Source organism: Chiloscyllium plagiosum, unplaced genomic scaffold, assembly GCF_037043375.1.
Source record: "Chiloscyllium plagiosum isolate Xiang-an unplaced genomic scaffold, Cpla_swu_hap1 HiC_scaffold_48, whole genome shotgun sequence".
NCBI classification, from domain to species: domain Eukaryota; kingdom Metazoa; phylum Chordata; class Chondrichthyes; order Orectolobiformes; family Hemiscylliidae; genus Chiloscyllium; species Chiloscyllium plagiosum.
In genome coordinates, this window is record NW_028270186.1 from 12,002,530 (window position 1) to 12,241,592 (window position 239,063).

The following is a 239,063-nucleotide window of genomic DNA, read 5'->3' on the forward strand; positions in this document are numbered from 1 at the left end:
CAGTGATAGACGTAAAGCTAGCTGGCCGATAGTTAACTTTTTTTTTGTATTCCTCCTTTTTTTGAACAAGGGAATTTTATTGCCAATTTTCCATTGCTCTGGAACTTTACCAGAATCTGAGGATTCGTGGAAGATGACTAAAACTGAATCCAATATCTCTGCAGCTACTATGACTCATGTTCTAGGATACAAGCCATCAGGTCAAGATGATGTGTTGGCCTTCAAATCCTTGCCTTTCCCAGGTACCTTCCCTCTGCTGAAAGCTAATGTATTCATTCCCTCTCCCACTTTTGCCGCTATTATGTTGTAGCTTTGGAAAGTTGTCATGAGTGGAAGTCATGGGCTTGGAAAGTGCTGTTGGTGGAGCCCAGTTGAATTTCTGCAGTGCTTCTTGTAGATTATACACACTACTGATGCTCTCTGGTGAAGAGAGTGAATGATGATGGTGGTGGTTTACATAGAACATTGAACAGTATAGCACAGAACAGGCCCTTCAGCCCTCCATGTTGTGCTGACTTTTTATCCTACCCTAAGATCAAACTAACCCACCTCCCCTTCATTGTACTATCTTCCATGTGCCTATCCAAGAGTCGCTTAAATGTCCCTCATGTATCTCACTCTACGACCACTGCTGGCAGTGCATTTCACACACCCACCACTCTCTGTGTAAAGAACCTACCTCTGACATCTCCCCTCCATCTTCCCCCAATCACCTTAAAATTATGTCCCCTTGTGATAGCCATTTCTGCCCTGGGAAAAAGTTTCTGGCTATCCACTCTGTCTATGCTTCTCATGATCTGGTATACCTCCATCAAGTCACCTCTCATCTTTCTTCACTCCAATGAGGAAAGCCCTCGCACCCTCAACCTTTCTTCATAAGACATGCCATCCAGTCCAAGCAGCACCCTGGTAAATCTCTTCTGCACTCTCTCGAAAGCTTCCACATCCTTCCTATAATGAAGCAACCAGAACTGAACACAATATTCCAAGTGTGGTCAAACCAGGGCTTTATGGAACTACAGCATAACCTTGTGGCTCTTAACTCAATCCCCCTGCTTATGAAAGCCAACACACCATACGCCTTTTTAACAACCCTATCAGGTTTGGTGGCAACTTTGAGGGATGTATGGATGGGGACCCCAAGATCCCTTTGTTCCTCCACACTGCCAAGAATGCTGCCTTTAACCCTGTAATCTGGATTCAAATTCGACCTTCCAAAGTGAATGACTTCACACTTTTCCAGGTTGAATTCCATCTGCCACTTATCAGCCCAGTTCTGCATCCTGTCAATGTGTCATTACAACTTACAACAGCCCTTCACACTATCCACCACTCTACCAACCTTCGTGTCATCAGCAAACATACTAACACACCCTTCCACTTACTCATCCAAGTTATTTATAAAAATCACAAAAAGCAGAGGTCCCAGAACAGATCCTTGCAGAACACCACTGGTCACCGAACTCTAGGCTGAATACTTTCCATCTACCAGCACCCTCTGTCTTCTGTGTGCCAGTCAATTCTGTATCTAGGCAGCTAGATTTCCCTGTATCCCATGCGTCCTTACTTTCTGAATGAACCTACCATGGGGAACCTTATCAAATGCCTTGCTAAAATTCATGTGCACCACATCCACTGCTCTACCTTCATCAATGTGTTTTGTCACATCCTCAAAGAATTCAATGAGATTTGTGAGGCATGACCTGCCCCTCACAAAGCCATGCCGACTGTCTCTAATCAAACTGTGCTTTTCCAGTAATCATAAATCATGTCTCTCAGAATCCTCTCCAATAATTTGCCCACCAAAGAAATAAGACTGACTGGTCTGTAATTCCCAGGATTATCCCTATTCCCTTTCTCGAACAAGGGAATAAGATTTACCACCCTCCAGCCATCTGGGCACTACTCCAGTGGACTGTGGGGACACAAAGATCATCGCCAAAGGTACAGCAATCCCTCACTTCCTGTAGTAACCCAGGGGATCTCTTGTCTCGTCCAGGGGACTTATTTATCCTTATGTTTTTCAAATTCAGTACATTCTCCTTTCTTAACATCAACTTTTTCAAGGATATCAGCCTGTTCACGCTGTCCTCACAAACATCAAGGTCCCACTCAGTAGTGAATAGAACAGAACAGAAGAAAATAGAATCCCTCCAGTGTGGAAACAGTCTATTTGGCTCAACAAGTCTTTCCTAAAGCAAAGTATTAATTAAGGACCTCCCTTACCTCCTCCTACTCCAGCCACAAGTTTTCTCCACTCTCCCTGATCAGTCCTACCCTCACTCTAGCCATCCTGTTGTTCCTCACATAAGCGTAGAATGCCTTAGAGTTTTCCTTAATCCTACCTGCTAAGGCTTTTTCATGCCTCCTTCTAGCTCTCCCAAGTTCATTCTTCAGTTCCTTCCCGGCTACCTCTAAAACCCTGTTTGATTCTTGCTTCCTCAACCTTAATAAGCTTCCTGCTTCCTCTTGACGAGATGTTCCACATCCCTTGTCCCCCAAGATTCTTTCAATCTACCATTCCTTCCTTGCCTCAGGGTCCAGCACTATCAGCAAGAACAACCTCCACTTTTCTGTCGTGCTTTCCCTGAGAATATCCGTTCCCAATTTAGGTGCCCAGTTCCTGCCTAATAACATTGTAATTCCACCTCCCCCAGTTAAATACTTTCCCGTACTGTTTGCTCATATCCTTCTCTGAGTTTTATAAAGGTCAGTGATTTGTGATCACTATCACCGAAACGCTTTCCCACTAAGAGATCTGACACCTGATCTAGTTCGTTGCCAAGCACCAAATCCAATATGGCCTCCCCTCTCGTCAGCCTATCTATGTATTGAGTCAGGAATCCTTCCTGGATGCACCTGACAAAAAACTGCTCCACCCAAACTATTTGCACTAAGGAGGTTCCAGTCAATATTGCGGAAGTTAAAGTCACCCACAACAACAACCCTGTAACTTCTGCACCTTTCCAAAATCTGCCTCCCAATCTGCTTCTCTGTGTCTCTGTTGCTATTGGGAGGCCTGTGGAAAACTCCCAATAAAGTGACTGCTGTTTTCCTGTTTCTGACTTCCACCCATACTGACTCAGTAGACAAACACTCCTCAACAACCTCCCTTTCTACAGCCGTGATACTGTCCCTGACTAGCAATGCCACTCACTCACCTCTTTTACCTCTCTCCCCATTCCCTTTGAAACTTCTAAGCTCTGAGACATCCAATAACCTTTCCTGCCCCTGTGATCTCCAAATCTCTGAAATGGCCACAACATCACAGTTCCAAGTACTGATCCATACTTTGCATTTGTCATCCTTATACTTCTTGCATTAAAATGGACACACTTCAATCCATCACACTGACTGCACCGTTGCCCTATCAAGTGTCTATCCCTCCTCGCAGATACCCTGCACACTGTATATGGCTGTGCACGACCTACTTCATCATCTGATCCATAGCTCAGGTTCCCACCCCCACCAATCTCGTTTAAACCCTCCCGAAGAGCTCTAGCAAACCTCCCACCCAGGATATTGGTACCCCTCCAGTTCAGGTACAACCCATCCTTCTTGTATAGGTCCTACCTCCTCCAGAAGGTATCCCAGTGATCCACTATCTGAAGCCCTCCCTCCTATACCAGCCCTGCAGCCACGTGTTCATCGGCACTCGCTCTCTATTCCAAGCCTCACTTGCCCGTGGCACTGGTAACAATCCTGAGGTTACTACTCTGCTTGTCCTGCCTTTTAACTTCCAAACTAAATCCCTATATTCTATTTTCATGTCCTCCTCTCTTATCCCAGCTATGTCATTGGTATCGATATGTACCACGTCTTCTGGTTGCTCCCCACCTCCTTAAGAATCCTGTATCTGAGATTTAGGTGCCAATAAAGTTAACAAAAGCACTATATAAATGCGAATCTCTCCTTTATTTCTGATGAGGTTTCATTCAACAATTAGCATAGCATGTATCAAGGCCTTTTGAAAGCAGGAAGCTGTTACCAATGCCAAAGTCAGCACTTGTCGTGAAACATTCAACTTCCTCTTCCTGAACCCTGTTAATCTGAATTCTGGTATCTTGTTTTACTTCCTTACTTTTTCCAATATTTTGAACAACTATGTGTTCCTTTTAAGTAAATAATGGAAAGCGAATAATATCTTACATGCATTATCAGCACAGCTTGTTCTGTCAGTCAGACATAAATGTGGACACTGTCAGTGCAGAGTCCCACTGTCAATGCCTGATTTGCAACAACAGATCCATTCATATGCTTGGTCTTCCCTCAGGGAGTGAAACACTGATGTCACTTTGTCACCATTTTAACCCAAAGAGGTCTGGGACAAGGTTTCAATGCCTAAAATAATACAATAAGCTTCATGATCATGTATCCTCAGAGGACCAGCAATTAAGAAAAACATCCTTGTGTTTTCATCCTGGATTTTCATGCTGCTCCATAGCTTCATCTTTCTGGATATCTGTAACCTCCAACAACCCATAGTTTCCTCAAGAAATCTGCAGACTTCCAACTCTGGCCTCTTAAGCATTTCCTGATGTAATGATCCCACACTGCCTTCACCTTCCCACTTCGACATCTCTCCCGACCTGTCTCTCATTTTTAATAACCTCCTTAAAACCGACCTCTTCCAACCGAATACTTCTCATTTTGTGACTTGGTGACAAGTTTAGTTTGCTGATGCTGCTGTGAAGCAGTTTTGGATACCTTGCTGTGTTAAGGGCACTATATAAATACAAGATGCTGTTGCTGTTATATTCAATGAGAAACCACCTGAATTCAAATAAAAATTAACCTTTGCTGCAAATAGAGGGATGTTGTCAAAGTACTTTTGTCTTGCATTCTTCAGGACAGAATTACAAGAATTTCCAGTTTCAAAGGGAATAACAACTTGTACTGTGTGAAGACAGGGTTTTGATTGGTTGTCACTTTAATTCTTATTGGCATGGACATTGCGATGCCGAACGTATGTGTGTTGCATACATGTGGATATATAATCTGTGAATTCAATTGTAACCATAACATTTTGTCCATCACTTGATAAACAGGATAAAACTCTGTCCAGGGACTGATGTGCAGATATGCTGCATGCACAGTAACACTGGGGACAGGTTCACAGGAATCAATTTGCCTTATGTCTGTATGATCCAGAATCAGTCTGTCTGGTGTAGAGATGTCACAAGCAGATTCTGGGAGCTATGCATGGTCCAAAGCTTGTCCAAATTGAACATGTGTTAAATAATGACCAAATGGACAGAGGCCTGGTGGAGCTGAGTTGAACTGGAAACCTGCCCCTTGACAGGAGTCAGTTCCATGTCTTGATGCACATACCAGGTGGTCTTGTATGGTACACCTGGAGAGACTGTGGGTGGTTTAGGCTTTTTCATTCTGAAAAGATGGCATCACATCTGTCATTCTTTCCTGGATGTACACACACTCAAGACACAGACTTTCTGCTGATGATCAATTTAATTCTTCCTACCTGCATGTACCACATTCAAAATAAGTGTCCTTCAGCTCAGTTTCCAGTGCCAGCCATTTCAAAGTCATTTCTCATGAGCAACGGTTCAGAAGGAAAGTGACTCCCAAAAAAATGCCTGAGTAACAAGTCAGACCGCTGAGTTGAGTCTGTATAATGAGACTTCCTACTATGGACCAGACCAAACCCCCTTCAAATATTCACAAGGTAACCTAGACCTGAACCTTTTCTCATTTTACAAGTAAATGTCAGGTGCTGCATTCCAGATGCAATTTGATTGGTCAAACTATTGGATTTAGAGCAAAACACACTTTATTCATCCACTATAGTTAAAATATAATGAAAGAAAGAAGGAATTGGAATAACTTAACCCTGTCGGAAAACTTAACAGAAAATAGATACAGCAACTATTACTAACTAACTGTTCCAGTATCGTAACAGTACATGAACACAAAGGCAAATTCAGAAAACATACTGTCTCGCATGCAACTCCTGTCATAGGAAGAGAACCTGCAGATTTTGGCTGTAACTTTAGAGGGAAAAAATAGTTTTCATTTCTTCCAGACCCCAACAGCAAGTGCTGAAAGCCAAAACTAAAACCTTTGGTCTGTGGGAGCGGGCCCACAGCCATTCAGACTGGTTCTACTGGTCCAATTTAAAAATAAAACCCAAAACTGTACAAGTTATTGATCTTCTGAAATGCTGCTGATAACCTGTTCCCCAATCTCCCTTGAAAAGAAATCAGACACACCTCTTAAAGCCACAGGGTAGTTACATGTCCACTTTTTGGTTTCTGGTCACTTGGTTAATGTGTTCACGCAATTGTTGGAATGCAAATACTAATCCATAGCAGAGCTTCAAAGGTTTCCCTTGTGCTTTGTAGCAAGGGGAATAAACTTTCAACCCCAGCTCATGGGTTCATCCCAAATGGAAGAAAGTGCTCTCAAGTATTGAGCCAATTTCCACCCAGTCCCTGGTGCCCATCCACCTCTGACAATGGATACTTCTATCAGATTGTTTCATTCATGCAGCAGGAAGGTGTCAGTGTTTAATCTGGATTTAGATGTGCAGTGACCCCTTTTGGGGTCGAGATCTTTAAGTAGATGATGGCTTTTGTACCAGCAAGATGGACATCACAACACTCAGGCTCAGCCTATTGTGCTTTTTGCACTCTTTACCTCTGTTGCTAAATCTAGCAAAAAATGGCAACACCATTTGTTTTTAACCTGCTGCTCTGCAGCTGGTGACTGTTTCTATGTGATATTAGTTAGGGCTGGGCTGGGAATTTTGCAAAGACTGTGTAACTGCCTTCCTTGAATAGAAAGCAGCAACTCAAACTCAGTGACAGGGCACTGAATTCCATGGGGAGGGGTGCTTGGTTCACTAATTATGCTCTTTCTCACTGAGCTTGCAGCACACGCACTCACCCTGCAGGGCAGTGCCGTCAGTTTGCTCGCATGTGTCTGTGTTTGGAATGTGCTGGCTGGGAGAGCCCATTTTCTCCCCGAGGTAGAGAACCATCAACATGGGAGAGGAAAACAAACACACCGTTGTGGCTGGGCATCCCTCGATAGAAGAATGGTGTGCCCCGGAATGTATCAGAGAGAGAAGCCTTTTCTTCTTTCAGACAGCAGCTTTGGACACACATCCTTCTGTGGTGTAGTTGCTGTCATCTGGGTCAGCTTTTACTCTGCAGCCAAGTGCCAGGGACCCTCGAATTCCTCACCACTGACTTTATTTGAGCCTATTGTGTTTTTTGCACTGTCCTGTTATGTGCAGCCTTGGCTCGAGGTGACGCTGATGGCATGTGATTGGCCCAGGATCTGGCAAGAGTTCAGCAGTTTGAAGAACTCGAGCAGTCAATGCAGGAACTGCAGTCCCACTGCAGCATTGAGTGTGTGTGAGTGTGTGTGTATGTGAGACTCTGTGTCTGTGTTAGAGCCTACCTCACCATCACAGGCTTCTCTGCGACCACTGACAAAACTTTCAGAATGGGAGGGTCTCAGTCCCAGCACCAGCACAAGGGAGGGGTGAGACCTTCAAAAGAGAAGGCAAGCATGTAAGTCATCCATCATCTAACCATCTTTCAATTTCAATACGAGAGCAACCAATTACGTGTTTGAGTTTTGTCTGTCTCTTTGATTTTTAAGTGTCATTTGCTTAGCCACTGCATACAAGCTTGAGTGGTTAATTCTATTTAAAATGGAAATGTATCAAATGTGGTGCTCATCTAATGTGTGTATGTTCTTGTCAATGTGTTTTTTTTCTGTGTCATTCCTTATTTTGAGAATTTATCCGTGTTGCAATAATCCGAGGACAGGCTGAGCTGTGACCACTATCACTTGGAACCAGCAAATCAAGGTCAGCTTGATCTGTTTGAAACGATTCTGCCATTGTCTCGCTGCTGCCGTTTTCTCTGTTTGTTTTCATTCCTGTTTCAAAAATTCTTTCCTAGCCATCAGGCCTCGTGTCCCTCCTCCTGTCTGACATCCATTTCATTGCCAGGAGGGATTTCTGGAGAAGTGACCCACTTTCCTTGTCCATGTCATGAAGGGGACACTGAAAGATGTGAATTCTGATTTCAGGCCCATGTTGTCTGATCCCTGTTGACTGAGGCACTGCACTGTCATGAGTTTCACTCAGGCCATACTCTTGTTTACAGGAAGAAACTGCTCATGTGTCTTTACAGGCACCTCTCCCAAGTTCCACAGCACCCCAGCTGGAATACATCAGTGTTCATTACTGATAATAAACGTCAAGCGCAAGCACAGAAAACATGAATCCACAACAAATTTGCTGCACTGTTTACTGCTGCTTTTTTAACCCTTGAATCTCCTCCTGTCAGCTCTCACTTTGAGTAGGTTTTGTCTGAGCCTGTTCACTCATGGAATGGAGGATATTGAGGGATCTTTGTGGTTATGTCACCTGCCAGGAATGAATGTGTGAGAACTGGTGATTTTTGTTCTTGATGCAAACCACATGATTTGAGTAGCCAAATGGGGAAGGAGCCAGGTCAACGGCAGGAGCTTTTCACAAAGGGTCCGAATCTTCTGACCCAGTCTACTCCCGCTTCTGTGGCAATCTCACCATCGTGGTGAAAAATGAACACTCTCTATGGAGGCAAACCTATCCCAGCATCCATAGCAGAAGTGGAAGCCCTCTATTAAAATTATGAACCTCCTCTTTGAGGAATCTTATTTGCTCAATCAGCCTCCAAGGAATTTGACAAAGGGGAGTGAATATGAAAAGAAATACATTGTGTCATGACTGTCGCAGATGCTCCATATCTAAAATTGGTTCAAAAACAGTTGGTTGAATAGTCAGTATGCACCTTGCCCTTTGTCAGGCATGGTGGCTGTATGAGCACAGAACAACAAGACAAATACCACAGGGCAAAATCAATCAGACTGTTTGCTTTCAGGTAGAAGGTGCAATGGAAACACGTTTTCGGCTGCACGACAACTTGTGCAATGGCTGCTATGTTTAGTATCCCGTTCCAGGCTCCATCAAGTGAGTTTCGCTCGAAAATGATTTATCTTGTCTGTACCAATGGGGTAGATGACTCATTGGTTACTTACATAGCGGGAAGGGAATGGGACGGAGATGGTTCAATTGGAGGGATGGTGACTGTTGTGTACATCTCACGGTCAGAAAATCATTAAGAGACAAACTCAGCAGATCATGACTGTGTCACAGCATGTGGCCTGACGGTATGAAGGCCTTAGGCTTCATGTTAACTTGGGCCACTTGAAGCATGACATGCTGATTAACTCTTTGTAACTGAACAGCTGAATGTTAGCCCAGACATGGAAGTCGGCCATGAATTAAATATTTACATGGCTTTATGAGCTAGAATAACATGTGAACAGATGTTGGAGTTTTCATGTTATGTTCCTACGTCTTTATTGTATAACATATTGCTGCATTGAGATTTCGTGGCAAAAGTGAGTTAACGAAAGCTTGCCAATGGAATACAATGTTGGAATATGTGAAGTTTTTCCTTTGGCAGGAAGAACAGAGGAGCTGAATATTATTTACATGGACAAAGACTGCAGAGAACTCATTGTGCAGGTAACAGTGAAGGGCAGTGTTGACTGTTATTCCAAAGGGAATGATATATGAATATTGGGAAGTCTTGCTAAAACAAGACAAGCACATGACATACCGTACCTTAGAATACTGTGAACAGCTTTGATCCCTTTATTTAAGAATAGATGTGATGGCACTATTAGGCAGTCCAGAGAAAGTTCACTAGGCTGGTCCCGGATATGGACAGACTGATGTATCCGGACAGGTCGAATAGCTTGGGCCTGTACTCATTGGAGTTTAGAAGGATGAGAAGCAGCCTTATTAAAACCTTAAAAAAGATTCTTGGGGGCTTGAGGGAGTAAATGTGGAACAGTTGTTCCCCATGTGGGGAAGTGTAGGGCATCATTTCAGAATAAGGGTTTCAACAGATGAGGATGAATCCTGTCTCTCAGAGGTCAGTGAATCTGCGGAATTTTGTACTACAGAGGTCCTGCTGAGGTTGGGTCATTAGGTATATTCAAAGCAGAGGGGTGGCATGGTGTCTCAGTGGCTAGCGCTGCTGCCTCCCAACCCCAGGAACCCAGGTTCGATTCCAGCCTCAGGCAACTGTCTGTGTGAAGTTTGCACATTCTCCCCGTGTCTGTGTGGGTTTCAGTCAGGAAGGGAATCAAGAGTTCTGGGGAAAAGGTAGGAAAGTAGAGTTGAAACTTGCCAAATTCGCCATGATCACATTGAATAGCAGACTTGATGAGCCAAATCATAGAATCCCTACAGTGTAGAAACAGGCCATTTGGCCCAACAAGTCCACACTGACCCTCCAAACAGTAACCCAGCCCCTACACTATTACCCCATATTTACCCCTGAATAATGCACCTAGCCTACTCAGCCCCTACCCTATTACCCCATATTTACCCCTGAATAATGTACCTAGCCTACACATCCCTGAACACTATGGGCAATTTAGCATGGCCAATTCACCTAGTCTGCACCCAGAGGAAACCCATGCAAACACAGGGAGAATGTTCAAACTCCACACAGACAGTCGCCCAAGGATGGAAGCGAATCCGGGTCCCTGGCGCTGGGAGGCAGCAGTGCTAACCACTGAGCCACCGTGCCGCCCCCAAATGTTTCACTTTTGTTCCTACATTGCATGGCTTTAATTGGAGGTGACCTCATAGTGCACCGAGAGCAGAGATGCTGCTTCATTTGAGCAGCCAGCGTTACTGCAGGGATTTAGATGATACCTGGGACCTGCACAGCAGCACAGGGCAGTGTAAGGACTGAAAGGAAGGCAGGATGAGAGGCGGATGTTTGAATGTTTCACTTAGGAACTGGGATTTCCATTCACATGGTCAAAAAAGACAAGCCTGTCAATGACACCTTAATGAAGCTGACTGAAATTATGAAACTAAACACTGACTGCTCCATTCAGCAACAGTGACCCACATCAAATAGTTCATGAATCAAGCCACTACACAGGTATTATGTTGAATGTCAGTCTAGAGGGTTTGTTGTTTAAATAACCAAGGGAGTATTGGCATCCAAGGAGGTGAGGCAAGTTGTCAATTAGCCCACCGTTCCTCAGCTGGGCTAAGATTCAAAGATTCTGAACCATGTCACAAAACAAATCTAACATTGACCCTTCGTACAGTTGGATCTTGTCGTTCAATCACTGTGCACTGTGTACAAGTTGATTTTCTGCTTCCAAAACTTGCCTGAAATATAATGTATTCACAGGGCATTCCAATGTCTTCATGGTCCGTTGCATATGACCTCAATTCTATTCTGTGCTGTGTTTAATGTTTACAATGTGGGAAGCGATGCCAGGAAATCACTGAGGTAGAAAAAAGAATGGAAAGGAGGGGTTGTACGTGGATGGAGGGGGACATGATTATCTGAGAAAGAGAGTGGGGCTATGAAACGTGAGGTGGTCGGGCACAGAGAGAAGTTTGCAATGCAGGGGGTTTGCAGCGAAAGACTAGTAGAGGGCAGGTAAGGGAGCTAAAACAATTCCACAGAGGCCGGTAATCTGTCACCAAGTCTCCCTTTATTTACATTGACTCTGACCAGCTAGCACAGAGCCAGTCCCAACAGTCAGGAGAATCCCTCAGGTTCCTGTTTGTAACTGTTAGCCAGGGCTCCCGAATTAGCCCAAGTTAGTAATCCCAATCAGGGATCTCATACTCAGTGAGGTCTACCTGGCCAACCTCAGTCCAATCACTACAGGAGCAGAGTGGTGCTTACCACAGAGAGAGGCCATTCGAGAGATTGGAGTGCACAGGTTTATCTGTTTTGGCTGAATCGGGGGAATTGTGTGGCTGAATATGTTATTGTGTGGTCACCCCCAGGAAGGACAGGTGAGGCAAAGGAGGGTTTACACAGGCAGAGGCCAACACTTTCAGCTGAGAAATACGGTTGGAGTTTCTCTCAGCTCGAACCACCAAAGTTATTGGACAGAAGGAGTGGGAAATGATCATGGTGGGAGGGGATGAAACCAGAGTTCCAGGAGGGGAGGGTCTGTGCAAATTACTGAGCCAAAACAACATACACTCTCACCCTCACATCCTCTTCGGTCTCCCACACAACTGTTTCACATCACTCCAATTCCCACAGCCAGCAGCAAGCTGGTCAATACCACAGAGAATGGGAGCTGGATTGCTCTCTTTCCCTGACCAGTCAGAAACCAAAGGAGGAGCACTTCACAAACACCAGTTAAAACAGAAAGTGAGACCAAGGGACGATTCTCCATCCAGTGTTGGGTTTGCCTGTTGGAAAAGGTGGGTGTGTGGTGGTGGCAGGGAAGGAGGGGAGCTTATTTGAGACGCAGGCGGGTTCTCCACTAAAATGTGCCCTTTTATACCAAGAGAAAGAGGAAGAGGTCGACCTCAGCCAGCACTGAGGTATCTACTGAGGTATCAATACAGCCATCAACCCCAATATCCCTCAGCCAATACTGAAGATGATTGGGAATATGAGCGTGATCCTTCAGTCACTTTCCCAGGAGTGGGACCGTCATTGACAACATTCAGATGAACTGTCCTGAATGAGATGCTTTCTCAGAGAGAGTTAAGGATCACACAGCATCAGGTTATGGTCCAACAAATTTATTTGGAAGTAGCTTTTGGAGTGTGGCTCCCTAATGAAGGAGTCTAGCTTCAAAGGCTAGGACTTCCAAATAAACCTGTTGGACTATAACCTGGTGTTCCTTGATTCTTAACTTTGTCCAGAGCTGAAAATGTGTTGCTGGAAAAGCACAGCAGCTCAGGCAGCATCCAGGGAACAGGAGAATCGACGTTTCGGGCATAAGCCCTTCTTCAGGAAACTGGGCTTATGCCCGAAACGTCGATTCTCCTGTTCCCTGGATGCTGCCTGACCTGCTGCGCTTTTCCAGCAACACATTTTCAGCTCTGATCTCCAGCATCTGCAGACCTCACTTTCTCCTCTTAACTTTGTCCACCCCAGTCCAACACTGGCACCTCTACCCAGGAGAGGTCATGGGTTCATGAGTATAACACCACAGTCAGTGGCAGGTGGAAGCTGCTCTAACCGAGATAAGCATGGCTTGCAGTAAATTGTCATTGGCTGCAGCAGAAAATTGGAACAACATAGAGACCTCAAAGCTGGAGGGGGTGAGGGGTGAGTCTGTGGCAGAGAATTTTGAAAAGAAGTCCAAGAAATTTCAAACTGAGGCATCGCTAGCCCAACCATGAGGCAGTGCCCCCTTATCCAAACCTTTGCTGATGGCTTTGTAGTTGGGATGTTAAAAAAACACGACTTTCAACTGGCTGCATGGATTAGCAGGTTGCAGGGATAAGGCGGGGCTGTTGTTCTGGGTAAGATGCTTTTCAGAGGGTCAAATGGCTTCTATCTGCACTGTAGGGATTGTGTGATCAGAAATTGCCAGCTTTGACTCCCAATCTGCACCGAGCCTGTATGGCAATCATCCAGTTTCAGTAACCTCAGGTTTGAGAGAGTTCAGTCACTGTGCTGCTGCTGCTGGTGAACATGCCTGTGGATGCTGAGTCACAGTGGAATCAGGTTGCCCTGTGGACTCTCCTCGCAATCAACTCTCCTGTCATACTCTGTCCGCAGCCTGAAGCGTGCAGTGGGGAGGGCTTGCACAGCTTTGGTAAGGCGCTTGTTGGATGAGACCCCTCCAATGGGAGATGAAACCTTCAGGAAAGGACAGGGCAGGGAGCAGAAAGGGGAAGACTTACATGAGGGGTGACTGTAGGGTACTGATAATGTTACAAGCTTCACAATCTGCTAGCCCGTACTAATGACTGGGTGCAAGGGCTCAAACCCTCTGCTAGATTCAAATTGAATAATGGTCTGGAATTGAAAGCTTGTCACAGTAATGGTGACCATGAAAATATCATTGATTGTTGCAAAACCACACCCGGTTCTCCCATGCCCTTCAGTGAAGGACATCTGCTGTCCTTACTCAGTCAGACCTCCATGTGACTCCAGGCCCACAGCCATGCGGCTGATTCTGTCTGCCCTACGAAATGGCAGAGTGTGCCACTTAATTGAAGAGCAACGATGGGTGGGCGACCTGTACCGGCCCAGCCAGTGGCACTCACTTCCCCAGAAAAGAACAGAAAGAAAAGAGATTATGTTGCCAGCAATGAATGAATTGTGCGACCAGAATCATTGTGCTGCGTGGAAATCTCGGGGGTATATCCTCTCTGTCTGGCTGACAGGCTTTTGAAATTGTGTGCTGGCCAAATCTGATTACCACAGAACCATTCCAGTTTGTGCAAGCTCGACCCTAAATGGTCGCTATCACATCATCTGTGACGTATCAGGAAATATCTGGTGGCATTAATACAGAGCAATTGACTGACCCTGCCAGTAAAGAGTTCATGTTGTGTTACTCTTATAACAGTGAGTGCTTAAGTTTCAGTCGCATGAATAGCCTACATTGACTGCAGCACTGTACTGTCACATTTTTTCCCCACTCGTTTAATTCTGGAACAATGAATGGTGGCATTGTGTAAGTGAGATTCAGGAGAGTCGATCATTGTTTTACCACTGCATATTAGTGCTGCTGCCAGGGCCAGTATTTGATGCTCCTCAATAAATGCCCTTGAACTGAGTGGCTTGCCAGGCCAGTTCAGAGAGCAAGTTACAAGTCGACCACAAGGGCTCTTGTGGAATAGTGGTAGTGTCCCTACCTTTGAGCTAGAAGATTTCAAATCCCACATGTTCCAGAGGTGTGTCATAACATCTCTGAACAGATTGACTAGGAAATACACAGAACAAGAGTCAACCACATTTCTGTAAATGAGACCAAAACAATGTGGATGGTGGAGATCAGCAATAAAAGACACAGCAAGTGTTGGAGAAACTCAGTCAGTCTGACAGTGTCTGTGGAGAGAGTGAGACAAAGCAAATGTTTCAAGCCCAGTATCACTGCTCTCTGGAAGATTCAGGTTGCAGTGGATCTGGAGTGACACGTGTGCCAGACCGCATAGGATGACAGATTTCCTACCCTGTGATCAGATAGGGGTTTTTTGACAACTGTCTCTAGTTTATTGGGCATCATTGCTGAGATGGAATTTCAATCCTTGAATTAAAAATGAGTTGAATTTATATTCCACCAGCTGTGCTTACATCTCAGGAACAGCATGGTAGCTACAATAACTCAAAGGCATATTAATGATGACTAATGAGATGCAGAGAAGTTATAGAACCAGAGAATCTCTTCAGTATGGAAGCAGGTCATTTGGCCCATCAAGACCATTTTGACCCTCTGAAGAGCATCCTACTCATTTCCACCACCCCGACCCTATCCCTGTAGCCCTGCATTTCCTATGGCTAACCTACCTAGCCTAATATCCCTGAACACTATGGGCAATTTAGCCTGGCCAATCCACCCTAACCTCCACATCTTTGGACTGTGGGAGGAAACTGGAGCACCCGGAGGAAACCCAGGCAGACATGGGGAGAATGTACAAACTCCACACAGACAGTTGCCTGAGGCTGGAATCGAAACTGACTCCTCCATGCTGGACTGTCATGTAACTAATGGTGTAAAAACAATGACTGCAGATGCTGGAAACCAGATTCTGGATCAGTGGTGCTGGAAGAGCACAGCAATTCAGGCAGCATCCGACGAGCAGCAAAATCGACGTTTCGGGCAAAAGCCCTTCATCAGGAATAAAGGTTTATTCCTGATGAAGGGCTTTTGCCCGAAACGTCGATTTTGCTGCTCGTCGGATGCTGCCTGAATTGCTGTGCTCTTCCAGCACCACTGATCCAGAATGTAACTAATGGTCCCAATCAACAACAACTGGTTCCCCCACATTGATCTTTACCCATTTGTTTGTCTGTCCAAATGTTGTTCTCGCTCTCTGGGCTCCACCTCCTCCTGTCTTTTACTCATCCCCCCCCATCAAACCTTCAGTATGCAGACCAACCTTTTCCGGGCGACAGTCAGTTCTGACCCGTGCTCACGGCAGCCAAAACATTGACTCTGATTTCCTTCCACAGCTGCTGCCAGACCTGCTGAATTTTCCCAGCATTTTCTGTTTGTGTTCCTGATTTCCAGCAACCCCAGTTGTTGTTTTTCAGAGCGAAGACATGGGTTGTTGGCAAGATGAGACTGTACCAGAGTCTGCTATCTACCCAAAACTCCTGAAAGGGTCCAATGATTCACCCCAGTGGCTGCATATTCTATATCAGACTGAGCAGAACTTCAGCTTGGCTCACAGATTAACCCTTTCATATTCATCACCATGTGCATAAGGTTGATGAACAACAATCACATGGTGCCAGAATTGGCTTTGTAATGAGTGGTGGAGGGGGCTCGATCAGCTTGAAGGAATGTAAGTGCCAGGCAGCATCAGGAGGTGGAGAAATCGACGTTTCGGGTGTAACCCTTGTTCAGGACTGGGGGTGGGTACGGGGGGGGGAGGCAAATGTAAACCCCCTGGAAGGGATGTGACACATGGGTGGAGAGTGGGATAAGTACCAGTTTGTCTCAGTCAAGAGGATGGTGCTCGAACCCTATTTGAACAAGTGATAGAATCCTGGATGTGGGAGTTTGTCCTATTTTCGGGAGAAGATTCTGCTCGCGGGACATTAAAGATGGTGGAGGGTCCTGGTTTTCCTCTCAACTTAAATGCAGTGCTGACCAGCTCGATTAGACCAGTTGTTGGAGATTTCTTATCTACCAGTGTCTCTGGACTGGTCATTCACCTCACTGCCATCTGTAAAATGCTGATGTCAGCAGCTTTTCTCTCATACTGATCTTCATCCGACTCCAAGCACTTTGGGGCATTTTTGAGGGATGTGACAAGGCACTATAGAAATGCAGCATCATCACTAGTGTGATACTTACGGATGAGAATGACTCACTGGAGGATGGTGAAATGGATACTGACAGGTGGAAGTCTCTCTGTCGGAGTAGCAGTTCAGTGAATTATGCAGTGTCAGGGTGGTCAGCGTGTCAGGGTTGAAGTTCAGGACATTCCAGGGGGATATTCACTGCGTCCAGGCCAGCACTGTCAGTCCAGCTCTTGTTGCAGATGTGGGCTGCAGACAGCAGCACATCTCAGTGCAGGTGCATGGCACCACACAAGACATGGGCAAAGCCACAGAAGGGTGAAGGATCTGCTGCACACCACTCCCACATAGCCGGGAGTTGGAATACATGTGTTGTTTGCTAGTATCGGACCTCATTGGGAAGGGAAACTTAATTCTGGCAAGTTGGCCTCTCGATGAGCACTCATGACATCACAGTGCATGCAAAAGGGCGTTCTCTGCTGGCCATCTGGACTCTTCCTCTTTCTTGCTTTCCTTCCCACTTCTGGGAGAAGCTGGAATATCTGCCTAATGTCTACAGCACATCAACAAGTCTTAGAGTCCAGCAAATTTGATTGAGCCTTTATGTTACAAACATGTGAACCAGGACCAAACGTAAGGTCTCTGGGTCCTTGAAGCCTGTTCTGCCATTGAATAAGATCATGGCTGGTCTGATTTTAACATCAACTTCACATTCCTGCACACCTTCATTCACCCTTCGCCCTATTGGTCATCAACAATCTGTCCACCTCTATCTTCAAAACATTGAATGATCTGACAATGTTCCACAGGCACGATCTCCTCCCAGAATTCCCTTCAACATACTGGTATAACCTTCTATGCTTTCTCTCTCATGTGTTACCTCGCTTCCCCCATATGTGATGAAGTAACCTGCACTTGTCTTTCAGTCATTGCGTGATAACTCAATGACCATCCAGTAGCATCATATTGGTGGAGATTATTTTATAAACTGTGCCAAACCCAGAGCTCTGAAATTCATCACACCAGTTGTCATGGCTCCTGACAATTTATTCCAGACCATAAGACGCAGGAGAAGAAATTAGGCTATTCAGCCCATCGAGTTGCTCTGTCATTCAATCATGGCTGATAAGTTTCTCATCCCCATTCTCCTACTTCCTCCCCATAACCCTTGACCCCCCTATCTCCGTCTTAAATATACTCAATGACCTGGCCTCCACAGCCTTCTGTGGCAGTGAATTCCATAGATTCACCACTCTCTGGCTGAAGAAGTTTCTCCTTATCTCTGTTCTAAAAGGTCTTCCCTTTACTGTAAGACTGTGCCCTTGGTTCCAAGTCTCTCCTACCAATGGAAGCATCTTTTCAATATCTACTCTGCCCAGGCCATTCAGTATTCTGTAAGTTTCAATTAGATTCCCCCTCATCCTTCTCAACTTCATTGAGTATAGTCTCAGAATCCTCAAACGTTTGTCATATGTCAAGCTTTTCATTCCTGGGACCAATCTCATTGTAGTTTGTACGGTCTGTTTGTTTGAACAGCTATGGATATGCTTTCTCTTGAACTTTACACAAGAACATGATGGAAACACTCAGTGAGACAGGCAGCCTCTGAGCAGAACAGAAAACAGAGGAAACCTTCCAGGCCAAGTAACTGCTGCAGCCTGAATTAGTCTGTGTTCGAGCTGCTAACTGGTTGTGAGTGAGTGCGTGGATTATTCTGATTCTAATGGAAGGTCATTGGTGCTGATAGTAAGCGATACATTTCTTTTCTCCCTCTCTTTCTCCGTCTCCATAGATTCTGCCAGATGTGCTGAATGTTTTCAACATTTCCTGCTTTTGTTTCAGATTTGAAGCATGCACAGCACTTTATCTCGATGATTAGTTTCCTGTCTTCAGAATGTATTTCTGTCAGTGCTTTTGCAACAATTTTGCCAACTCATTCAAATAGTTCCACCCTTAACTGGACAATATCCAGGTCACCTCGTAAGCTAGGATCTCCTGTGAGGTAAAGGGAGACAGTGTGGTGATGCCAGCATTATGTATATGTGCCTCACCACCACCTCCTCCAGGGTAATTAGGGTTGAGTGCTGGCTTTGTCAATGATGTCTGCATCCGAGGAACATAGGAACAGGCCAATCAGCCCCACAAGCCAGTACCACCATTCATTGAGATGGAGGCTGATCTGTGTCCTAACTCCAGCTATCTGCCTTTTGCCCATGTCCTTAACACCTCTGCTTAACAAAACTGTATGTATCTTTGATTTGAATTGATGACTGACCTGACATCTACGGTCATTTGTGGAAGAGAGTTCTATACACGTCCCACCCTTTGTGCTTCCTAACATTTGTCAGCCAATTTAAATGAAGTCTGTCTTTCTTGTCCCTGAAGGGAGAAGGTGTGGCCGTGTTTTAACACGCTGCTGCCTCCCTCACCTGTCTTGGCTGGCGTCTGGAGAGGGGGCTGTGGTGCGCGGACACGAGCTGCTGAGACATTTCCTCTCTTGTTGCAGGGACACAGCGGGTCTCCACACAGGAGCCCCCAGAGGACAGCATGGCGCAGATCAGCAAGCCGCCTCTTTCGGTCACTGTGGAGGACGAAAAGGCCTTCGGCCCACCTCGCTGTATTGCACTGGCCTGGAACGTCATTGCAGTGCCCTATCGAGCTGCCTGTTCCCCTGTCCGTCAACCGCAGATGAGATTTCCTCTTTAAGGTAGACCAACCACAAAGAAACATACGGGGGAACCTACACTTATGTTGTCTCTTTTACCACCATTTGCTCACCCTTTGCGGCCAGTTCTCTTTTTAGTTGGAAACGTTGCCAATGTAGGAGAACACCACAGACCATGTCCTCACAGCAAGATCCCACAAGCAGGTCACATTCATTGGGTGATATGGCCAAGAGATAAATGTTGCCCGTGGCCACTGGGGGAAGCTCCCACACACTTTCACAGCTACCTGAGAGGACAAATGAGGTATGCTCGATTAACATCTGGCATCTCCGACTGTGCAGTGCTCTCAACTTACTACCTCTGCAGTTGGAATCGAACCCACAACCTTCAGACAAGACCTGAGAATTTCTGAGCAGCTTTGAGCTGGTTCTGAACAGCAGACGATCGACTCACCCACGTCCCCTCCTCCCCTCCTCAACAGCAACCCCACACCACCCCTTTCCCGAGCCCCCCTTGAACTGGTCAAGCTTGGGTCCAGTCAGACAAAGCAAGAAGTAGACTCATCTGAATGACAAGCTGAGCCTCGCCAGGGTCAAGAGTCAGACTCTATGTGCTGTCAGCTTTGCCATCAAGTCGGCCAGTATCATCAAGTCGGAGGGCGGTAAGGTTGTCCTTCATGTTCCATGAAAATGCAGCTGCATAACTGAGACATTGATCAGATGGGCTGATAGACCAAGGAGTGTCAGATGGTGTTTAATTTAGATAAAGGCGAGGTGCTGCATTTTGGTAAGGCAAATCAGGGCACTTAATGGTAAGGTCCTGGGGAGTGTCGTTGAACAAAGAGACCTTGGAGTGCAGATTCATAGTTCCTTGAAAGTAGAGTTACAGTTAGATAGGATAGTGAAGAAGGCATTTGGTATGCTTTCCTTTATTGGTCAGAGCATTGAGTACAGGAGTTGGAAGGTCATGTTGCGGTTGTACAGGACATTGGTTTGGCCATTTTTGGAATATTACATACAAGTCTAGTCTCCCTGTTATAGGAAAGTTGTTGTGAAACTTGAAAGGGTTCAGAAAAGATTTACAAGGATGTTGCCAGGGTTGGAGGGTTTGAGAAATAGGGAGAAGTTAAATAGGGCTGGGGCTGTTTTCCCTGGAGCACCGGAGGCTGAGGGGTGACCTTATAGAAGTTTATAAAATCATGAGGGGGCATGGATAGGATGAATAGACAAAATCTTTTCCCTGGGGTGGGAAAGTCCAGAACTTAGAGGGCATAGGCTTAGAGTGAGAGGGGAAATATTTGAAAGGGACCTAAGGGGCAGAGGGTGGTGCGCGTATGGAATAAGCTGCCAGAGGAAGTGGTGGAGGCTGGTACAATTGCTACATTTAAAAGGCATCTGGATGGGTATATGAATAAGAAGGGTTAGGAGGATATGGGCCAGGTGCTGGCTAATGGGACCAGATTAGGTTAGGATATCTGGTCGCCATGGACGAGTTGGGCCGAAGGGTCTGTTTCCATGCTGTACACATCTGTGACTCTCCAACTCCAATGCAGCAAAGTAATTTCCAATGCAATTGAAACCATTTGGACCTTTAATGACTGTGTCCCTCAGTCAGTGGGCCCTTACCTTAACTTGCACCACTCCCTGTCATCCCACCCAAACTGACCTATGATGGTTCCGTTTTAAAATTCTTATCCTTGGTTTCAAATCCCTTCGTAGCCTTGTCCCTCCATCACTTTGTTCCACCCTCCAATCCCACAACCTTCAGTCTTCTCTGTGCTCCTCTAATACTGTCAAAGGTCAGCCAGATAGGGTGAGGATGGTAGATTTCCCTGTTTAAAGGGTATGAGAGAACCTGATGAGTTTTCAATAAACATCAAGGGTAACTTCATAGCCGAGACTAGCTTTCACTTCCAGATGTTTCTGATTAAATTCAAATCCCACCAGCTGTCATTGTGATGGGATTTCAGTCCAAGTTCCCCAGACATTCACCTGGGCTTCTGGATTCGTAATTCAGAGACAGGGTGTGGTGACATTGAGTGACAATTATAGGTGGAATTAAAATGCTTGAGTGTTCCCAGGCTGCAATGGATCTGACACCATGTGCTATTTTTGTTGGAAGATACAAACATGTCATTCAGAAATCAAAAATATGTTTCTAGAGGAAAAGGACACCAAGTTCTTTTTCTGTCCTGACTTTCACAAGGCACAGAGGATCCTGAAGGACTTTCAGCCAATGAAGTACTTTAAACTGACCTGCTGTTGTGGTGTAGGAAATGTAATGGCCAATTTGTGCAGGGCAAACTCCCAAATAAAGCAATGTGACAATGCAAGATCATAACTTGTGTGATTTTGACTGAAAAACATGTACTGTCTGGTGCATGAGGACTAAATATTCTGCTTTCTTTTAAATAGCACAGGGAGTCTTTTCACATGACCTTGGGAGAGAAAGAAGGGCCACAGATGTTTAATGTCTCACACCTCCCCCCTTACTTCCCTCCAAAGCCCCAAGGGATCCTTCCATATCCGCCATAAATTCACCTGCACCTCCACACACATCACTTATTGCATCCGCTGCACCGGATGTGACCTCCTCTATATTCGGGAGACAGGCCGCCTACTTGCGGAACGTTTCAGAGAACACCTCTGGGGCACCCGGACCAACCAACCCAACCACCCCGTGGCTCGACACTTCAACTCCCCCTCCCACTCCACCAAGGTCCTTGGACTCCTCCATCGCCAGACCATAGCAACACGACAGCTGGAGGAAAAGCACCTCATCTTCCGCCTAGGAACCCTCCAACCACAAGGGATGAACTCAGATTTCTCCAGTTTCCTCATTTCCCCTCCCCCCACCTTGTCTCAGTCAAATCCCTCGAACTCAGCACCGCCTTCCTAACCTGCAATCTTCTTCCTGACCTCTCCGCCCCCACCCCACTCCGGCCTATCACCCTCACCTTGACCTCCTTCCAGCTATCGCATTTCCAACGCCCCTCCCCCAAGTCCCTCCTCCCTACCTTTTATCTTAGCCTGCTGGACACACTTTCCTCATTCCTGAAGAAGGGCTCATGCCCGAAACGTCGATTCTCCTGCTCCTTGGATGCTGCCTGACCTGCTGCGCTTTTCCAGCAACACATTTTCAATACCTTCAGTGGGTCCCTGGATGAAGCACTGGTGGTATGGCCCGCTTTCTGTGTTTAGGTTTCCTTGGGCTGGTGACATAATTTCATGTGCTGCTGTCATTTCATGTGGTAATATCATTTTCTATTCTTCATTTCCATAAATAGAAAGTGGGCCGTGCCACCAGTGGAGGCTCACTGATGATGTTACCTCATATGGTGATGAAACGTCTGGAAACAAACCTTTCAGCTCAGCGAGCAAACCTACATCCATATACTGATGTTACTTTGTCAGGCACTTGCCTGCCTTGTCTAATATTCTGCTTTTTGATTACAAAGATCCACATGTTTCTGGAGTCTGAGATCTTTATACCCTCAGGTCACATATGAGGATAGACTCATGATATCATGAGCTTTTTTCTTAAGGGTACACTGTGTCTTTTGAAAGTATACTGACATACTAACTGAGATATCAGTGTTCCTACCATCCTCCTCTGGGCGGTTCAGGTTAAAGGGTGGTCAGTAAGATGTTGGGTTGATCTCCAGACACAGTTTACATGTCTCTCATTCCAAAAGCATGTCTGGTGGAGGGCATGGGGTTGGGCTGTGAAACCCATCCCCCGGCATGGCCCTTCAATCCTTCCATCAATCTCCTTCCTTCGCGTTTCAGTCAATGGAAAATATGGCCCTTGTGAAATGTGGTCACCAAAACAATAAGGTAGAGAATAAAAATAGACAAAAACAGCACGAGTTTTGTTCTGTGATATCATTCAAGGATTCAATCACATGAAGGGCAGCTGCTATCAGGAAGGGGAAACTTAGTTCATCTGACCTTGGAAGTAGACACACACATTGATTGATTGTTAAGATGTTGAAGTGCTTTCAAAGTCTCCTGGTAGATGCTTGTTGGTCTGCGTTTAAACCTTCACTTTGCTGGCATTATATTCAAATGCTCCCCTTATTCAGCAACACCTTCTTCCCTGCTTAATGGACTTCTCAACTTTTAAATGTTATGTTGGTCTCACTCTGTGTGCACCTTCTGTGCAGCTGTAACATTGCATTCAGTGCTCTGTTCTATTTCCCCAGTGCATTTTGTACAGTATGATCTGCCCGTGTTGCAAACAAAACAGAACTTTTCACTGTACCAGGGTACATGTGACAGTAACAAATCGGATCAAATCAAATCATCTGGGTTAGGGTGAGGAAAGGTGTTCTGGCTTTGGACTGACAGCAGCACACACCAGAGCTGAAAGATTTAATTGTGATGTCAGTTTGCTCACATCAGGCCTGTACTCTCTCAGCTGGAGAAGATGAAATAACAGAAGAAGTAGGCCACTCGGCCCTTTGAGTCTGCTCCTCTGTCATGGCAGAACTGTTGGTGGCCTCAGCTCCACTTTCCTGCATGTCCCCGGAACCCTCGACTCCCTTGTGGGAAGAATAATCTGTCCACTTCAGCCTCCATTGCTCTCCGGAAGGTGAATTCCTGAAGACTAATGATCCTCTGAGAAGGATCTTCCCCTCATCGCTTAATGATGATTTTCTTCTGTAAAGGATGTGGGCGAGTAAGATTACATTCACCAATACATCCCAGATATTTCTCCCTCCTTCATGCACTCCACCTCCCAGGATGTGAAGAACAGATTGCAGACCATCTTTATATGGTCTCAATATGGCATCACCAGCTCCTGTAAGGAGTGCTCATGTGGTATATTTATGAACAAGATAGGTTCTTAGGACAATGGTCATGTATTCACCACTAAACAAGCTTTTATTTAAAATTCCTGATCTTATTTATTACTGAGTTCAAATGTTAACCACATGCCATAGTGAGACTCAATCTCATATGCTCACAGCATTAGCTTGGGGCACCAGTCCAGTGACAATACCACAAAACCACCATATTCCACGCTGCTGGCGCCCACTAACCATGAATAGATTATCTGTTTTTATGATGTTGCTGAATGGATACATGTTGTCCTCAACAGTGGCAGTCTACTTAAATCTTCTTCCAATTCATATCATGGGAACTTTTTGGGTCTACCTGACAGGAATGTGTGGCCTTGGTTTAATTCCTTGTCTAAATGACAGTGCAGCAGTCCATCAGTGCTGCAGTGGGAGTTCCAGCCTGGATTATGGGGGTCCTAGGGTGGGGCTTGATCACTCAGTTTTCAGATTCAACAGCTCAACCCACTAACCCTAACACACAAGGTATTCAATGGTAATGTTATGTAAGTGTGCTGGATATACCCTGAGGAACATCTTGTCTTTGTGCCAGCTCTGACTGCATGAAGTCTATTAACCAATCTGATTCACCCTTCTCTACTCTATAGGCACTTTTCAGTGGAAGGTCACCAATAGTGGGAACAATAAAGCCTTTATCTACCATTGGTGAGCTTCAGGTAGCTCAGCTCAATCCAGGAAGTGGTCTTTTGTAACTTGGTCAGTGGAGGCTCAGAGTTGCACCGTTACCCACTGGGCCTGTGAGGAGAAAGTCCTGGTTTGGGTCCTCAATCCTCCCTCCCCGCAACCTTACACATAGGCAACATGACCATGGCAATAGGCCAGTCACAAAACATCCAGGCACGTGTTGAATATCCATTCACAAACAGAAGTCTACACAAGCTTCCAGAGATGGCCACACTCGAATTTACGACCGTACATGTCTGAATCAAGTCATGCACAATTTGTCGAGGGTGGAACACAGAGCTGGATGAGAAGCTGGTAAAAAGTCGGGAATTGGTTCCTTGGCAGCTACAGAAAACATGCCAAACTGGGACAAGGATGGTCTCCAATTTCCTGAGATCAGGCATACACTTCATTCTTACACCAAGGAGGGATAGCAGCCTGGAATGTTAGTGCAACTCTCACTGCCCAGGTTAGTGAATCAGTAATATCAGGCTATTGGAGAAGCTGTGAACTCAAGCAGTGGCCAGTTCATCTCATCTGCAGAGAGAGCAGGCTACACTGCAAACCCCACACCAAGTCCAAATCTGTCAACAACAAATTTCATCACAATAAAGCCAGAGAGAGGGTTGCAGAATTTCTGGAAGATATGCTCTAATTATGTGTTGACAAAGAGAAATGATGAGCAATATTTAACACTGTGACTGAGTTGCTCCATTCACAGGGCCATCCTGTCCTTGGCTTTTCTTTTCAGAGAGGTTGTAAATGACACAAACTCTGAAAACTCTGAGGTTGAAAGATTTTTGGACCAATTTGATTATAGCTAACAGATGCTGCCTCAGCCAAAAGGCTTTCAGACTTTTAAAAGAATACCAGTGCAATGAAAGGGGAGTGGCCAGTTCTCCCAGCTCAGCTTCTCTCTGGTTTGGTTTGGTTTTAGCACAGTAGTGTTGTAAAGCTGCTGAGCCCAAAGAAGCAGGTCCATGCTGATCCTCCCTCTCTCTGACCTCCTTCCTATAAGAGCCTATGTTTGATTTTACCTTTTGTGCCAAGGGGTGTTTATGGGAATTGTTGCAAGCACTGGGAACAATATCATTAAGGTATTCGGTATTCTGTTCTCTTTTGCTTGTGGTTCTTTCGGTAATCTTGTAAATAAATTCTGTTTTGTGAAACAGTTGCATCACTGCTGGAATATCCGCTTTACACCTGCTTACCTAGGCTACACCTGGGCAGCACGATCTCAGTGGTTAGCACTGCTGCCTCACAGCGCCAGGGACCAGGTTTGATTCCAGCCTCGGGTGACTGTCCATGTGGAGTTTGCACGTTCTCCCCGTGTCTGTCTGGGTATCCTCCAGATGCTCCAGTTTCCTGCCACAATCCAAAGGTGGATTGACCATGCTAAATTGCCCATAGTGTTCAGGTGAGTGCAGGTTAGTTGCATTGGGTAGGGTAGGGGATTCCCTGCAGTGCTCAACTCTGTGATCCTTTGGGTATCTGATGTGTGAGGATGGGCAGGCAAGGTGGAGGTGTTTCTTCTGGGATTGCTCCAGGCACTGACTCAGAGTGATCTTCTGTCATGAATGCCGGTCTGATTGCTGATCCCTGTCCCTGGCTCAATGCACCCCATGACTTTGGCAAGCATCAGGCTGGTGTCTATCAGAGTGTCTGAAGCTATATGGATGGTGGGCACCACTTTCACATCAATAGAATGGGCCGACCGTATTTGCAGTGACCATCACTCAGCACGTGGGGATGGGAGCGCACTGGTTCAGAGATGGTCAGGAGTTGGCACTGCCACCCACACAGTGCTCCTCCCACCTGCCCTATCTGTGACGGGGTTTGGGTTTGCAGATTCAGATTTGGACTCTTCAGTCACCTCAGGACCGAGCAGGACCAGAATGGAAGTGAATCACCTTCTACTTGGAGGGAAAGCCTGAGAAGAAGCACCAACTCACCACAACACAGATTCATGAAGACAATACCCAGCTCTTGCTGTTGCTGCTGTTTAATAATGGGTAGCAAAGCCCTTGACGACTGCTGTTTCAAAGAGCTATAAGCTGTGCTGATGAAATGATCAACGTGTATTATTGCAGCCAGCACTGACTTGAATATGGGAATGGGGTGCTGGGGTGTGGGTGTGTGTGTGTGTGTGTGTGTGAGGGGAGAGCGGGGGGGGCGGTGGGGTGCTGTGGCAAGATTGGGTTAACCACTCAGTCTGTGTGTGTGAGGAGCAATGTTAGGCCACATGGAACTGGCACCCTCGTCAGAGATGTCCTCTCATCCTATCCCTTGTATATCAAACCATTTAATTGTTGATGCTCATGGAAATGGGTGTTGACTGCTTGTCATAACCAACACAGACCTTCAGCATCAGACAGAACTGCAGTACTCAAACAATGGCTCTTCAGAGGGGTTCCAGTCAGCTTCAAGTTAATATTGACAACCACTGAGTTGTATATATTTTACGTGACTGATTGTCGTGGTTGTAGGTGTATTCACTGAGCTGGGAAGTTGATTTGCAGATGTTTCGTCCCCCGTCTCAGTGACATCTTTAGTGCTTTGGAGCCTCCTGTGAAGCACTGCTGTACTGTGTCTTTCGGAATTTATTTGGTTTGTTTCTGCTGCTTTCTGTTGCGTTTAGTGGTTCGACAAAGCTAAGACAACAACTCACTAGGACAAAAGAACCTATACCATTCATGTGCAAAAGTCTTATGTTCACATCCAAATCATTTATGTACATGATAAAAAGTAGAGGACCCAGCACCAATCCTTGTGGCACTCCACTGGTCACAGGCCTCCAATCTGAAAAACAACCCTCCACCACCACCCTCTGTCTTCTACCTTTGAGCCAGTTCTGTATCCAAATGGCTCATTCTCCCTATATTCCATGAGATCTAACCTTGCTAACCAGTCTTCCATGGGGAACCTTGTCGAACACCTTACTGAAGTCCATATAGATCACATCTACTGCTCTGCCCTCATCAGTCCTCTTTGTTACTTCTTCAAAAAACTCAATCAAGTTCGCGATACATGATTTCCCACTCACAAAGCCATGTTGACTATCCCTGATCAGTCCTTGCCTTTCCAAGTACAATTAAATCCTGTCCCTCAGGATTCCCTCCAACAACTTGCCCACCACCAATGTCAGGTTCACCGGTCTATAGTTCCCTGGCTTTTCCTTACCATCTTTCTTAAATATTGGCACCATGTTAGCCAACCTCCAGTTTTTCATCACCTCACCTGTGACTATCAATGATATAAATATCTTAGCAAGAGGCCCAGCAATCACTTCCCTAGCTACCTGCAGAGTTTTATAGTCAGTACATTTGTAGATGACACCAAAATTGACACCGACATGAAGAAGGTTACCTCAGAGTACAACGGGATCTTGATCAGATGGGCCAATGGGCTGAGAAGTGGCAGATGGAGTTTAATTTAGATAAATGTGAGGCACTGCATTTTGGAAAAACCAATCAGAGCAGAACTTATGCACTTCATGGTAGGGTCCTGGGGAGTGCTGAACAAAGAGACCTTGGAGTGCAGGGGTTTATAGTTCCTTGAAAGTGGAGTCGCAGGTAGATAGGATAGTGAAGTAGGTGTTTGGTATGCTTTCCTTTATTGGTCAGAGCGTTGAATACAGGAGTTGGAAGGTCATGTTGTGGCTCTCAAGGACATTGCTTCAGCAACATTTGAAATATTGCGTGCAATTCTGGTCTCCTTCCTATTGGAAGGATGTTGCGAAACCTGAAAGGGTTCAGAAATGATTTACAAGGATGTTGCCAGGATGCAGGGTTTGAGCTATAGGGAGAGGCTGAATAGGCTGGGGCTGTTTTCCCCAGAGTGTCGGAGGCTGAGGACCTTATAGAGGTTTATAAAATCATGAGGGGCATGGATAGGGTAAATAAACAAGGTCTTTTCCCTGGGGTGGGGGAGTCTAGAACAAGAGGGCAGAGGCTCAGGGTGAGGGGGGATGATATAAAAGAGACCTAAGGGGCAACGTTTTCATGCAGAGGGTGGTACGTTTATGGAAAGAGTTGCCAGAGGAAGTGGTGGAGGCTGGTACAACTACAGCATTTAAAAGGCATCTGGATGGGTATATGAATAAGAAGCGTTTGGAGGGATATGGGCCAAGTGCTGGCAAATACACTAGATTAGGTTGGGCTATCTGGTCAATATGGATAAGCTGGACCGAAGGGTCTGTTTCTGTGCTGTACATCTCTATGACTCTATGACTCAATGACATGCTGGCTGCTGGTTGGCAGCTCTCAAACACTGAGGGTGAAAGTTGGCTTTTCTTACTGTGTTTTAGGTGCAGTGTGCCCCTCAATATCGTATCAACTCTGATCAAACGTGAACATCTCTCTTACCTTGCACCAGGTGACAGTGTGAAGCTGCACCCTATTGTCCAGGTGAGTCCACTGCCCTAACCTACATCTTATCACATGGTATCATCCTTGTCTTCACTACCTTTCCCCTCGCCTGAGACATGGTGACCTTCGGGTCAAGCCATTATCAGTTGTCTCTCCAATGAGAGAAGAGCCCGATGATCCTGTAGGACGAAGGCAACGTCTCCTTTGGTCCTTGTTGGACTTTCTTTTCTTTTGTTCATGGGATGTAGACATTGTTGGCCAGGCCAGCATTTGTTGCCTGTCCTGAATTGCCCTGGATATAGTGGTGCTGAGCTGCCTTCTTGAACTACTGCAGTCCATGTGTCTGTAGGGATACCCACAGTGCCCACAGATGGGGAGGGTGTTCTTGGATTTTGATCCAGTGACACTGAAGGAACAGTGATGTGGTTCCCAAGCCAGGCTGGTGTATACCTTATGGTGCTGTACTCATATCATTATTATCCTTCACGTCACTGGAAGGTTAGGAGGTGTTGGAGATTAAAATGGGGGTATAATCAAGATAGTCTATTTGGAGGAACACAGAGATTTCAGAGGGTTGAAATGAGATTACTGAAACAGATGGAAGAGACCATGGAGAGATTCAGGATAGCACAGACTGGCCTGTGAAACTGATTATTGTGAATAACTCAAGTTAGGAGAAACAGCAAAAGGCTGACAATACATTGCTACAATTTTGAAGAGAAATAAATAGTTCAACAATTTGTCCAAACTTTTCTTAATTCAACCATTTGTCCAACGTGTCAACTGCCTTAATATTTTGCTGACTCAAACAACTGATCAGCTCTCGAGTGCATGGTCTTGACTGCCATGTTATTAAGCAACAACTGAAATACATCGAAATCTGATTGATCAAGACAGGCCCAAAGGCAGTACTCTTGGGATAACAAGGACCTGGAACATTTCTTGTTGTCCAAGATTTGGAGATGCTGGTGTTGGACTGGAGTGTGCAAAGTTAAAAATCACACAACACCAGGTTATAGTCCAACAGGTTTAATTGGAAGCACTAGCTTTCGGAGCGCTGCTCCCACAACCACCTGATGAAGGAGCGTCGCTCTGAAAGCTAGTGCTTCCAATTAAACCTGTTGGACTATAACCTGCTGCTGTGTGATTTGGATCAAAATCCAAGAACACCCTCCCCATCTGTGGGCACTGTGGGTATCCCTACAGCCACATGGACTGCAGCAGTTCAGGAAGGCAGCTCAGCACCACTATATCCAGGGCAATTCCAGACTTGTTGTACAAGTGCATACTCAGGTACCTGTTCTTGCACCCACCTGATTAAGTTTATTTAAATGGATATTTGTATTCAGTGCTGCTCACTGCTCTGTAATTCAAGCCACAGCTCAAAGAGGGACCTGCATTTATATAGCACTCAACTTCAGTACTTTACAGGCAATAAAATGCAGATCAAAGTGTATTCACTTCTGTGACATAAGAGTGTTTTATACAGCATGCTCCTGCAAACAGCAATATGATCATGACCAGATTGGCTTTTTTTGTGATGCAGGCTAGAATCCTCTGATTTCCTTTCACATTTTGCCAGGGGATACGTTTTATGACCAACCTAAAGCTCTCATCAGAAAGATGGCTTTACAGCTCTCCCTCACTTGTCAGTCAGTATGGATTTGATGCTCAAATCTCCACAGTGGGACATGAAGCCACAGAACTTCTGACTGAGTGATGAGGACCCAATGCTTGTGATTCAGCTCAGTCCTTGTTTCTGCAGGGGTGCAGACTAATGCACTCACTCAGAAATTTACAATTCAAATAATTGCTCTGTTTAGTTTTGCTTTATTCCTTCTCCCAGAGGGCTCTGAGTCTTTCGAAACTCTTCTCATGGAGAGGCAGAAGGGGCAGAGACCTTGTGCATATTTAAGGCTGAGACAGATGGATTCTTGATCAGTCGGGAAATCGAGGGTTACGGGGAAATGCAAGAAAATGGAAAAGGACTAAACACAGGTACATGGGAGAAGATTAATTGTGAAAACTAGGTGGCATGGACAAGTTGGTCTGATGGTCCGTGCTGTAAACCTCTATGACTCTATGAGGAATGTCAATTGAGTGTTGATGGGAAAGTTTCAGGAGGAATGTTGGATCAGCTGCGATCAAATTGAATGTTAGAGCAGGCTCAGGGGCCGAATGAAGTGCTTCCTGTTGAAGGGCTCATGCCCGAAATGTCAATTCTCCTGCTCCTCGGATGCTGCCTGACCAGCTGTGCTCTTCCAGCACCGCAATCTTGACTCTGACTCTCTAGCATCTGCAGTCCTCACTTTCTCCCTGAGTGGCCGAATGGTCTACTCCTGTTTTTATTTCTTCTAGTCTTGCAGTCTTAACAGAATGCGGGCATTGCTGTAAGACCCTGAGACACCAATTGTTGCCCACCCTTAATGGTATTGGTGAGCTGCCTTCTTGAACTGCTGCAGTCCACATTCTGCAGGTAGACCCACAGTGATCTTAAAAGACAGTTCCAGGATTTTGACCAACTCAACACCTGTGCTGCCACCTCTTCCAGCACCTCACCACCGCCTGTGCCAGACGCACTTCACCATCACCTGTGCCAGACTCACCTCACCATCGCCTATGCCAGACCCACCTCACCACCGCCTGTGCCAGACACAGCACACCACTGACAGTGCCAGACATACCTCACCACCGTCTGTGCCAGATCACCTCACCATCATCTGTGCCAGACCTACCTCACCACCGCCTGTGCCAGACCCACCTTACCATTGCCTGTGCCAGGCACACCTCACCACTGCCTGTGCCAGACACACCTCACCACCGCCTGTGCCAGACCCACCTTACCATTGCCTGTGCCAGACACACCTCACCACTGCCTGTGCCAGACCCAGCTCACCATCGCCTGTGCCAGACAGACCTCACCACTGCCTGTGTCAGACCCACCTCACCACCTCCTGTGCCAGACCCACCTCACCACTGCCTGTGCCAGGCACACCTCACCACCGCCTATGCCAGACCCACCTCACCACTGCCTGTGCCAGACCCACCTCACCACTGCCTGTGCCAGACCCACCTCATCACTGACTGTGCCAGACCCACCTCACCACCGCCAGTGCCAGACCACCTCACCATCGCCTGTGCCAGACCCACCTCACCACTGCCTGTGCCAGACACACCTCACCACTGCCAGTTCCAGACACACCTCACTACCGCCTGCGCCAGACCCAGCTCACCACCGCCAGTGCCAGACCTACCTCACCACCGTCTGTGCCAGACCACTTCACCATCATCTTTGCCAGACCGACCACACCACTGCCTGTGCAAGACACACTTCACCATCGCCTGTGCCAGACCCACCTCACCATCACCTGTGCCAGACGCACTTCACTACCGCCAGTGCCAGACCCACCTCACCACTGCCTGTGCCAGACCCACCTCACCAGCACCTGTGCCAGACCCACCTCACCACTGCCTGTGCCAGACCCACCTCACCACTGCCTGCGCCAGACCCACCTCACCACCGCCTGTACCAGACCCACATCGCCACCGCCTGTGCCAGACCCACCTCACCACTGCCAGTGCCAGACACACCTCACCACCGCCTGTACCAGACCCACATCGCCACCGCCTGTGCCAGACCCACCTCACCACTGCCAGTGCCAGACACACCTCACCACTGCCAGTGCCAGACCCACCTCACCACTGCCTGCGCCAGACACACCTCACCACCGCCTGTGCCAGACCCACCTCGCCACCACCTGTGCTAGAACCACCTCACCACCGCTTGTGCCTGACCTACCTCACCACCGCCTGTGCCAGACCCACCTCAGCACTGCCTGTGCCAGACCCACCTCATCACTGACTGTGCCAGACCCACCTCATCACCGCCAGTGCCAGACCACCTCACCATCGCCTGTGCCAGACCCACCTCACCACTGCCTGTGCCAGACACACCTCACCACTGCCAGTTCCAGACACACCTCACTACCGCCTGCGCCAGACCCAGCTCACCACCGCCAGTGCCAGACCCAGCTCACCACCGCCTGTGCCAGACCCACCTCACCACTGCCAGTGCCAGACACACCTCACCACTGCCAGTGCCAGACCCACCTCACCACCGCCTGTGCCAGACCCACCTTGCCACCACCTGTGCTAGAACCACCTCACCACCGCTTGTGCCTGATCTACCTCACCACCGCCTGTGCCAGACCCACCTCACCACTGCCAGTGCCAGACACACCTCACTACCGCCTGTGCCAGACGCTCCTCACTACCGCCTGTGCCAGACAGACCTTACCACTGCCTGTGCGAGACCCACCTCACCATCGCATGTGCCAGACCCTCCTCACCACCGCCAGTGTCAGAAACACCTTACTACCGCCAGTGCCAGAAACACCTCACTACCGCCAGTGCCAGACCCACCTCACCACCGCCTGTGCCAGACCCACCTCACCACTGCCAGTAACAGACCCACCTCACCACTGCCTGTGCCAGACACGCCTCACCACCACCTGTGCCAGTCCCACATCACCATCGCCTGGGCCAGACCAACCTCACCACTGCCTGTGCCAGACACGCCTCACCACCGCCTGTGTCAGACCCACCTCACCACCGTCTGTGCCAGGCACAACTCACCAACGCCTTGGCCAGACACTCCTCAACACTGTCAGTGCCAGACCCACCTCACCACTGCCTGTGCCAGACATTCCTCACCACCACCTTTGCCAGACCCACCTTGACACCGCCTGTGCCAGGCCCACCTCACCACCGCCTGTGCCAGACACACCTCACCACTGCCAGTAACAAACCCACCTCACCACCGCCTGTGCCAGACCCACCCCACCGACCCCTGTGCCAGACCCACCTCACCACTACCTGTGCCAGGCACATCTCACCATCGCCTGTGTCAGACCAACCTCACCACCGTCTGTGCCAGGCCCAACTCACCACCGCCTGGGCCAGACCCACCTTGCCACCGCCTGTGCCAGGCCCACCTCACCACCGCCTGTGCCAGACACACCTCACCACTGCCAGTAACAAACCCACCTCACCACCGCCTGTGCCAGACCCACCTTACCGCCCCCTGTGCCAGACCCACCTCACCACTGCCTGTGCCAGACACATCTCACCATCGCCTGTGCCAGACCCACCTCACCACTGCCTGTGCCAGTCCCACCTCACCATCGCCAGTGCCAGACCCACCTCACCACTGCCTTTGCCAGGCCCACCTCACCACTGCCAGTAACAGACCAACCTCACCATCGCCAGTGCCAGACACACCTCACCACCATCTGTGCCAGACCCACCTCACCAACGCCTGTGCCAGACCCATCTCACCACTGCCTGTGCCAGATGACCTCACCACTGCCCATACCTTCCTGTAGAAGGGCTTATGCCCGCAACGTCAATTCTCCTGCTGCTTGGATGCTGCCTGACCTGCTGTTTTTTTCAAGCAACACATTCTCCACCTCACCACCGCCTGTGCCAGATGACCTCACCACCGCCAGCGCCAGATGGCCTCACCACCGCCTGTGCCAGACCCACCTCACCACCACCTGTACCAGACCCACCTCACCACTGCCTGTGCCAGACCCACCTCACCATTGCCTGCGCCAGACCCACCTCACCACCGCATGTGCTAGACCTACCTCACCATCGCCTGTGCCAGACCCACCTCACCATCGCCTGTGCCAGACCCACCTCACCACCGCCTGTGCCAGTCCCACAGCACCATCCACTGTGCGAGACCCACCTCACCATTGCCAGTGCCAGACCCACCTCACCACCGCCTGTGCCAGACCCACCTCACCACTGCCTGAGCCAGACATACCTCACCACCGCCTGTGCCAGAGCAACCTCACCACCGTGTGTGCCAGACCAACCTCACCACTGCCTGTGGCAGACTCACCTCACCATCGCCAGTGCCAGACACACCTCACCACTGCCTGTGCCAGAACACCCTCACCAGCGCGTGTGGCAGACCTACCTCACCATCGCCAGTGCCTGACCCACCTCACCATCGCCAGTGCCTGACCCACCTCACCACCGCCTGTGCCAGACCCACCTCACCACCGCCTGTGCCAGACCCACCTCACCATCGCCAGTGCCTGACCCACCTCACCACCGCCTGTGCCAGACCCACCTCACCACCGCCTGTGCCAGACCCACCTCACCACCGCCTGTGCCAGACCCACCTCACCATCGCCAGTGCCAGACACACCTCACCACTGCCTGTGCCAGAACACCCTCACCAGCGCGTGTGGCAGACCTACCTCACCACCCCCTGTGCCAGACACATCTCACCATCACCTGTGCCAGACCCACCTCACCATCGCGAGTGGCAGACCCACCTCACCATCGCCTGTGCCAGACACACCTCACCACCGCCTACCAGACCCACCTCACCACCGCCTGTGCCAGACTCACCTCACCACTGCCAGTAACCGACCCACCTCACCACCACCTGTGCCAGACCCACCTCACCACCACCTGTGCCAGATCCACCTCACCACTGCCAGTGACAGACCCACCTCACTATCGCCTGTGCCAAACCCACCTCACCACCGCCTGTGCCCGGTCCACCTCACCACCGCCTGTGCCAGACCCACCTCACCACCGCCTGTGCCAGTCCCACCTCACCACTGCCTGTGCCAGACCCACCTCACCACTGCCTGTGGCAGACCCACCTCACCACTGCCTGTGCCAGACTCACCTCACCACTGCCAGTAGCAGAAACACCTCACCACTGCCTGCGCCAGACCTACCTCACCACTGCCTGTGCCAGTCCCACCTCACCACCGCCTGTGCCAGACCCACCTCACCACTGCCTGTGGCAGACTCACCTCACCACTGCCTGTGCCAGACTCACCTCACCACTGCCAGTAACAGACACACCTCACCACCGCCTGTGCCAGACTCACCTCACCACTACCAGTAACAGACCAACCTCACCACCGCCTGTGCCGGACTCACCTCACCACTGCCAGTAACAGACCCACCTCACCACCGCTTGTGCCAGACCCACCTTTCCACTGCCAGTAACAGACCCACCTCACCACCGCCTGTGCCAGACCCACCTCACCACTGCCAGTAACAGACCCACCTCACCACCGCCTGTGCCAGACCCACCTCACCACTGCCAGTAACAGACCCACCTCACCACCGCCTGTGCAAGATCCACCTCTCCACCGCCTGTGCCAGAACTACCTCACCACTGCATGTGCCAGACCCACCTCACTACCGCCTGTGCCAGGCCCACCTCACCATTGCCTGTGCCAGGCCCACCTCACCATTGCCTGTGCCAGACCCACCTCACTACCGCCTATGCCAGACCCACCTCACCATCGCCTGTGCCAGACCCACCTCACCACTGCCTGTGCCAGGCCCACCTCACCATTGCCTGTGCCAGATCCACCTCACCACCGCCTGTGCCAGACCCACCTCACCATCGCCAGTGCCAGACACACCTCACCACTGCCTGTGCCAGAACACCCTCACCAGCGTGTGTGGCAGACCTACCTCACCACCCCCTGTGCCAGACACATCTCACCATCACTTGTGCCAGACCCACCTCACCATCGCGAGTGGCAGACCCACCTCACCATCGCCTGTGCCAGACCCACCTCACCACCGTCTACCAGACCCACCTCACCACCGCCTGTGCCAGACTCACCTCACCACTGCCAGTAACCGACCCACCTCACCACCGCCTGTGCCAGACCCACCTCACCACCACCTGTGCCAGATCCACCTCACCACTGCCAGTAACAGACCCACCTCACTATCGCCTGTGCCAAACCCACCTCACCATCGTCTGTGCCCGGTCCACCTCACCACCGCCTGTGCAAGACCCACCTCACCACCGCCTGTGCCAGTCCCACCTCACCACCGCCTGTGGCAGACCCACCTCACCACTGCCTGTGCCAGACTCACCTCACCACTGCCAGTAACAGACACACCTCACCACTGCCAGTAACAGACACACCTCACCACCACCTGTGCCAGACCCACCTCACCACTACCAGTAACAGACCAACCTCACCACCGCCTGTGCCGGACTCACCTCACCACTGCCAGTAAAAGACCCACCTCACCACCGCCTGTGCCAGACCCACCTCACGACTGCCAGTAACAGACCCACCTCACCACCGCCTGTGCAAGTTCCACCTCTCCACCGCCTGTGCCAGAACTACCACACCACTGCATGTGCCAGACCCACCTCACTACCGCCTGTGCCAGGCCCACCTCACCATTGCCTATGCCAGACCCACCTCACCATCGCCTGTGCCAGACCAACCTCACCACTGCCTGTGCCAGGCCCACCTCACTATTGCCTGTGCCAGACCCACCTCACTACCGCCTATGCCAGTCCCGCCTCACCATCGCCTGTGCCAGTCCCACCTCACCATTGCCTGTGCCAGACCCACCTCGCTACCGCCTGCCAGTCCCGCCTCACCATCGCCTGTGCCAGACCCACCTCACCATCGCCAGTGCCAGACCCACCTCACCACCGCCTGTGCCAGACCAATCTAACCACTGCCTGTGCCAGATGACCTCACACCGCCTGTACCTTCCTGTAGAAGGGCTTATGCCCAAAACGTCAATTCCCCTGCTGCTTGGATACTGCCTGACCTGCTGTGCTTTTCAAGCAACACATTCTCCACCTCACCACCGCCTGTGCCAGATGGCCTCACCATCGCCTGTGTCAGACCCACCTCACCACCGCCTGTATCAGACCCACCTCACCACTGCCTGTGCCAGACCCACCTTACCATCGCATGTGCCAGACCTACCTCACCATCGCCTGTGCCAGACCCACCTCACCATCGCCAGTGCCAGACCCACCTCACCATCGCCTGTGCCAGATCCTCTGGGCCTGTGCCCAGAGCACCTCTGGGCCACCCGGACGAACCAACCCAGCCACCCTGTAGCACAGCATTTCAACTCCCCCTCCCACTCCACCGAGGATATGCAGGTCATTGGACTCATCCACCGCCAAACCACAACAACGCGACGGTCGGAGGAGGAGCGTCTTATCTTCCGACTGGGAACCCTCCAACCACAGGGGATGAACTTGGACTTCACCAGTTTCTTCATCCCCCCTCCCCCCACCTTGTCTCAGCCGAATCCCTCCAGCCCGGCACCGCCTTCCTGACCTGCAGTCTTCTTCTTGACCTCTCCGCCTCCATCCTACTCCGACCTATCACCCTCACCTTGACCTCTTTCCACCTATCACATTTCCAACGCCCCTCCTCCAAGTCCCTCCTCCCTACCTTTTATCTTCTCCTGCTGAACACTCTCTGCTCATTCCTGAAGAAGGGCCTGTGCCCGAAACGTCGAATCTCCTGTTCCCTGGATGCTGCCTGACCTGCTGTGCTGTTCCAGCAATAAAGTTTCAACTTTGATCTCCAGCATCTGCAGACCTCACTTTCTCCTGTGCCAAATCCACCTCACCACCGCGTGTGCCAGACCTATCTCACCACCGCCTGTGCCAGTCCCACATCACCATCGCCTGTGCCAGACCCACCTCACTACCGCCTGTGCCAGACCCACCTCACCACCGCCTGTGTCAGATCCACCTCACCATTGCCTGTGCCAGACCCACCTCACCATGGCCAGTGCCAGACCCACCTCACTACCGCCTGTGCCAGTCCCACTTCACTACCGCCAGTGCCAGACCCACCAATGTAACAGTTGCTGCTCTTTAGGTGCCACCTCATTGCCGTTAGGCTCACCTCATCAATGCCACGTGGAAGTTACTGTCCAGGGTGGCAGTAATTCCTGAATCATGGCAGCATCTACAACAGAGAGTTGGATCAGAAGAATCTGGAACCAAAAAACTTGAGAAAGGCTGTGGGGTGGCACAGTGGCTCAGTGGTTAGCAGCAGGGATGCCTCACAGCGCCAGGGACCCAAGTTCGATCCCAGCCTCGGGTGACTCTCTGTGTGAAGTTTGCACGTTCTCCCCGTGTCTGCGTGGGTTTCCTCCGGGTGCTCCGGTTTCCTCCCACAATCCAAAGATATGCAGGTTAGGTGGTTTGGCCATGCTAAATTGCCCATAGTATCCAGGGATGTGCAGGCTAGGTGAGTGAGTCATGGGAAATGCAGGATTACAGGAGTGGTGGGGGGTTCTTTGGAGGGTTTGTGTGCACTTGATGGGCTGAATGACCTGCTTCCACATTGTAGGGATTGTATAAGGTGCACTGGTACACAATACATTTTCCAGACACAGGGACTGATTGAATAGATGGCTGTGGTCTTTTCTCATGCTCTGTACATTTCAAAATCAGTGACTAATATGATTCAGGAAGATAATTTCCTTGTGTATTGTTTGTACAATGTGAGCAGTCTATATCTGTGTGTAATGGGCAAGCCTGGAGAGAGCTGGTGCTGGACTCCGTTTCTCCTACTCACTGCTGTTCAGGTCTTTCTGTCAGAGCACACTGCCCTCTAGTGTTTAATTCATCTCAGTAAATCAAGGCACCTGGTTGAAATTCTTATCATTCATTTTCTCTTCCCTGGCTTCTTCACTTTCTCTTTAACTTTGTGGTTACTTGCATTAAAAACAAAAGACTGACTTTGATAGGCCTTGCAGGTTTGACTGCAGCTGTTCTGCTGTTGTTTTTGTTCTCGTCTGAGATTTGGCCACCATTGGCATTTGTTCACCAAACCTGAGTTGGCCTTTTAACGGAGGGGCTTGCTGGGTCATTTCAGAATGCAGTTAAAAGTCACCCACACAGCTGTGGATCTGGAGTCACATATCGAGACATGAGTCAAATCAGATGGATTTTTGATAATCATGGCATGGTCACCACTTGGCGAACTTTTAATTATATATTTCCAAAAACAAAATTCAAACTCCGCCTGCTACTGTGGCAAATTTGCATCCACATCCCTGGAGCAGTGTCGTGGCACTCATGGCTGCAGTCTAAGCAACACCACAGAATAGCACCATCTCTCCACTTTCTCATAGCTTGCAGCATTAAGTCTCTGGTTCATCACCCTTCCTTCTCTATGTCTCTTTTATACTGTGTCCCAGGTTTGTGGACAGAAACACTCCATATTTTTGACCAGAGCATCAGAGCTGCCTGGTCCTGAACAATCTTTTCCTCAGTCACAGCCTCCCTCTTCGTCTGAAATGGCTGCTGGACTTGGGGGAAGACTGGGCTGAGCTGGTGCTGCCTTTGTGTTTGTATCTGACTGCTCAGTCTGGCTCGCTGACTGTGGGGAGCTTTCCAGACCAGCATTCCTCCTGCCCTCTGAGTTGACTCTTCGTCATGCGCAGTGCTGACACACTTCAGGATACTGAAAGATCTGGGGTCTGACGAAAACAACTCTTGCATTGGACGTGGGGATTTGTGGCCACTGAAGGGTTAGCATCAGAATGGGCCACATTTAAACCTGGAGTTACAAGCATTTTCACTGAAAAGAAACCTGTTCACCATTCAGGGTCATCAGTGAATGCAAACTGTCACTGGTCTTCAGATACCTCAGAGTTCAGCTTGAAGCTACAACATTCTTGAGTAAAGTGTTCAAAATTTGTGAGGTCTGCTGGGACATTCAGTCTGTACTGTACCTTTTAAAAACTGTGTTCTATTCATCGATATCACTGGAAAGACCATCATTTATCTCCCAAACTGAATTTGCCCTGAACTGTATGTCTTGCTGGGTAATTTCCCAGGGCAGTTCAGTGGTTAGCACTATTGCCTCACAGCATCAGCGACCCAGGTTTGATTCCAGCCTCAAGCAACTGTCTGTGTGGAGTTCACATGTTGCCCTCATGTCTCTGTGGGTTTTCTCTGGGTGCTCCAGTTTCCTCTCACAGTCAAAACATGTGTGGGTTAGGTGGATTGGCTGTGCCAAAAATTGCCCTGCAGTGTCCAGGGATGTGCAGGCTAGGTGGATTAGCCATGGTAAAAACCCATGCGAGGTTACAGGAACGGGGTGGGTGGGGTGTCTGGTTCAGATAGTCTTTGGGTGGTCAGTGCAGACTCGTTGGGCTGAACGGCCTGTAGGGATTCTATGATACTGTGAAATTAAGAGTAAGTCACATTGTTGTGGGACTGGAGTCACATGGAGGCCAGATCAGGGAAGGATATTCCTGAACTTGATGGGTTTTTAACAATCAATCAATGATATTTTTATGGTCATCATTTCAATTCCATACTGGTTGAAATGTTAAATTTTACATTTCACCCGATACTGGAGAGGGATTTGAAACCATATCCCTAGACAAAGTTAACAAAAAACTTCTCAACTATGAGTCCATAGACATTATTGTTGTGCCAGTCATTATTCCTGTCAATAACTCCACAGAGGCCGGTCGCCCAACACCAAGTTGGGAGCTAAATTAGAACGCAGAAGCAAAAAGATAGTAATCTCTGGATAGTAATCTCGCTGAGCCACGAGCTAAATGGCACAGGGTCAAAAAGATTAAATAGGTCAATGCATGGCTCGAAGATTGGTGTGGGAGAAATGGGTTTGAATTCATGGGACACTGGCATCAACACTGGGGAAGAATGGACCTGTTCCGATGAGATGGTCTTCATTTGAACCATGCTGGGACCAGAGACCCAGTGAATTGCATGTCTCGGGCTGTAGGCAGGGCTTTAAAATAAATAGTTGGGGGGAGCGCACAGGAGGAAGTGAGAATGCAGAACTCAGGAGAGGTTATTAAAGTCTCCAGCACAGGCACAAATAGGACAGAGTGTTTGAAAAGGGTTAGCAATCAAACTTCAAGCACACTGGACAAATGAATAACAATGAAAAGAGGGGCAGTCAATACTGGACTGAAGGTGTTGTATCTGAATGCATGCAGTGTGAGGAATAAGATAAATGAGCTTGTGGCACAAATGGGAGACATGACTGCAAGGGGACCAGGATTGGGAGCTGAATATTCAAGGATATACATCCTATCGAAAAGATAGGCAGGTGGGCAGAGGGGGTGGGGTTGCCTTATTAGTGAGAAGTAAAGTGAAATCAATAGTAAGAAACGAAGTAGGGTCAGATGGTGTAGAATCTGTGTGGGTAGAGTTGAGGAACAGCAAAGGTAAAACAAAACTCGAGTTGGAGTTGTGTACAGGCCTCTAAACAGTAGTCAGGAGCTGGGGCACAAGATACACCAGTAGACGGCAAAGAGGTGTGGGAAAGGCAAAGTTAACAGTGATCATGGGGGATTTCAATATGCAAGTGGACTGGGAAAATCAGATTGGTAGTGGATTGTCAATGAGATGGGTTTTTGGAGCAGCTTATTGCCCACTAGGGAACAGGCAATTCTGGGTTTAGTGTTTTGCAATGAGGCAGACTTGATAAGGGAGCTTAAGGTGAAGGAACCCTAAGGGGGCAGTGATCATAATATGATTGAATTAATTGTGCAGTTTGAGAGGGAGAAAATAGAACCAGAGAAAATGGCATTACAGCTGAATAAAGGCAACCGCAGAGGCATGAGCTGGGTAGAATTGGCTGGAGAGAAGCCGAACAGGAAAGACAGTGGAACAGCAATGGCAGGAGTTTCTGGGAGTAATTCAGGAGACATGGCAAAAATGCATCCCGAGGAGTAAGAAGTATGGTACAGGCAGGATGAGACAAGCACGGCTAACTGGGGAAGTCCAGGACAGCATAAAAGCAAAAGGGAAAGCAGATAATGTGATGAAGGGCAGTGGGAAACCAGAAAACTGGGAAGCTTACAAAGACCAACACAGGGCAACAAAAAGAGAAATAAGGAGGGAGATGATTAAATATGAGGGTAAGCTAGCCAGTAATGTAAAGGAGAAAAAAAAACTGCAGATGCTAGAATCCAAGGTAGACAAGCAGAAGGCTGGAAGAACACAACAAGCCAGGCAGCATCAGGAGATGGAGAATTCGACATTTCGGGTCTAACCCTTCTTCAGGATTGGGGGTGGGTGTAGATGGAGCTGCTGATAAAGGGAGTGGTGGGAGCAGGGTGGTGAAGTGGGGATAGGTGAAGACAGGTCGAGGGTATGACCCTGTTGGTCAATAGGAGGAATGGAGCCTGTTGGTGGCAGGGAGGAAAGGGAGGCCTGGCATGGGAAGCTGGGGAAGGGAAGGGAGGTTATTTGAAATTGGAGAACCCAACATTGAGTCCTCCAGGCTGTAGGTTGCCCAGATGGAAGATGCTGTGTTGTTTCTCCAATCTGCGGTTTGGTTCGTTGTGGCAATGGAGGAGGCCAAAGGTGGTCATGTCAGAAAGGGAGTGGGAAGGGGAATGAAGATGGGTGGTGACTGGGAGGTCTGGTCGGCCCTGTGGCTAGGCTGAGATGCTCAGGGGGACTGTAAAGGTTTCTTTCATTATCAAAAGGGCAAAAGAGAGGCAAAAGTGGATGCTGGGCCGCTGGAAAATGATACTGGAGAGATTATAGGAAGGAAACAAGGAAACAACTGAGGAACAGAGTAATTACTTGCATCAGTCTTCATGGTAGAAGACACAAGTAACATCTCAAAACTTCAAGAGAGTGAGGGGGTAGAGCTGAGTATGGTGGCCATCACCAAGGAGAAGGTGCGAGAAAAACTGTACGGCCATAAAGTGGATAAATCACCTGGACCAGATGGACAACACCCTAGAGTTAGATTAGATTAGATTAGATTAGATTAGATTAGATTACATTACAGTGTGGAAACAGGCCCTTCGGCCCAACAAGTCCACACCGACCCGCCGAAGCAAAACCCACCCATACCCCTACATTTACCCCTTACCTAACACTACGGGCAATTTAGCATGGCCAATTCACCTGACCCTGCACATCTTTTGGACTGTGGGAGGAAACCGGAGCACCCAGAGGAAACCCACGCAGACACGGGGAGAACGTGCAAACTCCACACAGTCAGTCGCCTGAGGCGGGAATTGAACCCGGGTCTCAAGCGCTGTGAGGCAGCAGTGCTAACCACTGTGCCACCGTGCCGCCCACTGCCACCGTGCCGCCCACTGTGGGCGGCACAGTTCTAATGGAGATAGCTGAAAGAGATAGCAGAGGCATTAGTGGTGATCTTTCAGGAATCACTAGAATCCAGAATGATCCCAGAGGACTGGAAAATCGCTAACGTGACACCCCTGTTTAAAAAAAAAGGAATAAGACAAAAGATGGAAAAGTACAGCCCAATTAACCTAACCTCGGTCGTGGGTAAGATCCTGGAATCCATTGTAAAGAATGAGATTTCTGAATACTTGGAAGTGCATTGTAAAATCGGGCAAAGTCAGCATGGTTTCATCAAGGGGAAGTCATGCCTGACAAATCTGCTAGAAATCTTTGAGGAAATAACAAGCAGGTTAGACCAAGGCGAGCCAATGGATGTTATCTACCTCGACTTCAAGAAGGCCTTCGACCAGATGTCGCACAGGAGACTACTGACTAAGCTAAGGGCCCATGGGTGTTACAGGCAAGGGGCTAGCATGGACAGATGCTTGGCTGTCTGGCAGAGAGCAGAGAGTGGGGATAAAAGGGTCCTTCTCAGGATGGCAGCCGGTGACAAGTGGTGTTCTGCAAGGCTCAGTGTTGGGACCACAACTTTTCATTTTATACATTATTGATCTGGTTGAAGGAGCTGAGGGCAATCTGGCTAAGTTAGCAGATGCCACAAAGACAGGTATAGGGACAGATAGCATTGAGCAGGCGGGGAGGCTGCAGAGGATTTGGACAGGTTAAGAGAGTGGGCAAAGAAGTGGCAGATGGAATACAATGTGGGAAAATGTGAGGTCATTCACCTTGGTAGGAAGAAAAGAGGCATGGACTATTTTCTAAATGGGGAGAAAATTCAGTACTCTGAAGTGCAAAGAGACGAGGGAGTTCTAATCTAGGATTCTCTCAAGAGAGCTTGCAGGTTGAGTCAGTAGTTAGGAAGGCAAATGCAATGATGGCATTGATTTTGAGAGGACTTGAATATAAAAGCAGGGATGTACCAAATGGTCAGGCCACATTTAGAGTATTGTGTGCAGTTTTGGGCCCAATTCAAAGAGATTGTACAAGCACAATATGTCAAACAGCATTTTTCCTTTATAGAATATAGACAATGTGGAAACAGGCTCTTTGGCCCAACAAGTCCACGCTGACCCTCTGAACAGTACTCTACCAAATAATTCCCCATTACTCTACATTTATCCCTAATGCACCTAACCTACACACCCTTGAACACCATGGGCAATTCAGCATGGCCAATTCATCTAACCTATACATCTTTGGACTGTGGGAGGAAACCAGAGGACAACCATGCAGACACGGGGAGAATGTGCAAACTCCCAACAGACAATGGCCCAAGACTGGAATCCAACCCAGGTCCCTGGCATTGTGAGATAGCAGTGTGAATCACTGAGCCACCGTGCCATCCTATTTCTTCTGTGGTCTCTGATAAATTGGCTGGTCTTTGGCTGCTCCGCTACACTTAGTCCCATTATGTGTTATGTTTTGCTTTGATCTTCAGTTGCAGTCAGGAGACATAGACACACCAGAGAGAGAGAAAGAGAGGGAAAGAGGCAGAGAGAGAGAGAGAGAGAGAGAGAGGTGGGAGGGGGATGGGGGGGAGATAGAGAGAGAGAGAGTAGAGAGAGAGGGAGAGAGGGAGGAAGAGAGAAATAGAGAGAGAGAGGGAGAGATAGAGAAAGAGAGAGAGAGATAGGGGGGAAAGAGGGGGAGAGGGGGGAGAGGGGCAGAGAAATAGAGGGGGAGAGAGAAGGGGAGATAGAGAGAGAGAGTGGGAGAGAGAGAGTGAGAGGGAGTGAGAGGGAGGGAGGAGAGAGAGAGGGAGAGAGGCGGGGAGAGAGGGGGGTGAGAGATAGAGTGAGAGGGAGAGGGAGAGAGAGAGGGAGAGAGAGGGAGGGAGAGAGAGAGGGAAGCTGGTGAATGAAACAATGAGACAATGACTCAAGCTGGCTCTGACCTTCTGAGGGACCAGCAGACTTGCCTGGCTTTGCCAATTCTAAAATCTTCATCGAGACACCAAGATATTTAGTGCATGTGGCTATCGTGAAACATGAAAAGGTGCAGAAAAGATTTACAAGGACGTTGCCAGGGTTTGAGGGTTTGAACTATAGGGAAAAACTAAATGGGCTCGGCCTGTTTTCCCTGGAGTATCGGAGGCTGAGGGGGTGACCTTATAGAGGTTTAGAAAATAATGTTTAGGATAAATGGTCTTTGTCCTGGGGTGGGGAAGTCCAGAACGAGAGGGCATAATTTTACGGTGAGAGGGAAAAGATTTAAAAGGGATCTAAGGGGTAACTTTTTCACACAGAGTGTGGTGCATGTATGGAATGAGCTGCCAGAGGAAATAGTGGAGGCTAGTACAATTGCAACATTTAAAAGGTATCTTCTCGATGGGGACATGAACAGGAAGGGTTTCGAGTGATATGGGCCAAATGTTGGCAAATGGGACTAGAGTGTTTTAGGATTTATGGTCTACATGGACGAATTGGAACAAAGGGTCTGTTTCCATGCTGGACACCTCTATGATTCCAGGTGGCTATTCAACTTGAGTGTGCATCACCTTGTTGATCTGATGATGAAAACACTTGCCCTCTGACAAGGTCTGTGAGCTTTGCTTCTCCTTCCTTGAGTGGAAGTTGTTGAAGCCCGAACTGAGGCGACCCCAGTTCTCTCCAAGATTCATGAAGCCAGCCGGCATACACCAGGCCTAACATTCTCAAGGAGCTGGATCTGTCTGATTTGGTGGGTCTCCGCGGTGATGAAGCTGGTTGCAGCCACAGGTCACATGCTGCTTCCCCTCTGGCCTGAGGAAGTACAGAATTCAGATGTTTCACTCCTCCCTGAGCTCAGGGATTGAGTAATAAAAGAAAACAGGATGAGAGGGCATAGATTTAAAATGCTGTGCAAGCAATGCTAGGGTTCTGACGCAAGGGCATGCAGTTGGGGTCGGAGAACATTGCCTGGAAATGTGGTGGAGGCAGGTTCATCTGAGGCATTCAAGAGGCATTGGATGGTGATTATGATCGAAATTGTGTGCAGGGAGAGGGGAAAGGAAGGAGACTGGCATGTGATCATAGATTTGGGAGTATACAAACTATTGTACATTCCTGATTTCAATTGCTCTAGCTGTACTGCCAAGGCTCAAAGCTCTGGAATTCTCTCCCTAGACCTTACTTGTCCTAATATTTCCTTACATGGATTGGTGTCAAACCTTGTTTGTTAATACTCATGTGAAGTGGCTTTGGATGGTTTATTCGGTTGAAGATAAAAAAAAAGGAAAGAGAAAGACTTTTGTTTCTGTAGTTATTCATGGCCACTCAATGCCTCAAAATATTTTAGAGTCAAGGGGGCACTTTTTTCCAAAATAGTCCATGTATGAAACATAACGACCAACATTTTGCACAGGGAGATCCCACCATTAACAATGGGGTGGGGAAGAAATGACCCAGCGATCTGTGTTTTGAGTAAGTATTGCCCAGGGAGATTTCCCCTGCTCTTTGTGGTGGGGGATAATGGATTTCTTGCATTCATTCAAGCAGTCAGACTGAAAGGCAGCCCCACCAATCGTGCAGCACACCCTTCACACTGCATGGGAGTGCCAGCCTGGACTTCTAATGTTCTCCTGTCCAGGAGTGGGGCTTGAACTGAGAGACGAGTGTGCCAGCCTGGCCTGACAAATCAATACTGCTCCTGTACTTTGAATAACGTGACCAGATCAAGCCAAAATGAACTGAAGCATCATATTGGGCTGACAGGTCATCGAGAGTTGGGGACCAAGTGTCCTGTGCCCAAGTTCTCAGATGACACTAAAATGAGTGGGGGAAGACACTGAAATTCTGCAGAGGGATATGGATGGGTGAAGTGACTGTCCAAGGGTCTGGCCGATGGAGTATAATGTTGGTAAATATGAGGTCATCCATTTTGGTGGGAATAAATGGTGAAAAATTGCAGGACGTTGACAGCCTGGGTGACCTTGTGCATGAATCATAAGAAGTCAGGGTTTGCAGGTGCAGTAGGTAATGAAAAAGGCAAATGCAATATTGTCCTTCATTGCTAGAGGGATGGAGTTTAAACATAGGGAGGCTATGCTGAAGCTGTCTAGGGTACTGATGAGGCCACACCTGGAGTACTGTGTACAGTTTGATCTCCTTACTTGAGAATGGGAGTATTGGCACTGGAGGAGGTGCAGAGAAGATTTGCTAAGTTGTTTCCAGCATTGAATGGATTGCCTTATGAGGAGAGACTGAGTATACTGGACTATATATATTGGAATTTAGTAGAAGGAGCAATCTAATCGAAACATAAAATTGTGAAAGGAATAGATAAGATAGAAACAGGGAGGTTGTTTCCACTGGTGGGTGAAACTAGAACGAGTGGGCATAGCCTCAAAATATGGGGGAGCAGCTTTCAGACTGAGCTGTGCAGGAATTTGTTCACCCAGAGGGCTGTGTACCTGTGGGATCCCCTGCCCAGTGAGCTTACCCTCTTTGAATGTTTTGTAAGGCAAAGACGGACAGAGTTTGGAACAGTAAAGGTATTAAGGGTAATGGTGAGAGGGCGGGTAAGTGGACCCGAGGCCTCGGAAAGATCAGCCTGATGCTGTGACCCACTGTCCCCTATACCAGGGATTACAGGCCTCATTCTGTGACCCACTGTCCCCATACCAGAAATTAAAGTTCTGATGCTGTGACCCACTATCCCCTATACCAGGGATTACAGGCCTCATTCTGTGACCCACTGTCCCCTATACCAGGGATTACAGGCCTCATTCTGTGACCCACTGTCCCCATACCAGAAATTAAAGTTCTGATGCTGTGACCCACTGTCCCCTATACCAGGGATTACAGGCCTGATGCTGTGACCCACTGTCCCCTATACCAGGGATTACAGGCCTGATGCTGTGACCCACTGTCCCCTATACCAGGGATTACAGGCCTGATGCTGTGACCCACTGTCCCCTATACCAGGGATTACAGGCCTGATGCTGTGACCCACTGTCCCCTATACCAGGGATTACAGGCCTGATGCTGTGACCCACTGTCCCCTATACCAGGGATTACAGGCCTGATGCTGTGACCCACTGTCCCCTATACCAGGGATGACAGGCCTGATGCTGTGACCCACTGTCCCCTACACCAGGGATTACACGGTGGATTATGTGACACTCTGTCCTATTTACCATAGATTACAGGTAGACGTTTTAACATCAATGCTCCCCGATCTTTTTAAGTCAGGTTTTCCAGTATTTCAGGCAATAAATCACATCAGTTCACTTCTTGAACACTTCGTTTGGCTGTTTTCTCCCAAATCACTTGATTTATTTTCTCTAAACAATGGTTTGCTTACACATACAGCAATGTATTGACCCCACTCATAGCTTTAATAGAGTTACGGTGGCTCAGTGGTTAGCACTGCTGCTTCACAGCACCAGTGTCCCAGGTTTGATTCTGGCCTCGGGAGGCTGTCTGTGTGGAGTTTGGACATTCTCCCCGTGTCTGCGTGGGTTTCCTCCCACAGTCCAAAGATGTGCAGATCAGGTGAATTGGCCATGCTAAATTGCCCACAGTGTGAGGTGCATTAATCAGAAGGAAATGGGACTGGGTGAGTTACTCTTCAGAGGGTTGGTGTGGACTTGTTGGGCCAAAGGGCCTGTTTCCACACTGTAGGGAATCTCATCTAATCTTATACAGCACAGAAACAGACCCTTCAGTCCAACCTGTCCGCAGCAATCAGACATCTTAAACTGATTTAGTCCCATTTGGCAGATGTCCCTCAACCCTTCATGTTCATATACCCATCCAGATGCCTTTTAAATGTTGCAATTGTACCAGTCTCCACCACTTCCTCTGGCAGCTCATTCCACATACACATCATGCTATGTGTGATAAAGCTACACCTTAGGTCCTTTTTAAATCTTTCCCCCTCACCATCCCCCACCCCAAGGAAAATACCTTGTGTATTTATCCTAAACATTCCCCGTCATGATTTTATAAACCTATATAACCTCACCCCTCAATCTCTAACGCTCTCGAAAACAGCCCCAGCCTATTCAGCCTCTCCCTAGAGCTCAAATTCTCCAAACCTGGCAACATCCTTCTAACTCTTTTTCTTTCAAGTTTAACAGCATCTTTCATACAACAGGGAGACCAGAATTGAACACAGTATTCCAAAAGTGGCCTAACCAATGTCATGTACAGCCTCAATAATAAACCTTTGCTTGAACCCAAAGAAATCTCCAAACCATTTCACATCTACCACATTTTCCCCTGAAATAAATCTTTAAAAGTAAATATGAGTTTCCACCACTTATATGATATGTTTCTGATTGGGAATATAGCTGACTCTGTGTGTGATGTTGATGAAAATTTAATTGTTCTTCTGCCAATGCCTGCACATTCTGCACTGTGAGATCACAGTGTGCTGTCTGAGTTTTGGCTTGTGGTTTTGTAATGGGTCAGGATCAACAGCACAGATACCCTTCAAAATGGACACAGGCTGATTTGAGTGAGTCTCTGGGTCTCTTGTTGCTCTGTGGCCACCAGGATGGGGTGGTGCAAGACTGAATGAAGAATGATTCAGCGACAGGTGTTTCCCCCAGTTTACCCTGGCACTGCTCCAGGATTTTGACTGACTTGGAGCAGCATTTATCCAGCCCAGCAGCAGCATTAAGTGGCTGCTGGAAGTGCATTGCAACACCTTTCCAAGATGGGATGGGGAGAATAGAGATCTGGTTTTCGACAAGCTGGTTTTGCTCCCTGGAATAAAGCTCCATTGGTTGCTGAGGTCCCAGCAACTGGGTGTGTTTTATTACAGGAGAAAATTATCTCATAGCAAAACAGGCGATACATGTGAATGGTTTGAATAAATAAACGAGCAACCCAGATCCTCGTTCACCTTTAAACAAACAGAGCTGACTGGACAGATCTTCCAAGATTAGGTTTGTCAGTGCTATTCAACAAGTTTTACTTGGCATTTGCAAACAATGAAGTAAAAGCCCAGAAATATCTATCATTTCATCATCGTTAGTTTATCCAAAATTGAAGTTTGTTTAAGTGGGCCATGGCACATTGATTTAGCATTGCTCTAGAAGCATTTATGTTTCGAAACAGTAGTTGAGGCAAACAGCACTATACTTTCAAGGGATGTCTCTATCGAGTGGAAGATTGAGAAAGGAAGAGGATACATGCTGATGGGGTGAGTGTGGGACATCAGTAACAGCACAGATCCATTTGGCCATCTGATGGGCTGAGTGTGGGACATCAGTACTAGCACAGATCCATTTGGCCATCTGATGGGCTGAGTGTGGGACATCAGTAACAGCACAGATCCATTTGGCTATATGATAAGGTGAGTGTGGGTCATCAGGACCAGCACAGATCCATTTGGCCATCTGATGGGGTGAGTGTGGGACATCAGTACTAGCACAGATCCATTTGGCCATCTGATGGGGTGAGTGTGGGACATCAGGACCATCACAGATCCATTTGGCCATCTGACGGGGTGAGTGTGGGACATCAGGACCAGCACAGATCCATTTGGCCATCTGATGGGGTGAGTGTGGGACATCAGTACTAGCACAGATCCATTTGGCTCTGTGATAAGGTGAGTGTGGGTCATCAGTACTAGCACAGATCCATTTGGCCATCTGATGGGGTGAGTGTGGGACATCAGGACCATCACAGATCCATTTGGCCATCTGATGGGGTGAGTGTGGGACATCAGGACCAGCACAGATCCATTTGGCCATCTGATAAGGTGAGTGTGGGTCATCAGTACCAGCACAGATCCATTTGGCCATCTCATAAGGTGAGTGTGGGTCATCAGTACTCGCACAGATCCATTTGGCCATCTGATGGGGTGAGTGTGGGACATCAGGACCAGCACAGATCCATTTGGCCATCTGATGGGGTGTGTGTGGGACATCAGTAACAGTAGAGATCCATTTGGCCATCTGATGGGGTGAGTGTGGGAGATCAGGACCAGCACAGATCCATTTAGCCATCTGATGGGGTACGTGTGGGACATCAGGACCAGCACAGATCCATTTGGCCATCTGATGGGGTGTGTGTGGGAGATCAGTACCATCACAGATCCATTTGGCCATCTGATGGGGTAAGTGTGGGACATCAGTAGCAGCACAGATCCATTTGGCCATCTGATGGGGTTTGTGTGGGACATCAGTAACAGTAGAGATCCATTTGGCCATCTGATGGGGTGAGTGTGGGTCATCAGTACCATCACAGATCCATTTGGCCATCTGATGGGGTGAGTGTGGGTCATCAGGACCAGCACAGATCCATTTGGCCATCTGATGGGGTAAGTGTGGGACATCAGTAGCAGCACAGATCCATTTGGCCATCTGATGGGGTGTGTGTGGGACATCAGTAACAGTAGAGATCCATTTGGCCATCTGATGGGGTGTGTGTGGGACATCAGTAACAGCACAGATCCATTTGGCCATCTGATGGGGTAAGTGTGGGACATCAGTAGCAGCACAGATCCATTTGGCCATCTGATGGGGTGTGTGTGGGACATCAGTAACAGTAGAGATCCATTTGGCTATCTGATGGGGTGAGTGTGGGACATCAGTAACAGTAGAGATCCATTTGGCCATCTGGTCTGTCACTGTGCTGACATTACATAGGCTATGGTTGTTATGAATGCCAGCATTGGAAGTAGCAATGAACGTGCAGTGGCAGTGCAATATCAGAGTGGCAGCAACAAATGCTGGTCATAAAGTTAGCACTTCCAACCTCATCTCACTGTGACTGTCTTTCAAAGCATGTGCCTTGTCCCCTTCCACTCCCTTCCCTGGACTGATCTATGTGAGGGGTCTGGAAGGAACGCAGGAAATGGCTGAGGCAGCACAGGGGATTGGTAGTTGATTTTGGAAACAAACTGGCCATGAATACGACGGTGGGCAAGCACAGACATTGACCATCACTGTGCCTGGCCACAGAGTCACAGCAGGCAGCACAGGAGCAAACCAATCCTGGAGTCTATCATGGTCAGCTGAGTTCACCAGCCAGAGGACACTTTGGTGTTCCAAACCTGAATGTATCCTCTGCTCAAGGGAGAAGGTTTTAAGGACACAATTGGCGTGGGGCTGCAACGTGTGGTTTATCATTAAAATTGTGAAACAAGTTGGCAAAGTTAGTAGAGTCTGTGTTGTTCCATCCAATGCAACACATTGCGAATAGTAGCACTTCAACAGAGACCTTTGCTGACAACATTACCACTTTCTCAAAAGCTTGGAACCACATTCCTGCTCCACACATCTGTTCATGAAAGTGTATCATGCAAGAACAGGGATTCTGGGGACAAAGTGATTTCCAAACGATGGAAAGAGAAATCTTTCCACAGGAACTGTACTGTCCTGCTGGAATCCTGCTTGGATTCCGAACCTGATGTGATGTTTATATCAACAGCAATCTGCATTTGTGAAGCAGATCTTTTACAGAGAAATACACCCCAAGATCCATCATGAGATTAGGAGAAAGTGAGGACTGCAGGTGCTGGAGAGTCAGAGTCAAAAAGAGAGACCATATCGAGAGCAACGGACACAGGAGATGAGGTGGGTGGATGGGCAGGAAAATCTCTGTCAGATGTGGAAGGATCCTTTGGGGCCTTGGATGAAGGTGAGGGGAGAGGTGTGGGTGTAGTATTTACACCTCTTGAGGTGGCAAGGAAAGGTGCTGTGAGTGGAGGATGGGTTGGTGGGGTGGGGGTGTGGATCTAATGAGAGAGTCACAGAGGAAGTGGTCTCTGTGGAACGTGGATAGGGGTGGGGAGGGAAATATATCTCTGGTGGTGGGGTCTGATTGTCGGTGGTGGAAATGGCAGAGGATGATGCTCTGGAAGGTGAGGAACTGGGGGGGTTCTCTTCTTGTTGCAGTTGGAGGGGTAGGGTTCAAGGGCGGAGGTGCGGGAAGTGGAGGAGATGCACTATGGGCGTGGTTGATCAGGTGGGAGGGGAAATTGAAATACAAGGCCATCTGGGATGTCCTGGAGTGGAATTGCTCCTCCTGGGAGCAGATATGGCGGAGGCGGAATGGATAGCATTTTTACTGGAGGGGGGATGGGAGGTGGTATAGTCAAGATAGCTGTGGGAGTCAGTGGGTTTGAAATAGTTGTCCATGTTGAGTCAGTTGCCGGAGATAGAGATTGAGAGGTCCAGGAGGGAAGGAGGGTGTCCAAGGTGGTCCATGTGAAGCTGAAAGGTTGGGTTGGAAGGGGTTTGTGAAGTTGATGAACTGTTTCATCTCCTTGTAGGAGCACGAGGTGGTGCCGACACAGTCATTGATGTAGTAAAGGAAAAGGTGGGGAATGGTGCCGGTGTCACTGCGGAAGGTGAACTGTTCCATGTTCCTGACAAGGGGGCAGGCATAACTGGGGCCCATGTGGGTGCCCATGGCTACCCATTTAGTTTGGAGGAAGTGGGAGGATTTGAAAGAGAAGTTGTTGAAAGTGAGGACCAGTTCTACCAATTAAATGAGTGCATCAGTGGAAGGGTACTAGATAGGTCAGCGGGCGATGAAGAAACTGAGGGCTTGGAGGGCCATGGCGGATGGACATGTTCAGGGATTGGATGTCCATGGTGAAGATGAGACATTGGGGGACAGGGTAGTGAAAGTCATGGAGGAGGTGGAGAGCCTGGGTGGATTCCTGAACGTATGTGTGGAGATCCTCGACCAAGGGGAAGAGGACGTTTTCAAGACATGAGGAGATAATTTGGTGGGGCAGGAGTAGGCAGAGACAATAGGTTGACTGGAGCAGTCAGGTTGTGAATTTTAGGTAAGAGGGAGAACTGGGTGGTGCGCGGTTCTGGGACTGTGAGGTTAGAGGCTGTGAACAGCCTTCAGTTCACCTGGACCATTTCTGACACCTCCCTCCCCATCCTGAACCTCTCCATCTCCAGCGACCGACTCAACACAGACATCTACTACAAACCCACCGACTACAAAAGCTACCTGGACTACACCTCCTCCCACCCTGCTTCCTGTAAAATTGCTATCCCAATTCCCAAATCCTTCACCTCCGCCGCATCTGCTCCTAGGAGGAGCAATTCTACTCCTGGACATCCCAAATGGTCTCATATTTCAAAGACCGCAATTTCCCTTCCCATGTGGTCAACAATGCCCTCCAGCACATACAGTCATAGCGTTATAGAGATGTACAGCATGGAAACAGACCCTTCGGTCCAACCTGTCCGTGCTGACCAGATATCCCAACTCAATCTAGTCCCACCTGCCAGCACCCTGCCCATATCCCTCCAAACCCTTCCTATTCATATGCCCATCCAGATGCCTCTTAAATGTTGCAATTGTACCAGCCTCCACCACATCCTCTGGCAGCTCATTCCATACACGGACTCCACTTCCCACACCTCCACCCTGGAACTCCATGCCTCCAACTACAATAAGAATGCAATACTTCCCCCCACCCCTGGTCCTCATCTTCCACCCCACCAACCTCTGGATACAACACATCATCCTCCACCATTTCTGCCATCTACAGTCAGACCCACCACCAGAGAGATATTTCCCTCCCCACCCCTATCAGCATTTCACAGAGACCATTCCCTCTGTGACTCTCTCGTTAGGTCCACATCCCCCACCAACCCACCCTCCACTCCTGGCATCTTCCCTTGCTACTATAAGAAGTGCAAAATTTGCACCCACACCTCCGCCCCCACCCCCCACCTCAGACCAAGGCTTCAAAGGATCCTTTCACATCTGACAGAGATATTCCTGAACATCCAAACACCTCACCTACTGTGTCCATTGTTCTTGATGTGGTCTCCTCTACATTGGGGAGACAGGACGCCAAGTTGTGGAACTTTTCAGAGACCATCTCCGGGATATACTGCCCCACAACCCCACTGCCCTGTGGCTGACCACTTCCACTGTCCCTCCCACTCCATCAAGGATATGCAAGTCCTGGGACTCCTCCACCGCCGTATGCTAGCCACCCGACACCTGTAAGAAGAATGTCTCATTTTCTGCCTTGGGACACTTCAACCACGACTTCAGCATCAACATCGACTTCACCAGGTTCTACATCTCCCTCCCCTCACCTCATCCCAGATCCAACCCTCCAATTTGGCATCACTATCCATCTTCCTTCCCACCTATCCACTCCATCCTCCGCTCTGACCTATTACCATCATCCCCCCACACCTGCATCAATCTAATGCCTTCCCACCCCAACCTGCTATTTATCTCTCAGCCCCCTTCCCCTCCTCCCCACAATTCCTGATGAAGAGCTTATGTCTGAAACATCAACTCGCCTGTTTCTCAGAGGCTGCCTGACCTGCTGTGCTTTTCCAGCACCACACCTTTTGACCCTATCCACCATGAGATGTAAGGACAGCCTAAAACATAGAGTTTTGGGGTTGGGTGAACCAAAACCATGGTCACAGAGATGGCTTTTCAGAAGGGCTTTGAAGAAACAGACAAAAGCTGGTGAGGTTTAGCCCAGGTTTTCTTGAGAATGGGACCCAGGCAGCTGAAAACATGACTGCCCACCCTCTCCTTTCAGCCATGAACAACAAGCCAGGGCCAATGGTACAGAGAATTGGGAAGGTGTTTGCTGATGCAGAGGAGACTATAAGTCTGGTGTAAGGCTTAGGAGGATTCAGGTTTGAGATATGAATGGAACCTGAGTGAATTGGTGATCTGACGAAGGGGAGAGTTCAGTAATAAATGTTCAAATCACTCATTTTGTTTTATCCCTCCACTGGCTATTAATAAATAACAGAAAGTGTTGTGTCAAGCTTCCTGATTTGATCAAATGAATATCTCTCGTGCATAGAGTTATAGAGTCATAGAGCTATACAGCATGGAAACAGACCCTTCAGTCCAACTCGTCCATGCTGACCAGATATCCTAACCTACTCCAGTCCCATTTGCCAGCACTTGGCCCATATCCCTCCAAACCCTTCTTATTCATGCACCCATCCAGATGCCTTTTAAATGTTGTAATTGTACCAGCCTCCACCACTTCCTCTGGCAGCTTATTCCATACACGCACCACCCTCTGCGTGAAAAGATTGCCCCTTAGGTCTCTTTTATATCATTCCCCTCTCACCTGAAACCTATGCCTTCTAGTTCTGGACTTGCCCACCCCAGGGAAAAAACCTTGTCTATTTATCCTTTCCATGCCCCTCATGGTTTTACTGACCTCTATAACTCCTCAGCCTCCGATGCTCCAGGGAAAACAGCCACAGTCTATTCAGCTTCTCCCTCTCACTCAAATCCTCCAACCCTGGCAGCATCCTTTTAAATCTTTTCTGAACCCTTTCAAGTTTCACAACATCCTTCCAATAGGAAGGAGACCAGAATTGCAGACAATATTCCAAAAGTGGCCCAACCAATGTCCTGTACAGCCACAACATGACCTCCCAATTCCTATACTCAATACTCTGACCAATAAAGGAAAGCATACTAAACGCCTTCTTCACTATCCTATCTACCTGCGACCCTACTTTCAAGGAGCTATGAACCTGCACTCCAAGGTCTCTTTGTTCAGCAACACTCCCTCGGACCTTACCGTTCTGATTTGCTTTCCCAAAATGCAACACCGCACATTTATCTGAATTAAACTCCATCTGCCACTTCTCAGCCCATTGGCCCATCTGATCAAGATTCTGTTGTATTCTGAGCTAACTTTCTTTGCTGTCCACTACACCTCCAATTTTGGTGTCAGCTGCAAACTTACAAACTATACCTCCTCTGTTCACATCCAAATTATTGATATAAATGACGGAAGGTAATGGGCTCAGCACCGATCCTTGTGGCACTCCACTGGTCACAGGCCTCCAGACTGAAAAGCAACCCTCCACCCCACCACCCTCTGTCTTCTACCTTTGAGCCAGTTCAGTATCCAAATGGCTAGTTCTCCCTGAATTTGATCTAACCTTGCTAATCAGTCTCCCATGGGGAACCTTGTCGAATGCCTTACTGAAGTCCATATAGATCATATCCACTGCTCTGCTCTCATCAATCCTCTTTGTTACTTCTTCAAAAAACTCAGTCAAGTTGGTGAGACATGATTTCCCACACACAAAGCCCTATTAATTATCCCTGATCAGTCCTTGCCTTTCTAAATACAAGTAAATCCTGTCCATCAGAATTCCCTCAAACAACTTGCCCACCACCAACATCAGGTTCATTGGCCTATAGTTCCCTAGCTTTTCCTTACCACCCTTCTTAAGCAGTGGCACCACAGTAGCCAACCTCCAGTCTTCTGGCACCTCATCTGTGATATCGATGATACAAATATCTCAGCAAGGGGCCCAGCAATCACTTCCCTAGCTTCCCACAGAGTTCTAGGGCATACCTGATCAGGTCCTGAGGATTTATCCACTTTTACATTTTAAGACACCCAACACCCCCTCCTCTGTAATATGGATATTTTTCAAGATGTCACCACCTATTTCCTCACATTCTAGATCTTCCATGTCTTTTTCCACAGTTAACACTGATGCAAAATACTTGTTTATTATCTACCCCATCTCCTGTGGCTCCACACAAAGGCTGCCATGCTGATCTTTGAGGGACTCTATTCTCTCCCTAGTTATCCTTTTGTCCTTAATGTTTTTGTAAACTCCCTTTGGATTCTCCTTAACTCTACTTGCCAAAGCTATCTCATGCTATCTTTTTGCCCTCCTGATTTCGCTCAAGTGTACTCCTACTGCCTTTATACTCTTCTAACGATTCACTCGATTTCTCCTGTCTATACCTGACATATACTTCCTTCTTTTTCTTAACCAAAAACCTCAAATTCTCTTGTCATCTTGCATTCCCTATACCTTTCAGCCTTTCCTTTCACTCTAACAGGAATATGTTGTCTCTCTACTCTTATTATCTCATTTCTGAAGGCTTCCCATTTTCCAGCCATCCCTCTACCTGCGAACATCTGCTCCCAGTCAGCTTTTGAAAGTTCTTGCCTAATACCGTCAAAATTAGCCTTGCTCCAAATTCAAACTTCAACTTAGTCAGTGGTCTGTTGGACCTATCATGTAAAGAGGGATGCACAGTCTTAGCCAGGCTTTTACTCAAAACTAGTTGCCCAAAACTAGTGATTTCAAAATCACTAGTTTGAAAGTGATCATTTCATATGAGTGAGGCCTGGATTGCAAATGTGGGAAGTGTGAAACGTTCCACCTTGATGGAGTTCACAGAGGCCATGTCTGCTGAAAGTCCCAGCATGTGCTCCACATTTCACCAATCTGGGTGCCAGGTTCCAAGTTAGATCAACCCAGCAGGAAATCTGCACCTTGCCTATCCATCAGTTAAAGAGGCTGCTTCTCACCAGCCACCTCCACTACTTCCACCTCCCTGAATGCCTCACCACCCCCCCCCCCCCCCCCCCCCCACTCCAGGTGCCAGGCTCTCTCAATCTTTGCCAATCCTCTCCAGAGGGAAAGACAAAGGATCTCGTCACCATTCAGAGGCTGAGATCAGATACAGCTCAACAAGGAATGAGAGACGGTGGAAGCTGCTGTCTTTATCTGCCTATTGTGTGGCTCTGTAACTCTGTAACCTGGCTGACCCTTGGAGAGTAAGTGTACAATATACACTGGCGTGCCCGAGACCTTCCTGCTTAAACACAGGAAGGGTTTGGGTCATTGAGTTGGAGTCATAAAATCCTTGTCTCATAGAGCTTTCATAGCTAGGAGAAAGGCTATTCAACCCATCATGTCTGCACTGGGCATCAAACATCCAACTCTTTCATCCCATTTTCCAGCACCTAGCCCATCACCTTCAATGTTGTGGTGTTTTGATTGTTCATCTGAAATACTTATGAAATACCTTCAGGTCCCCTGTCTCGACCACCCTTTCAGACAGTGAGTTCCAGATGCCCACCACCCCCTTTTCCTCAAATCCCCTCTAAATCTCCTGCTTCCTACCTGTAAAACTGCCCTCTGCTTATTGATGCCTCTACCAAGGGGAAAGGCTTCTCCCTGTGAAGCCTGTTTATGCCCCTCAGAACTTTGTACACCTCAGCTGGGTACCCCTGCCCCCGTCAGCTCTCTGATGAAAACAATCCCAGTCTAGGAATGATGAAGGGCTTTTGCTTGAAATGTGGATTTTCCTGCTCCTCGGATACTGCCTGACCTGCTGTGCTTTTCCAGCACCACTCTAATCTCGACCATGATCTCCAGCATCTGCAGTCCTCACTTTCACTTTGAAAACAATCCCAACCTACCAAGATTTGGGAGGACCCTGAACCTGTGCAGTAAGATTATTATTCCACTTATTTGGTTTCCTCTTATCCAATGTATACTTTGGGTTTCAGTTGTTGTGGCATCCACGTTTACTTGGTGCTTTTGATGCTGGCTGTTCTCCTCTTGACATGGACAGACCTGTTGTGTAGTTTCACCAATTCATGCTTTTATTTCAGTGGAGAGAAATTGCTGTGGCATTTTCCCAGACCTAAGGGGATGTGTGAGGCTGACAGTAGGACAGCCAGATTTATAAATAAGTCTCCTGCCTTTCTTTAAAAAAAAGTGACTTCACTGTACAAACTGCCAATTTAGAAGCACAATGGTTCCTTCAAAACCTCCCAGCTTGTCTGCTGTAAAGTCTGATTATATTTAGCTGTGGGTGGGATGCTGCATTTTGTCATGTCTGTGACTTGGAGCTTCATCACATTCGACTCAGGAAACCTTTGTTTACCTGCACTGTTAGAACTTCAAACAAAATTATAAATTAACAACAATAATGTGCAGTTGTGTAGCACCACAAACATCGTGCAAATCAAGGTTACACCACAGAAGCCTCATCGAACAAAATTTGATCTTGAACCATGTGAGGTGAAACTGACCATAAGGAAAAGGAACAGAAGAGGCCATTCAGCTCCTTGAGCCTTCTGCGCTATTCAATAGGATTATGGCTGATCCAACATTCCCCATGTCCACTTTCCAGCCCTTCGCCTATCATCCTTGATTCCCCTTCTGTCTCAGCCTCAAAAATACACAAGGACTCTGTTCCCTGAGCTTCCTGTGACAAGGAGCTCCAGAGACTCTCAAAACTCTGAGAGAAGAAATCCCTCCTCACCTCGGTCTTAATTTGGCACCTCTCTATTCTGAGACTGTGCACTCTGATCCCAGACTGTCCCATGAGTGGAAACATTTGTGCAGTCGATCTCCTGAAGATACCTCTATCTTTCACTGAGATCACCTCTCATCCGACTAAACTCCAGTGAGTAGAGTCCAGGCCAGTTTAATTTTTGCTCATGAGACAATCTCTCCGTATGTGGTCTCACCAGCACCTTGTACTCTTGTATTAAGATTTTTCTACTCTCATACTCCAATCCCCTTGAAATCGGGTCCAGCATTCTCTTAACCTTCCTGATGACCTGCTGTACCTGAGTGCTCACTTCCTTGTTCACAAGTCCCCCAAGTCCCTGTGTTGTATTTTTTCTCCAGTTAAGTCCTTTGCTCTCCATTCCAAAATGAGCAACTTCACATTTTCCCACATTATTGTCCGCTTGCCAACTTTTTTGCCCACTTCTTTAACATGTTAATATCTCCCTGCAAATTGTTTGTATCCCTCTCATAAGCTGGCTTTCCACTTGTCTTTGTGTTTTCTGTAAATTTGACTGCAGTTTCTTTCTCCAAGTTATTTGGACAAATAACCAAAATTGTTTGACTCTAAAATTAGGTTTTAAGTTACGGATTAAAGAAGAGAGAGGGAGAGGGGGTAGAGACTGAGGGTGGGACTTCCGGAGCTGAGGACTCAGTGATAGATGAAAACATGGCTGCCAGTGGGGGCGGAGCAATTTCAAAGGTGGATGTGCAAGAGGTCAATTTTTGAGGAGACCAGAGAATTTGGAGGATTGTACAACCAGAAGAGGTCACACAGAGAGGGAGGAGTGAGACCATGGAGGAATCTGAAATCAAGAAGGAACATTATCACATTGAGACATTGCCTGGCCAGTGATTAATGGACATCAGGGAGCTTAGGGGTGATTGGTGAATGCGACTTTGTGCAATTGGGGCTCCAGATGTGCATATAAACTAATTGATAATTCTTCAAAGAAGAAATATTAAAACTGTTCTCAAGTCAACCCATCAATAATCAAATAACACATCATCGAGTTTGCTCTTTAAATATATAATAATTTCTAGACATTGCAAGCCACATCTAAAGTAAGTAGCAAAGTTCAGTGTGCACAATCAGAAAAGTTAAATAGTGAATATCTGAAACCACAAAAAACGTTCAGAATACATGAAAAATAGATAAACATTTTGAAAGAAACAGAAAATACAATAAGTATAAACAGATGTGGAATTTCTAATTTATTATTTGTAAACAGCGTGGCTTTGCTTAATAATTTGACTGACTTAATTTTCTGTATACACACAGAAAACACGGCAAAACACACACATGTAAAAACACACAAATATGGACAAACACACACAGGCATAAACACACACAAATATGTATTTCAGACACACACACACACACCCACACACACACAAACAAAACAGTGAAATAGAAGTTTCAGAAATTTGTTCCACACAGCTGTCTAGTTGTGAGAGTCTACAACTATAATATGAGACATGACATGGAAAATAGTGTAGGCAATTAACAATTGGGAAAGCTGACTCAAAAACCAGGTTAGCAGGAAGTAAAGTTTGTGGAGAGGCGGGGAACATTCTGTGTGCATGCTGTAAAAGCAAAGAAGGAAGCAAATCCACTAAAGGTGAAGAAGCTGAAATTGTACAAGCTTTTTCACTGTTATTAATGCTTTCTACTGTTGTCTTCAGGAGTTTCCTGTTATTGGATTCATGTTGGCTGCACACCAGTATTGAATAGTGATGAATGAATGATAGCCATTCGAGGAATGAGGCTGGGTCATGTTTCCCTTTCGTCAAAGTATGGCTTGAGATCTGAAGACCTGATAAAACCCTGCTGGCTTCACTTATTTTTTTTCAATTTAGCCCATTTTCCAGTCAACCTGCTCAGAGATGTTATTACACACCACTGGAGCAGGTGGGACTTGAACCCCAGTCTCTTGGTCCAGGATCATGGACACCACCACTATGCTCTTGTTGTCTGTCACCGAATGAGAATTCTAGTTAACACCAGCACAGTGTACAAATTCCAACCTGATCAAGATTTGACAAGGAAGCCAGGCAAGGGGAATTAATCTAGTGCAGTGGGACCCAAGAGAGATGGTATAGGATTCCCCCAGGGCGAGCTTCCTAATCTCCGGAGAAATTGCAGCCTTTTTTATAGTATTAACAATGGATTAAAATTATAATGTGTAAAAAGACTTGCATTTAAGATAGTGCCTTTCATGACCTCAGAACGTCCCTGAATTCTTTGTAGACAACGCAGTCAGTTTAATGTCATGTGGGAATCAAGGCAACCAATTTGTGCACAGCAAGCTCCCAAAACAGCAGTGAGGTTTCAAGTGAGATGACAGGAATAAATATGAACCAGGCCACCAGAGATCAACACCTCTTGCTCTTTGTCAAGCAATGTCAAAGGATTTTTATGTCAAAGCTGACTGGGCCATATCTTAACTTCCTCAGGCCTACACTGGAGTATTAGCCTAGAATTCTAAGCCCATTATCTGGAGCATGACACAAACCCTCAGATAACTGTTCTGAGTCAGAGACATGTATGCTGCAGTGAGTCACAGCTGGTGATGTGCTGACATATAAATAAAAGCAGAAGAAATAGGAGCAAGAGAAGAATAATTATGGTGTGTGTGACATTCCACTTGTCTGCCACTGAATGAACACACCTCATGGCAAAGGAGTGTCCAACTTTTCTGTCTCTCTGAATCATTAAGAGTGTGCACCATTATCCCCCAGGGTAATAGATAACAGTACAAATTCCATTCATTTCTTACAGTCTCACGTTGCTGGTGCTGACAGATCCTGATGTTCTGATCTGGGTTTTATGTCTCATCAAGGCCAAAAGAGCCAAAAAAATCGATTTTGAGCCCCCGGACCCATATCATTTAAACAGGATAATTCATTGAGTAAGAGATGTGTGCCCCAAGTAGAAATGAAATACTTGAGTTTTGAGAGGCAGATTGGCAAGCTTTCAAAGACTATGAAAGCCCAACTAACAGTCAGAACCACTCCGGGTGAGATCTTTTGATAAATGAGCAAAGAACTTTATGCAAATGCTCATTGTACTTCCTCTTAACTATGTATGGGGCGGGTTCAGTCTGCAGGAGTTGTGGGGGATTTTTTGTGTTTGTTGGTTGGATGTGGGCAGCACAGATTCAGCCAGCACTTTTTGCCCATTCCCAAGTGCCCTTCAGAAGGTGGTGGTGAGCTGCCTTCTTGAACCGCTGTCGTCCAAGTTGTATTTGGACACCCATGGTGCTGTATCAGGAGAAGATTTCAAAAGGCAATAGCCTCATGAACCCCATATTCCTGTTATCACTTCAGTGCGCAGTGACACTGGTAATGGTCAGTGAGCAGCTCTCCAGTGAACATAGACAATCACAGGTGGATGGAGAACAGGGAAAAGTACTTCTTAAAAACGAGATTGATATTAAACCCATAACAGTAGGCGGAATGAATTTGATTCTGATCTTACTTAGAATCAGATTTGATCTTAGGAAAGAAAAGACTTGCATACATGTGTGGACAGCACAATGGCACAGTGGTTAGCACTGTTGCCTCACAGCACCAGGGACCTGGGTTCAATCCCCATCTCAGGCAACTGACTGTGTGGCGTTTGCACATTCTCCCCATGTCTGTGCGGGTTTGCTCTGGTTTCCTCTCACAGTCCAAAAATGTAGAGGTTAGGTGAATTGGCCATGATAAGTTGCCCCTAGTGTCAGCGGCAAATGTAGGAGTCTGGATAGGTTGCACTTTGGTGGGTCGGTGTGGACGTGTTGGGCCGAAGGGCCTGTTTCCACACTGTAATCTAATGTAACAGCTGTCATGATCAACAGCCATCTTGATGTGGGTTATGGGCATTTTGGAAGAAAAGTGACGTTCCCAGTGAGCTACACCAATTTTAATGGCAAGTTCTGAACTAATATCTTGAATTTTGAAAGGAGAATAATCTGGGATCTGTTAAAGACTACTGAACAGACATCTACCTTGACATTCTGTGAGAGTAGAACCAGAGGTTGTGAAGTTATAACAATCAGCAATCGCCACTAGATGGTTTTTGCACTGCCTCCAACAGCAGGTGGCAATGGTGGGGGAGAGAACATAAGTTTCTCTGGACCTGTTCCTGCAGCGAGCAGTGTGTTTGTAAACTGGGGAGCTCAGAGACGGGTTGACTATGGGCAAGACATGTAGAAGAAGGAAAGATATGAAACCTGCAAGGGTGCAGAATATTTACAAGGATATAGAATATAGAAAAGTACAGCACAAAACAGACCCTCTGGCCCACGATGTTGTGCCGAGATTTAATCCTAATGTAAAATATAGTAAATTAACCTACACACCCCACAACTCACTGTTAGCCATGTGCATGTCCAGCAGTCGCTTAAATGTCCCCAATGACTCTGCTTCCACCACCTCAACTCCATGCATTCACAACTCTCTGCATAAAGAACCTACCTCTGACGCTTTATACCTTCCTCCTAATATCTTCAAACTATGACTTCTCATACCATGTCAATCCTGCCCTGGGGAAAAGTCAGGGTTGGAGGGTTTGAGCTGTAGGGAGAGGCTGAATCGGCTTGGGCTGTTTTCCCTGGAGCATCTGGGGCTCGGGGGTGACCTTATGGAAGTTCACAAAATCATGACGCGTATGGATTGGGTGAATAGCCACGGTCTTTTCCCCAGGGTAGGGAAGTCTAAAACGAGAGGGCATAGGTTTTCAGGTGGTAGGACAAAGAATGAAAAGGGACCCAGGTGGCAACTTGTTCACCAGAGCTTGGTGTGTGTGTGGAATGAGCTGCCAGAGGAAATGGTGGAGGCTGGTACAATGACAACATTTAAAAGGCATCTAAATGGGTATATCAATAGGAAGGGTTTAGAGGGATATGGCCCAAATACAGGCAAATGGACTAGATTATGTTGGGATATCTGGTTGGCATGAACGAGTTGGACCAAAAGGTCTGTTTCCGTGCTGTACATCTCTATGACGAGAACTTGTGAGCCGGAATGCTCTGGTGCAATCAATAGAACAAGGAAGCAGATTTGTGGCAGGGCGTGCAACTTCTGGATACCAAACCAGACTAACTGGCGGTCCCCTTGAAATGGTGAAGCCTCCTGAAGTGAGAGGGAGAGGGGGCAGCAGCCAGGAGTTGGAGCAGGTTGAAAGAGTGATGTATCAGCATTAAAGAACGAGGACTACAATTAGAGCAGAAAACAGCCTCTGAAAAATAGCAAGAAAGTTGGTATGTGGTAGTAGAGCTACAGCAGACCAACATAGATCAGTGGGGCAAAACCATGGAGTTTGAGAGGCCATGAGGGGAGAAAGATCTTCTAGATGTCTGTCAGATAAAGTCATGGGAAGTTAGTTGTCAGAATTTCTGCAACTAAGCTCATTATCCAGCTGATTGGAGATCAGGTGTTAAACTCTGCAACAATTGCCTGATGGATCTGCAATGGAAGGTGAAGGTTCATTGTAAATAGTTCATCCCTCTAAGATACACTTTTTTTGTCATATCTGTGAAGATTCTTTGCCAATGCAACCATGAATTCCTCTTTTATTACTTTGTGCAGTGTGTGTTTAAGCCAAAGCATATTACATGTATTCACCGATGGGTGTGGCTGCACTGTCTGACACTATCTGAAGAATTGCCACTGCACCTTTTTCAGGGAGCATTGTGCACCAAGGGAAATGAACAAGGAATCATGAAGGAGCCATTCTGCTTCACTCTCCAGCTGATGGCAGATGCATTCAAATCTATGGAAATGAGGCAAGAAGCTTATCTGGTCCATTTCCAGTCACATTCACCTTTGTAATCTGAGATGCAAATGATGTTTATTGCTCAAGCGGACCTTGAATGGCCAATCTGTGTGTGTTTCATGGCAGGGTAATCATCTCTATGTGTATGTGTGCCCTTTCCATCTCTCTTTCTCTCTGCTCCTTTCAGAACCTCCTTGTTTGATTAAATGTAAGTGACGTGGTGTGAAACATAGTTTGATAATACTCCAGTGAAACACTTTGGTATGTTCGGATGCAGCAAGGATCAAAGGGTCCTTGGGGTGCAGGTACACCAGTCTCTTAAAGTAGTGGGACAGATTGATAAAGCAGTTAAGAAGTCATATGGGATAATTGGATTCTGCCATTGGCAAGCTTTCAGCTGCCTGGCCCTAAGCTAAGGAATTCACCCCTTCAATGTCCCTACCTCTCCACCTAAGCACATTATGATTTATCTGTCTTTGCCTACTATGATCCACCTGTACTGCTCACAAATAAAACTTTTCACTGAACTTAAGTCCACATGATTATAATAAATCAAATCAAATCAAACTGCTCTATGCTCCTCTGAGACATCACTTAATTCCAACATATTTGACTCAGCCTTTGGTCACCAGTCCCTAATGTATGGGTTGGTGTTTGATCATAATTCTGCCAGGAGTCTGTGCAGATATTAAGGGAGGTTTCACTGAACTGGAAAATCCTTGAGTCTGCATCCTTGAGTTATGCCGCCTGGGGTGCTTCAGAGTTGGGACATCTCAAAACTGTAGCTGATCTTAAAATCTACAGTCTGCTGTGGACTTAACTAGCAGAATTGGTTTTCAGCCTCAACGTTAGAGATGGCAAGACAACATCAAAAAGGATAGTAATTGGCAGGTAAACATATATGACCTCATGTGATTGATAATACAAACTGACTGTACAGAAACACCAACTAATTAATGACCGAATGTCAAGTCTGGAACCTGTCAATGTTGTTCAATTCCGGTTGGAGGTTGGCTTTTGTCTACCAGCACCAGCCATCTTTGAAGCTCTTTGTCATTGCTGCCATAGAAATGCAGTTATGTTGTTGTTTTCTTTCCCCTCATTCGGATCTGTTGTTTCTCATGAAGCTGGGTAGCAGTGGGGTTTTTCAGGGTGCTGGGATTTCACCGCAGAGACAGGACCAGGGGGAGTGAACACACTGACAGACGCCACTCCCCCCCTCCCTCCTCCAGCCGCGATAGTACAATCTGAAGGGGGCGGATCTGCTCTTTGCTACCCAGCTGACTCGAGTTTGGCATTTCGATGTTGGAAACGGGGTATATTTTTTCCCCTTTGCTCTGGTGGGCACTGAATCCCGTCCTTTTTTTTTGAGAGGGGAGAGAATTGCTGGAGCCGAAAGATCAGATAAGGGCGGCAGTGAGCAGGAGCGAGAAGGAACTGCAAGTGCCGTGTAAAATTGCAAGGGGAGGCAGAGGAAGCTGATTTGATGTTTCACATGTAACCACATCCGTGATTTTAGCAGAAGACATTCAGTTACTCTCCCTGACAGACACACACGTCTCTCTTTTTTTAAAGTTTCCCTCCATTTTGTGACAAGCTACAGGATAATACATCAGCAAAGCGTTTGTTTCTGATGGCTTTCAGTCCATGGCAGATCCTGTCCCCCATTCAGTGGGCCAAGTGGACATGGTCTGTGGTGAGACCAGGGCCAGGAGCTGAGGACAATGAAGGGGAAGACTCCAGCCCTGAAGAGAAAAGGTTAAGTTTCACACAAGTTGCTGTTTATTAAGCACCGAGAGGGCGAGTGTGTGCGTGAAGGTGGGGGGGGGGGGGGGAGGCTTGCCGTGTTTTATTTTATTTTTTTACTGAGAAATGCGTCAGAGAGAATCGATGACAGTCGATTTCCCTCACCCCTCCCCAGTGCTCATTTTCCTCCCCCCTCTGTGTCTCCTCACAGTTCGGACTCCGAAGCGAATTTCGAGACGCCGGAGGGTGAGACACCTGTCCGAGACCAGCCGGAGATAGGTGAGGAAGGAAAGCCAGCGACACACCAGGCAGGTAAGGAGACTCAGCCAGAAAAAGCTTTTCTCCTGTGCTATTTCTGGTGCTCGGAGGCAAGGTTGGGGGGGGGGGAGAGAGAGAGGTGGTGAGGAAGAGGCAGCAGTACATGTTATTGTCGTAGAACTTGACAGTGTGCCAGCTGCAGTTGGCCGGACTGTGCTTGCAGGTTTAACCGTTTTTGAGAGCAATGCGCTGAGTCCAACGTGCAGTATCGAATGGGGGAAACTGTGTTAATTCCTCTCTTCCTTGTCACACAACAGAAATCTTCACAACCTTGCTTGATCCCTAACCCCGTCGCAGCCACGCCAACCCCCGAAGCCATTATTTTTCAGCAGAGATGCAAATGCCTTGGATCTTTTTTAAAAAAAAATTGTTCCAGCCTGCCAGCGTTTATTTAGTGGAGATTACTAGTGAGTGCATTTGCAGCAAGGGTGTACACTGAAGATTTATCTCAGTGCTCAGGATTTACTGAAAAGATTCTGGGAATATTTTCAGAAAGTTGCACAAAATTCCGTTTTCCAACTGTGAATGAAAGGGAATCTTGAGCTTTCACGCTGCAGGTAGTTGGTTGCATTATGACAGCTTAAAATACCTGCGTTAGGATTTTGCATACTTTCCCTCACCACTCTCAGCATCACAAATAATTGCTTTTGATTGCTGCACAGTGTGATTTTACAGGAATGGTCATTCATCTCCAATATCAAGACCCTGATAAACATTTAGACAATTGTTTGGAAATATTTCCGATTTTCACCAATGTGGATGTGAGCATAAGAGGTACAGTTAGTAAGTTTGCAGATGACCCCAACATTGGAGGTGTAGTGGACAGCGAAGAGGGTTACCTCAGATTACAACAGGGTCTTGATCAGATGGGCCAATGGGATGAGGAGTGGCAGATGGAGTTTAATTCAGATAAACGGGAGGTGCTGCATTTTGGGAAAGCAAATCAGAGCAAGACTTATACACTTAATGGTAAGGTCCCAGGGAATGTTGCTGAACAAAGAGACCTTGGAGTGCAAGTTCATAGCTCCTTGAAAGTGGAGTCACAGGTAGATAGGATAGTGAAGAAGGCATTTGCTATGCTTTCCTTTATTGGTCAGAGTATTGAGTACAGGAGTTGGGAGGTCATGTTGCGGCTGGACAGGACATTGGTTGAGCCACTGTTGGATTATTGCGTGCAATTCTGGTCTTCCTATCGGAAACATATTGTGAATCTTGAAAGGGTTCAAAAAAGATTTATAAGGATGTTGCCAGGGTTGGAGGATTTGAGCTATGGAGAGGTTGAATTGGCTGGGGCTGTTTTCCCTGGACTGCCAGAGGCTGGGGGTGAGGGAGTCCAGAGCTAGAGGGCATAGGTTTTGGATGAGAGGAAGAAGATGTAAAAGAGACCTAAGAGGCAAACTTTTCAGGCTGGTGTGTGTATGGAATGAGCTGCCAGAGGAAGTTGTGGAGGCTGGTACAAATACAATATTTAAAAGGCATCTGGATGGGTATATGAATAGGAAGGGTTTGGAGCCACGTGCTGGCAGGTGGGACTAGATTGGGTTGGGATATCTGGTCAGCATGGATAGATTGGACCGAAGGGTCTGTTTACATGCTGTACATCTCAATGACTCTATGACTCTTTGTTGAGGTGTCATAGAAGGTGTTCACCAAGTCTTGGGTTGAGCTCATGTATTGTCACAGACTGATACATCAAGAGAAAACAGAAAATCATTGTTAAGAGTATTTTTCAGGGCATCGGACTGATTTACCACAAGGTTCAGTGTTCGGACCCTGCGTTTGAGTTAGTAAGATGGATGACCTGGATGAGGGGTGAAGGGTTGTTCATGTTTGTTGGTTGTCTCAAGTTAGGTGGGAAACTAAACTGTGAAGATGATGCAAATAGGATGTTAACATCACAACAAAGTGAGCAAGAACAGGGGCGATGTTTTCACAACGTATTGCAATGACCAGTTTTCAAAAAGTGGAATATTTTTAAACGGTGAGTCACTGGGAAATGTTGATCTTAAGAGAAACCTGGGTTCTCGCTTTGAGCTGGAGCAAACAATTTGGGAGGTAATGACATAGAATTATAGAGATGTACAGCATGGATCAGACCTTTCAGTCCAATCCGTCCATGCCGACCAGATATTCTAAATTAATCCAGTCCCATTTGCCAGCACTTGGCCCCACTTGGCCCATATCCCTCTAAATCTATCCAGATGCCTTTTAAAAGTTGTAACTGTACCAGCCTCCACCACATTGGCCTTTATTACAAAAGGTAAGTAGAGTAAAGAAGCCTTACTGCCAATGTACAGCACCTTAATGAGACTGTCACTCAAGTTCTGTGTCCAGCCTTGCCTCAGGATGGACGCAGTTGCCTTCCATGCAGTGTGGGCAATGTTGACTGGAATGTTTTTGGAGATAAGGGAATTGTCCTGTGAGCAGAGATGATGAGTAACGATACACATCCACTGCAATTAAAAAGCATGAAAGGCAAAGATTGTTATGGGGCTAGTCTGACGTACAAAATGCTGAAGTGAACTGTATCTCTGACCAGGGCGCCTCGACAGCTGGACGTGAACTGAGGTGCAGAATTTTTTCACTCTGGGCATAGTGAATATTTGGAATTTTGTACTCCAGGAGGTTTGTGGATGCTAACTAGTTAAGCTCTGATTGATGGATTTTGGGATAGGAGAAGAATTGTGATGTGGGGATAGTGCAGTGAAGCTCAGTTCAAGTGAATTGTGAGGCCAAATGGCAACTCCTACTTGTTCTGCTGTTATTTTGAAATGAATAATGCTCCTGGGGCATTAGCCATTGGTAATTTTGATGTTTTGAATTGCTAAATCCTTTTGGGTTAATAGGATTTAAGAGGCTTTATGATTTAAAGGGATGCCTAGTAGATTGGGCTTGATGACCTCCGTTCATATTAAAATGCCTGTGTCTTAATGGCTGCTTTACTGAATCAAATTCCTAATTTCAGCCCTATCATAGATAGTCCAGACAGGCTTTCTACAGTCTCAAATCAAAATCCAGAACCGTGTACAAGGCTCTGGCAACTTGTCTGAATGGCATTATGGAGCTGGGGGATAAATATTGGATCAGACCTGAGTTCTGTCAGAGAGTCATATACCGTAGAAACAGACGCTTTGGTCCAGCCAATCCATGCGAACCATGTTCCCAATCTAAACTAGTCCCACCTGTCTGTTCCTGGTCCATATCCCTCCAAACATTTCTTATTTATGTACTTATCCAAATGTCTTTTAAACATTATAACTGAACCCACAGCCACCAGTTCCTCAGGTATTTCATTCCACATGTCAACCACCCTCTGTGTGTTTAAAAAAAATGCCACTCATGTCATTTTTAAATATCTCTCCTCTAACCTTAAAAAATGTATCAGTGTTGAAATTCCCCATCGTAGAGAAAAGACACTGATATGTCGTTCTGCTATAACATGACAGTTGTGTTTCTATGCAACCTTGTGCTATAGGAAATTGCACTATGGAAAACTGCTATAGAAACTCACGCTGTGGAAGATCGCTAATAGAAAATCGCTATACTCCTTCAGTAAAAAGTTTGTGTTATCCAAACAATGTCTACAATTCGTCAATTGCATTGCAGCCAATTCGCAATGACATAGCGCGCATTATAGCAGAATGACCTGTACCATAAACTCTATATCCATGTCCTTTGAATCCTCATGAAGGGACCCTGGTCTAATACCTCGACTGAAAGGTGGCAGTTTGGATGTGCAGCACTTTCACAGCAGTGCACTGAAGGCTCCGATTTAATCGGATCTGTGGAGTTGGAATTGAACTCTGAATGTTGTGATTTAGGAACAAGTATGACTTTAAATTGATGTTTAGCTCAGAATTCTACTGGCAGCTGCTATGCTGTACATTCACGCATCTTTATATTCAGTGCAGAATATCATGTGCTCAGAGATAAATTTTAATGTTTGCTGGAAGTGGGTCAAGCAGTTGCTTTATTTTTACAATCTTATTTAGGCTGAAGTAGATAGTGAAACAGACACAACCTGAGCAAGATTCAGATATCAGATCCCTGGAGGGAGCATGGAGGAGTTGAGGACAAGTTTTGTGGGTGCAGAGAGATAATCACCTAAATCTGGCCAATGTGACCATCGATTGGATTCATATCTTTGAATTATACCTCCCACTTGATCATCTGCCGACGTGGAAAGTAACACTCTGGGATGTGAATCTGATCCAGTGAATACCTTGCTTTGTTAGTTAACTAATGCTATTTGAGGGGGTGGTGTGGTGTTTGTGGTTGTCTGATGAGGGACTGCAGCCTCTATCTAGTCCTTCCTGGTCATTGCTTGTCATTGAGCAGTGAGTTAGCACATTGTCAGGTGCGTGTTCCCTGACATCCATTGCTGACATTTACTGCCAACACTGATGACACCAGTGCTCATGTGGACACCTGCTCAATTTTATTGTTCAGCTTTAGGATGGGCCAGCAAATCCCATCTGGTTGAGCTGGTGTGATGGAAAATATAGGAGGAGACGAGGATCAGAGAATCCCTCCAGTGCCGAAGGAGACCATTCAGCCCCTCGAATCTTCACCAACCCTGCAAAGCGCATCACATCCAGACCCACCTGCCCAACCTATTCTCATAACCCTTTCATGGGCTCTTTACCATGGCCAACACACGAATCTTTACATCTGTGGATAGAATCAGACCAATCCATCTAAACTGTATGTCTTTGGTTAAAAATAAAACAAACAGCTGCGGATGCCGGAAATCAGAAACAAAAACACAAATTGTTGAAAAAGATCAGCAGATCTTGGCAGCATGTGTGAAGAGAAATCAGAGTTAACATTTCGGGATAAGTGAGGAAGGGTCTCCAGATCCGAATTGTTAAGTCTCGTTTCTCTTCACGGATGCTGCCAGACCTGCTGAGCTTTTCCAGCAATTTCTGTTTTTGCTTCTGCCCGTCTTTGGACTGTGGGAGGAAACCTATGCAGACACAGGAAGAACATGCAAACTCTGCATGGACAAATTGCCCAAGGCTGCAATCAAATTCTGGTCCCTAATGCTGTGAGGCAGCAGTGCGTCAATGTGTCACCCTATTGTTTCAATATTATTTTAATGATATCTGGACATCACTTGTAATGTCAGCATTTGTTGCCCAATCCCTAATTGCCCTTAAGCTGAGTGGCTTGCTAGGACATTTAACAGGACAGTTGCTGTGGGGCTGGAGTTATATGGAGGTCAGAATAGATGAGAATGGCCACTTTCCTTCCAGGCAGCATCAGTAGCAAGTGATAGACAGAGCCAAGTGATTCCACAGCCGACAGATAAGATTGAAGCTCTGCAGTCCTGCCACGTCCAGTCGTGAATGGTCCTCACAACATTCCGGCAAATAGTACTGAAGTTCCCCTCCAAGTCACTCGCTATCCTGACTTGGAAATATGTAGCTGTTCCTTCACTGTCAGCGGGTCAACATCCTGTAATTCCCTCCTGAATGGTTTTGTGGGTTCAAGAAGGTAACTCGTGGGCACTTACAGACTGGCAATAAATGCTGACCCAGCCAGCCAGTGTCTCACACATCCCACAAATGAACAAAAAGGTACAGTGAGCCAGGTGAGTCTTTTCTGACATTTGATGGTAGTTTAATTCCTGATCCTCATTGTTAACACACTGACTTATAATTCTAGATTGTTTTAAATTTTAAAAAAGCTAAACCCACTTTCCACCCTGTCCCCAGAATAACCTCTGGATTACTTGTCCGGTGACATGACCACCTGCTCTGGGGGGTTTTGTTCCCAAATCTAAAGCCTTTGTGAGTGCAAGTGCAAATGCTTCAATAGTATGCCTATTTTTTTCAAAAATATTGGACTTCCTTCAATGTCAATCCTTCATCATTAAAGGAAAACATTGGCTTTGCTTTTGTGTGAGCTTTTCCCCAGTTCTGGACAAGTGCATACAAATGGAGAGCGAGGAACCTGGAGTTGTTAGTTTGTCACATTCCAAGTGAGAATGTTGCAGGATAAATCCTCGGTTCCCGAGACTTGTGTATTTGAGTGCACTTGTTTCCCTTGTGCCTCTTATTCCTGTTTTATTGAACACAAAGCCAGCTGTTTTTGGAATGTTGTTTCTCCTCACAGTCCCAATGCCTATTGCAGATTGTTGGCTGATAATCTGTGTAATGAAAGGGGCACACTCACCTCTTGCAAAAAATGCTTAGTTTGTAAAAGGAGGAGAAGGAAGTGTTCCAACTGCTCCACTTCTTTGCATTTGGAATTTAAATTCTGTCACAATTTCTTGTCACTTATGTTTATGAAAATACTATGAGGTTTTTTTTCTTAGATTAGATTCCCTACAGTGTGGAAACAGGCCCTTTGGCCCAACAAGTCCACACCGACCCTCCGAAGAGGCCCTCGTGCTGCCTTCCCACCACTGCCCAGTGTGTGTAAGTCACTTCAATTTGGTGCTGTATTAATTGCAGAAATGAAAAGAAATCCAAGGCCGTAAAGGAGTGAAAAATCTTTAGCTTGTGATCATGCTGCTGTAGGAAGAGAGTTTTGAAGAAGAATCACTGAATCTGAAGCGTTAACTCTGCTTTCCTTCTGCAATGATGCTGCCAGTCCTGCTGAGTTTTTGTTTCCCCAGCAGCAATTTCTGATTTTGTTTGGAAGAGAGCTTTGTTTCGGATCATCTGCTTTGGGATGTAACAGAAAATGTGACTCACTGGTGCTTGCTTTTTGTGGTGATACCACAAAAGATGATTCTGGAGTGTCTTGTGGCACCACAGTAAATGGAAGAATCTAAATATCAGCTCACAATTTCAAAAATTAACCTATGGGTGGGTGGGGTCACAGGGATACAGATTCAACCTGCCCCATGTTTCCTGTCACAGAGACCAAGGTTATGGAGGTGGGCCATTGTTTTCCACTTATTCTCTGCCATTTCCTAAGACCTTGTTATCACACTGCCCTGACAATGCTGCTGATTGAGCATAATTTAGAGATGCCGGTGTTGGACTGGGGTGTACAAAGTTAAAAATCACACAACACCAGGTTATAGTCCAACAGGTTTAATTGGAAGCACACTAGCTTTCGGAGCGTCGCTCCTTCATCAGGTGATTGTGGAGGGCTCAGTCCTAACACCGAATTTATAGCAAAAATTTACAGTGTGATGTAACTGAAATTATACATTGAAAAATTGATTGTCTGTTAAGCCTTTCATCTGTTAGAATACAGTGATAGTTTCACTTCTTTCATATGTAAATCACAAAACCTTTTTTTAAAGTTGCACTCTCGGGTTAGCTGTTAACAATGGTGATAGCAAGACAATAAATTGAAGGCGTTGGCCCCCTGTGTTCTCTGTCTATGCCATGATGTTTAGATTGATTCTAATTTTAAAAAGTGAGATAACAGAGTATTAAATAAATTCATGCAGTTTTTGACCTCCGAGTTCTACATGAATGCATGCAGTTTTTGACCAAAGTACAATGTAACTCTGCAAGTACAAATTCACCCCACAAAATATATGTGTGCATGTGGGTCTTTGTCTGTGTGTGTGTGTGTCTGTCTGTCTGGGGTGGGGGTTGTGAGTGTGAGAAAGTGTGTGTGTGTGTAGTGAATGCAGAATGTCTTACGTCTGTGATTGAGCATGGATGCATGCAAATGAGGGTAAAATCAGGCCAATTACAGTCCCAAACATCATCCTCTTATGTTACAAATAGCAAACGCAGATTCCTACAATTAGATTCGATTACTTACAGTGTGGAAACAGGCCCTTCGACCCAACAAGTCCACACCGACCCTTCAAAGGGCAACCCACCCAGACCCATTCCCCACCAGACCCATTCCCCTACATTTACCCCTTCACCTAACACTACGGGCAATTTAGCATGGCCAGTTCACCTAACCTGCACATTTTTTGAACTGTGGGAGGAAACCGGAGCACCCAGAGGAAACCCATGCAGACACTGGGAGAATGTGCAAACTCCACACAGACAGTTGCCTGAGGTGGGAATTGAACCCAGGTCTCTGAAACTGTGAGGCAGCAGTGCTAACCACTGAGTCATCATGCCGCCCATGGCATTACCATCAGTTAGTCCCCTTTTTAAAAATGTACTCTGAAAAGTGCATGTCCTTAAGGTATATCCGATTACTAGCCTTTGGGAGAGTATTTATGATGGGTGTACCTTTTGATGTAAAAGTTTTGCTTCTATTTTGAAATACGTTTGGGTTTTGCATGTGGTTCTGGTTAGTTAAGGCTGACTCACAGAGGATTCCTGAGTTTAGTTGCTGACCTGTCGTGAGAAAGCTGGCATAGTGGGATGTGGTATTGTCGTGGAACTGATGACTCGCAAGCTAGTTTGAGAGCTGAGGAAGGGGAATAAATGTTGGAAAAAAAATTAACTCGGGGGTCCCCAGAATTTTTGGCAATGTCAGGAACAGGATGGGTGTCAGTATGAACATAGGATTTAACCAGCATTGCCTCTGAAATTTCCTGACGCTCGGTACTTAAAAGTGAAGCGAACAGTGGCAATTTATACCAAACTGTAGCTGGCAAGGAGCTGGCTGTTAGAGGGCAGAAGCAGAACCAATTGCAGATGGTAGTGAAGAGGTTAATTGACCCCGTGCGCCAAACAAAGATGTTATACAGGATGCAGCAATTTACTGGGATTGTGACAAAGGTCAGCCGGGTGGAAGTCTAAACCACAACACAATGCTATAATTTTCTTGCCATAACCCATGTTCAAAGTATGGATAAAAATAGTTGATCCACGGAACGCACCATGAACTCTCATGAGGAACAAAATGTTTGTTATGGGCTGGTGCGAACTACTTCAAGGGACATAAAACATTTTGTCTGGTTTTTGTGGGGGTGGCAGAAAGTCATGTGTCATCCTCCTTCTGTTGGAATGAACTGTTTGTTACAGAGTGGATGCATTTCATTGTGATTCACAGATCATAGTTTTGTAAATAAGTACTTCTCCACACAAGTAAATGGTTCAAAATTCAGAACTATACATCAATAGAGAGACCCGAATGTTCGCGCAAGTGCTGAAAGGTGGCAGGGCAAATTGATGAGGTGGCCATAGTTTGGGTTTCTTGGGTTCATGAATCGTGAAACTAAATACAGCAGGCAAGACATGATTCCTGAAATGTTTAAGTCACTTGTTGGGCCTCAGCTTAGCATTTGTGGTCACCGCATTATAATTAAGATGTCAGGATTTTAGAAAAGGTGCAGCAGGAGAAGTTAGCCAGTTTGTGACTCTGAATGTGGAACTTCAGTGATCCAACCATTTGAATTATTTACTGGCAAATGGGAAAGAGTGAAAGGTGATCCAGAGGTCCTGGATTTAAAATTATTGGACAAGAATCTGGACTTAGATTTTTTTTTCCCCACGTGAAGTTTGAAATGTGAAGCATTGTTCATGGAATCAGTTTTTCCTGAAGAATTTCAAAGGAGTTGGGCAGTTATTTGAAGATGAGCCACATGCAAGAGTATGGGGGGGAAAAAAGCAGGGACCTAGAACTAAGCATGGCATTTGGAAAGAGAAATTACAGAAACAGTTGACTGGCAAAAAACATGTCTTTTCCTGTCATTTTAGGTTTACAGCTTGATCATCATTCTACTCTTGATGGACACCTTAAACAAGCAGATAATCTCTAAGCACCTATTTTGGATGCATCTGAGATGTTTATTTTGTTTCACACATGCTTTGTTAATCAGTTTGTTGATGGGTTTTAGTGCAGTTCAATATGTGGATTTCTGAGGTAGGGATCTACAGTTGCTGAGCACCACTAGTTGTGGAGTGTTTCATTTCGAGATGCTATGATCTACTTGGCACTATTCTGATGCCAGAGGATGGGACAGCATTTCAGCAAATGATCAATGGGCTATGTAGGGCCGCATGTGACCAAACAAGAAACACAACCCCCATTACAAGAAAATGAGTATATTCATCCCAGATTCTTCACTGGAGAGCACAAGTTGGTTGTTCAAATGTATTCACTGCAATCACGAAAGGGTGAATTGTGTCTGTTCCCGAGGGTGGGGCATTTCAAGGCAAGACACATTTTTAAGGTGAAAGGCAAGAGAATATAAAAAAAAATAAGACATGAGGGGCAAATGTTTGACATAGGGAGTGGTCCGTGTCTATGCTGAACTTCCCAACGAAGTGGTGGATGCAGGTGCAGTTAGTGTTTAAAAGACATTTAGAGAAGTACATGAATAAGAAAGATTTGGCGGGGGGGGGGGGGGGCGGAGAAGAGGTGATATGGGCCAGGCTACAGCACAGACGTTGGCCATTCAGTCCACTGTATCTGTAGTTTCTCTTCCCAGTAGCCAAGCTTAATTTCACGTCCTTGCTTTTGTTACATAATTTTGCACGTGGGATTAGTTTAGAGTTTGGGATTATGGCCGGCAAACTGAAGGGTCTGTTTCCATGCTGTATAACTCTATGACTTGAGATAGATACACGTTTGTTAAGCAAAGATATTAAGGATGTGGGCCAAAGGCAGGTATATGGAGTCAGATGACAGATCAGCCACGATCTCATTGCATGGCGCAACAGTTCCAAGAGGTTGATGAGCCTCATCCTGTTCCAGATCCAGTGCTGCTCGCATATATTGTTTGAAGTTAACCAAATGACGACTGGGCATTGTAGAAGTTTTTAGTGAGTTAGTAGGATGCTGGGCAAGTTGGTCATGAACAGGTCCAGGCAATTGTGGCAGCAGGGATGTGGTCAAGGCTGCCAAATATCTGCCTCTCTTGCACAGCTACGGTTGGGTCTAGGTTTCATTTGGAGAGGGAGAATGTTGCGTCCTCAAGTGCTCTTGATGTCTTCAGAGAGAGTTGGGCACCGCAGGGGTAGAGTATTTTATCTCCCCTTTGAACTGTATTTTGATTTTGTCCCTTTCTTCTCTCCCTCCCTCCCCTCTCCCTCACCTTTGATTTGCATCACCCTTAGTGGGCTTTGCATCTAAGTTAATCAGATGGAAATCATGGCTGGTTTACTGGTGATGGAGGCATGGAGAATTAAGTTCATTTGTGTCAAACAGCATTTATGGATTTGAAGGAAGAGGGTCAAAAAAGCCACTGGACAATTATTTGTAACGTGGGAAGCCATGTTACAGGGGTTCATTCATCGAAGGAGGCACGATGGATAAATCCATGGCTTCCTCAAACTCCTATCCAATCGTTTGTTGGAAAACCCACAGTGAACCTTCGGTTTTGTAATGCCGCCTGTCTCATTGCACACTTTGCCACACAAATCAGGTGCAGTACTCGCAATCTGGGCTGTTGCAAAGAATTTCCATCTTCAAGAAGAATTGCAGCTTTTCTGCACACCCGTGTCAGAGTGAGATTTATTCAGAATAAGATGACACATTGCAAATCAAAACACTCCACTGCGTTCCTGACATTTCAGTGTGGTGTTTCATTGCACGGTGACCCACAGATTCAGCCCCCTGTTACCCTGTATGGCATCTCACTGTCCTGTAGAGGGCCATTGTGGTCCTGTGTCCCACTGCACAGTGACAAGTGCCACACACATTGATTCCATTTTGGTTCGCAGCACTGCGCAACCCCATGTCAAACGACATGAGGAAATATCTTGATCAGGAAATGACAGGTCAAAGAAATGAGGGAAAAAACACAACCACCAGGAATGAATGACGTTCCAGTAAACAATGCCTGCTGTCATGCTGTCTGCTCAGGTGCATTGAACGACACATGATTCAGTTGTAATTTCTGTAATTGAGCTCATCTATTTTCTTATCTTTTGACAATAAAAATGCTGAAGATAATCCTGGTGTTTATATTTTATAAATCTCCAGTAAAAGATCAAGACCTCTCTGATCAGATGTTTATTTCATGAGCTGCTGACTAGAATCTAATGGCACAATTTTAATATTTATGATGAATAGTTCAGCAAGAGCTTTTAATCATGATTTCTGTATTGTACACTTCATTTCCAGTTGATACAGAGCTGCAAATTGCAACTTTTGTCATCTAATAGGACCTAAATCACCTTGCAACGGTGAATGAATTCATTAAAAAACCTCATATTGCTCCTCACTGGAATTAATTAATCCTTGGACTTTGAGTGTCAATTCTGATTTGTCTGAAACCCACAGTCGTTGGTCATCCTGGGCTCTTGCTCAACAATCCGTAGCAGAGGGAAGGGTAGGGTGGGTGAAACACAGCAGCAGGTACAGGAAGAGGACGGAGACCACGATTCTGGTTGAGTGAATTTGATCTGTTTGAAGGCCAATTGGATCATACAGTTGGTTGTACCTATGGTGAAGTGGAAGAAACATTGATTTACGTTTGGCACAAAGGGAGGTCAGAATGCATGTTCCCTGTTTTGAAGGAATCATGATCGACACTTTATCGGGCGGTGGGGGTTGGAGTTTTGGCACTGGGTACTGGGAGAGAGAAGCTGAAAATGTGTTGCTGGAAAAGCGCAGCAGGTTAGGCAGCATCCAAGGAGCAGGAGAATCGATGTTTCGGGCATGAGCCCTTCTTCAGGAACTGGGAGAGAGAAGACATGGGGGAAGAGGGTATAGAAAAGTAAGGGAGAGAAAGTAATGTCTCGGACTTTGGGGAGGGAGCGGGTACAGTATATATGTATGAGGGAAGCGAGTGTGTCAGTGATGGGTTGGAGAGGTACAGGGTGTTTGAGAGAGGGAGTAACCAGTGTGCGGATGATGGGGTGGTGTCAGCAAGAGAGGAATACAGGGTATTGGTGATGGAGCAGAGAGGGAGCCAGAGGGTGTGTGGGTGAAGGGGAAGTTGATTATTAAAAAAGAAAATAGCAGCTGCAATTCAACAGAAAATAATAATTTTCCATTAAATTCCAGCTGCAGCTTGCTGTGGTAACACCGGTCTTGTGTCTTGTAATTTAATGATTTTAGCAAGGAGTGACAATTCTTGTCAGTGTTATTTATGGAAGATTTAATTGGCCATTATTTGACCTTCTAAGCTATATTTGTCTGTAATGAGCAGTATAGTAAAAGATTGAGTGGCGAGGCTGATTGTATGTCTGCTGTATTGTGACTCTGTTCTAGAGTTGTGGTAAGATGGTGGATGTGTAGGGCGTCTGAGCCCAGGCGTTCCTCCACTCCATCTGCTTTTCATTTTGCTTCTTTTCTATCTTTTCTCTCTTTTTTTTCTGTTTCTTCATTTACCTCTTGTTGAAGAGCATGGTGACAGCACCAGTGACGGTGAGGGAGCCCAGCAGCATGGACTCAGTGGTGTCAGAGGCATGTTTGGGTTCCCATCTGCTTTGGTATCTTTGAGGCAATCCCCACACTGCCTCATGGCTGTTGTGGGGGAAGCGAGTCTAGGCCCACTATGAGACTGGCAGCATCAGCAACAGCTGTGTTGGTGGGTTTCAGCAAAAACTCAGTGGCATGCTCGTCGTTGGAGGTGAGATGGCGCCAGCGTCCATGGCATTTTGATGGAGACTTGTGCCAGCCCACCAGCCCATGGTGGACCACTTAACAAGAAGGACTGTAAAGTCATAGAGATGTGAAGCACGGAAACAGATCCTTCGATCCAACTTGTCCATGCCATCCAGATATCCCAACCTAATCTAGTCCCATTTGCCAGCACATGGCCCATATCCCTCTAAACCCTTCCTATGAATGTACACGTCCAGTTGACTTTTAAATATTGTCATTGTACCAGCCTCCACCACCACTTCTGGCAGCTCATTCTATACCCGTCCCACCCTCTGCGTGCAAAAGTTGCCCCTTCGCTCCCTTTTACAGAGGAACCTCCATTGTCTGAATATCCGTTATCTGAATTTCAGATTATCCGAAGGAGATCTCAAGCTCCTGATAGAAACATTATATCAAAGAGGTGTTTCCAACACTGATCGTACCTTTTGTTTACAATGATTAAAAATGAATCCGGCTTACTGAAATGCTGGCGAGAACAGTCCTGGACATCGGTGGGAACCCAGGCACGTTCTCCAACTGACTGGCCGCCAGCCCTCTCTCTTTCTCCCCATACTTTCCCTGGAGTTCTGCACAAGGGTGTACTCCTGAATGCCCCACCCCCCCTTCCCCAGATAATCTTGCCAACATTGTCCTATTCAGGACAAAGATGGAACTTGTTATGGGGTGTGTGTGTGTGTGTGTGTGTCTGCGTCTGCGCGCTATTTGGAGACTCCTCTCCCCCAAAGGCAGCAGCACTCTTCCTGTTGGTGTCCAGTTGGCTGCCCGGGAGATGGGAGGGAGGGGTGGAGTGCAAGTGGGGGCAGACAGGGAGGTGGGCTGGTGGGAGGATGGTGGGTGGGGCAGATGGAGCGCAGTTGGACAGGGTTGGGGGGTGTCGCACGTGGTGTGCTGCTGCCTATTCTTCTGAACAGGGGGCGGACTTTGCAAGTGTTCGCTGTGTCAACCCAATTGAACTGAATGGGGAAACGCTGGAAGCTTCAGCAATGCTGCAGGTCCCTTACACACAAGTGTGTGTCTGCTCAGAAATAAACCCTGAGACAGAGAGAGGGGGCAAGGCAGGCAGAGTGAGGGAAAAGGAAACTTCACAAAACTCCAAACCCCAGAGGAGAAGCACTGAATCAATTGTCCCAACGAAATAGCGCCCACCTGTCTCGTTCGGATAATTGAGGTTCCTCTGTATATCTTTCCCTTCTCACCCTCAACTTATGCCCTCTAGTCTTGTACTCCCCCACTCCAGGGAAAAAACACCTTGTGTATTTATCCGATCCATACCCCTCATGATTTTATAAAACTTTATAAGGTCACCCCTCAGCCTCCAATGCTCCAGGGAAAAGAGCAAAAGTTGAACACTTCTTCTTGTTTTCATTTTTCTCCTGTTTGTATTCTGTGGTTTGGTTTGTTTTTCTGGGTTTTAAGACGGTGCTTTTGCACTACTTTGTAAGAAATGAGTAATTGAAATCAAACCAAATCAAGTTAGAATTACTGCCATGCAACTGGTCCGGGTAGAAACCTTTGCTCCAAAATGGTGCAGTGAACCTTTCACTGGGACTCCACTCCTGCAGCTGTGAATTACTGCTGCCCCTTTCACTGAAAGAATCAAGTGATGAGAACCAATCAGGGTGCTCAAAATGTGAGATTAAACTGAGAGCCCTGAACTGGGTTTCACCTCCTGAGCATCCATCTCGTCACTGTGAAATGGATGGCCGTACTGAGAACACGACATATTGTACAGGATTGCTGGCAGTGATTAATAACCATTCCAACACTGTTAGGGAGCAGGAGAATAGCCACAAGAGGCAGGGGAAGTGGTTATCCCTTCTCATACTAGTGGGCTTGTTGGTTATCTCATTTAGCAATTAGTCAGGTAAGTATGAGACAGAGACACTTGCATCTGGATTCAAATGTAATGTTGTGATGTGTCTGATGCTTTGTAATGAATTTACGTGCGTGCTTGCCTCCTGGATTGAGCTGGTCGTGTTTCCTCTTTGGTGAGGGAAGATGAAAATTTGTGGCATTTTGTGGGTTCAGGTTAGTTCTCGGGTGAAGCAAGCTTTGTTTATTATGCAGGGAGAAGTGCTAGATGATCCCATTGAGTGCTGAGTTCAGTCTGTGCATTGTTGACCAGAGTCCCAGAAAGGCCTGTCTGGAAAATAGCTCAGCAGTTCCCTGGAGAACAGGAGTGTGTAGACTGTATCCTTTTTTGCTCTCTGGTGGTTTAGTGGTCAGGGTTTTCCTGGTGCCAGCGACTGTCACATCTCCTGTTGATGTGATTTTTTTTTTAACAATGTGGAGCTCATTGCTGTCGATACAGGAAGATGGGACTGTCATTTGTACTGAATCCTTTACAACCCCATAGTATCTCATTGCTTTACAACCATTCCGTACTTTAAATGTTGTTTCTGTTTATAACTAAGGAAACCTAGCAGCCAAATTGTGTGCAGCAAGACCCCACAATACCTCTTTGGTAATGATGGGCTAATATATTTTCATAATGTTGACTGAGGCTAAACATTTCAAAGGACACTGGGTTGGGAGCAGAGAGTACTCAAATAATGCCATATCATCTTTCACAGCTTTCATTTGTGTGCAGTAATCACCTTTTGGTTTTAGTATCTCATCTGTATCACTGATGGCGCAGTACTCCATCAGTACAGTAAGTAAACCAAGTGCAGCAATGTAGCTATTTTTAAAAAGAGAGCCCACTTGGGAGAATGAAGAAGCTGTGTAGCATGAAGCTTTGTGTGAACTGTATACTGTAGTGAAGTGACCTAAAATTACATTCAGAACCTTTCACTGAACCTCCGGAGGTTTGAAACATCATTTCTGCAAGTTGTTGAGAATCTCGGTTTGTCCACAGATTTTATGTGCTGTCACTGAGTAATTCCATCCGCAAAGCTGAGTCGACTTCTGAAACCAACCTTGTTCAAGCTGAAGAGTAGCACAGCCAAGTGTGGGTGAGAGGCAGCACAAATTGTCCAGCACAACAGGCCTGAAATGTTGGACCGACAGGTCCTTGGCCATCAGAGATACTTCGTGAAGGGTCTCTGGGGTAATGTGACACAGTAGCAGGATTGCTGATCAATTTGTCTTGAGGGCAAGGGGTCACAAGTAAGTCCAAGTGGTAATTTGGAGAGACAAGCTAAGTGTGCTGTAGATTTGAATCTGCATCAAAGAATCAAAGTGATTTCCAGTCTGTGCCTCTTCACTCCAATTATATGGTAACTGTGCTTGAGCATCGGATTTGGAAATAATTATGATATATCCAACAAGGATGCCTGTTTCCCAATGGGCTATTTGTAAAACCACAGGGTGAACTCCAGCTGAGTGAACATCAAAATAACAATGACCTTTGGTCAGAAAGATTCCAGTTGCACTCACTCATGAGTGCAGTTTTCAGATTTTGCTTCCTTACTATGTGTTTGCGTGTGTCTATGAGTGCACGCACTTGGAGGATATATGAATATGTAAACAGGAAATGCTGAGAGGAGTGCTTTCAGTTAACTGCTCTCGTGTGTCAAGGCTTTTTTGAAAAAGGTATCTTATTTTGCAGCTGGATTTGTCACTGCCAGGTTAGCTTAAGTAGCATTTGGTGGGTATAGACTGGTGGTGCCCTTGCATGAGAGAACTTAATTCAGTGGTTCCCCTAAGCCATGCCTTGGTCTGGATTCTGTTTCACGTATGAGAAATGTGTGCGCTGGAAAAGCACAGCAGATCAGGCAGCATCCAAGGAGCAGGAGAGTCAATGTTTCGGGCATAAGGTCCTCATCACATTCCCGATGAAGGTCTTATGCCCAAAATGTCGACTCTCCTGCCGTGCTTTTCCAGCGCCACACTTTTCGACTCTGACTTTCCAGTACACTGCAGTCCTCACTTTCTCCCAATTTCACTGGTGGTTTGGACTTGTCACGTGTGGTGATGATGGTCTTGGTTTCTTCTGCTGGGTTTGACCAGGTCCCTTTTCCCCTCCCTTTCCTGAAGGCGGGGGGGCGGGGGGGTAACAGAAGCCGGCAGCATGGGAAAATATCAGTTCGAACATAGAGGAAAATTGGGTATCGCTGTCTTGGAACTATTCTTCTCCAGCAAGTGTGTCCAGCAGCAAGATCAGGGATCAGAATCACAGGCCCATAAGCAGTACCCAGACCCATCCCATGTTCCCCAATCCAAACATGGCAGTCCTAGGAGCCAGTGTCTGAGCCACAATATCCACACCATGTCGCACTGAAAATGGTCAAAGCACCTTCATGGAACATGTCTGTGGTAGAGGGAGACAGGTACTCAGCTTGTAAGAGGTTGTCTATAAAATGGAGTTGAGACCACAACCCAACCAACCATAATATTAATCGAGGAGCAGCTTGAAGGGCTGAGTGGCCTACTCCTCCTTATTCATATGTTTGTGACAAACAGTGAGTATTAAGATAACAATGCGGAGGAATGGGATTGTGGGAGACATAACAGTTTGGATCAGTAATTGGCTTGCTGAAAGAAAACAGAGGGTTGTAGTTGATGGAACATGTTCATCTTGGTGTCCAGTTAGTAGTGGCGTACCGCAAGGGTCAGTGTTGGGTCCACTGGTGTTCGTCATTTTTATAAATGACCTGGATGAGGGCTTAGAAGGGTGGGTTCATAAATTTGCAGACGACACTAAGGTCGGTGGAGTTGTGGATAGTGACGAAGGATGTAGTAGGTTGCAGAGAGACATGGATAGGATGCAGAGCTGGGCTGAGAGGTGGCAAATGGAGTTTAGTGTGGACAAGTGTGAGGTGATACACTTTGGACAGAGTAATCGGAATGCAAAGTACTGAGCTAATGGTAAGATTCTTGGGAGTGCAGATGAGCAGAGAGACCTCCGTGTCCATGTACACAGATCCTTGAAAGTTGCCACCCAGATTGATGGGGTTGTTAAGAAGGCATACAGTTTTATGGCCTTTATTAACCGAGGGATTGAGTTCCAGAACCAGGAGGTTATGCTGCAGCTGTACAAAGCTCTGGTACGGCCGCAGCTGGAGTATTGTGTGCAGTTCTGGTCACCGCATTATAAGAAAAATGTGGAAGCTTTGGAAAGGGTGCAGAGGAGATTTACTAGGATGTTGCCTGGTACGGAAGAAATGTCTTAGGAGGAAAGGCTGAGGGACTTGAGGCTGTTTTCGTTGGAGAGAAGGTTGAGAGGTGACTTAATAGAGACATACAAGATAATCAGAGGGTTAGATAGGGTGGAGAGTCTCCAAGTATGGGGACTGCAAACACGAAAGGACACAACTTTAAAGTGGGGGGAGATAGGTATAAGACAGATGTTAGAGGTAGTTTCTTTACTCAGAGTAGTGAGGGTATGGAATGCTTTGCCTGCAACGGGAGTAGATTACTCAAGTTTAAGTGCATTTAAGTCGTCATTGGACAGGCACATGAACGTACATGGAATAGTGTAGGTGAGATGGGCTTCAGATTGGTATGACAGGGCGGCGCAACGTCCAGGGCCGAAGGGCCTGTACTGTGCTGTAATGTTCTATGATCTAATAAGCCGCACTGTTAAACATTATGAATATGAGAACATGCAAGGTTAAAAATACATGTTTTGTAAGAGCTTTTTAAACCACTGTTAAGCTTTGATCAAGATTGTGATATGATTGCTACCTCCAGTACTGCTTTTAAAGATTACTGCTGCTGTAACCTTCTGTCCTGTTTGTACTGTGGGAGTGTTGCCATGACCAAGACCTCCATGTTTATCACCAGAATAATATTTTGGGGTGTTTCTTTCAGTAAGTAGTTTTATCAGATCTGCTACATTTTCAATGCTTTAGTTTCCTTGATATGCTACTGAACATAACTGAGCAGCGTTTGTGTGTGTGTGTGTGTGTGCGCGCCCGCGATAGATGTTTCCTGTGAATAAACTATATTTTGAACAGGTTTAAAAAAAAATCAGTTCTGTGTTGAGGGCAGTTTTGTAACTTCAGCTACCATCTGACTTTCCAAAAAGCACTCTCCAAATGTGACCAGTCTCTCTTTTGTTTTGATGCTGACTATTATTGGAGAAAGGGTACATTTCACTTCTCAGTGAACTACACCTTGGACACCTAAATGGATATCTGACAATCTTCACCTGACATTAGCAGCTTCCGAATGGCATTGCCAGCTTAAAACATCGGGAGAGCTGGCCATTGGAGCTGGTGCCATTTTAAGAAAGCAAATCTTAGCAGGACTTATACACTTAATGGGAAGGTCCGAGGGAGTGTAGCTGAACAAAGAGATCTTGGCATGCAGATTCACAGCTCCTTGAAAGTGGAATTGCAGGTGGATAGGATCGTGAAGAAGGCATTTGGTATGCTTTCCTTTATTGGTCAGAGTATTGAGTACAGGAGTTGGGCGGTCATGTTGCAGCTGTACAGGACAGTTAGACTAGTCCTTGCTGTATATTTTACAACATCAAGGCCTTCTCTAGCTACAATTAGCTTGTATTCCAGTATTTAGTATTATTGGACAATAAATGGTATTATTTTGAAGTCTCAGCCCGAAGATACATCTTGACTTTGCCCTCTCCTTGATAGGCCTATTTTGAATCATCAAGCCACATGGTAAAAGACACATGACACATGACAAAAGTAGACATTCCAGCTTTGACCAGGGTTCCTGTCCCACATGACCAGTTCCCTCTAGATTAAACTGGCAGCTGATAGTCATTGTCTTCACTGCTTTGGGGCGAAAGGCCATAGCTCATGTGCAATGAAATGGTCCATGCCTCTGAGCCAGGAGGTTTCAAATACCACCTGCTCCCAGGGGTGCGTAATGACATCTCTAAATGGGAAGAATGGCTACTATTGAAGAGACCAAGATGGGAAAGGGTCAGAAGAGCATGGAAAGGCAATCAAAAAGCTTGTCTTGTCCATCTCTCTGAACAGAAACTGTCCCATTGGAAGATGCAACTCCTTACACAAGTCTGCTTCAGATCAGTGATGATCTCCACACATGGAAACAATAGTGACAAAATTGAAACTCACCGGTGTGAGGATTTATGTGTGAACTAAAAGAAAATACAAGATTCTGTGCTTGTTAAGCATCACAACAGTTGGAAACAATTTGGGTTTACAAATTGTTGACAATACATTTTGTTTCCTTGAGTGCTAATCACACTTGGAGATTTTGTTGTTTAGAGAACAAACAGTGCTGGAAATATTCAGTAGGTTAGACAGCATCAGTTGACAGAATAAGCAAGCTGATATTTCAGGTTGATAACCTTGTGGATATCTGAAGGTTCTCCAAACCCATGGCTCCGTCATCCTCAGTTGCACCAAATATTTAACTTTTCCCCATTTTCAGGGGTGGCATTCAAGCCTTGGCCCACAGGACCCTGAAACCAAATGAATTTCCTGGTTATGTGCGGTTACATTTCTCTGTCTGCTGTAAATCCTGCTCTCAGTCATAGACAAAGGCTGTGCTATTTCTGTCTTAATTACTGTAAAATAGAAGCCTTTTCATCTCATGATGCTGTAAAATGAAACCCATGATAATGTTACAATCCTTACGATATACAAGACAAAGAAATGAAGTTGAGACATAAGGATACTCAGTCGGTGTAATTATCAGAAAGCTTCCTGTTCCATTAAATTGAGAGCAAGGTTGCCTTTATATTTACACCTTTTTGTGAGTATAGGATGTCCCAAAGCAATTCACTATCGAGCAAGCATTTCTGATTTTTGTCAGTATGTTTGGGGCAGCCATTTGACACACAGATACTTCCCATATACAGCAATCAGATAAACCGGATCATGTGTTTTCAGGGAAGGGTAGGTGTTGGTGAGGATGCTGGGGAAGCATGAGTGCTGTCAGACAATTTACACTGACCTGAGAGGGCCGATGGGAACTCGGGTCCATGTTGTAGCCAAAAGGTGGCATCTTTGACCATGCAGCACTCCTCCGGTATTGCACAGAAGTGTCAGCTGAGACTTGGTGCTCAAGTCTTTGGATTGGACTTAAGTCCACAATCATCTCGCTCAAAGGTGAGGGTGCTTGCCACAGTGTGCTGTAACTGGGAACAAAACCAAGAAAGAAGAGGACTTGACCAGGCTCAGTTCTTCAGTCAAAGGGTTGTGTATTTTGAGTCATTAAGCATACTGAAGAACATTTTTCCATGATTGGGGTAGTTTGAGAATGTGTAGCTGAGGTTGAGGTTCCTAGTTCTTATGTTCTTTGTAGCTGTCTTGTTAGTGGGCTTCCCAAGATAAGCAACTGGTGTGTGTTGTCATGTCAACTGATCTCTCTACTTACTTGGTCACTTCCCTCCCTTTTCAAAGTATGTACACCAGCTCATCGTTCTGTGTGGAATGAAAGGTTGGTCATGGCTTCAATCCATTTGAGACCCATGATTCCACCTTGCAGGATGTCCTCTTCATGGTTCATACGCTGAGAAATGTCACATGTTGGGAGGAAGGAAAGAGGAAACTGACTGTGTCACTGTCTGATTCCTGCTCAGTTCACCAGCTTGTTTGTTTGATAGTTTAAGTGATGTTGTGTTGGAAAGAAAATGCTTAAATCTGCCAAACCTTGCAGGCGGAGATTCCAAACTGGCTGCGATTTATGTTGCACACTGTTGTCTCGGGGTTGGAAATGAATGTTACTACTTTCAGTTGACCGAGGTATGGTAACAGTGTCCTGGCACTTGCACCCAGGCACACAAACTTACCTTTCCCACTTTCAAGCTTCAAGAGTCAACAGTGGGCATTGAGTAAAGTGAATGGAGAGGAAGTTTTCAAGCAGCGTTGAAAATTTTCATCTGGGTTATCTTAAGGGATGAATCAAAATTTCCTTCAAGCTGCATCCTATACACTATTGTAACATGCAGGCTGAGAAGAGCTGAGAACCTCACCAAAGTATCAGCTGAATGAATAATCTATGCAGCATCCCATACCAGCACTTGGAATGCCTATTCCCAAGTCTGCAAAATAGCTTTCAGCCTGTTACCTACCCACTGCACAGTACATATATTAGCACGTATAATGAAGCCAGTGCATTAGTTATGCTGAATAATTGACATTTCAATTGAATTAATAGGGATACATTTCACCAGACTTTCAACTACTGACCAAACCCGCTTCACATGGCACTGTTGCTTCCTTAGTAGTTCAGTTGAGAGTGGATCAATCACTATCACTTATACAGACAAGGATCTGAATTTTTCACGTTTGTCTTGGGAGGGTGGGGTTGGAGAGAGCAGGGAGGTTCTGGTTGTGTCAAGATGTGGGTAAGGATGGGAATAGGCTGTTGGAATTCAATTTGTGAGAATTCCAATTATCGTATTTGAGTTTTGTTGACAAACAATACATTTTGTTGAACGTTTTTATCCTGTGTTCATCAGGACCTGCAAGCATTAGCAGTGTGAAAGGAAAACAATATTTTAAATTGTATGGAAAAAAATGTGTTTTCTTGGTTGGATGGATCCTGATGGATAGAAATGATCTGGACAAACAGTCAAGTCCAATTCCTCATAAGTTGAGCAATATTCTGTGCCCGTTTAACATTCTTTGTAAAACCTGTGGGGCCTGAATCTGCAAGAAGGTTAGGTGTCCACTTTGAAAACAGTCTTTAAACTCTCAGACCAGGAATTAAGAAATGCTTTTCAGGAAAATTTTCCAAAAGTTTACAATATTGTGACTGCCTGTCATTATGCTGAAGACTTAATTCCCACGTAGCTTGTGTGTGTGTGTGTGTGTGGGGTTGTGTGTGTTGTGTGTACATGTTGGGAGGGGCATGCTACCCAGCCTGTTTCTGAAAGTGATGTGAATTTGACATAGTGAAGAGTGTCAGTCTTTTTGTGAGGCAAATTACTTCTTCAGAATGTAAGTGGTCGGGTTATTGATTGAAAGGTGTTGCCTTTTCCTTTGTCTACCTCATGCTGTCAGATCCAACTGCAAGAGGGACAGCTGAGCTTCACTGAAATCTCCTGGTACATACGATATTTCAGATGTTGGATGCAGAGATCAAGGAGTCCAATAAGCACAGCTTTTCAGAACTAACCTCCGGAACTGTGGCAGTCACTCTGTAGAATGAAGCCAGGTTATTAACTCAGTGCTAGATCATTGGTGATATGGATGCAAACAGCATGCTGCTCTGGGAGATTAATAAGGTCTCTCACACACAGTCAAAAGAGTGTGCATTCCAACACCATTGCTGCTGTGATTCCAACAACTGAGTTCCCAGAGTCATTTCAGGGATTTCACATGGACAATCAGTCCCTTGATGCACTCCTGTGAAGGATTGAAAGCATAACGTCGAAGACAAGATAGTGTGCATGCAGCAGAATGAGCACCCTGCTTCAGAACTTGGTGTGTCCTCATGAGCAGGTTGATTGTATACTGCCCAAGCTGGCATTTGTTGACCTCTACAGTGAGAGAAGAGAGAAAAAGTACACCCGTGAAAGCCCCTTTGTATATGTATAATGGAGGAGTCTGATGAATAAAGTTAGAAATTGCTTATTTTTTCAAACACCATGACTGGTCAACAGGTAGGTTGACCTTTTGAAATATCATGTTGCTTATGTACTTTTCGGCTGTCATCAACCATGACCAAGTTGTCACAATCTCGCTGAAAAGAACATAGACATTCTCCACGTGGCAGGGTTGGTTTCTCCAGGTGCTGTGGTTTCATCCCATTGGCAAAAGATGTGCAGGTCAGGTGGATTCATTGTGCCAAATTGCCATGTAGTGTCCAGAAATATGCAGCTTAGAGGATTAGCCATGGGGAATGTGGAGTTAGAGGGATAGGGTAAGGAGATGGGTCTGGGTGGGATGCTCATTGGCGCATCAGTGTGGACTCAATGGGCTGAATGGCCTGCTTCCACATCGTAGATACTCTATGATTCTGGGCTGGTTGCCTGGATGTTAAGATAGCAATGATCACACTGAATGTTTCATTCATTCAGAAAGGGGTTAGAAATTATTCATTTTTCCTCATCTATTTAATTACAGACGGGCAGTAAGTGCAGGCTTAGCCATCAGTGTCCACGTTCCATGAACAAATAAAATAAAATTCAGCAGGTTCTCTGTCTTATCCCAGAAACTAGCTGAGTGTGAAAGAAAAGGGAGAGATTGATTATCAATCTGAATTGTTCTGCTTTACGGCAGATGGCAAAATTGCAAAAGTTTCCTGTCAGCCAGAACAGTGTAATAGTCGATTGCCCTTGAGGTGGCCTTGGGGAGCTTTCACTTGAACTGTAGCAATCCTTGGGGGTATACAGATATCCACAGTGCTGTTAGGAGGCAAATTTCAGAAATTTGACTCTGTGATAATAGAGGAGTGTTTGGCCGTATCATAACACTCCTTCCATAGTCATCAAGTGAGCCTCTGTCACAGGGGTAGGGACACCATCGCTGCACCACATGGGGGAAATGGGTCTTGAAATCACAACCTGCCAACAGAACATTGCAAATGCCAAGAACCCCAGGAAGTGGTGTTCTGGAAAAAATGCAAAGGCCGAACTGGAACCGAGAAGAAAGCAGCTGACCCGAACTTGACAACATGACATTCTGACCTTTTGTTGAGCAGGGGTTTTCACCAGCATTAACATTCCCTTATCTGTGACATGAAATAAAATCAATGACACAGATGTGTGGCACGGTGGTTCAGTGGTTAGCACCGTTGCCTCACAGCACCAGGGACCCAGGTTCAATTCCAGCAAACTGTCTGTGTGGAGTTTGCACATTCTCCCTGTGTCTGTGTGGGTTTCCTCTGGGTGCTCCGGTTTCCTCCCACAATCCAAAGATGTGCAGGTCAGATGAATTGGCCATGCTAAATTACTCATAGTGATAGGCGCATTAGTTAGAGGGAAATGGGTCTGGGTGGGCTACTCTTCGGAGGGTTGGAGTAGACTGGTTGGGCCGAAGGGCCTGTTTCCATACTGTAGGTAATCTAATCTAATCTCAAAGGTTTGTTGATAGGATTCACTTTCCAAGATGTTCAATCTGGATATTTTTGAACCAACCTGTTCAAGGTCATTATTGCACACCTCTGGAACGGGTGGGTCTTGAACTCAGGACTATTAATCCAGTGACAGGGCACTAACTACCATTACACCACAAGAGCCCCAAAACTTATCCAATCAATGTTTTTCCTCAGGCAATCAGAACTTAAAGTGCATCTCACCCGCCCAGGTCTAATTTGTAATTTTCTGCAAATGTGCTGGCTGTGAGTAATGATCCATGATTTGTCAAAAATCCAAGTTCACACTGTCTGAGAATTCAGTCTTGCTGGCATTAAGTTGTCATGCCTTCGACATTGCATTACTATGATTATGGCTCAGTTCAGAAGAAAATGAGCAGAAAACAAATGGTGCTTGTGTCTCTGCAATGTTAGATGGCTTTGAGCGGTCTTACTGGCTCCAGTTTCCTCTCCTCTGCTATGTTTTCCTGTAATGTAGAGTAGACTTGAGAGGACAAGGGCTAGCAGACCACCTGCTCCCTGAGGCTTATCAATGAAGTCTTGTCATTGGTCATGTACAAGTAGTTAGGAAGACTGTGTGTGTGTTTTGGGAGAGCACCACTGAATTTGCTGCATTTCTGCAGTGATGGATACATGGGCCCTTCCATCATTCTGCATTACTTTCTTGGCAAGGAGAGGTTAGTGGGGCTTTTGCAACGATACATTTCAAATTGGTTCCTGAATTAAAGAAAGAACTTGTCTATTTCTGGTTTTAGATATTTGTCTGGTTTTCACTGCAAGATTATCAGTAACACATTGCCATCCCAGAACAACAGAGTAAGGTGCCAGACAAGAAGGGAACCACTTTTACACTTGTGTCTATATGTGAGTGAGCATGAGTAATGGAAGTGTCTTTTTCCTGCAGTCAGAGTGGGTACTATTTGTTGACCCTTGTTCAGCCAAGCAGGCTCACTGGCTGGATGTTCTGATAAAGCAGTCCCTCTGAACTGATGACTGATGCACTGAGTTGTATCATGTTGCTAGTTTTGTCTCCCTAAACAGTTTTGTCTGGAATACCCACTCTTGGCAGGAGATGAACTGACCATCTCTGAGCTTTCAGACCGAAGGGCAGATTCCAAAGAAGCGAGGCCCAGTCACTAAACTCTAACCTCTTCGTGTTCCATTTGATGTGATTCTTCCAGTGTAATTTTCCAATTGTCATTATTCTTCCTTTCACAAGTGATGCACTGATCCAGTTCTGCAATCATCCGTGCAATCCTCTGCACTATTTATAGCTTTTGGATTCAGAACATGTTTGAGGCTCAGCCAATACAATCTGGTTCATACTAAGCCCATACTCCTGCACTCGTGCCCCTGTAAGCTGGCTGTCAGGAAGCAGATTATCAAAAACTGTACACTTAAAATTCAGGGACAGCAGATTAGAGTTTGAGGGAAAGTACATCTTTTCCCAAGTTGCCTTGGTAAGGGTTATTCTTGTGAAAGGTGCTATGAAATAAAATGAGTGATGTCAAGAAGGTGAAAAAGACTTTTAAATATATTACATGCATCACAACATCTGGAGATTGCTAAGTGTCTCAGCCAATGGAAGTGCTTTGAAAATACAGTCCATGTTGTATTGTAGGGAATGCAGCAGTCAGTTTGTAGATAACCAGCTCCTACCAATGCTATTGCATTGATGATCTGTTTCAGTTGTCTTGATTGATTGGCCACTTCACTGGGGTGATCCCTGTTGTTCTTGTTTGAAATAATGTCATTGGATCTCCTGAGAGGGCAGATGTGGCCTCAGTTTAAGGTCCCACTCAAAACTCAGCACCACCAGCAGTTGGGACTAAACTGGAGGAAGCCGAGATTCCTGTACTCTTGTTTTTTGGAGTGAAGTTCACGTTTGTCTTTTCAATCAGAGGTCAAGGTGTTACCAACTGAACCATGGCTGACACTTCTTGCTTGTGTGTGAGAGATGTTGGGATTTTGCAACTGTTCTTCATAGAGGTGGATAGGTTACGGGAACTTGGTGCCTGACTTAGGGGTATTTTGTGTGGAGACATCCCAGGTCCATTAAAGTGTTATTCTGCAACACTTCTCTTCCACCCCCTTAGTGTTTAAATGTAGTGGAAGATTAGATTCTGAGTTTGATTTGTTCATCCGTTTGCACCGCATTCAAAACCTGGCCTGGTTTCATGCTGTTTATGAAATGTCTTTGAGACTTCTGCTATGTTGTATGTTCAAACTTGCTTATCTTATAGTGGATGCATATAAGCTGTTTGATTCATTATTCTCAACACAAGATCATTTTTACTTTTCTGTGAATGTTTGCTGATTGCCGTCTCATTGCGACAGATCCTAAAGGGGTTTCTCTGGCCTCTCGACAGTCAGAAAATTAATTTTCGGTGCGATATTCGTGCTCATAAGTAAGACTAAGTCATACAAGCCAAGTGAAAGTTTGAGTGATGCAAATAATGGGGTCATGTTTCTGTAGTGCAGTGGCAGTGTTCTTACTGCTGGACTAGGAGGTCTGGGATTACTTCCCACTCTTCCAGAGGTGTGTCATAGCATCCTTCAGCAGAATGATAAGACAATATCAAAGTATGGAGAGACAGCTACAAAATAAGTGGAGGTTTGCTTTCTCCAAGTCATGCATACAGCAGAAAAGGTTAGATTTTAAAATATGAAGAAGTGACATTGCAGAATTAGGTGTATTGCAGGTACTGATACAAACGATAACTCATGATTTCTGAGTCCGATTTTTAAGTCTTTACAATCACCATTTTTGTGTCATTCCTAAGTACTGCACAACCATAATTCCCACTGAGTCCTTTGATTTGTTTACCTTGTTGGTTCACTGCTTAAACTGAAGGTTGTAAACTTCCAATAATCTGACTGTCACGTGGGGTCACTCATTGCATGAAGGGCATTGGGTCACTTATCAGGGATTTGGGTCTGATGAATTGGTCAAATTATAGCCAAATAGGAAGATTTATTGAGCATCAAGTGTGACATGACAAGCAATTCACATTGCTGTACAGGTTCTTCTTCAGGTGTTGTTTCTGGACAGGCCAGTGCGCAAATTCCTGGACTTGATTAGGGGAGGCAATAGCCTTGTGATAATATTACAAGACTATTAATCCAGAGATCCTGACAATGTTCCAGGCGCATAGTTTTCAATCCCACTGCGGCAGATGGTAGAATTTGCATTTGATTAAAATCCAAAATTAAGAGTCTACTGATGACCATCAACCCATTGTCAACTGTCAAGAAAAACCTGTCTGGTTCATTAATGTCCTTCAGGAAAGGAAATCAGCCATGCTTACCTGGTCTGGCCTAGATCCACAGCCATGTGATTGACTCTCAACTGCCCTCTTTCCGTCAGCCCATCAATGATTTAAAAAAAAAATCTCCTTGTCGGCTTCTCAACCTTGTGTGGTTTTTTTTCAGCATTCTGTAACCTGCTCAGACCTTTTGGACTTAGCTAATCCCAGCTGAATCAAGCTGAGCACAGGACATTGCTGATGAAGGGCTTTTGCCCGAAGTATCGATTTTCCTGCTCCTCGGATGCTGCCTGACCTGCTGTGCTTTTTCAGCGCTACTCTAACCTCCAGCATCTGCAGTGCCCACTTCCACCTGACCACAGCTGAGGACAACCCCTTCCATTTGGATCATTCTTTTCTTCACTACAAGTCTCATGGATTTTACTCCTTTCTTCTATCCACAAATAATTAACCCTCTCAGTTCACAAATCTTTTGGAGTCCATTCTGCAGTTTTGAGGGCAAGCCATTGGATCTTGAATTGGTTCCTCCCATCTGGTATTGCCAATTAAGATATAATGTAGCTAGTTAACATGGCTCTCACACAGCCAGAAGTTCTTGGAGTGGATGCTGGGGAGAGATGGTTCACCTGCTCTTTGACTACGCTGACTGAAATCCTCCTCCCCAGCCCCCCCCAACTCTTTTATCCCCCCCCCCCCCACCCCCCACCCAGCAGCAAGTCCCAGCTGAGTCCAGTCTGATGGGTCAGTCTGTCTTCAGTTGTAGTCACTTCTGGGACTGTGGTCAGTCCCAAGAGTTGTGGATGCTGAAGTTGATGTAAACCCAGGGATTTTGGGCCAGTCCTTTTGATGGACCACTGGGGTAGGGGGTTGATGCAGACCAGGGTTTAGAGGTGTTGTGGGAGGATTTGGGGCTTGGGTTGTCCCCTCGATGGGCAGAGGAGCCTTTCCTTCTCAAAGAAGGTGTCTTGATCATCTGTTTCACTTGGTCCTCCCACTGCCCTTTTTGAGAGAGTTTTCATTAAATTGTTCAGACACATTATGACCCACCTCTGGAGCAGGTAGGACTTGAATCTTTTTTTCTGCAATGTAAATCCCAGCACATGTCCTTGTCGTCTTCAGTTCTGAATAAGAGTCATATTGGGCTTGAAACATGAGCTCCATCTCTCTCTGTACAGGTGCTGCCAGATCTGCTGAGTTTCTCTCAGACTGCCTTTTTTTTGTTTCAGATCTTCACTATGTACATATACTTTGCTTTTATTCTGTTTGTATGGGGGGGGTGGTTCTCGTCTGACTGTCATAACATGTAGGAATCATTACCACAGCTAGTGGTGTGACTGAACATGATCTTACTCTCCCTCGCAACCTTGTGATAAGATGAAGCCACAGTAAGATGTTTTTTAAATGGAGCTAATTTTTTCATTGCTTCTGCACTATGACAAGAACATCAGTATTACATGAGCACAGCCCGATATTAAAGTGCAGAATTAAAAATATGTGTTTTAACTTCCTGACAAATTGTAATTCTGCAGCATGATTTTCTCACACTACTAACCCTGAGCTTCATCTCAACAGGGCTTTAGTCTGTCTTGTACTAGTTGCATTAGCCAGCGTTCCATTGGGCTTCAGAGAGGGAAGAGGTGGATTGAATTCCTGGGATGGTGTGCAACTTCCCCACTGTGTCTGTTTCTAACAGATGGGGAGCTCATTACACACAATATTTGCTGGGTAAGACACATGAGGCAGAATTTACATGGAATTCTGCACTGCCCTGATTTCCAGCTCAGTGACGTGTCACATCAACATTTGCCTCTCCAGGATCCTTCCTTGAAATGCATCAGCAACAGCCCTCCACTAAATCTACTCAGTCAACTCATTCAAATAAAATTGGTTGCAAAGCATTTGGAAGAATTTACAAATTGAAAACCAAAAGCACAGATGTTCTGATAAACTTGGTTCCTGCGACTCATTTCTCCTCTCTCACATCAGCGCCTGTGGCACATCCTGACAGCTGTCTCAACATCTTGGGACCTAATCTCACCCTTTTCCAGTTAGCTTTTAGCCCTTAACCCTGCCAAACAACTGGTCACAACTTGAACTGAAAAAGATGACTCACATTTCCAGTAGCCCTTACAGCCCTCAATTCAAGTGTGTGTGTAGGAGTTAATCTCCAGGACTTGATTCATTTAAATATTGGTCTGCCTCTGAGCATTGAAGTTGCTCCAAGTTTCCTCATCACTCACCAAGAGTAAATGCTCAGTGATTGCTACTATTCCTCTCCCTTTCTCCGAGCTCACCCCCACATCCCACCACCCTCTCCTAATGTATTCTTTATTCCAGAATCAGATATGAAATACACTCACTTCAGACCACTGTCTGTGTAATTGGTAATTTGTGGATTTGACTGTCCAGGAGAAATGATTTCTTTCTTTTCGGTGACAGTTATTCTGGAATGGTGAAAGACATTGACTGAGAGACTGCAAAATGATATAAAGTGGAGTTCTTGGTGGGAACTTAATTTCAGAAGTCTGTTTGGACTAAATACAAGTTTCCCAGAGCTTGGAACCTCACTTGAAAGCAAGTCAAAAGGAAGTTAGTTGATTTGTTTAAATGCAATTTGCTACTTCTACAAGATTTGTATGGCTGATTGTGAGGATTTTGGTTACACAATGGCAAGAGGATTTCGCCTCTGGATTCATTCCTCCCATCGACCAGCCAGGTCGTACCCACTACCTATGTTCACCTATCACTACTTCACCACTCTGCCCCTTCCCCCCCCCCACCAAACCTCCCTCCCTCCCAGACTTTATCTGCAGCTCCCCCTAACTCCACCTCCATTCCTGAAGAAAGGTTATACCCAAACCGTTGACTTCTCCACTTGCTGATGCTTGCTGTGTTCTTCCAGCCTCCTGCCTGTCTACTGTGGAGATTGACTGACTAGGAGAAAGTGAGGACTGAGATGCTGGAGATCAGAGTCCGAACGTGTGGCACTGGAAAAGTGCAGAAGGTCAGGCAGCTTCCGAGAAGTAGGAGAGTCGACGTTGCAGGCGCAAGCCCTTCATCAGGAATGTTGGGGGTGGGGGAGATGTCCAAGGGGGCTGAGAGATAAATGGGAGGGGGTGGGGCATGCAGGGAAGATAGCTTGGAAGATAGATAGATAGATGAAGGTGGTGGGTGATGGTGATAGGTTGGATCGGTTAGGTGTGAAGGAAGATGAACAGGTAGGACAGTTCAAGAGGGCTGTGCCGAGTTGGAGAGTTGGATCTGGGACAAGGGATGGGGAGCTGAGGAAACTGGTGAAACATCAATGTGGTCTTCTCTACATTGGGGAGACAGGATGCCAGCTTGCAGAGCATTTCAGGGAACATCTCTAGGACACACGCACTAAACAACCCCACTACCCTGTGGCCGAACACTTCAATTCTCCCTCCCAATCTGCCAAGGACATGCAAGTCCTGGGCCACCTCCACCACTAGATCCTAGCCACCCAACTACTGGAGGAAGAACACTTCATTTTCCACCATGGGACCCAAATGGGATCAACATTGACTTCTCCAGTTTCCTCATCTGCCCTCCCCCCATCTTAACCCAAATCCAACCCTCCAACATGGCACCTCCCTCTTGAACTGTCCTAACTGTCCATCTTTCTTCCCACCGATCCACTCCACCCTTCACTCCGACCAATTTCCATCACCCCCACTTGCATCTGCCTTCCTAGCTACCTTCACCCCCCTGCCCCACTACCCCCCACCCCCCCATTTATCTCTCAGACCCCGTCACCCTCCACATTCCTAACAAAGGGCGTTTGCCCAAAATGTTGATTTTCTCCTCAGATGCTGCCTGATCTGCTGTGCTTTTCCAGCAATATACCTATTTACTCTGGAGCAGGCACTGCTGTGTGTGGTCGGGCAGAGAGTTCAGTTCCATTGCACTGAGATTCTTCAACTGGCTTTTCTCCAGCTTTTGAGCAAGAATCTGCACCTGGAACGTGAACTTATTTGCGCTCTGTACAGCAGTTTGTCAGAAGGAGATGCACAAACTCTGACTGCTCATAGTATCTGAAGTGGAGAGTTAACCTTTGGCCTGCTTAGTCCAAAATTCAATTGCATCTGTGCTATCGGGTGGACAGACCTGGCCTTTTCGGCACATTTTTAACCTTTGTGTACTGCAATATACTTAAAATGCAGAATTAAAAATAAATGCTTTAAGTTCCTGACAAATCATAATTCTGCAGCACGATTTTCTCACACCACGGACTCTGAATTTCATCCCACCAGGGCTTTAGTCTGTCTTGTACTAGCTGCATTAGCCAGCGTTCCATTGGGTTTTAGAGAGGGAAGGGGTGGTTTGAATTCCTGGGATGGTGTGCAACTCCCCCACTGTGCTTGTTTCATACAGGTGGGGAGCTCATTACGTGCAGCATTTGCTGGGTAAGACGTATGAGGCAGAATTTACCTGGAATTCTGCACTGCTCTGATTTCCAGCTCAGTGACGTGTCACATCAACATGAAGGTTAAACGTACAATGGCTTGATTAAAAATCTCAAGAGTCAAACTCCTTTTTAGCTCCTTGAAGACAGAGTTCATCCACAAAATCAGAGCAAAGGAATTCTGGCAGCACTGTTTGCAGTTTCACAAGACACACCAGGCAGTGTCCCAGTTGAAAAACTGAGGTCTCCTGTTTAACTTGCAGACAAGAATCTTTTGCTTGCAGAGGGTCTTGTACTTTCAGAACCCTCTTAGTCTGAGACTGGTGGATGTGGGGACAGAGAAATACATTTCTAATGCTCGAGTGGGTTGATTATTAACGACCTGGGAGGCTCCATGGATATCTGTGAGGAGGTGGAAATGTGGAGTTAAGGCTATGATCGATCAGCTGCTATCTTATGAAATGGCAGGGCAGGCTATAGGGGCTCAATGTTCCACTCTAGCTTCAAATATTATTAAGATTACCCTTTACAGTATCACAAAACACTGCTACTAAAGCAATTTTTCTCAAACAGTGTGACAAAGGTGCAGTGTAATCCCTTGACAAATTAACAGCTATCTTTAGAGTTGTCTCTCTGTCTGTATGGTTTAGCATATTATGGAACAGAAGGTAAACTGAATCTAAGCTCTCTCGTTTTGAAACTTGGTCCACAAAGGCAATTGAAAGCTTGCACTCTGTAAATCACTGCACATCAAAGTGAATGAAATGGAGGTTGATATTTGCAACTGCGTTAGGATTAAAAAAAGGCAAGCTCTGATGAGTGGATTTACTCCAGGATCAGAGCTGAGCAATTCACGTTTCAGCGAAGCTTCATTCATGGTATACAATGCAAAGTGAATTCCCAATATCCACGATGCAATGCAAGAGCCAAGCCAAGGTCAGGAACATGCTGGCAAGAAGGTGGACAGAAACTAGGATCATCGGCTGCTCAACTCTGAGCAGCCGAAACGTGGGATAAAGTCATGGGACCAGCCACGAATAGGTAAAATCAGATGAACTCAAAGGACCATGTCATGTTATGTCAAGGTTTTGGTGCTGACTGTGTGAGAATATTCTGGTGATTAGCAATTGAAATTAGATTAGATTAGATTACTTTAGATTAGATTACTTACAGTGTGGAAACAGGCCCTTCGGCCCAACAAGTCCACACCGCCCCGCCAAAGCGCAACCCACCCATACCCCTACATGTACCCCTTTACCTAACACTACGGGCAATTTAGCATGACCAATTCACCTAACCTGCACACCTTTGGACTGTGGGAGGAAAGCAGAGCACCCAGAGGAAACCCGCATGGACTCTGGGAGAATGTGCACCCTCCACACACAGTCACCCGAGGGTGGGATCGAACCCATGTCCCTGATGCTGTGGGGCAGCAGTGCGAACCACTGAGCCACCGTTAAGTGCTTTCTTGCCAGTTATGGCACCTAAAAGCATCAATCGGGCATGAGCAGTTCTGGGTACCACTTGAGAAAGGATATTTTAGCTCTGGGGGGGCATGGATTTGCCAGAATTGTAAGACCTCCAGGTAAAATTGAAGACATTGAACTAAATAGGGTGGTATTTGTCAAATTTAGACTGTTTAAGTGATGGTGAACAAAGAATTGCAGGATATTAAGGAGAACAGAAATAAAAGCCATGTTTCAGGAATGAGATTCAGAAACCTGTTCGTGCACAGAGTGGCACAAGTTTGAAATTCTTCTGCATGTGGTAATTGATGTCAAGTACATGGTACATTTTGAAGCTGTGATTGACTTGAGCTTTGTTTTCCAAGGCTATGAAGGGACATAGGGCAAATTGAACACTTGGAATTTATTCACAGTTCTGCTGTGGTCTCAATAAATGGCAATACTGTGAACGGCTTCCTCCTGTTCCTGCATTGTATTGCTCTGTACCTGACTGTGGAATGGTCTTGATCATTGTTGTTGGTGTTCACGTTTTGCTTCATAAAGGCTGAGAATGTGGGGATAGTAGACCGTTACGCTCAATTATTGTTGAGTGTGGAGAAACATTCAACTTCTACTCATACGTTACTATTTAACATATTGAAATACAGACCCATGAACATCAATATTCTGTTCAGATTATCCTTGGCCTTTGGTAATGATTGGCATTTAAGCTTGTCCTTGATCAAGCACAAATCTTTTGTGGTTTCAAACCAGCCTCTCAAGTGAAAGAGCTTTCATTTTGTTGCCTTGAAATTATAATGAGCAACATTAAAAATACAAAAGTTGAGGAATGCAAGGAGATTTAAACAGTCTTTTCCTCCCATTAACTTGGTGCTTTTTCACTTGCTGTGGAACCCTGTTCCAGGAGCACAACAAACTTGGAAGTCATGGGGAACGGACAGGGCTTACTTTCCCTTTAAAGAAATATTATGCCTTACATGACAATCAAGCTGTCATTCGATTTTTATCTAACTTGCCTGACTAATAAATGTCAAAGCTTGAATAATTTTTAAGAGTCCAGTGTAATTATCCAACCACATTTTCAAGTAGACCCTCATCCAGCACCTGCCTTGCATCTATTAAAATGAAGTGGCAGATTGGTTTTCCAGGATTCTTCACAGCAGTACTCTGCACCAATAGCTGTAAAAGGATTTCCATGACCATCTGTGACAAATGCACTGTTACTGAATTATTGATCTGGAGGCAGTGTGGTGGATTCTGTGACCAGCACCATTAAAAGCACGCTTTTGTGCACATTGATGAACCCCTTGCTTATGTTGTAGTTTTGACCACGGTTATAACTTCCTATCAGCTTTGAAATGTAAACTTGTACTTGCCGTTGTGCGAACAGTGGTTTGTTTGGCTTTGGTTGTGGCAAATGTTGTCAGCTGTGTTGCTGATGGGATCCCATTGAAGCATCTTCTGGGTAGGATATGGTAGGAGTTCGATTTGAAGTAACCCTTTATTTTCAAATTGCTGGCTGTTAAACCTTACCTAGGGCTTGAGGAGGAGTGCTATTTTACTTGGGTTGGGGGCTGGGCTACGGTGCTCAGGTCTCAGTCTGGGGATCCATACAGCATTTACTTGAGAAAGCCATGACTTCTGTGCATCATCTTGTTTTTCCAGTAACTGTACAAACACATTCCTGCCCTGATGTTCCTGTGCGCTCTTCATTTACCGTGAAAGACGCTCCTTGCAACTATTTGTGTCTCTCAGATCTGCAAGATTCTTCATTGCTCTGTATTGACTCTTTTTCCACATGGTGTATAAGTGTCCAAGTTTGCTGGCCAAACAGAGGTGATGGTAACACGCTTTGCTTTGGCTTTCGATGTACCTGCTGTGGAACAGAGGCTCTTTCTATGGAGGGAGCTATGTGCCTGAGGCTTTTCCCCTGCTGCAAGGAGGTGCTTGGGCTCACCTTGCAGATCCCTCAGTGAGGTGAATGAGGTCAGTTGGGCTCACCAGGGACATGGCTGACCAACTGGCTGCACATAGTGCCTCCTGAAGCCTCATGAAACTGATTGAAATACAGTCTTAATGAGATTATAAACAGTGCATCTTTGCCTTTGTTTATTTTATAACATGTCTGATTCTTTTCATTAAGCAGAGACCAGTTGATTCTTGGGCTGAAATATTTGGGTAAATCAGTGTGCATTGAAGATTGATCTGTTCAATCTGTTATTTAGCTGGGCAGCTTGATGAAACTGCAAAGCCTGGGCAAATTGGACAAGCTCTTTGTGCTGATATTTAAGTTGCTGTATCCCAGTCATTGATACTTTTGTTCTCTTTTCCATTGACCACATGACCTTTGCCTGCAGTAGACTTGCACCCTGAAGACGAGCAGTTGTTAACAGAATCGCCACTGCCTCTAAAGAGCCCGGCTGAGAGTCACTCATTGCTGGAGTCAACCCAGTATGATGCTTCACATAGCTTCAAGTCTCATGATCGAGTAGGACTTGGTATCACTGGCAGTACAGCTTCAGCCCACACCATCAGTGCCAGTCAGTGCTCTGAGGTACAAAACGCTCTGGAAGTTAAGGAAATTGCAGATGAAGTAAGAACAGGCAGAGATTGTCCACCAATTTCCCTCACAGGTCCCTTGCTGCTGCCAGATAGCATATCAGAAAACCTGGGGACCAGTGTCCAAGGAAGAGAGATGACTGTGTCTGAGGAAGAAGTACCAGCCATGGACCAAAAGGCAGAGGCCTTGGATGTACAGACTCTACCTGGTATCACCGAGTCAAAAAAGGCAAAACCTCCTGTCCTGGAAGTTGAGACTGTGGAAGGTGGGGCATCAGTAAAAGATAATGTCGTAATGAAAAGGACATCAGGCTGTAATTCTGACCCTAGTGATTTTCCTGAGATTAAGAACCTTTCTAACACGGAAATGTCAGGGATTCAGCCATTGCCCCCGGTTCACGGACAGCCCTCTCTCTCAGCGAATGCTGCAGACGTGGATGAGCCGGGACCACAAGCAGAACACAAAGACTTGGCACTTAAGCTGGAGTTTGACTTTTCGGAAGATAAGGAAAATGCAGAGGGGAGGGTGCCAGTGCCAAGGAAAGTGGGTAAAAAGCCTGGCAGCAAGTCCAGTGGGAAGAAACAAAGAACAGCAGTCTTGAAGGCCAGTGCTTCTGAAGAAAAAGACATCACTCCCACCACCAACTTTGATGACATTCCCATTCCAAACAAGTCCTACAATTTGGATTCTACCAAGTGGGATGATCCCGATTTCAACCCATTCGGCAGCTCCTCTCATCTACAGAACTCTCCCATGCAGCCGAAGGCCTCGTATACATTTGATCCTGACTGCTTGGATTCAGTTGACCCTTTCAAGCCCACCAAAACGTTAGCTAACACATTGGAGCCCCCTGCTCCCTTGGAGCCGGAGACTGCCAGGACTGAACAGCCCACTGTGGAGGGAGCATCCGATGTGGGGAAAGCGGCACAAGAGTCACCCAAGAAGAACAAGCCCCGAGTGATAACGTGAGTTTTGCTAATTTAATATCTTTAATTCACTAACTGTCTCTTTGTCATGTAGAAATGCTGCAGCACACAGTGAGAGGTCATTTTTATAAACTTTGAGGTTTGTTAAAATTCAAACCCTCCATTTTGTTCAGAAGTCAGTCAGGTCAACAATTTACTGTGGAAGACTTTTTTTTCTTTGTAACGCTTTGCTCTTCCCTTACACTATTTGCTGACATCACAGAGATCAAACCATTTCAGCCTCAACCCTCGGTCTTCCAAATCATTTTGTGCATTTGTGAGCCAGACACCTCAAACGCTTGAACTGTGGAGCTCAGAGAGGCCATTAAATCCACAGCGTGTGTGCCTGCAAGAGAAACTCTACCCCCATGTGATAGACTCAAACATTAATGTGAAATCTATCACTACTCAGGGCTTAGTTTCAGAGTTTTATTTCCAATTATGTAAATGTCACCTGCTTTTGAACATAAATGCTAAAACCAGTCCTGATGCATGTCAGGGGAGGGAGAGGGAAGTAAACAATTATAGTTTCATTAAGTATTTAATCATCTGTCTGGACATTGCATTGCGATAAGTGGCTTCAAACAATGAGAGTTTTGGGAAAATGAACAGTCACAATTGTGTTTCGTGCAGTAATCTGACTACTTATTTTCTACCCCAGGTTTTGTTTTTCATACATTAACAGATACTACTTACTGAATTCGGCACTCACTTCTCCATCCCTCAGTCAATCGGGAACAAAGTGGGTGAACTGGCTATTGTGCCGTTGAAAGCTCAGAGTTCTCACTGGAAGCTTTTGTCATAATTTACTGTGACATTCTACACTCTCCTTGGCTGCTGTCCATCCTGAAAAAGTACAACTCCCTGAAATAACTTGCACGTTGACCAAGTGCAGCAGTCAGCCTGATGATTCACGCCCTATGATTTTCACGTCACCATGAAATACTCTCCAGACACCTTTACAATTATATTCCAAGTTTTGTTTTTCTAAATTTATCAAACGTTCAAAGTATTTCTCTACATCTGTCTTGCCCAGTTGCCACAAGACAGAGGAGAGGCAGACTTTGGGCCAGTGACATCAAGTTGATTTTGGGGAATCATGAACACAGTTACTGAAATACAGGTGATTGACCATTTGTAAGCAATTTCAGAGTTTCTTGACTTTGTTAAGAAGCAACAGTTGAGATATGAAACATTACAATTAGGTCACGTGGACAAATATGACAACTGGGGTTGGTTCACTGACAGCAGAGGACAGACAAGTTGTTGGATGCACAAATGTGTTAGTCTTGTTCAGCGAAGATGTGAGGGAACTCTTTCCTGGGTTTTCTACCATCTGATCCATCTCCAATCTGGAGAAAACAGCTCTCCACAAGGACTGCCCTCTGCCTCAGCACTTGCCAATGTATCCTATTTGTAGGGACCAATGCCACACATTGTGTCTGAATCCTTTTGGCCAATGACTGGAGGTAGCTACACATGAGATTGAATGACTGTTGTTCCCTTGCCCACCTCCATTTGAAGGTTAGTTTTTATTCTAAGAACACAAGGTTCTTTTTTTCCCAAAACACTGCGTTCAGAATATAATTGTGTGGCACTTGACAAATCTTCTGTTGATGCTTGTTAAAGGTTAGCTACTACTGTAAATGTAGTTAAATGAGGTGTCATGCTCTAGAGGAAATACTAAATGTAGAATTTAAGAAAACACAAATTTCAAGAGGGCCTCCGTTTACACCAATCTCTGTTTCACTGTCATTGTGTTAATATGAGCTACTGACATATGTATGCTTCACCAGTCTCTTATATTCTTGCTCCCTCTATCTGGGTCAGGTGACAACATTTTCTCAAGTCTTTTCACAAGCTGGTGCAAGCCAAGAACCAAAACTGTTCACTAGTCTCAGGTATCAATGTTTTGAACGCCAGTCTTGGATTAACTTGCTCCCTCAACATTCTGCACTACCGGCAAGCCCAGTTGTGATCCAGATACATAGATACATTGCAGTCATATAGAAAGATCAAGCATGAAGCCTTCAGGGTTGAGACCTGTACCAAGTTGTGCACATTCCCTTTTTTGTTGAGGCAGAGGACTGGGAAACCAACTTGCATTATTCAGTACACTGGGGAGCAAGTCAGACACTGTCATCACAGTCACAAGAATATCACTGGGATTAGTGACCAGCTTTTATGATTAAAGATTGAGCAGTAGATGCTGAGTAATCATTCAATCTGCCTTTTACTCACTCCCAAATAATCCTTATCCTAGCCCATTGTCCTTTGGCATGCTCATCAACTCTACGAAACTGCCTTCCACCTATTCATACTCTCATCAAAGCTAAGTTTTGTGTGCATTGTGACTTGTACTAGGAAACCCAAGCTCACCAGCCAATTTCTCTGATACCCATTGAGTGAAAACTAGGGGAAGGGAAAACCTATGAACCTTGAAGCACCAACACAGTCACACCTTAAGAATGTAGAAAGGAATGTATTCTGACAGTGAAATCTTTTGTGAACTGTTTAATGACAGATCATTTCAATAAATACCACCAGAAAATATTCGTGACCACTAACCTATACAAATTATGTTATGCTATTCCTGAACGTTGGGCCTTAAATACAAGACCTGTGTTCAGGACTGCTTTGCAATTCAGCAGGTATTTTTTTTGTATGTGGAATGAAGCATGTGGACCTAAATGCGCAACGTAAGTCACGCGGTGATGGCGTGATGTTGAAATGACTGTTCGATCCAATTGGGTCTTTCTGTAAAAGGGAAATAGATTAATGCTGAGGGATTCCAGGCAGCTCTCTGTGATGTTGACTCATGTGTGCCCTCACCTCAACCAATTTAACATGGTCTGGCCTTGGATTATATTCTGAGGTGCTGTACAAAAGTTGAATGAGGCAGCAAAATGCTTGCAGAGATTTATAGGTGTTTCTTATCAATTTATCCCTTCATTTGGAACTTCACTTTTCACCTTCCCCCTCCAGAGCCTTTTCCTGTCCAGAAACCAACTCTCCCAATGGGGGAGGACCAATTTGCTTCTTTTTAATAATGAACCTGCTTGGAGATGCCCCCAAGGTAGGTGAGACTTGGACCCAACTTTCCATCCCAGAGGCTGGGATGTTAGCATTAGACCACAGGACCCCAAAGAACTTATCTCTGTTTTGTTTTTACATTCTTGAATAACCCTAGTCAGTGATGTAATTTCATGCATCTGGAGCAGGTGACATTTTTTAGCTTGGATCTCCTGGCTCAGAGGTAGTGAGCTACCACTGTGCTGTAAGAACTAAAGCATTTGCAGGACATATAAAATCTAATAACATCACAAACTATATTCAAGTCGGACACCTTACACATTCAGAAAGAGTCTCCAAAGGCTCATCTCTTGGTAGAGTTTTTAATCGACCCATTCAGTGATGTTATTACACCTGTGGAGTGGGCGGAACTTGAACCTTGGTTTCCTGGCTCAGAGGACACTACCACTGTACCACAAGAACCCATTCCATCACATGTTCATCTTATTTCTTCTCCATTGGTCAGTTGCTTCTCTACATTGATCCATTAAGAGCCCAACTGAGAACTCATTTCTTGAACACCAAGTCCAGTGAGCATTACCTGTTCTTAATCAATTCTGGAGTTGTTCTGATTGACCCTTGAAGGGACCAGCACTGACCAGGTGGACACAGCTATTCATTATTTCCTAAAAGAAGCAAATTCCCTTCACAGGTAGTCTGCCAGCAAATTCTTGTCAGTCTGTTTTCGCTAGAACCTATTCACCAGGGCACCTGTTACAATTCTTAAAGAATTGTACGCTAAGATGGGGATGTTAGTGAATTTGGAGTAGAACAGCCTTGGGGAGGAGACAGTCAGTAAGAAAGTTTCATTAAAATCTGAGCTGCAAAAACATAGTGCACTGTGAAACTGAGGATGATGTTTTCAGCTTGTTCATCAAAATACTCCATTAGGGTATGAAAACCGGGGGGACAGGCACGTACAGTGGAAGCTGCCATGTATGCCAAGTTAGCTGAGGAGCCACCATGTTTGGAGAATGTGGATGTCAAATAGTTTTGGTTTGGGTTATGGGAAACCCTGCTAAGGCAGTCTCCATTGGTCATCTGTCGCTTCCTTGATGGCATTAACAATGAATGATGGTGGAGTTTCATGTTATCTACAGACTAACCTTTGTAAGATGCAGCAGGTCTCTCCATTAACCAGATTCGTGATTGTGTACTCATCACAGCTATTTGCTTCCAGGGGTCCACTCTTTTTAAAATGAGCCGATTAATTTAATTCATTTTCATGACTTGCCACAACGGAGGTCTCTCCCAGTACCAGAAGCACAAGGCTGGTGGATTTTAGAGATCAGCGTAGCCCATGAACACAGGATGCCCAGATTGTCCCAGGAAAGGCCACTTTCTATGAGATACCAGACAAATCGCACCACCAGTAAGACCATAATCAAGGGGGAGGATGACCATTTGAGAAAGGAGGCAAAAAAGATGCTGAGGCCAGGGATCTGATCCTTTCCTATTCTTCAGAAACACAACCTTTGCTGCAGCCAAGTCAAGTGTACAGCCAGAGAACAACTCTTGGACTTTGCCTCTCACTGCTGTGGGAATTGGCACAGAGAATTGTGCTGAATCTTTAAACCCACAGATTTTTGGCTTTTTTTTTGGTATCGGGGGAAAGGGTGGAGGGAGGGCAAGATGAAGGCTGTGACGGATTAATGGTCCGTAAAGAGAGAGTATTCGATGACTGAAAGGAGAAGTCAGCTGTATCCAGTATGATTGACTTGGAACAAAGCAGTGTTTTCCCTGTGACACTTATTTTTTGAGCTGTGTGTATCTAATTTGCAGCTGGATAAGATAATGCAGGAGAATCGTCACGTACTCAGGTAAGCGTGAGTGTTCTCCAGAATGTCCACTGTCCATTCTAGTCGGTTGCAGTTCAGAAAGATTCTTGTTGAAGTACCAAATCCCAGTGTTCTCCATCGAAAATCAATGCTGCTTGTATTTTGCAAGTTAATGGTACTGAAGGTTATTTTTAATCAAAATCATGCACAGAAACATAGTTTAAATTTTGGGTTTATTGACTCACTCTGAAAGTCTGCAAGGGAAAACCTGTTGAAATATCAGGGAGCTGGTTACTGTCAAATTAAGCTGAACCATGACTCCTATCTTTGTTCTCCTCAAACAAAGCGATAGTAATTCATCATCACAATGCACTGCTGAGGCTTCCTTTGACTAATAACCGTGTTGCACTTACCAGTTTTTTGTCTGTGACCTTTATTTTCCCCCTTTGTCTTTGTGAACCCTTTGATTCTCCATCTGTATGTGTGTCTCCTGTCTCTTTCTCTCTCTTGTGTTCTCTGTTTGCCTGTCCACCAGGACTATTGAACAAGTGAAGTTTCTCTGTTTTCTGATGTAAGTACTTGGAACTGTTTTGCACGATCAGAGTCTGTTCCTTATCTGTGCTAATTCATTGTATGCATTGTACAGTTCCTTGGTTACCATTTGTTCAATAGCGATGACCAGAAAGCTGCAATGCCCCATGATGCGAAACGATATGACTTGGTTTATTGAATCTTGGAAAGTGGAATCATCAGGAACATGTTAGTTGTCACCTCCAGCTTTGCTATTTCAGCCAGGTCTGGCTTTTTAGTGTTTGCACGAATGATCAAGGGAGTCTGTGATCAGGTTCAAGAGAGGAGTTTGTAGCTGGCCTTCTTGCTGAAGAAACCCTGTGAACAAATAGATCCCACTGTAGGGAATCACTGGGACTTAAGTCTGTTAGGAGACCTTACTTTGTATCTCAACTATCAGCTTCAACAAATGATAGTCAAATATAGGAAACACGGGTCTGGCCAGGATGAGACTGTAAGGACTCCTAACCTCGTCCAGCCCCCTTGTCCTTTCCTGGTTGCTCCAATCTGCAGACCATCTGCAAATTCCTAGTAAGACACAGACAGGACTTCAAATCCGATAGCCATGCCATTGTCTCTTATTGACAAATACACCGTCGTGATGCACTCAAAGGGTGGGAGAGGTTTGCAGCATAATCAGTTTTCAAGACCAGAGCTAGTCTCGATGGAAAAAGTTTCTTCATTTAAATGGAATGTCAGTGGCATTGTGAAGAGCAGAGGTCAGGTGTGTCACTGGGGAAGCCATGGGCAGCCAGTGACTTTGTGGAACTCAGCAACTGGCGAGAGAGACAGAGGGGAGAGAGAGGAGAGTGCAGATATCCCCTCAATAACTCGGGAGTAATCTGGTTTAATTTATGTGATGGAAGCTTAAAACAAGAGCTTGGAACAGAGGGCAACTATTGACCTTGAAAAGAAGCAATCTTTAAACTCTCTCATGCCAAAGGTTTCGGGGTAATTTAACAGGATAATCACTTTTTAAAAAGGTTTTCAAGTTTCTCTGGGGCACTGCAGCTTTACTTTCTACTGAATCCTACAATGTGTTCTGTGGTAGCTCATCGCTGATTGTGAAGTCACCTTCACACAAGGTATAAAATAGAACCCAAAGCACTAATTTGATACAAAGTGCATAAAAATGCCAAAATTTCTGAGTGGAAGGAATGAAGTATTCCCTTCCAGGAATAGCTTTGTTAGTTATTTTATGCCTTACAAACATCTTTCTGCTATTTAATTTTTTTCGACATGTGTAAGTACTAATTTCTTAGTACGACACATGAGTACTGCTGTGATCTGAGCTGAACCAGAAAACGCTGGCCCAGAGACTACTGCTCTTTTTGCTGACTGATTTTAAACTAGATTAAAGAACAAAAACAAATCCCATTACATAAAACCTGTTTTTGAAATATTTATTCCTAAGTGTTAATCTTCAGGCAAGAAACTGTTAATGATAGATTTATCATGCATTTTAATATACATAGGGTGAAGTTGTGGCCTTATCTACTCAGGCAGACTGAGTGTGGGACAACTAAATGCAGGTCTTGGATGTAATAAGCTCACATTGCTTACACAATCATTATCTTCCTCAGTGTGGGGCGTCAGCTAATAAGTTGATTGTCGTTTTGTTATTTGAAATGAGGTTTTGCTCTTGCCCAGCCCATTGGAAAGTTTTCAGTACAAAGGCCAGTTTGAAGGCAGTAATGTTTATGTATCTGTACCTTTTTTTCTTTAGCAATGTCTGTTCCTCCTCCTGTTACCTCCCATCCTCCATTCCTGATGATTACAGGGTGGGAGGGGATAAACTGTTGGACCGGGGCCCATGGATCATTTCAAGTCAAGGCACTTGGCATGATTCGTGGCTTATTTGAGGTACAAGATCGGAATGCTTCCCTTCAACTATTGAGAGCATTGTGCCAGATAGTCAACCAATGAAGGCTGTTTAGAAGTTGAGGTCCTCCTTTTGACATACTCACTAGCTTCTGGTCTCGTGCAGCTCGACAGCTGATGAGTAGGATGCATGTCTGGGGCCAGTTTGCTGTCTGAACTATGAATAGCAATGCTTGTGGTCATCTGTTACTCCTAATGGCCCAGTATGTGTGCAGACAATAGGAGACATAATTGCTGCAGGGTTATAGTGGCCACCTAATGATAGGTCAGCATGGTTTTGGAGTCTGTTATCTCAGATCAGGCACCTTCTGCATAATGTTAAGGGGTTTAAATTCAATGAATTGCAAGAACAACTAAAGTAAACAAAATTGGTGCAGTAACATTTGAGGTCAGGGTACGTGTTACACCTTTTGAAGGTGTAATTCCGAGTACACAAGATTAGACTATTCCCATAAACCAGCAAGCAAAAGTGAAGCAGAATGTTTTGTTTTAAAAACAGATGAAGTTCAAGAGGAAATGGAGAGTACAATTCCTGCAGAAGGAAAGGAAAAATAAGAGTCACATGAAAAGGTTGATGAGGAGTGGTGAGAGAGACCTGGAGAAAGGTATCGCAGCTGGAGCTAAGTGTTCATTGATTAATTTTGAAGGAAGTGAGATGGCAGTTACAAATAGGCATGAAATGAAGAATGAGTGCACAATAGGAACTATCTCTTCACTTATGCATTCATAGAGATGATGTAAACAATACATCCTCTTCCAGCAAAGATACCCTAAATTAAATTATTAACTTTGACATCAAGGAGATGGAAGCCCAGGACAGACTAATTGTGCATGAAGCAAACAGCTCCCAAAGGACATGGTTGTTTAACCTCTCATGTTGGAAAGGATTTGTCAATTATTTACATTCATTATTAGGGATTCGGTCAATGCGAGGGAGATATCTGCAAATTATGAAGAGCTGAATGTTCATGGACAGGGTGGCAAAATACACACGGGAATCCACAGGCCCATGAGTCTGCCTTCTAATGCATGTCAAATATTGCTGAAAAAGCATGTGTCAAAGAGTTTTGTCTGTGCTACCTTATGACAACATGTAAAATAATTTCCTGAAGAAGGGCTTATGCCCAAAACGTCGATCCTCCTGTTCCTTTGATGCTGCCTGATCTGCTGCGCTCTTCCAGCAACACATTTTCAGCTCTGATCTCCAGAATCTGCAGTCTTCACTTTCTCCATGTAAAATAATTGGCTAGGTTATCAGAAGTAGATTTCAAAATGATCTCTAAGAATAACTTAGTTAACACCCATGAGAATTGATTCCAAAAATGGAAGATCTGACCGAATAAGCTTCTGAGATTTCAGGAACTGAATCACTTCCTCCCTCCCACACAGCAACACTGCCACCTTCTGCCTTCATTTGCACATGCTCCTCTGAAGCACATGGGACATTTCATGATGCTAAAGGCATGCTGTAAAGGAAAGTTGTTGTGACAAGGCAAGTGTTTTTTTTGCTGTTCTTTAGTGGGATATGCGCTGTGCTGGCAAGATCAGCATTTGTGCCCATCCGTAATGGCCCTTGACCTGAGCGGGAGGCTAGGACCCTGTCACTGAGCATTTGAGAGTCAATTATATTGCTGCAAATCTGGAGTTAAAATATAGGCCAGATTGTGTAAGGATGTGTGTTGCCTTTTTGCAACCATTGAGGAGATTTTCAGGGCTCCGTTCCTGAGAAAAGGTCTCGCTTCCAGATATGTGCAAAGAAATTGAAATCCCACCACCTGCTCTGCAATGCAGTGAACAGGACCTGGGTCACTAGTCCAGGAATGTCACCAAAACATCAAGGGTTCTGCCCCGCCCTTCCCCTATCACAACAAAGTTTACAACATTGAGCTTAATTCAAGCTGAAGTTCTGAGGCTGGAGTAGATGATGGAGGAGTGGATAATAAGCTGGTTGGAGGTGCGGCAAGTACCTGAAGCAGAATTGTTTTACAGTTGGGGCTTAGTTCCAATGGGTGAGTTGTGTGGTGCTGGGACCACTGCAGTTTCTATTTAAATAATGGAGCTCTGTTCAGAAACCTAAATCAAAGTGATCAAATATGCTAAAAAGTAGAAAGGTTTGTAGAACAAGGCATGCTGCATAGAAAGCACAAAATTAACTGGGCAAAATGTGGAGCATTGGCTTTCAATGCAGAGACGTCAAACTGAGATTGATGCGAAATCTATTCTGCCAATGCGAAGTAGCAATCTAAGAAATCAACAGGATGTTCAACTACATTGCGAAGACAGTGGAATATCAATGAGGAGATGTCATGGTCACATTGTCCAGTGCTCTTGTTAAGGTGCTAACTTGAATACTGGTTGCCATGATACCAGACATATGTATAAGCACTGGGAGTAGGACAGTGAAAGCTACAAGTTTGATCTCTGGGGTCAGGAGAGGCCTGACAACAATGGGCTGTTCAGCCTGGAGTGAGGCAAATAATGAATTATAGCGACTTGAGGTTGTTTGTAGCATAGAAACGGTTAGCTTGGTAATCTACTGCGAAGTAGGTTGCAGCAAGTCTCTCTCTCTCTCTCTGTTCCTCCCTCTGTCTCTTTGTCTCTCTCCCTCTCTCCCTGTCTCTCTGTTTCTCCCTCACACACTCTCGCTCGCCCCTGCGCGCCCTCCCCCACTCTGTTCGTCTCTCGCACTCTCACGCACACACTCGCTTGTTCGCGCGCGTATACACACACACACACATTTTTTGAAAGCGGTATAGGGATTCCTTTTTGCCAAGATTGGTTGACTGAGATTCCAAAGAGAGCAGTGGAGGCAAACACTGTGCAGCTAGTTAGGAAACATTTCTGTCCGTTGTGACTGGCAGCTGTAAGCTGGGCTGAACCTGGCTCCCTCTCCTATCATGTGGCTTACCTGCTGATTTGGGGAGCCCTGTGACAAGGTTGTTCCTTGAGCCCTTGCTGGTGCAGGCCTCTGTTGGGTCACTCAGGGCATTAGATGCCATAGTAATTGCAATTAATAAAACTTCCCAATTGTTACTCGATAAACAATGGACACCCCTGCACGTCTAAGACATTCCTGCAGCATTCAGTGCATGTTTGATGCCTCTGTGTGTGCATCAACCTCATTTTTTGCCTCGCTAGTTATGAACACTGGCTTTGTGCTAATTTGTTGGAGCATGGTTTGTGTCTCCACTCATTTGGTCGATGATTAATTGACCCAGTTTTTTTCTGTTTTACTTACCATCTGTGAATGCAGATTATCCTGTATTTACTGCAAAAGGCCAGCCACAGTACAAACAGTCTGTGTTTGCTTAGTTGAAACTCGTCTGTCTTCTGTTTTTGAAAAATTAAACGATTGTATTCTTGAGATTAAAGGCAGCATTTGGAAGCAGATTGAGGAGGTCAGGGTCATGCTCAAATTGTTTCATCAACCAATGTGCTATCATTTCATTTTCTTCAGACGTTTGTCCTCCAGGACTTGCTGAACAATGAGATTAGCCACCTGATCTGGAAGTGTTGTTGGAACACTGGGTTTAGGAGTAGGACTCAGCTCTTCAGTCCTTTAAGCTCACTTGCCACTCAGCATTTGATTAATAATTGGGTACATCATAGTTGCTCTGCACTACCTCCTTTTTTTTTAAAAAAAAACTTTTTGAGCACTATCTGGCAACATGCCTTTGATAACACACTTACGTAGGCAACTTGAGAGGTGTGTCATGAGGTAGTGAGGTTTCTGAGCCAGTTTTGGCACCTGCCTTGAATTTTTACTTGACATTCCAAACTCTGAAGGGAAGTAGTGCATTGCTCAGATTTAGTACAAGAGCAGTGGTCAGTGTCATCTACATGGACTTTAGTAAAGCTTTTGACAAGGTTCTGCATGGTTGACTAATCGGGAAATCACATGGGATTTGGGGCGAGCTTGCCAGTTGGATACATAGTGGGCCTGATGGTAGGAGACTGAAGGTGATGGTGGAGGTTGTTTTTTGGACAGGAGGCCTGTGACCAGTGGTGTTCCACAGGGATCAGTGCTGAGTCCACTTGGTTTGTCATTTAGGAGGCGTAGATGAAACCAATATTGATGGTAGCATTGACAGTGAAGGAGGTTATCTAAGAGTACAAATGGCTCTTGATCAATTGGGCCAATGGCCAGATGGAGTTTAATTTGGAAAAGTGTGAAGTATTGCATTTTGGCAAAACAATTAAGAACAGGACTCGGATGGTCGATGGGGCCTTGCGTAGTGCTGTCAAATAGAGAGACCAAGGGGTTCAGGTCTTTAGTTCTTTGCAAGTTGCATTGCAGGTAGACAGGATGGTTAAGAAGGCGTTTAGCACACTTGCCTTCATGCTCGGACCATTGAATATAGGTGACATGTTGAGGTTACACAAGATGCTGGGGAGGCCACTTTTGAAATACTATGCACAGTTCTAGCCATGGAAACAATGGTAAGGATATTGTTAACTTGGAGAAGGTTCAGTAAAGATTTACTCGGATGTTACTGAGATTGGGGCTTGAGTTATACGGATAGGCTGGGACTTTTATCATGGGAGCATAGGACGTTGAGGGGTGACCTTCATAGCGATTTATAAAATAAAGCGAATAGTAAAGGTCTTTTCCATAGGGTGGGGGAGTTCAAAACTAGGGGACATGTTTTAAGGTGAGAGGAGAAAGACTTAGAGACCTCAGATGCAACCTTTTCACACGGAGGTTGGTTCCGATGTGGAATGAACAGCCGCAGGAAGTGGTAGATGCAGATACAGTTGCAACATATAAAAAACATTTGGACAGGTACATGAACAGCAAAGATTGAGAGGGATGTGAGCCAAATGCAGTTAATTGGAATTAGTTTAGTTTGGGAAACTTGGTCGGTGTGAATAAGTTGGACTGAAGGGTCTGTTTCTGTGCTGCATGACTCTATTAACTGACCAATAACAGCTTGCATTTTTTATCGTGCCTTCAGTGCAGTAAAAGATTGCAGAATGCTTCACACGAGTGTTATCAAACAAACTTGACACCTCACTACAGAAGAAGACCTGAGGCCAGGTGGCTTGAGAACTGAATGAGTTGGTTTTCAACAGTACAATAAAGGAAGAGAGAAAGGTTGAAGGAAGGAGTTGTACAGTTGAGTCCATGCCACAGAAAGCCTGGCTGCCTATAGCATATAAGGGACCAGTATCAAACTATTCCTCAAGGGCTGGAATACTTGACAGGGGTGTGGAGGGATCAGGTGGTCATGGGATTGGAAAAGAAGGATGAGAATTTGAGTGTGGGATTAGGAGCTAATACAGGTCATTGAGCATGGGAATGATGGGTGAAAGCGACTAGGTGACAGTTTGGATATGAGCAACAAAGATTTGGACAGAATCAAGTTTCTTGAGGGTGGGAGGGTTGCCAGGTACGCATTGCAATAGTCCAGGCTAGATGCTGTGAAAGCTGAGTGTTTTGTCACATATAGTATAAGGAAAACACACTTGGATAAGGTAGTTTTGCAATTTTTTGATACAAACCTCCATATTCAAGCACGAGAGAGAGGTTTTATCTCTTGACTGCTTATTTGCCGATTTACAAAACTTCTGTAGATCTTTCCGAATTCTCGTCAATTCAGGAACAGGAGTGAGCCATTCAGCTCCTCAAGCATGTTGTGCCATTCAGTGAGGTCATTGTTCATCTGGATTATCTGTTCCTGATCTTTAATGACCAATATATATCCATAATTACTGTTTGGAATCTGTGTCATACATTGAAGATCTGTTGTCATGGTGACTCTCACTTTTGGTTGTTACTTATATTATTTTTATCAGTCACTCTCCATGCATAGTGCGACTACCGTTTGATTGACAAGGTTAGACATCGGGGATTCCAAACTCCAAAAGTTCTAAACCAAGACTTTGCAATAAATTGGTGACTGAAGCTGTGTGTCACCACAGCCAAACTGGTCCTGTCAGACAGTGAAATTTCAGACAAGTCTTCAGTTAGAAATGATTTCTAATTTTCAATTTGGGTTTCTGAGTATCTCCTGTCATGCACATGTTCAAAAGTCATCTAGTTTCAGTCTGCAAAATGATAATGTTGGGAGGGGGCAATTTATTGCCATACAATTCACTGACTCTACAGCTAGGACAAAATAGTTTTTCTGATGAGTTCTCTCACACATTTCAACACTGGGGCAACACAGAGATCCATGTTGTGTCGTTGTTAACTTAGTTTGGAAAAAAAAACCAAAAACTCCTTTTTGTTTACAAGTACTTGTTCATTATTTCGGAACAAGTTTTCATTTTAAACAGGAATTTCAGCCTAGTTATCAGATTGCTCCCTGCTGTTTCAGTACAACTGGAGAGTTGTGTGATCAAGGAGAATTAACAAGGGTGGGTCATCAACCAAGTGGCATTAGTGAGAGACTGGAACAGGTCTACCATGAAGATCGTCAGCCAGCTAATAGCCTTGCATTGTAATGCATGGTATTTCCATGACAGAAACAGGCCATTCAGACCAATAGATCACTGCTAGTGTTTGCAAGAACATAAGAAGGAGGAGCTTTTCGTGATTCATGCACAAAGACCCCTTCAGCTACCTGTGCTGCAGTTTTCTGCAATCGTTCCCCATTTAATCAATATTCAGGTCTTCTATTCTTCCTGCCAAAGTTTGTAAACTCGAATTTCCTGAAGTTAAGTTACGTTCAATTATATGGCTCTGCAGCAGAGTCATCTCCAGTCTCCTGCTTTCACTTCCCCATCAAAGGCTATTCAGCCCATTATGGGTCTTTGAAAGAGGTGTCTGCTTCAGGTCCTTCCTCAATCCTCCAAGTTAATGTATGTCCAATTTTCCTTTGAAGGTTCCCTCCGAATCTGTTTTACATTCCAATCTCAGTGTTAGTGTGAAGCGATTTGGCGTAAATTTCCCTTTGGTTCTTCCACTCATTATTGCAAATTGATTTTACTAATTTCTTAGAATCCCTCCAGTGTGGGAACAGGCCCTTCGGCTCAATACCGACCCTCTGAACAGTATCCCACCCAATAGGCATTCCCTACCCTATTACTCTACGTGACCCCTGACTAATGCATCTAACCTACGCATCTCTAAACACTATAGGCAATTTAGATTAGATTAGATTATTTACAGTATGGAAACAAGCCCTTTGGCCCAACAAGTCCACACCGACCCTTTGAAGAGTAACCCACCCAGACCCATTCCCCCTGACTAATGCACCTAACACTCCGGGCAATTCACTTGGCTAATTCACCTAACCTGCACACCTTTGGACTGTGGGAGGAAACTACAGCACCCGGAGGAAACCCACAGAGATGCGGGGAGAATGTGCAAACTCCACACAGACAGTCGCCCGAGGCAGGAATCGAACCCAATCCCTGGCGCTGTGAGACAGCAGTGCTCACCACTGAGCCACCAATCTATCTGTCTTCACACAGATTCAGCAGCTGTTTATTTTTCCAGCACAGCAATGGTATGTGTTACACTGACCTTTGAAAATGCAGGTCTATTGTCAGAATTGTTGGTAGGGGATGCCTTTCTCCATGTTAAATGTCATTGAGTTGAAGGGTTTTTCGGGAGCTGTGAAGAAAAACAGCGTTTCTTTACCTGGTGCAAAGGATTGGGTTTGCTTCACAAAGGAAACAACTGAAGGTTACGTTTTAAGGATCAGGAAATTGATTCCCTTCTGCCACCACCTTTTCCATTCCCAGTAGCAAAATGTAAAGTTCATCAGATAAATAACTGAACCAAAATCTGCACATGTCGGAAGATGGTTAGCAGCTTCAAATGGCAAAAGATAGACAAGATCAGATTAAGCAGATGCAAACTAGAAGTATTTTTTTCCTATGAACAGAAGTATAGAGCAAGGCTTCATGAGGAACCCAGGTCTTGGTTCCATGTGATCTGGCAACACCATAATATATAGCACCTTAAGCATGTGCTCAGTTGTCACCTGTGAGACTGTTGATAAAGTTACCCTTTCACTCCTCAGCACATGAATGTGGTCCTGCCTTCAACTCAGTCAGCATGAAGGGATGGTTTCTCTCGGAATTGCAATTACAGAATCGATCAATCTGTGTTTGTTTATGTGTGTGACATTGATCTGCACCGATCGGGAGGCTGGAACTGTGCTTGCATGCAATGAAATTCAAGTGTCCCTTTATTTAACTTTTTTTTTCATTTCATGCAATTTCTATTTCTATTTCCCACTTCTTTAAAAGCTCACTGCTAGCATGCGCATTTGCTCCTTGAGTTTATTAAAGCAAAGTCAGGTAAAATGTTGTGTTTTTTGCAGGATGATGTGATTTGACTGTTCTCCTGTATTTTTTCCCCCTCTCTTTTTGTTTCTTTCTTTCTTTCTCTGTCTCTCTCCTCTCCCTCTCTCCATGAAGGAATGCTTGCCGAGTGAAGAAATATGAAAACCAATCTCTGGTGTTGGATGTTTGCGACCAGGTAAATTTTCTTTGTTTTTCAGTTGAAGAGGGTATCTCTAGTCTGGCGTCCCTGACAATGATGAGTAGAAACACCACAGAACGGCCTTGGTTATGAGTGATTCCCATCACCTAATTCCCTACCTCCATAAGGTTCGGCTTATTAACAGACTCAATGTGCTCCTTCAGATGGTACCTGAGTCTTGAGGACTGCCAATCTGAGTTTTGTGTAGTAACTGTGTGAGCACACCTTCATTGCCAGCATTTTAAGCTTGGAATTTGTCCAAATATTGGTTGCATCAAGTGAGTGATGTCCAAACCGAGTAGCCATCCCAGTGAATAAAGCATGAGGAGGGCTGCGGGGGTAACCTTATTGACGTTTATAAAATCATGAGGGACATGGAGAAGGTGAATAGACAAGGACTTTCCCCAGGGTTGGGGGAGCCCAGAACTAGAAGGCATATATTTAAGGTGAAAGTGGAAACTTTTTTACACAGAGGATGGTGCACGTATGCCAGAGGACTGGTGGAAAAGAGTGCAATTACAACATTTAAAAGGCACCTAGATGGGTATTTGAACAGGAGGGGTTTAGAGGGATATGGGCCAAATGCTGGCTAATGGACGAGGTCAGAAAGGGGTGACTGGTCAGTGCTGATGAGTTGGACCAAAGGGTCTGTTTCCATGCTGCACGACTATATGACTCCATGTTTAGGTCATTGGCTTGTGAGGGTAGAAAGCATCTCTGTGACAAAGCAACTGATAGCATTGTAACCAAGAAGCTTTATTTGTTTTTATCACTGCTATGTTATTCACATGGATCAGATCAGTTTGCTTTCTAATGGGACCATTTTTCCAACCCTACTTATATACGTGCTGTTAATTGTCCATTGATCCTTTTAGTATGTGAATAGCAATATTATTTTGGCTGTTTGTTACGTTAGCAACCTCCCTGGGGTTGTTGCAGTATCAGAGACGAGGAGAGCTCTTGTGCTTGTCCGGCTGTATTGAGACAGTGTCAGTATTCTGCTGTCCATCATTAGCCGTGAAATTCCCAAAAAATACCACTTTGGACAAAGAGGCCAAGATACCAATTTTGTGCTACCAGTGAAGAGTTGCACATGAAGAGAGCATAGATCAGAAGCAAGGGTACAGTATTTCCAATTGGTATGTTTGATTTGATCATTGGTATGTGAATGCACTGGATTCCGGCTTCCATATTTGGACTCAGGTTGGAAGGAAGCAGCTATTTCGATTGTTTTTACTCTGCTGAATCAGGCTCCGGCTAGAAGTACGAGGGAGAATTGAGTACATTATTGCTTCACTTTTGAGGGCTTTCTTCATTCCAAATTGATCCAAGATTCGTTCTATCAGGGACAGTGTGACGATGATTCATTAATCTTAGTGATGTACTGATCACAACAATGACACAGGTAGTGAATGCCCAGTAACATTGTATTGACACACACACACACCTCTGCTTGAACAGACTGCTCTTGTCAATTCAGCTGGAACCCCATAAGAACAGAGGGGGATGAAATTGTAGTGTGTCACTGATGGAATAGAATCATAGAATCCCTACAGTATGGAAGCAGACAATTTGGCCCATTGATTCCACACTGACTCGCCAATGACCCAGATCCTCCCCGTGCCGCCCACCCCCAGCCTCTAACAGACTTTCTCTCTAACCATGCATTTCCCATGGCTAACCCACCTAACCTACACATTGCTGGATACTGTGGGCAATTTAAAGTGACCTATCCACCCAACATGCACATCTTTGGACTGTGAGAGGAAACCAGAGCACTGATTCTTTGTTCCTCTGTAACAACATAATTAAAGAGCTTTCCAGAGGGTTAGTCCAGTATTGGGTCAACACCAACATTCCTAAAATGCATCAACAATTCCTTGTTAACTAGCTAGTTACTGCCTTTCTCCAACCACTTCCCAAGCTGCTGATTAAAGTATTCTAAGCAGCTGCAGTTACTCTGCAGCTTTGGCCTTCATTGAGGGGTTCGAAACTCCATGGCAGAAGAGAAACATTTCATGGCCTATTTTTGGGGTATTTATTACATGTTAGGACTAGCCCAGTCTTCCAAACCTTTATCGTTTCTGGGTTTTGTTGTCCAATCTTGACTGTTGTGTCACTTCGTTTCCCACAATGATTGGTGTCGGACAGAGTGACTTATGCCTTTTGGCAGTTTTATTCTGTGTTTACCAAACACTGTGACAGTTAATGACGTTACTGGTGGTCTTGTTGAACTGCATAAACATGAACAACAAGTTGTATTTATTCAATACCTTTTAATGCAGCAAAATATCACATGAACATTATCAGACAAAACAAATTGAGACTGAACCTGCAAACTGAAAACTGGGAGAGCTAACTGAAAGTTTGCTCAGAGTTTAGGCGGCATTGTAACGGAGGAGGTTTAAGTTGAGAATCTTACAGCCTCAGGCCAGGGCATTTAAAAGCTGGGCATTTTGGAAACTCTTCATCCATATCAAGGTGGGCATATTGTTTGTGTTATTGTTTATGTTTTTGTTTATGCTTTAAAATAAAAAAGTTGTATCAACCAAACGATACAAGCAAGCTCGACCTGACTGAGCAAACACTGACCAAGAGCATAGTGGGTTAGGTGTAGAGCCTTAGTCAAGTCAAAATGAAGGAAGAACTGATCATGAGATCCAGAGATGCCGGAGTTGAAAGGTGTCATCACAGACAGAAACAAGATGCAGATTGAAGCTTCAAGTGAAATTCTGAACAGATGGAATGTACTTGATGCAGAAATCCATCTTCCTGACATCATCAGTTGAAAATGTTGCTCGGGAACTGATTACTAACAGCATATTAGCAACTTGATTGATTTTTGGAAGTCATTTGCTGATGCCCATTGCAGACATGTGGTCCTATTTGACAGTGCAGATAATCTCTCCTTATTTGGAGAATGAGCTTAAGTGGGATTGGGGGATAATTCATGGACAACAGACATGCTGGAGAATTTCCACGCTGCTTACCTCTGCTGTAGTAAAGATCAGTGACATGGACTGACCATTGGTTAGTCTCATGAGTGAAGACACTGTGTGGAGGAAAGGTCACTAAGTTGGCACTGCTGCAATACTGCTGAGTACACAGTGAGGTCTATTGTTTTGTTGTTAATTGAAAATAACATGCCCACGTAACAAGAAGTCTAGGGATAAATGAGTCATCAGAATATCCCAGCCACATTGAGAAGAACACCCTTTCAGCAGAGCAACTTTGACTGAAAGTACAGTTTGGTTTGGTGCCCCAGAATTTGGTTTCTATACCCTCTCCGGCCTTGTGTCTGTTAACCAATACCAATGGAAAGGTTTGTTGAGCATAATCTTTGAGGTTTGATGTTTCAAGTAGGAAAGACCTTCGTCCTTCTAACAATAATTTGAGTTTATCTGGGGCCTATACCAGAGAAAAATCCCCAAGGGTGCTTCCCAAGCAAGTTTTTGAACAGGATTTGACACTGCATCATTGAGGAGAGGTGGTGATTGGTGATCAGATATGTGGTCAAAGGAGGGAATGCCACCATCTAAAGTTGAGGCTGCTGAAAGCAGAAGTACCAATAGTAATGGACTGAAATCAGTCGGTTGAGGGAATGGTACATAAAGGGTGAATATTTGAGGAATCTAATGATCTTTGAGAGTTGACAAAGGATTGGAGTACACGAGAGCTTTTGAACATGATGATCAGAAGTATAAAACTGAATCATTGCTGGATTGTACAAGATGGAGTGAGAATGAGAAAGATGACCATGAAAGGGAGGTGCAAGCACTTATCACTCATGATTCATCTGTGCACAATGTTGTTTATTAACACTGCGTCAGTGTGCTTTTCCTAGACAGCAACTTCTCCTTCCTCAGAAACCCTGTAACCACCTGGCTATGACATTGAATTCACCAATCCCACAGCCTAGAAGTAGATTGGAACTGAAACAGTCCCATTCCCCTGTTTGGAATACAGAACAGCTTAATGCGGCTTGGAGAATGGGATTGAGCTAATGTCAGCGAGTTGTTTTTATAATGTGGGGAATTTTGGTTTAATTCAACTGTACTTCGAATATCCTAAATGAGCACAATTGATTGCATCGAACAACCCTTAGTTTCTGTTAACCTTTCTCAATGGAAGGTTTTTTGAGCACAGACTTTGATGTCCAATCAGGCCTGGTGGAAGTGTTGAACTTAATCTGGGGATGAATTTTTGAATCACCTTAAATGCAAGAATGCAATCCCATGTATGAGGAGCAGTTGAACTGCTTGGGTTTATACACGCTGGAGTTCAGTGGAACGAGGAGGGGGGGTCTAATTGAGGGATATAAAATACTAAAGAGGATTGATAAGGTGGACGTTGATCAGATGTTCCCCTTTGTGGGACAGTCCCTAACAAGAGGGCATGGATATAGAGTGAGAGGAGGAAGGTTCAAAATAGATGAGGAGAAACTACTTCTCTGAAGGTTGTGTATTTGTGGGACTCAATGCAACAGAATGCAGTGGAGGCAGAATCAATTAACAGATTCAAGAAAGAACTTGTTTTGTTTCTGATGAAAAGCAGGATAAAGTGTTCATGGGGAGCAGGCCGAAAAGTGAACTTGAGACCAATATGAAATCAGCTGTGATCATGTTAACTGGTAGAGCGGGCTTGAAGGGCTGAATTGCCTACTCCCGCTACTAATTCCTATGTTCCTAAAAAACCAAACTGACCATGAGGTGGCACATTGCACTGACTGCGATTCATTATCCCACTGTGGTGATGGTAGAAATACTCTCTCATATCCTAATGCCTTTGTTCATGAGACCATAAAACATAGGAGCGGCCTTTGGGCCATTCAGCCCCTTGAGTCTGCTACACCATTCAATCCTAGTTGCTAAGTTCCTATGTAATAAGAACATGACTGCTTTGAATTGTTGGGCAGTGAAACACAACTAAAAATCCATGTTGACACAAACATTTGAGTGACAGATCTGGCTGTAAACTTCAACAAAAATTTATACTTCTGCAGCTACAGTTACATGACAAGAATAGAGGAATGATAATGGCTGGGAGAGAGTTTTGATGAGAAACTGGAATGATTTGCTTATCCTTGTGTGAATCAGAAAAGACTAGCCAGAGCCTACACTTGGATCACAGTCATGTTTATGAAGAGTAATGCCTTTTTGTTCTAGATTTGACTCTTCGGCGAATGCGTCATGGCCAGTTTACTTTGTGATGATGTCACTGTGAGGGAGAATTTCCACTTGGTTTCCTCACTCCCTCTGTTAGGAAGATTTCCACAAAAGGTTTCTGCCAAATTGACTGGAAGTGAGCCTGCAGGGAAGTAGAGTTAGCAGTTACAGTGGAGTTGGTTGCTTTGAATTATTGGTTAATTATGCAGCAAAGAAGCATTACAGTTCAATAAGGTACCAGAGGTATGCAGTAATAGAGCTGTTGGACTTTAGATTATATGTCAAATCAAAACAAGAAAGGATACTTTGGTACATGGGCTGGATCTAGTTTATAAAATGTCTGTTTGTGGGAAGCAAGAGAATAGTTGAGAAGCAAAACATTCCTATGAGATGTAACACCTGAGTTATTATATTATGATGATCTTGGTATGACATAGATGCAACATTCTTACAAAACATACATATGTTTTTAAGATGTGCCAGCTATGTTGAGGTGGAGAATTTATTTACCATGACAGGAATGTAAGATCTTGCAATACATTCTTCTTCTTGTTCAACAGCCCTCTTATATAAACTCAGAATCTCGGTTCTGCGAATGGAAAAGCAGCTCCACTTTGGTCAGTCGTCTTTGATAATTTGGATTTCCTCGAACCCTTTTTCGCCTCACCAGTTTCCTGAAACTGAAGGCTGTACACCATACTCCGGTTCTGGCCCCCTTAAGATTCTGTGTATTATAACATTGTGCCATTCGATTTCAACTTGGCTGCTCCATAACAGTTGCCAGAAAACCTACTAGGCATTATCTGCTCAATTTGCTTCTCCTAAAATCTTGAATGCTCAAATCCCGCTAGATTTCCCGTTACAAAGTACATGTTTATTAATTGAAAACTATTGGCTGACATTTGAGTTCTATCAGCTGTGTTTTTAGAGTCTGCCTCTCCACCTAATCAAAATCCCTTGCACCCTTTCAACCTTTTGAATTCGTTTCTGATATCAGGCAGTAATTTATCCAGCAGGGTCATTCATGCATATGATAAACAGAGGCAGCAGCAGAACAGAATCCACAATGTTTTACAACGCTGACGAGAAACTGCCTTTGAGCTTCTGTTCTCTGTTTCCTCCCTTCTAAGTGGTCATTAGTGCAATTCATTGTCCTCCCACCAATTCCCATTTCCCGAATCCTCTCCAGTTGTGTCTTTGTGTGCTATCTTGTTGACGGCATCTATTCAATTTTCTTGTCCGACAATAAAACCAAACGTAACCCAACTCATTAATGTTCCACCAGTCTTGATCATTGGTAAACTAATGGAAGGTGTCATCCACTGTGCTATCTATCAGTACTTTCTTGTCAATATTCTACTTGCTGCTCAGTTTGGGCTCAGTCAGGGCTGCTGTGTTCCTGCCCTCAGTTACATACTGGGTCCAAACAGGGACAGAAGAGCTGAATGACAGAAGTGAGGCAAGAGTGATTGCAGTATCTGACTGAATAAGGTATCAAGGAGCCCTAGCAAAACTGAGTTTAGTGGGAATGGAGTTGGTGGGGAACTCTCTCTACTGGTTGGAGTCGTCCTGAGCATTAGGGAAGATGGTTTATCTCAGCCCCAGGATATTGCTGCGTGAGCTTTTCAGCCATCATCAGCTGTTTCAGTGACCTTCCTCCATTGTGAGGTCAGAATTGGGATGTTCGCTGATGCTTGCACAATGTTCAGCACCATTCACGACTCCAATACTGAAGCAGTCTGTGTCCAAGTGCAGCAAGATAACATCCAGGCTTGGGCTGGTAAGTGCCAAGTAACTTTAATGTTGCATGAGTGCCAGGCAATGACCATTTCCAACAAGAGAAAATCTAACCAGCAGTCCTCAATGTTGCTGGCAATTCCTTTGATGAATATAACCCCTGCTATCGACATCTTCAGGTCTTCCATTAACCAGAACCTGAGCTGGACCATCTAAATACATATTGTCTACAAAAGCAGGGCTATGTGTGGTGAGTAACCCATGTCCTTTCTCCCAAAGTCTGACCACCATCTCCATGGTACAAGTCAGGAGTGTGTTGGAATGCTCCCCATTTACCTGCGTTAGTGCAGCCCCAAAAACACTTGATACCATCAGGCCAAATAAACCCACTGGATGGGCAGCTCCTACACCACCATCAATGCTCATCACCAATGCAGAATGGCAGCAGTATCTACCATCTACAGCAACTCACCAAGGTTCCCTCATAAGATTGATAACAAGGGGCAGCTTTTCGTGAAGAGGTATTGGGAACAGAGAGCTCTCTGACACCTTGCAGCCAGTGGATGTAGAGGACATTGCAAAGGTTGTATGAGAATGTCCCTGGGGACAGTGCAGCAAGAGAGGCTGATGCAGGAATATTCCAACATTTTGTGAACAAAGTGTTGATTCACATTCACTGTCATGAAATCCACACACAAATTAGGATGAGTGTTTAAGGACTGATTCGGGACTGGGCCAAATTCTAACCAAGGGATCAGCAAATGAGATTATTGCTGTCTGGCAATTTATTTCACTCAGGATAAAACAAATTTATATCTTTGTGAAGTGAATTTGGCAGTGATCTTCAAATGAGGGAATTGTCTGTCACAAGAAAGTTAAAACTCACACAACACCAGGTTATAGTCCAACAGGTTTATTTGGAAGCACTCGCTTTCAGAGTGCTGCTCCTTCATCAGGTGGGCAACCACTTGATGAAGGAGCAACACTCTGAAAGCTCGTGCTTCCAAATAAACCTGTTGGACTATAATCTGGTGGTGTGATTTTTTTTTTTAACCTTGTCCACCCCAGTCCAACACCGGTTCCTCCAAGTCCTGTCTCAAGAAGTTACAGTTTAGAAAGAGCTGGCATGTTGGAGGACGAGGAGCTGCAACGGTATTGCTGAAGGATGTTGCATTTCGTCTAACTTACCATTATTTTCTGATTCGCCCCAACAGTTTTTGTCCTTTTTTTTTGGGTTTCTGGCAAAATATTTCAATTGGTGCCTGGCATGCGGTTCAAGGGAGTTAGCTTTCTGTTCATTACTCTGAATTTGGTTTCATGCTGCCCTCTGCTGGTCTGCAGTGTGTGGTAACAAACGGAAATTTGCAATAGCCCAGCCTGCCTGCTGTGGCCATGACACCAGGCTTTTGGATTGTTGGATGGTTTACTTGAGAGTGGATTCATATCCGCCTTCTTTCACACCTTATTCTACCTGTTACTTCAAAAGATTGCAATTCCAAAGCTCTGTTGATCTGCATCCAACCTTGAGCACCTTCCGTACACTTGTCATTCAAAAATCTGCTGTCTGTATCCTAAGTTACAGTAATTGTTTTTTAACCGTCATCCTTGCTGTTGCTGAACGATGCTGACTTCTGATCTGCCAAGACCTGTATTTTTAAACTCTTGTCATGATTTTCAAATCCCGAAGTAGCCTTGTCCCTCTCTATCTTTCTACTGTCTTTTGATGAGCCCCACAATCTTCCAAGATAGCTGTGCTGTTCCAATTCTGGACCATTAAGCACCTAATATTTCATTGTTTTCGCCATTCATGGTTGTGACTTTCGCCACATTGTTTCTAACGTTTGATGGAAATACCTGCCTGAATCTCAGTCTCTCTGCATCTTCGTCCTTTGAAGAGCTTTTCGTTAAATCAGAAACTTCTGTTGTACTAAAATCATTTGACAGGCCCTCAGTCAAACCTTGTTGGATAACACTCTCTTGCTAAATGTTTTGGGACCTTCTTATTCAGCTTCATAGCTGCATGTTATTCTTTTGAAGGTGCTATACATATGTAAGTTAAAGAAATTGCAAAAAATAAATTGGATGAAGATTGAAAATGATTTGTGTTATGAAATGAATAGCAATGAGAGAGCTGATTCTGGGAAGTGAACTTTGTGGATTTGAGTAAATTGTGGGTCCACCAACAGCACATGGACTGCAGAAGTACCTAATGCAGCTCACCACCACCTCCTTAAGGGCAACTAGGGCTCGCAATGAATATTGACCCAGCCAGAAATGCCTACCTCCTATGAGTGCGTAAGGAAAAGGAAGAGTTACTTTATATAATGAAAACAGTTTTGGAGTAACTCAGCAAGTTGAGCACATCTGTAGAGAATGAAATAGAAATGTTTTGAGTTCAAGCTGACTCTTCATAACCCTTTTCCTTTTATACATGTGTGAATAATGCCTGCTAAAGTCTTACAATATACCTCCAGACCATTCACGTGCAATATGCTGCTGTCAAGTTTCATAATGGCCATGTTGGCAAATGTGTATCATTTCGACAAGCTCATATGTGAATATTGGCAATTGATAATGGTACAACATGCCAGCAACCTTTTAACCTTGCATCAAAATGTAAATTCAGCACACTCAATGTAACACTGATTGCCTTGCTTGTTTACTAAAAGTGTGTCCGCCCTTTCAAGACAAAGGAACAGTGTGACTCCAACATGGTCTTAAGGCACATTTTGGAGCTTGCCAACATCTTCAATACCGCCATGGGGGATATTGATGGTCAGGCTGTAATTAAATGGGATGGGCACATCATGTCTCACACACACAGGCTGAGCATTTCACTGTCCTGCCCACTTTTCCTTTTTTAACTCTGTGGTTCAGAAAGTAATAATCAGCACTGCCTGGGACTTTGGGCTGCTTGTTAACACTGCTCTCAGAGAAATCATGGGTGTTCACTGGTCTCCAGTATGCATTACAGCAAACACCTGGGGCAATTCCTGTCAAAGTTTACACCCCACCCCCCACCCCCCCCAAATCTGTTGGAGTGTTGTCAAACACAAACAGAACTGGTTTGTCCCTGCACTGACAAATTGTGGCTTTGTAATAAGCTTCCTGACCCTGTGAATAGAAAACCTCTGATCGGATCAAATTAGTGGATGCTGAAACAAATCTGATTTGAATCAGTTTTGCTTTCTGCAAACTAGAGGTAGATTAGGAGGAAATGGTGTCATGGAGGCCACCACCTGAGTGGACTATTCTATCCAGGGGCAAATCCCTATTTCTGCCAGGGTTTGGTGATTTCCCAGCCCATCAAGAAGAGATTTCCTTCATTGGTCTCATCACAAACTGTGCATCTTAAAATGTGTTGCGAATCACTCCTACTTTGCCACAAAGTGATGTGCGTACAGTCAGGGATGGCATCTGAGGGCAATCAGAATGTTGACCACCCAGCTGGTGGTTTGGATGTAACAGCAACAACATCTCTGGTTGAGACCTTCCTGGAGGGAATTGTGAAGGCTAGGAAATAAAACGTGATGTTTGAAGGTCACCCCATAGCCTCTGACAATCCAGGGGGAAAAAAAGTCCCAACCTATTCAGCCTTCTCCTTTTAACTCCAGCCCTTCAGTCCCAGCAACATTTGTTGTAACGGTCTAAACCCTCTCAAGTCTAACAACGTCCTTCCTATAGAAGGACCAGCATTGTACACAATATTCCAAAAGTGGCCTCACCAAAGCCTGGAGAACCACAATATGACCACCTAACTCTCATACTCAAAGTTCTGATCAACGAAGACAAGCATATCAAACGTCGTCTTCACCACCCTGTCTATATGCAACTCCAACGGCAAGGAAGTATGCACCTACAGTCCTAGGTCTCTTTGTTTGGCAATACTCCCCTGGGCCTGACCATTAAGTTGAGAGTGTGGCGCTGGGAAAGCACAGCAGGTCAGGCAGCATCCGAGGGGTTGGAGAATCAACGTTTCTGGCAAAAACCCTGAATCAGGAACCCTACCTGATCAGGAGCCCTTCCTGATGAAGGGCTTTTGCCCGAAACATCGATTCTCCTGCTCTTCACACGCTGCCTGACCTGCTGTGCTTTTCCAGCACCACACACTCGACTGTAATCTCCAGCAACTGCAGTCCTCACTTTTGCCTACCATTAACTGTATAAGTCCTGTCCTGATTTAGTTCACCAAAATGCAACATCTCATTTAAATTAAACTCCATCTCCCATACACGGCCCATTGGCCTTTCTGATCAAGGTCCCAATGTACTCTGAGATGATCTTCCTTGAGGTAGTGTGCTACACCATCTATTTTGATGTCATCTGCAAGCTTACTAACCGTATCTCCTATATTCACATCCAAACCATTTCTATAAAAGATGACAAGCAGTGGACCCAGCACCAGCCCTTGTGGCACACCACTTGTTGCAAGCCTTCAGTCCAAAAAGCAACCCTCTATCACCACCCTCTGTCTCCTGTCTTCCAGCCAATTTTGTATCCAATTGTCTGGTTTGCCACGATCCAATGTGATCTAGCCTTCCTAACCAAACTGAAATAGTTTTGACATTTTGTGTCAGGGAACACAAGTGATAAGTGCAATGGTTTTATAGATCTGATTCTTGTCTCCTGTGCAGGTTAAATGTTTAGTGTACCCTTGTGGAATTGCAAAGCCACTCCATTGTTTAAAATTGAAGCGTGATGAACCAGTAGCTCTCTCAGTATCTGTATGGCTCACGTCTGGTGAAACTTGCACCTGAAGGTGGCACACAATCCATGTTTGCAAGAATGCAAAATTCTTCAGCAGTATCTCCCCTCATCTACTCAGTGACAAACCCACCATTCCCAATCAGCAAGGACAGAATGATTAGAGAAATTGGGTACTGTTTGAAACCAAATGGATTCATACAGTCAAGTGTGAAAGAAGAGCTTAAAGTCAAGGTGAAGCTTGGCAAGTATTTCAATCTGGGAGAAACAGAGGGATAAAAGAATATTAAAAGGAGGTATTCAATTTCTCTCTCTAAGTTTATTGTTTCCCTTCACCGTTCTGTTCTGAGCATTTATTCTGATGAATGATATCCAATTTTACTGTGTAACCAGTATTTACAGATGATATGGAATGTTTTTTTGCTTGCTTGCTTGCTTTATTGGTGTCACTGACTGGTCCAATGTTCATTAATCATCCTGAATCTCCCTGGAGAAGCTGGTAATGGGCTGACTTTTGAACCATTGTATCTCCCTTGAGCAGTGCAACAACGCTGTAATTTAGTTCATGCCAAAGTGCAAAGCAGTTTTTATTGTATCCTGAGTGTGTAAATCTCATGCGCTCCCCTTACCGTGTTAGCACTTGTTCAGTGATCTCTCAAACTAACCAGGTCATATCTGGACAAGAATCACTACAGTCTCTGACATAACCCCCTACACCAAACACAAAGACCACTTCCTAACTGCTGATTTGGTGAAAAGACTGCTGGAATTTTATCTTTGGCTCAAAATTCGCAGGCAGAAGTTTCTAGAAAACCACTATATTGATAATGAGTGAAAACCTGAAGGTTTCAAATTATTCAGTGGCAGAAGTTCCTCAAAATCCCAGTAAAATTGTTTCTCCAAATTAGAGGAGTACTTTTCATTGGATTCAGCAGAAACCGTCAACACTGGTCAGCACACAAGGAAATTGTTGTTCTCAGCAGGTCATAGTTGTAGACAGGAGCTTGCACTAAAAAGAACTAAAGCCTGTTGCCTCCATTTCAGGATGCTGAGCCCATTGAAAGGTGTGATGTCCCTGACCTTGCCCATAGAGAGAGGCATGCCACTGATGAAGAGAAACTGGCTTCCACCACATCCGTCAATCAAAAACAGCCCTGCCAAGACGCAAAAGCTCAAGTGGAAGATGACACAGAGTACTTTGAATGCTCCAACCATCCAGCAACTGCCACTAAACCAGAATTATTAGACCCTTTGGAAGGTAAGAGGTCTGTTTGGAGATTTCATGGGCCATTAGTGCCCAGGGGCTCCCTTGTGAGGCCAGCATTTTGCCTAAGCAGCCTCGCTGTCCAACCATTACATTTGCCACCCATGTCAAGGGGTGACTGAAAGCACCATTCACATTTTCTGCAAGTTCTGATGAAGATTTCAATGCTGTTAAAACAACTCTGGTACAGGTCCCTTACTGAGAAGATTGCATGCAAGCTTAAACTTTGTGGGCTGTTACCGGGACTGAATAGTGAAATGTCAGTAACCTCAGGGAGCCAGTGATGGATTGCCAAGTGAGACATTTATTTTCATTACTAAGATGTGCTTTATTCATAAAAATATCTTTGTGTATGTGTTTGTGACTGTATAATAGCATACCAAGGAAACAAGCAAACATTTGGATAGAGTTTGACTCTATGCAAGCAAGCCAAAGGTATCTCTTATGCATACGATACTATGTTTACATTTGCGACACCTGGAGGGTCCCACTTAACTTCAGCAGGAAGCCCTCAGACAGTGGTTCTGGGCAGAGCAAAGACTGACATGTTCTGGGCAGAGCAAAGAATATCTTTCACTGAGTTAATGGTCCTCCAGATGGACTTGATGTTTGTCTCTGTGTGTATCTTGGGGATCACACCAGATATTCTCGGAGATATCTGACAGTCTCTAACCCCAATGCAGCTGCTACCAGGGCAGTGTACGGTGGCACAGACCAACAGGGTGTACATGAAGGATCGTGCACCTTCTCACCACCAGCCAAGCCATGTCTAAGTACTTGTTGGAAAGTTCTGATGATGAGGCATTCTGCGAAATGACTTTCAGTGGGACACACTGAGGTTGGAGTCTATTTGTAATCAGGCAAAACTGCATTTAGAAAATGCGTGTGACTGAAGCTGGCCAGAAATGGTCCCAGAGACAGTGAGAGTAGCTCTTTCCTCGCACTTGCCCAAAAACATGCTGCACGTATGCTGAAGTTATTAGTGCACTGACCCACTGAAAATGGGAAGCCATAAACGTTTTTAAGCTGAATAAAAGCTTTTATGTTGTGCACATTGTTAATGTTTCATTTATTTTTCATTCCAGACAGGCACTCTTGTCTTCTTCATTCACTGTGTCCTGTGAATATATTTTGTTGCTTCATCCATTTCTTCGTGCCATATTGTCTGTATAACATGTACCTTTGTGCCACTACTGTACTATGGAGATTATTTGGATGGTGGGCAGGGGGACAAGCCACAACTTTCTCGTGAAAGTTCAAAGATATGTGAGCGTTTCTCTTGTCTGTCACAATTGGAAAAGTATGAGAAGTTCAAGTTAACTGCAGTTCCAAAAACAACTTGTTTCTTTCACTTGTTGCTTTTAAATTCATGTCTTTTTAAATCACTTCGAAACCTCCACTACATCCTCGACTCCGGAATCTCTAACCCTATGTCCCTTTGAAATCTCTGAGCTCCTTCACTTCTGTCCTGTCTCATGTCCACGACTATAACTTGCGCAGCATCATCAGCTATGCCTTGAGCTGCCTGGGTCCTTTCTCTGGGATGCTCTCTGCTACACTTTGCCCTTTCTACTTTGTGTTCCTCCTTTAAGACGCTCCTTGTGATTTTTGTTATCTGACATTTAAGCTTATTTTGTGGCTTGGCAGCGTCTAGTTTCGATAAAGCTCCTGTGAAATGTCTTCAGGTGTCTTACTGGGCTAAAGTGCAATATAATTCTGACTTTGTGATGGAGTGAGTGCCATTGTGCATCATTGCATTACACAAAGGGTTAGCTTAAGTACAGTGCCAATGTTGCTTTGGGTTTTCACTGCAGGTCACGTGAGATTGAAGCCAAATACCACTTAGTGCTCATTCTGCCTGGATCACCAATTCATGATCCTTTAAACGATCCGAAAAGAGATTTGGATGGTTAATTGCAGTCACAAGTGTAGAGGGGTATGGACTGCAAGTTGGGATGCCTTTTCGAAGCACGTACGCGGTAGGCCAAATGGCCACCTCACATGCTGGGACTTTAAGTTGTGATGCATTCGTTTCTGGCCCCATACTTGAATGCAAATTAATCTCTGGACTGGAGAGCATGAGAGGTCTTCATTGTTATGTAATGGCAGAGTTTGATTGAACCGATGCTGAGTGAAGTTGTCACGTGTGAGATAATAGATTACAAGCTGAAGCCAGGCAGAATGTCACACAGTTGCATGTGTTTCATCCTATTGCTTGATGTTTGACTCATCCATGTGATTTAGCTGACCATTGTTGCTTGTTTAATTTATACACAGCCCTCTCCATGATGCAGTATGTGTCTTGTGTAAGTGAGCTGACTGACAGCCAAACATCCCTTAAAAGGGTTGACTCTGAGCTTCACTTTGGACTGGTGCATTTAATTTTAGTGTTGCACAATGTGAAACATGTTTGAAGGCACTTGGGCCAATGCTAAACAAAATGTGCATTATTCTTCTTGGCCTGGACTTGGGACCTGTTCAGGAGTTGCTCAGTGGGGGACAAACTGATGAAATAATTGGTAACATCAAATCATGAATACAGTCCTGAAAATTGCCTTGAAATGGAGCCTCATACATCAGATATAACCAGTTCTGAATAGCTCTCTGTCAACTCTGGCGGTGGTTATTAACTGGTTGGGTCCAGCAGGGGTGCCTGAGGCCAAGTGGAACATGGAATCAGGGGTGGTTGAATGTTAATTGAGGGTTAATGGGTGAGATATATTAATAACAAACCAGCAAACGTAAATTTACCTAACCTCTGATATATGGAAAATCCAAGGGTGTTCTGGCATCTTCCTGCCTCTCAGCTAGAAAGTCTGGGTTCAGTTCCCACTTGCCCTGGAAGTGTGTCACTATGAGAAATGGCTATAAATTGTATTTAATAAGATATATGCAAATAAATTCTAGCTCTAATCCTCCACTTTTTAACTTGATGTTATTTTAGTTCCGTTTGCCAGCAGAAGTAATTTAAAATCTGACTATCTTTGAGGTGATGAGGATTTGGAAGATTTGTTTTTTCAGACAGATGGCAATGTGTAGCAATGCTACAGTCTGTGCCACCTGCCAAACAGTCTGTATGGTGGTGAACTCATTCTAAAGAGGAGAAGTTGCCTACTTCATTGCTGGTTGATGCTGCTATGTAGGCAATAAATCACCTACAATGATCTCTTCCACAAACCGACATTGACACTCACACTTACACACGCACATACACTTACACACAGTCTCATAAACACACAATCTCTTTCTCTCAGTCACACACTCTCTTTCTCTCATTGACTCACATGCTCGCTCTCTCTCACTTACTTCCTCGCTCTTGCTCGCATGCTCCCTCTCTCTCCCACTCACATGCACTCTCTCTCCACTCATACACGCTCTCTCTCTCTCTCACTCTCTCTCTCTCACGCTCTCTCTCACTCACATGCGCTCACTCACACGACACGCTTCCTCTCTCTCGCGCACGCACACACACACGTGCTGTCTCATTCTCATGTTGGGGTCAGTTCCCATTCTGAAGGTTGGCATACGTTCTGACTCATTTGGGACATGCTGCACCATTGTCAGCCGTGCTATTTACTGTTCCCTGTTCTCTGCAAAGATTATCCCTCCCTGGGCTGGGATGGTTGATATTACCATGAGGCCTTCAGACAAAAACCTTGCATATATACAAATCCCTGCTTGGATAAGGATGAAAATACTGTGTTCAGTTCTGTACCTTCAGAAGGACACCCAATAAGGAGTGCTGTCTATATTTGGCAGAATTTGACCCATCTCTAAATTGCAAGGACAAGTGACACAAAGCCTGTGGTTGACTTCCTGGGATTTGAAGAGGTTTTCATTCCAAGTTTTTAAATGAGCTGACAGGGAAGTTTATGAGAAAGTATTTCTGCTGCTTCTGGAAATCTAGGACTGGGAAGTATAGTCTAAAGGTTAGAGCCAGACCTTTTTTAGCAATGAAATGGGAGATGTTCCTCTGCACACAGGGTGGTAGATATTTGGAAGACTGTTACACAAATGGAAATTTATGCCGTTTAATTTGAAGTTTCAGATCGATACACTTTTTTTTATTATTGAAACGCAGTCAGGGATATTGAGCAAAGGAGGGTTTGGGCACAGGTTGCAGATCGGCTGTGATTTGATTGAATGTTGGGACAGGCTTGGAGACCTGAATGATCACCATCGTTGGTGTATGTTCCACACCATGTGCTTGTGTGTTCGTGATGTGCCACAGAGGAGATTTTAAGAAGAGTGAGGACCATGTTGAATCTCGTAAAATAATTGATGGGATAACAAAAAGACCTCCAAGCATCTCATTGGTGTTAGCTGAAGAAACGTTGGTGTAAAATAGCTAGATTTCCATTGAAACATCTTCAATAAGCTGTGAGGTGAGGGAGGCAACAATATTTCCACCTGCTGACTGAGGCTGTTGATGAGCCACAGACTGAGAACAAACATGTTTATAAGGCTTGTGTTCAGAAATAGAGTATGAAGTTTTAAACCAAAGAAATTTTGGTTTTATCAGTGTGACTGAGGTAAATAATGCACAAAGATTATCTGTGTGCATGCTATAGATTTTGTCCTTTTCTCATTGGAAAGTGAATGACCATTGGCTGAGAACAGAAAGGACATTGACACTGGTGTGGGGGAGCAGTTCGAGAAGTCTAGCTGGTTATGTTCCTGGAAGATGGTCCCCACAACGTTGGTGGAAACTGCAGCAATCGATGATTTCAGTTGGAAGCTGGGTGGATACTTGAAGGAAGTTACCATGTATGGGGATAAGGTGGGGGAGTGAGACTGACTGGATTGCTGTATTGTAATCCAGCTTGGTCTGAATGGCCTCTTCCTGTGCTGGAAGAAACTATATCATCAAACTGCCTACAATGGTACATTGGCTCTAGTTTCACTGAAAATAGGCTGTTTACAGAACTTGCAGAATGATGTGGGAGATGCACTGAGATAATGATGATGCTGAGGTCTCAAACTGGCACAGTTGACCCTTTGCTGAACTCAAGAGCAACCAAAGAGGCAACAGGGTGTTCCCCTCGAAGCAAAATTTGAAGATGCTGTTTGTTAAAATGCCATCTTCGTTGTGTAACCAAGCTCCTGTGATGTGGCTTCTTCAGTTCTTGGGGGCATTGTTGAAAATCGCTCTGCTGCAGGGAAAAAATAAACACCGCAGGACTGGAGAACTCCTTCAGCTGGGGAAGATGAAAGTGAGGTGCCCCACCCTGTGTTTACAGTGCCTGCAATTCTGTGGGACCCACTGTCATGCTGCAACGTGAGTCCGTCAGGTTGATGACTGAACTCTTGCTGTTGCAACAAGAGGTTTTAATTATTTGCTACGTGGTGAACCACAGAACCTGCATGTGTAGAACTCCAGTTCATTAAAATATTACGGAATGCACAATACCTGTGGCATGTGGCATAACCACACTCAGCTATATGCTGATCAATTCTCACTTACCACCAGGATTGGACTTTCAGCATGGATTTCTGTTTCTAAAACAATCCAAGCTGCTTTCCTTCCTCTTGTCCCATTGTTTCAGCTGTTAAATCATAACCCAAATTAATGAGCATACAGGTAACCACTCATCATATTTGCATTCCCTTCTGTGACAAGTCACTCAGACAGAGAAAAGCCAGTCTGTCTCTGCTAGTGTTCAATCTTTCACCTGGGGAAACCATGCGTTGTACGTTCAATTGAAATACTGAGTGTTGGAAACTCACCAAATGACAAAATATTGATTTGTGGTTGACCATTCACGATTGGAGTTCAGGTTCACAGTTCCTTGAAGGTGGAGTCTCGGGTAGACAGGATAGTGAAGAAGGTGTTTGGTACGCCCACCTTTATTGGTCAATGCATTGAGTACAGGAGTTGGGATGTCATGTTGCGGCTGTACAGGACATTGATTAGGTCACTTTTTTGGAATACTGCATTCAATTCTGCTCTCCCTACTCAAGGTAAGATGCTGTTAAATTTGAAAGGGTTTAGAAAAGATTTACAAGGATGTTGTCAGGACTGCAGGGTTTGAGTTAAAGGGAGAGGTTGAATAGGCTGAGGCTGTTTTCTGTGGGGCGTCAGAGGTTGAGGGGTGACCCCACACTGAGGTTAATAAAATCATGAGGGGCATGGATAGGGTGAATAGCCAAAGTCTTTTCCCTGGGGTACAGGAGTCCAGAACTAGAGAGGCAGAGGTTTAGCGTGAGAGGGGAAGGATTTAAAAGGGGCAACTTTTTCATGCAGAGGGTGGTGCATGTATGGAATGAGCTCCCAGAGCAAGTGGTGGAGGATGGTACAATCACAACATTTAGAAGGCATCTGGATAGGTAAATGAGCAGGAAGGGTTTAGAGGGAAATGGGTCAAGTGCTGGCAAATGGGACTAGATTAATTTAGAATATAGTCAGTGCTTCTATAATGCAATGGTTGTGTTCTTGTGCAACCCCACACTATAGAAAATCACGCTTTAGAAACGGCACTTGAAGTGTTGGTGATGTAATTGCTTTGCAGCCAACGCGTTTTAAAAGTTCGCGCTTTGGAAACAGTATCCCCAACTCATCAATCGTGTTACAGTGAATTTATGTTTATAAAACGTGCGTTATAACAGAACGACCCTTATCTGGTCAGCATTGGACGGGTTGGACCGAAGGATCTGGTTCCATGCTGGTATGATACCTGGTGCCACTATATGATCCCTCAAGCTGAAGGACATTCTGAGGGATGGCTTTCTATCTTCTCAGTAAATTATTTTGTGGAGCTGATCCACATCAAGCATATGAGATCCATACAACAACATTAAAACTCTTCATATGCCCATGTAATGCGTCTTTGTTTCACTTCCAGGTTTGGCTAAATCCAAAGAAATAGACCAGCAGGAAAAAAATGCACTCTTGTCACCTGTAAGTATCTGAAGGTCTACCAATGTACTTGAAGAAATTCTTGTAGCTTTTTTACTGTAACACTGGCTTTCTCAGTTGAACTTAGCACTCTCAAATTAATGGGAATGTAACCAGAAATATGGGAATTGTCCCAGAATGTTCATGTTCTGAAGATTTCCACCTTGTTTGGTGAGAATCCCACACAAAGCTGTTTTCAAAGTTACAGAAAATTTCCAGGACTGGTTCCCAATTCCAGTTCATTGGCTTGCACACCTGGAAGATTTTTTCTAGTTGATGGCTAGTTAAAATAACATGGGTACCAATTACATGGCACAAAAAGTTACCATCACCTTTGCACTTTTTTAGAGTAAATCCACCAACTTAAACCTAAATCTAAAACATTTCTCAACAAAATTTACAAGTGAAAACCTTTCATCATAGAGTCATCGAGGTGTACAGCATGTAAACAGACTCTTGGGTCCAACTCGTCAATGCTGACCAGATATCTGAAATAAATCTAGTCCCACCTGCCAGCACCCTTTCTATTCATATAACCATCCAAATGCCTTTTAAATGTTGTAATTGTACCAGCCTCCACCACTTCCTCTGGCAGCCCATTCCACGCATGCACCACCCTCTGCATGAAAACGTTTCCCCTTAGGTCCCTTTTATACCTTTCCTCTCTCACCCTAAACCTATGGCCTCTAAATCTGGAATCCCCTACCCCAGGGAAAAGACCTTGTCTATTTATCCTCTCCATGCCCCTCATGATTTTAGAAACCTCAATAATGTCACCCCTCAGCCTCCAATGATCTAGGGAAAACAGCCTACGCCTATTCAACCTCTCACTTTTTAGCTCAAATCCTCCAACCCTGGCAACATCCTTGTAAATCTTTTCTGAACCCTTTCAAGTTTCACAACATCCTTCCAATAGGAAGGAGACCAGATTTGCACACAGTATTTGAGAAGTGGCCGAACTAATGTCCTGTACAGCTGCATCATGATCTCCCAACTCCTATACCCATGCTCTGACCAATAAAGGAAAGCATACCAAATGCCGTCTTCTCTATTTTATCTACCTGCAACTTTACTTTCAAGCAGGACCTTATCCTGGAGTATGTAAGTCCTCCCCTGATTGGCTTTTCCAAAATGCAGTACCTCACATTTTCCTAAATTAAACTCCATCTGCCACTCCTCAGCCCATTGGCCAATCTAATGTAGAAGGAAATGGGTTACAGCATGTAGAAGAGGAGTTCTTCAATCTTTGCTGCATGATGGTCAACGTTTCAGAAAAATTGATGAAAATGATGAGGGACATGCATCTGTTCAGTGTATATTTTTTAACCCATGAAAGATTTGTGCCTCTCCTCTTCTGACTTCAAATCCTAGGATTTCCCAACACCCACTGAAGTCTTTAATTTTCAGTCTCTGTTCAAGACAAGTGGTCACAGATGAAATGGAAATGGAAAGGGAATGAGAAACTTAGCAGGGTGCTTCATGTGTGGAACAAATTTCCTGAGAAAATGGTGGATGTGGGTATAATTACAAAATTTAAAAGATATTTGGATAGAATCATGAATAAGAAAGGTTTGGAGGTAAATGGCTAGGAACGGGCAGGTGAGATGAGTTTAGTTTGGGATTATGTTCGGCATGTACTTGTTGGCGCAAAGGGTCTTTTTCTCTGCTGTTTGACTCTGTGACTCTAAGAAGAGTGATAAATGCTACCATTTGAAAATACATGAAGAAGATGAGGAAACATTAGCTTTTTTCCATGTTGACCATGAAATTGGACAATTAATTTGAATCATTGTTTGAGGACCAGAAATGTTGGTATTCTGGATCATTGAAAGGTGGGGGTGGGGAGGGATGATGAAGTGATTTATTCACATGTATACTTATCAAACTGCATGAGCCAATGGATGTGACTGTTCCAGTTGACATGAGTTTACCACTGGGTTATCTAATCAGCCCTGTCTGATTCTCTGAACATAGATAGATAGCTCATTGATGAGTTGGAAACTTTGGCTGGAATGTCAGCCTTGTTGCATTCCAACGAGGGTGTGTGGTTTCAGGATTGTGATAAATTCGACTGGGAAGTTCTGTTTGCCCTTTGATTGAGGACCTTGCTCCAATATTTCACTCTGTTGTGACTTCCCACATTTTTGTGGAACTGGTATAGCTCCAGTTCAAGTCTGAAAAGTGGCAGAAAGGTCATTTCCCTCCAATGACTTGGTTTTGTTGGCGTTTTCAGCAGGTACCAAGCATTGTTACAGGATATGTGGCCCCTGCAGCTGCATAAATTGGCAGCATTTTATTTTGTGGCTTTGTTTTCTTGATTCTTAGAATCGAGCCCTGATTAAAATGATGAAACTCTTTTGGTCTGGACAACAGCCGAGTCCTACAGTTAAAACTCAGGCACTGCAAACTCAGAGGAGCATGTGAATACAGCTCCCACACAATACTCACTTCAGTGAGCCTTCCAAGTCTAATTGAAATGGATAGTAGAAAGGCTATTTTCTCATTATAATTCTGTGCAGCAGATGGATTTTTAAAGGGGCTCTGGCTCACCAGTCAGTGGAAGAGTCAAAAGAAATGAAGCTTGTAATAGTTGTTGGAAATGCAGATCAGGGTTCAGGTCAGCCTCACTGAAGACAGGCCAGAATTTGGAATTGTTTCACCAGGCACAACAAAAGGGTTTTTATTAATGCTGCCTTGGATAAACCTAATGTGAAAACTGGGAGACAAGTTTTGAAGTTCTCCAGTTTTGTACAAGTCATCTTGACTGATGCACAAATTGACTAGAAACAAAATACCTTCTGTCTTCCACGGATTTGCAATCAAAAATGCGCTCCTTGCATTTTTTTGTAGCACTGGGTCTGAAATGCCAAATCTGAACAGAGAACCTTACAGCGCAGTACAGGCCCTTCAGCCCTCAATGTTGTGCAGACCTGTGAAAATAATCTGATGCCCATCTAACCTACTCCATTCCATTATTATCCATATGTATGGCCAATGCCCATTTAAATGCCCTTAACGTCAGCGGGTCTATTACTGTTGCAGGCAGGCCGTTCCACATCCCTACTACTCTCTGAGTAAAGCAACTACCCCGATTTCTGTCCTGAACCTATCACCCCTCAATTTAAAGCTATGTCTCCTGGTGTTAGCCTTCACCATCTGAGGAAAAAGGACTCTCACTGTCCACCCTATCTAACTCTCTGATTATCTTATACGTCTCAATTAAGTCACCTCTCAACCTTCTTCTCTCCAGCATCAGTTCCCTCAGCCTTTCTTCATAAGACCTTCTTTCCATATCAGGCAACATCCTAGTAAATCTCCTCTGAACCCTTTTCAAAGATTCCACATCCTTCCTATAATGCGGTGACCAGAACTGCATGCAATACTCCAGGTGCGGCCTTACCAGTGTCTTGTACAGCTGAAGCATGACCTTGTAACTCCAAAACTCAATCCCCCTACCAATAAATGCCAACACACTACATGCCTTCTTATTAACCCTATCAATCTGGGTGGCAACGTTCAGGGATTTATGCACCTGGACACCGAGATCTCTCTGTTCATCTACACTGCCAAGAATTTTACCATTAACCCAGTACCCTGCATTCCTGTTACTTCTTCCAAAGTGAACTACCTCACACTTTTGCGCATTAAACTCCATTTGCCACTTCTGAGCCCAGCTCTGCATCTTCTATATGTCCCTGTGTAACCCACAACATCCTTTGGCATTATCCACAACTCTGCCTACCTTAGTGTCATCCATAAATTTACTAATCCATCCTTCTACGTCCACATCCAGATCATTTATAAAAATGCCAAACAGCAGTGGCCTCAAAACAGATCCTTGCAGCACACCACTGGTAACTGAGTTCCAGGATGAACATTTCCCATCAACCACCACCCTCTGTTTTCTTTCAGATTCAATTTCTGATCCAAACCGCTAAATCACCTTCAATCCCGAAACTCTGTATTTTGTGTAATAGCCTACTGTGTGGAACCTTATCAAATGCCTTACTGAAGTCCATACACACCACATCAACCACTTTACCTTCATCCACCTGTTTTGTCACCTTCTAGAAGAACTCAATAAGGTTAGTTAGGCATGACCTACCTTTCACAAAACCATGTTGACTATCCCTAATCAAATTATTCCTTTCCAGATGATGATAAATCCTAACTCTTATAACGTTTCCAACACCTTACCCACAACCAAAGTAAGGCTCACTGGCCTATAATTACCAGGGTGTCCCAACTCCCCTTCTTAAACAAGGGAACAACGTTTGCTATCCTCCAGTCTTCTGGCACTATTCCTGTAGACATCTTGGTGATGAATTGACAATTAGTGCAAAGGTTGAGATTTCCACTTACAAACTGACTTTTTTTTTTGCACTTAGGGCCTGATGACTGTATTCCCAATTTGCCATGACACAAGTTCTTATAGTGTGTTGAATGAGATCAATACAGAAAAGGGGGTAAACAGTCAGTGGGTAAAAGGGGGCTCCGCGTTTAATGGGACAAAACAGTGTTGTTTTCTTGTTGATTCCTGAAATATGTAGCAAAATTTAAATGAAACACATGCTCATCTCCTGTGCTGTGCTGTCTTGTAATATTCCACAATAAAGAGAATTGATTCTTTGGCTCTGACTAAAGTCAGATGAAAAGAACCTGGTCAAAACCTGCTAGGAGACCACATACAGTACCTTCTTTGAATCCCTACAGTGTCGAAGCAGGCCATTTGGAGCAGTCCACACTGACCTCCAAAGACCATCCCACCCAGACTCACCCCCCCAAATCTGTCCCTGTAACCTTGCATTTCCCTGGTCTGCACATGTCTGGACAGTATGGGACCATTTAGCAAATCAATCCACCTAACCTGCACATCTTTGGACTATGGGAGGAAACTGGAGCATCCGGAAGAAACATGCAGAGACATGGGGAGAATGTGCCAACTCCATACAGTCGCCCAAATGTGACCCTGGCGCTGTGAGACAGCAGTGCTAATCACTGAGCCACTGTGCTACCCCACTTTCAACGACCGTGCAACCTGCTCTCCTACTCAATATCAAAATATGTGCTTGTGTGACACTCTGAACTTTGCTGTTAAATCAGTATGTATTTTGTTAGGGAGTGTGTCAAAGTCTGCAAGTTGCCCAACTTTGTTTGAATAGTTGTTTGGCTCCTGCAGAGGAGTGGCAGATGAGCACTGGATTATCTTTGTGCAGAATGAGATTACCCAGGTGGTGTAGAAACTGCTTTAATCCAGACCAAGGGCACATACAGAACAGACCTGTGTTTGGTGCTGCCGTCTGGCTTCTCTTTCCAGCAGACAAAGACTGAAAGGATACTTTCATGCAACAGAAACTTTCACTTCTCGGTTGCTAGTCTGTATGTTTGTTTGATTTTCTGAAAAGTGTTTTGATCATGATGCAGATAAATTTTCAGGGCTTCATCGAGTTAAGCAAGAGAGTTGTGAGTCATCCTTATTATCACTGCTGTTCAGCAACATCGAGATTGGAAAACTTTTAATATACTTTGTTGTCTAGCAATATTTGAAGTCCTCATTATTTTACACGCAAGCATCTTAAATTCAGGTGCCATGTGCCTTGTCCTTTACTCATATCACCTCCGCCTCCAAAACACACCCCTCCACCTATGCTCCTCCCACTGGCATTGAAAAGCTAAAATAGATCATCATTTGATAGATCCCATCAAGCCAAGAACCTTTAACCAGCTCTAATATTTTAAAATAAATCATTTTTGAACTTTATTCAATAATTGATATTCAGAAAACCCATGTCCAGTACCTTTTTAGGGATGGAAATCTGCCATCCTTATTCAGTCTGACCTGCACATGACTCCAGACCCACAGCAATTTTGGTAGACTGTTAATTGCTCTCTGAAATGGTCAAGAAAAGAATTCCATTAATGTGGCAATTAGGATAAGCAGCAATGCCAGTGACAACTCATGGAAGAGGGCGGCATCATGGTTCAGTGGTTCGCACTGTTGCCTCAAAGTGCCAGGGACCCGGGTTTGATTCCACCCTCAGGTGACTGTCTGTCTGTGTGGAGTTTGCACATTCTCCCCTGTCTGTTGGTTTCCACTGGCTGCTCCAGTTTCCTCCCACAATCCAAGGATGTGCAGGTTAGAATGGATTGGCCATGCTGAATTGCCCATAGTGTTCAGGGATGTGCAGGCTTAGGGGGGTTAGCCATGGGGAAAATGCAGGGTTACAGGGATAAGGTGGGGAGGGGGGGGATCTGATTTGAGTCAGTGTGGACTCGACGGGCCGAAAGGCATGCTTCCACGTGGTTGGGATTCAATAATTGCATTAAGAAGAATTTGTAAGAAATATCACCTTTGGTCCTGGATTCCTCACAGCAGAGTTCTGGATGCAATTTGTGAAGACTCCAGGCAAATCCTGGGAGAGTTAGCAGCCCAACCAATTGACTGACTGTTTGTTCAGTTGTGTCTTATTCAAAACGTAAGATGTTGATGAAGAGGGGCATTGAGGTGACAAGTGTTTACTTTCTCCTTCAGCAAATTCCAGCCCCTGGGGTGTGCAGCATGGAAAGCATCCTCTCGTTTAAAGCACTTCTGAGTGAGATGGAAGGGTCAGTGGGCAACGAGCTGAACAACATCCAGGCAGACAAGACCGCTGTCCTGAGTTTAATCAGAGAAGAGGTGATGCCTCTAATTTCTTTGGCTTTATTGATAAACATTGGTAAACATTGGGTTTGTGACTGGTCGGCAACGAGAAGCCAATGACTTTTTTCACAGGAAATCTCGAGAATTGTTCACAGCAGATCTGGGCTTTTGAGGGGAATTTGATGTTTTTGAAGACTGACCACGTTCTGACTCAAATGGGTAGTTGTTGATCTCCACAGACCAACCAAACATTGAAATATTATCAGTCACACAGTCCCTTCACTTAATTCTGGGAATTTTCTGGGGGGGTTAAAAAAATCCTCCCTTGCTTTGATTCTGGGCGTTTAAAATAAAAACCAGCAGAGTTTCAGTTCAACCCTGCTGATCTGAATTCAGTGTAGTTATCCCCATGGTCAGAGACATGAAACAATTGGGCAAATTCCTTGTTCCTGATTTCCATCCAGTTACTTGCTGTAAGTGGAAATGGTGTTTCATCAGTTTGTCTTGAGTGTTCAGTCACCTATAATCGTGGAATTCGAATGCCATTTGTTCAGTGTTGCTCGGTCGAAGTCTGAACCTGCCTCCTTACCAGCACTATAGTTGTCCTTGCACTCCCATGGACCGCAGCAGTTCAAGGGGGCCACTTATCACCACCTTCCCAGCGCAAGTTGAGATGAGAAATAAATGTTGGCCCAGCCAGTGACGACCACATTCCCAAAAGAGGTTTTTGGAAAAATGGGCAATGGATCTCGTCTCCTGCTGAAATAGTCACTCATGCCTTTGTTCCCTCAATCTTTGACAATCCAGACACATTATAGGCTCCATTCATTGGAGCTTCCCCAAACTCTGTCCATACTTGACTCGCACTGACTCCTGTTCTCCCGTTACATCTGAGCTTGCAGGCCTTCATTGACTCTGTTTTGTAATGCAGACAAAAATTCCCGTCCCTGTTTTCAGATAGCAGTCAATTTGATGGTGCCCTGCCTTAAGGTGCTCTGAGATTTCTGTTCTTTCTTTGCAATCTCTTGCACATCCCAGTGACAGACCTTCAGTTGCCAAGGCCCTCTGGCTCTCCACCTCCCTGTCTTCTCCTTCAGACTGGTCCTGAAAGCATTATAATTTTGTTCATGTGAATTATCAGCAGTCTGTGGTGTCAAATTTAGTTTGCTCCTGTGCCGTGATGGCAACATTTTACTGTGTTGAAAATGATTTAAATCCAAGCTGTCACATTTGTAGAGATGCCAAAAGCAGGAACAGACAATCTGGCATGTTATCCAGTTGTCTTCTGTGATCTGCCTTTTTTCTCACCAAGGTTTAAGATCCATGTTTGAAGTTTCTCTGTCCCTCAGCTGCCCTCTCCTGGTAACTCCATTCCTGTCCATTTCCACACAGGGGAGGGCAGTCTGGTACACAAGCCACTGGAAACCCTGAATTCTAAACCGTATGTGTGTTAGAGTCCTCGGCCTATGAAACTAACACAAACTGGGAAGAGAACCACATTTTCCACTGAGGCGCTTTCTCGCTTCAGGACTCAACAAAAAATTTAACCAATTCTGATTTCCCTGTTATCGGAAGGATATTATTAAGCTGGAGAGCATGTTCAGAAAAGAATTACCTGGATGTTGCTGGGAATAGAGGGTTTGAGTGACATAGAGAGCTGAATAGGCTGGGACATTTTTCACTGCAGTGTAGGAGGCTAAGGGATGACATTATAGAGATTTATAAAATGCTGCGGGGTGTAGATAAGATGAATGAGATGGGGGATTTCAAGAGTGGGGACACATTTTTTTAAGGTGAGAGGAAAAAGACATGAGAGGCAATTTTTTTTTGCAGTGATTTGTGTGTGTGAAATGAGCTACCAGAAGAACTGGTGGATTAAGGTACAGTTGCAACATTAGTAAGGGGAGGTCGTGCCTGACAAACTTGTTGGAGTTCTTTGAAGAGGTGACAAGTAGGTTAGACCGGGGAAACCCAGTGGATGTGGTCTACCTCGACTTCCAAAAGGCCTTTGGTAAGTGCCACATGGGAGGCTGCTGAGCAAGGTGAGGGCCCATGGTGTTCGAGGTGAGCTACTGGTATGGATAGAGGATTGGCTTTCTGACAGGAGGCAGAGAGTTGGGATAAAAGGTTCTTTCTCGGAATGGCAGCTGGTGACAAGCGGTGTCCCGCAGGGTTCAGTGTTAGGGCCACAGCTGTTCACATTATATATTAATGATCTGGATGAAGGGACTGGGGGCATTCTGGCGAAGTTTGCCGACGATACAAAGTTAGGTGGACAGGCAGGTAGTACTGAGGAAGTGGGGAGGCTGCAGAAGGATCTAGACAGTTTGGAGGAGTGGTCCAGGAAATGGTTGATGGAATTCAATGTGAGCAAATGCGAGGTCTTGCACTTTGGGAAAAAGAATAGAAGCATGGATTACTTTCTAAACGGTGAGAAAATTCGTAAAGCCAAAGTACAGAGGGAATCTGAGGATTCTCTAAAGGTAAACATGCAGATTGAGTCCGTGATTAAGAAAGCGAATGCAATGTTGTCAATTATCTCAAGGGGGTTGGAATATAAAAGCACTGTTGTGCTACTGAGATTTTATAAAGCTCTGGTTAGGCCCCATTTGGAGTACTGTGTCCAGTTTTGGTCCCCACACCTCAGGAAGGACATACTGGCACTGGAGCGTGTCCAGCGGCGATTCACACTGGAATGGTAGGTCTAACATACGAGGAATGGCTGAGGATCCTGGGATTGTATTCATTGGAGTTTAGAAGATTAAGGAGAGATCTAATAGAAACTTACAAGATAATACATGGCTTGGAAAGGGTGGACTCTATATGGAATAGATATGCATGACACATTATTTCTTTTTTACAGATTGCAGCTAAGGAACTAGAGGCAAATGAATGGAAACAAAAATATGAAGACAGTCGACAAGAAGTCATTGAAATGAGGTAAAACACCAAAAGTTGAACAACACATGGTTCATTCCATTATAAAATGAAAATTTATTTGACTTTGTTTTCTTTTTGACAGTTGAGATGCACAGTTTTCTTCAGTGTCTTGTGGTTTGGGTACTTTTTCTCAGTGAACTTAATTCTAAATAAAAAGTACTCCGTTTGAAAGAGAGGCAGGGTGGGCAAGTTTTCAGTTATTTGTAGAGAACCACATCTGATTCTGACTTCTGTGGGTGGTGTCCCCACTGGGTTGAATCAGAAGTTGTATGATCTGTCTGCATCAGTTAACATGGATATAGGAGCATGGAAAAACCTTCATTGTACCTGGTAACTGTAAGGTGAATGTGTTCATCTCGATTCAACAGATCTGGCTCAATGTAAATTATACATTGACCAAAATCCTCAATCTGTCAGAACCGTAAACATTGTATCAAATGAATGAACGCTGGGAGTGACTAGTGACAATAGAACATAAAAAAAATACAGCGCAGTATAGGCCCTTTGGCCCTCGATGTTGCGCCGATCCAAGCCCATCTAACCTGCATTAGCCCACTATCCTCCATATGCCTATCCAATGCCTGTTTAAATGACCATAAAGAGGGAGAGTCCACCACTGCTACTGGCAGGACATTCCATGAACTCACGACTCGCTGAGTAAAGAATCTACCCCTAACATCTGTCCTATACCTACCACCCCTTAATTTAAAGCTATGCCCCCTTGTAATAGCTGACTTCATACGTGGAAAAAGATTCTGACTGTCGACCCTATCTAAACCCCTAATCATCTTGTACACCTCTATCAAGTCACCCCTAAACCTTCTTTTCTCCAATGAAAACAGCCCCAAGTGCCTCAGCCTTTCCTCATACGATCTTTCTACCATACCAGGCAACATCCTGGTAAACCACCTCTGCACCCGTTCCAGTGCCTCCACATCCTTCCTATAGTATGGCGACCAAAACTGCACACAATACTCCAGATGCGGCTGCACCAGAGTCTTATACAACTGCAACATGACCTCAGTACTCTGGAACTCAATTCCTCTACAATCTTGGTTTGAGACAAAAAAAACTGCAGATGCTGGAACCAAAGTAGACAAACAGGAGGCTGGAATGACACAGCAAGCCAGGCAGCATCAGGGAGTGGAAATGTTGACTTCTCCCCTTCGTGATGCTGCCTGGCTTGCTGTGTCCTTCCAGTCTCCTGTTTGTCTACCTCGGTGACAATCTTTGGCAAAATCAGAGAACATGAGCAGCTCCGTGACATCGCCACAATGTTGTTCTAGGATCCTAAAGCTTTTGCCAGACACAGATGGCATTTGTTCATAATTGAAAAGTTAGTGGTGAACTCATATTGACTGAATTAGTGTAAACACTGGTCTGCTTTCCCACTGTCCTTTAAGGATAGCAATCTGCAATCCTTATTCAATCTGAGTTCACTCTGACTGCAGACACACAGCTGGATGACTGATTGATTGTGAACTGCCTTCTGAAATGGCCTAGTTTTATAGACATTCTAAAACACAACTCACACCACCATCTTGTTGAGGGCAATTGCAGCAACATTTGCTTTCCATGAATGACACATGAGAAAGGGGAGTCACATTTGATTTCCAGTTGTAGTTTGGGACTGTCTGCCTATTGCTTTTCATTACTACAAATATCATTTGCTTATCATTTCTGCAAATCAAATGTCCTGGCTACCAGATACAGCTTCTGACTATCTCCTTCATTGTGATGATGCCTCAGTGTGTAGTTGATTTAACACCACATTTCTTTAGCTGTGCTGGAATGATAGCCCTCATTTCTCACAGGAGACATCCAGCTTGTGTGGATAGTTCTCGTTTCCAAGTGACAAGTGGATTCAGTCTTGGGTAGATCCTGTGATCTTGTCATGAAGTCCCATGTCCACCTCGTGGGATAGCAGCGGATGATTTCCAATGGACTTCTTTAGTTATCCTGCCATTCCTAGAATGTTTTCTACTTGTTTGAAGTAGAAAATACCTACATCAGGACTGTTTGTAATTGACTCATTTGGCAATGGTAATCTAGACAATGCATCATCAATCCCACACAAGATGGAATTGTCTAAGTGTGCACTTGTAGCAGCAACACCCACTTCTACAGAAGGTTCATTGCTAGCAAAGGTATCCTGTACGAGGCCCAAATATTGCGGTCACTGCTCTGTGCTCTATTATAGCAGGGTAAACTCCAAACTGTAGTTATTGGTGGGATCATCTCATAGAACATAGAAAAATACAGCGCAGTACAGGCCCTTTGGCCCTCGATGTTGCGCCGATCCAAGCCCACCTAACCTACACTAGCCCACTATCCTCCATATGCCTATCCAAAGCCTGTTTAAATGCCCATAAAGAGGGAGAATCCACCACTGCTACTGGCAGGGCATTCCATGAACTCCCGACTCATGCCAATAATGCTTCCTGGAGCTTTTTTCTTTATCTGTGCCTAGTTCATTTCTGCTATGTTTCACGTCTTGATGCAAAAACTATTGGCTTCTCCTCACCATTTGGTAATCTGTGAGAAAGACTGCTCCCACTCCAAAATGTCCGATGATGTCATCATGTCACAAGTTTGGACTCTTAACCTGACAGTGCACTATATTAGGCAATACACCACAGAAAGTATGCTGGGAAGATCTTGCCTTTCCAATCTTTTGTTTATCTTATGGCATTCCAAATATGTTGCAGATACAAGAAAAATAATAAGCCCAGAACTGAGACATTGTGAAATACTTTGGACAACTATTGTATTTAGAACATAGAACAGTACAACACAGGAATGGGCCATTTGGCCCACAATGTTGTGCTGAACATGATGTCAAATGAAATGGATCCCTTCTGTCTGCCCTTGGTCCATATCCCACCATTCCTCACGTATTCATGTGTTTATCTAAAAGTCCCTTGATCAATCTCCGCCGCCACTCCTGGGCTGTGCATTTCAGAATCTTACCACTCTCTATGTAAAAAGATTGCCCCTCACATCTCCTTTGAACTTTCTCCCTCTCATCTTAAATGCATGCCCCTAGCATTAGACATTTCAACTCTGGGAAAATATTCTGACCATCAACCTTATCCATGCAACTCATAATTTTATAGACTTCTACCAAGTCTCCCCTCAGCATCTGCTGCTCAAGAGAAAACAACCTGAGTTTTTCTAACCTTTCCTTATGGCTCATACCCTCTATTCCAGGGACCATCCTGGTATACATCTTCTGTATTCTCTCCAAAGTCTCCACATCCATCCTAGAATTGAATGCAGTCCTTTAAGTGTGGCCTCACCAAAGTACTATCAAGCTACAACACGACATTCTGACTCTTGTACTCCATTCCCCGACCAATAAAGGCAAGCAGGCCATATGCCTTCTTTACCACCCTACCTACTTGCATAGCCACTTTCAGGGAGCTCTGGACTTAAACCCCAAGATCCCTCTGTGTATCAATGCTCTTCAGGATACTGCCATTAACATTTGATCTCCCAAAGTGCAGCACCGCACGCTTACTCTATCTATCATTTCTCCAATCATGTCTGCAATTGATCTGTATCCTGCTGTATCCTTTGATAATATCCTACACTCTCCACTGATCTTTGTCTTGTCTGTAAACTTACTAACCCATCCAAATCATTTATATATATCACAAACAACAGCGGTCCCAGTACAGATCCCTGTTGAACACCACCAGTCCCAGCCCTTCCAACCTGAAAAACACCCTTCCATTGTTACTCTGTCTCTGTGGGCAAGTCAATTCTGAATCCATACAGCCAAGTCACTGTACATCGCATGCATCTTAATCTTCTGGATGAGCCTACCATGAGTGATAGTGTCGAAAGCCTTCCTAAAATCACTGTAAACGACATCCACTGCTCTACCCTCATCATCTTTGTCACCGTCTCAAGAAATTCAATCAAGTTCGTAAGACATGAACTGCCTTACATAAAGCCATGTTGAAAGTCCCTGATTAAGCAATGCTTTTCCAAATGTGTGTAAATCCTATTCCTAAGAATTTCCTTCCATAGTTTCCCAACCAATGATGTGAGACACATCAGTCTACAGCTTCCTGGATTATCCCTATTTCCCTTCATGAACAGGGGAACAACATTAGCTACTTGTCAGTCCTCCGGGACCTCTCCAGTGGCTGGCAAGGATACAAAGATCTCGGTCAAGGCCCAGCAATCTCCTCTCTTGCCTCTGTCAATATCCTAAGGTAGATACCACAGGGCCCTGGGGACTTAGCCACCTTTAAGCTCTTGGTTTGGACCAACTTAGGCTCCGTAAAACTAACAATTTTTTTTGAAATTGTGAAGATAGTTTTGAACAAGAATCATCATTTCCTTCAGAATTGTTACTACTTGAATGGCTTTAAGGCTTATTAAGATTATTCATCTCAAGAAATGTTTTGAATCACTTGATTGTGACAAGGTGCGACCATTGTTTTTTTTAAAACAAAAGCTTTTTTGTCTTGATTCACTTATTTCTTTCATGGGTGAAATACATCTGACAGAATAAAGAACAAAATTGAGAATTGTTCCCTCCTAAAGTCCTTGCTTTTGATCTCAAATCTCAACAAACTATTAAACTTTCAAGCAGAGTTCATCACTCAGAAAAGGCCAACGTGCAATTAAAGCACACTTACATTACATTTGGCCTCATGTATCAAAAGAGATATTGACAGACTTTTGAGATCAGTGCTTTTTAAGAGGTACTTTCCAATTAGAAAATGAATCAACTAATTCTTTGTTCCATTTTCTTACAGAAGGATTGTTGCAGAGTATGAAAAAACCATTGCACAGATGATTGGTATGTCTTCCACTTCTTAGTTTGATTGAATTAGATCACTATTAAATGACTTTAATTAACTCCATCCATTTTAAGATTTCTGCAAAGAAAAGAGTAGAGTAGTACTGAAATTATTCTGCCTTCATAGGAAGGAATCAATGCCACTTTGTACCTTTGCTGATAATACAATGACACACTCTCGCACCTTGGTTGATAGCCAATTAAATCATGTCCTTCTGCTCAAGTTCCTCTTTGAGCACGGAGTGGAGCTGGAAGGGAATGAGGAGTGCTTTTGTGATGGTTTCTTTTTGTGGTTTAAGAGTGTGTTTAAGAACTGAGCTCCTTTCAGTTTCCTGGGGAAGTATCATCACTGACCAATAGGTCAGGACATATTTCTCCTTTCTTGATAAAAGCTTCAAACTTAATTCTCCACGTTTCAATGCAATCCTCACTGCCTTCCAAATTCTTGGTTGATCAATAGAAACACTTTTCCTGCTGGAGATTTGTGGTTTTACTGGCAATCTACAGTGAGAAATATGTTTGCACTTCAGAAGTGCATGTCAGCTTCTTGGCTTCATCATCTTCGGTTTTTGGTTTACAAGTAGAAACTGTTGATCCATTGAACATATCATAGACCTGTTCTTGCATTTCCGAATCTATATTTCAATGGGCAGAGGAATACCTGTCAGTATCATGGTCCAGAAATTTGTCTGCAGTAGTGGTGCTACATTGGTGCTTGTTAGACTGTTCCATGCCTGAAAATTTGATTTGATGCTTACAGTCTAACTAAATATCAGATGCTGATCAGATACAGCCCATTTTGCGCCACCATCCAAGTTAGACTTCTACCCCAAGTTTTTAACTCAAGTACATATAAATTAGAGTCTTCCCTATGACTATTCAACTGTTCTTATTCTCACAGAAGATGAACAAAAGAACAAAATGGTTTCTCAGACATCCATTCAGCAGCTGATTACAGAAAAGGACCAGGCTTTGGCAGATCTTAATTCAGTGGAGAGGTCCTTATCAGATCTTTTCAGGAGATACGAGAACATGAAGAGTGTACTAGAGGGATTCAAAAAGGTGCACATCGCTTTTGTGTTTCTTCAGTCACGAGCTAAAAATGATAAAATAAAACTGCCAGTGGGGATGTTAGAAAAAAAAATACACTCTCTTATGACCTGTTGCATAAAAACTAACTTCTTTTCTGTCTTGTGTCTGAAAGAATGAAGAAGTATTGAAGAAATGTGCCCAAGATTACTTGGCTAGAGTCAAACAAGAGGAGCAAAGATACCAAGCTCTTAAACTCCATGCTGAAGAAAAACTAGACAAGTAAGTCTGACATATCGCTGTAGGGTACACAATTACATGAGATCTTTGTCATCAAGGTTGAAATAATTATAGATTATGGAAACAGGTCCTTTAGCCTAACAAGACCCTTTGAAGAGTAATCCACCCAGATGCCTACCCTATTATCTTATATTTACCCCGAACTAATGCACCTACACACCCCTGAATACTATGGGCAATTCAGCATGGCCAATTCGCCTAACCTGCGCATCTTTGGATTGTGGGAGGAAACTGGAGCACCCAGAGGAAACCCACACGTGCACGGGGAGAATGTGCAAACTCCACACAGCCAGTAGCCTGAGGCTGGAATCGAACCTGGGTCCCTGGTGCTGTGAGGCAGCAGTGCTAACTACTGAGCCACCAGGCTGCCATAAATCATGTTAACTTGCAAGCCTGGCTGAGCAGTACTTGGAGATACAACTTCGAGAAGCATGCCCAAAGTGTCACACAAAGGCACCGTTTAAACAAAACAAACATGAGAACCAAAGAAAGACAGGAGGTGCATTTGAAAGCTTAGTCACAGAAATGGAGTTGAAGAAAGGATCGAAAAGAGGTAGAGAGGATGAGTTACAAAGCATGGAGGCTGGTCAGCTAAGGGAGGGGCCAAAATGTAAGGGTAAAAGGATGATCAACCCTGAGTCCAGCTGTGTTTGGACAATTGGAACAGGATGTGTGGGCTGGCTGATTAGTACTCCAGTGTGGGATAGGATTTGGGCAGCAGAGCTATCCAACATAACTAAAAACCGAAAGTGCTGGAGCAACTCAGCAGGTCTGGTAGCATCTGTAGACAGAGTCAATGTTTTGAGTCCAGTTCAGAGAGAGAGGGAGAGAGAGAGAGAAAACACCAAGGAGTTGAGCATCTGCTTGAAGTTACTGAGTATGAAGAGTCATTGAGGCATGGAAACAGTGCAGATGAGTCGAGGAGATAACTCCTTGCATTTCTAACGTTGACAAGTGAATCCAACCCAACCACGTTTCAGTTTGAAATGGACGTTTTTCTCTGTCCTCTGGTCACCAAGGTACAAGAGAAATATCTTGTGAAATTCTTAGTGCAGTTACAAGTAGGTCTCAGCCCATAATGCACATTCCTGCAACTTAAGAGTGAGCAGCTATACTTGGAGAGACCAGAACACTTCCACCCAGAACAAAATAATTCATGAGTGAAGTTCAGTTTTTTCCTCTAGCTTATGTGCGTTTTCATTCTTACAGATATCCTTCAATCTTCCAATCTCTTGCTCACTTACTTCACCACTGCTTTGATTTTTACATATTTGGTGCTGACACATATCAGAATGAAAGTTGAGGCTTATTAGTTGTCTGTTTTACTTGAGGAAAAACTGCTTGCAAAGGCAAGATATTTTTGTTGTGATTACAATGAGATCAGCCAATTGGAACTCATAGAATCTGAGTTCCTTTATTGGGACTGGTAATCTGGTTCAATCAGGGAGCCCTGGCTGACCGATAAAAAGGGTGAATGTCGGAGATATTGACACTCTGAGAGCTGAGTCTATACAAAGCTGCACTGTGGTCAAGTACAGCTCCTATGTGATTTGGTAATAGGATACCAGCCTCTGAAAAATTTACTTTCAAATTGAAATAACTCCATAATGATCTGTGTGACTTGGGCCTCGGGTTCTGAAGTGTGTGGCATTCCCATTTTGTGCTCCATTCTGGAACAAATTACTTCACTCAAAATGTTGGAGTTTGAAATCGTGATGGTCATTGATTTAGAAAACAAGAATGTGAACCTGCTCACATTATTCCAAAGTGGCAAAATCTCTTGCCCTCAGTTCACTATCCAACCCTTTGACTGATATTGAACTTATCTTTCTAAAGTACTGAAGGATGGGAATTAACAGGCCAACACATTATTCCCAACACATTCTTCTCCTAAGCCCCAAAGGCACTCTTAGTCTGGGAAGCTCCAACCTAAAGAGGATCTGTGAATCTGTAGAGCAGGCATTCTCAACCCGCGTGCGTCTGAAGCACATCTCCCTTGTATAAAGATTCCACAAGGGATTTCACCCCATTCCCCACCATAACACAAGTATTGTATCACAAGGTAGTTTCACAGTTCAATGTATTTCTCACCATTTCTGTTTCATTTCATGTGGAACTTGTTGCTGAGCAACAACTTATTTTATTTCCTTATTCCACATGTAGGGAGTAAATTAGAAACTAGCAATTATCATGGTTTTGTGGAATGGCCCGTGGAACACAATTTGTGCCAAATCACTTCAGTCAGGCTTGTAATGGCATCTTCCCAAAAACCTGCCTCCAAAAAATTTCGTAAATGCTCAACTTCAGAAATTCTGATATTCTTGGTGTTAATTGCTAATTTGTGACTCGCAAATACAATCGTGAAGAGAACTCAAATGCAATAGGTGCAGCTTCGCAGCCACTAATGTAATGCTGTTTCAACTGGAGTTATTTTAAAGTAATATTTATTCACCTTGCTTTCCATTACTTCATAAATTAAAATTAAACGTTTAGAACTACTAAACTTGGAAGTGATACAACAGAACAGAGTTTGCTGGTGTTGAGGTCAGTATGAGAGTGGTTCCCTCAAACCAATTAATGTTATTCATTTTCAGAAGCTCTATTCATTTCCAACAATGTGGTTGGGTGTATCCCATGCAATTAGGTTACACATTTTACTGTTGCCTCATGTCCTGTCCAGGACCGGTCAGCATTCCTGTGTTTTAGGGACTCCATGGCATTCAGGACTGGGTCAGCACAACACTACTATTGCAATAATGTCATGTTTGATGGCCAGATTGCACTATATTCTCTCCATTCTCACTTGATGGACTGGGGTAAGTTGTAGTTGTTCCACTGTGGCTATGCAGGCAGTCCCATGAGAGAGAGCCATTGCAGGTGAATATGTTGTCCCTTTCCCACAGGCTGTGTACTCCTCGGTTCTTTATTGTTTAGCTATCTCCACTGTACTATAGGCAAGGACAGCGAAAGGCATTGGTATCCATTACTTCTAAGTTGCAGTTCTGGTCGAGCTCAGTGCCAGCTGTGGAACCTCTTAAAACAATGACACAGACCTGTGTTTGTGAAAGGCTGGTACAAAGGAATTAAAAATCTGTCATCATGAGTTTGTTATTGTGAGGGTTCATGGTCGAGGTCTTGTATGTTCCAGTGCTGTTTTGCAGCCCAGTCCGCTCACTCACTGTCCTGACCAATTTGCAGGGCCAATGAGGAGATCGCCCAAGTGCGTGCTAAGGCCAATGCAGAGGGAGCAGCCCTGCAAGCCAGCTTGCGAAAGGAACAAATGAAAGTGGATTCCATGGAACGGACAATTCAGCAGAAGGTAAAGCAAATGATGGTTTGGAGGTTACAGCACCAAAGCACAATTGTACAGCAAGCCTTCCCAGAGTGGAGTTAAGGACCCCAAACTGGGGACATGAGCTGGAATTTTGAGGTTGCAAGCTATGAGGAAGTAGTGTCTACTGTGGATCTCTGGCAGTGTCAGAATAACTGTGCTACAGCTCAAATAGCCATGTTCCCACACTCTCAGATCTCCCTCCCTTTTATGACTAAAGGGGTCATAAAACTTTCAAACCTTGATTCAGTTTTTGGAAAAATTGGTAAGCACTGTCTTATTGAATCGGCGGGAAGCATGAGTATCCCAGCCTCTACCTAGGCATGATGTGAGTGTGTAGGGATCCAAAGGAAGGGATACTAGTGTCCACTGAGTCTTACTGACTGCTGTCCGCTGTAATGAGCGTATGATATAGTGAAATTTTAGGGAGAGCATAAAGACCCTGATTTAATTTCTTCATGAAGCGCTCCTTTTGCTGATCTTTTGTCTGTTTTTTGGGTGTTGATAAATTTCTGGCATCTTACTTGATAGAACCAACTGAACAATTCCAGGCTACATGTTCACATGGGTTGTAGCTGGAATCAAAGCCAACATTGTGAAGTTTTGCTCTGCAATATTCACAAGTGATGAGACCATTTATAGTGCTCTCTGCACTCACTGGTTAATCATTGGGAACACAATTGAGACAAGAAATGTCCAGGCGCGTGACTTTGTGTCACTCCAGCAGGACAGTTTACCCACTTCCAAATGGAAATGGTGAGGTACAAACCTAAAAGTGCGAACAGCTTATCTGGTTTCGAACAGGTTGCCAAAAAAAAATCATCTGTTTCTTCTTTCGCAGAACCAAGAGATTGAGGAACTGACCAAGATTTGTGACGAGCTGATTGCCAAGCTAGGGAAAACTGAATGAAGGCTGCAAACCCAAAAATGGACATTGCACGATAAAGCTTCCTGCAGACCTTTGTTCCTACAGCACGCTGCCTTACTTAGAAATAATATCCAACTCTAATGCATCTCGCCCCTGAAGTGGCAACACCCAGTAGTCTGCACAGCACATGTGGATCAGTCTTCATGCACTGTTTACTTCACAAATACAAGAAGTTGCCAAAACATTCCCACAGTTGGCGGTGCCCATTTTCTGACATGTAATTTGCTTTGCCGACACATCATCCTCATCTTTGTCACCCAGCGGTATTTAAAACTTCAACTAAATATAGAATGCTTAAAGGTGCCATCCAGTTACTATGTGTAATTATGGTGCCAGCCCTTTATCTTCAGTTATGCTTCCTGCAGTTTGCTTCAACTGATGGTTAACCCAGACTGAGAGAGATGGCCTTCTTCAGTGGAATGTTTCAATGTCACAGCTCTCAAGGTTCACTTTTCTGAAATGAGAGCTTTGACAGTCAGTGCCATGTTTTTTGTTTGAGTTCTTCCCTACAGCCTAATCTCTCAAATGTTGGGTTGAATAGAAGTAGTGAGTTGCTTGTGTCTTCCACCCCAATCATTGCCATATTTGGACAATGCACTGGCTTCCCATGTAAAATTAGGTACTCATTAATCAGTGCTCTCAATGCCAATAATGTATTTTTTTCTTCAAAACAGTAGTGATTTTATGCAAATCATCTTGAACAAGTATTGAAATTCTGTGTGGGCATATAGACTCAATGGGAAATCTGAGGAGACCAGTGTGGATTTGGGGCTCCCATTCACGTCAGCATTACCAGAGCTTCACGAGAACTAGTAAAGGACTGTGGCAAAACTTTATCCTCAGATTAGATCCAAGCTTATCTTCTCCAGGCCTGTCAGCCTTGAGGACCCAAATTAAAGCAAATCAGGGTCTTGAACTCAACAGTTTGGGTATGAAACCAGGAAGTGTCAGGCCACTGTTGAAACAAATTCTGATCGAGATTGTGCATTGTCTTTTGTGCAGATATGAAGTGGGACAGTGTTCTTGTAGATGGGACACAGGTGTACCCAGAAGTATTTAATTTCAGAGTCGAAGTAAAGAATCATTTTCTTCCTCTCAGGATGCTCACCATTTCGATGCTCAGGGGTTTTGCAAACCTGGGTTTGAGGTTTTGAGATGTTGGCACACACCAGTGTTGCACACTGACCCTTCTTGCGAATGGCTTCTGTAAAGCAAGCAACACTTCCTCACACGAGATCACACAACATATTCACGGTTCCAACAGGTGCTGTCCTCTCAATAGTGTAACAGGATTTTGAACGCACAAAACTCTCTGTACGCTGAACAATATTTGTTTACTGCTAATTAGAGAATGTCATCACCCTGACACTGGCTGATAAAAAGTGCATATATTTAAATTCTTTTTCTGGAGTCTTGTCTTTTTAACTCCCTATCCTGTCTTTTACAACAATGGCATAAAATGACATACAGCTGCATATTTACTGTAGAATCACCCCCGCAGGTTGAAGTCTGCAATTCAGTGAGAGATTTTCTTGAACTTTTGTTCTGCCTGCATTAATAACTTTCTGATATTGTGGTTGTGCCAGTGGAAATGAGCTTATGGTGATTCAAGTACAATTCCTTTTAGTGTGTTGTTTTCCCTTGTGACTTGTCTGAGTAACTTGCACCAGCTCTGATGTTCCTCCGTTATTCCTCCAACAATTTGCCTTGGCCATGTTAAGCTGCTTTTCACTTGGGGAAGACCCTTCACCTGCATAGTTTTTATACACAGATATATTTGTCTTTTTATATGTTATGGTTCAATGAAGATTTTTAAAGTTGTAACTACAAAAAAAACAGATTATAAAATTTTAATTCCATGTACTAATATATTTTTTTCCATTGTCATTGCCTGAATAAAAATGATGGTGAGTTTCACTTCTATCAGTTCCCTGTTATGCTTTCTTCCTGTTGCATGATACAGTAATGGTAAAGAAGAGATTAGATGTTTAATGTATACTGGTTCACAAGATGCAGTGTGTTGCTTGCTGGATGCTCTTCGCTAATTGTCTCAGAGAAGATGATGATGAGCTGCCTTCTTGAATGGCTACTCTTTGGGTTGTTGGGGCATGGCGATAGTATTGTGTGGTTGGTGTTCCAGGATCTTTTTCAGATTAGATTCCCTACAGTACGCAAACAGGCCCTTTGGCCCAACAAGTCCACACCAACCCTCCGAAGAGTAACCCACCCAGACCCATTCCCCTAACCTTTACTCGTCTAATGCACCTGCGGGCAATTTAGCATGGCCAATTCACCTAACCTGCACATCTTTAGATTGTGGGAAGAAACTGGAGAACCCAGAGGAAACCCACGCAGATACGGGAGAATGTGCAAACTCCACACAGACTGTCCCCTGCGGCTGGAATCCAACTCAGGTCCCTGGCACTGTGAGGCAGCAGTGCTAACCTCTCAGCCACTGTGCGTCTGGTGGCTTTTGACCCACAACAGCGAAGGGTGATGATTTGGAGGGAAATGTGCAGGTGTTCACGTTACCAGACACTTGCCTCATTCTCCCAGGTATTAGACATAAAAGGGTTTGTAAGGTGCTGTCGAAGGAGGCTTGGGAGTTACTGCAGTGCATCATGTGGATGGTACACAGTGCTGTCACTCTGCATCTGTGGTGGATGGGGTATTTATCAAGAGGACTGCTTGATCCTTATGATGCAAACACTCATTATTGAATGGGTTACAGATTTGTCTTGATATTATTTGTTACCATACAAACGAAAAAATTAAGTCACTTCTGTTTCACGATTTTAGCAGCACACTTGCACCAATCAGCTGTTTCTTTTCCGAGATGTTAGTTGAGACCAGTGTGTCAGCAGTCAACAGGTGAGGTGCAAAACTCTGAAATCCAAGAAGCCTCCAAATGAAAATAGGATGTGATGTAACTGCACACCATCTCCATCATTAACATTAATTTGTGTCTCAAAGGCAGCGTGACCTGGTTAAGTGATAGCATTGCAACATAATATTGAAGTAAAAATGACTTATTTGTAAGCTCGGAGAAACTGAGGGCTGCAGATGCTGGAGATCAGAGCTGAAAATGTGTTGCTGGAAAAGCGCAGCAGGTCAGGCAGCATCCAAGGAACAGGAGAATCGACATTTCGGGCATAAGCATGAAGAAGGGCTTATGCCCGAAACGTCGATTCTCCTGTTCCTTGGATGCTTCCTGACCTGCTGCGCTTTTCCAGCAACACATTTTCAGCTTCTTTGTAAGCTAACACGCTACCAAAAGGTTAGACAAAAGGTAACTTTGGTTTTAACTTGTTCGGAGAACAGTGTTTGGCAGATTGCAAAACAAGCTCTGTTCTTAGGTCGAGTGTTCTATCAGCACATATGAAAGACTAGAGTGGAAGACTGAATGTGACTGAGAGAAATGAGCAAGTGGAAATGATTGTGCATTGATAAAACTCCTATACATAACTGAAAAAAAAAGACAAGCCCTCCACTGAGTTGTGCATCATTTTCAGATTCTTCAAATGATTGTATCGTGTTACTGGCTGAATGAGTGACCTTAGAGTTCAGGCATCCAAAGGTAGCAGCAACACATTGTATTTAGGTTTTGTTTGGTGGTTTGTCTCAGGAGTGAGATTTGTGCATTTTTAAATATTGGTCAGCGTTATCATGAGGTATCTTTCTAACAATGTAATGGCACCACCCATTTACAAGCTCTCATTGATTTGAACAGTGTCTCACTCTTGCCGAAGTTCTGTTTTGTTGCGTATAGGATTGAAAAGGTTAAAACATGATTGAGTGCAGTAATGTCATGGAAACTTTGATAAAGTAAAGGAGCCTATAGAAGACAGACCTGGGGATAGCTCCCCCTAACATTCTCTCCGTTCATGCTCATATAATCTGTAAATAGTTGCAGTATTGCAATAAACCTCATTGTTTACTCAACAAGTAGACTCTTCCAGTTAGACGCAAAGGTGGATATCCTCATCCAAATTCAAATACTTTGAACATGAAGGAACCCACCCGAAATACATTTAAGAATGACAGAATCTTCAGCTGCCACTTCAGGAAGAAATCAGTCATTTCTAACAGCAGAGAGTAGGTTTTCTTTTCAAACAATGTGTTAGTGAAATAGAAAGCTCTCAGAAAGCTATAAAGCACAGGTGAAAAAAACTGTCATAGTGACTGCAGAACACATGGAAGTGGAATCGGTCAGATTCCAGGAGGATACCTGTGTGGAGTTATGTTCAATAAAGTCTGTTTATGTTCACTGGATGTGTGCAGACCTGAACTTAGTACAGTTGGTAGTTTTTTATGAATTGCATAATGCTGTAAAGTAAATTAGATTAGATTAGATTACATTAGTGTGGAAACAGGCCCTTTGGCCCAACAAGTCCACATCGACCCGCCGAAGCGCAACCCACCCATTCCCCTACATTTACCCCTTTACCTAACACTACAGGCAATTTAGCATGGCCAATTCACCTCCCACGCAGACACTGGGAGAATGTGCAAACTCCACACAGACAGTCGCCTGAGGCGGGAATTGAACCTGGGTCTCCAGCGCTGTGAGGCATCAGTGCTAACCACTGTGCCACCGTGCCGCCCACAATGTGAAGTATAAAAGCGCACAGTTGCTGCTGACTAATCAGTTGCAACATAATTCAGCAGAGCATCTTAAGATTAGGTTCCCTAGAGTGTAACAAGTCCACACCCAAAGAGTATCCCACCCTGATCCTATATTTACCCCTGACGAATGCACCTAACACTATGGGAAATTCAGCATGGCCGATCCACCCTAACCTGCACATCTTTGGATTGTGGGAGGAAACCAGAGTGCCTAGAGGAAACCCACGCAGACACAGGGCAAATGTGCAAACTCTATATAGATAGTAATCAGAGGTGGGAATCGAACCCAGGTCCTTAGCACTGTGAGGTAGCAGTGCTAACCACTGAGCCACCCTGGCTTCGTTGATTTCTTCTGAGATCAGTGAAATTTATCAAGGCCTGTGATCATTGCCACGAGACAAGATGTCTGAGGGTTGCTGCAGGAGCAGGGATATGTAGATTGTTATGGTAAGGAGAGGCTGCATTATGCTAAGCCACAAGACATAGGAGCACAAATTAGACCTTTCGGCCCATCGAGTCTGCTCCGCCATTCAATTATGGCTGATAGGTTTTCCAACTTCATTTTTCCACTTTCTCCCTGTAGCCTTTGATCCCCTTGGTAATGAAGAACTATCTATCTCTGTTTTAAATATACTCAATGACCTGGCCTCCACAACCTTCTGGTGCAGTGAATTCCACAGATTCACCACTCCCCGGTTAAAGCAGGCATTCGGTGAAGACTGATGCCAGGGATCAAACTGCACAGTTGGCCGATATTTGCCTCTGATAGAATGCGTACCTGTTTCAGGAGGTCATCCCACTTCCTGTTAACAGGTTTGTTTCCTCAGCTTTGGGATGTGTTTAAACAGCTGGATTCACAAATATCTCATTGCAGAAGTAGTTTAACAGCTCATTAGCAGCTTGAAACTAATTATTAATGTTCAGATACACAAAGGTTGGACAGTTTCTGCTCGGTGAATCTATTGCAATTATCAAGATCAAAGGCAGGAAATCAAGATGAACCCATTATTTACCTTTATAGGTGCTATACACAGTGTACTATAATAATTACTACCAGTGCATAGGAAATGGAGCATTGTTACCTTGTACACAAATTGTTCCTTCATCCATTCAAACTCAAATGCCAATCTGCTATAGGGTTATGATCCACTTGGCAAAAAATAACCTTACACATTCACAATGATTCATCTGAATGGTGACTTAGGGAGTGAGTGAGGGGAGTCTACTAGATGGAGTGGGAGGCAACTACAGCCTGAATCAAACTGGTAAAACCTTAGTTTCAGACCAAAGAGAGATGTTGATATCTAATAAATCAACAAACATATCGATGAGACTTCCAATTCCAATTGTGAAAGCTAAAAATCTTGGAATCAGTTGCAAAATAATGGAAAGCTGACAGGGCAGGACTTCAGATTCTTTCTTTGGGTATTTGGTCTATGATGAGCTGATTGGCCAATTCCACACCTGTAACTTTCTAGTGTCTAACCCTGTCTCCTCAGTCACCTCGTAAACATCAACTCTCCTGGAGCAACCATTGACAACGATTGCTAATTTAGAAATGGAAACATTTACTGGCAGTTTCTACCAGACAAGAAAATAATGGAAAATATCACCTTCAGATCTCCATACTTCACTCACGCATTAGCTTAACACATTTTGTCATAGAATAGAATTTCTATAGTGCAAAAAGTGCCCAGTTGGCCCATCATGTCTGCACTGACCCGCTGAAGAGCATTTCACCAGACCCATCCCATAACCCTGCATGGGGTTTTTAACCATGGCTAACCTACTCATCCCTCGATACAATGGGTCATCTTTTTCGCATAGCCAATCTACCTAACCTACACACAGTTGGACTGTGGGAGGAAATGCAGCTATGAAGAGAATGTGCAAACTCCACTCAATCAGCCAAGGTTGGAACCAAACATGCTCTCTGGTGCAATGGCTACATTATTATGACTAATTCACTTACGTGTACATCCCTGGATACTCCAGGGAAATTTAGCATAACCAAACCACCTCACCTGCAGATCTTTGGACTGTTGGAGGAAACTAGAGTACTTGATGGAAATGCATGCAGACATGGAGAGAACATGCAACCTCCACACAGACACCCAGGGTTGAAAGCAAACCTGGGTCCCTGGTGCTGGTAAGCAGCAGTGCAAGCCATTGTGCCACATTATTTGGAGAAAGTTTATCAGTGTTTTCAATTGGAAAAAGGACAGTTGATTGAGCCATTCCAAAATGGATAAAGGTTCCCGCTGAACATTTCTTGTGACTGCAAGAATAATATGAGATGGTTGGACTGTTCCATCACTAAGGCAAAAATCTCCCCTGCTGTTAGTGTGGTGGTAAGTGTTATCATTGAACCCACTGCACCAAGGCCTGGGATGAATGTTCGCACATGGTCTCCTGCTCTTCACCTCATTTGTTAATTCTGCAACTGTATTGTTGGGGCAATTTTCCAACAATTACATAACCAGAGAAGTGGAAGTGTTTATCACTGTGGGGACCTACTGGAACACACGCCTCTGTTGCCATATTCCAAACCAAGTGGCATGCTACTTTATTTGCTGCAAGCCATGGACTATGGTGCTCAAACTGAAATGTCTCAGAGAACAGTGTTTTGCGAATAGGGATCTGCACATGCTGGCAGATGGGGTGGTAGAGAGCAGGACCACCCTTTTTCTAGCTGGTTGTCAAAAGAGGCCATGCCACAAACACAGCCACCCTGGTCAGAAATTGAATCACATCAAATGAACTTTCATGCAGGTAGAAGGTCAGTGATCGTCTCTGCTCGACAAACGTAATTGCCCCCATCTTGTCTCTGTTATCTCGCATTCACATTGCTAGCATTCAATCTAACCCTCCACCATGCATAAATCTTACCAAGTATCCAGTATTGCAACTCTCCGTATTGTATGCTTTATGTCCACTCAAAGAATCACACAAGCCTCGATACCTCGCACTCCATCCACGATACTTCCTGTTCCTTCCTAGGAGAGACCTCAGCATCTCTCCTGTTCATACATGATCAGAAACTGCTCTGAATCCACTTCCATTACATGCAGTCCCTCCCTTTTTGTCATTGTAGGGAAAATGGCCCACCCCTCCAGTATAATAGCTTAACTACACCCTGACTGACCTATTGTAATCCCTGAACCTCTTCCATTTAATATGCAAGACTGATTCTGGCCAGGACCCATGTCCAGTAATCAAATGAGCTCCTGGATTGATTGTGATGGTCTCCTGCTGATTGACGATGGTTCCCCTTCACCCCAGCACATGCTGCAGTTTGGATGTAGCACTGTGCCTTGCGTTGATATATGTGCACCCACTGCCTGGCTGAAATGTTTACACTGTAGTGTTCTCCACCATCACCAACCAGGTGCCTTCCCGCACTGCATACACACACAGAGGCTGGCGACCTGTACCTCAGTGGTCAACACCATATGTGTCAGGAAAGCACAGTGAGGCAGACAGAAGTTGGCAGCATCTAATTTAGCACGACAGTAAGTGATTGCTGGAAAAGCAAGGTAAGAGCCATAAAATGCACATGTACGTGTCAACACAAAAGCATGGCTGTTGCTGCTTGCAAAGCCACCTGGAGGAAGCACACGATTCATGGCTGTCCACCTCTTTCAAAGATGAAGTGGTGCGGGGGGTTCGTCCCAGGGCAGGCATGACAATGTCTCACTGATATTGACTTGGGTGGATGCAGAATTGATGGCTACAGAGGGCGTTTGAGCAGAAGAAGCAGTTGTACGATGGCAGTTGACAAGCCACAGCTGCCAGGTACCTGCTCTGTTGAACCTGTTGGGAATTTGCTGTTTCTTGATGGGGAAAGAGGAGAATGAGAAAGAGGATATACATAGGTTACGGTGGGATTTTAATGCATTGCAAATGCAAAGAAATTAACTAATTGCCACCTATGTTGCCTCTAAAACTTTATTATGTGTGGACCTTTGAGGTCCCTTGTGGCAGTGAGTTCCGAAACCCACAAGTCAATGTTACACTTACAGGGACTCTTGATCGCCACTTAAAACAGAGACTTCAAGCTTAAGGTCAAAATTCAGAACATGTATCTTGACATAAAGAATCTGATTTTTAAAAAATTCTCACTCTATATGTCACCTTGCTTGCCATTGACCTCGACACAGCAGGAAGAAGAGAATTCTGCTGTGAGTAAAGTTATGTTTTCGCATTTCTGGTCTGTGGTTTGACCTTTTTTTCCTAACAAGTTCTGACCTTCTGCTGATAGTATTTCATTCAGCGGCGAATCTCTTATCATTTCCTGCAGAACTGCACCAGTCACTTTATGGAGAAAAATATACAAATTTATGGGAGAATGTGCACTGTCAATAAATACCTCATGCTTAAGAATAATAGCTAAACTTTTGTTTCTCAGGAGAAAGAAAGTAAGCTTTTCTGTGGTTTGTTGTGTGTGGGTGAGGCATTGTTCTACCTGTGCGGCATCAAATGAGAATGGCTGCAATATCCAGAGATCACAGACGTGCCTGCTGTTTGCTGACAGCTGTTTTATAATCCCGGGAGCGAGTACAAAGGGCCTGAGAGAAAGATTGGCTGCGACTGTTTCTCAAAATAGCTTTGATTCTCTTTTGTGCACTATTGTTTGGAAATGAATCTGGGAAACACCTGATACTTGGCTCACAACAGAACTAACTAATGCAGAATAATAGATCTTCCAAGAAAATGACCGAGCTGCCTTTTTGAGATCACTTTGCCAGTTAAAGAGACATGTTTTTATTCTGAGAGTAGGCCTACTCACCTATAGGTATGATGATTGGATGAAAATAAAGATGTCTCAATAACAAAACAGATGAGAGAAAAGTGATAACAAACCTTTCACCAATTTTTATCAATACCTTAAATACTTTACCATATTTTTAACTGTTGCTCCCACTCCATCCAAATACATGTCATGTGAAGCAAAAGCAATCAGCAAAGTAGACACTTACGGAAAAAAATGGCAGCTTTAAAGTGTTGCACTGATCTCACAGACTCCATTTGTTCTGGCCTGTCAGACCATATTGTTTACTGATGGAACAGGCACTTGCACATAGGAGATAGTGAGAACTGCAGATGCAAGAGAGTCAGAGTCGATAAAGTGTGGTACTGGAAAAAGCACAGTCCTGATGAAGGGTTCTGCCTGAAACGTCAAATCTCCGGCTCCTCGGATGCTGCCTGACCTGCTGTGCTTTTCCAGCGCCACACTCTATAGGCACTGCCCCATGCCTGGTTATGACAGTTTAACTGATGCACTGGGTTCTGAATTTATATCTTCAGATCTCAGGTATTGAAGGCATGTACTGAAGAGCTGTCGGTTTAATTGTGGGTTAAACTTTTCTCACAGGCTTAATATAACTAGCCACACATAGACCCTCAACTGCAGATTGATGAACAAAGCACATTTATAACAGGAAGCATCAAATTTAACGCCTTCCCTCTTCATCAACTTTACAAGTTTTTGATCAACTGCAGTTCTTTGTGAAATATAAATGTTATAATAACAGTTTAATGTTGAGAACTTAAACAGTCCATGCAATGCTTCACATTGTTGGTGGAGACTCATTTGACAAATTGGATAGTCAACAAGGACCAGTGTATGTTCAGTGCAAATTCATTAGGTCCAAGTGGAAAGCAAATGGGTCACTGCTCACGAACTGTGTTAGATAGATATTATTTCTCGTGAATGTACTTTCACAACCTCTCAGTGTGAAGCTTCTTATGAATCTCAACTTAACCAAAATTCAACCAATGAATGAATTGGAGGATGGTGAGCATATGAGTGCTATCTGTAGTCTGTAATAGTCTCTAGCCATTATTCTCCAACTAAACCTGGCATAACATCTTTCAGGAAGAATGACTTAACAATTGATACATGTTGGATGGAACTTAACTTTACAATTCAAGATCAATTGCAATGGAATTGATATGTCGGAGCAGGAATGGCAGGCAAACAGAAATTAAATGAGCAACTAAGAAAGGTAGGTGTGTAAATAAATCTATGACAGGTCTGAGACTTGATGTGCAATTTTAACTTCAAATTTGCATCTGTTGTTCAAGACATTTCACACCAGGTACATTGGTTAAGTCTGTGACCAATCCCAATTTGCCACTAGTGAAGTAAATATGGACTGCTGTTTCACCGATGACTGTAATGGGCCTTCTAAAGTCAAGAGTACCAGCACTGGAAACAACAATGACACTGCAATCATCAACAACCCAACACTAATTCTAAGTGCTTTCCTTGCATGAGGGCTAGTTTGTCAACTTTGAAACCAGTTTTCTTACCTGCTATTGATTCATGGTTGTAGCAGTTAAGGCTGTTGCACAACATTTATCACTTCATGAGAACGTGAATAAGGGAAATGCAAAACATTTAACAACACTTTAACAGCATAATTTTTGGAAAACTTTGAAAACAAAATTATCTCATATTTATTGGAACATTTCAGTAAACATTGAATCAAACATCAAAAACATTCAGTGTAAGAATGAATATTTTGATTATGTATTCATTGAAGTCCACAGCAGTAACAAATCTTAAAGTTTACATATTCTATGAAAGCAGGTTTGATGCTATAAGATTGCAGAATGTGCAACAGCATTTTAGATAATGTGGAACACTCCTGATGTAAATTATTTCAGTGAATATTACGCATAGCTCAGTATTTTTGAAATGAAGTAACCAACAGCGTTTGCTTTGAATTTATACAAAGGCACATCTGGACATGTTATAAAAAAGAAACCTGTTAATTTTTTGTGGAAAATTGTCTGAACCTCCAAATTCAACCTCAGTCTCAGTCTCCACCTCCCTCTTAGGGTCTTGTTTAACAGCAAAACATTTACAAAACGGATTACGTCACTTCAGAGCATTTTCACAAGAAAGTTGGTGGTTTCTGAAATAGTTTTATACCATTTTTTGTAAGTTAGGAAATGAAGATATGCTGACAAACTGAATAATGCTTTTGCTTACAGCTATATCAAAAAAGTAATTTTTCATTTCCAAATTTGTCATTCTCAGCAATATTATATGCCTTGGAAAGGTAACATCATTTATTGTTCAGATTTAATAATTTCCTGAAAACTGGCCATATTATAAGTTTGACATGGTGAATATTCATCCCTTTCTAAATGGAACTGCCATCAGTTCCACAAGTCCTCAGGGCTGAAAACCAACACTGAGCAAGTGAAGTTTGGGCTTAAGTTGGTAACTCACTTTGAGAAACAGTAACACAGAACAAATTTAAGATGTCTACATATCTTCCTCTATCTCAAATCTCCTATTTTCCCTTTTGCAAGCAAAAAATAGTTATTGGGAAGTAAAAAAAAATCAATTTTGTACCAAATACTAAACAATGGCAAAAAACCCCGTCAAGGCCAAGCAATAACCTTGTCATGTCCAAGTGCTCAAATGTCTCAAATAACATCACAACTATTCATTGCTGTTGTCACTACTTGCTCCCAGCAGTGTGTCTAATCATTTTTATTGTGTCTCATTGGATGAAGGAAGGTTGGGGTCCCTAGACACCAATAACATTCAGGAGCCTTCTGCACAATCCTTTCCACATGTATTCAAAGACAAACAGGTTGCAACATGCATGTGCAGGTATGGGCTTGTCAAATATTCATGCACTGCATTGTGAACAAACCCAGTCATGTCACAATAGTTTATGCTTGGATATTTGAATAGGCCACTCAGGGCTAATAGATATTTGTATGAACCTCATGGAATAATCCACCTCTGTTCATCATTATGTGAACAGAATTGAAGATGCAAGTGTTTATTGGGCACCTGAATTACTAGGGAAACATTTGAACTCAATCAATCAAAAATGTCCACTCAAACCATGTGCATTATTGGTGGAATGCGTATATAGCAATCATCTCACTCTGTGACAAGTACAGTTTGCAGGAGGGAAAAGAAGAATGTAGGTTATTACAGGCCATTCTCACAAGTTGCCCCTGATAGTTATCACCCTCTGCAGGCTTTTATTCTCACTTTCCCTGGCGTTTCAGGTTTACTCTGGATATCACTAATGCAAGGCAGTTCTAACTACAGAACACACTGCATGTTCTTTATTACAGCGAAGTACACTGTAAAAAATACCGCAAAAATCTTACCCATACAATGTTTATCGTCACAAGTGCATCCTTTTACATGGACTTGTCTGAAGATTAGACTAGAACAGGTGATCAGCCTACTCTGTCCCAACTTCCAGCCACTGATCAGGTAATCTCTTCCCCAGGAGAGCTAACTTTGCCATGAGTCAAGGATTTTTAAATTCTCTTTCCACACAAAGAAGCTATGCATTTCAACTGTTGACATTATCAAGGCTCCAGCAAATGACCACCAACAAGCATCACAGAAGTGTCATCTACTAAATCATCTACAATGCAAATTCATTCAGACTTACTTGGGTCTCCTTGGAAAGAGACATGTATCTTGCTTTACCTCCTCACAACTTTGATGTCAACTGATTCAACATACAAAACTTACACAGCAATATTATATGCCAATATAATATTGCTCTGACCAATCTCAAAATCAACTCATAAATAGTCCACATTATCACATTTGATTTAGCATGTCTGCTTTTTCGTAAGCTTTTCCAGTTCAGTACATTATTGCTGAGTTATAATGCTTCAATCTTTAACACACACATTGTTTCGGCAAAGCGCAAAAACACTTTAAAACCAGCGACCTTTCTAATCAGTAGAGCATCACCAAACTTCATATATTCCTCCTCATTTCATTTAATTCCATTTACTTCATTTTAGCTAACCCAAAAAACTTAAGTTTTTATATATACACCAGGAGGCAAGCAAAGCAGTTTCATTATCTTGTATCTGGTGTATTAGTCATTTCCCTAATAAAACCATGGTGGGGAAACTGTGAGATGTTGGATGTGATCCCAGCAGAAGCCTGGAAGAATACCTGAGGGGGCCCCATTATGACTCAGTGGTTAACACTGCTGCCTCACAGCACCAGGGACCCAGGTTCACTTCCAGCTTTGGGACACTGTCTGTGAGGAGTTTGTACATTCTCCCCATGTTTGCGTGGGTTTCTTCCAGGTGCTCTGGTTTCCTCACACAGTCCAGAGATGGTTAGGTGATTAGGCCATGCTAAATTGCCCATAGTATTCAGGGATGTGTAGGTGCATTAAGGTGTATTAGTCAGGGAAAATGTCAAGTAATAGGGTAGGGGAATGGATCTGGGTGGGCTACTCTCCGGAGGGTCAATGTGGACTGGTTGGGCCAAATGGCCCATTTCCGTATGGTAGGGATTCTATGAAGAAGTGCATAGACACTGCTTTCCTTGCCTACTCCAAGGCTGTAGGTCTGTTTGCAATTGGCAGCAGAATTCAGTGTACTCATCCTTCATAAAACACACACCACTCATTCCCCCTGGAGACTTGCTCCCTGAAGATCCTGTGTGGTATACAGCTGAGATATCTTCTCATCCACCTCCCGATCTTCCAACAGCCTACCTTTTCTCGTGTTACCATTCTACATTCTCCCTGCTATGACAAAGCAGTTTGAGGTCTCAAAATCTCAAACCTCATGCCTTCATATGTGTCATACCAATCCTAGTAAACTTCACTGACTCTAATTAATAGTAAAAACCATCAAACATTTCTATTAATTTTGCAGTAACCAGTAGAAATAAGTGCATCAGCAACAAACCTGAAAATGCCTGATGATCCCTTTCAGTAGAGCTGTTGAGAGGTCCGTTATGCTGTTGACCACACATCACACTGTGGGAAGTTAAGAGAAGTCATTAATCGGAGTGTTGAGGTCTAAAATGAACTACAAGAATGAAATACACACGGACTGAAGTCACAATCTATCTAGCCTATATGCTTTTGCTGCTGTCGTTAGTGACCTAGCTGAAACAATATTCTGTGCGGCAAACATCACACTTATAAACAAAATATTACACCCACAAGGCCGGAAATATGGCATTTACAGAGCCCAGTTTTGGAGACCAAGGGGTGTGACACCTAAAAATAATTAACATGAGATGAATAGTGTTATAACATATTATTTCTTTTATCATTTGACAGAAGTCAGGAACTTGCAATGAAGAATTTTGGTAGACGTGATGTTGATGTCACAAATACCCAATCCATAATTTTCTAATCTTCTGTCAGAATGAAAGAGATAAACAAACTGCACTTTGGTTTATGTTTGAGAACTTATTCTCATTTGACGTCATAAATCAAAACTGGAACTGGAGCCCAATTTCAGTATAACTGATGATTCAGTCATGGCTATTGCTTTTCTGTTTAATGTCTCATGGGGTTTACCATTCTCAAAGCCTTCAAATCCATGTCTTATGAATTTTTATTTTTAAGATTATTTTTACCGTAAAGAAAGTGAATGCAACTTAAAATTGGGAGTGTTCACAAATGGCCTCAGAAGCCACATCACTTTTGTGGATTCAATTGCAGTAAAAGACAATTAGACTGTGTTATTTTAAAAGTCACTCACAAAAGTTAATTAATTAATTCAAGAATTCCTTGACTGTCTATTAAATCTCACAGTGTGAAAACTTCTGTCATGTTGAGCAGGGACATTGCAAGGAATTCCAATGTTATTGACTTTGTCTTATAATAAATCATCAAAATTAACATTTGCAGCTGTAATAAAGTTGACCGAAAGCATCTATCTTGAGGAGAGTCATGCAAATATCATGAGAAAGAAATCTTGTAACAGCAACTGCTTGTCAAGGAGTAGGTGTTCAGAATGGTTATGTTGAACCAGGCCACTGCAACGCCTCACTTCCAGGACCTGCTCAGTTCAGTCCACCTGCTGGAGCAATCTCTAACTATTCAACTACAGAAGCTGTTGCCACTGTTGAATCTAACTTCAAGTTTCAACTTCTCACCTTCAGAAAGACAATTAGCAAGCAAGCCAGATACACGAAGACAGTCAAGACTGACCTCATTTTCACCTTCATACCTAATTTTTAAAATTTTACTTACTTTAAATCTTTAATAAGAGAAGTCTACATGTGTCTGAAGTCTTCATTCATGGGCCCCTTTGAGGCCTGAATTGGTGTGTGTGGCTGTGGCACGTGATGAGAAACAGGTAACAGCAGAAGATATTAACATGGGTTTGAAAACTGAGTGAAATAAAAACCTGCTTCCCAATTTGTCAAAAGATGAAAAATCTACTTTCATCACATCCCCCAAAACACCTTTCACTTCAGTTCCCTCAAATGTCAGTGGACAAGATGTTGAGTTCACAGTGGACCCCTTGTGCCAGATTGAATAGGCCTGAGGTCCATCAAATAATGGTGAGGTGTAAACACTGACCGTAGGAGACCACTTGAACTTTAGGCCTTCACCTTCCAGCTCCACATTCAGGCAAGAATGTTTTATAGATTTCCCCTTTTTGGTGTCTGTTGGGTACCTTCCAGTTCAGGATGAATGTGGTTTTCTTGAAAGCAGTCTGTTGCAGTCAGAGGAAAAAAAATGAGTTGGTGAAAGAGCTGTCAGACAGGCACTTCATTTGCAAATGCAAAGGGTCAGATGATTGTTTCAGGCATGGGCACAGGATGTTCCTTCTGATTCCTGTACCAACATGTCAACTTTCTACTACAGAGTGTGCTGCCTCCTAAATCATGCAATTGATTTACTCCGTTTTTTATCTGTTAGACAGACACAGCATTGTCAGAGTTCTGAGCCAATATACAGTGTCTGGAATTTATCACATACTAAAATGTGTCTTTGTCATTTCAGCTACTTCGTTGATCTTGCTAGTAGCATATGCTTGCCTCAAAGATTAAGCCATGTAAGTCTAAGTACACATGGCTGGTACGGTGAAACTGTGAATGGCTCATTAAATCAGCTAACGTTATTAGCAGGGGCAATTTTAGCCCCACATTCAGAGGTCTGAAAGACAGTACAATGCTCCATTCACTTTTTGGTTTGACTCAACAAGTGGCAGTCAACAAACGCTGGTCATGCTTGATATCCATGCTCTTGAAAGCAGATGGAGGCTGCCTTTTGTTACATCCATTGTGTGGAGGTGGTCAAAAGGCACACAACACCAGGTTGAAGTCCAAAAGGTTTATTTGAATCACAAGCTTTTTGAGCTTTGCCCCTTTGTCAGGTAAGAGGGGCCGCACTCCGAAAGCTTGTAATTTCAAATAAATCTGTTGGACCATAAGCTGGTATTGTGTGACTCTTCACCACCCTATTCTAACAGCAGCACCTCCACATCATTGTTTGGAGGAGGAATGGGTATGCACAAGACACAGATGGATTAACCATGAGTTCTTTACCTTGGTGTACCAGCCACCATTTTAGCCGCATTGTGTTTCTTTTAGTTGTCCTTTGGTCACTTAGACTGAAGCAGAATTGTTTTTGAATTCTCGCATTATTTGAGAAGCATGGGAAGCATTATTTGGGAACACCGGCACCTCCAAGTCACTCACCATTCTGACTTGGAAATATATTGGCCGTTACTTCACTGTCACTGTGTCAGAATCCTGGAATTCCTTCCCTAAGGGCATTGTGGTCAACCCACAGCAGGTGGATTGTAGCAGTTCAAGAAGGCAGCTCACAACCACCTTCTCTCGGGGCAACTAGAGATGGGCAATAAATACTGCCCAGCAAGCTATGCCCAAATCATACAGCTGAATAAAAAAAACGTTTGTACAATCCTCAGCAAATGTAACAGGAAGCCACATGGGGTCCCATTTTAAACCCTTCTACTTTAGTGACCAATCAAGATCTAAGGAGGACAGTTGGCCACACGACTCATCTGCTCAGCAAACTTGAGCCTGCTTAAAGTCATTGTCGAGCAGTTTTTGTGTGGGCCTCTTATGAGGGCATGGTTCATGGTTCACCCTCCCCTTCCCCAATTAAGTTCATTATGAGGCACAATTGACTTTTATTGTTGGAGCAACTGAATGCATGTGTTAATTCACCGCATGTTTATCGTATCTTAAGTAGCAATCATTGTTTAGTTTACTCTTACTCTGGTTTCTGAAATTTGAAGGTCTACCTTCCATTTCAGAGACTTAAGCGCATGATACTAGGCAAATAGTTAAGTGCAAGAACTTGATTCAGCACTGTTGCAAGTGGAATTTTTCAGATGTGACATTAAACCTGTGAGGCTAACAGGTAAGATAAATTTGGCTGGGGTTGTTTTCTTGGACAAGAGGGGGCTGAAGGTATACTTAATTGAGTTGTACAAGGTGATGAGGGGCCAGGATACTGTGAAGTGGGAAGGGCCTACTTTCCATAGCAGAAAGTAGGGATCAGTGAGTAGGGAGCTTGAATTTGACGTGTTTGTTGGAAAGACTATAGGAAAGATGATCAGAGGGTTTTTTTTCACCCTGAAAGTGTTTGGGTTCTGAAACCACTGTCTAAAAGGGGAGTCAGGGCCAACACCTTCCCTCATTCAAGAGGCATCTGGATCGGGAGTTCAAGGATAGCCTTGGATAGCCAATGACAGCAGTGGCTGGACCAAATGCTCAAAAGTGGGATGCTGGACAACTGTGCAGCTCATTTCACTGTCAAGACAAACATGATGGACCAATTGCTGTGTACTTTCTAAAGGAAGACCTAATCTGCCCACTGTTTGAATTCTTTCATGGAGCATGGGTGTCATTGGCAAGGCCCATATTTATTGCCTTTTCTGAGGTGGCCTTGAACTGAGCGGCTTGCTCGGTCACCTGGCATGGGAATTAAGGGCCAATCACATTTCTGAGGGTCTGGAGTCATACGTAGGCCAGACCAGGTAAAGATAGCAAGTTTTCTTCCCAAGAGAGGGGATGTTAATGAACATTTTTACAACAATTGCAGATGACTTCATTGTCACCATTACTGAGGCTGGCTTTCACTTTCACTTTCAGATTGATTTATTTAGATTCAAATACCATCAACTACCAAGATCCATGTCCCCAAAGCATGTCCTCCAAAGCATGAGATAGTGGTACAGTGGTATTACCACTGTACCACTATCTCACAACCCGGTTGTGACGATGATCATTGCAAAATAATGTGTGATGGTACAGTTTCAGAAACTGAACGACTGAATGCTCAGTGTTTCACAAGAATTAATGCATGCAATTCTTTGCTGTGTTTTATTCAGTTAAACAAGCAAGTACAAGAAAATCAGCTCATGTGGAAAGAAAATTCTGCAACATCCAACGTCACTTGAAACAGCAGTGAACAAAGTTTGACCTGGTGATAAGGATAATATTTCTTTTCATATTTTGTGGTTTGTGTGGACAGACGAGAGGTTTGCATAGAAGGGCTCTGCAGTGAGGAAATGGTTTACTTCAGAAGCATTTGACTCTTGTGCAAGTGGGGAAATTCCAGTACACTTCAGTTGGTGAAAAGACAATGATAGATCAACCTAGAAAAAGTGATGCTTGGCCAAAAGAGCCGAAAGACTGTGAAAGGAAGGATGGACTTTGGGAAGTGAGAAATTTAGTTTTGAGAAAATAAAGGAGACTGTGATAAGTCCTGATTGTTACTGAAGCCAGAAACTGAACACGGTATTTTATACAGAACAGTGAGAACATCGGAACAGGAGTAGGCCACACAGCATGTCTGAGCCTTTCCACCATTCTTTGAGATCATGGTTGTGTGCCCTAACTCCATATACCTACCTTTGGCCCATCTTAATACCTTTTCTTCACCAACATGTATCTATCTCTGTCATTTGTAGTAGAGAGTTCCAAACATCTACCATCTTTTGTATGTAGAAGCACTTCCTAACATCTCTCCTGAATGGTCTCGCCCTAATTTTTAGTTAATGCCCCGACTTCTAGAATCCCCAATCAGTGGAATTAGTTTATTCTTTTCCTGTTAATATCTTGAAGACTGTTTCTGATCACCTTGAACCATCTAAATTCTAGAGAATTTAGATGGTTCAAGGGTGATCAGATAATTTGTGTGTTCTCTCTCCTCAAAGCTTCACCCCTGAAGTCCAGATATCAATTCTTGCTAACGTTTGTTGTACTCCCTCCAAGGCTAGTATCTCCTTCCCAAGGGGTGGTGCCCAGGTCTGCTCACAAGAGGAGTCTAACCAGGGTTATTTATATAAATGCAGCATAACTTCTGCATGCTTGTACTACAGCCCTCCAGATACAAACGCCAGCGTTCCATTCACTTCCTTGACTAATTAGGGTGTAGGCTTGCTTGCTGAGCTGTAGGTTTGATATCCAGACGTTTCATTACCTGGCTAGGTAACATCATCAGTGGCGACCTCCAAGTGAAGCGAAGCTGTTGTCTCCTGCTTTCTATTCATATGTTTTTCCTGGATGGGGTTTCTGGGGTTTGTGGTGATGTCATTTCCTGTTCATTTTCTGAGGGATTGACAGATGAAAGTTGATCTATCAACCCCTCAGAAAAATGAACAGGAAATGACATCACCACAAACTCCAGGAACCCCATCCAGGAAAAACATATAAATGGAAAGCAGGAGACACCAGCTTCGCTTCACTTGGAGGTCGCCACTGATGATGTTACCTAGCCAGGTAATGAAACATCTGAATATCAAACCTGCAGCTCAGCGAGCAAACCTACACCCTAAACCTCAACCTGAGCTACAAACCTTCACAATCCTTGACTAATTTCTGCACCTGTTTGTGAAGCTCCAAGTCTCTTTGAACATCCATTGTGTTTAACTTCGTATCACGTGGAAAGTACCCTGATCTGTCCTTTTTGGTCTGTGAATTCCGTGAATCATAAGAACGGGACAATTTTGCTTTTACTGAAGTTAGTCAGAAGCCTTTCGCTTCCACCTTGAGTTCCAAATCAGCAAGAATATATGAATGTTCTTAAAAATTAAGAGTAGCAGTAGGTCACTCAGCCCCTCATGCCTGCTCCGCCATTCAATAAGATGATTCAACAAGGTCATTCAGAAGATCAAGACTGGTAGAATGAAAGTACTTGTCTCAAACCAGTCAAGAGTCTGTAAAGATCTGAGGTGAAAAAATGTCAAATGTACAGGAGTACAGAGTACAAGCTGCCTCAATTGAGTGGCAGTGTTCTGTTTGCTAACAAAGGTGTCACTCATCTCAATGAGCCTGAATTTCATCAAACAAAGCTGGAAAAACAAGCTAATTTTCTGTATGAGTTCACATGAGCAGCACTGATTTGTTACACTCTGAAGCAATCCACAAAACAAAATCCTTTGTAGAAGCTTGATGTCTGGAAATTAAGAAGGTTAGTTGCAGGAGTTAACACGAAAATATGTAGGCACCTGGGAGAAAAGTATAATTCATTTGGATGTTATTTCCACAACAGTTGAAGCAAATGGTTCTGAACCAGTATCTCAGTGGTTAGCACTGCTGCCTCACAGCACCAGGGACCCGAGTTCAATGTCAGCCTTGGGTTAGTGGCTGTGTGGAGTTTGCACATTCTCCCTGTGTCTATGTGGGTTTCTTCTGGTGCTCCAGTTACCTCTCACAGTCCAAAGATGTGAAGAGGTTAGATGGATTGGCAAGGGTAAATTGTCCTGTAGTGTCCAAGGATATTCCAGCTAGGTGGCGAGCCATGGTAAATGCAAGGGTTATAGAGATTGGGGGGGGGAAGCTCTTTTTAGGGTCAGTTCAGACTCGATGGGCTGAATAGCCTCTTTCTGCATCAGGGATTCTATGATTCGAACTTTATTTAAATTAGAGATAATATGAGAAATCTTTGCATCATTCTACGTCTATCAACAGAAATGGATATTGTAGTTACTTCATACATTAGATTGAAACAGAAAATTAGAGGCAATTAAGGGAAATGACTATGAAATAATGTGTTGTACGTGTACCAGTGAAAAATAGACTTAGACCATGATGTTGGCCTCTGCACAATCATTCAATTCCATCTTGCAGAGTCTTTCAGGAGCAATTGTTTGAGGTTGGAATAATTCAATGTGAGTTTAGATCAGAGTGGTGCTGGAAAAGCACAGCAGGTCAGGCAGCATCGAGGAGCAGGAAAATCAACGTTTCGGGCAAAAGCCCTTCATCAGGATTCCACAAGCACATATCCAGTCATACTTTCTTCCTTGTTGAATTTGAACTATACTGATGTAGGAAATATACATGAGTACTCAAAACATTCTACCCTTGACACTTTATGACTCCATCCTCTGCTACAACAACACCACAATTCTAGCAGATCTCTATAGCTGCCTTGTAAATTTGTTTCTTTTTATTTTTCACACTAGTTATTGACCTATGGAACACTATATATTAGCATAATTATATCTTGATTGTATCTGCTCTGTAACCAAATACACTGTGACCCTAACGCACATTGTACATCCTCTCTCTTCAGCACAGTAAAATTCTAATTTACTTCCTTTTAGAGTCATAGAAAGTCATAGAGATGAACAGCATGGAAACGGACACCTTCGGTACAACTTGAACATGTCGACTAGATGTCCCAACCCAATCTAGTCCCACCTGCCAGCACCTAGCCCATATCCCTCCAAAACCTTCCTATTCATATACCCATCCAGATGCCTTTTAAATGTTGCAATTGTACCAGCCTCCACCAAATCCTCTGGCAGCTCATTCCATACACGCACCACTCTCTGTGTGAAACGTTTGAACCTTAGGTCTGTTTGAAATCTTTCCCCTCTCACCCTAAACCTATGCCCTCTAGTTCTGGACTCCCCCACCCCAGGGAAAAGACTTTGTCTATTTATCCGATCCATACCCTCATGATTTTATAAACCTCGATAAGGTCACCCTTCAGCCTCCGACGCTCCAGGGAAAACAGCCCGAGCCCATTCAACCTCTCCCTATACCTCAAATTCTCCAATCCTGCCAACATCCTTGCAAATCTTTTCTGAACCTTTTCAAGTTTCACAACGTCTTTCCGATAGGAAGGAAACCAGAATTGCACACGATATTCCAACAGTGGCCTGATCAATGTCCAGTACAGCCGCAACATGACTTCCTAACTCCTATACTCAATACTCTGACCAATAAAGGAAAACACCTTCTTCACTATCCTATCTACCTGCGACTCAACTTTCAAGGAGCTATGAACCTGCATTCTACGGTCTTTTTGTTCAGCAACACTCCCTGGGACCTTACATTAAGTGTATAAGCCCTGCTAAGATTTGTTTTCCTGAAATGAAGCACCTTGCATTTATCTTAATTGAACTCATCTGCCATTTCTCAGTTCATTGGCCCACCTGATCAAGATCCTGTTGTAATCTGAGGTAACCTTCTTCGCAGTCCAATACACCTCCAATTTTGGTGTCACCTGTAAACTTACTAACTGTACCTCTTATGCTCACATCCAAATCATCCAGTCTGAAAAACAACCCTCCACGACCACTCTCTGTCTTCTACTTTGAGCCAGTTCTGTATCCAAATGGCTAGGTCTCCCTTTATTCCATGAGATCCAACCTTGCTAACTAGTCTCCCATGGGGAAACTTGTCGAACGCCTCACTGAAGTCCATATGGATCATGTCCACCGCTCTACCCTCATCAATCCTCTTTGCTACTTCTTCAAAAAACTCAATCAAGTTTGTGAGACATGATTTCCCACGCACAAAATCATGTTGACTATCCCTAAACAGTCCTTGCCTTTCCAAATACATATACATCCTCTGTCCCTCAGGATTCCCTCCAACAACTTGTCCACCACCGACATCAGGCTCACTGGTCTATAATTCCCTGGCTTGTCCTTACCACCCTTCTTAAACAGTGGCACCACGTTAGCCAACCCCCAGTCTTCCGCTACCTCACCTGTGGCTATTGACAATACAAATATCTTAGTAAGGGGCCCAGCAATCACTTCTCTAGTTTCCCACAGAGTTTTCAGATATATCTGATCAGGTCCTGGGGATTTATCCACTTTTATGTGTTTCAAGACATCCAGCACTTTCTCCTCTGCAATATGGACATTTTTCAAGATGTCACCATCTATTTCCCTACATTCTATATCTTCCACATGCTTTTCCACAGTAAACACTGATGTAAAATACTCATTTATTATCTCCTCCATCTCCTGCAATCCCACATAATGGCTGCCTTGTTTATTCAGTATTCCCTTCCATCTTTTCTGAACACTTTTACTTGGACATATCTATTATCTAGCTGTGCCCTTTTTGAGGCAATACTCCATTCTCACCACTGCATCGTATTCTGACATGGTAATTGGTATATGTAGTGCAACAACCTCATTGAGTACACAGTGCGTTCACATACATGAACTGTACATTCATTGTTATATTTCCTCTACACTACTTTATATTGAACTGTTTCCAACTCAAGTGTTATCTGTCTCTCTCAAATCACTGTGCACCTTGGTTCCTTTGTGATTCTCAACCCCTGCTGATTCTCAAGCTGATTTCAAATTTTCCCAATAACACACACAAAGTGTCCTTCAAAAATGTTAGTCTCAGCTCTGTCCAGGCACAACCTGGTCCAACTTGCGCAGGTTAGATTGCTCTGAATGTGTCAGGAATCAAATTCCCCTCCCACCTCCCCCCAGACCATTTCACCAGCTACTATTTCTCTGATTTCTATGTGTACTGGGAGTCGTGTAAAGATGACTATCTTGCTGGCTGGTTTCTTTCGTTAAGTCTGCCCCCAGTACCACACCCCTCTTTCTACATCGACCACATTGTTCACCCTTCCAAGTACTCTGCAGCTGCTCAGAAACATTCTTGACACTGGCACCAGCAAGGCAACATCCTATCTTGGAGTCACATCTGTGGCCACAGAAATGCTCACCTGATCCCCAGACTATGGAATCTTCTCTCACTATTGCTTTCCCACCTGACCCCCAGACTATGGAATCTCCTCTCACTCTTGCTTTCCCAATCTTCCTCCTGAATATTTTTGATATTCATGCTGCCAGAACACAGAAACAACAGGAACCCACAAGCGATGTGGACTCAGTGCCAAGCAGCCCTGAGTGGGAAGCACATAAGAGTAAACATCTGAGGGCCTGGCATATTTCACAGTGGCGAATAGGCTGTGTCACAACCAAGGAAGGAGAAGGCAGGATTTTTGTTGTTATGACAAGGCGGTGAACCCCTCTATTAATTAAACCAAACACCCAGAAAAGCTCATCTCGTCTCATAATCCGTTGAAATGTGAGTGACAGAGAACTCTCAAATTCCACTATTTAAAGAAAATAATATCAATTTATTCCTTAACTCGAAAAATGAACATATAGAACACACGGTGGCTCAGTGGTTAGCACTGCTACCTCACAGCGCCAGGGACCCAGGATCAATTCCAGCCTCGGGCGACTGTCTGTGTGGAATTGCACATTCTCCCCGTGTCTGCGTGGGTTTCCTCCAGATGCTCTGCTTTCCTCCCACAATCCAAAGATGTGCAGGTTAGGGTGGATTGGCCACACTAAATTGACCATAGTGTTAGGTGCATTAGTCAGGGCTAAATGTAGGTTCAGAGAATGGGTCTGGGTGAGTTACTCTTCGGAGGGTCGGTGTGGACTTGTTGGGCTGAAGGGTCTGTTTCCATCTAATCTAATAACAACAAGTATATACAACGCTATGCCCCCTTTCTATAAGCCCCCTTCACTACTTTACACTACAAAGTAGTGTAAGAGGAAATATAATAATGAATGTACAGTTCGTGTATGTGAATGCACTGTGTACTCAATGAGGTTGTTGCACTACATATACCAATTACCATGTCAGAATACAATGCAGTGGTGAGAATGGAGTATTGCCTCAAAAAGGGCACAGCTGGATAATAGATATGTCCAAGTAAGAGTTCAGAAAAGACAGAAGGGAATATGAATAAACAAGGCAGCCATTGTGTGGGATTGCAGGAAATGGGGGAAATTCTAAATGAATATTTTGCATCAGTGCTTACTGTGGAAAAGGGCATGGCAGATTTCAAATGTAAGGAAATAAATGGTGACATCTTGAAAAATGTCGATATTCCAGAGGAGGAAGTACTGGATATCTTGAAACACATAAAGATGGATAAATCCCCAGGACCTGATCAGGTGTATCTGAAAACTCTGTGGGAAGCTAGAGAAGTGATTGCTGGGCCCCTTGCTGAGATATTTATATCATCACTAGTCATAGGTGAGGTGCTGAAAAACTGGAGGTTGGCAAACATGGTGCCACTGTTTAAGAAGGGTGGTAAGGACAAGCCAGGGAACTATAAACCGGTGAGCCTGATGTCGGTGGTGGGCAAATTGTTGGAGGGAATCCTGAGGGACAGGATGTACATGTATTTGGAAATGCAAGGACTGATTAGGAATAGTCAACATGGCTTTGTGCATGGGAAATCATGTCTCACTAACTTGATTGAGTTTTTTGAAGAAGTAACAAAGAAGATTGATGAGAGCAGAGCAGTGGATGTGATCTATATGGACTTCAGTAAGGTGTTCGACAAGGTTCCCCATGGGAGACTGGTGAGCAAGGTCGGATCTTATGGAATACAGGGAGAACTAACCATTTGGATACAGAACAGGCTCAAAGGTCGAAGACAGAGAATGGTGATGGAGTGTTGTTTTTCAGATTGGAGGCCTGTGACCAGTGGAGTGCCACAAGGATCGGTGCTGGGTCCTCTACTTTTCATCATTTATATAAATGATTTCAATGTGAGCATAAGAGGTATAGTTAGTAAGTTTGTAGATAACACCAAAATTGGAGATGTAGTGCACAGCGAAGAAGGTCACCTCAAATTACAACAAGGTCTTGATCAAATGGGCCAATGGGCTGAGGAGTAGCAGATGGAGTTTAATTTGGATAATTGCGAGGTGCTGCATTTTGTGACAGCAAATCTTAGCAGGACTTACTTGCTTAATGGTAACATTCTAGGAAGTATTGCTGAACAAAGAGACCTTGGAGTGCAGGTTCATAGTTTCTTGAAAGTGGAGTCGCAGGTAGATAGGATAGTGAAGAAGGCATTTGGTATGCTTTCCTTTATTGGCCAGAATATTGAGTAAAGGAGTTTGAAGGTCATGTTGCAGCTGTACAGGACATCGGTTAGGCCACGTTTGGAATATTGTGTTCAATTCTGGTCTCCTTCCTATCAGAAGCGTGTTGTGAAATGAGAAAGGGTTCAGAAAAGATTGACAAGGATGTTGCCAGGGTTGGAGGATTTGAGGTATAGGGAGAGGTTGAACAGGCTGGGACTGTTTTCCCTGGAGCGTTGGAGGCTGAGGGGTGACCTTATCAAGGTTTATAAAATCATGAGGGGCATGGATAGGATAAATAGACAAGTCTCTTCCCTGGAGTGGGGGAGTCCAGAACTATAGGGCATAGGTTTAGGGTGAGAGGGGAAAGATATAAAACAGACCTAAGGTTCAAACGTTTCACTCAGAGGATGGTACATGTATGGAATGAGCTGCCAAATGAAGTGGTGGTGGCAAATAAAATTACAACATTTAAAAGGCATCCGGATGGGTATATGAATAGGAAGGGTTTGGAGGGATATGGGACGATTGCTGGCAAGTGGGACTAGATTGGGTTAGGATATCTGGTCAGCATGGATGAGTTGGACCGAAGGATCTGTTTCCGTGCTGTACATCTCTATGACTCTCTGACTCTGTAAGACTCCAATGAAATAGTCTTATATTCTTGTCGTTAAATAGTTCCAAGAATGTAAGAGGATTGTGATTCTTGGATACAATTCTCTTCGACACATTGTTCATCACATAAACACTAAAACATTGTAAGTCCAGTACTAAACTCAATAATTTCCTTTTGATGGGAGAGTATTTTCTCTGGTGGGTGTTGAGTTTCTTTGAAAAGTAGCCAATTGGTTATTCAATTCCATTGTCATCTTCCTGTAGCAGAACAGCTCCAAGTCCTATATTGCTAGTAATGTGTGTTTCGAAATGTGTGGTCTAGCTCAAACTTGGGCGGTGGTTAATAATTACTTTTAAATTTTCAAATGCCTCCTGGCATTGTTCTGTCCACCTAAATTTTGTGTTCTTTTTCAGTAAATCTGTTAGCGGTGCCACTACGCAGCTGAAGTTGGAACAAACCTCTGGTAGAATCTGCTTAGTCCCAAAAATCAAAGAACCTCTTTCTTTCAGGATGCTTGTGGAAATTCCTCGACAGCCTTTGTCTTTGCATTCTTTGGGGTCAACCTTCCATGACTAATGTCATGTCCCAAGAACGTCACCTCTGACTGTGTCACTGGTTGGGTTTTAGTATTCTGGGGCATAATTTAAACTGATGAGTTAAATTTGAATTGTTGTCAAAACAGCAACCAACACAGGTATCTATTTCACAGCCAAATGTTACATGCTTTCATTTTTCCAGTACAATCTGAGACTGCTAGCTAGTCATATGACAGATGCTTGTAAACTCTCAATGCAAAATAGCACTCACTCTCTCTTAAAGGTACAGTACACATCTTCAACTTCATAACATTGTCATGACAGAATGTTTTGGGTGAAAGTGAATGGTTTGATAGCATTACTTGATCATTATTCCTCCTGCCCCAAATTTAAGCCCACATTACCGTAGTTATTGTCCATGCATTCAGCTGTCAATTATTTCACACAGAAATCTTTCATTTGCACTTAATTAAGCTTTTAAGTATTTAGTGTGGAGGACATTTGTTTGCAAAATTGGTTTGGTGCTCCCTTTGCCACACATAATAGCTTCGAGGATGGCCATACTCCTTGTTCTCTCTTTACTTCTAAATCAGCCAGATGCGATCTTGACTCCAGAGGGTGTTTCAATTAATGCAGCAATGCTTATGTGTCTTGTAACAAAAAATGCCACGTTATTAAAGAATCCAACAGGCATTTGATTCAACCAATTTTCACATCCACACTTTGGACTACAACTGAACAATATGCTTCTATTTGTGTATTATGCTCCAAAAGTTGAGTATGTTTCTTTTAACAATCAGAAATTCACCTGCTTTGATATCTCGTCAAACATATATTATATGATGTTCCACCAATTTTAAGTTTGAACTGTCTTTAAAGAACAAAGAAGCTCATTGATTTCATTTAGAAACACTTTTTGGACATACAGAATCATACTCAGCAGTGTCCATGAAATTCCTTCAAGTATGAAATCACCCTCCTACTTTCAACTTTGATGCAATGTCAATGGCATTTTCACACACTAATCAAGACATTTTCTAAGTAATCTTTGGAGATGGGTGTTTCGAATCTTGAGAAACACAATGTTTGGCAGAGTCTTTAATTATTCAATATGCTTCATGGAGTCAACAAAATGTCATGACGTAACATCTTAAGGCTTGAAGATGTGCAAATCCAGATAACTACCAAGAATTTGCTGTAATCCCAAGCACTGGCCCACATCTCCTGGTCTCTGCATCATCAGAGACCATGCATATGGTCCAAGATGTACATGTGGACCCTGTAGGAATCTCGATGCACTGATTCCACGTGAATTTCCTGAGAAGTTTGCACTTCCAATGTGTAATTCCTCTCCTTCCTGGAATTCACTGAATCCTGAAAAAAACCTCTGATTCCTGATCAGAGATTTCAGATGGTTCCGATTTAATTACCACCCAGTGTGAGCAGATGAACATTTCTGGTGCTAAGTAATTGAGAAATTCCAGTCAGTACTATTTTTGGACTGCAACAAATGGACCACAACTCAAATCAAACACTCCACAAGGGAGTACATTCACTGCCAGAGGATTTTGCGTCTCTGAAACCCACCATCAGGCTGCACATTTACAAGAGTCTTGTACAAAATACTTTGCTGCTGTTTGGATCACTGGTGCCCTTCAGGGAACTCCACCATGCAGAGCACTCAGGGGTGTACTGAATAATTCAGCATTTTCATCCCAAAATAGTATCAGCAAGGATTGGAGACTTTTTTTTCTCATGACTACTATATCAAAGTGGTGAATTATTATCATATGAACCTGTCACATTTTAAGCAGGGTGATCTGCACATGACACAAAGACAAATTGAAAAGGGTCATTTTATCATAATACAAGCTTGTTGTCTCTTTGCTTTCAGGAGATAAAGGCTCACGGAATCAGGAGGGGACAGAAGGAGGCAATTCTTTCAATGGAGTACTTGATGGCTGTTCAACAGATCATTTAAATTTGGGCAGTAATATGAAAAGATAGTGAGACGTTAGAAAGAAGCACTGGGCTGCAGAGTAATGAAGAAGCAGCAGGTTTCCGAGTTAGAGTAGAACAGGATCATCACTGAAGATAGATGAACAAGGCAGTTGTTGGCCAGTGAGCCTGATATTATCATGGGGAAATATTATTTGGGATATAGTATCAGCGCATGAAAAAAACCATCCCATGATTGAGCAGAATCAATCGAGATAAAGCGAAATTATGTTTGACACATCTGTTTCTTTCAAGTTGTCGCTGGCAAAATAGATACGAGGGTGCAGCAGATGTAGTACATTTAGAGTTTTACACAGAATTAACACTGATGATTGGGAGTCATTTGTTCATATGAATTGAGGATCTGTTGCTCTTTAAGAATCTTTTCCTATTTCTAATCAGCATGGTGTTTCTTCAGCAGCATTATTTGTAAATACAGCTACAATTTAGACATAGCCACTGATGACTTTCAGCTCAATGTTGACACTACCTTACTCACCCTGTTCACTGTTTCTGAATTGTTAGCTTGCTTGTTTGACATTCAGTACTTGAAGAGCAGAGACTTCCTCCAACTAAATATTGGCAACACCAAAGCTATTGTCTTGAAGCCACTGTCATGACAACAGATCGTAGCCCTGAGTTACATGCAGACTTATTGAACTTTTCGCTCAGGCAGATGGTTTTGCTTTTCTGTTGCACAAACAGTAGACATGATCTAATGCAAAAGATAGCAGTCTGGACAAAAGACGTGTCTGTGGTATCCCCTGCCAGGAAATACAATAGAAAGCCTTAAAAACCAAGAACATCTCTGTTGTTAGTGTGCCAGTCTAGTGTTTCAATGCTAGTCTGCCAGTCTGGTATTCAAATGCCCATGTGCTAGTCTGGTATTCGAATGCTAGTGAGCCAGTCTGGTGTTGGAAAGCTAGTGTGCCAGTCTAGTGTTTGAATGCTAGTGTGCCAGTCTGGTGTTCAAATGCTGTTGTGCCAGTCTGTTGTTCGAATGTTAGTGTGCCAGTCTGGTGTTGAAAACCTAGTGTGCTAATCTGGTGTTCAAATGCTAGTATGCCAGTCTGGTGTTGGAAAGCTAGTGTGCTAATCTGGTGTTTAATTCCTAGTGTGCCAGTCTGGTGTTCACATGCTAGTGTGCCAGTCTGGTGTTCAAATGCTACTGTGCGAATCTGGTGCTCAAATGCTTGTGTGCTAATCTGGTGTTCAAATGCTAGTGTGTCAGTCTAATGTTGGAAAGCTGGTGTGCTCATCTGGTGTTCAAATGCTAGTGTGCCAGTCTGGTGTTTGAATGATAGTGTGCCAGTCTGTGGTTCAAATGCTAGTGTGCCAGTCTGGTGTTCAAATGCTAGCGTGCCAGTCTGGGGTTCAAATGCTTGTGTGCCAGTCTGGTGTTCAAATGCTAATGTGCGAATCTGGTGTTCAAATGCTCGTGTGCAGGTCTGGTATTCAAATGCTAGTGTGCCAGTCTGGTGTTCAAATGCTTGGTGCGCTAATCTGGTGTTCAAATGCTAGTGTGTGAATCTGGTGTACAAATGCTAGTGTACCAGTCTGGTGTTCACATGCTAGTGTGCCAGTCTGGTGTTTGAATGATAGTGTGCCAGTCTGTGGTTCAAATGCTAGTGTGCCAGTCTGGTGTTCAAATGCTAGCGTGCCAGTCTGGGGTTCAAATGCTTGTGTGCTAATCTGGTGTTCAAATGCTAGTGTGCAAATCTGATGTTCAAATGCTCAGGTGCCAGTGTGGTGTTCAAATGCGAGTGTGCCAGTCTGGTGTTCAAATGCTAGTGTGTGAATCTGGTGCTCAAATGCTTGTGTGCGTATCTGGTGTTCAAATGCTCGTGTGCAGGTCTGGTATTCAAATGCTAGTGTGCCAGTCTGGTGTTCAAATGCTGGTGTGCTAATCTGGTGTTCAAATGCTGGTGTGCCAGTCTAGTGTTTGAATGCTACTGTGCCAGTCTGGTGTTTGAATGATAGTGTACCAGTCTGGGGTTCAAATGCTAGTGTGCCAGTCTGGTGTTCAAATGCTTGTGTGCTAATCTGGTGTTCAAATGCTAGTGTGCGAATCTGGTGTTCAAATGCTCGTGTGCAGGTCTGGTATTCAAATGCTAGTGTGCCAGTCTGGTGTTCAAATGCTTGGTGCGCTAATCTGGTGTTCAAATGCTAGTGTGTGAATCTGGTGTACAAATACTAGTGTGCCAGTCTGGTGTTCACACGCTCGTGTGCCAGTCTGGTGTTCAAATGCTACTGTGCGAATCTGGTGCTCAAATGCTTGTGTGCTAATCTGGTGTTCAAATGCTAGTGTGTCAGTCTAATGTTGGAAAACTAGTGTGCTCATCTGGTGTTCAAATGCTAGTGTGCCAGTCTGGTGTTTGAATGATAGTGTGCCAGTCTGTGGTTCAAATGCTAGTGTGCCAGTCTGGTGTTCAAATGCTAGCGTGCCAGTCTGGGATTCAAATGCTTGTGTGCTAATCTGGTGTTCAAATGCTCATGTGCCGGTCTGGTGTTCAAAAGCTAGTGTGCCAGTCTGGTGTTCAAATGCTTGTGCATTAATCTGGTGTTCAAATGCTAGTGTGCAAATCTGGTGTTCAAATGCTAGTGTGCCAGTCTGGTGTTCAAATGCGAGTGTGCCAGTCTGGTGTTCAAATGCTAGTGTGTGAATCTGGTGCTCAAATGCTTGTGTGCTAATCTGGTGGTCAAATGCTAGTGTACCGATCTGGTGTTCAAATGCTAGTGTGCCAGTCTGGTGTTCAAATGCTTGTGTGCCAGTCTGGTGTTCGAATGCTAGTGTGCGAGAAAGTTTTTAAAAAAGACTTGCGGGGCAAAGTTTTTACACAGAGGGTGGTTTGTGTGTGGAACCAATTTCCTGAGGAAGTGGTGGATGTAGTTACAACTTCAATGCTTCAAAGATATTTGGATAAGTCCATGAACCTCCCCCGGAGAGGTTTGGAGGGTGGAGGGCCAGGTGCAGGCAGGTGGCACTCATTAGTTTGGGATTATGTTTGGTGTGGACTGGTTGGACCAAAGGGTTTCCATGCTGTGTGGCTCCATGACTCTATGACTTCCCATTTCCAATCTTTTCCATGTTGCATTTTAATTCTCCTTGTATTTTAGTCACTCAATCTTTCTTTAACTCAAGACAGCCAAGTTAAGTTGGCTACTTTTTTGAAAAAAAAGTTCATTGGATCTGGGAAAGACGTCCATGAGGGAAGAGATCCTTTGTTTTAAGTTAACCTTGTTGTAACCAACAGAGGAAGTGGATGGGGGTGGTTTGAATGAAGAAGTGAATGATCTCCTTCCTCACCTGAGATCATAATGAATTGGAGAACCTCACAAAGGGACCAGTTGTAAGATCAAGTACAAACACCATTCCCAGTGACAGATTCAGCAGCAGAGCAGCAGCAGAGGGGAATTCTCCCCTGAAAGTCCCCAGAATGCCTATGAAAATTCAGTCACAGAACTGAGCAATTCGAGAAAGTTCCCCCTTTCCATCCCTTCTCTCACACTTGAGCTGAATTGGCAGAATCTCTGAGGAGCTGCTCCCTCAGTCACAGACAGATTCTTTTCAATGCTTACTGTGACCATCCAGAGAGGAACAGACTGAAGCAAGGTCAGTAAGAAAGGAAAAATAGCAAAGGCTTCCTCCATGGGATGGCAGGGGGGCTTGGGGTGGGGTGATTCAATCTGTCAAGGGGGAGTGAAGAAAGAGGCCGCAAGGATATGGAGTGGGGTAGACAAGCTGAATGCTTGGAGGATGTTGCCCTTGATCTGTGGCATTTACAAGGATAGGTATTGGCAACTTGGAACTCTATAAACATAGGTAGAAGTGTGGCCAAGTCCATTAATGTCACCTCACCCAGCTGATTATGATATACCTCTGCTTATACCACAACATTGATCAACCTAATAACAAACTAAAATAAAGCTGTTGTGTAACTTGGCGTAAGTCCCATTATACAAGATGGGTATTGAATGCACTGACAGTCAGTCGACTCCAAGATGGTCTTCCGGCAACTTGAGTTAGCTTTGGTTCACCACAATGTGCCTCAGCCAGATACTTATAATTCTACAATTTCCTTTACAATTTAGTGTTGCATTCAAAGTAGGAGGCTCAGCAAATAGAAGATTCTGACCATGGTATCAGCAAATGTGTCAGCAGTGTTAACTAGGCAAGAAAGTTTCCTCCACTGTCTTCGGCACTCAATCGACTCAGTCTGGCAACACAACTCCAGAAGATTCGTTCATTGTGGAGTTTGAGGCTGCACTTTTGAAGCTTGACCCTCGGGAATACAAAATGTCGTGCTGGAAAAACACAGCAGGCCAGGCAGCATTCGAGGAGCAGGAGAATCGACGTTTCAGGCATAAGCCATTCCTGCTGTGTTTTTCCAGCATGACATTTTTCAATTCTGGTACTCCAGCATCTGCAGTCCTCACTTTCTACTAGGGAATATAACGTTACTAATTACTTGAGCAGTGCAATATATTTAATGAGTAGAATAGATTCCTTTTGAAGCACTCCTAAACTGAAACAATTTAAATGTGAATAAGATTTAAACAATGAGAAAGAGACTTGTCTGTGATTCCTGGTGGAGTTGGTTAGTTTCCAAAGGATTTGCATTTCTTATTTTCCAGCAGTGAGCCTTTTGAAATCAGCTGATGGGGGGGGGATGGCTGGGGAGGTGGGGGTGAGGGTGAGGGTGCAGGACAAGTAGTTTTCCATTGAGTCAACATGCAGGTAGCTGTCATCTGGAATGTCTTGACTTGGGTTTGCCTCAATATGGGCGAAAAATAAACCAAAGACAGAAATCCAAGTGGAATTTGCTGCCAAAGCCCTGCCTCTGCACCTTGCTGCACACAGAAGTTAGTTCCCTGGGAGCAGACCATCTGTTGATGCACTTAGCCAGCGACTGATGGTTGCCATGGGGAGACCAGGAGGTGTGAGGAAAGCAATACAGTCTCAAGGCTTTAACACATTGCAGCATTTCGATGGTAACTGTACGTCCTTCAAAGTTTACAAATTGTTATTCCTGACATAACCTAAACCTGTAATATGTGACAAAGTAACCTCAGAGCATTCATCCTTTATTATAATAATATCCGATGTGTCTCCAGTTTTCCCAGAGGAAGCATGGGCTTTGTTAATGAACTCAGTAATATCTATTATCCTTGACCTGTCATGATTATTGTTGGTCTTGGAATGATTTATTACAACAAGGAAAGATTATGTTAGGTTTGAACAAGCTTTGCAATGTTCAGCTGTAACGAAGCAGCTGCCAATGTTATTCATGGGGTGCAGTGAATGCACATGTTATCATGTTTTAACCCGAAACCAAAATGTCCTTTCGCATGGCAACTGTTCTTTAAAATGTTTGAGAAATCACATTGAAATCTGGCTTTCTGGAGGCAAACAAATGATAGTTAGTTCAAGTTCTTTGAAAATGATATTTGTCTTATTTTGCAGTTCATTATGAATGAATTAATCTGATGAGAAAAGTCAACTCAGCTTGATTATCAATCATCTATCTGTACCTTTATTGTTTACAGAATGTCAGCAGTTTGTGCGGTGAATACAATTCTGTTCAAAGCAGTATACACCAGGCAGAATTCAACTTTGTGAGCTTTTTCTAGCCAGTGAAAGTTATTTCTTCCACTAAATATCTATGTTCGTCTTAATATTGCAAAAGGGTGTGTCAAATGATTTCAGTTCTTGGGTGGGGAAACTGCGTGGCTTGTGACAAGGTGTTAACTGAATTTAAAAAAAAAGATGTGAGGGTTCTAACAGGAATGAGGTCACCTCAAGCCAGGCGAGGGTGTCAGCGTTCTTGGATTGAAGTGATAGCAAATCAACTGGAATTCATGCCCTCGGCCACTGTTGAGATATCCTTGTTGGAAATTATTTGTACCTGATTGTCGACCATGGGAAAGTATCTCCATGAGCTGTGTTGTGATGTCCACTGTGCTAGAGTGCCAGGGTAACTATGCTGACTGTCAAAGCTCATGCTTGGTCTCCTGGGTCAGATGCCAGGTATGGACAGGGAGCAAAACTCCTAATGGAATATCTATGAATGAATGAAGGGGGCACTGACTGATAAATGACACAACAAAAATGAGCAGATCCCAGGCACTATGAGAGTGAAAGACTGAAACAATGTGCAAAAATGATTTACTTTCAATTGTTTCACCAAAGTAGAGGACAGAAGAACAAGAATGAACAAGCTTCAAATGAGACTGCTGGTGAAACATGTTCTTCATTCACTGATGCTGCACTCCATTCACTGATGCTGCACTCCAAGCCAGTACACGTGACACTCAGTTTTGGAAAACAACACTATTGAAAAAAAAAGTCAGAATGAGTAATCAGATTACAACAGGACTGCATGTGACAATGACACAGTCATCTTCAGCCTTGTTCAATGTCTGGATAAAACCACACAGGAGTCATCACCATGGAATTCAAACAGTCTGGACTGAATCACATCGGAGGACTCAGCTTCACAGAATGCACAAGGTCACCTTGAAGACAAAGGTATACTGAGGCCAAGAGGGAAAAGTTGGTGGTTGCAGTTACTTCGTGTGTTGGGTGATGTCCAGATCTGAATAAACCCCACACAATCTTCTTAGAAGTATGGGTCAGGTAAGTTGAACAGGGCAAAAGTGAGGACTGCAGATGCTGGAAACCAGAGTTTAGATCAGCGTGGTGCTGGAAAAGCACAGCAGGTCAGGCAGCATCCGAGGAGCAGGAAAATCGACGTTTCAGGCAAAAGCCCTTCATCAGGAATAGAGGTAAGTTGAACAACCTATTGTCATTTCACAGTTTCTCATACCGTTTCTAGACATTCCTAGAACAGTCATTCCTAAAGTTTTTTTTCAGAAGTTATCTTCTCACAAACAGTTTTATGACGGTTTCCTCCATCGAAGGATTTGCTCACCAGAGTTTGGGATTGAAGGTCGGTCTTTAAGACAGGTGGTCATTATAACTTGAACTTGGCAGTTTCTTTCATTACAGAAAGTCCAGATTAATAAGTTTGCTGGAAATGTGAATCCTATTGCTGACAACTTCAGCATTGTAAAGGTTTGGTTTCAGTTGCCTTGGCTGGAGCAGAGGTGTCTTTATAAGATATTTTCACAAGCTTTCGATGAATAGTTACATTTTTTTCTATAGTTTAACCTATTTCTCAGCACGTGGCTCAGTGTTGATCTCCTGCTGTTTCAGCTTGCTCCACAGTGGTACTTGCTGCATCTGAGGATCCCCCCTCAACCAATCTGACTGATCATATTTCATTTTCTTAACAGTGAATTCCTCCTTTTCTTTCAGTAAGACTGATGGGACTACTGTTTGCTGATCACTTTGGAGCTATCCTGGCATCCTTCTCTCCATCTGGCACAACCACAGCATTAGGAACTTTCCTCTAGGCAAGTCCCTTGCATCTCCCAGACAGACTATAAGGTCTTGTCAGGGCAGCGGAGGGGCTGGTGTGATGACGTGGAGGGCTGGTGAAAGGATCTTAGCAACATAAAATAGGTAACATCCTTCAAATCTAAGTGCACCCTGAACTGCCTGAGCTTCAAGCTGGAGATTGCTCATGAGAAAAGGTGATTCTCAATTCAGTTCACTTTGTGACACGTGAACTGTTTACAGCAGTCTGCCTCACAATGTTGTCAGTGCTCATTCTTTTCTTTGCATCTATCCTCCTACCCCCTCACTCTAGACTCTGGTTCCCTGGTGAAGACCTGGTACCCTTCCAGCCCACAGCAAGTGCACAGTATAGAATGGATCACTTTTCATGGACTTGTTGAAAAACAGTCAGTTATTTCCTGGAATATCAATCCTTATTGGCCTACACAGTGTAGCGACTAAAGACAAAAAACTAAATCAACAATCTGTGACTTAAGGTTTGAAGACCATTAGAGAGAGGAACAAGAGTAGGCCATCTGGTCCCTTGAGCCTACAATGCCATTCAATAGGATCATAGCTGACCTGACATTTCTCGTGTCCACTTTCCTGCCTTTTCCCCAACTGACCAAGAACTTATCTATCTCAGCCTTAAATATACAGAAGGACTCAGCCTCCTCAGCTCTGTGTGGCAAGGATTTCCAAAGACTCACAACCCTCTGAGAGAAGAAATTCCTCCTCATCATAGTCTTAAATTGGTGTACTCTTTATTCTGAGGTGATCCCCTTTGGTCCTGGACTCTCCCATGAGGGGGATCATTGTCTCAGCATTTACTCTGTCAAGCCGCTTAAGAATCCTGTATGTTTCAATGAGATCACCTCTCACTTTTCTAAACTCCAGTGAGTAGAGTCCCAATCTATTTAGTCTTTGTTCATAAGACAATTCCTCCACACTAGGGATCATCCTACTGAACCATCTCTGAACTTCCTCCAATGAAACAACATGTTTTCTAAAATAAGGAAACCAAAACTGCTCACAGTACTCCAGATGTGATCTCACCAGGACGTTGTACAGTTGCAATATGATTTCCCAACTCATCTACTCCAACTCCCATGAAATTAGGGTCAATATTGCAATGGGGAGAAAGTGAGGACTGCAGGTGCTGGAGATCAGAGCTGAAAATGTGTTGCTGGAAAAGTGCAGCAGGTCAGGCAGCATCCAAGGAACAGGAGAATCGACGTTTCGGGCATAAGCCCTTCTTCAGGAATTTGCAATGGCCTTCCTGATTACCTGCCGCACCTGTGTGCAAGCTTTCCGTGTTTTGTGCACAAGTCCCCCAAGTACTTCTGTGTGCAACTTTCTGCAGTTCTTCTCCAGTTAATTAATATCCTGTACATTTGGACCCCCTTCCAAAATGAACAACTTCATATATTTCCATAATATCTTCCATTGCCAACTTTGTGCCCACTTTCGTAATCTGTCAGTGTCTCTCCGTAACTTATTTGTATCTCTCTCACAACCTGCTTTTCAACCAACAGTACATTACTTGCTTCAACCAGGTCATTAATATATATATTGACTTGCAGCCTACTTTAGGTAAGGTGTCAAGGTGATTGAGAGTTTGGAGAAACAATTGACTGGTATGCCTGTGGGGATCAGAAACATGGAAATTTTGGAGAAATTGGCATTACTGTCCTGAGAGCAGGGAAGGGGAAGGAAGAGATATGACAACTGGAATTCAAAGTCATGAAGGATGTTGTTTGACTATATAATAAGAAAATATCAAAAGGCAAAATGAAGGGAAAGAATTTAAGTGGTAAAGATCTGGAGCATGCTGACTGAAAGGCTGGTGTAAGTAGATTCAACAGAAAAGTGGATTAAAAAGTTGAAAAGGAGCAGTTTGTAAGACTACGCAGAAAGAATGGAGTGGGAATTATTGGATCGCTCTTTCAAAGAGCTGGCATTGGCTCAATGGGCTAAATTCTCCCTTACTTGTCTTCAAATTGCATGATATTGATGTAGGTTAATGTTGAAAAACAAGACAACAGTCAGAATTCAGTAAGATCTTAGCAATTGCAATGCACATGGCTAAATTGATAAAGGTTGATCAAGTTGAAATGTGAATTTTGGTTCTCACTCATCAGATTTTGCCTGACCCGCTGACTGTTTCCAGCATTTTCTATTTTTATTTGGTGAAAGAAGAAAATGGAGAATAACAGGCCAGGAACACGACGTTGAGGCCCCTGCAGCAATTTCCATGCCAGGAAGATGTCTTTGTGGATTTGCTAACTTCAGTTTAGGTGTAGTGGACAGTGCTCAGCCTGTTTTATTTTAATGTTAAAAATGAATTGGTGTATTTCACATGGGCTGTGGGAAATCTTTCAGTTGGAAAGTGAAAGATTAATAGCAGGCAGCAGATCCTGAACCACAATGAGTGCACAGAGGTGGAACTTCTAATGTGACAATGCAGAGTTGACAGCACAGCTACAAACTGACCACTATTATTCCAATGCACTCAAAACATTGACATTCAAAATAATCTTGTTTCATTGCCCACAGGCTCATTTAATGCTATAGTGATGGAAATTGATTTGGTAAGTCATGCATGTTTTGTTCACACAGTCTGAAACTTGCTCCAATGGTGTCCTAGGGCAATTTCTTTCTCTTGTTTGCACGTGCTGTTTTCAAGCAGTGAAAGATCACATCTGCTCTGAATTTTGTGCGACTCATAAGAGATCTGACAGAATGCAGCTGACAGCAGCTCCCCAGCTCAGTCACATTTACACGTTTCACTCTGAGACAAAATGCCACATTCAAGTTCATTTACAGCCACGCAGCAACAAATTTTTAACTTTACCAGTCTGATCTGAAATGTTAACTTCTGTTTCTTTTTTCACACTGACGCTGTCAAATCTTCAATGCATTTTCAGCTTTTTCTGATTTTCTTCACTGAAACGAAGGAAGGCCTGGATGTTTGCAATAGGCGAAATTAAAGTTGGCAACATCTGTCAAAACATCTGCCTTCCTGATGAAGGGCTCATGCCTGAAACATTGACTCTCCTGCTCCTCAGATGCTGCCTGACCTGCTGTGCTTTTCAAGCATCATACTCTCAACATCTGTCAAAAGCAACATCTGCCGTCCTCACTTTCTCTAACATCTGTCAAAAGACTAATCCAAAAGAACAAAAGATTTATTTTAGATTTGCCCTTCATAACATTGGAAATCCCAAAGTGCTTTACATCCGAAGAAGGGCTTTTGGAGTGCAGTCACTGTTGAATACAGGAATGGTCCAGGTATAACAGCTGTTTTACACACAGGGTCCCAGATCACATATTTGATATTAGTTGCAGACAATTTGTCTCTTGGCTGGACCATTTAATTAGAGTCATAGAGATATACAGCACGGTCCAACTCATCCAAGCCAACCAGATATCCTAAACTTATCTGGTCCCATTTGCCAGCACCTGGCCCATATCCCTCTGAACCCATTCTATTCATATACCCATCCAGATGCCTTTTACATGTTTTATTGTACCAGCCTCCACCACTTCCTCTGCCAGCTCATTCCATACATGCACCACCTTCTCCTTGAAAAAGTTGCCCCTTAGGTACCTTTTAAATCTTTCTCCTTAAACCTATGCCCTCTAGTTTTGGACTCCCCGCAAGGGAAAAGACTTTGTCTATTTACTCTATTCAGGCCCCTCATAATTTTATAAATCTCCATAAGGTCTTTGGCCCATCTGATCAAGATCCCATTGTACTCTGAGGTAACCTTCTTTGCTGTCCACTACCCCTCCAATTTTGGTGTTAGTTGCAAACTTACTAACTATACCTCCGACGTTCACATCCAAATCATTTATATAAATGATGAAAAGCAGTGGAACTAGCACCAATACTTGTGGCACTCCACTGGTCACAGACCTCCAGTCTGAAAAACAACCCTCCACAACTTTTGTCTTCTACCTTTGAGCCAGTTCTGTATCCAATGGCTAGTTGTCCCTGTATTCCATGAGATCTAACCTTGCGAACCAGTCTCCCATGAGGAACCTTGTTGAATGCCTTACTGAAGTCCATATAGATCATATCCACTGCTCTGCCCTCATAAATCCTCTTTGTTACTTCTTCAAAAAACTCAATCAAGTTTGTGAAATTTCTTTTGCCTTTTGACAAAAGTGAACTTTCGACAGGAAGATGGCACAGTGATCATGTCACCAGATTACTAACTTTCAAAGTCATGATTTCAAGGTTCAAATTCCAACATGGTGCCGTTGAAATTTCCTTGCCTCGGAAATAGGTAACTGTGAAACTATTATCAATTGTTATAAACACCTATTAATGCTCCAGTAATGTCCTTTTGGAGACAAAAATCTTCCATTTAATTAAGTCTCCAAGCCCACAAAAATGTGACTAATTTATACCTACTTTCTGAAATGGCCAAGTAAGCCTTTCCGTTGAAGGGCAAATGATGAGTGACAATGCTGGTTTCGTAAATGATGCCCACAGACCATAAACAAAGAAAGCAAAGAAAACTCATTTTCAGATGAATAGCGTAAGAACCGGATGTCATATGGGAGAAAATCTTTCTCAGCAATGAGTCGTGAGGATTTGGAAATGTATTGCCTGTTAGCTTGGTAGGTAATGATTTAATGGGAAGGCAATGGTAAATTCATGAATGAGGACAGAGAATTGCTGGGATATGAAGAAAAAGCAGGGAAGGGGGATCAACTAGAATGCTTTTGAAAAGAGCTGAAGCAGACTTATTGAAGTTGATTGGCCTCCTTTTGTACTCTATGTCCGAGGTGATGATTCTGGAATTGCATATTAAGACTAATAGGCTGGGCTGTTTACCCTGAAGTGTTGGAGGCTGAGGGGTGACCTTATAGAGATTTATATAATCATGAGGGCCATGGCGGAGTCTAGAACAAGGGGGCATAGGTTTAAGGTGAGAGGGGAAAGATTTAAAAGGGACCTAAGGGGCAACTTTTTCACTCAGAGCGTGATGCATGTATGGAATGAGTTGCCAGAGGAAGAGGTGGAGGCTGTTACAATTACAACATTTAAACAGCATCTGGATGGATATATGATTAGGAAAGGTTTAGAGGGATATGTGCCAAGTGCTGGCAAATGGGACTAAATTAATTTAGGATATCTGGTCGGCATGGATGAGTTGGACTGAAGGGTCTGTTTCCGTGCTGTATGTCACTATGCCTCTCAGACTCTATTACAATTCTCTGGTGATATCACTCGTCAGCTGACACAGAGTGGACTATGCATTAGTTATAGGAAAAATATTATGACAAATAGTTCTCCTTCAAGCCTCTTCCATGTGTTATGGTAGTGAGATTTCTGATATAAAAATATGATTTTCCCAATCCTTTCATGTGTTACTTTAATATGTTGGATACAGTTGTGTTGCAACTACGGACAATAGTTACGACCTCTCTTAAAATGTTACTTCTGAAACACCCATTATAAGCCAGACCTCCTGTAACAATTTTGTTGAACAATTCAGCCCCAACAGCCCATTCCACCATTCAAAGGGATCTTCATTTATCTGTATTTTAACTCTATTTATCTTCTTCAGCTCCAAATTTTTAAAACCATTGGCTCGCAAAGATCAACTGACTTCAGATTCAAAATGATCAACTGAGCAAGCATCTCCTGCTCTTTGCGGGAGGAATTTGACACACCACCCACCATTTGTGTGAAGGTATGCTTTCTAACCTGGACTGGTCACACAATGGTAGGTTAGACAGAATATAGACATGTGGTGCCATATTAGGGCATAAAAATAACAAATTCTGAGGAGTAACCTAGTGATATGTAAAACTGCAACAGCAAACAGAGAGCAGCTCATTTTTGGGAGCTGAAAAACACTCCAGATTGTGAATAATGAGCTCCAGATTGCATCTCACTTCATAATGCAAACCCTCCATAGCACACAATTTGTTCTGAATATAAAGGCTGATATGTCCAGCTAGGATTCAGCCCAACGCTGCGACAGATACAAATCTGCAGCCTAATGTACCAAAGACACTGGAAAAGATGCAATATAAAATCAGCTGGGTTTTGATCACTGAGTGTGAATCTGCTGAGGAAGCAGTTTGTCCTGGCATGTCCAAAAATCACTGTCCAAGCACGTATTTTGATAGCGACAAAAGGGAGTCAGTATTCAAAGGGGATGTGTGCCTGCTGACTGGTCAGCTGTCTGTTTCAGTTACCAGAGGAAAGTCACTCACTTTATTCTTTGTGAGAGAGGGTTTCTCAAGCTTCATTTCCAAAAGCAGCTGTAAACTCAACTTATTTCTGATGTTCTCAAGTGTTCTTTATTTCTTTTGCTGAGTTACACTTGGTGATTTGATGTTTATCTTTTCTTGTCTGGCCTTCTTGAACACCTTATCTCTCCTGTAACGACTATGCAAGATTGTTGGCAGAGTGTATCTGTGCTTCTTTCCAAAAATGCGCTCGCCGATACTGGCAAGAAAACCCATCAGGGCCTATAAATATCAGGTGAGTATTCAGATCTCTGCTTCAGGGTCCAAAGACATTGGTACCAAAGGAGCTAATTTTCACAGCACAGCAGGAGAATGCTGCTCATCTCTTCAAGTCTGTTGTACCGAACCTATACTGGACTTGTCCTAACTCAAGTTTGCTGCCAAATGCTGTCATTCCTAACACTCTTGCCTTGGAAAATTCTTTTAATCTCTGATTTGAAAAAATGCATTGACTTGCGCCCAGTGCATTTGGAAGGAGACAAAGAGCTCCATATTTCTACCACATTGCGCACAAAGAAGGAGTCCTTAATTTCTCTCCTGAATGGTCTGGCTCTGATTTTAGGAGGAACCCCACACAGAACCTGAGATAATGTCAAGAAATTAGTTAGAAGTGACTATTGAGGAGGAAAGAGAAGTACTAAATATTGAAAACTAAAGGTGGAAGGTACTTCCATATTAAACCAAGGTCTGAGTTTAAAGGTTTTAGGTGGGAGCATGGGGAAAGTGCAACTATTTGGAAATTGCATAATACCTTGATAGTTTTGGGACATTTTCTCTTGTGGAAGAATCTAGAATCAGGAGGTTTATGCTGAAATTAGAACTCAGCCGTTTGAGATTGAAATTAGAAATGTTTCCTTTTCTACAAAGCATAATGGAAATCAGGAACTCACCTTCTATAAGTGCCTGTGGAGGCTTGGTCAACTGACGTTATAGGGAATGATAAGTTTTTGTCTCTCGCTGTTTCAAGAGATTGGGACTAAGGGTAGGGAAATGAAGTTGAGGTACAGATCAACCATGATTGGGTGCAACAGTCTACAGTACGTCAAAGGGCTACAATCCTAAGAAGGTCCCATTTAAAAGTAGCAGTGACAACTACTTCTTCACTGGCAAAATTGTCAATGCATGAAATGGACTTTCAGGTAGGGCATTAGCAGACAAAAAAAAATTCTTCTCAACATATCTGTCAGATGTTTTTGGATGGATGTGCTTTGTGAAGTCAAATTCACAATGTGGCTGCAACCTGTAATTACAGCATATGGGTTTGTCAATCTTCTTTCATTTCAGAGTGCAGTTGTGCCCCTCTAGAATACAATTTCAAGTCAAACACTTGGTCAATTGCTTTGAATCAACTTGGAGTTAATGTTCTGTCATGCTTCTCCTCAACACCCAAAGAATCTTAGGAACATTGCTGGTCCCATGAGAATAGCTATGTGCATGGTCTTCGGAGGACTATGCTTGGTCCTTGTGCAGACATTGGCAGAAAAGGCCAGTGCTGAATCTGAAAGTAATTGCTCATCTTGTCTCTGAAATAACTCCACAGAGGCTGGTATACTATCACCAAGTCATCCTCTATTTACACGTGGAAAGTACTTCACACTGATCCAGCTCCCACAGAGCCAGTTCTAAGAGTGAACAGGATGACTGACACTTGTTTTTATCTGTCAGCCAGGGCTCCCTGATTGGACCAGATTAACAACCTCAGTCAGGGAACTCAGATTCTATGAGGTCCACCTGGCTGACCTCATTACAATCACTATAGTCTCAATGAGCAACTGAAAATTGTAGATGAAACTGCAAACATACAGAATTTACAGCCATGGCTAACGGACAAAATGGACAGCTCAGGAACCAAAAACAGTTCATTATTGAGGTAGTTCCAGAAACCACAAGTTCATCAAGAATTTGCATTTCAGTAGAGCCTTTAATATCACAAAACATCCCAAGTTGTTCGTAGCACTACTAGCAAACAAAATTTGGCACTGAGCCACATGTGATGAGATAGACCCTAATCTTGACTGAAGTGGTTATTTTTAAGGAGGTAGAAAGATAATGAGGAATTATTGCATTGAAGGAGGGCACTCCAGTGATGGGGACTCAGAAAGCAGAAGGCATGTCTATTAACATTAGAATGATTAAAATTGGGAAGGAATGAGGAAGGGACAAACAGACATAATTTCTGCTTACACTCTAAAGCAAAAAAGCATACTGGAATTATTTGCACACCACTCATATTGAGATGTAAAGTGGCACAGAACAAAAGGGATACATGTCAATCAAATTTAGCACGTTTGATTCATTTGATTTGAATTGACATGTGCTTGACCTGGAGGTACACCAACCCCCAAGGTTTCCATATTTTTCAAGCCTGTCGACCCAAATTGCCTAGACAAATTGGCAACAAAGATTTCAGGAAGGTTTCATTTGATTTCCTATGTAAACAGGAAATCTCTGCCTGCTCATTTCTGCATCTGGACTTTATATTATGTACAGATAGTGCTGTTGAAAATTAGGTTACAAGTCCCTGACAATTTTTATATACTGTAGACTGTTTATTTTATCTGGGATGAAAACCAGTGAGAAATCCTGAACCATGCATTTTCAGATGTGGCCACATTCTCTGCTTTCCCATGCCATTTAGAGGGTTAGAATGAGATTATCGAAGTGTTTACCATTGCAACATAATTTCCTCTTGGCTTTTTCTTAGGACTTAATTAGGACTATATTGTTTCATGGAAAACATGGATTAAAATGATTGGGCCCCAGAATTTGTGCTTGCACCGATGGCAAAACTGGGCAAAAATTGACTTTGGTTGTAATGGTTGACATGTGCACTATTGCAGTATTCAAAGCTACAATCCATATAGGATCGCTAATTTGTGAACTTCAAAGGTGATTCTTTTTAAAATTTGTTGGTGATATTTTAGCTTCTCCTTTAATTTCATTTAGATGCCTCAATTTCATTAACTATACAATGATTAAGTTGAAATTATATTCCAGGCTTTTTATTTCCTGTGTTGCTATTTGTGAGAACTCTGCAATTTTATTACTGATCAGTCAGCCTGCTGATTGCCCTGTTGCTGAATGTCACACATCTCCTTTACATGGTGTTAAATTCCAAGTAGTGGCAGAAATGTTCCTGAATCTTGCCTCACTCTATGAAGTCAGTGTCAAAGACCTCTTCCCTGATGACTTTGCTAATTAAAAAGCATCAACATGGTTTTCAGGAAAGTGACAGAACTGCTCATCACTCAGTTCATATAACAACCTGATCTAACAACCTGATATAACGACCTGATATAACAACAGCTTTTATGATAAAATACCAAAACTCAAGGTTAGCTGTCAAACAGTTTCCTGATATTGTTGAGTCTGCAATCAAGTCTAGAGGTCAGAAAACCACAGAGGGCCTTATTGCAGATCTTTGTAGCAATGTAGGTGTACAAACTTGCTTCATAGCTGATTTTGGTGACACCATGCAACTGTTGAAGTTAAAAAGATGGATATGTTGCTAGGGACAGGCACGCGCTGAAGAGAGTGTGCAAGAATAAGCACTACCTAAAGATTGTCAACTGCTTCCATGATTAAACAAGAAAATCATCATGTGTTCTACAGTATATGCTTCATTTGTCTGATATGTTCATGGATGAGCCATCACTTCATTTGTCATCTGTTACAGCAGTTAGAAATACACCTCACAGGAGCTGATCATCCTTCATTGATTCAACTACGAGCAGTTTATAGCTTAACGTATTCCAAAGTATGCTTGCAAGAAGAAGAATAAGAAAGCAGATGGCAAAAAACTTCTGCCCATTATCTTTATATAGTGAACAAGAAACAGAAATCTCAGCCTGCTGATGTCAGGACCTTCAGAAGTAAAAGAATGGAGAGAATTTATGTCCTCCAGAAGGATTAAGACCACGGTTGGAGATTGGAGCCTGTGGCACCAGAGACTCTGAGGTGGCAGGAGTAGGATAAAAATTATGGTGAAGAGTAGCATAAGAGTTTAACAGCTGAGTTGCTAACAGTTACAGCACATCATCAGGGATGTCAGGTGATGACAGCTCACACGGAACTGGGATCTGAGAGTTGAGGGTTCCAGTAGAGACCAGCTAAAGTCTGTCTCTGTAAATTGTGTAAATGCTCAGTGAATGTTTTTAGTTTGCTTGAGCTTTCCAGCCCTTGTCTCTCAAAGACACCAAGAGCCCAGCTGTGACAGTTATACAAATTCCACTGGAGAATCAACCCTGTAATACATGGCAAATCTGACTGAATGTCACACTAATTGCTGACATGACTGTTGGTAAGACTTTTGTTTACAGCAAACACTTCTTAGAGGTGAATATAAACAAAAAATAATATTGGTCGTTCAATCTTGTCAAGTCACTGCTATCTATTTATGCTCATGTTATACTCTTTTATTTCTGAAATGACAACAAATTAGAAAGCTATGGAAAACTACTGAGATGCTTGAATATCTAAACTCAGAGATTTTCATGAAACTGTGTGACTTAATACTTCGCAAGCCTGATATATTTGCCATCTTGTGAAGGACAATTGCTGTTCCCTGAGTGCAAATTTTCCAAAACAAAAGATTCAATCGACAGGAACATTGCTTGACATTATGAACTGTCGAGCTGCAAGCTGACAAGGCCCTGGGTCCAGATGGATGTCATCCGAAGGTCTTAAAAGAGGTGGCGAATGTGGTTGTAGGTGCATTGGTGGTAATTTTCCAAAGTTCCTGAAATTCATGACAGGATCCATCAGTCTTGAAAGTGAACAGTATAAACTCTCCATTCAAGAATGCAGGGAGGCAGTTAAAAGGCCTATTAGTTTGATGTCTGTCATGGGGAAGGTGTCAGAATTTAATTTTAAGGAGATTATAAGTGGATACTTTGAAAATCTCAAGGAAATTGGATTGTTTTGTGAAATTGAAATCATGGTTAACTAACTCGGGTTCTTTGAAGAAGTGGGACAGCATGGTGGCTCAGTGGTGAGCACTGCTGCCTCACAGCACCAGAGACCCGGGTTTCGATTCAGGCAACTGTCTGTGTGGAGTTTGCACATTCTCCCCCATGTCTGTGTGGGTTTCCTCTGGGTGCTCTGGTTTTCTCCCACAATCCAAAGATGTGCAGGTCAGGTGAATTGGTCATGCTAAATTGCCTAGCGTGTTCAGGGGATATACAGGTTAGGTGCATGAGTCAGGGTTAAATGTAGGGGGAATAGGTCTGGGTGGGATACTCTTTGGAGGGTTGCTGTGGACTTGTTGGGCCAAAGGGCCTGTTTCCACACTGTAGGGATTCTAACAAAAAAAGTAACATGTGCTGTGAAAGAAGGGGAGCACATTGGCGTACTTTACTTGGATTTCCAGATTGCATATGAAAAGCTGCCACATCAAAGGTAATTTCAAAAATTGGAGCTCATAATCTGGGAGGTAACATATTATAATGAATAGAAGATTGCTGACTGGTAGAACACAACGCATTATAAATGGGTGTTTTTAAGTTTGGCAGAATTGATGAGTGGAATCCCAATGGGTACCATGCTGAGGCCTCAGCCTTTCACAATCTGTATGAATGCCTTAGATAAGACAAGCAAAGGCATGGTGACTAAATGTGCAAATGATACAAAGATGGGTAGGCAAGCATATTTTGAAGGAAAAATAATAAGGTAGCAAAAGGAGATAGATATGTTGAGTGAATAAGCATCTGACAGACAATGCATAATGTTACAAAAATGTAAAGTTGTTCACTTTAGCAGGAAAAATAAAAAAGAGTATTACTTTCCACAGAAGAAAACTTCAGAATTCTGGGATGCAGGATGATCTCTGTATTCGAGTGCATGAATCAAAAAACGTTCATATGTAGATACAACAAGCAATTAAGAAGGCTCATGAAATGCTATAATTTATTACAAAAGGAGCTGAACATTCAAGTTAGGATGTTGTGCTTCAATAATAGAAGGCATTGGTAAAATTTGATTTTTATTACTGTGTGCAGTTTTACTTTCCTAATTAATGGAAGAATGTTAAAACTGGAGATGATTCAAGGGAAGTTGACTGGATTAATACCTGGGATAATTGGTTGTCACATGAGGATAGTTTGGACAGGCTGGGCTTGTTTCTGCTAGAGTTTAGAAGAATGAGGGGTGACTGGATTGAAGTGCATAAGAACCTGAATAGTCCTGGAAGTGATGTTCATCCTGTACTAGGGGATACTGCAGAAATCCTAGGCGCCGCCCTTTTCAAAGAGAGACTGGGAAAACTTTCTCAGAGGATTGTACTACTTTGGAACTCTCTGTCTCAGTCGGAGGTGGAGATGTGGCCATTGAAAGTTTTTAAAATGAAGAAAGAATTATCTTGTTCTGCAGGGGAATCAAAGGTTGTCAAGTTGTTATGGACCAGACTAAACCTATCAAGATATTCAGAAGATAGTCTAGGGTCTAGACTATCATATTTAAACGTAAATGTAAGATGTTGTATTCCAGATGCAATTTGATTAGTCAAATGACCAGATTTAAAGCAAAACACACTTCATTCATCTACTATAGATATAATATATCAAAAGAAAGAAGAAATTGGAATAACTTAACTCTATTGGAAAACTTAACGAAGTAATAGATACAGTAACTGTTACTAATTAACTGTTCCAGTATAGTAACATCCCATAAACATACCCTTGCAAAAGGCAAATTCAGAAAACAGATTGTCTCACATGTAACTCCAGTAGTGAGAAGAGAACCTTGCAGCTTTTGGCTGTAACTGAGAAAGGGAAAGAATAGCTTCCATTTCTTCAAGACCCCAGCAGCAAGTTCTAAAAGCTAAAACTAAAAACCCTGGTTCTGTGGGAGCTGGACCACAGCCATTCAGGCTGGTTCTACTGGTCCAACATTTTTTAAAAATTCCAAGGCCTCACAAACTGTTTACTCTGGTAGACTGTCCTGCAACTCTGCTTTAAAATCTCTCTGAAACAGGACAAAGCACACCATTCATACACAGTGTAGTGAGAATGTGGATTTGAAATGCAGAGAGATCACCTTTGGTGTTATTGAATGTGGGGAAGACTTGTTGGGCTGAAGGCTCCTATTTCTTTGGCAGTGTGGTCCCATTCTAGTTCATTCATTTGTCCCATGAATAGCAAGGTTTTCTTCAGACTGGACGACAAACCCACAATCACTCCCTCAAGTAGGATATTTATACACTGGTGCTTTTTCGCATATCTGATCTTGAAATCCCTGTTTGTGCATGGAAGATGTCAATGCTTATTGCAGGCTGTGTGCTGCACACTGAAATGGCACCCTCTTTCTAAATGTCAGATTGGCTGTGAAAGGTCATTACCTGAAATTGGTTTCCCTCTTGGTCATTTTTGCACCTAAAAATGGGCAAAATGGAGTTAAATTTCTCCTCCTGAAGACATTGTTATTTCTCCCACTGATTTTGAGTCTCCCAACATTACCACCATCTGCATGAAACCAAGGTGGATCATTCATCCAGGTCCTCTGAAATCAGATCCTCCTCAACTTCCAGAGCAGCCAACTACGCCACCTTGAAACATCTGTGCTGAAAAGGGTTTAGGTTCTGTGTAGACCTCACTTGATTCAGTGCAACTGTGCTTCTCAAATCAATGGTGCAGGATAAAGTGGGGGCAAAAAAATCATTCCACACCACTATTGTAGCATCTTTCTCAGCTATGACGATACACAGCAATACTCAGAGTTGTGTCGCTTCGCACATTTAACAGCTAAGTCTTTTGAGGGTGGATTGAGATTGTTTCCTACTCCAGGTAGCTGGAATTAAGTTGAATGTACTTGTGTGTATATCTATGTGAGGGCTCGATATGGGGATTGCTTCTGTCGGGTTCATTGCAAATTTTCTATTTTTAGAATAAAGTGGAAGATGTAAAAGGTTGCTCCTGTACAATGTCCCTGCCGTGCCATTCCAAATAAAGTTGGAACAGCTTCACCAATAAAACTCTTCATCCACAGCTGTTTCTCAGTAACAGTTTTTCCATGTATATTCACAGACATGAGCTGTTGTTGCCAGCTGTCACGTATGGGCAGCTTCAACACGCAACTTCACTCGTTTCACACATATATAAAGCCCCATATGTCACCACCACCAATAACTTTTATGGATCCATTTGCAATTTCATGGTTCTGCATTGAAATCTGCAACAAGATGTGTTGCTGGTCTCTGACCCACTAGGTCATGTACTGGTGCCATACAACTCTCAAAGGGGCAGTCCAAAAGCAAATATAATTCCAAGACTAAGGTAGCCACATCAGGGCAGACAACACTGGCACTCACGCACACAGAGAAAAGAACTTGCACCGACACTGGACATCAAATAGCCAAAGATACCCAGCACTGAGGTCAGTTTTGGGCAACCCACCCCAAGCAGAGGGATTTAGGCGAGAATCCCAAGAGTAAGAATGACCTGACTGAAGTCAGTCATCATGAGCCAATGACTGGAAGAGATATACAAGAAAATGATGCCACAGGAACAATGAGTTTGAGTTGAAGGACCATAGGATCCTAGCAAATAGGATCTGGAGTAGGCCATTAGGTCCCTTGAGCTTGCTCCACTATCCAACTGGATTGTAGCTAATCTTTGACCTCAAGCCATTTTCCTGTACTATCTCTATAAACCTTGATATCTTTCCTCTCTGGTTGTCAGGCTAATGGGGAGTGCAGTGACAAAGAGGGGAACAGAATGCAATGGTTTGAGGAGATAAGAATTTTAAATTGAAACCTGAAATTGTGGCCTGTTCTATTGAAGCAAAAGAAAAATCTTTATTTCTGACATTTCTCAGGTGTGTTACATGTGGAAAGGTATAATTTGTACATCCCAAGGTCAAGTGGCCCATTTGCACCATTTTGCTTTTGACAATACATTTGTATTTGTGGTTACATTACATATTTGTACATTCACCAGTTTGAAGTGACTGCAAACCAAGGAGTTTTACACTTTTTCAGTTTGTCACATGAATTCTGTCTGGGCAGCTTGGTAACTAAATTTTCCACAACAAAGTCTAGATTTGAATAGAAAGCATTTGATTGGACTTTCTTTGAAAGCTGCTGCATTCCCCTTGCAAAAATGATGAGTCACAATGGAAAATTAATCCTCTTGGTTCCTAAGAGTTTACATACAACTCACCCATTTGATCAGATATAATCACAGACAGTGGGCAGGTTATGGGTCAAAGAAAAGTTCATTTATATATTATTTCCAAACCTCACGACACCTCAATATGCCTGACATGCAATTAAGTTGTAATGTAGACTAATATAGCTGTGGACTTGTCCACATTCAGGTCCTTCAAAATGCTACGTGATAAATAATCAGATAAGCCTGATAGTTAAAGAACAAATATTGATACAACAGTCACAAGATCTTTTATGTCCATTTAAGAAAGCAAATATAATCTCGGATTAATATTTCATTGGAGACTCAGCATCACCAAAAGTGGAGCACTCCCTCTATGATGAAGTGCCATCATGGATTATGCAGTTAGACTTCTGGAGTGGAACTTAATGGATGTGGACATGGTTACAACATTTATAAGAGACTTAGATAAATACATGAATGGGAAAGGTTTGGAGGGATATGGGCCAGGAGTAGGCAGGTGGGACTAGTTTAGTTGGGATTATGTTCAGCATGGATTAGTTGGATGGAAGAGTCTGTTTCTGTGCTCCATTACTCTATGACTGCACCATTCTTGAACAGAGGCAGGAGCACTTCTACTCAGGTAAACTTCATCACAGATTTCAGAGTAGATCATAAATTACAGAATTGCTATCTTGCTCAGGCAATCAAAGTAGTTGCTAAGTGGACATTGCTTCACAGAACCACAGAATCATGGTGCTTATGGAGGCCATTCAGTCTATTGTGTCGGTACTTGTTCTCTGAATGAACAACAAGATTTAGTGCCATTTCCCACCCTTTCCCAATAACATTGCACCATGTTTCTATTTAAATCACCATCTAATGCCCACATGAATGTCTCAACCGAACGTGTCGTCACCCCACTTTCGGGCAGTTCATTTCAGAGTTGAACAACTCACTGAAAAGACTCAGCTGAAAAGAAATTCTCACATCTCATGTGCTGCTTTTGTAAATTACTTTAAAACTGTGGCTTCTTGTTATCATTCTATTTACAAGTGAGAACAGTTTCTCTCTTGGTCCAGATCCATCACAATTTTAAAAACGTCAATCCAATTGCCTCTCAGCCTTCCCCTCTCCAAGGAAAACGGTCTTGACTTCTCCAATCTATCATCATCACTGAAGATTTTCATCCCTAGAACCTTTGTTGTAAACTCCTTCGACATTTACTCCATGGTGTTTATGTCCTCCTAAAGACTGGTAGTCAAAACTGACACTGATTGCTAATGAGTTACTCAGGTTTGTTACAACTTCCTTGCTCTTGTATTCTATCCCCCTATTCATCAAACCTAGAATAATTTTTTTAGCTGCTCTCTGTACTTGTCCTGCCATTTTTCACAACTGTGTATGTATTCAAGCAAGTGTCTCAACTCCTGCATACCATCTAGAGTAGTAATCTTTATTTTGTACTCTTTCTCCATGCACTTTCTCCCAAAACTTATCATCTCACACTTCTCTGTCTTGAATTTCATCTTCCATCTACCTGCCCACTCCACCAATATATTAATACCTTTTTGAATATCTCTGAAATAATTCCACAGAAGCTGTTATTCCCTCACCAATACCCTTTATTTACACGTGGAAAGTCCTTCACACAGATCCAGCTCCCACATAGCCAGCTCATCGAGTGAACAGGATGTCTGACACTCCTGTTTATTTTTTTTTCAGGATCTCTAACATTCCTGTTTTTTTTTCTTATTTTTTGTATTTTTTTCCTTTTTTTATTACCCCTACACTACTGCCTAACTGCGGTAGTGCTCATTTTTCCCCAGCTCCCATGTTGTGTTTGTGTAAGTGTGAGACACAGTGAAAGGCACAAGGTGCACGAATCTTTATTCAGTTTCCACCACCAGGGAGAAAGGAAACACCCAAGTGGCCAGTGACAAGCAGTGTCCTTCACATCAAAGGGCAATGCTGTGTGATCAAACAGTGAAGGGGAGGGCAGGGATTAAATCAAAATGGAGTTGGAGAGAGAAATAATGTACTCCACTCCATGCGGCACCCACCTCTCCCTGAACAGCTCCAGGGTGTTGGTGGACACCGAGTGCTCCTTCTCCAGAGACACCCGGGCTCTAACGTAACCGCGGAAGAGGGGCACACTCCTTTTTTTTTTCCTTTTTTTTGAGACACAGTGAAAGACACAAGGTGCACGAATCTTTATTCAGTTTCCACCACCAGGAAGAAAGGAAACACCCGAGTGGCCAGTGACAAGTGATGCCCTTCACATCAAAGGGCAATGCTGTGTGATCAACAGTGAATCACTGCACTCCACTGTTCAGTACACAGTTTACACTGCTTCCAGGCTTCCAGTATTGTCCAAAAACTACACCAAGGTCTTTGTCATTAATACTTATGAATATAATGAATCTTGTCTTGATGTGATCAATTGCCTATTTTCTAAACCAAGATTCAAAGACATCCTTGATAGATACGTAAGTACAGGACCATATTTAGTCTCAAACTGATGCCATTCTTTGATTAGCTGAGGTTGAGGTTCACCTTTCTGTTTAGTTGCAGGGTCAGCACTAAAGTTCTTTCCGCTTATCTATTTTTACATCCTCAGTGTTGCCTGTCCCTTGACTGTAGTTCCCACTGGCAGTACTACTATCTCAATTTCTCCTGAAAACAGAGTTGCACCATTATCCTCATGGAGTCCAAGGCAGCTGAGGAGATAGAAACCACCTTATTTTTATTTAAAGCAAGTTTATCGACTTTCTCAGTCTTTCAGCTTTCATACCAGACCTGGTGTCCCAGCTGTTTCTGATTTATATGCACTTCAGCTTCTCTTATTTGATCAATTATCAGGGTTGTTGCTAATGAACTTGAAGACAGAGAACCTGTATTGCTCACTTACCATTGAACAGTCACATTATCTTCACTCACATTCTAATTTGCTGCTGTCCTATTACTGTTGCTGTTGGTGCTGGGAAGTATAAATAATTGTGCAAATGTCCAAAAAAACTTGTCTACACAGCGCATGTCTGGTTCAGACTGCCCCAAAGTTAACTTTGAATAGAACATGAGTGCACTGATGAGGAGTATTCGTAGGGAGTTAACTGACTCTGTGAAATTATTTACTCCATATTGTTTGGAGGCCTAATGAAATAAAATTTGAAGAGCTCAGAAGAGTACATGTCTGTACCTCAACAGTGAACACAGTGAAAAGATAAGGTCTTATAATTCTGATGTAAACTTACAGCAAGGGAACAAGGCAAGGAGGAGGGGTTATCCTCATGCATGAATACATCTGTCTTACCCAAGTGTCTGCAGAGAATTGGCTATTCAAGCAAACAATTCCCGACCTCTGTCAGGGATTGGAAACTAATGTAGAACAAGACTTGCAGAGGATATAGACTCCTGAAAGCCATTGGAAGTAACAGCTGTTCTCAGTTTTCTGGTAGTTCTGACGTCTGTCTGTCCTCTGAAAGTATTATTGTAGCTTTCAGTTTGTCTCCAATATCGGACTGTGTCGACCAACTGAAAGTGATTTGGTCAACATCAAAATAAAACAGATTGAGCTTCCTCACTGGTTTTGGGCAGCTGAACATGGACTAAAAACACACCTCCTGCCCAGTATGTAGTCAGATCCCACAAATGGTTTCAGTTCTGTTCATTATCACTGACAACACTGTTTATTTCCCAGCTTCCAGAGTAAGATCACCAAATCCTCATTGGAAACATGCAGAGAGCTTGCAGTTGAAGAATTTTTCAGATCATGCTGCAGCTGAATTCATTGGTACCAAACCGAACAGATATGAGTCTTTTATGCCTGTCCTTTACATTGGCCAAATTTGTCCATCTCAGTGTGAAATAACATGCTTGACAAATGGTCAAGTGAGGAAATATCATGAAAAGGTATTTGCTTTCAGTTATTTATGAGAGTTTTGTTGTGTGGTGATGAAAAATAAATATCTGAAGGGACAGGGTTGAATGGTGGAGGCTGAGTGGCAAACACTCATCACCAGGTTGCTGAATGTATCAGTCATGCAGTCATACAAATGAGGTTCCCTTTTCGGGATCACATGTCACACAACCAACATTGCTGCTCAACTTTGTGCATGCGTAACCAAAACAATTCAGTGTTAATTCAAAAGTGTTGCAGCAGATTTTGAGAAAAGGGAGAGGGCAAATATTCTGTAGAAACTGGAAGCTTCCCAATGGAATGGGAAGCAGATCTAAATTGTGTGGTTGCACAGATTTCGAAAAGCAGAATGGCCAATAGGAACAACAGCAAAAGACAAAAATGCAAGTAACCCCAAGGACAGGGCAGATGAATGGGATTTGAGTTCACATGCACACAGACCAACAGCGTTGGGCTGAATGGATTCTTCCTGTGCTGAGATTTTGAGGTTTCCTAGATATTTGACTCATGATTCAACATTATCAATATCTTAACTTCAATATTTCACAATTACACTGAGAAATCAGCAAAATCTCAAACAGCTACTTACAATTTCACAAAGTTAAAAATCACACAACTCCAGGTTATAGTCCAACAGGTTTATTTGGAAGCACTAGCTTTCAGAGAGCTGCTCCTTCATCAGGTGGTTGTGGAGTAAGACAGAGAATTTATAGCAAAAGTTTACAGGGCGATGCAACTGAAATGCTATATTGATAAAGACCTGGATTAAGTCTCTCATTAAGTCGTTAAGTCTCTCATCTCAACATGGTTATTCTAAAAGATGAGTGATTTTTAACTGTGTACACCCCAGTCCGACACTGGCACCTCCAAATCATGACTACAATTTCACAAACGTTCTTGGAGCAGATGAAGCATCAACCATCGTGGCCGAGCATTTGTTTTATTATGGTCTTAACTGTCCGAATACTTTTCACTGACCAGTGAAGCCATATGATAGGAATGGTTCAGATCTGACATTCGTGATGACTGTTTGAAAAAAATGAGTTACACTCATTTTGCAGAAAGGCAACCTCACAAAGATATCTTCGGCTCGAAAAAGATGAACAGTCGTATCTTTCTACAGGCCAGACTTGATGTTGGCCTTAAGTGATTTGTCTACTGCAAACAGGAGATGGACTCATGTCTGCCAGTGTTTCTTCTGTAAATTTCGGAGCTCCGGGGTGAGCTGTGGGCACTTAACTTTGGTCCCTGAAGCAAATCAGCTTGGCTTTTTCAGTGTCAATGGCAGTGGAACTGTACCTGCTGTTGTTATTCTTCCAAAAGTGGCAGTGGCTTTGGGAGAAATATGGAACAAAGCAGAGAAATCCAAAAGTGTTTGGTTGCAATCCCACTCTCAATCCAAAAGCTGCATATTGAGGTTCCTTCGCAAACTCCATTCCCACCTACCATCCCAGACTGTAAAACAATGAAAAATTACACATTGCTGCTGCTAACCTTGCTGTAAGAGCCTTTGTAAAGCTTACAGCATGCTGAATGAAGTATAGCTTGTTTAATGAACATAGAGTCAAAGAATCCCACAGCAAGGAGACAGGTCCTTTGGCCCAAACCTAACAAAATGTCCACCTATGAAAACACCATTTCCCTGCACTTGGCCCATATTAGATTAGGTTCTCTACAGTGTGGAAACAGACCCTTCGGTCCAACAAGTCCACACCATCCCCTGAAGAGAAACCCACCTAAACCCATTCCCCTACCTGATATTTATCCCTGACTAACGTACCTAACACTGTGGGGAATTTAGCATCACCAATTCACCTGACCTGCACATCTTTGGATTGTGGGAGGAAACTGGAGCACCCAGAGGAAACCCACGCAGACACAGGGAGAATGTGCACACTCCACACAGGCAGATGGGAATCGAACCCAGGACCCTAGTGCTGTGAGGCAGCAGTGCTAACCACTGTGCCGCCCATATCCTTCTAAACGTTTTCTATCCATGTATTGTCCAAATACTTTTTAAATGTTGTTAATGTACATGCCTCAACAACTTCCACCAGTAGCTCATTCCATATGTGCACCGCCCTCTGTATAAAAAAGTTGCCCCCCAGGGTTCCCTTTTATTCTTTCCCCACTAACCTTAAACTGATGCCTCCGGTCCTCGATTCCCCAACCCTGGGGAAAAGACTGAGTGCATTCAACCTATCCATGCCTCTCATGATGTTATAACCCACTATAAGATTCCCCCATCAGTCTCCTATGTTCGAAAGAAAAAAGTCCTAATCTTTCCAACCTCTCCCTTTGACTCAGACATTGAGTCCTGGCAATACCCTTATAAATTCCTTCTGCACTCTTCCCAGTTTAATAACATCCTTCCTATAGCAAGGTGGCCAAAAATGAACATGATACTCCAAGTGCGGCCTCACAAACGTCCTGTATAAAACTGCAAAATAATGTCCCAACTTCTATACTCAATGCCCTGACTGATGAAGGCTAGTGTGCCAAAAGTCTTCTTCACCGCCCTGTCTACCTGTGACTCCACTTTCAGCGAACCATGCACCTGATCGCCAAGGTCCCTCTGTTCCACTACGCTCCTTAAGGCCCTACCATTCACCATGAAACTCCAATCTTGAATTGACTTTCCAAATGCAAGACCTCACAATTATTTATATTAAACTCCATTTGCCATTTCTCGGTCCACTTCCCCAGCTGATTAAGGTCTTCTCAATTTCTGATAATCTTCCTCACTGTCCACAATACCACCTATTTTAGTGTCATCCGCAACCTTATTAATCATGCCTTGTACATTCTCATCTAAATCATTGATAAACATAACAAACAGCAATGGGTCCAGCACTGATCCCTGAGGCACTCCACTAGTCACTAGTCACATGCCTCCAGTCCAACAATCATCCTTCCACTATTACCCTGTTTCCTATCATCATGCCAATTGTGTCTCAAACTTTCCAGCTTGCCCTGGATTCCATGTGATCTAGCCTTCCAGAGCAGCCGACCATGTGGAACTTATCAAAGACTTACTGAAATCCATATAGACTACGTCTACCACCCTGCCCTTGTCAACCTTCCTGGTCACTTCATCAAAGAACTCTCACAAATTTGTGAGGCATGAACTCCCACTCACAAAGCAACGCTGACTACTCCTAGTCAAACCCTGTCTTTCCAAATGAATGTATAGATGATCTCCCAGAATCTTCTCAAGTAACATACTCACAACAGATTTTAAGCTTACTAGTCTATTTTCCCAGGTTTTTCTATGTAGCCCTTCTCAAATAATGGTACAACAAACGCCATCCTCCAGTCTTTTGGAATCTCACCCATGGCTAACGATGACTCAAAATTATCACCCAGGGCCGCAACAATTTCTTCTCTCATCTCGAACAGTGTACATACCTTGTCAGGGCCAGGAGATTTATCCACCATCATACATTCTAATACATCCAACACCACTTCTACTTTGATATGGACTGTTCCCAAGATATGACCACTAACTTCCCAAAGTTCCCAAGTCTTCATGCCTTTTTCCATGGTAAACACAAAGGAGAAATATGAACTGAGAACCTTGCCCATCGCCTGTGGTTCTCCACATACAAGTCCATTTTAGTCCTTGAGGGGTCCTATTCTCTCCCGAGCTATTCTTTTTCCTTTAATATACTTAAAGAACCTCCTTGGATTCACCCTAATTTTATTTGCCAAGGCAATCTTGTGCCCTTTTTTGCCCTCCTGATTTCCTTCTTCAGTAAACTCCTGTATCCCCAAGATACCTCAAGGGATTCCCTAAAGCCCAGCTGCCTGTACCTGAGCCACACCTACTTCATTTTTCTGGTCAAAGCCTCAATATCACTCGTCATCCAGGGTTCCCTACTCCTGCTACCTTGCCCTTCACCCTCACACGAACATATGAACCTTGAACTCTAGCTATCTCACTTTTAAAAGCCTCCCACTTGCCAGAGGGCCCTTTGCCTGCAAAAAAACCACTCCAATCAACCCCTGCAAGCTCCTGTCTAATTCCATCAACATTCGCCTTGCCCCAATGTAGAACTTGAACCTGTGGACCAATTTTGTCCCTCTTCATAACTATCTTAAAATTAATAGAACTATGGTCACTGGTCCCAAAGTTCTCCCCCTCTGTCACCTCAGTTATCTGTCCTGCCCTGTGTAAGTCAAATTCTGCCCCTTCCCAAGTAGAACCCTCGATATACTGCTTGAGGAAACTTTCCTGATACACTTAACAAATTCCACTGCATCTAAGTTCTTAATGCTCTGACAGTTCTTAATGCTCTAATTTCTCTATGTTAGAAAAATTAAAATCCACTCCTAAGACAACCCTATTATCTCTCCAAGTCTCCCCAGTCCCTCTACATATTTGTTCCTCTAATACCCGCTGATTACTTGGGGGTCAATAGCACAACCCCAATAATGTCAGCTTTTTATTTCTTAGCTCCACCCACAAAGCTTCACTGGGTGATCCTTCAGTTATTTCATCTCTGACTACTGTTGTGATGCTCACCTGAATCAAAAATGCAACTCCCCTCTCTTCCCCTCCTTCCACTACTTCTGCCCCATCTCCAGCAGCTGTACCCTGGCACATTAAGCTGCCAGTACTGTCCCTCCTTTAGCCATGTTTCTGTAATGTATTTAATATCCCAGTCCCACGTACCTATCCAGACCCTGAGTTTATCAGCCTTACCTGTCAGCTCCCTTACACTGAAATAGATGTAATTTAATTCATCAGGCATTCCTTGCTTCCTGTCATGTTCCAGCCTGACCTGTCTCTTCACTTTACTATTTCTGATCACTGTACCTCCTTCAAGCTGTGCACTTGCCTCCCTGCTATTGAGGATTCCACCTCCCTGCCAATCTAGTTTAAACCCTTCCTGATAGCACGAGCAAACCTGGCCGCCAAGATTAGACTACTTACAGTGTAGAAACAGGCCCTTCGGCCCAACAAGTCCACACCAACCCACCAAAGCACAACCCACCCATACCCCTACCCTAACACTACGGGCAATTCACCTGACCTGCACATCATTGGACTGTGGGAGGAAACCGGAGCACCCGGAGGAAACCCACGCAGACACGGGGAGAACGTGCAAACTCCACACAGTCAGTCGCCTGAGGCGGGAATTGAACCCGGGTCTCCGGCGCTGTGAGGCAGCAGTGCTAATCACTGTGCCACCGTGCCGCCCAAGTGAAGATGTTGGTCTCCCTCCAGTTCAGGTGTAAAACATTCCTCTTGAACAGATCAACCCTGCCCCAGAAAACATCTCAATGAGCAAAATATCTGAATCCCTCCCCCCTGCATCAATTGTGTCGCCCTGCATTCATCTGTCATAACCTCCTGTTTGTACCCTCACTAGCATGTGGCACTAGCAGTAATCTGGAGATTACCACCAACAAGATCCTGGTTTTTAACTTTTCTCCTTGCTCTCTATAATCACTCATCCCTATTTCTATCTATGTCATTTGTGCCATGACTTCTGGCTGCTTACCCTCCCCTTTGAGAACGTTCTGCAGCTGCTCCAAGATATCCTGGACCCTAGCACCTTGGAGGCAACACATCATCCTGGATTCCCATTTGCAGCCACAGAATCTCCTGTCTGTCCCAGGATCACAACTGTTTAGCATCACAACTTCTCTAAACCTGTTAAATACCTTCACTGGCCCTGATATAGTGTAAACTAATTTGTTGAATATCAAATTTTTCCATTGCAATATAAAAACTCCACATATGAGTAAAATAATAAATGCTTTTAAAAATGTTTATCTTAGTTTCTATCTGATTTTAATCATCAATATTTATTGTGGGGTCTGAGAACTTTAAATAAAAATGGCTTCACTGCTTTTAACTACCGGGTTTGTTGTCTGTGAGAATACTTCAATGTGATTAGTTGCAAACCTGGACATTTGGAGGTCCCTTCTTTGATTGCCAAAGTTTAACTACAATGGGGAAAGTGGAAATCTATCATAGTGATCACTGGACCCTTGTGGACAGCTAAGTTCAAGGTTAGTGGTGGACCTCACTGCATCGCTGTTGACGGAAAATATGGCTTCACGAATTATATGACCAAAAATGTTCTTATCAAACTATCAAAGTATACAAGACTCCTTGAATCCTGACTTACTTGTTCCATGCTTATTAGTTGCCAGTGTTCAAAAGATGGTTCAATGTGGAGATCTATCATGATCCCCATAATTAAATTCTATCTTCATCATCACACAAATGTTGCGTGGTGAGAATTAACACTTCAAAGAGCAGCTGAGGTGAAGGTCACTCCAGCTAATCTCATTATCAAAGATAATGAATGGGACACTGAGCTACAGAGGTGACAGGAAGTCTTACATTAAATCAAGTGTTGAGAGCATGAAATGTTAAGCTTTTATAGAAGAAAAGCTTCCATTTATCATTGTGGTGGCAGTGGGGATTTGTTTGGTTTTAGTCTGGACTAATGGCAGTAGGGGTTTGGATCATGTCCATTCTGATTCAGTGAAGGTGGAGAAGGCTATTTGTGCCCTGGGGTGGGTTGCATTGGGTCTCTGGAGAATGTAAGGGGCCTCAGGATGCTGTAATTGGGGGGGTGTAATGTAAGTATGGGGTCAATTGAAAATGTTTCTCACAGGTCAGACCATCTATTTAAAAGTCCAACCTTTCCTGAGTAAATAAATAGTTTACTTAATTTCATAGGAACCCTCTAAGGTCTCTGATTTGAATGGCGGCTTTCAGAGGGCCCCTTGTATGGAGGAAATGCCCAGCAGAAAATTACATTTCCGGAGCAGTTCCTTCAGAATCTGTGAGGATGGGGATTCCACAAGGTCCTCAAGCATTGTTTCCATCTCTGCTGGTGTAATGACCGCCTGGCTAGTCGAAAACCTACACAGGTATTTTGTACATATACACAGCAAGGATAGTGGAATGCAAAAGTAGGTATGTTTTGCTCTACTTGTACAGGGTCATGGTGAGACCACATCTGGAATACAGTACTTTGTTTTGGTCTCCTTCTGAATGAAAGGATATACATTTTCAATGGAAGTGTTTCAGAGAAGTTGGGGGGGGGGGGGTGGATTTGACCTTATGAAGAAAGGTTGAACAAGCTGGGATTCTACCCACTGGAGTTTGGAAAAACAGGGGTGATCTTCTTGAAGATTCTGAGAGGGTTTGATAGGGCAGTGAAAACTTCTTGCCACAAATGTGTATATTTAAGGCAGAGACAGATTCTTAATCAGGGAAACAGGGGTGAGAGGAAAAGGCAGGAAAATGGACATGAGTAAATGTTGGATCATCCATGGTCCTATTGAATGGGGAGCAGGCTTGAGGGGCCAAATGGTCTACCCCTGTTGCTATTTCTTCCTGTCTTATTGTCTTAGAAAGGATATTTCCACTTGTGGAAGAGACGAGACCGTAAGGATAAAGGTTAAACAGAAGGGATGCCCACAAAAAAAAGTTCTAGGGAAACTTAATAGCAATTGTGGAGAAAATTGTGGAGCAATTGTAGTCTGATAGCAATTGTGGAGAAAGAGAGTGAAGATTTCCAGTCCAATATGACACATCTTTGCAATCATTTGTTCTTATGAAAATGACAGCTCTTCCATTTAAGACATGGATGGAGAGATTTTTTTTTTTCTCAGAGATTTTTGGAACTCTTTTTCCCCTTGGGAAGTAAACGTCGGATCATTGAATATTTTTAAGACAAAGGCAGATGGATTCTTGATGAACAAAGTTGTTATGAGATGTAGATGGAAATGCAGAGGTAAGGCCACAATCAGTCCAGCCAAGATTTTATTAAATGATAGAGTAGCTTGAGGGGCTGAATGGCCAACTTCTTTTCTTAATTTGTACTTTGATCCATCTGGTTCTGTGATATTGATTAAGGAATAAACATTGGCCAGGACTCCAGGATAACTCTATTACACCTCTACAGGACAATGGCATGATATATTTGATGTCTACCTGAGATGGGAGAGAAGCATGCTCAACATCTCATCTAAGAAAAAAACAGCACTACCAGTAGTGGAGAACTGCCCTGCAATGTCAACTCTGATTTTTATAGATGAGTTTAAGAGTCAGTCTTGAATCCACTACTTGCTTGGCTCAGAGGTAAGAGTAGCACCACCTGAGCTATGACCGAACCCATAACTCATGCCAGATTTGTGGAGGAATTTTCTAGTTGCTCTGCTGAAACCAGTTACTTTATTTCTAAAGCTGTCAATATTTGGCTTGTTAATGCAGATTTCTCAATGACAGATAGCAAAGATTTGAAGATAACCAATGTGCTTTGACATTTGACTCAAAGTTGTGTTTCATGCCAGTTAGTCCAAACATATAAATTACATATATTTTGATGGAAAGACTTTCTCAAACTTGCAATGTTGGTAAATTGTGTCCCAAGAACTTCCTCATGACACCAAATATTGCCTGGTCAAAGTTTGTAATGATCTCAGTTCAATCTCATAAGCAGGGATCAAACAATGACCTGACAGAAAACAGAGAAATTAAAATGAATCCGTAAAGAAAAACATAAAGAAGATGAAATTGCTGATGCAGAGTATCATGTTCAGGTAGTTTAGTCATATTGCTCTTTGGTGCATTATCCACACGAGGTAAGCTTGCAACAATCAGGCAAACAATATCCATTTTCTATATTATTATTTCCCAGGTCAAATTTCACTTTTGCTTGAGGGGATGTTTGAGACATCACTTCAAACTGTGCCCAAACAACTAGTTAACTTCATTTCCTCATCAATAAATAGCTCAAGACATCATGGGTCGATTCTCACTGTCCCTGCCTACATTATTTCCTCGTTGCTCATCTTTTGCTCGGAGCCAATAAGTTGTGCAGCTCCTGCATATCATATTTCACCTCAATTAGCTTCTCAGTTCTGACTGCTGTTTTCAATCCTACTTGTGTGTAGTATGAACACTTGATTGACAATAAGTTGGCATGCACTTCAGAAATCTGCGACCACCACTCAACACCTGACTGCTCACAAATCTTCAATCGGCGCGAGTACAATTTAACAAGGAAGAAATGTATTTTCCATGGGAGCAAAATATAATCTCAGTTGCCTACACTTTTCAAAGATTTACCCGCTTCCTGTACGGAAGACATATAGTTTCACAAATGGAGCAGCCCTCAAGTCAAGTGGTCATTTGTAATGGTTGACCCAGAACAGCAAACAATAGGCTTTCCTCCTCAGCTCCAAGGGTATAAAAGCTCAGTAGAGCAGAAGCCTTCACAACAAGATTTGCAGAAAGTGCTCACTTTTTTGTGGCTATCGATCAAAATGACTGAGGCTTTCTCCTTCTCCAAAGTTGGGATCTGGGTGACTTAGTAAGGGCAGTGAATCTGTGGGATCATTCCAATGAACACGACAACAGCTTTGGGATCATTCTGAAAGGACGAATTCAATTAGGCTGAATGGCCTTCTTCATCCATAATATCTTATGATTGTATCAACCCCTTTGTAAGCCTTTTGATTATGAAAAGCATTCCAGATGCCCCAGTAGTATTAGCCACATCCACACACTTTCCAGGACAGATCACCAAATAGCAAAGATTGCTCCTGCAAATCCATACTGGCTGAAGCAAGAGGAAGAGGCTGAAATGGCTGGGACTTTTTTCTGCTGGAGTGTAGAAGGTTGAGAGCATTATTAAATAATGAGGTAAGGTGTCTTTTCCCATTTTCCCATGGTGGGGGATTTCATGACTAAGGGGCATATTTTTAAGGTGAGAGGAGAAATATTTAAAAAAGATATGAGGGGCAATTTTTTTACAGAGAGTGTGGTTCATGTATGAGTCATGGAATCATAGAGATGTACAGAACAGAAACTGACCCTTTGTTACGACCAGGTATCCCAACCCAAACTAATCCCACCTGCCAGCACTCGGCCCATATCCCTCCAAACCCTTCCAGATGCCTTTTAAATGTTGCAATTATATTAGCCTCCACCACTTCCTCTGGCAGCTCATTCCATATATGCACCATCCTCTGTATGAAAAGGTTGCCCTTTAGATCTCTTTTATATCTCTCCCCTCTCACCCTAAACCTATGCCCTCTAGTTCTGGACTCCCCCACCCCAGGGAAGAGACTTTGTCTATTTATCCTATCCATGTCCCTCATGATTTTATAAACCTCTGTAAGGTCACCCTCAGTCTCAGACGTCCCAGGGAAAACAACCCCAGCCTATTCAACCTCTCCCTTTAGCTCAAATACTCGAATGCTGGCAAAATCCTTGTAAATATTTTCAGAACCCTTTCACGTTTCACAATATCCTTCTGATAGGAAGCAGACCAGAATTGCATGCTTTATTCCAAAAGTGGCCTAACCAATGTCCTGTACAACCGCAACATGACCTCCCAACTCCTGTACTCAATACTCTGACCAATAAAGGAAAACATACTATACGCCTTCTTCACTATCGTATCTACCTGTGACTCCACTTTCTAGGAGCTATGAACTTGCACTCTAAGGTCTCTTTGTTCAGCAACAGTCTCTAGGACCTTACCAATAAGTGTATAAGTCCTACAAAGATTTGCTTTCCCAAAATGCAGCACCTCGCATTTATCTAAATTAAACTCCATCTGCCACTTCTCAGCTCATTGGCCCATCTGATCAAGATCCTGTTGTACTCTGAGGTAACCTTCTTCGCTGTCCACTACACTTCAAATTTTGGTATTATCTGTAAACTTACTACCTATAACTCTTATGCTTACATCCAAGTCATTTATATAAATGATGAAAAGTAGAGGACCCAGCACCGATCCTTGTGGCACTCCACTGGTCACAGGCCTCCAGTCTGAAAAACAACCCTCCACCAACACCCTCTGTCTTCTACCTTTGAGCCATTTCTGAATCTGAAGTGGAATGAACTTCCAGAGGAAGTGGTGGATGTGGGTACAGTTACAACATTTGAAACACATTGAGTTAAGTACATGAATAATTAATGTTTGGAGGGATGTGGACCAAGCATAAACAGGTGGGACTAGTTTAGTTTAGGATTATGGTTGTCATCGACTGGTTGGACCGAAGAGTCTGTTTACATGCTGTGTGACTCTATGACTCTATGACATAGTGAAGTGAGCTTGCTGTGGTAAGCTCTGCAAGTGGAAATGAATAAACATGTCTCCAGTGCCATATTACATGCTGTCTCTGTAATGTTCTCAGGGGATAAGAGTGCACCATTCCAGTCTTCATCTCAAGTGAATGACGTTGAGGCACAAAAGAAAGTACAAAAAGTATTCACAGAATGATACCAGAACAAAGAGGGGTACACTTGGGAGGCTGATTAGACAATAGCTATTTTCTCCAGAGAAGAGAAGGCAAATGGGGTGATTTGATAGAAAAAAAGGAGGACAATCATTTAATGTACTTTTCATTCCCTCTGAACATCCCAAAGTGTACTGCAGCCAATTACTTTTGAAGTGCAATCATTGTATAATGTGGGAAGGAAAGCTGTCAGTAAACTCCCAGATACAGCTATGTGATGAATGAGACAGTAGTCTTTACAATTCTGAAGATATTTGACAGGGCAGATAAGACATTAACAGACCTATCCATTCTTCCATGCTCCTCTTCTGAAGATTGGGCCATGAATTTCCATTGGATCGGTCCATGCCTATAACGAAGAAATGCAATGGTTTACCATTGCCTTCTGCAATGACCAGGAGCCTCTTCCATACTCTGCAAATTGGAAGAAGTTACAGATTTGCAATGTATTTGCAGGGTCACGTTATGAAAACCAACAAGTTCCAGCTTAGAGTTCAAATGTGGAGCTCCTGGCCCCTCAGTCGGGATGCGAGCACTGCATCACAAAACCTCCAGACCAGAACAAGGAGCTACAAATGTAAGATAATCATCAATCAGTCTAATATGGAACTCAGAAGAAGCTCTCTTTGTCAAAGATTGTTTAGAATGAGGAATTCGCTATCATGAGTTGTCACTGGGCAATAAGCATGGATATATGTTAAAAGGAGTGAAATAACATATTGCAGAGATAGTGAATCAAAGATATGTTGATCAATTGAGGTGAAAGGGATGGAAAACAGCAAGTATGTAGAATAAATGCTAGTGTAGACCAGTTGTCATGGTTCTGGAGAAATAAATTGCCTTGCTCACATTGCTCAAGCTCCAAGAATAATTATTCAAAGTCCATGGCCACTGACCCTAATGACGTCAGATAATTCACCACAGACTGGGGACAGAACGTTGTACAGTAGTACGACTTCCAACTAAGTTACCAGGGGGACAATAACTGCATCAATCTTCTCAATTGATAAATGGGACACATTTCACAATCCATGTTGATATTCAGTCAAGGTGGCAGAAAAGTTGCTTGTGACTCTTTGGTCTTTGAAACAGGGCTACAGACCGACAACCAGCTTAAAGTTTACTATTGGCGCTGCAGCTAGCTGCAAGAAAAACTACTACGTGACCCGACAGCAGCTGCTAGTTACTACGGCAACCACTGCAGTTCGAGTCACACATACTGTGCAGGTTTCTGTTGGAAAAAGCTGTGAAAATGCCAGTTTCTTGGAGGCTGAATCATCAGTAACCGTCTGAAAACTGAAAGTAATAAGGAAGGAAGAAATAAAAAGGACCTCTGGGAAAATCAGGTCTATTGAAGTCAAGCGCACAATCAGTTTTGGAGTAACAATATGTTAACTTGCTGTCTTCTCCACCATCCCTCGTTAAAGGGATTTGCCACACTTTTTTTCAAGATCCAGTGCCAATTGAATGAGAGTATAATCACAAGGATGTATCTTCGGAGAGTTACTTATCCCCTCCACCTTGACATAGACTCATAGAGTCATAGAGTTATACAGCATGGAAACAGTCCCCTCAGTCCAATTTGTCCATGCCAAGCAGATACCCTAAATTTGTCTAGTCCCGTTTGCCAGCATTTGGCCCATATCTCTCTAAACCCTTCCTATTCATTTACCCACCCAGATACTTTTAAGAAGTTAAAAATCACACATCAGGTTATAGTACAACAGGTTTATTTGGAAGTAATTGCTTTCAGAGTGCTGCTCCTTCATCAAGTGGGTGTGAAGTATAAGATTGTAAGACATAGAATTTATAGCCAAAGTTTAAAGTGTGATGCAACTGAAATGATATATCGAAAAAGACCTAAAAACATGTTCATTCTAAAAGATGAGAGACTTAACAAGCAATCTGGATCTTTTTCAATATATAATTTCAGTTAGATCACACTGTAACCTTTTGGTTTAAATTCTGTGTCTTACGATCTTATACTCCACAACCACCCGATGATGGAGCAGTGCTCTGAAAGCTAGTGCTTCCAAATAAACCTGTTGGATTATAACCTGGTGTTGTGTGATTTTTAATTTTGTCCACCCTAGCCCAATACTGGCACCTCCAAATCAGATACTTTTAAATGTTGTAATTGTACCAGTCTCCACCACTTCCTCACGAAGTTCACTCTATACACACACCACCCTCTGCATGAAGAAGTTGGCACTTTGGTTCCTTTTTAATTCTTTCCCCTCTCACCTTAAGCTTATGCCATCCAGTTTTGGACTCCGCCATTTTGTGGAGCCATGGGGAAATGGGATGATCCTGTGCCAATTGACAGCTTCCAGTTACAGAAGCAGAAGACTGGGGACAGGAAATTAATCTGCACAGGAGAGGAAAGATTTTCGATTCAGTACCAAACACGTACAAGCAATTGATGAGCTGCTGTCATGAATTTTCATGAGCTGCTCATATGGGCAGAAGTCCAGCACACTCCTTTGCACTATGCACTCACCAAGAGGAGTGCTTTGGAATTCTGCAGTGGGAATGGATAAGCGTAACAATCGCAAAAGCAAACCCTAGCTTTGGAAATGTGATGTTAAACCAGGAAATGCTGGAAATGCCCAGTTGACGGCAGAAAGACGGAGTTTCAGTCTGTCAGTACTGCCCTTTTTAGACTTTGGGCCAGCTTTGACACGAGGCCATCGATATGAAACCTCAAAGTTGGTTACCGCCTCCATGGATGCTGTCTGACCGAATGTATTTTTGTGTTATCCTCAAGTAATCTATCACTGACGGTATCCAGCAATATGTGAGCTTTTATGGAAATGAACCAGAAACAGTAGATAAAAAGTACGTAAGATCTGCTGACTTGCTCGACGGCTATGCAGTCTATCCTTGTCCAACTTTAAAGGGTGCACATGAAGCTGTTGTCAAACTCCTTTTTTAATAATGGTTTTTCTTATTTTTACCTCTTTCCTACTTTTGGCTGAGTGCCTTGGAGGAGATGGCCTTTCCAGCCTTGGCCAGGTCAGACTGTAACCCACGATCTGAGTTGATGTCCCAGTCATTTTACTTCGAGATGATAGCAGATTGGTAACCTATCAGGTACAGGTTAATGCTTTGGTGGGTTCAAATCCCACCGTGGCAGTTGAGGGAATTTGATTTTGATAATTCCATCTGGAATTGTAAACTACTTTAAGTTTCACGGTCATCATTTGCTGTAATGTTACAAAAACCTATCTGGTTCACAGATGTCCATGAGGGAAGGAAATCTGCCACCTTTACCTGGTCTAACTCAAATGCAATTTTGACCCAAAAGCAATTCCATGGGGTCGACTCTAAACTGCCCTCTGAAATGGTCAAGCAAGCCACTCAACTCACAGCTAATTAGGAATAGGCAGCAAATGCTGGCCTTGTCTCAGATGCCAACATCCTAGTGAAATCATTTTTTAAAAAAACATTTCAGTGACCTTTCTTCCCATTGATAAATAAGGACACATCATTGTCAGTACCTCTGCACATTGGTCCTGTTTGGGCAGCTGAAAAACGCAACAATTTGCGTAGTGCTCTGAGTGTAGCAAAACATTCCTCGCTGCTTTTGACTTTTCGAATTTTTCAAATAAAACTCAACACTGAGTTAGAAAAAGAGGTATTGGGGTAGCTGTCCAAGTATTTGATGTAAGAGTATCTTAAAGAACAGGAGAGTGGTAGAAAGGTTTAAGGCTGGAATTTTGCAGTGTAGAGCCAAGGAAGCTGAAGGTATTGTTGAAGTAAATTTCGGACGATACCAGCTTCAGATTCTGGACACTTTATTTCTGAAACCTGCTGGAGAGATCCCGAGTGCCACCAAAGGAGTCTGGCAGCCTTCGAGTGGAGGCACTCCCTGATGAATCTCTGAACATTACAACTAAATAGCATTTCTTATATCTTGTTCGAGTGTAATTGATACAAAGGATTCTGACATCATAGGGCAGAATACAAATCTTGTTAACAATATGTATTTTTCACTCTCTCAATAGCTGGAGATCGCTGCCTTCCTGTGATAATATTAAACCATTCACAGAAATTTGTGACAGTACTGTTCTCAAACTTATGCTAATTGATAAAGGGGTAGATAATAGATTTTAGTATCAGTAGTGTGGTTAGTCTTCACATATCCTTGTTAGCTTGCAAGGAAGTATATGAATGGAAACAGGAGGTAGTTAATGGCATGTCTGATCAGGGCTGACATTCCTATTCAAAAAGCGAGTATCTTCACTTGGGACTGAGATATATTCACACATATGGCTCCAGACCGCTTTGGTGGTTCAGTGGCAGCCAGACTCCTGCTGTGATCTCTGGTCTGTGCCTGCCACTGGACAGGCATACAATTGAATACACAGAGATTCATTCCAATAGGGACCTTTAGCCCTTGAATTCCCACTGCCTCTCAGCACTAGCATAAGCCAGTGAAACAGAACATTTTACTTTTCAGGATTCACGACCTTCATCAGTCTGGCTGCTAGTGGCACAGAGAAATACATCATAAAACAAGGATATGTATGGCCAGAAGTGGAGGAGTGCAGAGATTTGGGAGGATTGCAAGCCTGGAGGATGTATAGGGATAAAGAGAAGTGAGACCTGGGATTCTTTAATTTGTGGTGTTGCTGGACCAAGAGCCAGTGCTTCCAAACATTTTCTCAATGAGTTCAGTTTAATGCCTCAGATTCTGAGTGATTGTTGAGTAAAAGGTGGACTGAAGGAAAGGCTTGGAGAGTTGTTGAATTTGGAGATGGAGGAGATGGTTTGCTGGTATTGGTTGATGGAGGGGGTTGCAAAATTGCTGGGTTCCTCCCATTCCCCACAGGAAAAGTGAACGTCTGCCTTTTGTACAAGCTGTGTTTGCAAGAGCAATTGGGCCTCAGAGAACAGATGAAGCCAGGCCAACAAACAAAATAAAAGACCAAATATTGAAAAGGAGCCATGTGCTGCCTCAGAATTTGGGAATGCAAACTCTCAATCTGCAACTCCACTGTGAGTTGCACCCCTCAGTTTGTGAACCCCTACAGTATAGGTTCACAAGTACAAATTGAACTTTCAGCAAATTGGGCTGCATGGCCTTCCAGAGGGTGTAAGATGGAGAGACAGCAGAAGAGCTTTGGAAAGGAGGAACCCTGTAATACAAGACCAGGATTACTGCTTATCACATCCTAAGATAAAAATTTGCTTTTGTCTTTGACTGGTGTATGTTTCCATCAGCCTCAGAGAGGCACCACGAAAGGAGTAACTGCACTGAATTTCACAAGGTCATTCTTAAATTGGAACAAAGGTGAATTCGGAGTCCTGTTCAGAAAGATTTAAGTGAGCAGTGCTCAGTCACCTGGTCAGCCAAATGCAAATTTTGAATTCAATTAACAGGAAATTGAAAGCTGCTCCTAAATCAGGCAGAATGTCTGCTACTTGAGTCGAGATGAAACTACGTCTGAGTGTGCTCATGCCACTTCTGAGCATGAGTAACTCAGTATTTCAGCTGTTGGGGGGTAGAATTTGGGTTTCCTTGTTGAAGCAACACCTTTTATGATCTGATCTTAACATTGAAGTCAAACACATAGAAAACCAAAGCCTAAGCTTTCTCTCATGAACTCACAGTTCCTGCCTAAATCATGTTTCTAACCAAAAGCAGCTCAGTTGTTTGGTATAATGGGTTGCCTTAATGAAAGTATATTTGATTGTGGAACGACATTGACTTCAACAGGGTAGATGCTGCAATCTTGACACTTGTGTAGTTCACTACATTACTGGAGAAGCTCCAAAATCTTAAACCAATGCCTGGAGCGAGTCAAAAATTAACAACGTGTTAGCATCGCTGAAAATCAATGGGCTATTGGACACAGAATTATTCAAATTTACAAGCGAGCTATTTGATGTTGAGTGGTAGAAGAGTTCATTTCATGAAATCTTCCAAAAAATTATTGACCTTCAGATTACAAACCACATTTTCCTCAACAGTTTTTATCACAGTTTAAAAACATGTAGCATATTTGAAGGACGTCTGATTTCAATGCATATGATCAGATCAATGTTAATGCAGCAGGGTACAATATCTGCATCTATTCGAGTTGTAGCAATCTCAAAACTATCCATGCCATGCAAACCTGTTTTGGCAGAGAGAAACAACATAAAATGGAGAAAGTTTGCTAAACAGTTCACTTTGCTGTAAACATGTAATTAAAACTGGCTCCACAGATACATAAATGTGCATTTACATTACAATTCACAAAACTGTAACCAGGTTAATGTAAAGAATACACTCCGATAGATGTCAATTGTTTACATTGATGCAGTGTAGTCACTAACTTAATTTAGCAGTCTGGGGCCAAAATGTTGTGGAAAATCTTTACTTTACCACACTTTGATGTTGTGCTCTCAGACTTTCTTGTAACATGTTGAATTCAGGCCCTGACATTATTCATACCAAAGACAGATCTTTAACCACAAGTACATCAGTTTAGTGCTACAACCTTAAAGAACTCTCTCCAGACAGACAGAAACCAATTTTTGGAAGACAAGACAGAAAACTGAACTGCCAGGTGGATGTCTATAAACTTTAAGAAGTCATTGTATAAAGATTTTACCTATTATACTTCATTAGAAACCTGGTGTTAGCACAGATGTTTATACTTACAACACAAATGGGGGCGTACACATAATTCAACACACACACAAGTTTCCACTTGTTAATCTAGCCATTTTGTCTTTAATTCACATTGAGGATATAGGTGTCACTAGCTAGGCCAGCATTCATTGCCCATCCCTATTTGCCCTTGAGATGTGAGCTGCCTTCCTAATCCACTGCGGTTCTTGGGGTGTAGTTACAGACACAGTGCTGTGAGGGAGGTTGTTCTGTGATTTTCACCCAGCAACAGTGAAGCAATATTAATGTAGTTTCAAGTCAGAATAGTGTGTCACTTGGAGGGGAACTTGCAGGTAGTGGGGTTACCATTGCATATGCTGCCCTGTGCTTTTCAGTGCTTGGGGTTGCAGGTTTGGAATTGGATGTTGAAAAAGCCTGGATGAGGTGCATCTTGCCAATGGTACACATGATGCTGCCTGGCGTGCTGTGTTCTTCCAGTCTCCTGCTTGTTTACAATGGTACACACTGCAGGTTGGTGGTAGAGAGAATGAATGTTTCCTGTTCAGAGGTCCATCTTCAAACGGCTCAGCATAGGTGTTTTTGGTAACTTACCTGCTGCCGTTCAGCTGCAGACAGATTTCATGGTCAAATAAGAATGTGCCCATACTCAAGAATCTCAGCAATGTTGCACAGCATACATGCAGCAGACACACCCAGCACAATCACACCCAAAGACTACACTCGTCTATCTGCACATATCACATCTCAAATCACACATCCGTTATGCAGACCACAATCTTCGTACATCCCTGTGTAATGGCATCCAAACCTCTGTCTGATTAAGACAATTACTCGAGTGGATTCTTGTGATGACCTGCTCTGACTTCCAGGACACACAAAGGAAACATAAAAGGGCCAGAAAAAAGACCCAGGCACTCATTTGCGCTGGACTCCTTTTGTTGGCTTTGTTGATTTGACAGCTCAATCACTGCACATGTAATGGTTCTTTTTAAGACACAGTTGCATTAAAGCAGCAAAATACATTAAAAATTCTTCCAGTGGTTATGCCCCAAACCTTGCAGTTCTCTGTTTGCAATATATTTGCTTTGGAAACCTATTTAACTTGGACATTAGTAAAATGTACCTAAATCAGTAGTCATATAGGCAGATAAAATGCAAAGTTGCCATTGATGAAATAGTTTCTCATTTTTCCTAAATGCTACTTGCACTCGTGACAGTTATTTTTAAATCTTGAAGAGGGTGTAAAAAATATCCAGCTCTGAACCCTCAAGTGTTTCAGACAGGCCACTCCCCCTGGCAGAAATTGTTGCAAGTGCTTCTTATAGTCACACCATCTGAACTTGGAAATGTATTGCTGCTGAAATCCTGGGACTCCCTCCCAAACAGCACTTTCGGCATCCCTCTTACCCTAAGGACTGTGCGAGTTCAAGAAGACAGTTCTCCATCATCATTTCAAGCGCAACTAAGGGTGGGAAACAAATGCTGCATTGGCCAGTGAGACCCACATCCTGTGAACAATTTAAAATAAATATGGTAAAGGAAGCTGATTTTACCCTGCTGGCTCTGAGCAGGAAGTACCCTTTATACATCACCGTTTAACTTCCACCTTCAACTTTGGAAGAGCATAAGAGCCTGAGATATAGGTCTACCATTCAACAGGGTTGAAGAATGTGGTGCTGGAAAAGCACAGCCGGTCAGGCAGCATCCGATGAGCAGGTGTTTAATCAGATTCCTGATGAAGAGCTCATGCTTGAAACGTCGAATTTCCTGCTCCACGGATGCTGCCTGACCAGCTGTGCTTTTCCAGCACCACAGTCTTTGAATGTGATCTCCAGCATCTGCAGTCCTTACTTTCTCCTATCATTCAACAGGGTCATGGCTGAACTGAAATTCCCTACGTCCACTTTCATGCCCTTTTCCACATAACCCCGGATTCCCGACTGACCAAGAATCTATCTATCTCAGTCTTAAGTATACCCAAGGACTCTGTCCACCCAGCTCTCTGTGGCAAGGATTTCCCAAGACTCACAATCCTCGGGGCAGAGAAATTTCT

General features: G+C 43.9%; 1 protein-coding gene across 6 annotated transcripts; it reads left to right on the forward strand.

Annotated features, from left to right (window-relative positions):
* Positions 1-7,163: 7,163 nt before the first annotated feature.
* Positions 7,164-164,652, forward strand: tacc1 (transforming, acidic coiled-coil containing protein 1). Of its 6 annotated transcripts, none has more exons than XM_087984382.1 (14): positions 7,164-7,538; positions 69,096-69,196; positions 106,080-107,244; positions 112,630-112,665; positions 122,919-122,979; positions 135,633-135,846; positions 142,695-142,750; positions 149,280-149,423; positions 152,251-152,327; positions 157,100-157,143; positions 158,045-158,205; positions 158,348-158,454; positions 161,671-161,791; positions 162,645-164,652. In XM_087984382.1, the coding sequence occupies exons 1-14, from the start codon at positions 7,471-7,473 to the stop codon at positions 162,711-162,713; spliced, it is 2,424 nt and encodes an 807-aa protein (XP_087840508.1). In that variant the 5' UTR covers positions 7,164-7,470; the 3' UTR covers positions 162,714-164,652. The 6 variants fall into 6 exon arrangements, with proteins under 6 accessions (XP_087840508.1, XP_043537400.2, XP_087840509.1 ...); XM_043681465.2 differs by having other exon boundaries at positions 7,165-7,538; positions 106,077-107,244; XM_043681462.2 differs by lacking the exon at positions 7,164-7,538 and adding an exon at positions 68,418-68,896 and having other exon boundaries at positions 106,077-107,244.
* Positions 164,653-239,063: the final 74,411 nt, after the last annotated feature.

Coding starts and splice junctions, on each gene's coding strand:
- tacc1 (XM_043681462.2), top strand. CDS start 68,772: ATGGCTTTCAGTCCATGGCAGATCCTGTCCCCCATTCAGTGGGCCAAG. Junction 68,897..69,095: donor TCCAGCCCTGAAGAGAAAAG/GTTAAGTTTCAC, acceptor GTCTCCTCACAG/TTCGGACTCCGAAGCGAATT. Junction 112,666..122,918: donor AAGTTTCTCTGTTTTCTGAT/GTAAGTACTTGG, acceptor CTCTCCATGAAG/GAATGCTTGCCGAGTGAAGA.